The 262522-nt window shown below is 38.8% G+C and overlaps 2 protein-coding genes and 3 long non-coding RNA genes across 14 annotated transcripts in view; 3 read left to right on the top strand and 2 right to left on the bottom strand.

Moving 5' to 3' along the window:
- KCTD3 (potassium channel tetramerization domain containing 3) overlaps window positions 1-8419 on the bottom strand; it is a 24928-nt gene extending 16509 nt beyond the window's left edge. The window contains exons 1-7 of the mRNA XM_064414221.1: window positions 8079-8419; window positions 4637-4690; window positions 3200-3245; window positions 2277-2350; window positions 1786-1844; window positions 1514-1594; window positions 791-925 (exon numbers count right to left, since the gene is read on the bottom strand). Of these exons, the coding sequence (XP_064270291.1) occupies window positions 791-925; window positions 1514-1594; window positions 1786-1844; window positions 2277-2350; window positions 3200-3245; window positions 4637-4690; window positions 8079-8152 (523 nt within the window). The 5' untranslated portion in view covers window positions 8153-8419. The remainder of the gene's footprint in view (window positions 1-790; window positions 926-1513; window positions 1595-1785; window positions 1845-2276; window positions 2351-3199; window positions 3246-4636; window positions 4691-8078) is intronic.
- A 54214-nt stretch (window positions 8420-62633) lies between these two features.
- On the top strand, window positions 62634-63702 carry LOC135298177 (uncharacterized). Its single transcript, XR_010360172.1, has 2 exons — window positions 62634-63074; window positions 63401-63702. It is a non-coding gene; the product is annotated as an uncharacterized LOC135298177 (long non-coding RNA).
- Window positions 63703-84614: 20912 nt separating this feature from the next.
- On the top strand, window positions 84615-123777 carry LOC135297067 (uncharacterized). 3 transcript variants are annotated; one of them, XR_010359086.1, is made up of 4 exons: window positions 84615-84756; window positions 87904-88157; window positions 112909-113042; window positions 123558-123777. It is a non-coding gene; the product is annotated as an uncharacterized LOC135297067 (long non-coding RNA). The 3 variants fall into 3 exon arrangements; XR_010359087.1 differs by lacking the exon at window positions 123558-123777 and adding an exon at window positions 114377-114564; XR_010359085.1 differs by lacking the exons at window positions 112909-113042; window positions 123558-123777 and having other exon boundaries at window positions 87904-96339.
- On the bottom strand, window positions 94804-223780 carry KCNK2 (potassium two pore domain channel subfamily K member 2). Of its 8 annotated transcripts, none has more exons than XM_064414223.1 (9): window positions 223563-223780; window positions 201115-201189; window positions 200278-200459; window positions 169630-169940; window positions 155956-156073; window positions 122107-122267; window positions 119516-119702; window positions 110998-111137; window positions 94804-97170 (listed from the first exon to the last, which is right to left on the bottom strand). In XM_064414223.1, exons 3-9 carry the CDS (start codon window positions 200309-200311, stop codon window positions 96853-96855), a joined length of 1269 nt encoding a protein of 422 aa, XP_064270293.1. In that variant the 5' UTR covers window positions 200312-200459; window positions 201115-201189; window positions 223563-223780; the 3' UTR covers window positions 94804-96852. The 8 variants fall into 8 exon arrangements, with proteins under 8 accessions (XP_064270293.1, XP_064270297.1, XP_064270295.1 ...); XM_064414227.1 differs by lacking the exon at window positions 223563-223780 and adding an exon at window positions 219770-219786; XM_064414225.1 differs by lacking the exon at window positions 223563-223780 and adding an exon at window positions 213419-213522.
- LOC135297070 (uncharacterized) lies at window positions 171392-223941 on the top strand. The gene is made up of 3 exons (XR_010359094.1): window positions 171392-171525; window positions 174945-175466; window positions 223804-223941. It is a non-coding gene; the product is annotated as an uncharacterized LOC135297070 (long non-coding RNA).
- The last annotated feature ends 38581 nt before the right edge of the window (window positions 223942-262522 follow it).

Here is a 262522-nt window from a genome sequence, read left to right on the forward strand (position 1 = left end):
TATAACAGGATAGAGCTCTCTGCTAGGATGTGCAACAGAATCTTTGATAATTAAGTTTTCAAGAATAATTTTCAGCAAGATTCTAGTTCATAGTATTGCTCCTCACAGCCTTGGTATGCTACAGAACTAATGCTTGAAGAACGCACCTTTTACCTCCTTTTATCCAGGACTGCCTGCTTCCAAACCTCTAGCAGCTCACTAAGAATCAGCAATTCATATCCTTCTTTTAGATTATATATAGATTTGCCTTTAACATAGTATAGATTTTCCTAACACTGCTATGATTTACAGGATTATGACAGAAATACAACACTTCTAACAGCATCATTTTGCTTACAAGGTCAAAAGCTGGAAAATCACACAATACAGGTCTATCTCACAATTTTTCTGTGCAGACTACCTTTACTCTAAAAACTTGACTCTTTCAGGGCAAGTGAGGCACCAAGAACAAGAAAGAGGTGGAAGAGCAGGAATTAGGCCCTGAAAAAAGACCAAAGAGAGAGTGGCCTCTCTGTTTTTTATTATCGTTTTAGTACAGTATAAGGCATTTGTCTAAGGGGTCATGCTAAGACTGCATGAAGAACTTTGCCTTTCTCTCAAGCCTCACACCTGGACTGTGAAGCAGTGAGCCTTCAGTACTGTATAGGGAGTAGTCTTTCACTAAGTATTCAGCAATTTTAAGCAGGCAAACAGAGAATAGCAGATTTAAAACAGACACAGCCACACAGTTTATTTCCCAGAGACAATCATCTTTGCAATTTGCTTTGGTTTTAAAACTGACACTGCTCACCTAGTCTGACTGTACCTTCCCCCGTACCAGCAAGTGTAGGCTGGACACCACCTCCATGCATCTCACTCTCACTCTGACCCGTTCTGACGTCAGTCGGTGGCCCAGTAGTATTATTTATCTTACGGCTGGGAATGCCTATTAAAAAAAAAATGTTTTGTGTCCCTCCTTAAACTCACGTAATATAACAGATATTAGTTCACTTTAGAAATACAGGATTAGCACTTGTGCATTTTGATGAAAATTTAATTTATCTGCTAAAAGAAACAGGCAGTACTGTAACACTGAAACAGGAAATGCTTTTGCTCTCTATGTTGACATTCACCATCTAAGAATTATCTTCAGAAAACTTGCCAATAATTGGCAAGATATCCTTTAGACATCAGGTTAATACATGAAATGTGTTTCATCTCTACAGAGAATTAAAAAAGTCTAACAGGTACTTATGTTGGTAAAGGAAACCTCATTAGTGGTGATTTGTCACTAGGCAATAGGACAGAAGGGAGAAAGCACCTCATGCTGATGACATTAAACTGAAAGGCTCCTGAAGAACCTCAGCTCTAGTCTACAACCAAACACACTGCTTAGTACTAACATGCCACACGCCCTGCCCAGTATTCCAAACATGCTGTTTATTACAGCACAGAGATCAAAGTCATAGGTTTAAGTCACAAGTGACAGCAGCAAGTGACAGCAAGCAACATCAGACCATGAATGCAAGAATACCTGGAGGAGGTAGGTAGCCATGAAAAAGGACACTGCCACATGATGAGCGTTCCAGTTCTTCACATAGTAGCAATCTTCTCACTAAGGAGGAAACCCAGATATGACCGCAGCTTTCACTTCCTTGAAAACATTACATTATCTCAAATATCCTTCCATTTTTAAAAACTTTTACTTTGAAAATCTTCAGCGTCACAACTGCCCAGGATTTGTCAGTAGACCATTACTACAATAATAATTATAAGATGAGCTCACATTAAGAAAAAAATAGTTACCTAAAGGAGTGATTCCATAGAATTCAGCTTCGTGCCTGAGGACATTAATACTCACTCCCCTACAGAAATAGGGAAAAAAACAAAAACCGACAACAACAAAGTGAGTCAATAGTTTGAATATAAATGCTTGCATACAACTGGACATTACAAATCTAAATATCAAGCTACCTAACAGTTTATAGAATTACCACAAAATGCATTCAACATGTTGATGTTTGAGATTTTAAAGTGATCTTAATTTGACTCAATTTTCATTAAAATAAAGATACAGAAACAATAAATAAATACACTATAAGAAGTGGTCTACATTACAAGAATCTACTAACAAAACAGAATGTCACCATTTCGGCTTCCACCATGACATACATATACTCTAGGCCTGGCCCAACATCTATGAGGGAGCTGAGCCACATACCAGGCACCCAACTAGATGAGCAAGATGAAATATTCATCACTTGAACACACAATTTGGATTGAAATTAACTTCTTACCGTAAGTCTAACTCCTTTGTGCGAAGAAAATTTAAAATGGGTGCAAATGCTGCTGGATCTCGATCAATAAATATCTGCAAAGAAAAATTTCTGTCCCTGAGTACTGTTATGGAGCAACCATCAACTAAAGTGCTATTTTATGCTGAATGTGGGAAAGGACTTGAAGATGAGGAAGTGAGCAGACAAACAAAACTCAAAGTTTTTGAGCCTCTTCTTTGTTCTCATTATTCTACTGTCCACTAAATTAAACATGACATATATACAAACACTGTTGCAAATAGATGGCACTTAATAAATCTGTTCTTTAGGTTCTAGTCTCCACAAAGGACAATGGATGCTTTCACTTTCTAGCATGTGTTCAATATGCAGTAGCTGTAATAAGATCTCAAGATAGGTTTTGACTTTTTAAAATTCAATTACCATCAAAACTACCTCAACACTTTTAGCAAAGTACTTGTGTGCCTTACTATGCTCAACAAGATTACTGTAACTATAGTTTCCCATTTAGGAATATCATACCCACAGACTGAAATGGCCATGGCTACATGTTTTTGCCAAAAAAAAAGTGCTACATTTCCATGTTAGATTACTCAACTACACGTGCAATGCCTATCTAATGAAAATTATACCTTGCTGCAATACAGCAATTAGCATTTGCTCTGCTTAAGAAAAGTAGAGTTGCTGTTTCTGCATTACCTGTATAATGCATCATTAGCATAGAAGTATGAACATTGTTCAGTTTCACTTGGCTTGAAACAAGGATGAGAAACAAGAAAGCCAGAGGTGTCACTGATTTCCAATGAAAGTTTAGCCTGACTCAGGCAGTGTAATTCCATTAGCACCCACAGTGAAAATGTTTTAGGAGAGAACCTAACTAAAAGCCTAACATCAAATTAATGAGTTACAGCACATTTATTACTCACAGCACCAGTTTCATCCTTTAGTGTTGAAATTCTTCCACTCAGCAAACTGAAAAACAGGAAATCTTCATTAGGTGTCCCTCAGAAATGTACTGACACATTTCACATACTAACATAGGTAGCAACATTCTGCGTCAGTTAGGTCTCCTTGGTTACTTTTTGGTAACACAGTTTTTCAGAGCAAACAAAACAGCCAGAATGCTGGAGGAGTGAAATGTCTGTCCTGGACAAAGGAGAAGTGTATGCACACCTAAGGAAAGTCTCAGCGATGCATCATAAGGACCTTCAGATTTCCAAAGAAAATAGACACAAGGCCTAGCCTGAAAGGATTAAAAAATTTTCCCAGCCACTTAGAGGGCTGTGTAGTTTGTTAAAATCTAGTTAAATTGGTAAAAGCTGCTGAAGGAAAAATGATGAGTAAACAACCCAGTCTGTAAGGACTTACTGGACAAAAGTGGCATGAGCTCATTTTTACACAATTCTACTTCAAAGTTCTTCTCCCATCAGATCACAGTACTTTTTCTCCAGACCCGTATAAAACACAATGCCAAAATCTCATTTTACAGGTAAGATGGACACCAACATCTACAGCTTTTCTTTGGTTCTGGATGGCAATTATCTGAGATTTTCCAGTATTGGATAACTTTCAGAACAACCTCCTTAGCAAATTTTGTGTTGAGAGACTGGAGAGTAGCATGAGACTTCCTCCTTGTGCCTTTCCTTGCATGCCTCAAAGAAGGTAGTATTTCCCTGGCATTTCATTTATCTGAACATTTCAGTAAAATAGGAACAGGAAATGCTGCATATGTCAGCTGCTAGGCTTTTATTGGTAAAGACATCTAGAATATAAAAATTAAATGTAAGGAAATAAAATTGCCAGCATTTAGGCCTTCCTCTGTGCTTTTAGGATTAACCGGGGTGATAGAGGTACAGCAGATGCAGAACAAAATACAAACCTGCAGAACTAGTAATGGCACTGATGTAAATAGAGGATGTTCAATAATTCAACATCTTCTGTAGCACAAGTCAAAACCCTCAAAACTTTGAGGTAACTCAGAGTAGAGCAATAACTCACAAAAAGCCAAACCAAACAAAACCAAAAATGTTAAAGGCACTGCTAATGCATATGGCCAGTAAGATCACAAGTTGTAATAGAGTCACAGCCAGTGGCATGTCCCTTTCCTGCAGAACTGGAGGTTATGTCCACAACATTCCATCTAAAAAGTGACAGCTCCTCAGCACATATAAGCTGCCATGGCTACATTCAAGGAAGAAGATGCCTCTTGGGTAACAGCTTACTTCAAATGAATCTGTCCCATTGCTTGAGATGGGAGAAAAAGCACTAATACTATTTACAACATAAATTAAGAACCAAGAACATATTTTTTTTTAATGACTGTTAATTTGTATTTGTCAAATGTGATGATATATTACAAATACCTGGAAAAAAATGAGTCTGGAATCCACATCAGTGTTTGTCTTGATGTGCTGAACCTATGAAAACAAAGTTACAAATTCAGAATCAACTGTAAAATTGGAAAAAAAGACTGCTTTATCTAAAACTCCTTGATTTGTCCTACAAAGCTAATATCAAACAGGTTTGGGAAGTTTGAGATGTTTAAAATAGCTGCAACATGTCAGAAGTTGCAGATTCTTTGCACAGATTGTCCTTAAGCATGAAGCAGGACTGTCTGGAGACCACAAAAGTAACATTCTTTATATGTTTGCAACACACTGTCCCAAACATCCTGTATTTCCTGGTTCTCACACTTCAACATTAATGCTTGCAAAAAACCATCCACAAAACCCAAACATTGCTCCACACACAAAACCCTAGCAATAAAATATATATTTATCATTAGTGTGCTGTATTTGTCAATAACTGCCTGCTACTCTGCTGTTCTTACTTAGGACTGAAAAGGTGCTACATTATGCACAGCAAAAGACTACTGTGAGCTTCAAGTTAATATTTTATAGGAACATGAATTATTTGCCATTTTGGTATTTAGGCCCCTCTTGGGGAGGAGGGAGGAGCAATAACAATAACAGTTAAAAGAAAAACATTATTTACTCTGAATCATATTGTGAAATAATACAAATGATACTATTACTTATAATGCCAGACAATACTTTACATAATAAATAACTATGGATTATTTTATACTACTTCTGGTTTTGATTTAACATGAAGGAAGACAACTGAACTGGCAGCTTGGACAATGAGCTCATGCTCTGCATCACTCTCTGGCTGTACATATCCTCTTACTAGTGCCATGACTAAGAAAACTCTGGCGACCTCTTAATTAATGGAAAACAAAAAGGGTATGCAAAAGTAAAATTCCATTACAACTTGCCATCTAGTACAGGATTACAAAATACAAAATATTTTTTGAATAAAAATATTTAATCATAATTTATATCATTTTCACTGCTAGTATTTTCCAGGTTTGAAGGGGGGGGAAGTAAACAAACCCCATTATTTTATGCTTCCTATGAGGCAGAAACACAGAGGCTATGTGGAACTATACAAAACATGGATTGTGCATCTGCTCACTGCAAACAACAATGGCAAATGTGTTCTTAACAGAAGACCTACTGCGTCAGTGTTCTAAGCACCAGCAGCACAAAGCCTTTTCTGAAAAAAAAAAAAAAATAACAACCCAAAACTCTTCTCTAAAATACTTCTAAGTAGTTTTGCTCAGCTTTTCTTATCAGTAATACAGGTCACTACCTCTGTCTCAGAGTAAGGGATGATTCATTTAACTATATTACAGCATGTGAAAACAATGAATTACATTAATTTTATCTGGAATTAACCAGACACTGTTTGTTACTATAGGGATTGATGCAGCATCACCATCATCCTCTTTCAATTTTATCAGTGTGTTCAGATAGCCCCAGGATTTCCTGTCTATAATTTAGCACTATGGTACCAGTTTAGTAAGCAATACCTCACACTAACATATACTTTAGAACTTTTAATACATAGGCATTAATCTATGTAAACAACCAGACAGAGTCCTCCTTTCCAGGATGCAGAAAGAAGCTTAGCCAGCAACATTTACATGCATCGATGTATCTGCAGCTCCATGAAGTGGTCAGACAGGCCTCATATAAGGAACTAGGCAAACCCAGTGCAATATCCTCAAAAGACCCTTAAAGACATGCCAGCTTGAAGTTATTTGAAAAAAAATATAGGCAACTGGAAACAGACATGACAAGTAAAAGCTATAAAACAACCATTTTCAAATCCTATTTACATTGTAACCAGAGGGAGATACAGAGTCAAAAGAATTCACCCAATTTGATACAGTAATTTCTGTGAACATTAACTTGCAAGAGACTTTTCTCCACCGTAAAGGAATTCACTGAAGTTGTGACCAGGAAGTGACAGAGCCATCACACACAACAGAGAAGTCCTGACTTCCAGAAGTCCCAGGGAGCAGTGGGGACATCGTGTCTGAGCATGGAAAAGCTGGGGTCTCTCTAGTACATGCTCCAAGTTTGTGTTAGAAATAGAGGGGAGTGCTCATTTCCTTTTCTCATACAATTCTACAAACAACACTAAGAGTTTCAGGCTTCTAGTGAGAGTAATGAGAACTACTGAAGAGGAGCAAACGTGTGTAGTAACCTACTCTCACCCACTTACTGTGCACATCATCCACTCCACTATCAGCTAAACCTGCCTTTCCAAACTGAAAAACATGGCTCAGGCGTCGTTTTTAAACGACATGGACACTACAAGGGAAGCTGAGTTTGCAAAAGACCAAAACTTCTCACACAGCAGTACTACAGTACAGAGTCTATCTATTATAGGGGAAATATCCATGCACACATTTCCTATTGCTTACATCCAAATGTTGACTAATTTGCCTCACTCTTCCCACCTCTCTGTGTAGGCAAGCCCTCTGAGGGTGTGTGTTTCTTCCCTGATTAGTGCCCTTTGCATAATTCTCTCTTCTCTGCAGAGGCAGTTAATTAGGAAAGCAGCTTTAAGATTCCACAGGTAATAAAATCTTAAAAGTTAAACTGGCCTGTAATTTCAGATACAGAGTTCACTGAAGAACCTTATGCAACATAACATGAAATCTGGTCCAGTCTACATCAAAGTTACCCTGAAAGCATCATTACAGGTGAGTTTCGCCTGTGCAAATTACAAGCAGTTTCTCAGGGTTGAACCAGCTTCTTAATATCTTACTAAAGCAAAGGAATTCTGCATCGATTTCTATGGCATTCTGGTTTAAGAAAGGCTGCAGCACACAATTTAGTTATCAGATCAAGTCCATGCTCTGAGTAATGCAAGACTATTCTTAAAATAGCAGTAGTAGCTCTTACTACTTATAGCTGTCTCCACGTTGTGCACGTTACTTGGGAAAACACATTACTTCAGTTTCCATTAGCTACGGTAATCCGAATGATTTCATGCCTGAGCATTTTGACAGGAATGTTTTCACTGTTTATCTCGCAGATTCTGACCACAGCTGTCCCACAATTCTCTGCCTCAGCCTGCCAAAACTTCTACATCTGCCAGCTTCCACACTGGCAGCGTACATTTGAAAACAATACAGCTCTTTATTCTCGTTGATACCAGCGGTATCGTATCTTACTCTCTGTAGCTGCTACACAGACTGTTCACTAGAAGCCTGCGGATGTGACGGCAAAGCTTCTCTATCCCTGAAGAAGCAGGATTCCCGGAGTCTCCAAGGTGTGCGTAGAGCAAGCTGCCCTGGCATCACGGGCAGACACCGAGCGGAGCTGCCAATCCGCCCGTGTCCGCCCCCGGTACCGCCGTCCCGGCGGCAGCACCGGCGCGGGGCCGAACCCCGCCGCGGCCCCTGGGCGCTGCCCCCCGCCCGCCGCCGGCCCCGGCCCGCCCGCTCACCTGGTGCCGCCCACGTTGAGCTGGATGATCTCCCCGCTCCCTGCGCCGGCCAAGCCGCCGCCGTTCCCCGCCATCTTCCCCGCCGCCTGCTCCAGCCAGCGCCCGCCGCCGCCTCCCGCCGGGACCTCGCGGTCGAGGGAAGCAGCGGCGGAGCCGGGCGAAGGCGGCGGGGAAGGAGGCGGCGGGGGATCGCCGGGCGGCGGCCGGGACAGGGTCGGCGGCCGGGCGGGCTGCGGCCCCACGGGCTCCCGGCGCTCAGGCCCGGCCAGGGGCGGAACAGGCCATGGCAGCACCGGCAGGAGGAACGGGCCGGCGCGGGCCGAGAGGCCGCGGAGCGGTGTCAGAAGGCGGCCGGAGCAGGAGGCGGGGCCGGCCCGGCTGCGGCGGGAGGAGCCGGCGGCGCCCTGCGGGCCGAGACGCGCCCGGAAGGGGCCGGCGGGAGGCCGTCCTCCCCGGCAGCGGCGTCACGCCCGGGGCACGGGAACCGCCGCGCCGGGGTTGTCGTCTTGGGCGGTTTTAAAGGAACGGGGAGCCGCCAGCGACCCCCGCCTAAAACAGAGAAGGTCAACGGGGCTGGTGGAGGATGTGGGAGCTCAAGTGCTGTGAGGAACAGTGAGGGAGCGGCGGGAGATTATCCTGGAGAAACGAGGCTCAGGGGTGACCTTATGGCTCTGTGCAGGTCCCTGAAAGGAGGGCGTAGCCAGGTGGGGATCAGTCTCGTTCAGCAACGAGTGACAGGATAAGAGGCCACAGCCTCAGGCTGCCGCAGGGGAGGTTGAGGTTGGACCTTAGGATGAATTCCACCACAGAAAGGGTGATCAGACTTTGGAATGGACTGTTCAGGGAGGTGGTGGAATCACCATCCCCAAAGGTGTTTAAGGAAAGATTGGATGTAGCACTTGATGCCATGCTTTAGTTGACAGGTTGGTGTTCAGTCATAAGCTGGACTTGAGAGGTCTTTTCCAACCTAATTCTGTGAAAGCCATGACTAGAATGAGATCTTACTCAGCCTTGCATCCTCCCACCCACAGGCACCCCAGAGCTCAGGCCCCCGGTAATGTCAATTCTGTATGAGAGAGGCAAGGAAAAAGAAAGTTCCTTGTAAACTTGAGACTGTAGTGGGCAGCACTGTGGAGTTTAAAGCTTGGGCTGCAGCCCACAATCATTAATCAAATTAACCAATTAAAGGACAAGAATATTAGACATGACATATCCAAGCCTACAATGCAGGCTTTTCTGGAAAAGAAATCTATCACATCACCCCATAAAGAAAAATTGAGGTGGAAATAAATGAGAGTGCAGTTAGTAAGGTCAGGCTTTATGATCCATTCCTACACTCAAACAAGGAAAAAAAAAAAGTAAACGTGAGCCTAAATGTTCAGTGAAATTTGCCCTAGACATTGAAAGTGCATAGGAGATCCAGGCTCTGTTTATACCTAATGTTTGAATGGATAGACTTCAAGCATGCTCAAGAACTTTGTTTTGAAAACACTGTGAGCCTAGGAGTAAACTGCTCAAAGTTACCTGGCTGCTTCCTCACTTGCATAGTTTGGAAATTAAAGGTTTAATTCTCTAGTCATATTGTAGAGCCAAACTGACCCAAGCTATGAAGATGCCCTTGTCAGACACGGAAGATTTTTGGAGGAATGACTTCTCTTTCACAAGACGCTATCGCTGTCACAGAGAAACAAGCTGTGCTGGCTGTCTGGAGCTGAGTGTCTAACCAGCATAATGTGTAAAAGTCAAATACTTCTCTAATGTTTTCTAAATATGTTAGTACAGCTGCTTCTGTGGTGTGTTTTGCCCTACAGAAAAGAGAAAAGGAAAATTAAAAAGTAGCTGAATGTGTCAGCAAGCCTTAGGCCTTCGTGCTTTCCGCATGCTTTGGAGTCTGGCTGTAGCTTGCACTTCTGCTGAGTTGTCTTCTTCTTTCATGGAAATTATAATGATAGGAAGTAATAAAGGTTCAGGTGTGCTGTCAGGCACAGGAGATTGAACATCTTCTCTTATGTCCTGGTGGAGTCCTCTAACCATTAAAAAGCTGGATAAAAGAGTGGGACAGGATATTTCTTCTTGTTGAGAGGAAGACTGACACTCCCTTCAAGCCCTCCATTTGGCTCCTAAACCATGTTTGCCTCACAATGTCTAAATACCATGAAATTTTAGTTTTCCTTATTCTTAAATAAAATGTAACCGTCACTGGCATTTGTGACTCAATTAATGAAAGTCCATTTGGGAAGAAGTAATGCAAGAAAATCAGCTGTGCATTCATGCATTCTCTGACAGCTGCAGTCCTCAAATGCTTCCACTAGATGCCTCTATTGTTATTAAACTTCCAAAATGTAATTCCTGTTTAGTCTAACCATTCAAGGCATGTTATCAAAACCTTTTCTCTTGCTACTGCACCTAAAGCACATGATTTGCAATCACTAAAAAATCTTCAAGCCTGTGTGTTTTAAAGCACACATCACATCAGCTTTATACAATATTAATATAAAAAGAAACTATGATCTTCTAATTAATTCATAACCCTCTCCCAGCAACCAGTCACAGAAGGGTCACACGTGGACCCATATGCAAAAAGTAGACATCAGAATAAAATACATGTACTTCTGAGTAATGATTGTACAGTTTAGGAAATAAGGACGACTGTGCAATGGGTTATTTGCTCTGTGGTGGTGCACACTGAAATTCAATTCCTTTAATTGCAATAATTCAAGCTAAGAGTACAAGGAAGGATTTCTTACCCACTTTTTTTTCACTTGGGTATTAGTTCAGTTTTCTTGTGGAACATCCTATATCCTGGCTAAGAAGCTAGTTATGCTGTTCAAAAGAAGGCAAATTCTGCTGCATAAATTGTATTAAGACACACCTCCCAGTGGTACCCGTGCCCTTAAAGTTCCTTAAAACAAAAGTCTTTGTAGGAATTGCTACTCTTTGGCAAGTTTGCCAGGTACCCGTTTTGCTAAGTTATCAACAGAGAAGCAGTGTGGCTCCCCAAGGAGCCAAGGGAAGTTTGGTAGTAAATTCCTGTCTCCTAAGTAGATCCATAGAGTGGGATATTTTCTCACAAAACCTGACCTTTGTGATAGGAATCTTGTCTCTATAGCTTCCTGTAAACTGTCAATCTTGATTGCTAGTGTTACACAATAACAAAGCCAAATAAAAACATTTCCACCATCTGCTCTAAAGGGAGAAGCCTTGGAACCTCCCTAGTAGAGTCACTCTGGAAAATGATGCCATGAGTCACTAGAAACAATGGTTCATGCATGCTCAGTTTTTCCTCAGCTTTGCTTACAATCACTTTGCTTGAAGGGCCTAAAGTTTGAAGGTAATTCACTTAGTAGCTGGCGTCCAGTAAAGAGTGTAAGAATAACTTTAAATAGGCCACAGGGGGGAGAGGAAGCTCCTGGGATTAGGTGGAGTATGCATTTCTTCATTCCTGAACATATGGTTGTTGCTTGCAAATTAGGAAACAACCTTTCTTTTCAACGTCCAGATGCACTGCTGCTCAGTGGGTGGCTACCAAGGATGTTCCCTTTGCTCAGAGCAGCTCCACCCCACAGCTGAATAAAAGGGATGTTAGCAGAAATGTCTATAAAGGCCTCTTTTTCCCATCTTAAAATAGAATGAAAGGAAGGAGGTGATTTAGAATCAGGTCAGAAGCAGCTTCCTAGAAGGGAAAGAAAGATTCACCAATGTTCTGTAAAGAACTATGTAACTGAGTGTGCTGAATCCCTGTAAAATTATTAAAACCTTCATTTTCAGGAAAAAAAAGACATAATATCTTTGTGCTCATCAATTCTAGGAGAGACTTTTATTTTGGCCCCGCACAGCATTTGTTCTCAGTTACCAAGTGAGGGATGTCCACTATTCCTGCTACAGAGCACTACTGAGTTCTGCTCCCCATCTAACTGCCAGGACCCCACACCACTCATCAGCTTTTTTGTCAGAATTTCTGCATTTGATATTTTCCCCTGCTAAATTAAAAAAAATTAAAGTCTACCATATTTTTGAAAAGTTCCTCTTCTTTATAGTAGTCTACACAAATTTAGTATGCAAGTAAGTGTTAAATTAATCACAACCTAATAATTTTCAGTATATTCTGGTGATCTATATTAATATATTTATAACTATTCATTAATATTTAGTAATTATTAGTATTTATTACTATAATATAATAATCCTCATATGACTATTAACATATATATTACTGTAACTATATTCTGGGTGAGCTGAGACAGCTCAAGTACAGTAAATTCACATTTTTTTTGCTAGTACATGCAGTGTCCACAGCATGGGGCTGTTTGCTCGTACATGTCTATTGTGGAAGCCCAGGCTGTTTTGCTTTCAGGGCAGTGGAAGAACATCACTGCTGCAGACTCTGGTTTGATCTGAAAACCCCTTGAAGTTTGTGTGCAATGGATGTATTTGTGTTCATCAATTAAGTAATTCAGCTTAAGTTTTCTACATTTCTGTATGGAGTCGTATTCTGTTTATGATCTGCATGTAGTTAGTAATCAAATATCTTCCCCAAGACTGCAATCTATCCTACACAAACAGGGTTAAATTGTAGTAAAGGAGCAGAGCTTCATTTCTATTGGACTGCTGTGCATTAAGCATCCCTGTTCTTCAGTCTGAGTTTCTAAGAGCCACAGAGAGGACTGAACAACATGAGACTTTCTAAAGAGCAAAACAAAAATGTTGAATATATCATATAAATCTGTGAAAAATTTTGATAAACTCAGTTATGTTGTTCTCTTTTTGCTCCTTCTGTCATTTTTCAGCCCATCAAGGTCAATTATGTGCAACCATTCTAACACTTGTTTTGTGGTTCCTTGTTTCAATTGCAACAGTTGAAGTGTTAGAAACAGACACTTCATATTATGTATGTGAAGTTGATACTGGAACACAAAAAAGCTTTTTGCCTTCTGTGAGCTGAAAGAATGCTATCATTTGGTCTAAACTACCAGCAAAATAACTCTATTTAACAGCTTCTTCCTCAGTTTGACTCTTACCCTATGTTTGTAATAGATCTGGATGTCTTTCTGAAAGGCTGATGGGCAGCCATTGGAATCCAAGCCACTGCATCAGCAGGTGACCTGTCTAGCATTTAATTCCCTCTCCACGTGAAATTCATGCCATCTCTGCAATACCTTCTTGTCCACATTCATTTTACAGCTGTCAGTTTGCCTTCTAATGAAGAAATGTTGAAGTGGGTGTTCAGCTGGGTATTTGTGGGCTGACCGATTCACTGCAATTTTAAAACCAAAGTCTCATACCATACAACAGCAAAAGGGGGCACAAGATTTCAAAATATTTTCTTGTTTATTTTTCATTGCTGGCTTTACCTGAAGGAAGAGATCCCTGCTAATTTCTAGAAGTCCTCCCAGCTGGATCCTCTGTATACTCATTGAGTTGATGGTTACTTAAAGCCAGATATCCAGAAAGCTCATCTGTGAGCAAGGTGCCCTGAACTCACCTTGCCTCATTTACTACAAAGAGTTCAAAACTGTGCTGCTTCCATTTTTATTCACTGATTTTTTGAAATTGCACATATGTGTGGACACCTTGGCAAAGCTTTTGAAGGTTCAAAATACGAATTTAAACATCAACATCAATCTATTCTTCATCACTGTTAATATTTTAAATGCTAGCACCTATAATGTTGGCAGCTTGCCTAACTCACTGTCAACCAACACTTAGGAAAACATATGTGAGTGTATGTGTGTGTATATATATATATATATATATATATTTTTATATATATATATATATACACACTTCATGCTTGTTTCTAGATGGGTAAGAAAAAGTAATTTTACCAAATGTTTTATTTACAATACTTTTAATAGATAAGTTAGTGCCTGAAATTTTTGTCTCTGGAGTGGAAGACTGCTCTTGCCTGTTCTGCCCAAAATTGTTGGAGGGGGAGGATTGTTTGTACTCCCTGTACATCTCTTCATGAGCTTTTTTATTGTGTTGGCTGCCACCTGCATATTCTGCTTTCCCTTGAGTGAACATATATAACTTAATTTCCTTTTTCAAAAGTGTGTTCAGTGACAGGTTCTTTGATTTACATCACTGTAGCAGAATAAACCTCTGGGAAAAAAGGCAAATTAAGCCATGCTTATGGCTGTTTTACCATAAAGAGTTTGAGTAGTCATTTGAGCAGCGCAGTGGAGCTGGAGCACACCAGGGAGCTCACAGAGCACGACCATCCTTGCTGTTGATTCATAGGCTGCACGAGCAGACAGGGAGGTGGACTGAGAACTGGCTGAACAACCAAGCCCAGGGGGTGGTGATCAATGGCATGAAGTCTAATTGAAGACCAATTCAAAAGGCACTTGGGTATGTCCCAGGGCAACCAGCCACAGCTGGCCCTGAACAGGGGAGCTGCACCAGATGATCTCCAGAGGTCCCTTCCAACCTCAACTACTCTGTGATTCTCTGAATATGGCTGTGTATATTAAGAATGGCTTTGGCTTTTCGAACCACAGAGAAATGGGGTTTCAGAGCTTCCTTTGGTGGCTTGTGGACTTCCTTACCATTCTTTATGATAATGAATGTTCCTAACACACATTTTAAAATAATTTATTTTAAATAATGAGGTTTAGGTAATGTTGAAACTAGTAAAACCTTCCGTACAATTAAAAAGAAAATGTGGCTTTTTCTGTGGTAGCCAGTGCAGGTACAGCATCCCTAGTTTCACCATACCAGATTCTGTTCCTTGCAGAATGCTGTTCTCAAGTTGCTTACCATATTGCTGGTCTTCAGGCATTTAGGCTGAAACTTTTCAGGTTGCATTTCTTCCATGGTCTCTGTTTGGAAACTAAGAACACTGAAAATTGTTCTGGATATCTAAAATAGGGAAGCAAGATCTCATTTTAGAGAGGCTAACAATTCTTGGGTTTACTTGACATATTTAAGCATGAATTCAAATTTGGCAAGATAATCTTCTTTTAATATGGGGGCATATAATCTAATGAACAGCCACTGAAATTTGACCAAGGTAAAAACCTAGATCCAAGCTGTTCAAAAACCAACCTAAACTTTTAAAGCATACTCTGAGAAACTTGGAAAGACTTGTCAAATTTTAAAATGTCCTTAGCACATTATTATTGGACCAATAGGTATTTCAATGCATTTAAACAAATTTCCATTTATGAAGCAGCTATCCCTTTCTTCCTCCTGAAATAAAGTATAATTAAGAGACTTCCAGGGAGGAAATGAGAAGCAATGATTAGGACTATACATGCAGGTAGAGAGAACCTTGATCCCATCCGTGCAACACAGCTGCTTCTTCCAAACTGGCCTGGGTGGTCCGTAAGAAGTAGGAAGAGCCAGAATAAAGAGAGGGGGAGAGCCAAAGTTTTGCACGTCACCTGTAAGGCTATTGACAATTTTACCTTTCCTTTATGTGTTCTCCTTATTCTCATCTTCACTGGAGATGATTTCCGATGGTGGAGTTCTTTTGTTGTGATTTCCTCTGTCTCTTCATATCTCAGAGTTGCATGGCAGAAACCTCTGGTATTTTGGCATGGCTCATTAGCTGTATGTCAAACAATAAGAATGTAAAATACAAAATCCAATTCTAACAATATATAAAGTAAAAGGCAAAACTGCATTATTTTCACACCTTGCCAGAACAATTTTTTCTTACCACAGAAGCAATTAGTGTTGCATCATCTTTCTTTTCATGTTACAGTCACAGTTCTTGACTCAGGAAAGGTAAATTTCCATTTTCTGTGTTACTATTACGTACACACATAAAGTTGTATTAACGAAAAAAATTCTAATTTTGAATAAAACTTCTGAAATCTCTTGAGAAGATAGAAATGAATAATAAAGAAACCATTCAACATTCGCTTCTTCACAATGAAGACTGCCATATTTTTTCCTTTCATGTTTCTGGAAAAAATAAATCCCTAGAAATGCTGCAAAGATAAAAAGAGTCTTCCATAGCCTATTTCAACTTTGCACAGCAGTACTAAGACTTCTGTTCAAAAATCTATTAAAACATTATCTTAGCTAATATTACTAGAGGGACAAAAAATATTAACTATGGAAGGTTTTTCATTACAGAGAAGTCTCCAGCCATGGCTCAGACAGAGACCATTACTGTCATTTCACATTTATAACAATTAGTGTTCTATCCTTACCTTGCATACTGCTTTTCAACTTGTCATCAGATATTGAAATAGAAATGTGGAAGATTTCCTTGGGGATATGGTTTCGGAAGGCAGAGAAAGTAATTTAGAGAAGATGTTTGAGGGAATGAGTTTTGTTGGAAGCCACATTTGGGAGAAAGTGTAACAGTTAATATTGAAAGCTCCTTGGTTTAAGTCAGTATTTAAAAAAAAACAAACTGAGGGGATCTCTCAAACTTTGGTGATAGCAGTAAGAATACAAAGACATGAATTGGCAAATAGAAGAAAAGATGGCTGTTCTCATTTGCAGTCAGTGATCCAAGTAAACAAAAGAAAATGCATCTGAAATATAACAAAGACATAAAAAAGATTTTTATATTTTGATTAATATATCCTGCTTCTAAACAAAATTAGCCAAGCATATACATGATGAAAATGTCCATAGTTACACTACATGTTTATTATAAGCGAAATACCACCTCATGGTGGTAAGGAACACATAATTCTGTTCAATACATTTCTCATAAAGGATTTCTGATTTGTTCTATGATAGATTTACTTTTGGACATTGGAAATCATTGAACTGGCTTAAAAGGAACTCACTTTCAACAGGCGGGAACCTTGCTGTTTCTAAATTTGGCTTGAAAATATCCCCATCTGAAAATCCAAGTATTTAGCTATGCAAATTAGTACACTATTTTCAAAATCATGACCATAAAGTCCAATATCCTTTAGCAGTGCCCCAAGTCAGAATTAATAAAATTCCTGCTATGGATTTTCTACCCCCAGGTTGGCAGAGAAATGCTATATAATTGCAGGTTACAAGCTGTTTGATGGTGACTTCATGAGTCACACAAAAGGATAATGAGACATTTCTTTTATAAAATGCATTTAATGAGTAAGGTTTCTACTTATTCCTTTCTCATTTAAATGGATACTTTAGCCTTATAGCTCTGATTTTCTACATCTCCAGAAAAATGCTTCACATACTACAATATACGTGCCAGTTTATGAATCATGAGCGCTTCTGATCTTTGTTAAATTGTCAGTTTAATAACACAAGATGTGAAAACACAGTCAACACTACATCAGATAAAACACCAGAAGCAGCTCGCTGGGAGTGAAATAGCAGCAGTGTGGTTTCACTGCAAACTTCTTCATAGAACTGTGTTCCTCAATGCCAATCTATTCCTGTTCAAATGAAATCCACACCGGATAGAAAAGATACTGGAATTTAAAATGCCTTAATATGACAATATAGAAATAAATAATACATAAACTATATCTTCACCTAATATTACCTGCATTTGTAGGGTGTTTTGTTCATTCTTAATTTATAGGACTATGAAATGCACTTTTGTTGTCAAACAGCTGGGGATGACATTTCTCGTTTGTAAATCTTGAAACTGATTAATTAAGCACTTAATATATTAGCATATTTCTAATCTCATGCAGCTGTGTGTGTCCAAAAGCCCTCGTTCAGGGCGGCCCCGGCAAGCTCAATGGCACGCAAGCTGCAGTGCTGGGGGCACTCTCCCCGCTTTGCGTGCTGCAGGGAGTGCGCCTAAGGCAATGATGCCTTCTCGGACCCTGGGCTAGCTGTAGCAGGAGCAATGAAAAGGCAGACTCTGTCTTCTGGGGTAAACTGGGTTTATTGAGAAGCAAGGAGGCAGAAGGTCACCACAATGCTGAAGGCCACCAGAAGGCAAAGTCAAATATCAGTACTGTAAGAGCAGCTTATAAAGGAAGATAGGTACAAAGGTGGAGCCAGCCCTCCAATAGAGGACCAGGGGGGAGTGGGTAAAGGGATATGGACAGCATTGCACAACCAGTCAGAGGAAACCTGGGGAGGGGCCCTGGCCCCTGAGCCAATCACCGACACCTTAGAGAGAAGCTTCTAGATTAAAGGACCGGGTTGCCGAGTGACAGACAGGGCACCTGGGAGGGACAGAACAAAGGGATACAATGGTTAGGGCAACCGGGGAGGAGATAAGGAAACTGACAGGGGATTCAGGGGATGAAGCAACTGGGCAGAACCACTATTAACATGAGAGGAGAATAGAACGTACCAATTTACAAAGTACAACTTAGCACAACCAGAACCGGTTAAAAACACAACCCAACATCTCCCCCTTTTTTGTTTAAAACAAATGAAGAAGGAACAAAAAAGTGTCTTCAATATGAAGAAATATTAACTGAAACATCAGAGTTTGAGTCCAAGTGGGGGGGAAGATATTAGAACCAAAGCTGGACTGGATCCTGAGTTGGATCCTGATTCTTATCGTTCTGGTCTAGTGTCAAAACCTGAACTTGCTTGACCTTCAGGGGAGATACCAATCTTGAAATAAACTTAACAATTAACTTCCAAATAAAGCTGGCAGCAACTACAACAATCACAATAACGAAGCAGACTAACAAGATAGTTCTCAACACAGAGCTCACCCAACACGAAAGACCCCGACCAGAGAAAATGTCCCCCAGCCAACTGCTCTATTTCTTGATTTGATGGACCATATCCTTTAGTTGCACAATTGACTTGCGGGCATCCTCAGCCTTAGATGAAAGGTTCAAACAGTAGAGTTCCTCAAACTCCTAGCACCGGTGGTCATGCAACAGGAGCAGGAAGTCGATTGCTGCCCTGCCTTGTTGTTTGCCAAGGTAAGATTGGCTTGTTTGGCCACCCAACACTCTAGGTGGGCCAATTCACTCAGAGACTTTGCCAGGGCCACCCAAGGCAAAAGCGTGATGACCGTGACACCTTTAGGCTTGGACCAATGGATAATTTCAGAGTCACACTGAGAATCTAAATCCTGGAGGTCCCTCCTGGGACAGGCCAAATTATGTGTGACATTTTTAAACTTCCAATTTGCAATTTGGGTTGTTGGGTGGAAACATCATCAGCTTCCCAAAAGAACACAGGCCTCCTATCAGATGAGAAACATTATATTTTAAAGAACAACAAAAAAAGTTTGTTGCATTTCTCCAGGCTTGCATCTCTGTGTTTCTCCAATTACCGCTTGCTAGCCTATTTATCTGACCACCTCTTTTTCTCCAGCCATCCATCCAGCACAGGCTCCCCTCTCAGAAGGCAGTCAGCAACTACTCCAGATCTCTTTGCTGCCATATGCCACACACAAACATTCAAGTTACTGTTTCCCATGGCCACCAGGCTGTGTTGCAGAGAAAGAATTCAGTTCCAACCAATAAAATAATACTTTCTTTCCTATTCAGGATCACAGAGCTGAACTGGGAGCCCAAACTGGAGAAAAGGGATACTGGTAAGTCTGATCTGGACTGAATGTCATGGTTATAGTGGGTTTGTTAACAGCACAGTGCAGGTGCTTTAATAATTTTCAGACCTCCTTAATGACCACAATATCTCCTTGTCACCCTGCTGATGACAATGGTCATTATCATGGTCCTGCTTTATATCAAGGCTGTAGTGACCACAGTTAAATAACAAAAGTGTGTCTTCCTAAACCTTGTCATGGACTGGATATCGTATGCCTGGAAGCACAATCATACTTTATCCTGCATAAAATAAATGTGGTGGTTTGGATTCTTTTTCTTCATGTCAAATTCCTGTGGAGCTTCCTTTTCTATGAGTTACATAATTTAGTGGCTTCAAGAGGTTTTTTTCTCTTTTTCAGTCAAGCCCAATGAAATGCATGCCAATTATTAAGGGAAGACATAAAATTCTTCCTCCTGTGTGTGGTAAATGCATGATAAATTGCTTCATGATAGAAGAAATATAAAGTCTAAGATATTTTTGTTTTGTAGTAAAGATCTGAACTGGATGCCTACTTGAAACACATAATATATTTTAAATTGTATATATTTATAATAATATTTTTATTTATTGAAAATACAGCAAAAAAGTTAAAGTTACCTATCAGTATTGAAATGCTGCATACTTGCTGAATGCTGACATCACTTAAACCAAATCTTGTGAATTCATAGTTGAATTTTTTATACCATGACCAATATATTTCTACTTAAGAGCTACTCTGTTCAAAGTAAAAACTATATATTTACATAAAAGCAAAAAGGATGATCAACTTAAACCAGTCAAAAGATAAACCCATTTTAATGGACCAGCTATAACATGAAAATAGGCAGCATTTATGATCCATCTAAATGGATATGAAGAGAATGAATAAGTATTCATCTGAGAGCCATATGACTTTGAGGTGGGTTTTATTTTTCGTCCCTAGGAAAAAAAAAAAATCTAATGGAAAGTAAAAGCTCTACATGCTTTGAGTGCACTTTTTGGAAAACTGGAAAATGAGAAAGTGTTTAAGTCAAGATGGTGATAAAAGAGGATATGGGGAGTTGAGTGCACTTGTCTTCTATCTCATTAGTTATATTGAGACTAACAAAAAACTGAATGACAGTTTTACTTAAATTCTATGATTTTCAGGGGCTTTGAGTATTTGGCTATAGTATTAACTGTAATGTTTTTAATGTACTTCACTCTAAATAATAAAATATTAATACTGTTCATTCCTTCTTTTAAAAAGAAGAAAATGTCCTCATTAAGACATTGCATAAGACTGTAAACAAAATTATTGTCTGTTGGGTTTCCAAAAAAACTCCATACATTCTATTTAAATTGGTTTTCTCTCTACTTTTCAGGCATTTACCCTGTTATTCTCTCATAAAACTGGCAAATCATAAAGCTGTTTTCAAAGTTTAAAAGGGGCTATTTTGCTACTCTTTACGTGGCATTTCATATCATTGTCCCTTAAAAAAATAATTAAAAGTGCTTGAGAATTGGTACTTTAATATCCTGAGACCATGGAAACGTATTCTCTATAGGAGTATCTGAAGGAAAAGATAGTTTCTAATTTTTTTTTCTATACAGAGATTAATATTTCCAGATTTGTAACACTGTTCCTTATCTAAGTCTTCATCAGGTGCCTGTAGTGATTTATGTAAACATATTGCAGGTAGCAAGAGATATTACAGAGTTATGTTTTCAAACAGGAAAAAAAAACCCCACAGCTAAACCCCATAGTCTGATAAGAATACAGTAAGTGTAAAATTCAGGGGATTTCCTTATTGTTAGGTAGTATTTAGATTAATCTTAAATGTTTTTTTAAGGTATGTGTAATCCTGAAGGGATGATCATACTTGCTTCTCTCTGATGCCCTTCTAATGCAAACCCACAGAGATGCCAATTTACAGCTAACCAAGGGGGCACCTTTAATTTACAAACCTTTCTTCAAAGTTCACCAGAAAGTGAGATCCTTTCCTGACCACAATCCATAGTAAATGAGAAAGAATTTTAAAATAATGATATCATTGTGCTTGTCCTGGAGATTAGGGCAAATCATAGAACTGCACAATTCTAATTCACTCAGCTTGTGTTTCCTCCTTCTCTTTCTCTTGTAGTGAAAATCAACTGTGATTCTTTATAAAAATGTTAGGACAGTCTTAGAGAAGCCTCCCTCTCTTAGTTCTGGCAGCCAAGAAGAGGTGAAATGCCCCTTCATGAGGAGGAGTAGAGAAACAAATCTCCTCTTTCAGTTTATTCACCACTGAAGAAAAAGTGTTGGCTTTGACTTCCAAATATTGCCAAAGCTTATATTCTTATATTACCAGTGATTAGTACTTTGGGCCATCAGTCTCAAATTGTAGAAGAAGCAAGCAGTTTAAGGTATTCCCCATAAAAAAAAGAAAAAAACAGGGAAGAAACTCTGCATTCTATTCCACTGGTTTAGAATATTAATACATTTGGAATATTCAAAGGTGTGTTTCCCCAGAAAGCGTTCTTTAAAAGCGAAAACATAAAACATGTTGTTTCTTAAAAAAAAAAAAGATTTAAAAAGTCAGCTGGTAGGATTGAGCTTTCCAGGATCAGATTAAGGTATTTACTCACAGAGAAAACTTTGCCCAGTATTATCTATCCAGTATGGATTGTGGTTTACCTTTTAAAGGTCCAAAAACTACCGCTGTAAACCAAGCAAGGGTCACAGTATTTGATTTCTGTTAGAACAGCTGTTCAAGCTCAATGCACATAGAAAGCAAAATGTTGACCAAAAGGCAGCAGTATTTATGTATGGATTCAGAGATAATAATATTTAAAACATTGTGTAAAAATAACCTTGTGTTTTAGAAGTGTTGGTCCCCATTCCCTAGCTTTGCTTCAAGTAAACCATAACTTCAAACTTTGAATTTCATGCAACTAAGGATAAAATATCTGAATCTTCTACCTCTGAGTCACCTGAATATTAGCATTACTGAAAGTGATGCTGAACACATACCTCTGAGAGTACCCCCTTGGGTTTTAAAACAGACTCTTTTACTTGTTCAACAATTGATTGAGTTTTCATATCTCTTCTGGGGTTTTTAAATGAGTTAAAAGCATGGCTCTTTCCTACCGTTCTTTGCTTTTAGAAGTATTACTGTCTATGCTCCATAATGTTGATCCTAAGCAGGACAAACAATAACACAAAAAACATTAATAAAACCATAAGCAAGCTTTATGAGAACATATATTTAGCAATGGGGTAACCTCCAGAGAAACAGAGACACATATTCTGAAACACTGAGAAGGAAATGGTAACCTATAATCATCTTACACATCAAAGTTCTATTTGGATTTAGTAACTCACCATGTAGAGGCAGGATGTCCTTTATTCTCAATGGTCACAGCTCCATCAGCATTTATGTTAACAGCCTTGAGAAAAGGCCCTGAAGCTAAAGCATTTTTGATTTAGACTGTTACTCTTTGGAAGCACAATCAATTTTATTCCTCCATATAGACACCTAGTCCAAGTTCTTATGGCCAAAATGATTAATTTAAAACCTCTTTTATGTAACATAAAATTCAGTAGCAAACTTCTGTGTTTACTAAATTTTAGGGGCCTGTATGAAAATCCACAGGAACAAAAATATCCTTTTTTTTTTTTTTCATTGCTATAAGACAAAAAGTTGCTGATTTTAAACTCAGTAATAGTTTGGGGATTTTGTTCTTTTCAGATGAGCACACAAACATCTGGAGAAAAAAAAAAAACGGTGAAAACAAAATATTTTTAACTCTGGGAATAATTTTATGAAGAAATAAATCCTTTCAAATCATATCTGCCGGTCATGGGAATTACAAAAGATGCTAAGAGAGACAGAATACACCTCCTGAAACAAAATGGTGTACAATAGCTGTGCTGCCAGGCCCCATCAGCAGGTTGCTACTGACCTGGAAGGAAGGGGTCCCAGCTACTGAGTCACTAAAAAAACCATTGTAATGTTGTTGTGTGTTTCTTGGCAGTCTTCTAGCCATATGATGAGGTCTGGTATTGCTTAGTTTGTAAAAACAGATTTGATTATTGGCTAGAAATAGTAAAGTCCTAGCTGGAACATTCCTTGCTTTTTATTCTGGACTGTCCAAGCCATGCTGCATGGGTAAAGATCAGGAAGAAACCTATGTAGGAAGAGAGGTCATTAGAGAGCAGCATCACTCTAAAAAGTGGAAGTGTTGTACAACATCTTTTTGTCCAGGAGAGGCTGGAAAATGTCCAGGGAAGAAAGAAGCTGATGTAAGTTCTGGAGTACAAATCCTGTGAGGAATGACAGAGTGAGCTGGGGGTGTTCATCCTGGAGAAAAGGAGGCTCGGGGGTGACCTCATCACTCTCTACAACTCCCTGAAAGGAGGGTGTATCCAGATGGGGGTTGGGCTATTCTCCCAAGGAACAAGCAATAGGGAATTGCCTCAAGCTGCACCAGGGGAGATTTAGATTGGATAAAGTGTTTGCAAGAGTTGGAACTAAAAGAAGTTATTGAGTTACCATCCCTGGCGGTACTTAAAAGGTATGCAGGTGCTAAGGGGCATGGTTTAGTGGTGGACTTGAGTGTTAGGTTAATGGTTGGACATGATGATCCTAAAGGTCCTTTCCAACCTAAATGATTCTACAAAATATCTCCCAGAAGTGTTTTACCTGTTCCTAAAGTTTGACAAGTTCTATTTTACAGTTTTTCTTGCACCAATTTACTGTTCCCTTGTTTGTCAGAGTCAAGTACTGCTAAAAACCCAGAATTAGTTTAACTTCTGTGTTATTGTTCTCAATGTTAGACATGTACTTTTATGAAGTTAGATAATTACACTTTGGTTGCAGGAACTTGCAACTTCTAGAAACTTTCCTAGATTGTCTGCTCAACTTTAGAATATTTAATAAAATTTGCCCATAGCAAAGAAATAAATTAGGGCAGTGATACTTGATTACTCGCATAAGTACTGTAACAGTTAAATATTGACTTTGAGTGAATAACTTCAAAAGCAATATTGTGGTCCCAGGCAACTGGAGCCTAAGGTTTCTTTAACATTTGAATCCTTGGCTTATGGAAATGATTTCAGCAAACTTTTGTTTAGTGCTCTCCTTGGAAAGATGGAACAAGAAACACCATCTGTTCTGATCAAACACAGACAATTAATATACTACCTTCTCACATAGTTGAATAACCATTTAAACAAAACATACCCCTTTTGAAAGCATTAATGACACCTCTATGCACATCTAACTAGAGTGCAAATTACTTACAATAAATTAGAAAATGCAGAATAAAATGTCAAATCCACCCTAGCCAAAATTAGTGATACATCTGTAAGGTAAATCCTGTTACTTCAGGGATACTCAAAGTGTTTTGGCCTTTATATATCTGAGAATGTAAAGAGGCAAGTAATATCAGGGGGAAAAAACCACTCTAATGCTTAATCATTTAAGAGTCATTTTTAGTGAAAATATGTATTTATCTCTAATGTACACTTTTAGAATAATTTGGTCACTTTTTTATGTTCCTAACTTTCATGAGGACCTTAATATAATATTATAACACATTTGTATTTTTCGGAGAAAAAAGCAACACATGCAGAGCAGACCCTAAAATACGGTGCAGCTTCACAGGTCTTGGTGTTCAAGCAGTATATAATTCTAGTAATCAACATTATAACTGTTCAGTGCTGCAGCTTAAAGTAAGCTGAAAGTTAAGGATAAAAATGTGAAAAGAAAAAGGAAAGTACACCAGCATGATATAGATGGTGATGAGAGATCAGCCATTCTCTTATCCAAAGGGATTCATTACTTTGATCATTAAAATATGGAAATAATATCAATTTTTCATTGTTATAAAATTTCTGAAGTATATTTAGTACAATACAAGTGTATTTAAAAGAAAAATCTGTGAGATAATTTTATAAGCAAGAAATAAGGTTTCCTCAATGCCTTTTACAACACAGGCTTGAAAAGAACAAGATGATAGTGACATTTGAATGGACTGTTCATTGTCTTACTGTGTCAGATTTATTAAAATGTCAAAGATTGAAAAAGCCCAATAACCAATAGAAAGCAGACCAGTAACTATAAAAGAATCTCTTGTAATCTTCTTCTCACTTCAAATTTACCACAAAAGAGATGACAAACTTCTGCATGGTGTCTGTAAATCCAAGCCATAAGGTTCCAGATCAATTTTTTCTTAATTAGCAAAAATCATTCACCAGAAATTCCAACTGCCCATATCCCAGTCAAGAATATTCTATTACACAAAGGAAGCATTTTATTAAACACATAACAGCCAAAGTTTGTGCTTTTTTTCAGTTTCTAAATTTGAGATTTAACTGACGTATAATAAAACAGATTGATCACCAAGACAAACTCCCAGTAAGGAATAGTGAGTTTGTTTTTTTTTTAATTGTTGTTAAAGTATGAAAACATGCTTGAATCCACTGTAGCTTTAATACCTAAAGCTCAGGCCTTTCTGATATATAATGCAGCTCCTCTTTATACTGAATGTTCACTATTAATGATGTCTGTCACATAAAATGTTAGTTTTATAGATCAGTATAGATAGATATTAATGATTCATCTGTTAGAAAAGCAAGGATGTAACAACGAGTCGTTTTATTGAGTACAACATTCTGCATTACAAATCATAAGACAAAAACAGATTCTTGTTCTGTGACAGGATCAGCTATCATTGTCAGCACAGATACTACTACCCTGCCTGCATACTTTGCACTGAATGATTGCTTTGAAGTAAATATATTATTTTCAATAGCTGGTATATCAGTAGCTAGAAAACACACCATTGCAAGTGTCATGCCAGCTGTGAGGCAGATAGTGGCAGGTGCAGGAGGGCAGTCAATGCCATGAGCTACACAATGCCTCTTGATGACAAACAGTTGTCTATTCAGTGCTAAAAAGGTGTAATTCCCCTACATCCATGTTGTTCAGCAAATCAAGTATATTTACTCTCACATCAGTCTTGTCCAGACATTCTGGATCCTCCAGTCAGTGGTGGAAGTTTGTGAAAAATATTTTTATATGTGTATAAATAGGGTACGTCTTGAAAATCCTTACTGGGATGAATAGCTCTTATTTATGGAGGTGACCATGGAAATCCATTCCTCTGTTAATTGTAGATTGAGTTAGCATGTGGCATACAGAAAAAATGCTGTTTTGCTTTAAGTTATTTCCTAGTTTTGTAATGCTGGAGCAGAACGGCAAAATTACAGGAGAAAAACCTGCTGGTTATAAACTTCTGACTACAGCTCATGGAGAAAGACAAGGAACATTGTGACAAAGCACAAAACTTATCTGAGGAAAATAAAGCAAAACGGTAAAGCACAAAAGGGTATTAAAGCTAAATTAATATAAACACCTCACCCTGAGGTCTTATTTTGTCAGCAAACTATGGATCACAGTAGTGCACACTAAAACATGCCAGCTATGTTTTATTATTTTGTTTTCCATCCCTTCATGTAATTTAAAACATATATCACAACGGCATTGTAATGCAGCCATATATCAAAGAAATAACTCTAAAACATTCTGGCTTCTACCATCTCTTTCTGAAGAGAGCTTATTGTGGAAGGAGGGGAGAAACTTATAACATACATTTCTTCTTTCAAGGAGCAGCAGAAGCAGGGCTGCTCCATGATGGAGGATGAGGCAGGAGCTGAGGGTGACCACAGCAGGGCAGTGTCCTCACTCACTAGGGTACAGTCCCACAGCGGCTCAGCTGGACAAACAAAGCCATGTGCTGCAGACCCAGGCACATCCAGGGATGAATCAAGTCCAGGGATCATTCAGGGAGCCCAGGGGCCCTAGGACTCTGCCAGCCAGAGGCAGCAGGAGACAGGGCTAAATATAAGTGTACCAATCGCCTTAACCAAGAGACAGCTCAGCAGCTCAGGGTTGGGCTCAGGCAGAAGTGCTGGAGGGGCTTGAGGATTGAGGGTTCCCTAACAATAAATGCTCTCAGGCATCAAAATAAGCATCAACCAAAGATGCAGTCACAAGTGGCATGATGGAGAGGCCCTCCAGCTTCAGACTCTTGCTGAGCAAAATGGCTTTTATTGAAGTATTGCTCTAGATTAAATATGTCCCCAACTCTGTGTGGCAAATTCATTTGGGACATCCTAGATTGGCTGACCTGTGGTGTGTGGCAGGTGAGGTCTCTGAAAAGAACCTCCTGGCTGAATGTGCAGAATGAGAGCTCCAGTCCTGTGGTGGAGGTCTTAGAGATTTGTTCTAAGAATGGAAAAAGCTATCTCCACTGGGATGGAGACAATATAACAACGATACTCATTGAAAAAACAGTGCAGAGAAGTCTGTGCCTTCAATGACACGGATGTTGCAGCACAGGCATTTCCAAAGTGCAAAATCAACTCCCAGTTTGCTCTTGTGCAGACCTCTAAAAGGTACATTCTTTCCTTGAGTATGTTGACTTTTAAGGTATTAATCTCAATTTATACAAATATGAAGACAGATAAGATTCAGGTCCTTAAATTTAATTTTCAGTTGTCTTGAGATTATGTATGATTAATACCTGTTTCAATCTAAGTAAGCCCAGTATTGCACAAGCACATGTAATTAAATATGCAGGGCAGAGTGAAAGCTTCTTTGGCAGAGTGATAACTAACACAGGACAGCATTTGAACTTTTTATAAGATCCAGTGACACTCCAGCTCCCATTAATATGATGTACATAACACTAGCAGAGAACCAATCACTAATGTCTATTTCCTCCTCTGTGAAGCTGACAAATAGAACAAATTTACTTTTCCAAATGCCATCATTTTGCTACTAAACATGATAACCAAAAAATTTCTCATGAACATTAACCTAGTTTTGTTTTGCCCAATACTATTTGTGGGTAAACACCATGGTTATTTGACTAATGCATATATGTGTACAACAGTGTAAATGCATAATTTCTACTTTATAAAACCACAGTGATGCTCTTTGTCTTACATGAAAATTTCTGACTTGCTTACGACCTGAAAATGCCTTGACTTCATCCTTTAGACAAGGTGAAGTATAAATTGTACCTCTTGTGCTGTCATTTCACATCTCAGGCTTTTCTCTTCCATTATCACTTTTGTTGTAACTCTTCACCCACTTTTTTGAAGATATTATGAGCAGTATGGTGGGAGGAATGTTACATAAATGATTCAGGTGACACTTTGTACTAACTAGATGTCACGTTTTTTCAAAGTTGCCTTTTGGGTAGAAGATTCTCAGAGAAATGCTGATCTGTTAAACTATCAGGTTTATCCTACTGTAAAAAAGAAGAGAGGTTTTAAAAAAATTATGAAAAGCTTCAGCTCTATCCTGAAAGCTGTATCAGTCTTGATGACTGGTGTATAGGATTTACTGAATGTGGTTGAATTTGATTGCTAATGAATGGTCTTTTGACTCATCAAAGAAATCTTGGTTCTTACTTGTGACACCAATGCAAAACAATAATTAAAAGCTAAATACAAAATTAGCATGTAGATGAAACTGCTTTTTTTTTTTTAAGACATGGTCTGTTCAATACAGACTTGCTGCCACAGCACAGCTATGACAAGAAGTTGTGAATTTCTCGTCAATGCTTTTCTAAGTCTTCTGTAAACATATAAAGGGCTTCTGGCCAAATTCTTCAACATCCCTGCCTACTTTCTTCCTTACAAGTCAATGAGAATGAGGTGCTCAAATACCTTTCATTTAAAGTACTGTCTTTAGGAAAACAAGTGTAAAAACAAATAAAAATTAAAGCAAATTACAGCAAAAGAGAATGACACTTGAAACATGAATATTTAGATGAAAGTTAAGATTCTACTTAAATACAACATCACATAAAGCTGACTATATTTTTAAATACTTCTGTCAGTGAATTCTGGTAGGAAATAATGAGATTACAAAATGAAACAATAATGCTATAGTAATAAATAACTTACCCTGTACTGAATGCCCAGCCAAGTCTTGATTATCTCGCACAGATTGCTGGGTTGCTCTTGATTCATTCTGGCTTGAGTTTATGGGCAAGATATGGGCTACCCAATTTGCTGAGACCTATGGGTACCTTTTGATTTTTGAATCATGAGTTGCAATCTGCTGCAGCTTTGTGATTAAAGTGTAAATGAGTTATTCATAGATGATCAACTTCTTCTTTCTTGATGGTAATGAGGAAACACCTATCAATTTAAACATAAACAGGAAATTAAGAACCAAAGTAATGACCTTTTGCTAGCAAACATTTTCCTTTCCAATTACACAGGCAAATGAAGGATTACCCCTTAAAGGAATACCCATTGCATAAAAGCATAAGAAATATTTCTACAGAAGTATATAAATAAAAGCTCTAATAAAAATAATAGATGTAGTGTAAAACACCTGAGATTTTATTTTTACATTCAAAACCACTAACTCCAAAATAAGTTAACTGGTTCAAGTCTCCATGTCAGACATACATGCATTCATACATATTTTGGAGCCAGATTCCTCTGGCTCCAAAAGTTACATTATAAAAATTTTCCTTCAAAAGGGAATGCAGAGTAAACCTTAAACATTTATTTACTCTGAGCAAAGTAGAATATGCCTATCAGTACAATGAAGAGCACACATTAATATTTGATCTAACTTTGATACATTTAGTAATTATTTTCCAGCAAGATGAAACAACTGTTGCAATAAGGCAGCTGCAGAATGCAAAGGAAGGAGAAAGAAGAGTCACAAAAGTCTGTTTGCACTAGAAGAATGAAGTGCCTCAATTGTGGGCTGCTTCAGCAGATACTGAAGGCATGGAACTGTTTTGGTGACTTTAGCATGTTCAGAAAGAGCTCTTATTTAAAGGTATTCATCTGTCCATCCAAAAAGGCAATATTTTTGCAAGAAGATATTCTGAAACATCTGCTTGAGCCTACAAGACTGTCAGTAGTTGTCAATCATTGACTATTTTTAACAATTTCTTTCTCATTTCTGGGTCTTGAATTTCTGAGTTTTTTTCCTGTTAAAGTAGCCATTCCACCAAAAGATCTCATGCAATGTAGCATAAATGGTGAAATAATAACTCAGAACATGAAAAAATACTCTCCAAATATCACAATTAATAAAATTAAAGTAACGTTTCTTTTTTATTGTGGCTCTTATTAGATTTATATTGACGTAAATTCAGAAAATGTGAAACAGTTCTTTATGAATTTACCATGAGATTTTCAGTGTGAGTGAAGATTCATAACAAAAAACCCCATTATTCAAGATATTTGGGGAATCTAGAGAGAGTCTTTATATATGAGGTGTTTTCAGTGTCATAACAAATGCATGCCACAGACCCTCAAAATGAAATGACCTGAGCTCCAGCAGAATAAATAAAACTTGTTTAGAAAAGAATAGCGAACTGAATAGCAGAAATTTCTCCTTCCCTGACAGCTTTCCCCATTTCAGCACTCCAGTCTAGAATATCATTTTTAGAAGCAATGAAACTAAACTTGACAGAAGCTTAGACTGTGAAAAGTTATAAATAATTTGAACCAATCTAGGAGTTTGCATGCTCATAATTTTTATCACACTTCCATCCTCAAAAATATCATTAGACTAGCTGCTCTGTATTAAAGCAGTTCATCAGTTGAAGAATCTGAGTTTAAGTAATATGTATGACATTCATAGGAAGCCATCTGGCTTTTGTAACATCAAGGCAGGATGCCTTTTTGCTGCCTGATCTCCTGAGTGACAACCCATGTCCTCCTTGCTTCTCAGGGTATCTGCTTGATGTTATTTTAGATCCCAACTCTTCAATTCTCCTCTTCCCAGTTCCAAGTGATTCTTAGTGTTTTTGAGTACACTGGCACAGAAATTATCTTTCAAAACTCTATATTTCTTTCTTCTCTCCCACAGCTCTAGTGAAGGGACACCTGCTACAACAGATGTTTCTTTCACTTTGTCATGAAAAAGTCTGAGGGGAGGAAACACCAAACCTGGGGGCACAGCAGGGATTTACACCCAGCCAGGCCAGGAGCTGCGGTGGGCAGCACACCTAAGAGCCACCACGCACACAAAAATCACATCTGTGCTGGCCACTGAGGAACAGGGATCAGTTCATATCTGCACAGGGAGATATATGCTAGATTGGGAGGAACAGAAGAAGGCAGGAAAGATTAGATTTCTGACATGGCTTTGGAGTCCTCTACTCACCAAAGATTATCTGAATGCTTTGGGAATTTTTTCTCATAACACTACACCAAGACAAGAAGAAAAATCAATGTTCTGATTCAAAGCTCACATCTCACCCTCGAGGCTGCTGACCACTACACACATCAGGATCAGATGTCATCTAACATGATATTATAATTATTGTGATGAATTCTGCCTTTGGGATAGCAGGAATGAGCCTACCTACTGCACTGGGCAGGGTAGCCCCTGCTTCCAGTCTGCTACCTTGGGATAGCCAACTCCACCAGATAGCAGCACAAGCCTGGGAATCTCCTTGGCTTTAGCTTATATTGCTTTTAAACCTGCTTGCTATGTCTACACAGACACGCCTTTCAGTAATTGAAGACAAAGTCTGTTTTGGCTTGAGGATAAAGCAATTTATGTCTGCATCCATAGCTGGTCATGGGTTAAACTGCCCAAATGTCAGCTGACAATACACACTGTCAGTGTGCAAAAAAGTGCTCCCACTTTTCTCTCCACAGTGTGCTGGTCTGTAAAAATTTGGGTAGAATTTAAACATATACCAGCTATTTTGATAAGATACAGCCTTAGAAAATAATGAAGAATTGCTGGCATTTCTGCAGAAGGTGGATTCACACTGTGAATTTGTTATTTACTAGTATTTTTACTTTTACTTGTCTCTGGGCTTCAGGAAGGAGAAATGGAACTGAGAGGGAATTGTAGCCAAGAGGACATGTCGTTTGCAAGCCCTTGTTGTCTCTGAAAAATGCGTTAAATACTTTGCTTGATAAGTTTCTCCCAGGCAATTAATTACAACAAATGAAAAATGTAATTAATCCTGCCTGAACCTCCTCTTTCCTTCACATTTCTTTCTTGACATTCAGGAAAAGCACATGAACTGAAGCTAATTTTGGTTTTCAGGTCTCACCCAGTAGTTTCTGATGCCAAAACAAGACTTTATGTTTAGACACAGGAACACAGATTAAGGACTCGTCCCTGAACTGTTCACTTAGTGTGGACTGGAATCCTTGTCTATTTATCCTGGGGGATGAGGGGTTGTTACACTTGGGAAAAAGATAGAGACAAAAAATTGTATCTCTGGCAGTGCTGCCTCTTGTCCCACAGGGTAAAATAGCTACAGTAGCCACTCCACAGCCTGTCTGTGCCTCTGGTGGCCAAGCCCATATTGAAGGCTAAAGTCTTATTTCACGCATTAGACATCAAGTATAGTCACAAGAAATGCAGACAGGTGAACTGATTGGGTCTCTTTGGTACAAGAGACCCAATTCCTAATAAAATACTTGCTTTGGACAGGAGATTCAGAGAAAGAAATCCACTTCCAGACCTACAAAATGCATCATCAGTACTCACTTTGCTAAGTCCTTTGCTGTAATTTCCAGCAATTGACTTGGCTTTAGACAAGATGGAAAAGGATGGAATTAAGAAATATTACTGTGATGTGTGTTTCTCTGTAGACTAGTTTATACAAATTGAGAAGTGACAGGCCTTTCAATAACTTTTGAAGTTTTTATTTACTATCACTTTTCTTCCTCCTGACTCCACACACAGAACTAGACTGGTGCAACTTAAGACTTTATATTTTATTGAATATATTTTTATATATTTTTCAACTATATAGAAGCTGAATACCACAGAATACCATGGACCTAAGTTACGAAAATCAAAAGGCCTTTGGTCACATTTTACTATGGGTTTCATTATTTAATATTTCTGTTCCAGAAATATTCTGTTCCAGAAAGAAAGATACTATTTTGCAATATCTTCCCCCCCCCCCCCCCCCCCAGAGTCTTCTACCTCAGTAAAAACAAGAATTGAAAAATATGTCTTCAACTATTGGACTACTTATGTTATTTTCAAAAAAACACAAACCCAAACAAACCAAAAAAACCCACAAAACAACAACCCAAAAAAACCAAAAACCAAACACACAAAAGAAACCACAACAAGACAACCTACCCCCAGGAAACCAAACCTAACCAAAACAGAAAAGATAAAAACCCAACAAAATACCAGCTAACCAACCCCATATAATAGCAAATTTCTACATTTCCCCACTAACTTAAATAATTATTATTTTAAGTACTTTCCTGTTAAATACATATTACAGACATTTACTATAGCTCAGCAATGGTGCATTGGAATTATGGGGAGAACTCTGGAAACCCCACACTACTTGAAACTCTCAGCTTTGTCCTTGTTCTAAGTCTAAACCCTAACAAACACTCTTGGCCTTGGCTTATCTCAGAACACCCAGCCGTGGTCTACGTGAACTGGTCCTGGGGGGGAAATACTTCTGTCACCTAAACATTCTTTGGCAGCCCTTTTGCAGCCCAGCCCCAGCAGCAGGCCTGGGCCATCCCTGCACCCCAGCCACAACACCAGCCCAAGCTCAAGGCCGTGTCACAGGCTTTGCCAGGGTCACACTAAGGGCACAAACCAGCCCTCAGTGAGCAAACCTTGCAGCTTTCTCTGTCTTTCAGCAGCCCCTGGCTGCCATCTGGATGCTCAGTGTCTCCCACATAGCTTTACCCCAAGACCCACAGCAGTGACAAGCAGAAACCAGTTTTAGGGGAGAGCTCTTACAAGAGCCTGTGCTCTCCTTTGCCAGGCTCCTTCCTGCCCTACACCACCTGAAGCTCTTGATTTTGCAGTTACCCAATTATTTCCTCAAAAACAAGGGCTAGACTTTGACCAAGCCTTAGCCAAAGAACAGCATCATGGTCTACAGCAGCAAGCTGTCTGAGGAGCATTGTTTCTGCAGTCCACAGCATCCTTTGTCACCCCTGTGTAATCCAGCACCACTTGGAGCTGTATGTTTGCTCTCTCTGACCCTGTGCTTTGACAGTGTGTCTCCCTGAAACCCTCACCCATGGACCACAGGAGCAAGTTCTAACAGGAGCAGGAGTGGTGCTTGCAGAAACAGTGGTGTTTGTTTTCATTAGCAATATATTGCATTTAATGCACAGTGCTATAGATAAGTTATAACTTTATATTTTTAATCTAGGAAATTACCCTGGAAGAATATTTTAGTGGGTTGGTCTTTCTTTGTTTCGTTTTTTTTCTTTCTTTTTTTTTTTTTTTCTGGAGTGGCTTAAATTAAAGGGGCTGCTTTGCCTTGGGGATGCTAATATTTCATACTTACATTAAAATATAGATAAAGTGAAATACTATTTAATCGTTAAAACTGTACTTAATTTAGATTAAATTTAATACTTGATGGAAAATGTTAATTATTGTAATTTTATGTGCTGTTGCTTTATAGCATATTAATATACCAGAAGTACATCCACAGCCTGCTACTGAAAGGTCATACAAATACAAAATTACAGTAAAGAATTTACACTATGAAATAGATGTAGAAAAAAAATCCCTGTTACACTTATTTCACTAGTGTGGAAAGTAAGCAAAAAATATGAAAATCTGAGCTTAAAAAAGGAGAGGTAGATGTCTAAACAGGTCCTGAATCAGATTTTAGACAAAGTGGGAGTTACTGTCCTGCAGTCTCCAGTCCACCTGTATATCTAACCTAGAATAATTCTGATCCTGTTGTTGCAGATATCTAGCCTTAAAATATCCTTAACACCTAAAAGTTTTACTTTCAGACATACAATGAAGAGTCATGCTTTTAAGAGTCCTGTGGTACCAGATGATCACTGCATGTCTAAATCAAGGCACAGAAAGAAACCCCCCATGAAAAAACAGCCTTCAAGCTCCTATCTGGTTATTCATCAGGCATTAGGACCACTAAAGGACCACTATTTTACTTTATTCCATGGATAACAGAACAGAATTGAATTGCTGGATTCCACACATTGAAGTGCTATTCTTTTTTCAAATCTGTTCCAAGGCTTAATGTTAGTAATGAAATTGCTCTTTCAAGGCTGATTTAAATACACAAATCTGAGGTTGAGCTGCCAACATTTGATCGCCTTCAGAAAGAAAGGTTTTATGCAGAAGTTTTTGTGTAATTTGTTGTAATTATTGTCAGCAGAAAATGCCACAGATGTCTCAGTGTTACACGTCTGGAAAAGAGTTGTTGGAGAAAGAAAGTTTGGGATGAAGCTATACACAGATCCAAAAGGTTTTTAGCAAAGTTATAGACTTGAGGCTATAAAAATATATTCTTGAGAAGGGTTTCTTCTCTCTAAATTTGTGTAGGAGACAGTAGACAAGTTCTTTGTAGCAGGCATCAAGGCAAACAAGGAGATGACAGTCATCTGCTCTTCTCTTTCCCACCATGAGGACACCTTTGTTAAAGAAAGTATTACTCCCTCAGTTCTGATTCTTTTTTTTAACAAAAAGACTGACATACCTAATATAAAAGACATATTTCTCCAGATTAAATTATCAGTGCTCTGCCACTATCCTCTTGTTTGCTGGTGCTGCTTTTGATGCCCTTGTGGTAAGGGTCAGAGCCCTCCAAACCCCCAGCTTTCTGCTCAGATCTCAGTTCTGCTTGTGAGTTCTTGGCAAGGCTTGGTTATTCTGCTATGAAGTAGAAGACACACAAGATAGAATCTGACAGTTCAATGTGTTTGGAGTTTAAAATAATACAAAGAGCTTGAAACAAACTATTTGCTTGTTTGAAAGAAAAAATTGTTATAGAAATTGTTAAAATGCACATTTCTGAATAAAACTCTATCTGGCATTGTTTAGTTGCAGTCAAAATTTCCCCATTAAGTGAGGAACATGCTTCACTTAAACAGCTATATAATTTCCCAAAACCATGGTCCCCACGAGGAACATGCTTCATTTGGTGACATCAGGGAACTTTCTTTAGGACTAAATTTAGGACTAAAACATTCCTCCTGGTGAGCCCACATGCAGTCTTCTAACCAAGGAGAGATAAAACCAGCAGCCACTAAGCTTTGTAAGGATCACTACGCTCAGCCAAATCATTGATGAAATGTCAAACCACGATGCAGGTCAGACCTGTGACTGAGTGCTCCCCCTTAGTTTTATTCCTTTCTGGAGAAGGGAGGTTGTGGTGACAGAAACAGCAAATGGGGAGAAAAGAAGGGTCAATAATGGATCTGGCTATATAAAACAAAAAGGGAGGTAGTATTAGCAGAAGTCAGTAATGAAAAGCAGAAGAACCAGTCATTTCCTGATAGTAAGTGGCATTTTAAGTGATGGAAGATGCATTTTACCTAAGTGGTTTCTTTTGATTAGGTAATTGCTGAGCATCCTGACTTTTTAAAAATAATGGTTTTGTTGCCCAATTTTCTTAATGAATCATGCAGGGACCCAAATACCAAAAACCTGAGGGTGATGGAATCAGGTGTTAACAGCTTTAGCTCATTTCAAACCCCTACAGGAATTGGTAATGGAGGACAGGTCTCCAGAGATATTTCAGCACATGGTCCTAAAGAAATCTAGTGAGAATGTTGGTGCCTATTATGTATTTTTATATGTTGAGCTCTAAGTCTCTCAGTGTCCTGGCTGCAGAAGTGGGGGAGGAGCTTAGTGTGGTGCAGGTGCATCAAAATTGTTATTCCATCCCACCCACAGCATCCCTGGGGGTTGTGGGTTTGGGATAAAGCTAAAGAAACTCCACAAAAAAATTCTGGGGCAGGGAAAATTCAGAGGTAACCACAACTTGGCATTGAAAAAAAGAACCCCTTTTCTCCTTTTCTTCACGCACCATAAAAATTCTCTTGAAATTTTTCAATTTTATCATAAAATGCATGCCTTATGAAATAGTTTTTTTCTTCTTTTCTCCAATAAAGTGTTACTATTCAATATTCAGTATAAATTCTCAAAGAAAACTTTGAATACCTATTTTTCTATTAGACAAAGTGTCACTTTCCATTTATATAATTTACTTGGGCATATTAGAATGATGGAGGAAAAGAGAAAGTGTCTTGTATGTGGACAACAAAGGGGAAGAGAGAAGAGCTATAGATGCAAAAATTTGGAGTCATGCAAATCATCAGGAATTTGGATTGTTACATAAACTGACAATATATGCTTTCTCTTGGCATAGATAATCATTAATTATTATTATTCATGCAAGATGAAAAGTCTACAATAGAGTTGGTGCATGATACCAGCTGTGGGATTTTTCCACACTTAGCCAGTCAATACATCTCATCTGTTAAGCCAATCTTGATCATGATATTATAAAAAATATATGAAAATTCTTTGAAATATAGTGTTTTAGAGCTAAAGTGGCACAGGAAATTGAAGGATGCTTATATGAAACAAGAAAATTGCATCAGGGCATCTTAATAAACAATATATTTGAGCCATTATTCATATCTTCTGAGAAACAAGATTGAGCAAGCAAGACAAGCTAACTGGCCTTCTCCAGTACTATTGGATATGCCATATATTTAAGACAGAAACACAAATTTTGATATACGAATACTGATAAAACTAATTTATATTCCCATTTCCTCCATCACCCCTCCAAAAATAAATAAGGTAATTCCCAGCTTCTCTCTGCCTTTCCATCCTCTCTGCTCAGCCTGCAGTAATGGAGCTAACCCTCTATTCTGCAATGGGGCAGGGAATTTAAATTAGCAGTTAATTCCTACTCTTTAAGTCAATTTATGGTTGGTTTCCTGTTATTCTATATATCACGTGAGAGATACATATCATGATTAAACTGTTATTTTTTCTGATTTTGTTCATTATACTAATGCTACGGTATCTGCATTTTTGCCCAAGCATCATGAAAAGACAGGATTAAATTGCACATTATAAAGAAAAAAATAACAGAAAAATTGTAAATGAACTTTAAAGCACTCAAAAAAGGATGCTGCTTAGTATTATTCATGAGGAGATCAGTTTCTCTGCCAGAAGGATGCCTCATTCTTAGCCCATTCTCAGAACTCATTTTGTTTAAAGGGTTGCTATTATACCCTTGCACAGTAAATACAGCATTCCTATGTGCCTGAAAAGCACAATATCAATTCCTATAAAAATAAACAGTCAATTTGAAAAAAATATTAAGTCAGGATTTGCAGCATTTCTATTTCAGAAGAATTTTAGATTTTCTGGATAAATGTCAGAAACAGTTCTGTGTTTCTATGCCGCTACTTTATTCAATGCATTTTAGCTGAGGTATTGGTGAAGCAGCAGCCTGGTTTTAGGCCAGCCTGGTCCAGAGAATGGTCCCAGTCTTGTATCTAAATCCCCTAAAGCTCAATCTGCAGGACAATCAAACATCTTACAGAGCCAAATTCATATTTATAAATAAACAACAAGACTTTTAGAGGGTCTGCATAAAGTGAAGATGACATAATCAATCAAGATTAAAATCCAAGCAGTTTCACAGTTACCATGACTCTGAAATGGCAGAAATTTGCAAATGAGGTTTTTAAAACAAATTTTAAAAATCAATAATCATCTACTGGACCTGACAGAAGCTTATTTTTTCTTTACAGCAGATGTATAAACCATTCTGCTCATTACAAAGAAGTTCATCTTATTCTATTAGGTGGTAAGTGGGGTGTTAAAATTTATGTCAAAATATGCAGCAGTGTTCTATCTTTGAAACACAAGCCAAATTTACTCTGATTTAAGCTAATGCACATTCCTGAAAACCCATTGCAATAAGGGTGGGACTTTCCCTCTGCATTAATTACAGTTTTCATTGGTTTATTTCTTCAGTTTTTTTAATAGTTAGTGTTTGCCTACTATTGCTACAGTTGTTGACTTCAAAGTCCCAGAGAGTAAAATTATTTGTTTACTACAGACTTCCTTCTGCCTGTTATCCTAACAATGTCTGTTTACTTTTATTGATTAGTGAGACACTAGTAACTTGGTCTGCTAAAATAGGACAGGGAGCTTGGATTCTCCTGTTTCTCTTTCCAAAGTGTTGCACAGCTCCTGAAATTTTTACTCAGTTTGTGATCTATTTCACTAAGTCTTACCAGAGATTCATGTGTCACCTCTACTTATATTAGTAACCTACTGACAATATATAGAAAATATAATAAACCCTCACCCCAAAAACCTCAAACCCAATACAGTACCTGACACCAAGAACTAAATCTGTGAACCTCAGACCATCAGTTGACCTTATTATGACCACGTTCACCTTGATCTTCCTCGCAGCCAACTTCTCATGGTTTATTTGAGCTCAGGCCCCAGAACTGTACTGTAGGTGCACGCCCACCTGGCCTTGTCCTTTGCTGTCCTGATTTGCTGACTGGTTTTCCTGGATTAAGCTCAATCCCTATGCTGTGTGTCCAGTTCCATCCCCTCTTGCCCCTGATTGGGTTCCATCAATGGACACGAGTTATTTTGCTTACCTCACTATGACTGGAACTCTTAATAGACCCTAAGAGCAACCCATCCATGTTGCTGACCTTTTGAAACTGCCCTCTTATGCCACCCTTGGCTCCCAGATCATTCTCTCTCTTGAAGCAGCCCTGCTCTTGCTGACACTTGGTACCTTTACACCTAAATCTTGAGCTTTGACCCAGGAACTGAGCGCTTAATGGAGAGCATTTACAGAGGGCAGCATGTTCAGTTAGAAGCTATCCCATGCAGAACACAGGGAATTATTAGGAAAAGAGACATAGAAAACAGGTAGGTACTCCTGTAGTTCTTACTGCTTATGCCATGGTAAGAGACATACTGGAACAGATCAGAGAGTCATCCCAGCCCATTATTTTGTCTCCTTCAGTGACAAACAATAGATGTTCAGAAAAGCATTCCAAAACCAGCACATATCAAAAGAGTCTTTCTTTCTTCTGAAAGTATGTAGATATAGAAACATCTGAGAAAAGGTGAACGCAAGTTTCTGCATATAATCACCACAAGTGGACATACCTTCTGTAACCTTTTGAATCCATTTAAATGTTAGACCTCTACAACATCCCACAGTAACGAGTGCCACTATGACATTGTCCATCATGTGGAAAAGTGCATCCCTTCATGGCAAGCCTGCTGCGTGGATATTTTCTGCTTCTTGCACCAGCAGATCAGAAACCAAATCTCAAGAAAAGCCATGAGAAAACTCAAGACAAAGCAGATCAAGGGGAAAAAAGGAGCAGCAAGCACAGGTGACAATTCTCAAGTTGCAAAGTAGACAAACAGCATAATATGTGTCCTCTTCCACTTTTTGTAAGTGAGACAAAAAGTGGAAGAGGACACATATTATGTGACAATGCCTTCCAGAAAATACACTGCACACAGATCGAGAGCCTAAATAAGCCAAAGCTCTGAGCACAAGCATTTCCAAACCCCTTTTTTTTTTTCCTTTTCAGCAGAATCCAAGTGACAAGAGTTCAAATCTGGATGTGCTTTATTTGGGCATGAGGTAAACACTGGAACCAGGGAGGGTTCCTGGGTGAAGTCAGCATAAATGCAAGGCATGCCTTCCCACGGAGCACGCTTTTTTGTCTGAGCAGTAAAACAACAAACAGCGCAGTGAGAAATAACAAGAAATAAAATACTTTGTGTTCTAATCTATCACAAATGTTTATCTAGCAAATACATAGTTCAAGTGCCTGAACTATCCAGATTGATTTAATTTTTTTTTTTAAAATTCTGCTGTGCTGACCATGTTCTGGATGGAGTGGGAGTGGGGGCAGGTTTTGTTATAATCCATGGCACGTTGCTTCCCTGGCTGCACAGCAGAGCTTTCAAAGAGAGCTTTAAAGACTCTGCTTCCCTGGGAGGAGCAGCCTACTCACATCGCCTGGGCAGCAGAGCTCACATCACGAAACAAACAGGAGCGCCTGTCCTTCATGCAGGGCTTTAGTATTTATTTCTTTGGAGGTCTAATCATGAAGGGTACTAGAAAACGTTCACTCTGATGAAAAATATTTTCCCTGTTCAGCCATTTTCACTTCAGTTCACAGTCAAGATGTGACAGGCTCTGATAGCTTTAGAGAGTAGCTGGTGGCATTTCAGCAACTGCTGGCTGTCAGTCCATGCTCACTTATTGTCACCTGCTTGCAGATTTACTTTGAAGTGAGCAGACAGGTTAAAATGACTATCAAACAGAAATTAAAAATTCTGCACTCTTAATTATCAGGTTGTTTAATGAAGCCCTCCCAAGGGCACAAACAATATTTCTTTTTTAATCTAAAATATACATTTTTTTTCTCTAATCTGAAGCATAGTCAGTCTCTCTGATGCTAAATGTCATTTAGCACATTAGTAATGGATTTTATCTGCACATATCTCGTGTTTAACTCTTTTCCTTTTAGTAGGTATTACCTAGTTAGCCAGAAGACTTGAAGACAACAGACTGCAGTCAAAAAATGCTTTGCTAAAACCAATTGAATATAAATGATTATAAAAGTATCAAGTCATCTCTCCTCACTTACAGCAATTTTTTTCAGTTAAATAATTAATTCAAAAATACATTTGCCTCTTTTTCCTCTTAAAAACTTAGCTGTTTTCCCTTACAGGAGGGGAACTAAAGCCTTCATAATAACCCTGTGAATTGCTTACTCAGAATGCTGATGTTTTTATGTTCTGCAGTTTTATAGGCCAAATTCCTGCTTTAGCTCTCTGTTACTGTGGCATTCCGTACGGTCAGGGCTGCTGAGTTATTTCAAGTCTGCAAGGAATAATAATGTCTTGCATTACTGTTCTGCTGATATTTAACCTTAAAGGCTATGTTTCTGTAAAAACACTGATATCATCCCCCCCCCCCCCCCCCCGCCAATGCAGGATGCTTCTTTTATTGGCATAACAAAGCGGTAGAAGATAAAACAACAGACAAAATCTGCAGTTTTTATATCTGACTTCTCTGCCTCAACTCTGATTTCACCCCTGCAAGTCTACTGTCAGCACTATTTTGCCCTCTGATAAGGCCTGAAAGCACTGTTTTTTTCCTACAGACTTGGGGAAAAAAAACACCACACTTTTGATTTACTATATATTGTTATTTAAATGGGTTTTTTTACTAAAAAAAAAAAAAAAAGCCATAAAAAGGTAGCTTCTAGTTTTATCAATTTTTAAAAATTCTACATGCCATTTTATTCAGAGGCCAGCAACATATATCAAAATGTCTTAATGTATTTCATCACTGTAATCTCCAGATCAACAGGTAGGGCAGAATGGTTTTATTTATTTCTCTGCTAGATTAAAAGGCAACATGCTACCTTGAAATGCAAAAGGTTATGCAATAAATCAAAGACCAAAATCATAATAATTGTAATTCAACTTCTCTGAAGATCAGAGGCCTGAGCTGAACTTCCTGACTAAAACAATGTAATTATTTTGTAACTTTGTGTTGTAGTGTAAGCATAGATGGCAACTAACTACCACACAGATTCTCTCTCACCTCCATGTAGGATGTGAAGGAGAATTGGGGAGGGAAAAGGTAAACAAGGTAAAAGAACAACTAAATTATGGAAATAAAGTAAAATAAACTCCTACTCATAACAACAGCATGGATAATTGCAATGACAGGAGACAGAAAGAGGGAGAGAATCCATTTGCAAGACAAACAAGTGATGCACAGCACAGTTGTGAACCCAATTCCCCCCAGTTTAGTTACTGGGTGTGATGTTCTGTGGTATGAAATATTCCCCTTTGTTTCAGATAAAACAGATGCAGATCAGCTGTCCTGGCTGTGTTCCCTCCCAGCTTCTTTTGCACCTCTGCACTGGCAGAACATGGGAAACTGAAAAGCCCTTGACAAAGAGCAAGCACTACACAGCAAGAACCAAAACATCACTGTGTTATCAGCATTATTCTCATACTGAATACAAAACACAGCAATGTACCAGCTTCTAAGAGCAAAATTGTCCCAGCTAAAATCAGGACACCTAGTTTAGTGCAATCCTAAACCTGGTCTTTCTCTGATTCTGTCCTACCTAAATGATTTTATTTATGCTGAGAGTCCATTTACCTGTGAAATTAAGTAGTATTATTACCAATAAGTCTCAGTTTCAGCAGCCTCTGAGAGACAAAATCATGCATCAACCATAACCCAGATTATGTCTGCAGAGCCATCAGGAAACATCCATCTGCATTCAGTTCAAGCACACACCTCCATGCAGGCCTTTATTTACTGGGCTTCAGACCCCCATGCATATTTATTCTTGGCCATTCCTAAAACCATTTCCCAGAATGTCCAAAAGATCACAGTAACTTGCTAATCCTGGAAGAAATTTGCACCCAGAGAACACTACAGGGTCCTGAATTTTAATGGTGATATCCATTTGCAGTACCAGCAGGCACTCAGGAAAACCTGTAGAAGCTACAGGTTCCTGGTTTTTTGGCCAACTTTGTCAGACTTACATATTAGTGTAGTAATCAGTGAGATAAAATGTTTGCATGTACCACTCAGCTGGTAGTAAAAACAGGGCAGATTGCCTGATGGACTTCGGAGAATATCATGCTCAGGCAACACATATTTGATGCTACAAGCTCTGACTGGATCCTACATGCAGGACAAGCACTCTGGCCTGCAGTATTTTTCTAGTAGTCCTGAAGGACTAAATCTGGATTCACACTTGAGTAGAACAAAGGATTTTCTTCACGTTATCCCATGAAAATTAGAAAAGAGCTGAAGACCTGGCCAATCTGCCATAAGATACAGGTTTCATCTCACTTAAGACAAGCACATAAGCCACACCATTAAATTCTTATGATTTATCATAATTTAGGCTAGTTTCTGAATGTCGGCTCTTAGCAGATGCTATAAAACTTTCAAATACAGCTAGCATGAAAGTTAATTTCAAGAATAATCCATGTTGAACAAGTTGTTTTATCTTTGTATTTCATCAGCTGAGATCAGCTAAGACAGGCAAAGTAATACAGCCTCAGTTTCTAGAAGCCTGAAAATACCAATAATGTTTAAACTGCAGCCCTCTAAATTATAGAATCATATAATGGTTTGGGTTGGGAGGAACCTTAAAGATCATCTATATCCAAGCCCCCTGGCATGGGCAGGGACATCTTTCACTAGACCCATCTGTTCAAAGCTTCAGCCAGCCTGGTCTTGAACCAGGGACAGGGCATCCACCATTTCTATGGGCAACCACCTCACCACCCTTCTCTGTATCTAAACCTGCTCTGGTCCAGTTTGAAGCCATTCCCCCTGGTCCCATCACTACATGCCCTTATAGAAAGTCCCTCTCCAGCTCTTTTGCAGCCCCCTTTAGACACTGGAAGGTGCTGTAAGCTGTCCCCAGAGCCTTCTCTTCTCCAGCTGTACAACACCAAGAGTCTCAGCCTGTCTCCATAGAAGAGGTGCTCCAGTTCTTGTGTCATCAAGACCAGGTAATATCACAGACAAATTCATCTCAGATCAGAAGTATCAGCCCTTTGAGGCTTCATGGAAGTGTTGAATTTTGACAGAACTCTGTAAGCACTGGAGAAGCAGAGCTGCTCTCCAGCCATGTGATTGAGCTACCCAGCTCTGGGCCACCCCAGGCTTACAGTGTTCCCTGCCATGTCAATCTCCCATCGTTGATCACACAGGATTTGTTTTTAAGCTTAAACAAACATCACTAAAGTCAGATCTCCCCAGCTGACTGGAGTTCTGCTAATTCTTCCTTTTCATATTTATACATTTTCTTTGAGAATGTATGTACAGCAACATTAAAAGTCTAGAGATTTTCTTTTGTGTTTTAGAAGAGATCAGAATCTATCAAAGTAGAAGTCCATTTCCTCAAGTTTTATTAGAAGTTCAATAAATTTTCATTAGTTCAATATCACTTTGATATCTCTGAGGTGCCAAAAATATATATATTTGCAAATTGTCAGAATAATTGAGATTATTATTAAAGATTATGGGGGGTTTATGCAAACTATGTTTTATCACCTTGAAAAGATGACATGTATGTCTTCTGAATCACCCCAATTTATGAAAAAAGGTGATTAGGGCTGCAGAGATTCTAGACTAGTGAGAGGCTGGGAACTGTGTCACAGAGAAAAAAACCCACATTGTGCATTGACAGCTATTCATGATTGTTGTTATTTCCAGATGGAAATGACTCTTGAAGAATCAGCATAGCATTCTCTTACAGGAATTGTTTGTGTCCAAATCATATTTGAACACACAGACCAAATAAGAGAAAATTTTTGTTTCTTTTCTCAGGCATTGAACCCAAATAAGTGTTGATAAATACTTTTGTTTGTATTCCTAATAAATCTATACTTCGGAGCTGAAAAAAATGCTGCAAACCACATTATATGGACACAAATGTAATATGCAGAGGGGTGACAGAAATAAATTCTTTGCTGAAAGATTTAAATATTCATTGGAAAGAAAAAGCAACAGATTTACCTTGTGTGCTTATCTAGCTGTGGGTTCCCCAGGACACTAGATGGAGGGCAACAGAAAGGGCCACCAAGACAGGCTGGGGCCTGTGGGGCTCCAGAAAAATCTTCAGTTTTTATTTATACAAAGTGAAGCATCTCCTACAAGAAGAGAGACAGTGTATGTTTGGGTGTTCATGCTGTGCCCCAGCTTCTGCTTAAACTCTTCTTTCTGTCCTCTAGACCAGCTGTACTTTTGCCAGCCTGGTCTCTGAGGCACCCACCTGGTTTCAGATAGAAAAATCCAGGCACAATCCTTTATTGCATTTCCACCTGAAAATAATTAAAAGCTCAAGGGTATTTTAATAAGAATGTGCATTTTTTAGGCCCTCAGAGACAGCCTTAATTAGTCTGATCTTTTGCAGACACTTTCAGTTAAAGCAAATTGAGCAACATCATCTTAGCTTGCAGTTCACGCTAAGATTTTTCTATAGTTTCAGCAGATAAAAAACTCAGCCCACAAACTTATCCTCATAGTCAGCACAATCTGTTTGCAAGGGTCTGGGTTTGCTAAACTGTTTCCACTTCAGTTAAAATATAAATCAATTTAAAAAACCAAAACAAACAAAAGGCCCCAACTAAAACAGTGCTAAACTTAGGGTCTGTTCAGAGAATGGAAAAAAATGCTGGTTTAAATATCCTGGATCTAGATCTAAAGAAGCTTACACACTTATATACACAAGCATACTGTCACACAGGGCTGCTGCAGCCCCCTCAAAAGTAACAGAGCTGAAAGTAGCCCAGTTTGTGCCTTGGAGCATTTCTCAATAAACATCACCTTCCCAGCATGTTTCACCAAATGCTTTAACTGCAGCAAGTCATCATCTGCTACAACCATGTCAAGGGCACTGCCACACTTCAGACCCCCTCAGATTTCCTAAGTAGAGTTCCAGGAGGACCTTGGGAACAGATGGTACCATGGCATCTAAAGAAGTGTTAAAAATAAGCAAAAACCTTCTCACAGTCTTTGCTCGGCTCTTAGGGGTGTCTGGGGAGACAGTTTGATCTTGGCCCTAAATCAGTTTAACCATGAACATAAAAGCAAAAATATAGCATGTGGGGCCACAAGAATGTGGGAACACCTTTTCTTGTTTTGTCTGTAGTGGGTCTGCAGTAGTTCACAAAATTTGAGCTGAATGCTGGATCAAGAGGACAATGTTCCTCGTGCACAACCATTCTCATCCTACCTCGAAAAAGAACCAGCTGTAAACAGAGGATTAGAATAATAAAAATACAGTTAAAACAGAGTAATCTTGTGTCCTTCCAATGAGAAGAGCTAATTTTTTTGGACACCATATTCCTATGTTGTTGCTACTTCTGAAATAATTTCATCTAACACTAGCTTTGGGATTGGTTTATCTACAAGTAACCTACAAAGCAGAGGTTTGCATAATTTTCTTGAACCCCTTAAAGTCTTCTACAGAATAAACACTCATGCAGAAGGAAGTGCTAGGGCAATTCACTTGTGAAAAACCTTTCCAGGCCAAATATAAGATCAAAAAACTCACCTTTTTTCATGGTTCCTATATTAACAACTACCTGGGGACTTATTTCCTGGCTGACAAAAGATGTATTTTGCATGTGGTAGAGTTTAGCATGTGTTAAGCTGGAAATTCCAATTTCTAAAGAAATAGCAAAAATGAAAAGCAGTTCTTAACTCACAAAGTCACTGGGGAAACTTTCTGGTTTTGCAAGCTAATGTCTTTCAGCACCCAGACTCTTGTGCATATGTGTGCACTTCCCAATACATAATTTGTTTTTTGAAGAAAAAAAGAAGAAAACCCCAAAATCTCTGCTTGCTTCCCTTATTTTGCATCTGTGCAATGTACAAGACACGGCCATGACCAGCATCACACTGTACTGTGAACTGCACTAATGGAATGAAAAATATTTTCTCTACCTTAAATAATTCATAATTTAAGCTTGCATGGCAGATGATAGTGAATGTTGAAGTATCTGACTAGACAAAAACATAAACAACTGCAAATATGTTCAGTTCCAAATCATCTTATATTTTCACTCATTCCTCATTTGATGAGAAAAACACTCCTGTTGCCATCACTGAGAACCCTTAACTAAATGAGGAGAGAGATGATTTGCCTTCCCTCAAATCCCATACAGCTTGTGAACAAAATCAGGGCCATTTGTCTTGCTTGTCTCTAATGTCTGCTTTCTTTTCAAGGTTCTTTGCCTCTTTCCACCAGCCTGTTAGAAGGAACTTTTCTTTAGACACTAGAAACTGGTTTAACTAATTTACACAGAAAATAAGTTATGTGCACCAAATCATAATCAGAATTGGCTCTATAACAAGAGGCAAGGTGGAAAATACTCCAGGAGACTAGAAAATAACTTGGAGTGAATGATGGAAGAGAAAGGACCCTTTTTCCAAAATGAAAAAAAAAAAAAAGGAGACAAAATGAAGTCAATGGGAAGTCAAGACTTGCTAGGAAACAGTGGTGTAAATATGCCTATGTGCAACATGTGAAGGGAAAACAAAGAGCTGCAGAGCAGGGGAGCTAATGAAGGCAGCTTTCTTATTGATTTCTGTCTCCTGCTTGCTGTCTTAGCTACAAGTTCTGACTGAACCTATCACTACCAGGGGGGTTTTGTGAGGTCTCTCCTGTCTGGACTCCCTAATGAAGCAGGAGTTCCAACTAAGCAGTGAGAGAACCACAGTTAGTCTGCATCTTTATCTGCCTACCTGTTTTCATGGGCCTTAGAGAAACTTCGCTATTAAATTGTGCTGAAAGTAACTGATGTACTGAAATTGCAACTGAATGTACTGAAAGAAGCTAAAAAAGCTTCTCAGAAAGGAATGGATGCACAGAGAAACCTATCAGTCCTGCACAGCATGGTTAAGGCATAGATAAGCCTCCTACCTCTCTGAGTGGGGAAGATAAAAAGGAAAAAGGAAAGGAAAGAAAAAACCCTCAAGACTGGTAGAATAAAAATAACACAACATCAAATGAATTAGGTCATCCTCATCATATAATGTAGAAAAGCATCCAAACATTTTTAAATGCACAGACATCCTCTGCTGTCCTATGTCCCACTTCACACCCCTTTGCTTCTGCTCCTGATTATACCCAGGGGGACTACAGTGCAGGATTCCCAAAGATCATATGACAATTTGGATCTGGTGGCAATATGAGCTGTCAAGCCAAAGCATTTGCTATGTAGATTATTTGAACTAAGCATTTCTACACAGATAAGCATTTTGTCTTCTTTAAGATATAGCATGGTAAATCAATAAGTGCAAAATGTAATTACATTATAACAGCAGAAGGTATATGTAGAGCACTGTCTGGACTCTAGTAGAAAGTTTAAATTGTGATATACTGGACATTATTAAAAGGATCTACTTGCAAAGAAGACTCCTGCTGCTAATATGCTGAATTAAACAGCTGTATGATCTGGCATTAATCCTGTACCAGCAAGCAGCACTTTCTGCAAGCAGAAGTCTCCCCTCAACCCCATTCTGCTGTCCCTGCCTCCTGCCACCCTGCTTGCTCTAACCATGGTAGAAATCACAGTGGTGAGAAGGATACACACATTCCCTTACATTTTATTTTAAAGGTACTGCTTTTCTTTCTGTTTTGTCCTTTGTAATCATATACATCTATCTCCTTGCACTGCTACAGTATATCTGCCTCTGCTTAGCCTGGGAAAGGCATTCTGGATTTCCTGGTCTCCGAGGGAAGGACAGAGCAAGCCAGCTGCCAAAGTCCTGCACCAGCACAGTGTCAAAATGTTTATTTTGAGACTGTGCTGGTGCAGCAGACACAGGGTTGAACTAATGCACACTTACTGTTTCTGTCCCATCCCACCTAAAATAACGAAGGACAGGCAACTGCTGGGAGCTGCCCTCGAGATGTGCCCTGGCAAGGCTGCAAGCTCTGCAGTGCAAGCTGAGTCAGCACCAAGCTGGAAGGGCACCCCAGCATTGGAGAGACTGGGCACAGCTGCTGCCAGCGTGCAGGAAACCACCACCTCGATCAGAAACACCCACACACAGAAATTCCTGAGCCAAAAGAATGGAGTTCAAATAACTCAGAGGGTTTGTTTTGCTTTGTGGGGATTTTTGCTCACTTGCTTAGTTTTTTTCTTTTTTAAAGGACTTTGATCTAGCATCTCAGCCTCTCTCCACTTTATACCACCTTGAAGTTCTGTCATCCCCCCTTTGCCGAATGACAGCTGAACAGTAGCACAGAAAGATCTTCTGGAGAGCCAGTTTCTTCTCTGGTTGTTTATGGATTGTTATTGAGACTTTCTCAAACATATGCTGCCAGCAGAATATGCAGACAAGCATTCTAGCAACACAGCTGATGCATTTGAGGCAGAAAAGAAATATGTGGAAAATGTGAAATCAGCCCTGCAGCAGATCCATTCATAGAGATTTTTTTTCAGATTAAATCAATTCTAAAGTAATTATGCAACAAATATCTGAAATGTAGTGTGTTACCACTCAATTTTTGCAGCCAATTACCTGCCTCCTATGCTTGGGTTTAGGGAAAGAATTTAGGCATTTTTTTTCAGGGTCAAGAGAACTAGCTGGGAACTGGTTTATAGCACTAAGCAACAGCCCTGTGTCTGCTTGCAGGGTTCTAGTTCTCTCCTCTGGCACAGGTTTACAAGCATTTTTGAGAAGCTATTCAAGCTTCAAACTCTGTACAATCATTCTGGGGAGAGCTGTTTGCCACCACCTCCTTTACTGTGAGTTGTAAGCAAGTTAGCATAAAGCACATAGACAATTTTGAGTAGTTACATACTCTGATCTCTGGTCCCTTTCCCAAGTCACAATATTTTGTGTAAGGTTGCAGTGATTTTTTTCCACCTGTCAAATTCAGTCTATGTAAGAACAAAGTCAGGAGAAGGAAGAGATCTCCTTCTTTTGTTTTTAATTTAAGATAGTGCTGCATGATGGACAGCTCATTTACATTGCTGCCCACTGGCAAATTGTTATTACACTATTTAGACAAAATTGTCTTTTTGGCAGCTGTTCATTAGTGGTAACTGCATTATGAACAAAATAATTTGGTTTAGAGCTTCTCATTTTATTTTTTGTAGGAATTAAGGAACAGAAATGGTTCCAAATGAATCAGAGTATGGATACCTAATTAGCAGTAATCGAAGTTCAGCAGAGTATCCAGTACTTCTTTGTCAGTAACCAAGAGTGTGGGCTCTCCTGGTAGCACACAACATGCTCACAGCTCACATCCATCAGAGCCACGCAAGGCAGCTTCACCACCTGTCTGCTTTATGGTCCTTTTCTCATCCCCTGCACACAGGAAACAGCAGCTAACAATACTGCAGAGCTGCCAGCTCTCTGGACTGTGCAATAGAGGGGGTGAGAGCCTTCTGACTCTCCCCTCAGCTACAAATCATCAGTGGAAACTGCCTTCAGCAGCCTGGGGCTGCTCACTCTTTGGGCAGACTCTGAAGCAGGTCCCATCTCCTACCCTCACCTTCTTCTGCCTCTGCCATTCCCAGCCCACCAGGGAATCCTGGTCTACAGCTGTGGTCACTAAAAGCTGCTGCCAGGCATGTAGGCAGGCTTCTGACTGCTTCCCTTCCACCTTTCTTAAATGTGAAATAGGGTGCACTCATTAGCTTTTACATCGTGGAGAGGGAAATACAGCAACCAAAGAAAACCTCACCTTACCCAAAAAAGCAACCAAACAAAACCTCACTTCTCCATTTACATTGAGGCCTCATGTTGCTATCATGGTTTCAGGAACTCACAGTGCTAAAGGCTGGGTTTTTCCCTGGACACTTTCCACATGTCTCTCAGGAACTCTTTTTTTTTTTTTCCCAGTTTTCATACACTTCTGACCAACAGTGCTCCGTAACCAGCTGAGGGAACCTCTTTGGTAGATTTCTTACTATATTATTTTGTTTTGTTTTGTTGGGTTTTTTTAATTGTTGTTGTTGGTTGGTTGGTTGGGGTTTTTTTGTTTTGTTTGTTTTGGTTTGGTTTTTGTTTGTTTGTTTGTTTGTTTGTTTTCCAGAACTGCTTGCCTTGGTGACTAAGTGCTAGATTTGGTTACACCTGATTTAAATCTCCACCAATGTCTCTTGCACTTGTTTGGGCAAAGTTTCCCCACTAGTGTTTTCAGTTTTCTAGAGGAGCACAAGCTGTATCTAACTACTTTGAACTTCTGTCTACAATGTCTGTGGCCCAAAATGGTATCAAATAAAAGTAAATTTTACCATGGAGAAGGTAGAAGCTGACAGAGGTGGCAAATTTATATTAGACTTTACATTAGACAGAGCTGCAATGCCAAAGGGGACTATTTGTAAAAGTATGATGAATTCTTGTCTCAAGGATGATCGATAGGTAAAAATATTGTTTTAGCATACTGTTTCTAATCTAGGACATCTGAAAAGGGGCATTATTAATGACATCTCTTGTGGTTCATTACTTCTGCAAGGAACAAAATTACTTTGTAATTTGAAGATGAGAAGATTCTGCACATATAAGCAATAGAGTAAGCCTGTTTAAAATGATAAATCTTATACACCTGCTCACATAGGAGCAAAATTTCAGTCAATGAAGGGCTTTCTGCAGCTCTGTCCCTACAATAAAGCTGAACATTCCTTAACTAAAAAAACCCTGATATATTGTGTATATATACCACATGTGCTTCTTTCACGGAATATAGAGAAATGTGGGATAATAAAAGGTCCTCTGTAAATCATCTGGTCCAATCCCTGCTCCCCAGGGCTACCTCCAGAGTTTGATCAGGTTGCTGAGATCCTCATCCAGACAAGTTCTGAGCATCTCCAAGTTCTGAGAGTCTCCTTGCCCTGCTCCCCAGCTTACTCACTGGTGAGCTTGTAAAAATTGTCTCTGTCCCATCACCCAGAAACCAAGGCAATGCACATTACTGCTGCTTCTGCTAAAACCTAGAGTATCACTAGTATCCAGGCAACAGCTGCTGACCATTCCTTCTGAAGCCCAGCAATCCAGCCAATTTGTCACTCGCCTGGTTGTTCACCCATCCAGTCTGAGTACACTGAAATCACAGGAGATCATGCTGGAAGCTGTATTAAAGTGGAGGTTTGCCCACTGCTCCTACCTCATCCAGGAGCGTCTCTGGAACAGACACTTCATGATAGAAGGCAATGAGGTTTGACAAGCAACATTTTCCTTAGCAAATTCACACAGGCTGTTCCCAGACACATCCTCCCTTAAAGAAAGGAGAGTTTGCTCTGTGCTCTTCCCAGAGATCAGCTGATAGTTCCCCAGTTTCTCCTTCTTCCTCCTCTTTGAACATGATTGTTCTTTTTCAGTGATGGGAAACCTCCCCTACAGCTAAAACCCGTCTAGGACAATGGCAGTGACCTCACAGTGACATTGGCCTTTTCCCATGGCACCCCACTTGTGCATTCTGCCTGCTGCCATGGCTCTGAGCATGACCAGTGCCTCAGTGCTCCCGGAATGACCTCCCTGTCCTGCATCCCTCACTCAGCACTGCCTCTGGGCAAAGGGACCAGAAAGAACAAAAGCAGGGAGGATCCTTTTTGTCCCCAGTGCTCTCATGTGACCTAGCAGCAGGGCCACCCACACAGAGCAGTTTCATATGCCCCAAATGATCAGGCATGTCAATATAAGCACATAACCTTGTGGTGTTGGGCATTCTCCAGCAGATTTCTGCTGTCTGGCTGCAGCAGCCTGCTCAGTAAATCACAGGGCCTCATAAAACACAGGCAACAACAGAGCCCCTGCCTCTGTTTGCCTGTGCTGCCCAAGAAGCCCAAACAGCTCCAATGAAATATGGACTTGAAGTGTAGCTTTATGTAATATTTCATTTTGAGTGAAAGGAAAGATGATTTTTTTTTTTCATTTTTGTGTGGTTTCTTCATAATTTGAAGCTTACATTTTTGATAGAAGTCTTAAGGTCTAGGGGACTAAAAAAAAAGGCAATCAGAGATTACATAGAGGTCAGAATCTATCCAAAATTTGAGTGATAGAGCATGGAGTGATTTTACTGCTAAATTTTACCACTTATTCATACTTTGCACTCCATGGAGTGCAAACACAACATTTGCAAAAGATACTAGTACTTTGTATGCAATAATACATCTTGGAGACCCTTGGGTATTTAAACTTTAAAGATGAAAATAATGAAAATCACTCTGAACAGGTAATCTGTCAGAACTGTTCTTTGTACCCATTTTATACTAGCATGCTTAACAATAATTACTTTGTAAATTAATTAAAATTTTTGTGAAGATAAAGAAACACAAGTAAGTATCTAAATCATTACATAATTTGGACTTTGCCCTAGATGTAGAGAGGTTTAGGAGCAATCTGCCACTGAATGGGAACTATCAAGAGGAAGAACTCCTCTTAGTGGCACAAAGAGAAAGAATAAGAGGTAATTTTTGGACACTGCAGCAAGAGAAATTCCAGGTGAATGTAAGAAAAAAAAGTTTGGGTTCAGCCTTGAGACAAGATGCCTCAGAGAGACTGAGAATGCCCATCCCTGCAGACAATCCTTTAAAGTTTATTGCAGTCTCTTGAGGACTATTTTATGGACAGTATTGTTGTCTGCTATATCTTTCCCTCAGCTCTGAGATAGTGCATTCTTGATCCTGGACCTGCATAAACCTTCAAGGGGCACCATCACACCCAAACAGAATTTCACTCTAAATTATCCCCTACCATGCGGGGAGAGACAGAAGCATCCACATGCAAACTGAACAAATAAAACACTGGGATTTTGAAGGAAATTGACGGCAAGAGACATTCAAGGAGAGTCTGTCTGACTCCCTTTTAAGGATCTGTTATCTTTCTGCACTGATGGAAAGTGTTCTTCTCTTTCTCGACAGTCCATGGGAGTGAAACAATAAAAACATTTTTATCACTGTTATGCTTAAAAATCTGAATTGCAAATGTTGGCAGGACTGATCTTCATTTACACTGGGACCCCATTTTTATTTCACTCACAAATAAAGATGATCAAGCATTAAGAATTGGAATTGATACATTTTTTATACACACCAGTACAGAAGGCCAGAAAAGGCCAAATGAGGTATTCAGAACATCCCTTCCCTCCCACAGTACCTCTGCCAGGATTAATCAGACTTTGGGCCTCTAAACATAGAATAGCAGCTAGCCTAAGGCTCAGAAAGCTAATTCTTCCTTTTACTGAGATTGCAACTTGATAGGTACTTGAAATTGTATTGCTTTTCTTTTGTTTTCCATCTGGAATAGCTAAACTGAAAAGACACCACTCATTCATATTCTACACTTCAAGGTTCTCCCAGCAATCAGGAGAATTGAAACTCGAAAGCACCACATTTAAGGACATGGCTAAGGGTCCTGGATTTAGTCTATTAAAACTCTCACATACTGCATGTTTTATTACCTCTTGGGCTGTCATTACAGTTATTTTCAGGTTGTAGGGGTTTCGGGGTTTTTTGGTTGTATTTTAATTAAGGTTGTTCTCCTCCCTTCAAATAAATTATCATTATGTCTTGAATTTCCTTCTAGCACATGGTGAGCCTCTCACACATCATTTTCTGTGAGACAAAATACATCAACAATGAAAATTGCTGCTGACAATTTATGGACACACTTGTCTCTAAAGATCTTACTCCTTTTTGTTTTAAGCCCATGAGAAAGAAGACTAATTAATCACTGTGGATAGAAAAGTACTTTTCATTTTCAGGAAATAATTAAAGAACAAGTGAAATATACTTTTCACCTTGTACCTCAGCCATACCTGGTACAAACTTTTCCAAGTTTGATTTTATTTAAAGATGGTAAGAGAACTGTTAAAACCTTTCCATTATTAGTCAAAGGTACAGTCACTCACTAAAAACTGGCAAAATATCAGCTTGTTTCTTATGTACCTGTACAGTAGGAAGTCCCAACACTATCCTAATGACACATTCATAAACACAGAATAAAAGTTTAAATAAATAGAGGCACCTTCTACGTTCCATCTGTAACAATGCAGATCCAACATCTGTTGTTGGATCCACAGCTTCTGTTGGGGTGCATTAGTTTAAGTTGGTTTATTCCTGTACCCCCCATTCCTGTTCATGGTTCTGCCCCGGGCTCTCTCTCTCTCTCCCTCTTCTTGATTGTCCCGTCAGTTACACTTTTATCTCTCCTAATCCCTCCCTGGCTGCCTGTCTGTTATTCAGTGTCCATGCCCTTCCATCCAGAACCTTCTGTCTTGGACATTGAATGATTGGACCAGAGGTCAGGGTTCAACCCCCAATTTATTCACACTGGACATCCGAGTTTTTTGTTACGCGTTATTCCCTCCTCTCAAAAATTTAGATTGGTCGCTGTGTTCTAGTTATAAGACCTTGCCGGGCATGCATTTTTGTCCGCGCTCGACGCACTTTCAATAAAACACCTCCTTTTTCCCTGTCGACGCGGTCCAAGCCTTTTCTCCTGCGGGTCGCAGCCCAGCTCCTCTTTCAACGGCTCTGGGGGTTTCTCGCTCTTCTGAAGGCATTCCGCCTTAAACACTCTCCCTAGGAGGTCTCCTAGCGGGAGGGTGCCCTTCCCCCCTCACTGCCGCCGGCGGTGCTGGCCGGAGTGGCCGGGCGAGTCAGAGGTCAGCTGTCGCCGCTGCAGGTTGGCGCTCAGCCGTGGGGCAATCCGAGACCACCGCGGACCCTACGACAGAGAACCCCGGAGCCGACGGGCGCGATCCGTTGGACTACCAGAAAGTTTCTCGCGAGTCGTTAACCTACCCTGTGTGGGAGCGGACCCATTTTCATGGGTATCGCCCCCTGCCGGGGACTGGAATCGGGAGCTCCGTGCACCCCGGAGTCGATTTCCTCCGCGGGAGTCAAACCACCCCTGGAAACGTGAGTTCTTTTCCCTTTCTTTCTTCCTCTTCCCCCCCCCCACCTTTGTAACTTGCGCCGGTTTTGCCCGGCCCGCCGGTTTCGCCCGGCTCCCCGGTTTCACCCGGGTTTCTCGTTTTTCCCTAGCTGGCCAGCGTCTTGCCAGCGTAGTCCGGCTCCGGGGGGGTCGCCCCAAAGGTCTTTTCCTTCACGTTATCCAGGGTTGGTGGGTTTGAGCTTTTTACCATCTCATAATGGGTGCTCATTTTACAAAAGTTCAAAAAAGGCACTTTAACTTTGTTTCTGTTATCCTTTCTCAGGGGGGTTTTGAAAAATTCGAAAAAAAAGAAGTTCAAAAACTAGTCATTTGGCTTTCTGCTCAGTTCCCAGAAGTTTCCCCTGAACAAATTCACGATTGGCGTTTTTGGGGACAAGTTTGTACTAACACCACACATGACACCAAGAAACACCTTCTTTTAGCCTTCTCCACGCTGGGCATTCCAAAAATATTAAAAACTGACAATGGCCCAGCATATAGATCCAGGGAACTGCGCAACTTCCTGCAGCAATGGGGAATAGAACATAAGACCGGCATCCCCTATTCCCCAACGGGTCAAGCTGTAGTGGAGCGGACCCATCAGAGCCTCAAAAGAGTCCTTCAACAACAACGTGAGGCAATGAAGATGGAGTCCCCCCAGGTCCGCCTTGCCAGGGCCCTTTTCACAATCAATTTCTTAAACTGCTCTTTTGAGAATCTAAATCCACCAATTGTTCGGCACTTCGGGCAACACCAACAACTGCAGCCGAAAGAGAAGCCTCCAGTTCTCGTAAAGGACCCCGAGACCTGGAGGACGGAGGGACCTTTTGACCTTGTCACCTGGGGGAGAGGTTACGCTTGCATTTCCACTCCCTCGGGTCCAAAATGGGTCCCTTCAAAATGGGTCAAGCCATACACTGCCTCCAGTCAAGTTCCAACTAAGAAAGTGGCACAGGTTGAAGAAGCCTGTTGGAGGAGAAAAAAGAGGCCTTTTGAAGGAGGTTTAGACCTCCCGGAGCAGAACCATTCCTGATGTTTTACCTTTATGACTTTTTGTCTTGTTCTTTTCAGAAAGCCCGAGAAAGCCCATCCCCATGACCCACATCGAGCTGATCATTCTCTGGAACCTTTTTGCCATCGCGAGCCCATGGATTGTCCCTCAACCTAAGCAAAACGTTTGGAAGATGCTCGCTGGCGCCCTCGGCAGAGATCATTTGTGCCTCACCGCCACCTCGGCAGCAGACCCCTTGTCGACCTGCCTTGTGGGGATCCCACTTCCTCCAAAGGAGTTTCCCGAGCCCCTTTACTCCCTCCTTAAACCCCTTTCCCAAAATAAAGTTTTCCGTCCCTAAAACTAAAAACTGGCAAAATATCAGCTTGTTTCTTATGTACCTGTACAGTAGGAAGTCCCAACACTATCCTAATGACACATTCATAAACACAGAATAAAAGTTTAAATAAATAGAGGCACCTTCTACGTTCCATCTGTAACAATGCAGATCCAACATCTGTTGTTGGATCCACAGCTTCTTAATCAGCATATGTAACTTAAGAGCAACAATCCACTAATACCACAACATATATCAAAGTAAAAATTCCTACTTCAGATAAAAGTGAGCTCCAAATCAGAAATAACACACATTATTGACAGTAACATCCCCTTTTTGCCCAAATTGCTTCTGCTCTGACCTGTTTCCTTAGTTTTGTCTTGGAGTGTTCTGGATTTGATTTCAAGGATTACAAAAGCAACATAATTTTATTTTATTCTCATCCAAACTTCAAAAATTTCATTATGTTTTTATTCTCAGTCATGCTTAATGTGAGGAGGATTTTTCCTGAAGACAGACATTTTAATAGCCCACATTTGCCATCATATTCACCAGGGTTTTCTGGTGGACATGTTAATACAGAATTGGTTTAAAACTGCCCTCCAGATAAAATCTCTTCTTTGTATTTGCTCTGCCTTGTCCTGCTGCTTTGTATTCTTTGCTCTGTCTCAAAAAGATAAGCCTTAGCCCTGAATTCATCAGGTGTCACTGAGGTATGCAATGGTGCCCTGAAACTGCAGAATATTTGTTACATTTTAGTGCCACCTTCAAGATCTAAATAGAGTAGTGTTTCCTGGGTTGAACTTCCCATCTCTCTCCTTTCCCAACACAGGCTGTGTGTGGTTGAGATGCAGGTGGAGTAACACACCTTGCCACACAAGGCAGCAGAATAGACTGGGTCCTCCTTGGAGGCTGATATCAAGACAGGAAAGCTCGCAAAACCACACCATGACTCAAAAGATGAATGTTTGCCACCGAAATACAGAGGAAGATTATAGATATTTATAATATTACCACCTGAACTTCAGGGTCTAATGTGTGTTTTTAAGCCATTCACAGTGAAATGTGAGCAATACAAAACCTTAGTGATGGGTTATGGAAGTTTACCATCTACTAGTAACTGACTCATGAATTTTTCTCCTACATAAGACTGGGAAGTCTAGTATTTCATCTAGGGTTTCAGTTTCCCTTTTTAAAACTACACACCAACTCAGCTGCACAAGCCTCTTTTTACTTTCCACATCAAGAACCTGGGAGTATATAAAAATGCCTTTGTGCTTCCAGAAACCTTCTTTCACTGAAGAAAAAAGGCATGTTCTATATTTTTCTGAAACAGGAATTCTCTGTGAATTTTGTCTACAGATTATCGATCTTCCAGAAATCCTTCACAGGCTGCAAAGTTTCCTGCTTTCAGCCTCCAGGGATGTAAGCCAGATGAGATCTTCAGACTGCCTTGCAACACCATTTTAAAAGAACCCAATGGTTTCGAGTTATAATGTGAAAGTCAGGCTGCTTACTGAAAATTAGCACAAAATTTTGGCTCATAAAACGCATATAAAATCCAAAGAAACCACTTTCATCTCTGAGATTCTTCCAACAGAAATGTACTTGTTCCTGTTGAATAACTTGATTTTGAAAACTGCAATGTATGGTCTTTGAATATAGTTCTCTACCCAGCAGTTATTAATGAAATGTATTTCATTACTGGGTTTGAGGCAGTCTGGTGGATGAATCACTGTGATTGACTGCAAAACCTGCAAGAGCCTCACAAAGGTGAGGATTTCACTTGATGTGCTGCAAGTAAATGAAATATTCTTGATTATACTGTGGTGCACTTGGGGACACTTTCATGGCCTGTGTATCACTGCTGGTTATCACACTGAAAAACTGATTTATTTTCTGGTAACTCCTCCCTAGACTCATAGAAACTGGGCCAAAACATTGATTTGGGGGATAAGAATTTAAATATATTTAAATTCCATGTGATTACACTCTTTTATGCATGTAAAAGTAGAAATTCTGCTGCTGACTTAGAGCAAAGAGTTCATTATTCCAGATATTTCTATGGAAAAGTTCTCACGTGGAGCTGGGGGCTTTGTCTGTGCTGACAGCCCCCTTTATACTTGATTGTTGGCACCAATTCTGTTGCCTTAGCACAATATGAAATATGAAAACACTTGAAAGTTAAGCAGCTAAGCCCGAGTAGTTCTCAGGGTTTGCTAAATCAGAAAGTAGAACTGTGCTGTTTTCATGGTAACAATACATGCACAGTATCTCAAGAACAGATGGGATTGCCAGGTGTCATCTGGGGACACTGTCCCTATTCTGGGACGTTTACTGTGGAAGTTACAAATGGCCACCTTGTGGGCCAAGGAGAGATGCTATTCATCCATCAATGGATGTTATTATGCATGACCATAGGTCATGTTTAATATTTAATAAGAGTACTGCAAGCTATTCTGGGCCACAGGACTCATCCAACAATTGTTATGATTTACATTTTATTAATTGTAAAGAACTGTCAACACAACCATGGCCAAATATTAAGTGATGCATATATTGGTGCACGGAGAGTAGTTAAGAAAATGAGACTTGTGCTGGAACCCACATGAAAAATTAGAAGCTGAAAAGTAATCAAGTTTTTTATGTTATCACTAATAAACCCACAGCATAATTTTATCAGCTACAGTATTGTCAGCTGACTGCTCTTAGAGGAGTGGTGAGCATCCTTTAATTATAAGATTCATTATTTATTGCTACAAAGACTACACAAAGCATGCTTTATCATAGTTGTGTTTGTTTCCTAACAGAGTTAGGCCCCAGGTTTCTTATGAAAAGGTGTCTGCTTATCATGACTACAAAGAACCAAATTTATATGAACATAAAACAAAAACAATGCCAAAATAGAATATTCAAGGTCTAGGTGGATTTAAAATCAAGAAAACATGAGTGAGTTCTCTCTCCTAAGGCTGAGTAAGATTACTGAGTTCAAAAGGAAGTGATTTAAAAGGTTCTGAACTTGTATGAAGAGATTTTCATTGCTCTTACATCCTATGCACCTTCATTTCTGCATTGCAGATGTCCAATTTTATTAACACTGGATACATTGCTTTCCCAGGAATGCAAAACTGCTTGATCACCTCTGAGCTTTTCTTACTGCTTTTAAAGACAGCAGCATAAGACATTAATAAACACCAGATAGCCAACACCAAAAAAACCCAACTTGCCAACAGGGAATGTAATTATCCTGATATATCCAAGCTGACCCACTGGCACTTCTGCTGTTCCCATACCAGGTGTTCCGGATGTCTAAACTGGATTAATAAGGACTGCCAATTACAACATGGGAGAAAACCCCATCTGTTTATGAGCTCTCAATGTCCAGGTGCAAAGCTTAGAGTGAAATACTCCCACGTTTTTCTGCTTTATCACTGAGGAGCTTGATAATGTTCGACAAGTCCCTTCCTGTTTGGAAAATTTCTGATAGAGCATTCATATCCTGGACCCTACAAGCTAAAGACCAGAGTGTCAAGGATTACATTTCCTTCCAGTAAAGTAAGTGTTCATAAAACTTTTAAAAATTTTCCACTGAGCTCTCCCACAAGCAGGAACAGCCGTTTTAGACCATGAAGGTATTGAGGCAAGCAGGCAGTTCAATGATGAGGGGGTGCAGTTAAAGTTTTCCTGGGGTCCTCTTGGAGATGGTCACATACAAACATGGCAGACTAAGTCCTACAGGACTTCACAGCAGGTACATCTACACTGATACATCCACATCTTAAATGTGTGATGTATTGTCATTATCCAGCATACTTGAGGAAAAGAACTAGTTAGACAATAGCTCTCAAAAACAGCACACAGGAAACATATTTCAAAGAAGTAGGATCTCACAAAGACAGGTTACATCAGGAGACCATGAAATTAGTATTTCCCTAATCAGGCTTAGCCTATATTCAAGCATAACAGAAAATTTTAGGCCCAAAATAAACAAAATATTTGCAAAGGAGTTAATTTTAAGCAAAGAAATAAGCCTCATTCAACATTTAGTATTAAGATAGTGCTTAATACTAAAGCAAGTTCATCCATTGCTACATCCATACGTTTTGAGCAATCAATATATTCATGCTTTTGATGTTACAGTTTGTCAGTATTAATACAGGACTAAATAACATGATTTTGAGTAAGAAAAAACTAACTTCCTGTTCATACACAGAAATACTTTCAAGGACTCTTGGTAGTTCTTCAAAATGTTCAAGGTCTGGCATAGGACCATGTGTCAAAAATATGTATCCATCTTATACCTAATCAAAATTTGAACCTGTTTAGTTAGGATATGGTCTATTGTTAGAAATTCCCTTTCCCTTTTCCTTTGACTTCAGAGAGAGCTGCTGGCAAGTTGGATTTTTTTTTTTAATTGCCTACAAGACAAAAAGGTCAAGAACTGTATAAAGAGACTGGCTTGGAAAAATTCTTAGCAGGGCTCATTGAGAGAGCATTAAACTTGATTTGAAGGGGGTTCGGGATGTAAACATGACAGAGACAAGTAACCAGACCTGACAGAGATAAATTGTGCAAAGGGGAGAATTATAGTGACCACCTAAGCAGCAAAAGGAGGCTTTAGAGGGGACACCTTCAGTGAGTATAAGCACCCAAAGATGTAGCCACAAGACAGGACCATGGGACACCCCTTTGCAACCCTACTGGGAAAAAGAAACCATCTGTGAAGTTCCTATATACCAACACATGTGGTATGTGGAACAAACAGAAGGAACAGATCTGTTTGCAGTTACAGGGCTTTGACCTCACTTTTTTATGGAGATGTGGCGGGACAGCTCCCATGACTGGAATGTTGTCACAAAGGGCTACACATCACTGAGGGGGGACAGACCAGGAACACACAGAGGTGGATTTGACCTTTACATGAGGCAACGCTTGGAGTGTGCTGAGCTCTGTCTCAGGGTGGGTGATGAGCAAGGTGAGAGATTATGTGTCAGGGCAAAAGAGCTGGCTGGAAAGAGTGACACTGGTGTGGGTATTTGCTCAGGCCACTCAAGCACAAGGAGGAAGTGGGTAAGAACTTCTAGAGAGAACTAGAAATAGCCTCACAGTCACAGACCCTGGTTCTTGTGGGGAAATTTCACTACCCTGACATCCAGTGGAGAAGCACAAACAGTCCAGGACATTCCTGGAAAACACTGATGATAACTTCCTGGAAATGGAAGTTACCAGTGGGGAAAGATCCCATAAGGAATGGTGTGCTCCTTGACTTCATATTAACAAACACTGAGGGCCTTGTTGTAGATGTGAACGTTGGAGGAGTCCTTGGCTGTAATGACCATGAGGTTGTGGAGATCAGCACTGAGTGAGGAGGAAGGAGGTTAATGAGATTGTAACCGCGGATTTCAGGAGAGCTAACTTTAGCCTCTTCGGGAATCTTCTTGGAGTAATCCCATGGGAAAAGTCCTTCATGGAAGAAAGGCCCAAGAGATTTGGTTAATATTCAAAGATCACTTCTTTCAGAATCAAGAAGGATTCATCCTGATGAGCAAGAAATTGCATAAAGGGGGCAAGAGACATGGACGAATAAAGAATTCCTGCCATTACTCAAGTGCAAGGACTTCCACTCACCAGATCAGTCTGAATATAGAAACCCCTAAAGAAAAAGAAGAACTCTTACAAACTCTTTATCACAAGCACTTTATTAACTTGCCATCTGTGTAGAAGACCAGAACAAGCCTAAGACTTCCATAAAGCCACAGCCTCAGAAAATAATTCCAACTCGAAGCAAGAGTGACACTTTTATGTGTGAATACCATAACTTTTAAAATCATTTTCAAATTTTAAATCACTGAAGATGCCCATTTAAAGATAATGTGGGAGAATTAGGACTTCTCAGAGCTGGTCCTTGATCTCTGAAGCCCATGGCTCAGGCCCCTTTTGCTTAAGACCCATCTGCTCAGATAGCTTCCAGAGCCAATGGGAAGAGCTTGCTCAGCACCACTTGTCTCACCCAGCATCTCTCTGTCAATCACAACCCAAAGAACTTGGGCCCTCAGGACAGTAGAATGAACTTTTAACCAAATACACAAACCAGGGTGTGATTCCTGACTTCTGCAGCCTTCTAACTGGCAAATAATAGTTCAATACTTTTTCATTATGATTTGTTCTGCAAAAAAAAAAAAAATTAAAAATTAAATGCCTGCCTGCTCTCTGCTTAAAATTTGCAGAACACCAAATGCTGTTATATGACAGAAACTTCATTCATGCAAAGAAATAACATTTAAAAAAAAGAAAACCCAATACAACTCAAAAAACACCCTTTGAACTTAAATATTTCACCCATTTAGGTAGCTCCTTATTGAGGAAAAAGCTTCCTATGAATGGACTTTTGATTCAATTTTGAAAAAATGCATCAGAAAACTGAAAGCAAACAATAATTTTCCTTCTGTCACCAAAATTGCTTACTTTCAAACTGCATTACTGTCTCCTGCATTGTTTAATAATCTTATCCCTCCACTTTTTACCAATGGAAACATAATTTCTTCATCTTTCTAGACGAATAACAAATCATTTCCCTTGCACTTTCTAGTCAGCTTGTTCTATATTCTTGTGGCATATTTTGCAAACCTGTTCAAACCTGCCCAAACACGCTTTGTACTGTGTTTTCAATCCTCAATTATCACTCTATAAAAACCTAGCAAGTTCCCACAATTAGACCTGTCACACTAATTGATTAATTAATTAATTTTCTATACCACAAGAGCCAGTTGAAGTATTCTAATAACAAGCAGGAAAGCTTGAATACCTCTTCCTTATAGCAACAATTCATTGATTTAAGTGTCCTGTTTTTTGACAACAAATTGAAAGCTGAGTAGCTTCAAAGATATCCTTGGTGTTTTTACTATATTTTTGTCCATAGTGAATGATACACTAATCCTTGTCCAATAATTTTTTTCCCCAAATACTCACTTTTGGTTGTGAATAATCTACTGAGGACAGTGTTGCTCCTTATGGAGAGTAGCAAGTGTTATTTACTTTGGATATGCATCTGAGAATCTGGTCTGAGTTCAATTATTTCTGGATCTCTGACTTGTTTGATGTCTCATGCAAAGATTGTTTATGAACTAAACTCAGTGGCTACATGCCATACCAGTGGAAGCTGGTAAAGTGCAGGAGGGAGAAACACCTCGAATTTTTCACAGGTGAAGATCACAACAGCAACACATGAACATGGGAAATAGGGGGACACAAGCAGAGCAAACATGTGGAAGTCACAAACTGGGGTAGATTTGTGAGAACCAGGAAGAGCCCTAGATCTCTGTTCTCCATGTTCTTGAGCACATGCCAAAAACAAAACGAGATCTTTTATGTTTTTTTTCTTAGTTTATTCCCTGAACTTGAAATAAGGACGTTTGGGCTCTGTTCTAATTCCTGCTGCATACAAGATCCAGACCAATTTTTTTTCCATTGCTCTTCACTTTAAATTCTTTCATGGAATGAATGTCATAGTTTGCCAGTCTTAGTTCAGATTACATATTCTCCCTGCATTTACAAGATGGTCTTTCACAGCATGCTTCTGTGACTTCAGCCTGTTTCTTCACAGCCAGCAATGCATGAAATGTTGCCAAGTGTTAGCATAATTTCACTGCCATCCCTGTGATCTTTTGTACTTGCTGTTTCACAGAGGGTTTGCAGAGGAATCTCGATCCTCTCTCAAAGACTGTTCTAGCTTGTGTTGCTATGGAGGAACAATCAAAGGATCAGAAAGCTAAAAAGAAAGACGGAATATTGAATGTTTTTTCATTTAATGATTTATGAGTCAACCCAAAGGTGTTTAGCAGGTAGACATTACTGTCCCACCTCCATCATCTTCTCTCGTTGACCACCAGAGGCTGCCAATCAGCCAGCGGATAAACAGAGCGGCTCAGGACCATGATGTGCACAGCCAAGGTTTCACACTTTCACACTTTCCATAGTGAGATACAATAAAGAGAGAGTATGATTGAGGATCCTCAAGGCTCCCTCTGCCCCTTTTCATGCATTGCCCCTGCAGCCTTAAAGTCATGCAGATCTGCTCTTAAAACACCCATAATTGGCCTTAGGCAACTTGTTCTTTTGGAAATAATTGAGATAAGAATAACAGGAAATTGGTAGATATTGGCAATTAAGACATTTATTGTAATTGATTGTATAGCATGCCTTATGTTATTATAAGGCTTAATAATCAGAAGCCCATAACTAAGTCATCTCTGGCTGTGGAGAACTATGACCAATATGTGCCATAAAAATAGGAGCATCTGTAGTCATTGATGTTCTCTGATCTTCTAAATGCGTGCTGGAAATTATATTATCCAAGATAACAGAAAGGGAAATGTCTTGTTTCAGAAATAGTATAAACATAATCAGATTTGAGAAACCAAATGATTTTAGTAACATGGGGCACTGTGCACTGAGAGCAGAGAAATGGGTTTGTGAATTGTAGTTTGCTACTCAGTAAATGACAGAAAATAAGCCACAGGGACTTCATCCTTCACTGTTAGCATCTTTGCTATTTTTGACAATTCAATAAAAAATCTGTTTTCTCAGGTAACACACATAGGAAATATGAAATGTGGAGACTGCTCAACAGAGTAACACCAGAGTAGCCAGTTGCACTCTAAAGTTACTTTGGAGGAAAGAACTTCATGAAAATAAGTCAAGTCAGTGAAAGTCTGCTCCAGGAGTCATGCCTTCCTTAATTGAATCGTTATGTTCCTGCACTGTTCATATGTGAATCCTTTGTATATTTTAAGTGCTCTTTTCCAGCTGTGGTTTTGTGTGTTTTGTGCATCCCCACACATCTCTGCAACTGACACCTGTCAATCAGCATCTCCTGCCTTAAGACATTTGTATAGATATCAAGCTTTCTGGGGCAGAGAAAACCTCTTTATTTGATGTTTACAAAGCTCCTAATACAGCAAAGATCTGGTCCAGAACTGGTTTATATAGGTAATGTGGCAATTCAGATAATTAGAAATAAATAAATAATTCACAAACACTGCATCTATAATTCAGTTGCAGTAGAAGGTATCAGCTGTTTTTACTTATAGGTAGATCAGTCATAGCTACAAAAGCGTGGAACTTCCAGCCTCAGGATAGCTATGGATTATAATGGTGTTCTAGATTAAAGACAGAAGAAAACCCTTTTCTGTACTGGAACACTCTGCTTGGAAGTAAGAACCATCTGCTTGGAAGTAAGAAGTCCATCACAGGGGTAGGATGCAGGACAAGTGGATCTTGAGTATTCTGACTACAAAATTACATATAAGCCAAAGACTGCAACACGAACACAGTTATAATAGAAGACCAGGACATGTCCAGCAATGCTAAATATGCTTTGTCTTTTCACATCAGTCTAGTTTTTCTAGAATAAATACAGTTCTTGCTAATTCCTTGTCCTTTCTCTTTAATAAAGCAGTGGTCTAATGTTCATGTCACTGAACACTATATTTTCCTTTCCCAAGGAAGCCATTCATTTATAAGCCACGGTTTGGATCCTTAGCTGCTTGGAAGATTAATAATTATACACCCTTGTATATTATTCATAAATATGTTAAAATAATTGCCATATTAGAAAATTTGAATTAATCTGGAAGTTTATATAGTACTAATTTTACATTAGGCTGTTAAAAGATACTTTCAAAGATGTTTTAGAACAAAAGATGCTAAAATGATATTTGAGATAATTTTCTATCATATAATTGATAGACTAAATGTCTCTACCATTTTAACTTTGATATTATTAAATAAGACTCCCTCTGAGTTAGATGAAATTAGTAGAGATATAGAATCAGATTTTAGACTTGGAGCCAGGAATTGTAGCATACTATTGTTTATGTTCATGGCACAGGAAAAAAAAACCAAAACCATTTCTGCAGCGATGGACTGCTCCAGCTCTCCAGCTAAAATATTTACAGACTATTTAGCAAAGAACCTCTTGATTAAGGTGCAATGTAATTTAATATATTTTGCATTCCATTACCACACTTCACAGATTTTTCTCAATTCAGTAAGACTTTCTACTGAGGGATTAAAGACCATAAATCCAGGGATTTGTATTTCTGTGTGAGTATGTATTTTTAGCTACTTATTAAAAGGTAACTTTTTCTTTTGTGTTTAAAACTGAAACCCTGTGACAAATGGCCTTTCAAAAGATTGTCTGGTTGAGAGACACTTAACACCCCCATGTGCTGATGTTTCACTGAGCAGGTTTTCAAAACAGGTTTTAAATTACATATTTTTCAACAAGCTGATTTTTATGAAGGAACAGCTGTTGAGTAAAGAGAAGACTGAGTAACAGAAACATTGTGAAAGTGGGGGAAAACTGGCAGCATACAAAACGAAATACACTTTGGTGAATGCCACCATACCTCAAGGGACACACTTGTTTGTAAACAAATGGGTACAACCTCTCTTTGTTATTTATGCATCAAAATATAGTTTCTCTAGATCCTGCCCAAGTCATTTCAGGTCAAAGTTTCAGCAGAAAAAGAATCAGACAAATGCAGCTCAGTTTTCTGCTGGATTTGTTACCTGGTTCAACTTGTCCAAGCAGCTTTAGGGAAAGCTCAGGTCCACAGAAAAGCACATGGACTGTGCACAGGGAGAAGTGTTCTGAGGTCAGTTTGTAAAATCTCAGTCCAATTCAAAGGCCCCCGAAGTCTACAGACAATGTTGTCATAAATTTTATATATAAAGATTAGAGCATCATATTGACAGAGCATCAACAGGTAACTTGCAAAGTAGTCACTCCGTGTTTCTCTAGGAGTACATTAACAAAATTCTCTCTGCAGTTACAGAAAGGGGACACAATAAATAGTTTGAATGTTTTTTAGCTCCCCTATATTATTATTTTTAAATTCTAGCGCTGCTAGTCCAAAAAGGTGGGAGGTTTTGTGACTGGTTTGGTGGGGGTGTATGATTTGGGGGGTTGGGGAAGTGTTTGATTGTTGTTTGTGGCAGTTTTGGTTGGGTTTTTTTGTGATTCCAACTTGACTCAAAGATTTTTATCTCTAAATGAAATGACAGGATGGTGAAATCCATTAGGGAAGAGCTCAACCAATTTGCCTCACCATTCCCATTACCACATGAGCAACCTGCTGTTTCCCACCATGGGTAACTGTGCAAGGGCAAACTGATTTAAGGAGCAGCAGCCTTTTCTACAGACAGTCCAAACACACCTCAGACACCTTTCTCTCAAAGTCACTTTGGGTCTCGGGTTGTGCAAGACCTTTTAGGTGCCAGGAGCTCCTCCGGGCAGGGGAAAAGAGGGCAGGGCACGTGTTTGCTACACTAGAGCAACAGAGGGAAAAGTTCCATCTCCTCTCTCACCTTGCCCTGGCACAGCCACTATGCCAGACAAGGCGCAGGTCACCATTTGGGGAGGGAGATTTAAAGGCAATAAGCATTCCTGGCTCATTACTAATTTCATGGCAAGGGAAGAGGGAAGGTGAAGGCTGTCAACCATAATTAATGCCTGTTTTAAAAGCACTTTACATTCCTTGCCTGATGTGTGCTTCACAAAAGCCAAGAGCTGTTGTTATTAACAACTTACAATATAAACACACTTGGCCTGATTTCCTCTCCCACACAAAAGGCTTCACGCTTGTTTAGGTCCAGGGAGGGAAGGAACAAGGAGGCCTTCTGTGGTCAGTGCGAGGGGAGGGCCTGAGAGGTGCCATACAAGAACCTCCAGAAGAAAACCAGCAGGAATATAAAAAAATTATCTTGGCTAAATGCTCCATTTCTTGAAGGCTGAGCAGAGAATCAAAACAACATCAATTGTGTAAACCTTTGCTTCTGTTAGCTTCTTACTTGGTTGAGTGAAAAATTGTCTTGTTTGGAAAATTATTTTTTCACAAAGGATTTTTTCCTTTTTACTGTGTCAAACTGCTTATGATACAGCTAGAGCTAGGGAGACATCAAAGAAACTCTGCTGAGATGCTTTGATCAGGAAAAAAAAATGAACCACAAAAAGAAAAAAAAAAAAGAAAGAAAGAAAGAAAGAAAGGAGACAGGGCTCATCAGCTTGGATCCTGAAACACTTTTCTGTAAAGCATTAAGATATTTGGAGAGAAAAAAAAATCTCCACCAAACCCTATCCTGTTCTCAGATCAGTCCCAGAGGTTACAAGCTTTAATGTTCTGCAGGTCACAGGAGGCTCTTTAGTTTGTCCTTGATCCTTTCAAGTAGCTGGAAATGAAAACACGGTGCAGAAGCTGTGGCTTCAATTAGACATAATATCAAAAAAAAAAGGTTAATAGCTCTTCCTTGCTAATGAGGAAAAAAAATAAGTACTCTGGAAGAACACCACCCCACCCTGCCAGCTGACGTCAATGGAACAATCACACACATCTAAATATCGTAAGTCAGGGTTGCTCACAAACACATTTTACACCTTTTTCCTTTACGGCCTGGCTCCTTCAGAATGAAGTTAAATCTGTACCTTTTCTAAGTTTTTAATGTTTTCCTCTCATCTGTTTAGCACTTCAGAAAAAACAAATCAGCTAAGAAAGAAGGTACTGGTTCCTTCATTTCCCCCCCGCCCCGTCTCCTCTAATTTGCAAATTACAGCAAGGAACCAGAACAGCTACCTCTGAAATCACTGTTATTCTGACCAGTATGCCTTAATAGCAGAGAAGAGGTGTCTAAGCTTTTCCTGGAGAGATAATATTAATTTTGGAGAGAAGATGGTTGAGGGAGTTTAAACATCAGTTTCAGCCCTCATTCTGCTTAATGTGGTTTGTTGCGTGTGCAGGTGTTTAGGATTATGTAAAGCACCTCTGACTTTACTTGGTGCTTTTTTACATAACTCAGTTTATTGTTTGAAGAGCAGAAGGAGATCAGCATTAAAACCAAAATCAAACCAAACAAACAAGCAATCAGAGAAGCTATAGAATTGGGAAGAAAATTAAATGATCCTTATACATTTAGACCAGATTTTAATACCACAACAGCTTTAACTCCTGAGTTAATACAATGAACAAAGATCATGCCAGCTCGGATCTAGGGCTGGTCCTTATAAAACGTCTAAATATTCCGGTCTGCAGCAAATACCTTCAAAATATCCCTCCACTATACAGTGAAACTCAGAAAAGGACCAAGAACATGAGCATATTTCTAGGATTTTTTAATGATTATTACTGTAGCCCCAAGTAATCAAATCTCTTTCAGTATAAAGATATTATTTGTCCTGCATTTAACAAGAGCGTTGGATTCGGTTCTATTGCCCTTCTACATGTGCAAGAAGCAGTCTTTTCCTTTTGTCAACACCTGGGAAGAAACAAGTATTTGCTTGGGCGCAATTTTGCTTAGAGTTACTTGCAATTTAAATACATATCAGTTACTTTTACATACTATATACATATACATATTATTACTTAAAATATAATGTAAAATGTACAGAATACAGTGATACCTTCAAACAGTAGCTCACAGCCAGAATGTCACACATCAGTGTAGGATGAAGTGCAATTTGATGCAAGGTGGGAAACTGAGCTTAGCCTTCCATCCCCACCTTGAGTGTTGCTCAAAGATATGTGTTGAATGAGTCAGGTCAGGTTTTTGAAGGCAATAGCTTCAAACCCAGCCCCAAGCAAAGCCTGGCTCCCCACCAGCACCACCACTGCTGCTGTCTTCTCTGGTGACTAGAGATACAAGTGAGAGATCACAAAATTATTTACTAATGTGGCAAAATACTGGCGATTTCCTCAACTGAGACTTAACTAAAATAAAACAAACAAACATTTTTTCAGAGCATTATATATTTTTAAGTTCTTCAAACAATTTTTTCCTAAATCCTTAGCACTGTAGATTTTTTTTTTACAACCTCATAACCTAAATTCCTCATGGAATTACATAGCTCTATCTGTTATGATGTAAAGTGTAAGAAAACGTTCTTGAGACCCTTCTTTTGGTTAGTTATGACTTTGCAAAGACCTAATCACTCTATGGATTTTGTGTCAAGGAGGCAGGCTCCCTAGATCCTATTAATAGTACCTTTGATAATAATTTGTTTGCAGGTAATTAGTAGAGACTTGCTGGCCCTTGACAGCTACGATGTTTATAAACCTTGCTGAGTGTAGAATGACCATGCAGAGTCCTTCTTGTTGAAGAGCTCACACATTCATTAGGATAAAACCAAAGCTGAGCATGCCGTCACCCTTTACAACCCTCTCATGTGCCCTTCCCAGAGCAGTGAAATGTTTGTGCAGTTTCCAGGCTTCTTAAATTAACTTTCACCATGCCTTGTCATGTAGATGTGCAATGAAAAACAAAAGTAGGAAAACTGCTTCTGTGGAAAGCTCCAAGCTCACAGCTTTCCAAGCACATTTATTCATCTCCATCTCCTCCCCTATGCCATCCAGAAGGGACTGTAAGCACAGCAGTTCAGACTCCCAAATGACATCATTTACAGCACTTTTAATTGCTAAGGCTTTGAGGAAGAAGCCTTTTGCCCACAAAACTCAGGCCCTCATTTTGTACCACTTGCACAAAAATCAGTGGTTATGATTGGCATTTTCACAAATGAACATGAAATTCTAGCATTACAGCCACTAATTTCAAGAATCATCACTTCAGAAATGTTAGTACACCACTATTAGTAATAATAACCTCTTTCAATGCATATCCCTTGCATTTTATTCTTTTGCATAAGAAGGTGGAGTGTTTCCAATCAGACTTTTCGAAGCGTATAGTCACCACTGCTCTGATGGCATTTTTTGGGATGGCCAATAGCTACACAGGTATAATGACTACTGACAGTGGGTTTTAGAGTATTAAAAAAATAGGAACTGAATGGTAAGAAACCTGTTCCTAAGGGTAGCTTTCTTTGAGGAGGGAATATTTAATTTCCAATTTAATCTCAGAATAACTGGAGCACTTCTATTGCTCCCTTTTCACTACTGCATGTAGCAGAAAAAGAGGATAATTATTAGGCATTCTATTCCAGGAAAAATCCTGGAGTTGCTTGAAATTGCACCTTAACTTTTTACCCCTAAGGATAAGATCACCACCATCTGTAAAATATCTACATATATGTGGGTGTAAAATTCTGTAAATGAGTTTTAAAAATAAATCTGCTTTCAGAAATAATTAACCCTCCTTCATCATTCTTTCTTTTCTTGGTTAGAAGAGAATAAAAAAATAAAATGTTTTAACTACCCTCAAGCAAAGGTGTGGGGTTATGCTGGTGGTATTCTTATGTTTTGATCTCAACTGAATGTCAGCAAACCTCAAAAAAATTACAATTACAAGGACTGAAAATTATAGGAGACAGTAAGTTCATGAAGCCCTGGAGAGCTGCACATTCTTTGTTCATATGCTAAAAAAAGCATTCTATATAAAAAAGACAGAATGCCTTTTAGCAAATCCTTAATTGTTGAAGAAAAATGTAATATAAACAAAATATATAAATATAAATCTGCAGCTTTATTTATATCTTTTCTATCTAAACATCATGTGTTTAGTTCCTCAGATGACAATCAGCTGAAGTTATGGTTGACTGCAAAAGATTACTAGCTAAAGAGCTAGGCTTACTCGTTTGCAAGGAGTAGTCAGCAACTCAGTTAGTAAACTGTTTGGAGGATTTTGGCAATTCAACAAGGGAAATAACCAGCTTGATTAATGGTCACCCCTGAAGGACCTCAAGAAATACTACTTTAGCAAAAAAGCAGCCCGAAACAACCCAGGCCCAACATTAGAAATGCTTTAATTAGAAGCAGTTATTCAGCCTTTAAAAAATGCTTTGTATTTCAAGAAAAGCTCTAGAACTAGATCAGAAACACATTTTCCTATTTGTACTGTTTCAAAATTCAGCAGAATTAAAATTTAAATCCAGACACATCCAGGTAAGTTATCTACCTAAACAAAGCATGACCTTTTCCCACAGAGCAACTGTAAAGGATAGGAATTTTAACTGCATGAAGGGGAGAGAATTCTTCTCTTCTTGAGCAAAAGGAGAATATCTTATGTTTTATTTCGATGTACATTACATTAGTATTCCATGCTTTATTATAACTATGTAATGTCTTGCATGTTGTGCATGTACTGTACTATTTTAAAAACCCTAAATCACTGTTATAGCATGTGGTAAGGGTAAAATTTGCCCCCAAGTCAATTTGATGGGTAATTCAAAATAAGCCTCTCCTCTTCAGCATTTAAAAAGAAAACCATGTATCTTTAGATTAGTACAGTTAAGAGGTAAACTCTACCTGATATAATAAATACAGGCCAAATAAATGGCACTGTCTTCCTGAGAAGAGTTTTTCCCTGCTTTCTTTCAGATTCTTTTCCCTCTGTGAAGAAAAGCACAAGGCTTTTTTAAGTCCCTACTTCAAAATATACAATAAATTTCCAAAAAACTTATTTTTTTAATAGTATTTCCATTTAAGAATAATATTGTCGCTTCATTTATTGTTAGATAGACTTCGACCTAAATTTAGAGAACTGCTGGAAAGCTTCTGTCTTCATATGTACACCTGAAAGTGAAGCCCTTAACGTCACAGATCCTTCAATGAGGTCCAAGCACACAAATGGCCACAGCCAGCTCAGATACCAAAATCCACTGATTCCTAACAGAGTGGGACACTTGCCTCTTCCTCTTGCAATCCTCATCTCAAATCTCACATGGGCAGACTGCTTGACATTATGTATCTGTTCTCTAAATTTGTACCACAAACAGTGATCAAAAATACAATTTCCACAAAATGAAACCCTCGTTAACTAAACTTCAATTTTCAGAAATAAACAGCTAAAGGTACACTTGGTTAACATTATTTCTAGAAGGAACTAAATCATGTATCTAGGATCCATAGCACTGATTTAGAAAGTTTAGATCATCTACCACTCCAAAAAATGGGTGGAGTAACTTGATTTCTTTGAAAGGCAAATAGAATATTTCCTTATTTGAAAAAAAAAAAAGGAGAATATGTCCAGTTTATATGAAATTTATCTCCAGGACACACACTTCTAGAACTCAAACTAATTTTTAACAAACAAATATAAATTATTCTACTGGCTCCTTATGAAAGCCAACAGAAAAAATAAGTCACATATAAAATTGTCAATACCCACTTTAATTTAGATTTCAAATGATGAAGAAATGGCCTGCATATCCTTGGAGAATACTGCTCTTAACATTACCAACTATAAATATAAAAATAAAACCCCAAATTTAAATTGTACTACTTTTCCCTATAATTAAATTAAAAGCAGAATTAGACACTGAATTGGTAAATCCAATGACATAAAGTCCCTAAGTTTAGTCAGAGATGATCATTAGGAGGCAGCAAATTATTTCCCATCTCAACAGCAACAGAAATGTTCTCCACACTTATTTTTTAATTGTCAGGGAAAATACCCAAAGCAAAAAGAAAAAAAAAATGCAGGCACCAGAACTCTGTTAACCTTTCTAAAAGAGCACATATGTTCTGGGCTTTATCCTTGATTAAAACAGACGTGCCACTCATGCTACAGAGAAAAGCACATACTCTCAGCTGAACTTCTACCTCTGGTTCAAAGGATAATATCTTGACATTAATCAGGGAAATGCAAAAGCATAACCAGTCAACAACAGCAAAAACCCATTGTCACTTCAGCATGATTTTCAAATAAGACAAGTTTGGCTGGCTTTGACCAAGCTGTAGAAAGACACCTCTATCTGCAACACAAGGGGAACATAGAGATTCTTTGCTGCCACAACAGCAAACCAAACCCAGCTACCAAGGGCTGGAATGCTGCCACTTTGAAGATAGAACTATGAAAACATATTAAGGAGTATTGGTTATTAGAAAGGAAACAAAAAAACCCCTAATTTTTTGTTGTTTGATAACAGAATTTGTTTTCTATTGCAAAATCTTTCATGTTGTTTCACACAAACTAAGGTTTTGCAAGGAAAGGATATATTTTTAGGCTGGCTATGTCCAGAAGCACTGGAAACATGATTCAACTCTCACTAACTACTCAGGCTATTTTCCAGATCAAACAGGTGCCTACACATTTACACTACCATCCCCTCCTGGAAGGAGTTGAAGATTCAAAAAATATAAAGAAAGTTTGAAGAATACCTGTAGTTTCTACCCTGACAGAATACTGATACTCAGAGAGATGAAAAGCCTTATTTTATCCAGAGGGCAAGAATAGCACAGACAGGTGCTGGAAGCTTCCTTTGTTGTCCTACCCCTCAGAAAATACTGAAACAGCAAACAACTTTAAAAAAATCCACACTGTTTATTAATTCAAATGGATTTCAACTTCATCTTCTCCCCACTCAAATGAATCTTGAGCACCCAATATAACATTCCAAATAATGATGATGATGATAAAAATAATGCATCCTCCATTTCCAAAGCACTATAGACAGCAGTAGATCATAGAACAGTACTCCTGTTCCCAAACACCAATGTCTTTGTCTTTCCTGTCTCAAAGATCTCTTCTTAGTAAGGGACTAAGAAGGGTAGACACAGGGGTTATGGTCAATCACATCATTAAGTGAAATTCTGGTGGTGATTTCAGAGGTATGAAACTTTTGCTTGAAATGTTTTATGTCCTCAGATCAGCTGTACTAAACCTAAAGAATTTCCTGCATAGTTCTTAATTTTTAGAGAGTCTTCAGGTAAGGAACACTGAGGAAAAACAGTACAACAGTTAAATTTCTGTAATCAGTGTTCTGTATTCCAGTCCTTCTGTATTCAAAAATGTTTCATTGTTTCTAGAAAATGCTCCAAGAGCACTAAGGCACATGATAAGGTTTGACTGTCTCTCTAGTCACTTGCTTCAGCTGTGGATGCCCCATTAACAGATTTGTTCTGTCATCTAGCTGCAAAAGTTCCTCTGATAGCTCTAAGTGAGATCCAGAGGCCAAGCAGATTCAGTGGAATCAAGAGTTTTCACCACAAAAAAAAAACAAAACAAAAAAAAAAAAAAAAACCAAAAAAAAAAAAAAAAGACCAGTGTATCTAGATATTTTCACATCATTCAGAAACAAAAAAATTAAGACCAGGTAAATATAGAAGTGACTGTTTATAACCTTAGTTTGGGTTTCACTTCATCTAATCAATAATGGTAGGATGAAATTATCAGATATCTCTCTAGTTAGTGCTCCATCTAAGCATTTGTCATTTCAGACTGAGGAAAGTGGATGAATAAAGGGACCGCTGCTTTTCAAGAGTCTGTTTCTGGTACTGGTTAACCTAAAAGTAGTTCCAAATGAAGGTACAAGTTTCTCAAAGGCATTGCAGATTTCCAAAAGCCTGATGTAAAGCTCACAGACCTGAAAGATGTCCTATTGACGTTCGACCCACAAAATTCATAATAGATTTTATCAGCACTTTTGAATACCCAGAAATGCATTATGTAACTGATCTCACATTTAATTCCTACCAACTTCTCTGCCGAAGCTAATAAAGACAAAAACTGGAAACCAGACTCAGGATGCCAGGATAGCAGCAAGCAGAATAGGTTTGCAGTTTTCATCATTACTTGCAGTGAGTTCAACAGGATAATTATTCCAGAGCATAAGAGTGTCACTGAGATTTGGATGAAACTCTGCCAAGCTTCAGGTTATATAAATAAAGAATTAGCTGGATATAGTCTAGAAAATGAAGAGACCATAGAGGATGTTGTTTACTAAAAGCTTCAGTATTTCAATCTTTAATACCCTCCTTGCTATTGGCAAAAATAGAACTGTATAAAGCTACATTTAGGGAGACTGTCTGCTGAAAATCCAACAAGTGCAATTACCCTCTTAGGTAGTTCAGTTACACTGAATTCTAGTTACTGTTAGAGCCTCTGCAAAGCAGATACACTTAACACAGCTGCAGCTCCTTTTGGAGCTGTACTGTTATTGAGACCATATGGCCGTTTTGCTGGTGGTGTTTCCTCTTTTATTCTCTTGTCTTGCCAAATATTATATCTTTAAATGTGCTAACATCCTTCAGAGCTGGCCTGAACACTGCTGTATTTTTATCCTGAGACGCTAACACTTACACATAATCAAAAACCAAGGGAAAAGTGTGCATGTGTTCAAAATCCACCCCTCTTTTTTTTCATTAATATCAAGATTACAGCACAATTTGAAAATAAACTACAATCTTTTTTACAATGCACATTTTAGTGCTACAGCCTGTTGCTTGGAATCCCAAAATCATTAACTGCCAGAGCCACCAAATTCAAAAATTCAGGTTTTATTGTTTAACCTGATCCTGTTGAAGGATTTGCCAATCAGGCTGTGCAAGTAATATGCAGAAATCAAATTTACTTAATTCCAAAACCAAGCTCTATATGACCACACAGTCTAAAAATATTTAACTACCTGATACAGGGTGGGGGCAAAGCAGCCCTATGGATATCAGAAAGCTGAAGGTGGGGGTTTCCTCAGGTCGTTGCTACAGAAGGACAGAGTCAACATACAGTTTAATTTCTTTACAGAGTGCAGCTCTGCACAGCCTATTCTAAACAATCTTGATTTAATTTTGAAGTCCTGTTTGCCAGTAGTTTGACTACATATTAAACCTAATATATGTGTCCTGCTTTCCGCTGGGATAGAGTTAATTTTCTTCTTAGTAGCTGGTGCAGTGCTGTGTTTTGGATTTAGGACAAGAATAATGCTGCTAACACCCTGATGGTTTAGATGTTGCTGAGTAATGCCAAAAAAGAGTTCCTAAAATACTTGTAAAAATAATCAAAATCAAGGAGTTTTCAGTTCCTCATGCTCTGTCAGCAACCCAAACTCGCCAAGGGGATATTTCATTCCATGGAGTATCACACTGTGGTGGTGCATCCTTCTCCCCATGCTGGCACTACAGGAGCCCTGGCAGGCCTTGACTGAACCATTTGAGCACTGAAGTGCCCCTTTACCAGACCAGCTGGGCAGCAAAGCGTCCCTGCCCATTACAAGGAGCTCCTGCAGAATACAGATAGTGCAGGAAACAGCCCTGACCATAACAGCAACATCAGCTGCCTGACCAAGGCAGGGAACAAAAGATAATAAGTCATCCCCTGCCAGCCTTGGGACATTCCCTACCTGAATCATAGCCCAGGTGAAACAGGACCATGGTTTCCAGTAGTTCCCAACATGGGATATGGTCAGGATGGAAACTTACTGATGACTGAAGCTAATCATCTTGCGATCTTATTAACAGCAGTCCCAAATGAGGCCTGTGGAGCTCTCCTGGACTGCAGCTGGCTGTGCCAGCACCTCCCCCTGACTGGAACACCTCTCAGAGCCCCAGAACCCTCAAGTCTGCCACACTCAAAGGACCACCACTGACAACAAGGCATAGGCTGATACCCCTGGAACACAGAGACTGCTCCAAGTGCAGCTCATGCCTGGTGAGAAACACCAAGGGATTGGATGTGAGTATTCCCTGAGCCCTAGGGGAGTTTTGAATGGGAGCCTTTATCTTTATATAGATGTACAGACACCTCTCTGCCTAGGATTTGATTATGGTATGAGTGCTGTTATTGTGAATCTATAATGAAGTCATGGTTATAACTGTAGCAAATCCTACAGAATTGCTTTTTTAAATGTTAAATTTGCTGATGATTAAGTGCTGACAAACCCTTTTGCACCCTTATTTTTTTGTACCCATATTCTTTGCACCCTTTCCTCTCTTGCATCCTCGGTCCTCATGCAAATAATTCCAAATCGATTCTAATTCAATTTTCTTATGTGTCCTTCCTCTATGTAGAAAGTAATAGAGTGAGCCTGGCCTTGGATTCATAAATTCATATTAGAACCTGCTTTTTGCCAATACTTTTGATGGTGATTCTTTAAACAGTCTAACTACTCATCTGTGAGACAGTCCCAGTACATAAACTGGAGGGAGTTGGCCAGGAGCCATTGATTACTGTCTGGGGACAGGCAGGGCATCAGTAGGGGGTGGTGAGCAATTGGCTTGTGCCCCACTTTTTTCTCTTGAGAAAAAAGCCTTTTTTCCCTGATTCTCCTCCCCATCCCACTGGGAACACAGGAGTGAGCAAGTGGCTGCATGGTGCTTAGTTGCTGGCTGGGAGTAGACCACAGGAGTAAGAAATATAAATACATATATAATATAAAATAAAAAAAATTGCCTGAAGAACTATTGTAGACTAAGACCAACTATCCAAAATCAACAATAACAAAAACCCTCAGATCTTCTAAAGTTTAGCAGAGAAACACACAAACACCTGCTAGGTTTATAAATATTTTTAAAATATTTGCATATTTCTGATAAGAAGTCTAGTTTAAAATGTTTTTGATGAACTGCAGAAAAGATTTTGGCATGTGACAGTGGCTCAGTGATGCAGTCAAGCATCTTACTTTTGCCCTGGAATGGTTCTCTCTGGAATGAGAGGAAAACACCATGCCACAAAAACCAGCAAAATTTACTGCTCAAGGGTTTTCCTGGTAAGGGGAGAGAGGGATATAGAAAAGAATAAAAACTAAAATTAAAAAAAACCAAACAAACAAACAAAAAAAAACCAAACAAAAAAAAAAGAAAAAAGGGAAAATAAAAGAAAAAATAAAAAGAAAAAGAGGTGGAGGAAAAAAAAGGCAGTGAGGGTGGGGAAGTTATTGTTTAGCTGTCATGGAAAAGAATGCCACATGCCTTCTGTTGTTAGGATCTTTCACCAAGGAGTCATCTGTGCTGTCATCTTGCCAGCACAGTCACAACATAAAAACCTCATTTCTCAATTTTAGTTTTGGGAACAGCAACCTGGCAGCAGCATGCTTCTTTTTGGGCACAGGCCATTCTTTTAGTCCTTGGTCTGATGCCTCTTCCAGCACTTTCAGAGACATGCTTCAATTCTTATTTCATTCATGTAAAAATGCAAAATTTCTTACAAAACTCTACAGGCAGAGGTTAGAGCAAGGTCAGACAATCAGCAAGTAGTGACCCTAGAAATATTTTGCAGGTTGACATAAATGTGAAGTTGCCAGTGGGTGACACACAGAGAAAAAAAATCCCAGACTCTCCAAGGGCATTCCCACAACTCCTGGCTCCCTCTGCTCGTGCCAGGGAGGAAGATGGATAAGCTCAGTCATACAGATGCCCAAGCAGACAGATTTGCACAGAGGGATGCTCTCAGAGAAAGATCTGCCTGGGGCTAGGGGAGAGCATTTGCAGCTCCCAAAGCAACCACAAACTACAGTGTAGTCAGTACAAAGAGAGCACCAGAGTGGAAGCAGGCTGAGACAGGACAGAATAAAGGGAGGAGGAAGTGTCTATTCCTCCTGATTGCAAAAAGGAAGATATTATAATCAAGCACACGCATCTGGCAGATGCAAACCAGAACCTAGCAATGTTTGCTTTTTAATCCATTTCTCTGCAGGAAAAGTAAACACGACATTTCTAACTCTATTTGCCCACAGTATCTCAGCTGACAATCCCGTGTGGCCATCCAAAAGCCCCGATTCCAGACACTGTGGTCTCCTGTACATGGCTTTCTGTGTCCTATTGCCATAGCTTGGCATCAATGTCAGTAAACAGTCGATTCAAAGCCAGGATTGGAACCTTCAAGCAAACATGAAAGTGAGAGCTGGAGTGCTCTGAGTGAGGAGGGAACACACCCTTTCCCAGAGGGATGTGGGACAGAACCAGGGCATTAAACCAACACAGAAGGACAAGGTGATAAACAACAGTGGTTTATGGGGAAGTTTCAAACAATAAATCTATATATTTATTTATTACAACCAGGTATTGGCTTTTCAAGGCTAGGTTTTGGTAGCAGGGAGGTGACAAGGGCTGGTTTTTGTGAGGTTTCTAAGAGCTTGCCTTGTGTCCCGTACAGCCAGCCAGCTCCAAGATGGACACATCATTGGCCAAGGCTGAGCTCATCAGCAATGGCAAACCTTGGGGATTATGTATTTAGGAAGGGAGGGGGAAAAACCTGTGCAACACCAACTGCAGCTGGAGAGAGGAGTGAGAATAAATGGGAGGAACAAACCTGCCAACAGATGTCAGTGAAGGAGGGGGAGGAGGTGCTCCAGGCACCAGAGCAGAGGTTCCGGTGATGAAGACCACAGTGAGGCAGCTGTGGCCCTGCAGCCCATGAAGGTCCATGCAGCAGGAGATCTCTACCCTGCCCATGCAGGAGTCCCACTCTGGAGCAGGTGGATTCCTGGTAGAAGACTGTAACCCAGTAGGAAGCCTGTTTTAAAGCATGTTTTCTGGCAGGACTTATGACTCTGTGGGAAACCTGCAGAAGCACAGCCTGTTCCTGAAGGACTGGACCCTGTGGAACGGACCCACACTGGAGCAGTTCACAAAGAGCTGTAGCCTGTGGGAATGACACATGCTGGAGAAGTTTGTGGAGGATTCTCTCTTGTGGAGCAGGGGAAGGGTGGGAGGAGTACTCAGCACTCCCCCTGAGGAGGAAAGTGCAGCAGAGAAGAGTGATGAACTGATCACAACCCCCATTCCCCCCGACCCTGATGAGGAGAAGGTAAAGAAAATCAGGAGTAAGGTTAAGACCAGTAAGAAGGGAGGCGTGGGATGAAAGTGTTTTAAGACTTATCTTTTCTTTCTCATTATCCTGCTCCAATTTGATTGGCAATAAACTACATGAATTTTCCCTTGAGTCTATTTTGTCTGGGACAGAAATTGCAGACTGATCCCTCCCTGCCCTTCCTTATCTTGACCCACAAGCCTTTCAACATTCTTTCTCTCCAGCTTAGGAGGAGCATGATCGAGTGAATTTGGTAGGCACTGGGCATCCAGCCAGAGTCCAAAAAGGGAGGCTTGCAGTGTGGTTTTTTTTGAGAGCCAGAGCAACAAAGCCATCTAATATTTTGGTTGTTTGTAGTGATTTTCCCTGAATTATCTCAGTATTGTTTCTGTATACCCAAACCTACTGTCACTTTTTCAGAACTGCATTTAGCTTTTCCTAGTTTGATAAATTCACCTGACAGTTTTTATTTATTTAGAAAACAAATACACACACAAAACCATAAAAATCCTCCTGGAAATCCAGAACATGCAAACAGAGACACAAAAAGAAGACTGGGAATAATGTTGTATTTTTATGTATCATTCTTCACACTGCATCAGTTCAGATGAATTTGGACCAAAGACAAAAGAGAATAGAAAACAAAGGGCCAAATAGGGAACTTATAGAAAAGCCAATTCACACAGGACTTCTTCCTCTAGGAAAATGGACTAAAATGTGGACTTGCTTGACTTCTCTTCTGAGAAGCAGTAGCACGCACTGATAATTACTTTGTCATTGTAATTATATCTGGCAAAACCCCACATTCATTAAGTAACCTTCAGCAATAAACTTGAAAAAGCATTTTTTTCAGCAAGCTATCAACATAAAAACCATGAAGAACTGTAGAAGGCAACTCATGTGATTTTGCACAGCACATTTTCTTTTCCCCTAAGCATTTGATTAATGTGCTGCTTCTGCTCAATTTTGCTCTCTGCAGCAGAGATGCTGCTGGATTCCCTGCCATCTAGTTTACTTAATATCGTTGGGACATTTCCTATAGCTCTCCAGGAATGCCATAATTGTAGGAAGAATATTAACTTGTCACCACCAGTCATAATATTTTCTGCAGCAGGCATCACTAGCTTGGCTCAAGTACAAAGCAACATCAGACTTAACAAAATTCTCACTTCTAGGTTGGGAGAAAAGCAGCAACATGGTGTGTTAGAAAATATTAGTTTCTTGAATTGTGGAGCAGTATAGCTCCCCACCACCTGTCTCTTGATTCCCCATCTGGATACAGTTCACCTCTGGAGAGGGCCCACTACTTGGCAGCCACATAAACCTACAGTCCCTCCAGTCATTGGCAATCTTAGTGGGAAGCAAAACAGCAGCAAACCCTCATCCATCTATTTAAAATAAACCAAGCAAGGAAGCAAACAAACAAACAGGAAAACCAAAGCAAAACACCAATAGTCCAGTGTTGTATTGCACTAAATAGTTACTTAGTTATTTGCACTGGGTGTTTGGCAGACACGGATTCTTACCATCAAGACAGGAGCAAGTGACCACACACAACCCTCCCCCTTAGTTTTAGCTCACTCACCACACTTGTGCACTGGTGGTTGGGATGCACCAGTGATGATCTAAGGGCATTTCGAATCCTCACCCTTTCCTGTGCAGGCTCAGGCTCTTCATGCAGCCCAGTGCGTGAAGAAACTTCACCACCACAGCCACGTTCACCCCTTGATGTCACCTCTACCTCCACAATCAGTTCCAGCACCACAAACATCTGCAGGGCCTGGTGTCACCGCCCCCACCGCAGCTGCCAGAGCAGAGACTCTTGAGGCCTAAACCACGCCTGGCTGCAGGCCCCAATTCCCGTGTTTTACCAGAAGACTTGGGTCAACCCTTTCCATCCTGGAGAACGGTATTTTTGGGATGAGGCTGTTTTCCAGATGCAGCCTGACTCCTTAGGCTAATACCAAGAGATGTCTGCCCCGAGATCTGGGTAACCCTGCGTCGCTGTGCTTCGCGGGCAGTGAGTCGGCAGCAGGGCTCAGCTGTGTGGGACTCACTGCCCTGCACCTGAGCTGCAGGTCCTCCAGCCTCTCAGCATCATCCTTTGCCACCTCCCACTTCAGTTTCAAGGAGGAGAAGTAAATCATCCACTCCAGCTAATGAAGTTCAATCTCCCAGAGAGCTCCAGGGTAAGAGCTATTGTGTAAAAAGAGACAGTAGCAAAACTCACTTCAGCCCCCTTTGACTGCACAGTAAAAAGTCCTGCCAAGTGCTTTGAGGGGGCAAAAACCTCAGTAACACGTCAGTTCAAGGACTGCGAAGAAGCATGTCCCAGCATCCTCAGGCACACCTTGAATGTAAGGCTTCCTTCTGCTTTTTTGGCATCTATATTGTTTAAACCAGGTCTAAACATGAGGATTAAATGGCGAGCTAAAGGAGATGGCAATTTAGCAAGCCCTGATGTTTCTTATCAGACGCAGGAGAGCTGAGTTGCTGCTCAGCCACCCCTCACTGCCACATCCCCGCATCATCAACCGAGTCACGTTTAGCCTGGCTAATTGTGGGCAGGCTGAAGGCACCAAGCTTAGCCCCCATCTGATGATCTGAGACATTTTCTTCACTGCTTTGTTGCTCTAGGGCCTCAATAATGTGCATAGGGTTCTGAGTCCCTATCTGGGGACCAAATGATGGAAAATTAAGTCCTGTATTTACTATTTTTAGGTACATAAATTCTTTATTGGACCTAAATCTCAGAGCTATACTGAATGAAGGCATCAATTATTAAATCTCACTTCAGTAATTAGCCTTTCATGTTAGCTGAAAAGCTTAGCATTGCTTCATTTGATCAGAGGTCTCTGTCTCTGTCATTTCAGATTTATTTATGTCAAGCTTGATCTTTTAAACTTGAAGACTTATTAATTAGAAGGAAAATGTTCTTTAATATAATAAAAGTGATGGCTAAAAGTTATTCTAATGTATACTAATTAACTGTATATTTTATTCCACAAAAAACCCACAACCAGTAGTTGACAGGTGTTTTTGCATACTGTAAGAATTCAGCTGCACTGAGGTCACTTAAAAATGGGGCAAGACTAAATAGATCAGTCCCACCACATGATATTCCAGCCTCATTTCTTGTGCTCATCATCTCCATGTGACTTGCAAAGCAAAATTTAGACATACTGTGTCCTTTCTTTTATGAGTCTTAGATACATAAAGATTGCCTTAGAAAGTGTTTTCTCAGGGTGGGTGCTTTATTTTTTTCATTTAGTCAAGTGATACCATGACCTTTTTTTCCCCTCTATGGGCTTGAAAGCTTTGATGACATTTTCAGGTGGCGTGAGGAATGGCACTGGAGAAGGATGAAGATAAAGTTGAGCTCCTCCTCTTCATCCACTTCCTTTTCCTAGCTTAATTTATTTTAAAAAACCTGAAAACCAAAACCCTCATCTGTCAGCCCATCTATGCTCCTACATATGGAATAAACCAAGAGTGACAAAGATAGGACAAGCACTACCTTGGGTGGAAAAAGCATCTTTAGTTGGTTTGGCTGCTCTGCAGAATGAAGAACCTCAAAAGAACATTGAAGAAGCTGTTCCCTCACCTCCATGCAGCTCAGGACACACTGTCACTCACTCAGAAATTTGCCAGTTGAATCAGCAAATCTCCCAGAAGCTCAGGTGATTGGAGGTGCCACAGTAAGGTGACTATTCTGCTCCCAGCCTGAATTCATGTTTGTCTCTGTGATACACAGGGTGCATCTTTCCAGTACAGAGCCAGCAGAGGAGGTCTGAAGGGAACAGAGGTTGCACAGCTTAGGACAGCTCCAGTTCAGTGCCCCTTCACCACAGGGATTGGCTGCAAGCTGCACATGGCAGCTTTTGGCTCTTCTGCCACTCAGCTACAGGGACAGTGAGCTGAGGTAGCTGCAGGTCCCCCACAGACCTGAAAGCCATGTAGGTTTGTAGCTTTGATTGCCAAGCTGAATGAACATTTGGGCAGATTAGTGACGTCATTACACTTAATTGCACTGGTATTAAGCTCCCACTCACTGCATAAATTGTGCTTTTGCAATTATTAAGCCTTGTTGTTGGTTTAGAGCAAAGCCTTTCCTGCAATGTCCTCACTCTCTGACTTTTTTTTGAGGACAATATCTCTCTGTGGGTTATTGGAGCAGAAGCAGTTGTGATATTTATATGCAAGGCTCAACTGCACAAACAAGTGAGAATAAACTGCAAGAAAAGACTTTTGTTGGTATTGCGCTTATTCAGAAACTACACAATAGCATAATTTCAAAAATAGGATCAAACAAAATGGTTGGAAAGACATTTTAACAACACTTTTCATCCAAATTTTAGAACCCTGGAGAGGCACACAGAATTGAAATTCTCTCCACAATCATTGTGGTTCTATTTTTTTGCCCAATCCTTCCCTTCCTTTGGGTAGTAACTGCCCTGTTTTACCCTACCCCAGGAGGAGACTGGGAGACAGAGTTGGTCGAAGAAGTATAGAAATGAGACTGTGGCCTCATATTCTGCTCATCCATTTAAATAACTGCTTCCTGTGAGAAGTCTCTCATGTTGCCTTTAGTGACAGCTTATTTGACATGAAAAACAGGACTCTGCCTCCTGGGCTTTTGATTCTTGGAGGCAACGCTGAAAACAAGACTCTCCTTTTATATTTTCTCTTGTGTATTTTTTTATTTCATGTACCTGCCAATGGACTCAGATTTTTCACCCCTGAAGCACTCCACCAATCTGGCTACCTCATGTATCAAAGTAGATTCATGTCCAACATTTAGCTAAAATTTGGCAGCACAGGTTTTAGTAAATTAATAATTGCTGTCATCTGCCATGAAAGGGAATATGGAGGTACCCATTGCTCCAGCCTAAAGCATGGCTCCACAGTCTATTCCCCTTCATGTACTTTTCAGGAGTCTGTACTCAAAGGTTTGACTATTCTGAAGAAAAATTAGGTATTTTACGAGTCCTGGTTTCCAGTCTAACACTAGGAAGTTGCAGTGAGCCAGCAGTTCTGCTCAGGGGAAAAGTCCAAACCCCAAGTGCTGGTTTTAATTTTACATGCCTGTCATTACGATGACTAGACAGATGTTTAGAGTGGTCTCAAATAAACCTTACAACCAACATTTACATACTTATCTGTGCTTCCCATACTTCTCACTACTATTTATTTATTACATAGGCACAAATCTTTCCCAGTGAACTGCATTAGTTAAGAATTATAGCATCATCCTAATTCCATGAACACACAGCAATTTTTTTAATATCCTTATTCAAAAAGATTTCTTCTATAAGCAACAATTTTCCTTTTTTCAGAGTCACCCTGCACTTCACTAGATGTCCAAGGAATCAAGGGAATATGAGAAGTTCCTGGGAGTCTGCATGGTGGGGGTATTCAAGGTGACTAATTTGCCTTGCCACAAGAGAGAAATGAGACATTTTAGTATCTAAACCAGTGAAAAGATAACAACTGTATCATCACATCATGAATCTGCATTTCTACAGTATGAACAAGCCATGAAAAAACAACCTCCTTGGGCAGGCCAGAGAGTGGAGCAGAGAGCAAAGAGGTAACTCTTGTCTCCAAATCCCAGGAAAAGAAAAGGATTCAGAGAGATATGGAGTATCTCAGCAAAATAAAAACAAAACAAAACGAGTGACCACAACAAATTTGGTCTGGGTATGCCAGAGGCCATAAAGGATGCTTTCTTTTTACCACTGTAAAAGGGAATTTTTTAGTGATTGAAGAAAAGAGGATAAAATACTTGTAGAGAGTTTTTCTCAAGCACAAATGTAAGAATGTGCTGGAACTCAGACCCTGAGATCAGCTCAGTTGGTTAGACCATGCTGCTAATAATACACACAGTAGTGGGTTCCATCCCCATATGGAACACCCATTTAAGAGATTACCTTGATGGTCCTTGTGGGTCCCTTCCAACTCAAAATATTCTGTCATTCTGCAACAGTAAAAAGAAAACAAAAAACCAAATCCAGAATGCTTTCCATGTTAGGGGGTTTTTTTGATGTTGTTTGGTTGGTTGTTTTGTTTTTGGTTTGTTTTTTTTTTTTAAGAGACATCCCAATGCAACTGTTACCAATGCTAAAAAAAGTTAATCTTTCTGCTCCCTGAGTAAGCCCCAAGCTGGAATAGAGTACACAAACCTAATTCTCAAATTCCTCTCTCTCTGCTCAACAACACAAAAAATATAAAATAAAATGGGAAAAATGGAAAGATGGAAAAAGTCACATTAGGGTGGGGGGATATTGCTGGAAAATACTGAGGAAACAATTAATTTGCCACTGTTGGATGGTTTTGGTTTTGGGTTTTGTTGTTCAGGGATTTTTGTAAGGAATTTTCAGGCTAGTGATTTTTAGTTCTGGTTTTTATCATTATCTGTAAGATGTCAAAGAAATACAAAATCAGGTGTAAAGGGCCTGACTTTAGAGTACCCTGATTTTTCATGCCAATTTGTAATAACCCCTTACCTCAGGTATAGCACAAATACAGACAGACCATCAAAAGCCCCCAAGATAATAACTGTCTCCAAAAAATTGCTATTATTTCTTTGAAATCATTTTTAGTTTCTTTATTTCTGAGTTAGTGGAGGCTTACAGGCAGTTTCAAACCCAAGCTATATATCTGCAGAGATGAGACAGCACTTCAATTATCAAGGTATGTCTCTCACATAGCCCCCAAATAGCACATGTGGAGAAAAGGACACTTGAGAACTTGATATAATCATCACGGCTGTCCCCATTGTTCAGGTTAGTATCCCCTGTCTTCCTCTTCTTCTAACTGGCTTGAAAAAGGAGGGTTTTGCTGCTAAATTACCAAACTGACAGGCAGACAAGCTGGAAGAGGTAGGAAAGCAGCTCTATGCTTGTTGCATGCAATCCCAACAGCTCCCGAAGCTGTGGGATACTGTGAGGCATGGCAGCCCCATGCTGATCTGCACATGGTCGTATCATGCTATGGTTGCCACAATAACATACATTTTTTTCAACATTTCTGGCATATTAATTGGGAAAACACTAGTCAGAAGCTTATTCTTTCTTAACCATTTCTCACACATGTTTTTCACAAATAGCTCTTTTTCACCTACACTGGAGAATGTTTTTTAACTTCTAATAGGACCAAAATGTGCAAACCAGAGGCAAACAGCACATAAATTTGCTTCAACGAGTTACATTTAATATGCAAGATGCCACATTAAAATGTATGAAGTCTTTTAACTCTAGCCCACAGACAAACAGAAACAACAAGAAAAATAATGAAAGGAAAATATCCTGACTTATCTTTGTAGCTACTGGTGCATTTCTGTACTCTCCTTTTCCTGTTTAGAAACTGTCTTTGGATTTGTAACAGAAAGGAAGAAAGGTTTATGGTGTGCTCTGCAGTTAAGGGCTTTACATGTTCTCCAATGTAATCCTTCACTCTTGGAGCAGGCAGCTCTGTTAAAGGACAGTAAGCATGGAGCAACGTGCGAATGCAGCCTTTCTATACTCAGAATAAAAATTTATTTTCTAAACCTGATTCCATGATCACCAACCAGCAGCTTGAATTTGGAGGAATGTTTTAATTTCTAACTCTTAAGGAATGGTTCTCTTGTAGTTTCTGCCTACACAAGCAGAAACCACTTCCACTGCTAAGGCTGTGCTAGTCTTGCTCATTTAGAGACAAGCCAAGCTCAAAAGCAGCATGCAGCTGCAGTGATAAAACAAAACTGCAGCTTCTGCTCTCATCTTGGTAGAGCAAATAGGAATCCATTTTTCCAAAAACATTTCTCTACATAAAACAGTTTTAAGGACTTCATATTAGCCAAAGTGAAATTGGTCCAGCATTCAGGTGTGTCCTGACTCTTTCCAAAGAATGAGAAGTTATTCCTACAACAGCCCAACCCATCTCTTCTTACTCCACCTGTGCTACACGAGCAAGAGAAAGAGAACCCCTGTGAAGACACCCCACCACTGCCAGCCAAGTGGCACCCAGGAAGGTACAGTGCCTCTACAGCTGGGGCACATTCAGAGCTTGCAAAAGAGCAAAAGCACAGCAATGTAATGCAGGCTACACTCTGACTCTCTCCTAACAGTCCCTGAGGACACTGAGAAATGAAAAGGTCTTTGTGTCTGTACCACCTCCACTTTATGAAGTACAATGGTACATGACACGTTACTCCCACTTTCACTTCTCAAAGCAGAGCCTAATTTTTTATGCTTCTTTTTGCTACAAGCCACTGTGGTATTCTCTATCAAAAAACCATTCAGACTTTGTGACTTATCAGTCTGCAGCTCAGAAGGGCCCAGACTGCAACTCTTAGGCTATTATTCTGTCCAAACGTGCAACATGATTCCTTCAAATCTGTAAATTCCTCCTCTTCTGTTAGAGAACAAGCAAGGTGACAAATGGTTCTGAATGCCAATATATTACAGAGAAGGGTATGCTAACTACAGCTGGGGTAATTAAAGCAAAGCTTCTCTTTATCACATTACATACCATATCTAGTGGGCTTTGCATGTTTGAGTGCATGAATACTGAATATTATAATTTTGCAGAAAAAGCAAAATCCAGACAAAACAGAAGCAGACCTGTCACTGGTATAAAAGTCAAAATCAGCAGTACAACAATGTATTCTCTCATGTTCTCATAAGAAAGTTTTCAATATATATGTTCACTTTTCTCGTCACTCAGCAAGGTTAGTATCAGTAACCCCTGAGCCCAACAAGACTGAAATACATCTTTCACAGCAAGTGTATTGCTTCTGCAAAACTTCTCAGGACACCCTGCTTAATTTGAAGGATAAAATTAATAGTGAAAGAAAAAAAAATGGAGCCAACACTAAACTGCTGTTTAAGGAGTCATTTCAGGCTGTTGATTAACTTCTGAAGAATATTGTTATTTATTGCTAAAGACAAATAGTATGTTCCCATCAGGATCTCTATTATACATTGTGCTATATGCCTTTCTCTGGAGGATGAAGGTCTGGCTGCATATAATTAGTCTTGAGAATTAGCTATTATTAACAATTGAATTAACACAGTCAATCCTTCCAAAGGAGTTTCTCACTAAGTGTTTGTTTGCCAAAGTCAAACTAGAGAGGTCTATATAAACACTCTTGTGACATTCCCAGAAAAATTAGTGCACCCAGAGAATTTAATGAATGCTTCTACTAAAAATTAGTAACAGTGCAGGCCGAGCAGAATACCTTCATTTTAACCAGTAAGAATTCTCATACCAGCAGCCAGTCATAGCATATTGATCACAAACCATGGAGATGAGTTGCTTTCTTCATAATTATCTGTCTCCAGCAACTATGGTAGGAAAACTGCTAATATTCAGAAATAACTAAAACAGGCAATCAATAAGACATTATTTATTACATCACCAGTGCTGATAGACTGTTATAATTCATAAAAACTTGTGAAGTTTATTGATTTTCTAAGATACTGACTTAAAATTGAGCTATATTTTCAAATCACTGAGTTTACATGAAACTATAGTCATTATAGCAAAGTGGGCTTTTTAGACAATTTAAGATGCAACAATGTCAATACATATTAAAGGCACAAATATATCTGGGTCCAGAACATAAAGCTGCATATGCTACTATATCAGTTGTTATGCATGAAGGGGACTTCTTGTTCTACAATAAGTAATGTACTTGTTTACAACCCTATTCAATATAGTCCTCTGAAAGTTCATAAAAGCATGATAAACAATGGCTCAAGATTGAAAAACTCAAGTTTTCCAAGTGCAATAAAACTATACCTGTCGATTCCCACAAAGGCTCTTTACAATTGTAACAATAATTTGGCAAAGCAGAAAATGCTTGTCCAAATGAAAAAGCTGACATTTTTCGTTTCCATGTAGCTCAACAGCTTGCTATTTCCAATAATACTAAATCAGCATCTTGTCTACTTTTCCCAAAAGGAACACTTTATTCACTATAAGGTTACGTTGTTCATTTAAATCTGCAGGGCAACAGAATTTTTTTTTTTTTAATGGTGAAATAATTAACTCTGGAAGTCATGGAAAATGTGTATTTCTCCATATGTATAAAACCCTTTCAAACAGTACTGCTAGGTAGGAAAGAAAAGTTAATTACCACAGAACTATCTGACAGGAATTTATTAGAGGAATTACTGCTGTATTTCAACACTGTAGGTACTTTCCCTGACAGGAAAATCTCCTTCCCAGGAATTAGTTATAAGTGTACCTCGACTTTTGATGTGCATGTAGATTTGACTTTGCTTTTGAAAGCAGAGCAGCCTCCTTTCTTCTTCTGCAGGGTGTGTTGTGTTCCCCTTTAGAGGTCATTGGTGCAGGAATAGTGCTGGAGGAGGAAGAACTCCAAACAAATGTTCAGATCTCCCATCTGCCATCCTGGTCTCACAGTGTGACCTAAGGAAGGTCCACATCAGGTCAAGGGTGGAAACTTTAGAGGTTCAGTTTTTCTGTGGGTTTCTGTTACCCTCAAGCTTTCCTTCTGTGGAATCAGGAAGAGTGGAGAGAGACAGAGACACAGCTGGGATGCTCATGAGATTCTGCAAGCTTCTGGGTTTGATCCTTCCATGCTTTTCACTGCTCTGACAGTAGCATCTCAAAATATTAGAAATATTAGAAAAAGGGGGAGAGGCAGCTTGGGGCTACAAAGCATGTGAGGGGATGCCAGAGAAAGTTCTTGCCAGGTACTCAAGCAAGAATGGAGCATTGTACAAATTCTCTGCAAATTCATCTCCCCAGCTCTCATTGAGGGTTTCATCAACATAGACACTTTAGCAGGTACAGCACACCAAAAAATACAAAGAAAAAAAATTACAAGATTACCACAGCCAACAGTAAACAATACAGATCACCTCTAGCTACCCCTTCAAGAGATTTCAAATTGTTTTTTTAAATGAAGTGTTTACTGTAATATTGGGAAATAAACTGTTCTGTTAGGTAGCATGTGTCTTTACAGATTCTTATGTGCCACAATTTGTCTCTCATCCAGAAGGCATCTTTCCAATGCGTTTTTTTGTTTGTTTTTTCAATATTAAAGAAAAGAGCCCCTTACCATTCCACAAGCTTGCTTAAGTACCAAGCATATTAGCAGTCTGAAATGTTTTCATGTATGGGTGACAGAGAAAAAGGTACAAATGGATCCTAATTCATTCTTAGGCAGCTCCATATTTGGAAGGGAAAATGAGCTGTGCAAAATTTCCTGAGGCAAGAAAGCTAGGTTTTTCAATACAAAAGTGTGCTCTTATGGGAATAATGAGAACAACCTTTGAGTTCCTGAAGTATTATAAATTAACTGAGCCATCCCCAGACTTTGTGGTCTATTAAGGTATGTGGAGAGGGAAGAAAAGATTTTCCAATAACTTTAATGACACTGGACATGTTTGGATCATGATACGTATTTCTATACCACCTGGACTGTGGCAACTTTTTTCCTTCAATTATTAAACTCCCAAATAAAGGATTTATTTATGCTTTTTTCTCCCCACAATCTATTTTGATAAGGGAGGATAATTTAGATCTTTTGCAAAAGTGAAAAAAGAAATATATATAAATTAACAGGGATTTTTTTTCCCAGAGATCATATTCAAAAGTCAAAGCAAATAAAAACAGAATGGGTTTAAGTATCCATGCTTGTATCTCGAACATTGCCACAGGATCTCAAAAAAAAAATGTTTTTTTCAGCAGGTTCTGAGACTCTTTAAAATGAAAGAAATCACAAAGCCCAGCACTTTCGCAGGTTGCTAACAGGAACAAGGCTTTAATCTAAGATATCTCAGGGAATCAAGGACAATAAACTTTGAACATTACCTGTCCCTTTCTGAAAAATCAGATCCAAAAGGCACTAAAACACACACACACACACACACCCCCCACACACACATCAGATGGAAACAATACAAAACCCCCAGTTTTCCTCCCTCACCAGCAGGCTGGTGTGAGTTCTCATTCCCTTGGCCAAGACCTAATTAAAGAGGCCCCTGTAAAATATTGACTGTAGAAAGAACTGCTGCAGTATGAAAGGCTACTGTCCTTGGAGGTGCTTGTTCACACCCTCTGCAGAAAGGTACCAGCAACACAGGAGAGCCAGAGCACAGAGCCTCCTGCACCTCCCCCAGGGCAAGGATGGAGCAACCCCAGAAGCTCTGTTGCATACGATGGAAGAAACAGAATTCTGATAAGTTTTTGAAACAAAATAGCAAGAAACACAACTTAAGGTATGGCAACCAAAAAGCATACTTTTTAATATCAAGGAAAAAAAATAGTAATTTCTGTGCTGGATAAGTCAAGCCTTTATTGCTAAACCAGCTTAAGTTAAAGCAGGTGGCAAACTGCTATACTCTGTAACCAATGAAAGCATAAAAATCAGTATCACAAGTTATTTCTTAGCATTCCAGTTGTAGCAAGCAGGAGATTCAGGAAAACTTATTTTAATTAAAAACTTTATTTTTCATTACAATTCACAGTTTATACATGGCAAGAAGAACCCTTGCCATGTGGACATTCAGAACACTGTGCTGGGGAGACAAGGGTCTTTGTTATAAGAGCATTGCTTGGTGCTGTGTCATGGAACTTTCTTAGTTTTAAAAGCGTACTCTCTGTAAATGTTAATTGACTGATATTTACACTGAATGTACATATTAACTTATATTTATTAGAAAACAAGCTAAGCATCCAAAAAACATGAACATTCATATCTTGCATTTTATCTAATGGTCAGAGATGCTGTAAGATTTGCCACTTGAATCATGCCCAATCAGCAAAGTCCCATTTTTTTTAATTTACAGAGCCTAAATTTTTCTTTAAGGCCTGTTCTACTCATTTTATGTACAGCCAGGTTACAGTAGACTAACAAAAGGAAAAAAATGCAAAATTATCCATTCCATCCTGCATTTCTTCTGAATCTCATGTAAGCAAAACAGAAGGTACAAAATTAATGTGTTTTCTTAACACCAATAAAGAAAACCCACTGTCTGGTTTAGATCTGCTTCTTGTCAGCCTATCCTGTCTGAACAATCATCGGTATTCAGATTGTGCTATTTATCAGCTTTTCTTCATGCCTGCATTGATATTCAGAGCCATCTCTATGTGAAATGTAGAAAGTCACAGTGATACCAGTTTCAATTGCATTCCCACGTTAGCCACAGCTCTGGCACAGGCAGCCCACGTGACATTCAGGAAAACACTCTGCCAGGATTCCTGGGTAAAATATCATGTAGCCTCTGGGGTGACTTGGCTTAAAAAGGAAATTAAGTATCCTTTTCATACCAAATATCTGGCAGAAGGTTTATGTTTATTAAAAATAGCTGTATTCTTCTGCATTGTTATTTTGGATGAGATTATTAGAACACAGAAATTTAAAGCCTCCCCCTGCCTCTCATCAAAACAGTAATTTTTACTTGCTCTTGTCATCTACCAAATAATTTAGTGATAGATAAGCTGCAGATTTTTTTGGTACATCTAATGCGGAGAAAAACAACTGCTGAACACTGCTTGGAAAACTAAGACCTGAAAAGGGTCTGCAAATCCTACAAGTCAGCATGAACAAGTATCAGCTGGACCTGAGTAAAACAAAATACTTCCGGGGGACAGGTTTGCAACTTTTGAAACTGCAGTGCCTTTAAATTTGGAGCTAACAACATCAATTGATGATTGTTGAGTTTTGGCATTCATTCATGCTGGTTGGTATCTTCACAACAGACACCTTTGAAACACCACCATTTCAAGAACGAAAGGCTTAAATGAAATACACTTCTCATGCAAAAAACCCAAACAAATAAAAGTTGTACAGGAACTGTAGAGGTTCTGATTCTTCAAAAGATAAGGCACTGACCAAAATTTCTTAGGTAAAAGGCTGCATAAGAATTTCTTGCCATTTACAAATGTGTGTAGTCCAGAAATGGTCCATTCCTAGGCTCAGTAAGGTAGACCCTGAAATTTTAAGGACTGATCCCTCAAAGCTACATTGTTACCATAAACAAGTGAGATTCATTTGTGAGGCCATATGGCACATTAGAAGTGAAAAACAGTCTGGGCAGATAAAGGCAGAAAACATTGCTTGTTCCAGCATCTTTTGGAAACAGCAGTGCCATTCATCTATGTGTCTCTGCAGAGATACGATGGTAACTCGGGACTGTAGTTTTTCTGTGGAACTCATGCACACATATAAAATGCTGCTAGCACTGGTCATCGACAGGGTGGGGAAAAAAAGGTGTATGGCTAGACTAAGCCAAGAGCTTCCCAAGGGCTGGGATCCAGAGTCATGGCTACTTAATGTTCTCGATCACAGCTATCTCTTCCGCTGCACAGTGCGGCGTCAAACCATTCATGTAAATGCTGTCCGTCTTTGTCAGAGCTGGCAAGAGGTCCTTCTCGCTGGTCAGGTGGTTCACTGACAGTGTTCTCTTGCAGGGGGTCAGGTCTTGGTTGTGGTTGACGGCAAGTTCTGCAGAGAGCTTCCTTTTGATGGAGGTGGCTCGCTGGAACTTGTCGTAGATCTCCACGCTCAGGCGCCTTCGAGTCTCCTTGAACTCAGCGGTGACATTGGCTGTCCACTCTGCAGCATGGGCTCTGAACTCCCCAACCTGCAGCAAAATTCAGCAATAAAAAGGAAGCATTATGGCACCAAGGACTTCACACACTGTTTATCTTCAGGAGCATGGAGAGAGTGCAGGGCTGCCAAAGAGCTGCTGCTGCCACTAGCACAAATTTCTCATGCCAAAGACTCACTCTTTTATTGACAGCAGCTAAAGAAGAAATGTGGCACTAGCAAGAGTTAACAACAGTTCCAAAACCACAAAAATATTTTCTGCTGATTTTTTTTTATTATTGTTATCATAGGCAGACAGCAATACAGGGGAGCTGCAGAGGCTTGACAGCTGCACAATACCCAGCTGGTCAGGGGATGCTGAAATCCCAGCAATTCAGGCTGTGTTATGTATTGTTACTAGGGTGAGAGGTTATTTATGAGCACTTTCACTGTCTCTGGAAAGATCCTTGGGAGACTTGGCAAAGAATTTTCTAAATTTAGACAGAAAAGCTTTTTCAAAGGAAACCATCGGCTGTTTGCATCCTCTTTCCTGTGCTTGCTCAAAGACAGCACCAACACAGCAACAGTTAAAAGTCACCTCAGTGGCATGTCTGCTTCCCAGCCTGAATCCCAAATCATCCTTATTTTTCCTCAGATATGTCATAAGGTAAACTGAGCAGATCTGGTCTGAGGTAAACTGTGGCCTGTCATTTTTTTACTATTTATATTTTTGTACTTGTATTTCAATCAAGCCACTGCTACATTAAATAAGTTATGTAGGTAACTAAAGGAGGATCTTTTGTTGATATTATCTCATTGTAACTCAAAAGGAAATAGATTGTTTATCTTTAAATCTCTTCTCCCTCAACAGCTTAATATTGGGAAGGTATGGCACAGGGAATATAGTGAAGCATTCCAGGAGAATTTAACCCACATAAATTAGTCTAATTGGTACTGTTCAGTCCAGAATTTCAATCACTGGCAAGGAAACTTTGACTTAGTAAGCAAAGAAATGAAAAAAGAATTTACACAGAGAAATATAGGGGGCAAACCATCAGAGAAAAAGCCACAAGCTTATTCATGCTTTGCAGTGCAGTGGAAAACAGGAATATAATGAAGATAAAAATTAATCAGCTCATCCAAGAGTGACAGAGTTTCAGGAAAACTTTCCCCCCTCCAGAAACAAAACAAGATGATCTCTTTACCCAAGGGTCATTTTATTACATTCATCTCCACTTCAGTGAATTACACAGATGACAAATTCAGACAAAGGTCTGTTTTCTAAAACACAGGTCTGCAATACACAGAGGACTCACCTAGCTGAATGATTATTACTATTTAATTTGTTCAGCCAGGATCAGACACACTAAACTTCAGATCTGAAAATAATGAAATCTGCAATGCTGAAACATCTCAGCTGCTCCAATATTTTACTTGTAGTAAACAAGTAATAAAAATATGATAAATAGTATCAGTGCACACCCTGGGGCAGTTTTTTCCTTTTCCTAAGCCTTACTAAAGGCAGGTTGCCCAGGTCCTGGAGAATGGCTCTGTCTAGGGGGAGCAAAGAGCCAGTACACAGGTTTCCTCTTTACTGTATATATTTGTACCACTCACCAGTTGTGTAAGCTTTTAACAGACTAGGTATTTTGCTCAGGCACACATATCTGGCATTGCATGTGGGCACATTCAAGAGATGCTATCAGGATTTAAAAGTAATATTTCAATTTTTTTTTAATGTTCCCACGTGATTTCATATCTGTCCAGGAGAGAAAATCAACTGGCCTTGCTTCTGAAGTAAGCAAGTTTGTGTGATAAACTCAAGGATAGGCTCAGAATGTTCCTGGTGATGGACCTGTCGTGCACAGGGCAAGCTGTTCTGGGAATTTGAGTTTTTCAGGAGAATCTTAAAATTGTAGTAGTTGGGATATCTGATATCTGAATCTAGTGAGATTTCTTTGGGGAAGCAAGTTCATGCAGCCAGCTGAAGAGCATCAATAAATGTGCCTTTGGAGATAGACTCATTCCAATTAAGGTGGTGTGGAACACTAGCATGGTGGACACAACTCTACCTGCCCATACACCAAAGTTGTGATGTTGGTTTATATTAAAATTGTAGGAGAAAAATACAAATTGAAACATGTTGTTATTAATGCTACTGCTAAGTAGAATCAAGATGCATTAGTACAAAAACAGAGAGAATTGGAACACATTAAGACCGAGGAGTTCAGTGCTGTTTGAACTATGCATGCCCCAAATCACTGCTTTTGGCCCCTACTTTTCATGTGAATTGAGATGCATTCAAAAATATTACCTCTTTGAAACAAAACTCTTAATTCCATAGCACTTCCAGAATCAAGCAGGGTTGTAAGAAAAGGATTATAAGAAAAGAAATGTACTGTTTTGACAACCAGTGCACATTAGTACCTTGCTTATATAATTTGATCCCTCCTGAATCCATAGGGACATATCTCTAATATGTTCAGGTTCTTTCTGTCCTTAGGTTATGACATTTTAACAGACTGCATTACAGCTCCTCTTCATCTGGGCTCTAACGACCGAAAAATGTCTCATGCCAGTTGCATGTGCTGCTCAAAAGAAATTAAATTCTTGGCATACCTGCATACTGTAACAACAATTTACTTTTCTCTAGATCTCTTGCCTCGTTACAGCACAGCTCTGTAGACTCTGCAGCTGTCATAGTTGGGGACAGTGTGACATGAGGACAAGGCCTCTTAGTCACAGAAATTATTGACAACTACATACTTAACATAAGGCTGAATGTCACAGAATATTTCAGAAGCAGTAGGAAAAACATGTCATAGTAATAGCACCTGACTCAGCCATACAAGAAGCAGCACTAATTTGGTGATGCTTCTCACTTTAACCTTCAGGGAAGAGAAATGCTACTAGTAATGGGGACATGGTCCCTATCCCAGCTCCTGAATTACTTCCTCCACATCAAAATCCAAATTAGACTGGAAGGTGTTACACATATTTCACAAGGAGTATCAACCTAGCTATGCTGAACATCAACAGCAAGTAAAACTGTATTATGTATTTAAGAAGCAGGGAGCAGCACCCTACTGCCTTATGATTTCAGGGAAGACAAGCCTCAATAACAAGTTCTCAAGAATTATGGTACATAGTAACAAAACTAAGTATTCCACACAGCACACTTCACCAGAAAACAACAAGAACAACAAAAATGTAAAAATAAAAAGACACCAGAAACCCAAAACAACCCCCAAAACCCAACACCCACAACTTTTCCAACAAATGAATAGCATTGACCCAATTCCTTGCCCAGCCCAGGTTGCCTGTCTTCCAGCTAACACTGCCAGGGTATCCCATATGATCTGCACCATATCCAACAACCCTGTGAGGATGTCTCAAATACCACAGGTCATGTCCAGTAACAACTCCAAATGTCTGTACCAATTTATGTGCCTGTGGTGATGATGTCACATTTACTTGTTCAGCATATAATGAGAAACTGCCTTTGAACCATTTGTGAAGAGTGCTCTACTCATTCTTGTTAAAGTCACTATTGGGCTTTTTGGGGGGTTTTGTAGTGAAAAACAGACACTAATAAATTAATGCATGAACTTCCCGAATGACCAAACAGTTCCCAGGCTGCACACATACACGATCACCAATATAACTTCAAGACAGATATACTGAATTTGACAGAACTAAAAAGAAACATGGACATTAAGCCACCACTCCTTCAACTACTCCTGCCAAAATCCATCTAAATTAATAATGTTCTAGAACTGGCTCTCAGTCAATATCTCTAGTAGGGTCAAAAGTTCCTATGCAGTTTCATTGCTACTGTGTTTTAGCTTTCTGTCCAGCTGAGCTCCACACTTGGGTAAAGGCCAACAGCATAAACCGGAATGCAAGAATGTCCAAGGGGATGCTACTGTTGAAACTAAAAAACCATTTGAATTTACTGAAGCACCTGCCTTATCCTTCAGTACATTTGCTCTTTTTCCTTATACTTGTCAAGAGTTTGAGAATCTTTCTGGACACTCACAAAACTATCCAAATGCTAATGCACACAAAACTTTCCACCATTCAGGAAGACCAGTCATCCTATTAAGTACCTGGAAAGCACAAGCCATGTGGCTGTATACAAGTAATCTGTATTTTGAATTAAGCCACATCTGTGCTCTAGCAGGAAAACAAACAATCAAAACCATAATTAAGGACATCCTTAAATAGACCAAGACAAATGCACTTGCCTAACTTAACTTTGCCTTAGTTTTGCTCCTCTGTCACAGGGATATTCTTGAAAAACCCTGACATCACAGTAGATCAGTTAATCTACTTCTGCTTACAAAGTCAGAAGAAATATATGGATGGAGCTCAGATATATTATATGAAAGCTATTATATACTCAGGAGGAGGTGTACCACTGAGTAGAAAATAAGAAAAAATAGCATTATATATATGTCATGCAAGAAAATGAAAACATATATTTCTAAGTAATGTGTGCAGCTTTTTCTGTCATAGTTGAGCATTATATTGTTTCCCTTTGGCATACAGGGCTCATACATTTTGTGACAAGCATGTCAGTGTAAGCCAAAAAATTGAATTTAAAGAGCAAGTAGATGAGCTGGTGGTATCCATTTGACTACATTTTAGGGTGAAAAACAGGTGCCCATCCTTACAGATATTCTTAATGGTCTAGATGTTGCCCAGTATATAACTTCTTGCATTTATCCCTAATGCATTCTCCAAATTTTCATAGCTTCATTTTTCCTCTGCAGTGTACTTTATCCTGCTACTTAAAAATAACACATCCAATTAACCTCTCTATGATATGCTACTCAGACAAAACTAGAAAGTGCATTACTGTCAAATATGCAGGCAGCAGAATACAGAACACAGCATTTTGCCTTAGCTCTCAGGAAATTCAGCCAGTGTTCACAGAAATTGTTCACAAAGTTCCTTTAAAAAATGTAGGTGCAGAGAGGGGTGATGGGTTTAACAACTCAGCTGCTGGGTGGGTTTATCCCTGAGTGCATCAGAAGGGTTTCCTATCTGCCATCTCACTTTCCTGCAGGTCTGGGCAAGCATATGCTGCGTTTTCCCATGCAAGTTGCTGCTGGACACAAATTTCTACCTCAGTTTCCATTGGCTAGAGAAGACCAGAGTGCAGAAGAGAAAAAGAGAAGCTTCACAAACATTTTTAGTGAAACCTGTGCCTTTCCTGCATATGAAGTGAATTGCATTTATAGTTCATCTAAAATTCCCAAAGCAATGATCTGGCTTTCAGTATTTCTGCTATTATGATGTTATTGGTACAAACACAAAATACCTATGGAGAGGTGTTTAGAACAGAGTGTGCTGTACTTGTCTTTAAAGGTAAACAGCCACAAAACGCAAGAAACATCACAGGCATTAATGAGATACCCAGGCTGAGCTTTCCCAGGTCCACCATGTTCTATGATGAACCACCCTCTTCTATGCCTTCATCCTATCAGAATCTCAGTTCTGCAGCAGGTAGCTTTCCTTCACCAGGTCTTCAAGGTACCAGACCTTGATTTCAAGATGAATGGCACACACAAAGCAGTAAGTGAAGCCTTTTTTGGTTCCACTCACTGGTATATACATCCTTCTGTTTTTCAGATAAATATCAGAGGGGAAAAGACTTTCTTTTGTGAAATTGTCATCCTCTGGGGTAAGGCTTCAATTAAATAGACAATTGTATTTTTGTAGCCATGGCGGTCAGAAATTTTTGGGAACAAGGTCTCCTGTTAGAAACGGGATTGTTGAGTCCCATAATAAGCAAGGATTGTGAGTTCATTCTGGTGAGCAATGACTGTTTTGTTTCACCCACATAATTTCCATGAACACATCTGATGCCTTGGATGAAATAAACCACATTCTCCAATGGGAATGCAGAAAGCCCACAAATTTTGATTATTTTATTTGTGGAGGAACATTTATGGTGGCAGTTGTGGGAATATGTTTTGTGGAGATGTAACAGATGGCAGATGCAAGAAATGGCCTTTTCCTTTATCATGGCTTGATTCAACAAAATAAAAACAGCATTAAAAATCGTGCCTACAAAACAGAAACAGATATACTAAGAGTCAACACAGTTATTTTGTTTCACCTTTTGTTTTTTCCATAAATATGAAGACTGCTATGCTAGGTATTTCCTCAGAGCTATTATTGAATATTGTCCATCAGACATGTCTTTTTATAGATCTGCATGTGTGTAGTCTCAGTAGTACAGACAAGTTATAGGCCTGATTTTCTCACTCTCTATTGTTCTGCTTCATTATTTACTTCCAATGACAAAAATTAAAAATAAAATGTTGAAATTTTCCTCTAAAAATCAGTTCTATTTAGTGGTTTCAGTGCCTCAGAGAGCCATCCAACCCCTCTTTCAACCTGGTGAGAGTGAATGACATGCACCTGTATTAGCTACAAGAAAATACTTAAGTTTGAATAAAGCTCTACCATGTGAGCCTAAGGTGATTCAGGGGAACAGTGTGTCTCCTCTTCCTGTGCTACACAGCCAACAACTTGGCTGCAGCCAGGAATAGCAAACATTTTAAAAACTATACTAGAAGCATAATGAAATCCAAGCCACAGGCAGTTGAATGACTGCCTAAACTTTCTCCCAGAGGAAAGAGACAATTGTTTCATAAACTCACTGGACTTTTTTTAGCTTATAAAGATACTCTAAAAAAGAACAAACATAAAAAAGAGCTTCTAATTTTTACTTGGTAGTAAGGAATTATTATAGTAACTACTTGGTCAAGTACCAGAAAGAACTGTTTATTTCTTAACTTTCTAGTGTCAATATCTCTAGTGATATTTGTGTGAAATATTAAAGCTTTACTTCGGCTGTTCAGCACTAGTTTTACAACTATCTCTTGTGAAAGGCAGTATTCTATAGCTTTTTTGGTCCCTTTTATCTGCAATTGCAAAGCATTTTCCTCAACGTCAACACACCTACTTGCAAGGGCATTCTGCTGAACTTGCTTTGTCTGGGAACTCATCCTCAAGACAGCTATCAGATTCATATACTCAGCATTAGTAACATGTTCTGCTGTCTTTTCCTAACAATATCCAAGCACTGAGATTATCCTAAAAAAAAAAAAAGTAAGATTTTCAGGAATGTTAATCATGAAGATATCAGTGATATTTAATCTGGAATATTTTCAGCCTACAATAAACCACAGATATATTTATTGCTGTAACAAAGGATCAATTACATCTTACCTTCAAAATTTAAGATTTCTCAATGTAGATCACCATAATATATATTCTGGGAATCTTCATGGGTAATTAACTCCAGAAAATGCCATTCCTATAACTGATCTCTCTTTAATCAATTTCTCTTATTATGAAGTATAAGTTTCTTGCTCTAGCTTTATTTTTGCAAATTCAATAGCTCTTGCCTTCACTCCCTTGCTGCATGCAGCCTTCACTGTAATAATTCTTCCCTTAACACTGTGGGAGAGCAGGGCCAGGCACAGAGTCTGGCATGACAGACACTGACAGAGTCCCCATGCCCTGGGCCATGCTGCTCCTCATGGAAGTGTCCTTGGCAGCACATCTCCTGTAATCAGCACCCCACCAGGACCTGCCACTCAATATGCAGTAACAAAACAGCAGTCTCTAAATGCTTGGTATGCCCAGCTAAGAGGCATGATACAAATATAAACATAACCACAGCAAAACTGTGGAGATGTTATCTGTGTGTGTGCTGAATCTGAAGTGAAACAAGCATCACATGTCCAAAGTACATAAAACTATGAGGAAAGATCTCAAAAAAGGTGTCAAAAGCCATCAGCTGTTTAGTTTTCCTGGAATTCTCAGAACAAGATGTTCTTTCCTATTCATTATTGCACACATTGCCACAGCAGACTTTTAAAAGACTGATCAATATAGAAACTCAGTATTACAGACTGTTGCTAGGGCAGATTCAGGAACATCACCAGGATAACCTAAACTCATAGAAAGGAAGAGAACAAATTGCATTCAGAATGCAGTCAGTAATTTCCATCTCCTCCTTGCACCAAAACCACTCTTTAAACATCCCTGAGACTCTGGGCTGCTATAGAGAGACTGTACTCCCAGCTTTTATTTTGGGTTTGTTTTGGTTTAATTTTTTGTCCTGTTGCTAGTCAAATTTGACTGGAGACATGCAGTTGTTTTGTCTGTAAAAAGGTTTTATATTTCTACCCATCTCATAGAAATTATTAAAAATAATCATGTTTTTGAACATGGCTGTTCCTTCCCAAACAGACTTTTGTTCACATCTTGGATGTAATGGGAAAAAAAAAGCTCTTAATGCAAGCCAGATTTCTCTTCAGATGCTTTCCTTGCCATTTTCGTAGCTCTCTGCATTCTTCCTAAAGTTTAGACCACAAATCTAGGGGCTGTTTTCCAGTAATATACTTTTTAACATCTGCAGCAGTACCACCACTTTCCTACACAAACTCAATGATTCCCTGCTTACACATCTTAGAATTGTTACCCTTATTAATCACTGTCTTGCAAAATTACTTTTCACGCCATGGCTTTGTCACTGTATTTGTCTCCCACAAATATTTCCAGTTCAGTGCTTTCTAGGAACAGATTTCCATCACACAAGCCTAACCAATTCAGTGAACTTGGGGATATAAAATTTGCAAAACTGCTGCAGTTTGGTTTGGTTTTTTGGGTTTTGGTTGGTTAGGATTTTGGGGTTTTTGCTTTGTTGGGATTTGTTTTGGGTGGTTTATTTTTTTGGTTTTGCCTGTTCTTTTTTGTTTTGGATTGCTTGTCTGCTTTCTTTTGCCAGGAGGTAGGAGGGTTGGTTGCTTTTGTTTCTTGAAACAGGGAGAGCCAGGTCAAGAGTTCATTGAACAACTGAACAGCTTCTTCCTCCTCTTTGGTCACAGACCCTCACTACTCAGCCTCTAAGGACAATCGGTCTGGAGGGTGAAAACCCTTCAAAACTGTTTCTCACTTGAGTCTGCCATTTTTTTCATGCATGCAAGACTACATCTACATTCTCTCTTTGGGGGCTATGAGAAATGAGCTCAAGTTCTCTTTACGCTGGGTCCCTTTTGTTGGGTGAGCACCTTCAGCCTAAAGCTGATAAAAAGGCAACAAATAATATAGGGAGTGCAATAATCTCCACAGCATCATCATGACAAGTCTAATTCTGTTTTGACAGACTTGAGTGACAGCTCTGTCACTGGTGCCAAGAAGATTAAACTGAATGATGATTCAGATGAGTCTAATTTGTTGAATTTGTTTATAAATATCAAATAAAGCAGCTGCCTCCTGAATTTCCACAAGGAGTGAATGTCCTACTTCTCACGAAATTTTAGGCTTGGTCTTAAAAGCTGGCTGCATGTTTCTCAATTCAAAAGACAGACAGGCAGAATAAAAAAATTACTTGTCCAAACTGAGCTGATGTCTAACGTAAGTCTGTCACCTGGACTCCTGATACACAGTAAAGGGAACAGGCTCCTCCAGGATCTATAGCCCAAATGCCTAAGATTGTTGGTTGGGTAGGCATTTTTTGTTGAAAATTCTGGAATTCAGAAGCTATGCATACAGAAGTAAAAGAAAAAAATATGACAAGGAAAAAAATCCTGCTGAAAATTTATCTTTCAAAGAGACTAAAATCAGAAAAGTGCTCTGAGTAATCAGAGTGTAGAGAATAATGAAGAGGAGGGAGTTTAAGGCAAGCTAGTATAGCTGAGGCTGAACTTCAGAGACAGATCGCCTACTTAAGATTACAGCACACAGCATGTTCCAGTGACTTTCTGACATTTCATCTATCTTACTGTATGATCGGCTTCCAGATCTATCCTTCTAAAACTCCCACTGCTGTCTCTACTTGTCTTTCACTTCCCTCCCCATTTGATGCATTTAAAGTTCTCCAGAGTGTTTCGGGAGACAAAAGCCACCAGAGCAACTGACTGACATACTGGTTATCTGGATTTTAATTTCAAAATATGTCAGTTCTCTGCATTAGTGCATTTCTGATCAGACTTCTTTTTTGTCTCAGTTCCACTTGCATATGGCAAACATTCCCGCTAGTATATTGGAAAGAATATAGATGTTCTATTTTGTTGACATAGTGAAATGCATTATTACCTCAAAGTCTTATGTAAACTTCTTCTAATAACAACACTACTACATTAAAATATATTAATAGAACTACAGATTTTAGGTGATATCCACTAACGGCATGGTTCCTCCCTGGAATAAGGAGGACTTCCCTTCATGCCTTAAATATGCTGATATTTATTGATACTTTTTACTTTAGACTACAGGGAAAGGCAAAAATATTACATCTGCCTGCCAAAAGAGATATCCCTCTGATGATATCTAGTTTTGGTTGTTGGGGGGAAGCAAAGAACAACACGTGCAACCTCTCTGTCTCATTCTGGACTCAGGTAACATTCTCTAGATTTTGCTGCTTAGACTGCTGAAACCAGCACAATTGATCACTACTGAATGATCTGCTCCTGTATCTAAACATGTTAGACTACTGTTTTCTTTGTGGAAAGCAGGATATAAGTCCTATACAAAACCTTGTTTATTTGTCGATACCCATAACAATCCCCATAATTTTTAGGAAGATTTTCAGCAGCCTATTTCCTAAGAAATACATTATACTGCTTCAGTTTTGAGAGTGCATTGATCACAGTTCTGTAGATTTTTTCATGGGCTCTCCATCTCAATAGGTTTTAATTTATAACATTATTTCCCACTTCAAAGGCTAGTTTTAGGTATAAGGGGCTATTTACCAAAAGACTGACAATATTTCCCCAAGACAGGGGAAAAAATACACTCCATGCTTTGAACAAGGGGTTTTCATTGCACTCATGGATATTGGAACTGTAGAGAGGTTTCTCTGCTATAATCTGCATCCACAGAAGCTGGAACAGTCCACTGTAAATTTAGGTTTAACTGGAAAAAAGACAAAAAAATCAGTCTCATCTGGCTTCTGCTGGCACAGGACTTGATAACTCCATTTCCATTAATTCCTTCAGTATCTTCACTCAGATTTTCCCAGGAAGACAGCAAGAATAAGCTAAGAGCAGCAGTTTTTATCATAAAATGAAACCTTTAGAAAAGTGAGTATTTGTAAAATGCTTATAGCCAATGTTATAACAAAATGCAATATATTTCTATTATTTTCTTGCTACAAAGTATCATCAGGATAGAAGATGGAATTTTTTTTGTGTTTTCTAATTACCACACAAGGTATATCTCATAATTCAATTCTCAAACTGATCTCTGCCATTTTTACAACTATTGAATTTTAAACTGCTAAAGCATTTTATTCCTGCTATGAATTTTCACACACTCCTGAGCAATGGGCTAAGAAGTTGGGAGAGAGATTTCTGACCATCAGAGATATGATTAATTGAACAAATGGCACCAATTATGTTATGTCTGTCTTTAATCTAACCTAACACAGATGAGACTTGTATACAGCAGAATTCCCAATACCTGCTTCATCCAAGAGTATTCTGATATATCTGAAGAATGAAATTTTCCTTGTTGTAGACAAAATGAATATGCTTGTTTAGGCTATAAAGGTGAGAAAGAATGAAAAGATTACATTCCCAGTGCCTGAGAAAAGAAAGCTCAGCACTGCATAACCTGGCAAAGAGTTTTCTCCGATAAAAATGGGAATGCTTTTGATGTGTTAGAGGTATTCTTGGGTTTCTTCAATTTATGTGTCTTTAAATCCTTCCCAGAGTTAGTCTATATTGAAATAGCTTCACAAAAAGCTACAAATTTCAAACATTCTTCATATATTATCATCATTATAAGATTAAAACCTCCATGTGTTATATAGTCAACTATATAGTCAAGATACTAAGATATCTGTGTGATAACAAAAAAGAATATGAGAAAACTGAGGTTAAAGATCAGATTAATTCTAGGAAATAGTGTGAAGAACTAAAATGTGTCAACAGTACCTGAGAAAATACAGCAAAAACAAGCCTGGAGAATATTATTGCATAGTCTGAAGTCATAGTGTCTCAGTCACATCATATTTTTTCCAAAACATCCAGACACAAGTAACCCAGAGAAACTAAAGACAATTTAGGAAATACCCTAAGGCGAGAAGAGTCAGATACCAGGACACTGCCCAGAGGAAACACCACTCTTAGAATCATAGATTATCCTGTGTTGGAAGGGACCTGCAGGGATAATTGAAATCCAACTCTTGGTCCTACACAAAAATTCCAGCGTGTGCCTAAGAGTATTGTCCAAATGTTTTGTGAAACTGGCAGGCTTGGTGCTGTGACTTCTTCCCTGGGGAGACTGTGCCAGTGTTCTCCTACTTCTTCCTATTGCAGGGGAAAATGGGTGAGACCAATCTAATTCTGAATTTCAAAATAACCAAATACAACCATGCAGGTTACTGGCATTTGAGGTGGTGCACTGGCTTCCCAGCAGCCAGTGTAAGCCTTGTAAGGCTGGCTGTTAAAGGCACCCTCAGTGCTTTTCTAGAAAACAGAACTGTGATCCTGTGCCAGCTGTTGAACCTGCAAATGGGAACACTCAGATGATACCTGCTGATCCCTATCTGTGGAGGGCATTAGTAAAGCTCATTGTGGAAGGGAAGTCATAAATACCCTTTCAAATTTACAGCATGTGGCAAGAGATGCCACCCTTGAACTGAAACTGTTCGCATAAATATTGTCCTCTGTATCAGGGCTAAGTGGTTATGAATTGCCTGCTAAAAGTGCACTTGGAGCAGACCTGTCACGGTGCTGTCTCTAACCATGAGCACAGCAAGGGCAATGGAAAATGGCTTCCCAAGCCCACGCTCCTTGCAATGTCAGCTTGATCCCAGCTGCCAGCCTCCTGCCTGCTGTCAGCAGCACCCCTGCTCCAGCTCAGAAGGTGGCAGGCACCCTGAGGGACTGCAGCCAGTGAAAGCTACCCTTCAGAGCAAAGGCTTTGGGAACTCCAGGATTGCCAGGAATACATCTAGGCACTGATGCCATGCCCTACAGCTAGGAAAACTATTCAAAACAATGTAAGTAGCAGGCCACTGCACAGTAGCCAACATATTCATTCCATCAAAAACAAATTAGAGTTTTTGTATTTGAGTAGCATAAAGCAACTGAAGCGTGCAAGAGAACTCAAGCTAAATTAGAGGGAAATAATGTTACTTCAAACAAAATGAATTTCTCAGACTTCCAGTAAAACCTGAACTATGCATGCTACAATTGAAGGAAATTTTATTTACCTTCAAATGTTTTCAAAACCAGGACATTTTCTTAAAAGACAAAACTTAACGTAAAATGTTGTGTCATTGGGATTATAAATACAAGTGAAATTTACAAATGAAAACATATTTCAATTGAAAGCAATACACTTAACTACAAATGTTGAATAATTATGTGGAAGATGTTATGGTAAAATACACCCACAGATAGTTAAACAATTTATTCCAATACCTTGCATGATATGAAAAATTTCTTTTCCAACCACTATAAAGCATGGTATCTCAAATATAACTGCTTAAGTACTTTTTTTTTACATACCTGCATCACTTATAGGAACAAAACAGAATTATTTTTGCCTTAAAAATTAAGGCCTACGTCCTACTACCAAGAACAGCAGTTTAGGATTTTTTCCCCATAAATCAAGTGCAACTATTCATATACACTTAATTTAATACTTTAATTTAATTTTCTATGTAGACATGTAAAAATAAAACGCTGTATGTTTGCTACCAAAAGTTTCCTACAGTTTGAGCTGCAGCATTACAATTCATACACAAACAGTTTTGACCTGTGTATCCTAGGAGCAAAAGCAGCTATAAGCTCACCTGGCTTCCGGTCAAAGTTTTTAAACAGGAATATTTTCAAAATATTCTTACCTCTTCCTTTGTCTTTTTTGATATGACCCTTAGCCAGTCTCCAATCATGCTGAGGACAGCTGCAAAGTAAGCCAGTCCAACAAGGATCCAGAACCACACCACTGGTTTATAAAAATCTAGGTATTCAATATCTGACCCCCCTGAAAAACAATACAGTAAAAATTAATTCACACTTAACAGCTATAGGTGCAAAGATGTTTTTAAATTAGTTTTCATAGAAAACAAATTTAAGTTTCTTACACCTTCTGTATTTTTACCCATGCACATATTTTTTTTAATTTGAACAAATTATATAAATTATTTCACTCTTAAAAATAACATCTGGAGTTGGAAAATTTTAGACAAAGATTGTCAACAATTTATAATAACTGTTGAAGGAACACAAACTGATTCAACTTCTGATACACTATCATTTAAGACAGAGGTCACTGAAGATAGCTTGAATGAAATTACTTGCCACCTGCTCCACATGACAGCACTGTACCAGAGCTTTAAGTATTGTTCCAAAGAATGCAACGGGTTCATATCCTGACAAATCTGGTTTTGCAAGAACTTTATAACATCTCAATACTTAAATAAAATCTTTACACTCAGTAAAGAAAGAGTAGCACCTGCATTAACAAGTGCCCCTGGTGGGTAGGCAAACATTATCTTCTCCATTCTGCAGAAGGAAACCAGAGTACTTGAGTTGAACTGACCACAACCCCCCACCCCAGCCCTAGAAAGAAAAAAAAAAAAAAAAAAAAAAAAAAAAAAAAAAAAAAAAGTGGGTAAAAGAAGTGTGCTGAAGGCAGGTTTTTTGAATCCCACTGCCATAAGCACCAGTCATTTCTTTTCAGTATTAAAGTATAAAAAATATAAATTTCAGAGGTATCTGTAATAGAGGTTTCAGGTATAATACAGCTATAAGGAACAGATGTCCTATTTCCACACAAAAATAAGTTATGTTCATCCAGAGCTCCTGACAGCACCAAATTACTCATATTTCACATCTTGCCATGCAATAAAACAGAAGCCATAAACTTGTAATTCAGCTGTGTTACAACAAATAAAACCAGACTTCTAGTTTTGGCTGCTGCAAGAAGTTTGATATGTGTATCTCCCCATAACTGAAGAGACTCTGCAGTAAAACCTTCTCAGGAACATTAAAGTAGCCTCTACAGGTACATAGTCCTTTGTTTTATGTACCTGCATTCTATACTGAAGCAAATCAAAGGAAAATTGCCCCCAAAATACCAAGCACTTTGTTATGGCACTGAGATTGACTCTCATAGAGAATAATGTTTTTATTTAGCTATATTATGACTGGGATTACATGCAAATAACAAAGAATTTTACTGATGTCTAGCTTCTTATGGAACCCCTCCCAGACAGAAATTGTTTTCATGTCAATTACATCTTTTCATTAAAAAAATAAAAAAGCATTGAGCTGCAATGGTTTGCTCGGCCATCCAAGAGATGAATCCACATTGTGAAAGTCGATATCCTTTGATGCCTTTGTAGTCCCAAACAGAGGTAGAAGACAGGGATCTCTTTAGAACAGAAGACATCCAACCACCAAAGGGGTTGAGTTTGTCACAGCACAAGACAAGCAAAACACCAAATCATTTGTCAACAACATCCCCCTCATGTCAACCTAGTAAAACTGTATTTTAGGGATGATTTTCCCAAAATTTGTCGTAATTCAAAAAATGGTTGATTACCACTATGTCTCTGCTATAGTAATGGGCCACTCTTGGTGGTTTATCCTCTTCAGCTGTTCATACAATGCACAACAAAGTATCACAGAAAGCACCCACATGGTTGGTTTTTAATTTTTGGCATATGATGTTTATAAACTGAAACTGGAACCTAACTCTGCCAGTCTGCAGGAAGCACTTCCTTCACAGTTTATAATTATTTTATTTACAGCAAAGTTAATCACCGGGAAAAGACTTAGGACATATTCATCTTCAACCAAGTTTTCTGTGCTGTCTGGCCAGGAGATGGCTCCATCTAGCCATGCCCAAAGAAGATCAGCTCTCCTGAAGCTAAAGGGACAACAGGTATCCAAGAAAAAATAAAGAACTAAGTAATAAATACTCTAGGGTAAGACTGTATAAATAAATACTCTAGGATAAGGCTTCAAAACTAGAACCTTTATAAGCTGTTCAGCTTCTGAATTTCAAGGACTCCTTGGATGATTTTGCAATTTAATCAAATCTCAAGGGAGAGAGAGACATACCTGAGGATGTTTGTCCTGACATAACTCTCTTGTGATGCTCAAACTGTCATAATGAAATTACCTGGGAATGTCATTAAACAGGATTTCATAGAGAAATGTGATCACAACTCAACTCTACTGAATTTAAACTACAAGAATTCATTAACTACAAAATTCACTTAAATGGATATGAATGCATTTGGGTATGAGTATACATAGCTAAATATACTTGCACTGAAGTACATGAGATAATCTAATGATTTTATGGGCAACATCATAAAAAGCATATCAATATGATACACTATCATGTTTCTTTTGCAAAGCAAATTGGTTCATGCAGCCCTCTAGGAAGCAAAATGCTGAGAAGGCAGAAGATTAAGTTTGTTGCTTGTTTGGCAAACCCAGTTTTGTGGGCTGAGGGACAAAGCTTTTCCCAGCTTTCTTTAGCTTCTACCCAAAATGGGTTAAAACCACAATGAAAAATAAATCTAGCGGTCTCACTGCCATAATCTGTTACCAAAAGCAGCCACAGTTTATAGCCAAGATGTTTTCTGGTAAAGATTTGATCTAAAGTTGCTTGAAGACTATGAGAAAAACAGTTTTCCTATCCATCATCATCACAGGCTATTGTATTGCTGCTGCCATCATTCTTACATCTGCCAAGTAAATTTTATTTGGGATTTTCAACACTTTGGAAAACCTAAGTTGTTCTAGGGCCCAAACATATTCCTTACTAAAGTCAAGACCTCTGTTTCAGTGAAGAAAGACATTAGTGAATATCTCAGGCATGCTTTAGGACAGATTCTGGTTCTCAGGTCAGAGTTCAGGGTTACAAGTATATATTTTTTTATTTATTTATGTAAAGCAAGCCCTTTGAAAGTAAATAATTGTCTTCACTGTTGTCACTCTTTCTCCCCATTCTTTCTACAGTAACTGGCTCAAAATAGAAACATGTAATTATTTCTATAAAATTGGCTGGCTTTGCATTTTTACTTCAAAATTAGAAGGAGAGAATAGAAAGTGCTGTCAACACTGAGTATCTTAGTTCCACACCAGCAAAAATTTATGGGTTATTCAAAAGTTGGCACTGCAAACAAGGAAATGTCTATAATTTTTCATCAACAGTAAAAATTACTCTGGATATAGAAAAATTATATAATCCAATTTTAATTGCAGAATAACAAGTAGCTGTCCACCATCCCTGTTGTGACAAACCTGACAAACATGTTTAATCCAGAAATGTAATTTGTCCACTCCAAAGAAACATGGAGGTTCAGCCCTGCAGCTTGAAAGGAATTACCTCTGAGGACTGCAGAAAAGGGGGGAGACAGAGAAAGACTAGTTCGTGTGGCAACGTGGAAATGCAGAAGGCTGGGCCAAGATGCACTGTCAGAGATGGAATGTAAGTAGGCCAGAGAAGCCACTTGATGCCACTCAATGGAAAATGGAGAGCTACTTCAGAAAACAAAGCACAGATCTAAAACACTCCTCATATGCTGTCCTGCACAGACATCAAACAAGCCAGTGCTCCATCTTCAGCCTAAAGCACAGCTCACAGCAGAGAGCCCCTATTATGGACACCGAGTCCCGGGGAGGCAAAGAGCTCTTCTAAATGCCAAAAAAGGACTTGGAGCCTGTGGGAGGGCACAGAGCTCTCCTCCAGGATGCTGAACACACCCCTGGCTCAGCATGGCAGCGATTTCCCTCTGCTGGTGCATGGTATCACACAGTGACAGCAGATCAACTGGGCTGCTATGACCATCAGGTCAAGTGCCCCAGGTCAGTGACATTAAATGAGACTAAAATATCTCATTTCTGTACAAACGGGGTCTCAGGCCAAGCAACACAGTGCAGAGCCAGGTATGTGTATCACAGTGGCAATACATCAGAGGTGATTACAGAATGAAAGAGTGAAAAAGCAGTGAATTAAAAATCAAGGTTTAAACATGGAAAATAAATCAAGCCAAAAAAATCCCAAACTCCCACAAAAGTAATGAGAGTTGGAATACATTTTTAAAGTAACACTTTCAGAATTCTGTGATCTGTTTCACTGAACCAGTTGAGTCAATCTTATATCATCATTATGCTCCACTATGAAACAGACTACTGATATGCTATTTATATTTTTGCCTTCTACTTAATTTAGTCAAGTTTTGGACATGTCACCTAATTTAGCTTTGAAACCTGTTAGATTAATGCCATCAGAAATATTTGAATATACTTTCCAAACTACACAGCAAGTTAAAGAATTTATCTGTACATGTGAACAATATATCGCCAATTATACTGATATATTCATGTGCCTCAGTGCAAATCTTAGTACCCAGAAATATATTTCATTGTACTGAAATTATGACACATTCAACATGAGAAGATTTCTTTTTCTCTTTCACAACATATTAATAGTTTTGTTTGGGTTTTCTTCTGCCATATTAAAGTCAATGTTTTCTCTTGAAAAATCAGAAAAGGGATGTTTGACTATGTCCCGATATTGATACGGCAGTGCAGGCTGTAGTACAGTTTTTGTTCTTTTTTTGCAAAAAGCTACAATAATTCTTCTTCAAATAACAAAAAATTATTTCTCTCCCTCAAAAAAAATTAAACAATTCCAAGAATTTGAAAAATCAAGTAATTTCATGAGATAGTGAAGCAGTCAATTTTTTTTTAATACTGTTCATATATTTTCTTGAACATGAATTGCAAGGGCTTTTCATCTTTTCCTTCCTTGCATGCACCAGGAGAGATCAGTCTATTATGTTTCCTTCAGGCTTTTCTTACTGATGGAAACTCCAGCTGAAGTTTCCACAGGCTCCAAATAACAGCTTAGACTCTGACTAACAAAGGGAACGTTTCCTCATTCTGGTTTCTGCAAATAGAGTACATGGTCTGCAGGACAAAAAACAAAGTTAAAAAAAATCCTGGAGAACTAAAAGAATTTCTAATATAACAGCCTGTACTACAGTAATGATACCATTACATCTTCAGCTTTTAGTTCCCTTTTGGTACAGCTGTTGAGTAACACTCTGTTCTTTACCTCCTGAAAGTTCTTCAGGGCTTCTTTACAGCTCTCACTTGCAGTGGCACCAGAAAGCAGAAAGTTTCATGTTAGTGAAAAATGATAGGTATTTTGGAAATTTTTCCCCACACACTAACACAAACGTTAACACTACCATGGGATTATGGGGGGCTTGTAAAATTATGGCTTTTTTCTCCGAGATGGCAGTTCCCAGAAAAATATATTTTAAATTTTTCAAATACATAGGAATTTGAGTGTTTTGAAGGAACTTTATGGGCCAAAACTGACACACATATATGGATTATCATGTGGGCCTCCAGATTGCTAAAAGAATTATCAATTTGACTTTTATTGCAAGAAGTACACTCCCATCTAATTGCAAGTCAGACCATCACTGCCCACCATTATGCTTTAAGTTTGACTTTAATGCAAAGTGGAAGAAGGAAATTTTCACTGTAAGTATTTTTTAAGGAAAAAAGTCAGAAAAATTAATAAATTAATGGCAGTGTGAGTTTTTCAAAATGTGCTGCATCTAGGCACCAAATAGACTGAAGCATCATTCTGTCTGCTGGTTTTTGCCACACCATGGCAAACCAGAACCAAGACCAGCATGCTCTAGAACCACAATTTCTATCATGACCACCTCTTTTACAGCCTTATACAGAATTATAAGGCTGTAATATAATTACAGCCTTATAATTCTGTATAAGACCTGTATATAATTATATATAATTATATACAGGTCTTAACTCTTTGTATTTCTCACTTGTTTGTGACACTCAGTTTTCCTAAACTTCAAGGAGAGTTCTCCAGACAAAACCCCAAACCCACAAAAATATCAGTGGCCCTTGGTATCCACTCTGTAGTTATGACTTACCTTAAAGAGAAACAAGCAAACCAAAAAATCATTAAAAAAGGTATGAATTTGTTGGGGTGAAAAAAATTTCTGCATACTTCCTCAAAATTAATAAGGAAGCCTAGCTTTTAGGAATAATTTTATCAGCTCTATTGAGAATTGCAACGTCACTTTCCTTCAAATAATTTTGAACTTATATACACACCAATGACTGAAAACTTCTACAATGCAAAGCACAATCAATTAACACCTTAAATAAAAATTTTGTAAAATAGGTAACTGGCCAATTATGTATTGCAAAGAAAACACATTTTTGAAAAATCCTTCAAGTTACTGGCCAAAACTAGAGTATTTTAGTTCACCCAAACTAAACTATCGACTTCATCCCTGTCAGAATATAGTCCCATGGGAACGTTAACCTCCCATTTGTGATGGAGACAGCCATTTAACCCTGTTCTCTTGAACATGGTCTCTGCAAGTACAAATCCCACTGCCCCTTTAAGTCAATAACATATTGCAGTTCAAATACAAGTCTTATGCATGTTGCTCAAAGAAACTAGACAACATTTCTGATGCTTTGAAATAATGGACTTACAGTAGGATTTGAAATGAAATAAAGAACATCTTTCAAGTGAGCCATAAAAGGCCATCAGCTATAGAACAATATAGTTCAAGGACATTCTGTAGAAAGTGTTTCCTGGTAGAATTAAAAAGCAGACAATGTAGGAAAAAAATATCAAATGATCTACAAATAGAAAAGTCTACAGAAATTTATAATGGTAATAATGATGAATGTACTCAGTGTTCTAGTTAGAGCCAAGTGGGCCATTTCACATAATGCTTTACAGTAAATATAACCAGGCCTTTATACACTATCATTTTTATTCCCTGTCATACACATACCCTTCAGGAATGAAAGTCTAAAACACCCAGATTCTTAACTTAGAAACAGCATAAATTTTTTATTTCATGCTAGTTGTTATCTGACCAGAATCACAAATTCTGAAGACAAAACGAAAATAAGAAAAAGAATACGGAAAGAAAATGGAAAGGCAAAAGTCAAGACACATACAAAGACATTTGGAAACATCACAAATAACTATGTAAAAGTCAAAAGAAATTTGATTTGCTATTTTACAGCTCAGTTCTGTAGTTTACAGGAATCTTTGACAAGTTTGCAAGCAGTCTAAAAATGAAGGCTGCCTGAGTAGCTTAGTATCTTCAACAACTAAATTTATCCCCATTTTATCCACATAATTTACAAATGTGTCAAGCAGTTCTGACATTTTAGAGGTCCTTGTTGGATCTCATCAACCTGAAAAATCTCTGCCAGTGACAAGGCCCTTTACTGCCATCAAGGCAAAACTTCAGAGCCATCTACAAGAGGGGTTACCCAACCTGAGAACCTCGGATTGGCACACTTGGACTCACACAACAGCTATGGGCACAGACACAACACAGGAGGAGCCCAGAGCATGTGAGTGTCTACTAAAAACAATTCCCTCCAGCAGAGCCTCTCACTGAGAGCAGACCAGCACAAAAGGCCTTGTGAGCCACCTCTGCCTTGCACTGAGTCCAGAGGTGTGAGAGAGGCATTTCATGAGAGAAATGATGGTTCTGTATCAGCAGAAGGCAAAGGAAAGCAAGTCTCAGGTTTGGAGCACAAAGCTCTGAGTTTCTCATCCTCACCTCTATACATCACTGACTTGGATCAACATGCTTTTTCAGCACAAACAGCATATACTTACACAAATCTAAGAGGTGAACTAACACCCCTGACATCTTCTCAAGAAAAAAGTTGACACAGAGAACTGGCCCAGACTTTTTTTTAGCTCAGTATATCAAAGTTATTTACAAATCATCTTAATGAAACCATATGTCATCTATGGGTTGTGCTAAAACTTCTCCTGACATTACAAAAAACACATGGGCAAATGTGTACTGACAAAGAGTCACAGAGGAGGATGCAGCAGATCCTACAGAATACAGACATTTCAATGGCAGAAAGAGAGCTCTGGAATATTTTGAAAGTAAAGGATGCACACAATATCACTTCACAGGGTGAGGCATTTCAAACAAGTCCAGCTGAAAAATGTATTCAGATTAAAACGCTCTGTTAGTGTTTGCACTTTGCAACCTGTAAGAAAAATAAAACAAAACCCTTACCTAAATGATACTCTACTTAATTTTTAATAGGATAGGAAGAGGAAAAAGCAGTAGGCAGAGAAATGCACCATGAATTTCACTGTTCCACCTCCTGTCTCTATTATATCTGATCAATCAAAATGAGGACAGGCCCCATCACGTGAATCATGAAGGATGAAACTGGGAGAGAGGTACTACAAGAGAGATACATCTGTCCCAAAACTAAGAAAAAAAAAAAGCAGAATAAATATCAATGTGCAAAACATTATAAGATAAAGAGTTATGAAAAACATCTTACCTGCAACATAGTCACCAAATCCAATGGTAGTTAAAGTGATAACCACAAAGTAAATTGCATCTAATGTGTTCCAGCCTTCTATGTGCTTGAATATAACTGCAGGAAGGGCAACAAACAGCACGCAACCAAACAGTATGAATATTATTGTTGAAATGATGCGAATCTTGGTCTGACTCACATTCCATTTCTGGAAAGGGAAGGGGAAAGACAGGAAACCCATTGATAATAAAACTGCACTGTGCACATCAGTACCCATCACCCCTCAGTGTGCACTACATAGCTCTAGAGGACACTGCATTATAATTCTCAAACAAACAGGAAAATTCAAGCAGGATTTTATTCTGAAAAGGGTTTCAAAGCAAGCATGACTATCCTAGGAAACATTTGACAGCAGTCAATGCAGAGCAGGGCTGGACTCTTCCCAGGTGAGCAGGATGTGCAGGATTCAGTAATACCAACAGTTGATGATGTAAAAGTTTTGAGGGCTGTCTAGATATTCAAGTAGTGCATGCACCTGCAACTTCTCTCATTTTGTATATCCACAAATAATCAACTAAATAAGGTGAATTTTAATCATGCAGTTCTCTGCAATCAAATAATCAGCTAAACCATATCCTACAAAGCAGAGCTGGAAGGGATGCAAGAGAGCTAAACCTGCCCAAGGACAAAATAAACCCTCCTAAGCCACTGAAAATATATTACTGACCAGGCAACCTGTGATCACAGTCTTGTCATCTGATAATTTTCCTAATGCTTAATCTACATCTTAACTCCTTCTGTTTAAGTGTACTGTTTATGATCTTATCCAAGACAAATACAGAAATTGTCAATTTTCTCTTTCCAGCAAACTTTCACAGGAGTTCTCTATCAGTTACATGTTCTTTAACCCAAATTTATTTATTTCCTTTTCTTCCCCTTCCTATTTTTCTTGCAATCCCTTGGCACCAGCAAACTAGCCCATGTTTCATTAAGTGTTGTACTCAAAAGCAGATATGAAAAAATAGCACTAAATTGGATGGAACGAGTCTTTCTTATGCTTTGCCTATTTTCCATGGCAGTATGACATTAACCCATGTTAGCATGTCAACTTCTAGAGTCCACAGAACATTTCCATAAAATTGCACCTAGACAGCTGTTTCCTGGCATGCAGCTGCATATTTTATTATTCCTTCATATATTACTTTGTATTTGTCCTGCTTAAATTTAATCCTATCTAGTCAGACTTCTTTTCAAAAATTTTAAGATCATTTTGATCCTCCAAGTTTTAGTTGTCTCCCCAGCTTGAGACCATCTGCAGATTTAATGAACCACATCATTTAGCTGTTGTGTATGCTATTAAATTTTTTCTAAACTGCACTACAGCTAGAACAGAGCCCTGCAAAATTCCATTTTGCATGCCCAGCCAATTTGACATTTTCATCCCTCCAATGCATGTCAGTTCAACCTAAAAGAAGGGATTATACAAGAAACCTACACAGAAATCGACTGAAAATGAAATCATGTGGTTCACAATGGATGTTTTCTTGTTTTAAAGTTTCAGTGGGAACTGTGTTTACAGTCAGCATGACCAAGGTCGAGCTTTTGTAACCCAAATCAGAGTAATAGCTTGTGTTATGGCAACATTACACAAGCTATTACACCTGCTCTGACCCATCATCATCTCCCAGTTCTTTAGGCAAGCTAATAACAGAATTATAGAGTGTTCCAGACTGCAACATCTAGATCAATGTTTTCACTCAGATGTTGTCAAAAGAAGGGATGATACTGCTTTTTATCTTGGGGCATTCTTCTTGTAGGGATACACCCAGAATAAAAAAAAGGAAAATCATTATCTCTACAAGAAAAAAAGAAGCACAAATTGATCTCAGAACTTCTATAACTTTAAGAAAATAAAATCAGCTATGAAAACCCAGAAATTATGAAATGTTCTTATGGAATGTTCTTGCCTTTTTCAGACAAATCTCAATGGAAATCTATGTTATTCTCCAGTACCTCGTCTGGACAAGAACTGATGCTTCAATGTTGAAAATGCATGCCTTTTCTTAAAAAGCTTTCAAGCTTGTGTTTGCCTATTGCATAAGACTACTTAGCACAGGCCCAGTCTGCTTTGCATCAAAGCCAAAGCCATGTCAGACCTTTTCCGTAAAGAAAAGGTGTCCTGCATGCAAGGGTAGGGCTTGATGTGGAAAACCAGCCCTAACACTTGCAGTTCGGATGCAAACAGCTACCAAGCTGGTTACTAAGCATTCATTGCTTCAAAAATTTCAGTGAATACATTTCTTATCACAATCTAGATAAACACCTTTAAGGGTAAGGATCACAGCAGGCTTACGAGTAACAAGGACAGAGCAAAACGAAAATTCTTTGGGTCTTATTCCTCTTCCCAACCATAACAATGGTAGGGAATATGTCTTCACCCAGTTCTCAGAGGTGTTCATTAGCAAGCTCAGACTGTGCCAAAGTCCTTTCTACCTTTTCCTGTACATCTGATTGCAACAATGAGCCATACCCTGTTTTTCAGGCTTTTCATTTCACTTGTGAGATTCAGAACAAGTAGGAAAAGAACAAAAAGAGGCAGTCAGCATACTCACAACAAAGGTATCTTCTACTTTGGCAATTCCTTTTCCAAAGATTGTCCCTAGTTGATCTCCAACACCAGCCAACAGAAAACCAAACAGAGGAATTCCCAATAAGGCATAGATGATACAGAATATCTTTCCACCTTGTGTGCGTGGGGAGATGTTTCCAAAGCCTAAATTACAAACAACTTGAGATGTTCAATAGGTTACACATCATACATTATAAGTTTTCAAAGAACTGCAGGAACAGAACAGTTAAAAACAGGCTAACCAGGTTAACCATATGACACAGCAAACATTGTGAGAAATTAAATTAAAATGTAGGTCATACAATCCTCTCTGAGCTACTCTCCTATCATCTACTACATGTAGTTAATAGCAATTGGTTGATCTATGCCTTAGTCTGTCACTGGGCATTTAACAGGCTGAAGCACCTGTAAATGACACAGGTGTAAACACAACACAGCACCTGTAAATGACACCATTTTCCTTCACATGGGCCAAGTTTCAAAGTGAAGTGGCTTTAAAAAAGCCCAAACAACTTGGATGAGCAAAACAGGGATTTCTACCATAAAAGGGACTGCCTAGATTCTTCATTATTAAAGGCTTCGGTTCCTTTGAACAAAGCTTACTTATACAGCTCATGGCTCTGTCCATTTGCAATGGAAACAATTTTGTCTTCACAGGCTTGTGTAAAAGAGTACCCCAAATTCCTCAGACGGCTCCATTGCTGCTGGTCCGCTCAGAAGAGAGAAAATTAAATACAAAGAGCAACGGGCCCAGCACCTGTGGAATGCTCTCAGTACATCTCCCAGGATCAGTATTTAATGATTTGGACAAGGTCACACAGGCAGAACCCTACAGAAAAGTTTCATAAGCCTGAGTTTTAATTCAAACATTTTTCTCCTCCGAAGGATCAATGATGTTTTGAGGGAGCAGTAGCATCCCAGAATTTCTGGCATTGTTTCACTTTTTAGCAGAACAACACGCCCTTCAAAGGAGGCAAGAGGGAAAATTTGCCATAAAAAGGCTTATCTTTAGAAATTAGAAAAAAGCTTCTTCTAACATTACCTTCTTGTTAGAAAAATAACTTGCAAATAAAAAGCAAAGTGGTTTGGCATGTCATTGAGAAACTTGTCTTAGTGTCTTAAATTTTTCATGAGAAAAACATCATATGCACACAAATCTCCCAAAGAAAATCCATTTTTCTGGAAACAATCTGACAAATTTTATTTTCAAAGTAGCTTAACATTTTTTTCACAACCTACAAAATTCCTACAATATAGAGCACATTTAATGAATTTCTTAGCTATTTCTCAGCATTCATATTTAAAGATTCTGAGCATGATGGTTTAAAAGTAGATTTTTGTTTTAATTAAACCTATTATCTTAATTTCTGGTTCTGCTCTTGTATAGGTAAGCTACACCAAAGCTCTGTTTCTAAAACTAGTTTTTCCTTTCAGAACACACAAGACAAAACTGTCCCTCACTTAACTTGGAATGGATTGCCCAGAGAAGCTGTGGATGCCCCACCCTGGGAGTGTTCAAGGCCACGTTGGATGGAGCTCTGAGCAATGTGGTCTAGTGTAAGGTGTCCCTGCCCATGGCAGGGAAGTAAGAAGTGGATAATCTTTAAGACTCCTTCCAACCCAGACCATTTTATGATTCATTACAATAAAAATATATCACACTGGAAATATATATTACTCCTAGATAATTCTCTCTGAAGTCAGTTTTCAGATTGCACTTCTGTAAACAACAAATGTAATATTTATAGAATTCAGACAGAGAAAAGAAAGCTGATATTTAAATTTTGCCTAAATCTTGACTTATAAACCTTGTCAAACAACAACAACAAAAAAAGAACAAAATCACAAGAAATATCAATTATAGGTTGCAGAGTCCTACAATTTGTCAATGTTCCCTGCACCAATATATGAAAGAAAGCCTGACTCAGAAAACTGGGAAAAAAGTCACAGCAACTTTAGATTAACCCAATATGCTTCCCTAAACCAGAGTCAGGGCTAAAATTATAATTCAGGAAATTTCAGCTCCACTGAGCTCACTCTGTCCCTTCATGCACCAAGTAATAAAGTTTTAAAATAAAATTAGCTCATCACTAATCAAAAAGGGACAAACAGATCCAAGCTACTCTGTTTTCATAAACATGACTGTTTATGCATCAACAGAAGCTTGAATTGTTCCAGGTTATAATTCCTGGGAGGTCTTAATGCAATTCCAAATCAGGGGTCTGGATACACCAGATTTAGAAAACTCATGCTAGGGGATTTGGCAGTCACGTTTTATTTACTTCTCTACAAAAGCAATGTCTTGCAATGGTGACAAAACACCAGCCCAGTGGAGCACATGCCAAGCAGGCAGTTTTGCTTGGCTGGCCCCATAAAACAAGCAGGCACTCTGTGGGCATCCCAGAGCTCTTACAGAGGCTGTTGCTCTGCAGCATGCTTCTCATCTGCTGCTAATTGGTATGAGGACACCAAGTTCACATTCAGCTCTGGGTGTTCTCCCTAAATCAGACTTGTATCTTCCTTGAGGGAAGGATGGTAGTTCACTTTTATGCTCAAATTCTTGGTTTTTATGCTAAAAACTGCTAAATGCTCTTCTTCCATAAACACAGACAATTGTGTGACAATTGTATTATTAAATCACACATTACTGGATAAAATAACACTCCACCAGATAGCAGTTTATTTCTATCCAGATGCTCACTGAGCGTAACACAAACCATGGGCAGGGTACATGGTTTGTGTGACCTGATCTACCAAGGGGTTTCCATCACACATTAATCACATTTCCTACTGTGTCATGTTTTATAACAGTCTGCTGCTGTACACCACAGCCTACTTTGAGAGTTACACAAGTTGTCCTTAAATCCTACTCTCAGTTCCTCCAGTGAAAACCTAATCCATTATTTATACAACGGGAGAAAGAATGTATTTATATTTCATATGGTTGATGTAATTCCCAAGAGGTTTGTGTCAGAAAAATATTATTTCTTTCTTTAAATAATTATAACAAAGAAAAAAAAAGAAGAATTCTGTTGCTAGGTAAAAAATGAGGAAACCTTAATTTCGGGCACTGTGCTGGGAGAAGAGAACATGGTCATAGGAATGCCATGGCATATCCCTGTGTACCACAGAGCTCCTGCATATGTGGAGGGCAGGAATGTCTGGCCCCAGTAGCAATGCAGTAGCTCTCTGGCATATTTTCACTTCAGTGTTCCCCTTTCCACTCAAGAGGCAGCATAAAGTCTGTCTAGGACTGCTTTGTTCACAGGCAAACCTTGGGGAATCAGCCATATGACAACATGGTCTGCTGGCTCTTCCCTGCCTCAGCGCTCCTTGCTTGGATGGGATGGGGACAGGATGTGCCCCCTGCAACTGCACAGGCAGCCTCAGTGCCTCGCTCATTCTTCACATTTTCAGCCCTGTGAAGCTCATACCTTCCCCTGTTTCTGAGGGGGAAATTCCTAGAACTGTCCATTCCCCACTTCAACCCAATATACTTGGGTTTGATTGTGAAAACTACCAAGTTGCTTGATTTAAACTTCTAAATTCATCAGAAAGCTTCCCTCAAAGCTTTTAATCAATGCTATCTGCCATGAGTAGTACAGAGTACAAAATTTCACTTGCTAAATGGGCTCTGTTCATCCAAAATACTGTCAGTACCCTCTTCAGACTGTCCTTCCCCAATGCACCCTCCTCACTTCACTTTCATAACCAAGAGGATGATTTGCCTTCTAATTTCACCAAATCCCTTTCATGTTCTGCTAAATTCTTAGTATGCTTTTAATGAACAAAGGACTTGTCTCTGACAAGCCACTGTGGACAAGAAATGCATTTTACAAGGAGCTTCCAGTAACCCTTGAGTGAATTCTGATTCTTTGATTCTGTGTGGATTAAGAATAAAAATCCATTTTAAGTAGATTGTAACTAATTGCTCCATTCAAACAAGTAACATATTCCAGAGTTTCAGCTCCAAACTCCTACGAGTCTCTGAGATTCAAATCAGGTTCAAAGGAAATCTGTATCCCTTTAGTCCACTATAGAGATGGAAGCAGGGGTATGCAAAATGAAAAGGATTTAAAAAAAAAAAAAAAAAAAAAAAAAGAACCAAGCCAAAACAAAAACAAACAAAAAAACCCACAAAAAACCCAAAAAAACCCACAAAAAACCCCAAACAAACCAACAAACAAACAAAAAAAACAAACAAAAAAACCCCCCGAAACAAACAAACACAAAAAAAACCCCAAAGAAATAAGAAATATTTTAAAGGATTCTTTACTTTCATATAATCTTTTTTGACATATTTCTAGGAGAATGAAAGCATCTGTAACTTTCCCATGAGAAGCAGATTCGCTGTTAAGCAGATACAAGTAACTTTAATAACTATATATCACTGCTTTTGAGCAAAACTATGTTTGAAGTTTCAAATTCTAGTTGAGTCTTCCCCCATGACAAACAATAGATTCTATCTCAAATATGAAAAAGCTTGAAATGCTATAAACTCTCATACAATTGACATGACACTTCTGATTAGATAGCAAGCATCCTTGAATTCAAACCTTCATAAAAAGGAAGACTGAAAACTAATTTAAATTTTTTTCTGTTTTAACTAGAGAGAGTGATTCCTTTGCTTTCTAGTTAACCAATATCTTCAGAAAACTCTTGTGGATACACATTTTCAAAGTGGAGTTAGAAATATAGAGACTCCAAATGAGCATGTTTTTTACATAAAATTCCTAGACAAAGCAGGGTATCTACTGAAACTATCTAGCTGCAATTAAGTATTTCTCATGTAAGAGATTATATGTACTTTTGAGAATTTTAAGACTAGATTTCACTTGCTAAATTGACTGGAAGACAGTGCTACCACCTATGAGTCATTTATTTCCCACCTCAGGTGGGATTGAAAGTTCTGGGGAAGTTCTGAAACATTTTCTTTCTATACAAGGAAATGTAAATACAAGTACAAGCAAATGTTTTCTCCATGTTCATGACAAACCTCAAATTAAACAAGGCATCATTCATGAGATATCAAAAATAAATAAAATTTAAATTATCCCAAGTTAATGCTGTATATTTTAAAGTATGAGGAACTACTTCAGCAGTAGGTTTGGATATGCAGTCCATTGATGGAAGAGCTCAATACTGAGGATAAATGATTTGGTGAACAGGCACACTCTTAATTACACAAAAGTGGATTACAGAAAGTTGATACTGAGATTTCATAGAGTCAGAGAAAAGGCAGAGCTGCTGGCTGCTGACTCCCAGGAGGCTGGAGCCACGGGAAGCAGCTGCCATGGCCTTGGCCTCAGTCACCAAACTGTGTGTGCCACTGACAGTGGTGTTGCCATGGGTTCACATGCACCCTCACCACCCCGCTCAATTACAGTGATGGCCCTTCTCAAAGGGCACACGTGGGTTTTGATACTGAACGTCAAATTGATTTTAAGAGATCAAAAGATGCTTTTTCCAGGCCCTGAGGAGCTATCTGGTAAAATCTTTGTAAAAGGTACCTCATTGAATTTCTAGAAGATAAAATGCTTTTTTCCCTTTGGATCAGCACTTGGGCTCAGGAGATTAGCATTAAATACATCCCTGCCCAACAGTGCCAAAGCAGAGATATGACTTAATCATAGATGAATAAGACATTCCTTTTAGTATGAATAATGGTCTAGACATAATCATTAAGCAAAAAGGCAATGTTTGTACCCATACTGGGTACAAACATTATATAGTTGTTCCCCATACCCATATGGGGAAATCCCTGCATGCAATGCAGAAATAGCAAAACTTCCATGTTTGTGCTCATTGTGTGAAAAACAATCCCCATTTTTACACTGATCCCTTTTCCTTTCCTTCTCATAACTCTTTCCTACACTTCCAGTCTGACATGCTTGTGTATGCCTGTGCTATATATTTGCATATTTACAAACACATATTCCATGAGATTTTATGGCTTTGGATAGTACAAGTATAAGGGCTTTTCCAGTTCTCCATGTGACTTCCCTCCCTACTTCACAAAGTAGGTAGAAAATCCCTTTTACCTTTTTTACAGATAGGTAACTGAAGCACAGAAGGAAATCCAAAATTCTCTATATCATTTAGGTCCATAACTCACACCAAATCAGTAGCTGAGCACTATGCATTACACTGACCTTTAATTAGTGAAAGTTTATCATCTCAAGACCTCAAAGACCCTCAGGCTTGCTCAAGATATAGATACACAGAGGGAGGTGTTGCCAATATCTAAAAACTCTGGACTCCCCTCCTGTGAGGGGCAACACATGTGCATGCACATACATTCCTGAGCACAGAGTAAAAGAATATGAAGGTTGAACAAGTACAAGGGTTACTTAAAAGTCTAAACCCCAAATGAATTGAATACAAATACTTTTCTTTGAAAGTACATTTCTGTGCTATATATACATGTGGATTCTTTCACCCATGCATATACTATGTATCACAGTCCTCTCTCACAAGCTGCTGCCTGTGGAATCCCATCATGAATATACAGATAGTGCTCCTCCTTCAAGTAAATTCATCAATTGCATGTACAGGAAATAATTTAATTTTTAAGCTTGAAAAATTCCTGCATGAATCCTCCTGATGGAAGAGCCCTGTGCAATAACTGAGATTAAGTTCTCTCTATTTTAGACCATGGTCTGCTAAGAAACCGAAAATCTTTGCTTTAGAGAAGTTTGGAGTAATTTGTTCATAGAATTGTTTTGGGTGGGCAAGACCTTTAAAAGCTACATCCAACCATTAACCTAACACCACCAAGCCCACCATTAAACCATGTCTTTAGGTGCCACTTCTACATATCATTTATATGCCTCCAGGGTTGGTGACTCAACCACTTCACTCACCCACTCCAGCTTCTAGAACCCAATACTCACAATTTTAGATCGTGATTTGGGAACCATGTTGTCACAAACTGCTGCTGTTTATTGAGTGTTTGGTATTCTCTGGATCCCAAATTACAAGATTCTGATTTTTAGCACTAGCCCATAATTCAGTGTCACAAAACTGCAAATAGGCTGTTTAGGGGGTTATGATGTTCTCTCTCAAAAATAAAATACATTAAAAATACTGATTTTTAAACTGTCTGAAAAAAAGATATTTCCAATACTTCTCTTATAACTAGAAATAACAACAGAAAAGCCTAGAGTGACGTTAATAAAGTGTGCAATATTCAAGAACTGACAAGACAGAGGTTGATCTCCTTTCAGTGGTTTCTTTTCATCTGTGTTCTGTGGGAGCACTAATCAAATCAATAAAACTTCTTGCAAAAGAACAGGCTATAAATATTCATAGAAACTAAGTTTCCTTCAAGTCAAAGTGCTGTACTGCAGCGGTGAAGGAGTATTCCAAGAAAGGTCTCTGTATGGATATGGCAGTATTCAATAGCTCACACTGAGTTGCTAAGGCAATTTCTAAAGGAACTGGGTAATAATTGTTAAAATACTCTTAGAAGCTGCCACATCAGCTCAGGTGGCTCTGCCTCCCAGCACAGATTCTGCATTTCATTCAGCTGTCTCCTTGCCCAGTAAAGAGTATCTACATCTCATCAGTAGTAGAATTTCTGTGCTTTTTCAAATATTTCCTTTTTGTTGTTGTTATTGTTTGCATTAATTTTATCTCTAATTTTTATTCTAACAACATTGAATCAGCTCCAAAAAACAGAAATTCCCACTTGCTTATTTCTTCTAAGTGAGATTGCTTCATGGGAGCAAGATGTCAGGCTACCACAGCTAGCAAAAACATGATGCACTTTAAAGTGAAAAGTTGATATTCCACCATTTCATGAAATTTTTACAAGCCACACATTCTTATCAAGTTATGAACACATATAAAATATGACAAACAACACGCATTCAGCAAAAAATTTCATTAGCAATATACTGATGTGTAGATCAAATACATTGTTCCAGGTGAGCCACAGAAAAATAAAAATGGTGAATTTTACATGTAGTGATAAAAACAACCTGATGCTACAACTTTAATGGAAATCTGAAATAACTTTTTCTAGTGTTTGATGGTTTTCTTACAATCCTTTTGTTCCCTAGAAACAAGTTTGCATTTTTGTTTACAAATAAATCAATTCTCAGTGAGTGCTGGGTAAAACAGACCCTTGCTGGCCTCCCCATCCTGGGGCAAAGCAATCCAGATGCTTTCCTGCAGAACAGAAAACTACCCTGCCTGTAATTTTTCTGTCTTCCCTACAAAAAATAAAATGTGGTAGAAGCACTCACAAATTAAGCTATGCCAGACAGACTTAGAGCAACAAACCGTAAACACACCTTGGTGTCAGTGAAGTCACAGATTTAAAACAAGAACTGCAAATCCCATAACCCTGCACTCAGCAGACTTGGATCAGACCATGACAAGCTGATACAAGTGGTCAAAATGACTGCAGGAACCCTGACCTGTTAGGTAAGCTACAATCCTCTGTCTGGTTTTAAACTTTTCACACACCCTGCTTCACTTCACGAGGCTTTTCCCCATGTCAATGTTCAAAAATGCAATTATTTTGCCCCATCAGTTTCTCTCTTTCTGAATCTATTCTTCCTTGTAAACTACACATATACAGCCCATGTATCCAGGGAAATTCTGGCAAAAAGAGCAGTCCCGGGGAGATGGGCAGCAATGATAGAAATACCTATAGAGCTATCTATACCAGAAAAGAAAAATTCCTCATTTGCACATACTAAAATACAGATTTGCTTAATATTTATAAGACAAATTATAAGAAAGATTATATGTCTTCAAGAGAAAATATATACAAACACACTATTTTGTGAATAATATCAAATAACTGAGTATTTTATTATTTCTAGTAAAAATGCTTCTCTATGCAGTCCTACCAGCATATTATATAAAAAAAAGTTAAAGTTAAAAAAGAAGGAATACTACAAAGTTTCTAAAACAAAAATCACTGAAGATTTGTATTCATATTATTATTTTCTTTAAAAATAAAATTAATATTTTGCTAGTGAGGTACACAAGGTGCATGAAGCTGTGAAGTAGCTTCTTATTCCTTGTTATTTTGTTTTTTCCTCTCCAGTAATCTTTGGAATTAAAACAATACAGAATCTTATAAACAGAAAAAAATGAAGCACCACACAGAAGTAACTTCCACTGAATTTTTCCATTGACTTCCAACTACTTATGTGTTATGTGCCTGATTCAGCAAAGCAAGTAACATGTTTATAACTTGAAAAATGTTTACATTTATCTCTATTCAGGTTAAATAACTCAGCATGAGCATACTCATTCTTTTAGCATACACATCTGCTAAGATGAGCAAGCACATAGTTTGTCAAAGGAAATTCTTAGCAAATTTTCAACTGATTTTTCAACACTGCCATGATAGAAATCACACTGTCACCAGCTCTTTAATTGCACAGAAATTAATTAATTTCTTTAATTAACAGAAATTTCATTAAATTTCTGTCAATTCTGTGAAATTAACAGAATGTTAATTCACCACGTAACAAAAGATTTTTGATAAAATGTCATTATCCAAGCAATTCAAGAAAGTGCAATTACAAGACAGCAGAAATATTCCAAGGAACAAGAATTAATTTCTGCTTCCAGAGCTTTCAGTTTTTAGTGACTTTAAATGATGCACTCCTCTGCAGTGAGAATGGTTCAAAAAGCAGTGGAGTATGAGCCTTCTGTGCCTCACCAGCATCCCAGCAATGCCTTTTTCACTGAGAGAAGGGTTTTGCCATGCCTCTTCCATGCCTTCAGCCAAGACACTTAGTGAGCTCCCACTCTAGATATTCTCACTGATTCTTTGGCAAAGAGAGCAGTCTAAAGATAGGGATCTACAGAAAAGAAGTTTTTTTATAAAAGTTTGTGATTCTAAACAGAAGTTCCTAACAGAGAACATAATTGAACGTAAAATTATCTCTGTACATGTTGTAAAGCCATTTAAATTATTATTGTCAGGCAGTGCAAAATAAATTCCAAATTTTTTTTGCTTTTAGTACACTGCAGTATTTTGCTTATATTCCCTGTTTGCTTTTGAAAAAAGACAGTATGATTTACAGTAGATTTACAGGAACTTCACCACATAGCAAAATTGTAAGCAATTATTACCTTCACGCCTTTTTTTTAAGTATATAAGCTGTGATTTTTCTTTTACAAAGCAAGTGGAGTCATTTAGAAGTTTCTAATCACCTCACCTGCATATAAAAATAGTTCAAATAGGAATAGAATGCTTCATGAGACAGAGAAGAAGTCTTTCAGCTAAAGATCTTATATTTATAAAATCTTGTATTCCAGTTTATGAGGGAAAGAAACACTAAAACTAAAATACGTAAGTTGCGTAAATGTAAAGATTCTTCTCAAGCATTATTCCACTTCTTTTTCTTTTCCTACTCTCCAAAGCCCTCAGCTGGAATATAAATAAGCTAGTGTGGACTGAGCCATCTGCCTCTATGAATACAGCTTTGGGGCTTGTTTGGACTATGGTATATGGATTTACCCTCCTCTAGACTGGTGTGGAATATGGTCTCAGACCAATCACAAATCACACCAACCTGGAGTTAAAAAAAAAAAAAAAAAGAAATATTAAGCAAAGGGAAAATCAAAAGGAAAACAGCTTGAGCATCTTATCTCAGATCACCAGCTCACATATTTAATGTTTCTCACCCTCATGGCTGTGAGGTACAAAGTACAACCTATCTCTTCCCTGGTCTTCCCAAAAGACCCTCAGGTATTCTCCCAACCCCAGCTTCAGATCCCAGTGGAGGCTATCAGCCTTCTGTCCTATTTAAATCTAAAGTCCTCGAGGGCATTTCGTACTGTGCAGAGCCTGACAGCACACTTGAAAGCAAATGATCACCCAGGGAAGATATCAGAAGCAAATGAAGTCCTGGATTGCATCACCACTGCCAAACAGTAAAATGAAGGCAGAAAAGAAGGAATGGCCTTTGAGGAGTACGTACTGATGTCGTTCAATACAAAAGTTTTAAGTTTAATGGATGAAGGTTTGATCTAGCTCCTGCTTTGAATAAATAGTTCTGCCAATTTTAAACCACAAAAGCCTCCATTTACTTTTTTTTTCTGTCGCTCCCTAAGTGTCAGTACATGTTCTGAAAGCCACGGCTCCCTTTTCATCAAAAGCACAGTATCTCTTTGAACTGAAAAACAAGTTAAACATTTTCCTGAATATAAAATAATATTGTTTCTCTTCCCCTAAAACATGAAATTACATATGGAGATATGGACAGCACAGCAATTATTCAAGCTAAGGACAATAAATCTTAATGACTTTCAAACAGAATTGTCCCTACAATGAGAAGAGACATTAATTAAAGCATAACCTGTGCTCTTTTTCAGCCTTTTAAAGTGGATTAAAAAAGGGAGGTAAGATCAGTAATATTTACATATATTCTAATAAAAAGCACATTAATAGCACTTTCAGCAGGTAGCATATATTGATGTTAATTTTTCTATTGTTATTATCACACTCTGAAATGTGTTTCAGAAAATAACATCTGCCAATTAGGCCCACTGAAGGTCACTACTACTCTATTACTACCAGAATTAGCAAATAGTAGATCAGTCTCATCCTTAATTATAGGGGAAGCTTCATCAACATCTTAACTTCTGCGAATTCCATATAGGGTCAGTTTGGAAAAGAAAATGCATAGAATTTAAAATTTCCCATTACATATTTCAGGAAAAAAATCTATATAGAGAAAGAAATCTGCACTAATTTTCTTTAGATGCATTTGTATTTTCACGCAGAAGCTATTTGCCAGAAAAAAAAAAATTAGATATCATTTTCTCCCTCCAAGATTCCAGGTTTTTTTTAGGAATATGTGATCCTGAAAATCAAACCAACATAAGCAAGAATGTCTATCCTAAAGGGTTTCTAAGAAGTCAAATGCTGCAAATTAGTTTCTTCCATTTTTTTTGGCAAACAGCAACAGCTGATTTTGCAGAAGCCTGTTTAACAACTGCAAACAGAAAAAACAATGCAATATATACTTCTCCAACATTACTTGCTTTATACTCAGCTCAAACAAGGAAGTTAGAGCTACTAGCTAGTGTCCAAATATGAGAACAAAATTGTCTCCTGTTTTAAATAGGACTCCTAAATGGAATTAGCATGGAAAGATATTACTCAAAACATTTTGCAACTCCACCTGCTTTTGCTTGCAGGATCTCATTTTTCTCAAGCAACCAGAATGGAACCTAACTGGTATAACTGGGAAAACAGTTACTGTTTTAAAAATATCCCACCCAATGCCTACGTTAATCCATTTATGCCGCAATTGTCTGATTCTACTGGAGACTATTCATCAAGAGAAAACCATAATCCTGATTATAAGAATTAATTTTCCAGCAAGGAATTAAGATATCAAAATTTTTAGCTCACTTTAACCTTTAAAGGAATTTTTTTGGAGGACCAGAAATATTTGTGAGAGCATTTTGTGTCAGTTTGGTATATCTTGTAGCTTAATCTGTCAACACAAAAACAAGGGGGGAAAAATGTTTGTTGCCATTTTGCTTTTTCAGCATGGCTCTGTGACTCTTGGAAGGAGAAAAGCCATCAAATGAATTATTTATGTTTACACACCAACACATGGAAGCTAAATGACCAAGCAATATGTGCTGGCAGCCCAGAAAGCCAACCATATCCTGGGCTGCATCAAAAGAAGTGTGACCAGCACCAGAGGGATCCTCCCCCTCTACTCACCTGGAGTGCTGCATCCAGCTCGGGGGTCTCAGAGTGGGGTGTGAAAGTGCTGGTGCAAGTCTACAGGAGGCCATGATAAAAGGGCTGGAGCACCTCTCCAATGTAAACAGGCTGAGAGAACTGGGATTGTTCACCCTGGAGAAGAGGAGGTCTGAGGAGACCTCACAGCACCTTCTGGTACCTAAAGGGGGCTGGAGAGGGACTTTTTACAAGGGCTTGCAGGAACAGGACAAGGGAGAATGGGTTTAAGCTAACAGAGGGCAGGTTTGGATTGAGTATTAGGAAGATGGTTTTTGCTGTGAGGGCAGTGACGCACTGGCACAGGTTGCCCGGAGAAGCTGTGGTTACCCCATCCTTGGATGTGTTCAAGCTAGGTTGGATGGGGCTTTGAGCAACCTGGTCTAGTTGAATGTGTCCCTGCCCATGGTGGTGGTGTTGGAAGGAATCAGATGATCTTTAAAGTCCTTTCCAGCTCAGGCCATTCTATAAGTCTATAAATTATATGTCTATTCCTATTCCCAAGTGGGATTCAACAATGTAAATCTTGTGATTCCTTTCTTTAAGTGATGTACAAATATTATGGTATTTATCATCTCACATTTTAAATTTTTCCACACCAAAATCAAAATATCTTGAGGCTCTCAGCTGGCTACCAAAACATTAATCAAAACCCTACTGCATCCTAGGTATTTAGGTTAAAATAATTTAAGCAACAAATTTTTCTCCCCAAAATAAGACCACAAAACTACTGTCCTGTGTTTCAGTGGTCCAAGATATGCTAGCCCCAATCAAAAGGAAGAATCCCTGGGACCTAAAGGTTTTCCATACTGTTGTTTCTAAAATCAATCCAAAGTAGTGGTTTTGTATTCAGAACATAACAAAAGAAAGAAAACAAAGATGATAACATTCCACACTATAAGAATCATAAATGCATGAATGGCCATAACATTTCTTCCAGAAGGGACTGCTGGTAATTTGGATTCTTTGGTACCTGAAGCCTAGAACACTGCATGCATTAAAATTATGAGCAATCAGACTAGAAATATTTTTTTCTAAACAATTCTACTTTAATTTAATTTATACATAGTTCTACCATTTAGAAGGATCAATATAGATAAAAAGTTTAGAACCTAAATAAATCTTTAATGAAATACCTACAGATGGAACCTATTCTCAAAAAAAAAATATACTGTTCTCAAATTCATCCTTCAGTAGTATATAATGGGTAAGGATGCCTTCTAGCGGAAGGCACACAGGTAAAGCTGAATAATCCAAAGTTGCCTCTAATTGAAATGGCCATTATGAGAACAAGTAGATATAGGACACGCATACAACCACACTCAGGATACAGACAGGACATAAAAAGATTCTACATAATAGTATCATATTCTTTTCATGTCTTCAATTATACTAATGTAGCATCCACGCACAAAAATTAATTAGGTGCAACAGATGTGCCTCTCCTTGTTACTTGTGTCAAGAAAATTGCTCCAGAAATTAGCTCAAGCTAAATCAAAGTGTTCCAGAAATACAGTAACAGTAGCTCTTATGAATCCATATTGCTGCATTTATTGAAGCAAACAAGAAATGTCCTTCCAAAAAGACAGTAAGCACTCTTGCCCTCAGTATTCACTTATACAAGTACTTGCATACTGTAATGAAAACAGACCAAGTCATGAGTCTCCATAAAAAGAGTCAGCCTCCTATCTGTTGAAATGAAAAAGAGGAATTAAATTTAAAGATCAGAATCTTCAATGGTATATAAAACCCCTCAAAAAACCACCAACATGTACTGGACACAGTTCTGAAAGTGAAATTTCAGGTTGCCTGTGCTGATGAGATGCCTCAGAACTTGAACATCACAATATGCTGATGATGAAACACAAAAACCTCCTTCCTTATCTTGAGAAGACTTTTGCCAATTAAAATGCAAATCAACTACCAGAATAATATAACTATTTTCAACAAATATCTCTTAAAAAATAATCAAAATAATCTGTCTTTGAGGTTAAATATATTTTCTGGTAAGTATTGACAAAAAAAAAATAGAAAAAGAAAAAAAAAAAGTTAGGATCATTTTAATTATATATTTATCTCTTTCTATATAGGCAATGCTTCTTGCAATTCAAGCAAAGAACACAGTGACCTGAAAATAAGTGTATGCAATTCTAGAGAGGGAGTAACTGGCTCTATATACCAAAATTATTTCCCTGCACATCTTTAAAAAGGCTACTGGATATGACTAAGCCACTTGATGCTACCTCCTCTATCCTGAACAATAGCCTCCAGATGCTCATTTTCATATATCAGTAGAACTGGAGGGAAAATATATATATCATAACTGTGATGTCTGCAGTGGAGAAATAGAGAGGCCGGAATCGAGCTTTCCATGCAGCCCTCTTCAGCTGAAAACTCCATGGTGTGCCTCAGCTGCATGGCTCAGCTCTGTGCTCATGAACCCTTGGTACACATTACAGAGTCCTAATAAACGTCCAGTGCACTGCCAGTCTTCCCTACTGCTTCCCACTGTTAACCATCATTTTGGTCAACTGAAAAGCTACAAACTGCTACACAATTTAGTTTAGGAAATGCAGGTTTCCACATAAAAATATCCCCAAATCCAAAGTTCTCTCTATTCAGTATCTAATCTCTGCAGCATTTGACCAACAAAAAATTAATTTTTTACTTGGCATCAATATTCTTGGATGCAGGCTTACCAGTAACAATGGTGCAACACTAGGAGAAACTTTGCTCTCAAACCAGCTTGAGAGAGAGGGAACTTCAATTTTTTAGGATGGAACTAAAAGCTACACACTTCTTTAAGAAGCTAATGTTTCCCTTTTACTATCACTCATTTTAAATCTTACCACTCTCAAGCTGATTCAAGAACAAATATCACCCTACAAAGTTAATGTCATGTATATGAAAAATATAGACCTTGAAACTGAATTTAAACCCTGGCCTTTGGACTACCATGTAAGAAAATTAAGAATATAAATTATGATGCAACTTCTTCCTGTAAAAGCTCCCTGATGAACAAAATCAGCTATTCAAAATTTCTCCAGGTTCTTTGTGACAAAAAGTAAGCCAGACATGCTGCTAACTCAATTCCTCTTTTTCAGGGAAGCCACGAGTGGTGTCCTTCTGCCCCACTGCATTTGTAAGCTGGTACAAAGGCTACATCTGCTCACTCACCATCCTCAGATGTTACTCCCCACAACTGTTTCTGGCATCAGCTATCAGCTACCCCTGTGCTGCTTGTTATCTTCTATAAAATGGATGAGGAATTGCATTTTTTATAGAAGTGACATGAGATGTCCCAGCTGAAGAGCCTTGAAACCTCAGAAGATGAAGACCAAGGAAAAAAAAGGCAGAAAATTATTTTTCACCTACTGTTATCAAGTTAATTTTCTTTTATTTTCTCCCACACTTCTTTCATAACAGACCCTGCAGAGAAGTCTGACAAACTCTTGAACCCCACAGAATTTAGCTCCAATAAAACCTCTCTGACCAAAACCAAGACCAGGATCCAGGGCTCAGCCAGAGGCACGGACCACAGTATGAATGCTCAACAAAGTTGCTAAGACATTATCTTCTAGAAGATGAATACATTTAGTTTTTCTGCAGAGATTAGACCTGCATAAACTAGATCCTTGCTAGTCCTCCCAAGACTCTTGAAAAATCCCTCAGAGACGTTTCATAACACTACCCTGCTCTCAAAGGGACCAATTCCATGCATCCAAGATCACTGCTGCTATCACTCAGAACTACAAATCAGAAACTCAAGCTCACCTGTCAGCCAAGAGCTTCAGAAGGACAGAACTGCAGAGCATGAAGTGCTTTCACTCTCCCACCACTCAGGGTGGTAGTAAAAGAGTACTTTACGTTTGTTTTTTTTATCAGGGTAAAGAGAAGACCAAAATGTCACCACATCAACACCACAAGTTACAGGTCAGCACTGGTGCAGCCATTTGGCTGTGAAATCATCTGTCACCCAGTTCAGACTGGAACTTCAGGTACCAGAGGTTTCAAATGTGTGTCTACTTATATATACACTAGCTGAGGGGGTAATTTTTGACTTTGCATCCCAGAGACAAGTACATTCAATAGACTTTATACAGCAACTACCAAGGTGTATCAGGTGAATGTAAACTAACACATAAAACACAGCCCAGAACATGATCTTAGGCTGAACAGCTGTGAAAAATCAGGGCTCTCTTATATACATTTTGTGCCTTTCTCCTGTTTGCAGGAAAGCAATCAAATGGAAGAGAAATTTCTGTATGAACAGAAGCTGTTAACATACACTTATTTGTCTGGAGGTGGCTACAGTACATGATCATTAAAAGGTAAAGCCATATATTTCTTGTAGAGATGCCAACAAATGCATATATTTAAAAGACATTGATGCAAGCACATATGTATAAACATATGTTTGTACCTTTAAATGTACATTATTTGTGCAGTCAGGAAATAAAGAATTTTCTTGTACACAGATTGTGTCATACTGTTCTTCCTATGGCATAGTTGAGCCATATAATTGTAGCCAAATACCAGAAGTCTTCATATTCTTACATACAAAGACATTTTCTGAAGGTCTTTCACTGTTCCATTTAAGTTGTTTTAATTCCCCATTAGCTCTGAGGAAGCTATTGGTTAGACTTGAAAAATCCTCCAGAGACATTGCATTGGACTTGAAATCTTTCTACGGGAAATGACAGATTGTCAGAGAATACTTTAGCAGCATCAAAATAAAATAATGAAAATCTAAAGTATAAACAACTGAAAACTAGAATGGCATAGATTAGAAGAAATTAAGAATATATTATAGCCAAGAAACCTAGAAGTAGTTTCAGTAAAAGTACATTTACTCTGGACCCTGGTGGTATTCCCCAGACTGAAGGAAAAAAAATATACTATTTTTTCCAGCGTATTTGAATTCAATTGTATTAATATTACCAGAGTGCCTCACAGCAAGAACAAAATGTCATGACTACAGAAAGCCTTGAGAAACATATGTCTCTACCACAGATCAAATTAGGAGAATCAAAAACTCTGGGGTTAGGCACCACTGAACTCAAATACTGAATCCAGGTGTACTTTCACGGACACATTGTCTTCTAGCCTCAAAATCATCCCTTTTCCACAGGAGTCCTCCAAGGCTGTGACTCACAGAGAACTCTCTCATGCCTCTCAAACCAGGCATACACACAGATGTTTGTAGGCTCAGGACCCAGCATTTTAACTACACCACATGTCACACAGGCATTATTTATAAATTTCCATGGTTGGCTACAATTCTATCTGACTCATGTCTAGATTTACTAGCTGCATGTATCAATACTGTCAGATGTTAAACCTGCTTTTCTCTCTGGAATGTTTAGGTTATAATTTCTCTAGCAATTTCTTTGTGATTTAGTATCTAGCTATATTTAATGATAGTGCCATATGCAATGTATTACATGACAGATTTATTGCTAGGCGCTTATCACTGGACTAGCCCAAAAAGTAGGTGATAAAAGTGATAAAATGAAGCATCCCCAGATGGTGGCCCTGCTGTCTCCAGGTTCCTTCTTCATTCAGATGTAGGCTGCAGTCTTCCCTGGTAAGGTGGTTCTGTTACTTCTGTCGTCACTTTTCCAGGTGAGTTCAGAGTGGGGCCGACAGAAAAGGAGACAAGGTGGGTGTAGATGAACCAACACAAAAATGATGTTATCAAAAGATATCAAAAGATGAGGAGAGAGGAAAAAGACAGGAATAAGCAGCCAGCACAGGATGATGAACACCCATTTGGGCTTCCAGATAACTCAGGGGAACATCCCACTTTTGTACGTGTATCCTCTTTACAATTTTTCCAGAAGCTGTATGCCAGACAGAGGCATAGCATCCCCAGAGAGAGAACTCATTTTGTATTACTCTGTGTCCAATGGTCCAATGGTCAATGAAGCATTCACCATCCCAGCTGCTTTCTCGGCTTCCCCTGATATGAATTTTTGGTGTTAGTTAATAAGCAGATCTCTGTGGGAGCATTTTCACGGAGGGCTGCAGTTGAAGTTTCCATCATCTCTCTGTGTGACTACTTAGCAACACGCTGTTCTAGCAGGCATCTGGCAATTTTTCACATCTTCCAGCAGCTTTCAGTACTTCCTTCCTCTGGCCCATCATTAAACAGGTGCTTTAAGTAGATCACAAAAAAAAAAAAAATAGATCATCTTTTGGAAAACCTTGAACTCTCTGGATGAGAGTGAGAATGAAGCAGTTCAGTCTTTGCTTCCAGTGAATGAACCATCTTACAACCGCAGGAGTTGTGAGAGACTGGGACAATGCTATGACATATTTGTCACTTGTCTGAAACACAGCACAGCATGTGTCCTCAGCAGAGCCATGCTGCTCACTGCTGCAAGCACCTCTGTTGGCAGGGAACATGCCACGACCAGGCACTTCCATAATGGATAACTTTTTATATTCACATCCATGCACATACATTCAGATGTCTGTCAAACGTAGGGTTTACAGAGCACTGCAGTGTAAAGCCTCCCACTCCCACCAACTCATGAGGGGTTGGTTTCTCTAAAAGTCACATATAAAATTTCTCAATGCTAATGAGAGCTGAATATGGCTCTCATCCTGCCATCAACATCTAATTTCTAGTTCTAGGGGAATGTCTCTGCATTTCTTTGATTCCCACCTCTCTTGCTCTCTCAAGGCTGCAGAGCACAGGATGGGACTTATTTAACCTGGAGAGGGGATATCTCTAAAATGAAAACAAAGTACTAAAAAATACACTCTTGACTGACAAGTAATTATGAATGCTTCATTAACTATCATATCTCCAAATTAATTTATTCTTAATCTGATCTCTTATTTTCAGCAAATTACAGAAAGGATGATTGTTTTTAATTAGTGCCCATGAGTTACCATTCAGAGAAGTATTAGAAAATTAATATATAATGTTGGGGTGCTCTAAATATCAAATATAAAACATGGTGGGAGAAAACAAATGAGTAGCACAGATGGGTCCTTACACTTCCACTGTCAGTTCTGTACTTGCTATTTTTATGATGATGCAGTAGTATGTCATTATGGAAATCTGATTTTAAAAATTAAGTAAGAAGAATACACATTTTTAAATGTTTTGTTGTGAGAGTGGAGGCATAAGCCTCTCAATACCTGCAAGATGGTTCAAACAATTCATAGGGAGCTCTCTTATTATCAGGATGGTGGAAGAACATAAGTGGAGTAAAATGATAGGAAAGCAAAGTGTCTTTGAGTAGAACATTGGATACAACTAGAGAAACAACAGTATTTTGTGTAAATTAGGCCTTCCTCAGCCAAGCCCAAAAAGCTTATCTTTTCTTCCAGCTGTTTTGAGTGGTTCTAGTAAAAGATAGTCCTTCTTTTCTACAAATCATACCTCTTCTGACAAAATAATCACCTGTTAGTGAATTCAAGTCATATTACAGCCACTTTTCTCAATCATAATTTGCTATGGTTTTTATCAGTATGTAGCTAGACTTGTTCATAAAAGAACAAATCCCTAAAAAACACATTCTTCCAAACTCTTGATACATCACAGAGTAATAGTGATCTTACCCTACTGCAATCTATTCCTGCAACTTCTCCTACAATCATTCCCACACTTATGAACTACCTTCACTGGACTTGTCTGAGAAGTCTTTTAATTTTATAGGTAATTTAAAAAATTAATTTTAAAAGAATTTTAAATTAATGTTTTAAATTACCAATTTCTTTCCTGTCTATCTCTCCTTTACTATTGCTGCCATTAATCTCCAAAGGTGTTTTAAACTCTGTAAATCTCTCTCTGTATAGGATTGAATATTCTCCATATTAAATTACCATGTGGGTTCATCAAGCTCACTACCACTGGGGCAACTGCCAGGACTGGTTAACCTGAAGGGTGGCAGAACACAACATAAAATACAGAGCACAACCCTTGGTTTCTGCAGCACACTGATGATCTTTAATACGAAAAACAAACCCTTCTGCACCAAGCTCCAGACAAACTGACAGTGTACATTTGGGCATAAAAGCAATTTAGCTTTCTCACCATAGCAGTGGGGTAATCATTGCTCTCTCCTAAAATAATTCAGAGTAAAATAAAGAAGAAAAAGTTGATATCTCACCCTGTACACAAAAATCAGCAGGGATGCCAGCATTTTTTTCCTGTGAGACCTACCAAAACCACTCAGAGTTACCTGAGAATCTACGTATTTAACAAGACACCTAGCAATGAAATCTTTAATTTTTGCATTTCAGTATCTTCCCTCCCATCTGACAACTATCTTGATCTTAATATTCTATTTGTGGCAATTGCTCAGCTATAACATGTGTGCATTTCTGATAGCACTGACTCATTTCTTCTCTAATTACTGCTGCAGAACCACACTGGCTACTGCTCCTTTTACCCCAATCATAGCTACAGCACAGCTTGAAAATTGCAAGATTAAACCACAGACCAATAAGTACCAAATAAAAATCTCTCCATGTCTTCACTGACTTATAGTGGACAAAGGGTCTATGGGTTTAGTTGAACAATCAAGTCTAACTTTCATATTTGTCTGTAGACATGAAAATTCTGAACAATTTAACAATAATGACTAATTAGTAGTCAAAAATTCAGACAAGAGCATGAAATGCTTTCAAGTACAGATTTGAAAACTATTTCCCAAGGTGAAAAATATATTCATCATAAGTCATTACAAATTTATAGAAGTCTCTTCACACAGACTTACAAACCATCTCATAGCAAAATAAGGCATTTTAGGCAAGTGCAAACCTAAATTACAGTTTTATGTAGCCTAAGAAAACATCACTTCAGGGCTCAGATGAAGGTCAATAAATCCCATAATGAAACACAAAAATTAAACATTTCTCAGTCTGGATCATCTATAATGGAGCAGTGAATCAGATAATGGATTCTTGTTCTGGTAAGAACATTTTCTCTGGCCAGTTTTGAGCTAGACAGTAGACAGATATATGGTCAGAGAAGTTCTTTCTTGGGCTGTTGAATTTCAGTCTCCAATTGTGCTGTTCAATGCACGGAGCAAAGTTAACAGACCCTAATACATGTACTTTCATATCTACCATCCTTTCTTCCAATGGGGAAAAACCAGAGCAAGACAGAGAGAAAAAGGTTCTTGGCCTTCATGAGGCTCACTGCCACAACTCTTAGTGCCCTAACACATGCCAGACTCCAGGAGATGTATTTTCATGCACCCATTTCTCCAAGCAGCACCCATGGTTGTTCAACAAGCTCAAATGTTGGGCTTTTTGCAAGTAATCTGTGCTTTTCTGACCAGAGGGAATTTATCAATCTGTGGTGCAATAAATGCATGAATCAGTATTTGCAGGCCAGTCTGAAGAGAAGAAACAATTTAAGCCAGCAATGATGCTGGCAGATTCCTAAAAACATTTGATGATATCAGCACTTGATGATTTCAGTGTATTCCAGTCAAGAACTGGAACAGACCACCCAGGGGAATTACTGTCCCTGGAAGTGTTTAAAAAACATGTAAATGTGGCACTTGAGGACAGAGTTTAGTTGGTTAACAGTTGAACTACATTTTTTCCAACCTTAACTCTTCTATAATTGTATGATTCCATATTTATGTCCAAATCTAAGACTATATTCAGACTGCCAACAGAACTTTAGAGTGGGTGCCAAAAATGTATAATCAAAGACCTTTTTAAGCAATTAAAATTAAAGGAATTCTTGCCTATAGAGGATGTTACCTATTTAAAAATTGAAATGAGAAGCTTTAATAGCCCCTGACACTACTTTATCTTATTTAACTAAAAGATTATAGAGTAAGAATAAAAGATTTGCCACTACAGTAGAAAAAAATTTCCAGTCTTTTTAAGTCAGTTTGTTGTGGAATTTTTAAAATATTATTCAAACATCAGAAAATAGATTATGTAAATTAAAAGTAGTACAGTTCCTTAATCTGAGTGAACTTTGATGCCAAAATATTTTTTTGCAGAACTAGGAGATAAAAATTAGCAGTTTTAATTGTAAAATATAAGATACCTCTCTAACATGTCTTCAGTTAAGTCATTCCAAGTATCTGTAAGCAATACAGACACTTGGGATGCTTGCCTCTGTTGTTACCTTTATGACCCAAAATAATTGCTTCCAAAAGTTTGTTATCAAAATAAACAAGACAGAAAACAACAGCACAGAGACCAGCACAGCAGATGGCAACCACCGTGCATCACACAGCAAGAAAGCCTCAAGGACCTGCAAGCCAAAGTCATCCCTCCATCCATCCATTTTTTCCCTAGTTTGATGCCACAACCTCCAAAGAATTCAGCTAAACTGAGCAAGTCCCCACTAATACATGATCCAGTAGCATGACTTCAGAATCAAAGTCTGCAAAATTCACAGGTGAATGACAAATCCTCACTATGCCGAATTATGGTGGTTGAGAAGTTAGAAAGACAACTGAAATATTCTGAATTTGGAAAAGTAGAAAAAAAGAGAGAATTTCCTCCCTATGCAGTGTCTTCAGACAGAAGTTTCTACAGGTTGACAAAATGCTAACAAACACTAAAAGCAACCTGATCCTTCAAGTATCTATCTTTACCAAAAAGAAAATTCCTTCATGAACTAAAACAAACTGCACAACTAATTCCAGTGACAGAAGAGTTTATTTGTTGGGCCCACAAGTAGTGAGTGTTGTCAATCTGTTCTGGAGAGGTGTTTAATTCAGATTATAAGCCTGGAGAAAGGAAGTGAGATGAAAAATCTATACAGCAACTCGGGATGACAGCAAGAAAGCAATTATTCAGAAGTCACAGCTGGAGTCTGGCTATGAGTAACAAGGAAGAGCTAAGCCAACATATCTAGTTCTTCCTTTTGGTTACAACCTCAGAAATCCTTGTGACATTCTAGCAGGTACAAAATACCACCAGTGTTTTCAAATCAGATCATCTTTAGCCAGATATAGGTTTAAAACTGGATACTAGAACTTAAACCACACAATTTATAATGAATAACGAGTTCTGTGGAATGGAAACAATGCTTACATCCAAAGCATTAAAAGCCACCTCAGCATAGCTGGATTTTGTAAAGCGTTTAAGTTTTCAAGACTGCAGTTCTTTTTCCTGCTCACACTCATACTTTCATTATTATCCCTCTAAATATTAGAGTGATACTCCCATACCCACAGTATCTGAGCATATTTAATTACTGATTTCAGATAGACAGCTGGTTTTGAGTAAGGATCCCTTCAGGTAAGGTAGGCTAACTGAAAACATGAACAATTTCTGTCCAGGGAGACTTGAATTCGCACAGTTTGTGTTGTTGCTGTGAAGCAACCACAGCAAAGATGTCCAAATGAAGTAGTGTCTTGTCTTTCTTTATACTTGGCTTTCTCCATGCTGTTACTGGTTCAGCAAACCTCATCAGAATCCCACCCACACAAGTGCAGGAAAGGGAGGAAATCACATCTCCAGTGAAGTCATGAAGGCACAATAATCTGCAGATTTGTCCCCACAGAACCAAAAATCTAAATACTTAAGATACTAATTTCTTACAACCAAAGTATTTCTAACTGTTTTTGAAAAAAAACAACCAAACAAAAACAAATTAAAAAAACAAACAAACAAAAAAAAACCAGATACTGTCTCACCTAGAAGAAGATGATTTGCACAAAGTACATTATCTAGAAGGACAAAGATGTTGTTCTCCTCAGTCCTGCTGTGCAAGCCCAGACTAAAATTTTAACCAGTAATACTCAATATAAGAACACCTTGAGCAAGAGAGTAACTCATCATATGTTTTACAGGCTAATAGCTGTACTACCACACAATTTATTTGCTTTTAGCTAGTATGAAGTAGGCAATTATCCTCCCTTTAGCTCACACTGCATTTTTTCACACCTGGAAAAGCATCAATACATTGGTAAAACTCAGCATGAGCAGAAGGTATGTAAGCACATATAGGACTTTTCTACATGATCACCTAAATTATGCATCCCTCAAGTCTTCGTCACTACCTAGCTTACTTTTAATTTGCAATTAACATGTCCTCTGCAACCATCTGCTTCTGCCAAACGAAAAATTTGAGTCATCAGACTGTAATATTATATTGAACAATTATATTGGCACTAGTAGTTCAAATCAGATAAATCAAAATATATCAATTTTTATCCTCTTGATCTTGTGATATACCTGCATATGCAATGCTTGTTGCTGTAGAAATCAACTTTTACTCTTGAAAAATACGGATTTTTAACACATTGAGATGCAAACTACAACTTTGCTTGCAGTCCTACCAACTCATACAACTCTTGCAAAAAGATGACACCAGAGGGGGAGATTCTCCAAAGCACAAGAGGATTCAATACAGACAAAAATCACTGAAAAATGTTAATGGATTTTGTTAATTTCCCCTTTGCCTGTATTTCTACCCAGCTTCCCTTCTGGTTTTCAAGTTGTTTTTTTTTTTAATGGAATCAAGCTGCTGGCAGTAATGAGAAATCTATAAAATATAGAGAGCTCTCATTGTATAAAAAGGAAACACTTTCATGAAATGCTAATGGATATTCCCATTTGCTGTAGTGACACTTGAATGATATTTTACTCCATAATGCTGTTAGCACAAGGCAGCAGATTTTATACTAGTGGCAGTACAAGAAATCTTTAAGGTCTTTTACACTATCAGTACTACATCCTTTCTATATTCTTGAGGCGGGGGGGAAAGGTTATCTTTCTGAATCATTGAAATAGAATCAACTGGTAATTCTGACCAGCTGTTGGGAATGGTACAGCCAAGTTTGCATGAAAACATTTGGGTGAATATGGGTTAAAGGGTCTACCTATACCCTTGCTTAAGCAGATCTTAGCTCTCCAATTCAGCATACCACTGGAATATCCAGGCCCAGCTATGCCCCTGCTCTGACCAGCCAGAATGCCAAGGGACATTCCTGGCACTTGGGAAGTGTACAGGTGGTGTGTACATCAACCAAAGCCTCAATACAACACAAGCAACCTTCTTCTGATCTTAATTCCCAGGGAGATAAACCACCTTATCCTACACTCAGATTAACACAACAGGCAGAGTATGATTTATATTAGGCAAGCACTTACCTGGTATAAAAATCACATGCAATTCAGCCAGATCTGCAAAACTGCTCAACATCCAGAACCATGTTAGAAGTACCTAAAAAATGCCTACTTTCTATGGTGATCAGTAGGGAGAAATTCCAGCTGATAGTGAGCTTTGCTTTTAAGAGAGCTTACATGCCCCTATGCTAGTCTTATACCATGAGTCCCCACCTAAAAAAAACAACCAACCAAACACACACCAAAAAAAAAAAAAAACCCAAAAACAAACAAACACCAAAAAAAAACCACCAAACAAAAAAACTCCAAAAATAATTGAACAGATCTGTGATGGATTACAGCTGCCTTTCCCTCTTTAAAAGCTGCTTCTGCTTAGCAGCTCAACTAATCAAACTGGAAACAGCTGTGAATGAAGCAGCACATAAAGATAAACAGCTTAACATGGTCAAAACTTACCAACAGACCCTCCTGAGGGGGATACACATTGTGAACAGGTGTTTTTATTTTGGCCTCTAAACCTTACCCACTCAGTGACCCTGATGTAGAGACAAAGCACAAAACATTCTCAGTGTTTTCCAAAATCCTGTGCCACTGTTTGCTTACAAGATTTGAAATTCTCATGGCTGGTTGCACCACTCCTTATCCAATTACAAAAATAAACAAAAAGGGAGCAGGAAATAATCCCATTCATCCTAGCATTCTGCACACAGTGTAACCCTGCTTGGTAATTCTTCCTGGCATCGTTTCCTTTATTGATAGCAACAAGCTTTTGTAACCTAGGAATGGAAATGGACATGATCAGGAGGCTCAGAAATCCTTTTCTAATCAGCCAGTGATGAGAAATCTGAATAAAGAAAGCAAAATTCAATTTCATTAACACACTGGAATTAACAGAGCAAGCTGTGAAAACTTCACTGCTCATTTGCAGTGTGAACTGACATTTTCACTCCACAACATGACTTGAAGTTCTAAGCAGAACGGCTTTAAGCATAGCCTGTTGTTTAGGAAATCACCAAAGGTAATGGAGTGATGGAAAGCTGCAAACCTGGTAAATTGTTTTAACACAACTATTTTCAGGTTTTGAGAAAAAAAAAAGAAGATAAAAGCTCAAAAAGTGCAAGTACATCAGACTGCAAAAATGATACGTCTTCCTTCTTGTTTGGCAAGATCCAGCAATAAATAGACACCACACCAAAACAGAACTGTCAGTGCTGCCTAGCAGGAAGCTTATCAAAGACATTTAAAAGGCTTTTTTATGAAAAACTAATTTTAATGAAGTCACATCAGTGTAGAAGAACATTCTGGCTGGTCAGAAAAAATATTCCAGAACATAAATGTAGCCAGAAACTCAGTGTTACAAGCAACAAAAGTAGTTAGCAGGGCTCTGAATCATAATTCTGAAAGACTAAAAATGTGCAAAAAGAAAGATCAGGCCAAAAAATATATGAATTGTCACTGATGCCACCACCTTCCCTAAAGACAGCATCCTTTCATACCATCCATTGCCAGATTTCTTGTCCAGAATTCATAATTTACCAGATTAAAAAAAACAAAAAAAAAAAAACTCCCTTGTATATTCACGCAACTAAGAGGCTGTATCACTGTAATCTGTTCTAATATAGCCGGTAACTTAAAGCAACAATAGCGCCAGAAACATCAGACCCTGAATATGGCCCACAGAACATGCAAATACTTGCAATTTACCATATGCCTGTGCATCAAACCAGAGCTGGTAGGAAAAAAAAAATCACTTCTCTGTATAATTAAAGCTGTGTGTCATTCCATAAACTTGCACTTTTCAATTTCAGAGCCACCCTTGGCAATTTTGAGTATTTTGTTAGTCCCAATCATTTTGGTCAGTGAGGCTCAATTTGTTTTCTGTGATTTGCTCATTCAATTTAATTCAATTTTTCTGATATACAAGCCCTCAATGTCACTAACTGAGCTCTTCATCTAATATAATTTCCTTTCAGCTCTTCAACATTGTCCTTTCTCCACCACTGTCCCAGGTTCCCTAGCTCTCAGCAGTCTCATCCTAATTATTTCTCCTGTATCTTGTAGAGTCCAGTATTATTTCTTTGGCATTCAAGTCAGATAAGGCCTCTTTCCCACTGCCTGAGCAAATGCAGGACAAAATTGAGGGCATAGTGGTAATACACTTTCAACTCACTCTTCCTGGGAGAAATAATTACAGAGGAAATCTTGTTTAGTCACTACTGCCCTGAGAGAGAGTATGCTCAGTTCAGATGAAATATTTGGAGGATTGTATTGCCAAATCCTAACAGGTCTCTCCAGAGCACAATTGAAGCACTATTTGTCAACAGCCAATAAGTGGGTCAAATTCAGACACTTCTTCAAAAGTGCAACAAAAGAAGCAAAGGAAATAAATTAGAATGGAGCAAAGAGAGAATAAAAACCTAATTTAGTTCCAACAACTATTAAGGACAGCAGCACAGGGACGAGAAGGTAAGCACAGTACTAACCTAGAGGAAAGAATGAGTTCTGAAGTCATCTCAGGGGGATTTTTTTAAACCTAAAAATTCTTTCTGTTGACATCTCATCAGATGAGATATACATGTTTAACACACTTTGAGAGTCAATGTGACTCTCAGGAGGGCAGCAGGAGTTTTCAATGGAGTCCTCTGCAGAGCAAGAGATGGAAGGAGCATTTCCACTTCACTCCCCAGTGACCTGTGTAGCATGTCTCTTACTACCACATTTTCACAGACCATGAATTTTAACCACTTTTTTCTGCATTGCTCTGCAGCTGGTCTTATCAGCTGGTTATACTCAGACTTGCCACACACAAACTCCTGCAAAAAGCTTTGTGAAGTCTGGACCTGTGCAGCCAGGCTATCAGTAGAGCTGAGATCCTCAATCTTGCCTTGGTGAAGATTATTTCTAGTAGAGGAGCCCTGAAAGAAACAGGTACTTGGAAGCCCTATACTCAAATGACCACCAAGAGTTAAGTTCATTTAAGTAATGGACACAAATGCAGATTTAATTACTAATACGATGGATAAAAATCACATATAGGAGTTTTTCAGGCAAATGTATGTTATGGTTTTTCAATTTCAGGAGTTTTTCTCCAATCCCCTCCTCAATCACCTCAGCATTTGCACTTCACTTTCTTTTGCTTGCTTCTTCTCTCTTCCCTTACGAATACATAAACAGGAATCCAAGTATTTACACTCTGATAAGCTGCAGTCTTGTAAAATGAGGCTTTTATGCTCAACCTCAAAATCCTTGTTTTTCTTGGTGGCACAAACAAATAAAAAAAGTAACATGTTCTAAGATAATGTGATGCTTCTTACTTTTCTGAACTCGGAGAACAAATTTTCAATGTCATTTGCACATTTTTAGCTTTATGATTATCTGACATAATAGGTAACACATCTCATTATGAACAATATTTGTCTTTTTGTAACGTCAAAAGTGTTTTGTATATTTTAGTTGTCAGCACATTATTCTGTTACCTTGTATTTCAAAAATGCAGTGGAATGGTGCCAGAAGGGACAGTTTTAGCAGCGGGATTTTATTATTGTTTCAAATCAACAAGCAATGTAATAAGACTTTGTAAAATACCTTGCCTTCACAAGCAAATCTTTTGTCCAGCCAGTGGGAAAATGACAGAAGGAACAGTTCCTTAAAATGAAATTGCATTTGAAGCTACATAACTAATTGCAGCTTTAAAAATGACAAATCAGGTTGACATTTCTAGTCAAAAACATAAATATATTTCTCAGTATCTTCAGTATCACATCTGTTCCCTAAAATGTAAACATTTACTAATTTATTTTCTTTTTTTTTTTTTTTTAGTATTCACATTCTTTTGCACACTTTAATAATGGTTGCTACACTTTTGGACCCCAAATCCCCATATTCCCTTAGCTAGCTTCATGAACCTAAATTAAAGACATTAATCATGATGAACTTCTCAAGAGGTTCAGTTTCCACTGAACACCAGATGTTGGGTTCAAAAACCAAGGGCTGGTGGCAACGAAAATGGAAATGGATAAGAACAACACATAATTTCCTTGTTGGATTTGTTGGACCCAGTTTTTGGCAACTATTGGATTTGTACATCAATGGGGCTGTGGTGCATCCTCGAGTGCTAAGGCATTAAAGGAGCTCTGTTTGAAAGAATGGACTCTGGCAAACCACAGCTACCAACGAGCTGCTGGCACTGCCACCCTGCTCTCCACTGCCATCCAAGGCACTCCATCTTCCAGGAGGCTGAATAAACACTTTTCCCATATGTCTACCTTGCAGTGCTTGAAAAAATCATGACAGGCTGTCTGGACTAAGAGTCGAAATAATGCAGGTCTTTTAGATGAAGATCCATAGCAGGCTAGTAGAGGTTCTTGCCATGCAGTTTCTTGTATTACAGAGGATGCTGCATTTTTTATGTGCTGAGACACCAGACATTTGGGAAAACAACTTGCTGAGCTCAAGGCCTTGGCATGTCTTCTTTGTTTTTCCAATTTACTAGACACAGGTCTCAAGCTTCAAAATGACAGGTCTGTTTTTTACCCTGCTGCCAATATAAAACTTTCCCCAGCCCTAAAACATAAATCTGGGGGATACTGGGGTGTGTACAGGCTATGTCTGTATGCCCATTTCTGAGTTCAGCTACCTATTGAAGGAAATGCAGCAGAGGTTACAAATCATGCACACTACCAGCAATGAACTCTCAGACTAAAAAGAGAGGGGAAAAAAAGGCATAAAGGTTGTTTTCCCTTCCTCCTCTGCACTATCTCCAGTTTTATGATTAAGTTATCATTTTTCTTCTTTTCTCCTCAACCTTCTTTTTTCTTTTCTTTGGTCATGTGGTCTTGGAGCAGGACTGACTGGATAATAACATTTTCAGGTACACAAAAAGAGGTTCTTTTGTACTTTGCAGCATGCACAGTATCCCAGGAACAATGCAACAATATTTTTCATAGATAATTTCATATTCCTATTTACCTCTGTTACTCTTTTCCCTCTAAGAGACTGTCTGAAACCATTCCATATGCACAGACTAATAATCATGCAATTTCACATCTCTTTGTTGAGATGAGGTATATTTGTTCTGGAAACATATTCACAAGCAAGAACACCTAACTAAGCCAGTCAAAGGAATAACCCTTCCTGAAACAAGTTCTGTGCTGCAGAACAGTAGTAAATGCAAAGCTAAAACCAAGGACCTGTTCTAAAGAAAGCCTTGTGAAACTGTTTGATTATGACTCTCAACTAAATCCACTTTTTAGAAAAGATCTAGTAGCAGTATCACATCATATTCTATTCAAACTGATTTTGCTAATTTTATATTAGGAACACTAACATTTATTGCATCACATGAAGGATTATAACAGATTTCAAAAAGTGTTACATAAATACTAAGCCATGTTTTCTGAAGTGTTGCCTCTGTTTCTGTGAGCTGGCTTTGGAACTCTAGAGACTTAATGGCACCATAAGAATGCCTTTCAGAAACCTACAGGAGATCCAGAAGATGGTTCAAGTGTGCTCCAGCAGCCACCAAAACAGATAGCCAATACTTTTCATGTCAGTGTTCACTACTGGGATACAAGAAGAACAGTAACTGCAAAACAGCTATTTATTGCTTCGGCAGATGCCAAAGGCTTTATTTATTATCCTCTCCCCAGAAACCAAATATTTGTGGGATGCAAGTGCTACTGCCAGTAAGAAAAGGCTTTGCTTTCATTAAAGGAAGGTTTGAGAAATTCTATTCATAGACTACTGATTCCATTTGAACATCTTAGATTCTTACACATCAACAGGAAGAGTGTGGGCTAAGTGATATGGTAAAATTATAGTAATAAGTGGTTTGGAAAGCTACAAAATCTGCTGCAACACTGGAAAGCTATCATTGTCTCTAAATGTTGGTAATCCCTTTTCTCATCTGCAAGTAGTTCTTAAGGTATACAGAAAAATAATTTTCTTGTGTCTACTTTAAGGTATAAGAATGTAATATTTACAAATTTTATTCATATTTATCAAACCTCATTTACAAATTATTTCTGTAAAGTTATTCTATGAATTTACACAGTTCTGCCTTTGTCCACAAAGAATATCTGTAGTGTTTGTCTGAAACCTATGGCAGCTCTCTGGAGATGCTCATAAACCACATTTTGACTCTCTTAAGAAATCAAGTTATTATTACCATATGCCCTCTAGCTGGAAGGAATGCCTTCATTTTCAAAAAGTTACTCATAAAGGTTACAAAGGTACTGTTCTGAAGACAAAATCACTTGCTGGCACGTAATAACACAAAGATTAAGGGAAAGCACACTCAGCTGTTCTGCTGCCCACCCTTTTCCCAGGTAATTCACTTTTCCAGGTGTTTTTCACACCAGCACCACCTTCTGTCACACCACAGGCCCTGGGAGCCACGGGCAAGGTGGTTCACAGCATTAAGACAACGCCAACCACACTACAGCTTCTATATAATCTTGCTTCCCTAGGATCCTGAAAAAAGATCAAAAGTGCAGCTGGCTGGGAGCTTCCCACCAGAAAGGGTCCATGATGAAAGAAACCCAGCCACTCCAAAGCCAAAATATTTTAGGAAAGACTTTTTCCCCCCATTTCTTTCTCAAGCTGCTATCACAAAACTTTAAACAAATATTTACTGTTGCCCAGCTTGACCTATTTCTGACAACTCTGGTCTGCAGAAACGACCTGAAATATTAATTTTCAAATTAATTTCATATTGGGGTATCCTGCCTGTTGGATCAAAGGCCTGGATGCCTTTGCAGATCCCTGCTCTCTTCTAAGCTGGACTTACACATGGCTTGGTAGAATCAGGTCAGTAAATTAAATCACAAAACATTTTGATTTAGAAAAGCCTTAGTTTTACTTAGAAAAAAAGATGGTGAGACAAAATATTCCACTGCTCTAAAAAAATTTTGAACTTTCAATGCTTTGAACACTTTTCATATGTTAGCTTTTATCCTTATTAGGAAGTGAAACAACTATCCTGCATTTTCTATGGGACCAGGGATGCTCACAACATAAAGTTTTGTACTGCCCAAAGAGGATAACATAAGACTGGTCACAAACATGTCCTTTCAAAGTTCTTGCTTTTTTTTTGGTTATAACCTTTAATTTTAATTAGATTTTTCAATACTTGGGTGTTTTTATCACCATGAGGAGGTGCTACTATAAAATCAGTAAGTTTGCTGCAAATCAAGGAGGTAAGAATTTCTCTGGTTTCACTAAACCTGTGTTTCAGTTACTCTAGATGTGGAAAAATATCACATAGGCACAATATTCATACAAATAAATGTACACATATTTACACTGAAACACACAAAAAATATGGTATTTATGCACTTCTACATAAAGAAAGAAAAAATGTCCAGACAACACTTGAAAAGAACATCCTCTTCCACCACAATATGCATCTAAATATTATGTAGTGATAATTATTGCAAAGATGCTACAATTCCTTATATATTACTCTCATTTTTTCTCATTATTTCATCTCCAAATTTCCGTCTATCTTTGTGAATACCCTTTTGTGATCAATGAGCTACATTTATTTTTTTAACTCCCTACCATGTGTACAATATTGTAGTCAAAGGGAAGAAACTGAAATACCAAATGCTGTTTCTTTTTACACCTGCTCAGAGGGACAGTGACTCTTTCAGAATTTAGATTAAATAATATTGAATAGGAGAACACAGGCATTTAATTCCCCACATCTCAGTCATGGTTTAATGCACATGTGCTTTAAATCATGCCCTATTTAACTCTTGTGACTGTACAGCTGACCAAATCTTCCCCAGAAAATATTTCCACAACCTCTTCCAGTTACCTGAGAAAAATCTACAGCAACATTTTTTTTTCTACAGCAAAATCACTCAGCTAGGGCTCCTTTACAGACAGCTATTATTTCTGCCCCTGCAGCTAGAAAATGACTCTACTTAAAACAGAAGATTTGGAAGATTTACCATTAACAAATATATGCACACACTGGAAATCAAGAGTTTCAGCTCATTGACTATAGAAAGATAATAAGCTGTGTCCTACCTATGGTGGTAATAACAGTGCCAGCAAAGAAGAAGGAACTTCCCAAGTCCCAGTGACTGATCTGAGCAGATGTGTTTCCTAAAGGTATGATTCCTGCATTTATTGCTGCCACTACCTGCTGCAAGTTTAAAAAGATTTTGTCAGTATTCATAAAACAATTGTATTCAGATATATATTATACAGTAAATTGATTCGTTCAATTAGTATTTGATCCAAGCAGTAAATCAGAAAAGGATCTGTGTTGCTTTGCTCAAGCATTATCACTCCGTTAGGCTACAATTTTTTCTTCAGCAACCACTCCAGGCAATTCAGAAGAGCTGCAAAGTCCAGACCATTGGGGAGAATGCAAAATCTGTGATATTTCTATTATAGTTAGAAGGCAAACACAATTATTTTTACTGCTGCAGCTATTTGGTGAAGAAAAACATGCATTAGACAAAATTTACAATGAGAGTTTCCCACAGTGTTTCTGTGTTGTGTTAGGCAAGCAAATGGACTTCTTAAAAACAGTCATTTTCAAACACCAATAAAAAATGCCCATGCATTGTTCTGTATCAAATTCATTCCAAAGAAAGAAAACACTTTTAGAAAACAGACAATTCAATAATTAATTACTCATACAATTATAAAACTTTCATTATTGCAACAAAAAATTCAGTCAAATATCAAACATGTATCTCTATACAACTATATACTTCAGAAATGCTGTTCTTGAAAAATTCAGTTGTAGCAAATAAAATCAACAAGCTTGCCACTAGTGACATCTTCATAGTCTTAAGAAATTGGAAACTTTTCTTCTTTCAGCAGTACCAACTACTGTCAATTCTTATTCTAAAACATATTCCTGTTTTGTTATATCTCAATTGCAGATATATACTGGTATTTGAGTTAAAGAAAAAGTAATTCTAAACTTGCAACAAATATTTTTTAAAATATAAGTTTTCATTTAATACCCAAACTTTAAAACAGGATTTATTTCTAATTATGATATTTGTGATAATTGGTGTCTAAGAAAAAACAGGAAGTAAAACCATAAAGTGAAAATGAGCATTTTAACTGACTAGTAGTTCCTGCTTGGCAAGATGTACAACAATAATTAGGTACATAAATATATTCAATGATAGGACAGACCAGAGCCATCTTCCCTGTGGGCAGTCTGTTGCAGAGGAATAGTGTTGTACAGTAGTAATAATTTTTTCAGTCCCAAAAGACATTGATTATTTGGAAATTAAAACATTTCTGTTACTAAACTGTCCCCACAGAAGTCACTTGATCTGGGCAGAGATTTTGAAGTAATGATGTGGGATTAACTAGGACATCTATTTTTTATTATGGGATTTAAATCCAACATGAAATCCTGCTTAAATCCAACATTTTCAGTTTGCCATTTTCACAGCTCAGATGCACAAAAATGGAAGTCCATTGCTGTAACTCTGCAGCCACAGGGATCCTTCTGCCAAACCTAAACCCTTTCCACCATCCAGGGTTAACAACAGAAAGCCAGCTGGGGTATCTTTACACAAACTTTTAACTTCTTTTTTTTTTTTTCTTCCTAAGTAGCAGAAAGGCAGACATCAAAGAAGTGGAATTTTCAATCCTACTGAGGAAGGAGAAAGGATGGGGAAAGTGAGGGGGAAGAGAGTGCAATTTTGCTTTCTGTTGGAAGGATAAATCTTCTACATTAGTACATGATGTACAATTTGGCAGGAGCAAATACAGCAGCACTGATACTGACAGGTGTTTCCATCCGTGTAGGAAGGGACACACCAGACTAAGAGGCATGTGGAAACCATCCATTGAATTTATTTTATAATTTACACAGCACAGATGTTCCTTTGATTGACAAGGAAGTGTAAATCAGTGTGCTGCATTAACAGGGCTCACTGAGTGACGTTACACTTCAGGGGACTAAGAACTGCCATCACAGGTCCTGATATCTGCACATGGGAGCACACTCTCCAGTGAGGACATTACATGATATAGCACTGGATCACTGTAATCTTTGGAACCATTCTTGTTTCATTCTAGTTTCATGTACTGGATGAAGGTGCTGCCCAGGGCAATGCACCTGTTTAGACAGTCTAGCAAGACCAAGTTTTATACAAATCCAGATGTAAAATGGATTTGTAAAATCCAGGGCTTTTACCATCACTGCATGTTTTTGAAGCCTTATGTACCTCAAGGCCTTTTTATATGAAAGGTGTTGCAACCTAAAGTGCTCAATGATCCACTACAGCTATGCATTTCCTGACTTCATCTACCACACCTACATTTTTCCTGGAAAAAAAAAAAATACAGCTTAACCCAAAACTGCCCAAGGCACAACAGATGGCTACAAAAGACAATTAGCTGCTATTATTACATCTCTGATTTTATCCAACTGCTAATCAGAAAAATAATCAGGGCTGCTTTCAGAGATGCTTCCTTTTTGTACAGCCTCCTAAGTTCTGACTACACACACTTTTAGGGACTTTCTGAGTAGGAGGCTGCATCTGCATCGTGGTGTTCAGATTGGCTTGAGTGAATTGCTTTGCAATTTATTTATCTAATTACTTTTGGAGCTCACTTGTATTTTGGGAGCCAAGCCATTCTGTGGCAGTAAGATCTTCAAATTCCTTGTGGATCATTTAAAGCATATATGCCTTTTGAGAGTTTGTATGTACTTCAAAGTAATTTTTTAAGTTCTTGTGTTATGAGGAACACTTGAATAGAAATTTCTGATTTGTCTCCTTCAAGAAATCAATGATCTTACAGACCACTCAGCTTCCTCTTTCTTTTCAAACTGAAGACTCTTTCTTATTAAATAATATATTCACCTAATTAAACAAATCTGTTGTATATCACATATAAGTGTTTTTTAAATGTTTTATTTTTACTGATAGCATTTCTCATTTACTTTCTTTGTACATTTACTAATTCACATTTGTAAATTTGTTGATTGTTTTAAGCATAGTTTTAGTCATAAAGGGCCAGATGATACTTTCATCATCACTGGGCTGTTGTTTCCAAACACACAATGTTATGCTTTCTTCTGGGCTGTGACTGCATTTGGGAGAAGCTAGACTAGATACCAAAAAAGCTGCTGCATTTCATTCTTTCAGAGTAATCTGTAAGAGTCTTCCTGACTAACAAGGGTGACAGGTTGGTAAGATTACTGGTTTACTGAGGTCAACTGTCTCATAAAGTCTTTGAATGTTGCCTGCAGATTTTTCAGGAAGGATGACTGCATTTTCAGTTCTTTGGATCAGAGGATGACTTTTCTTCTTAGTCTGATCCACTGTCATAAGACCATCACCCATGACTATTCCCAAGAAAAATTTAAGAAGAAAATAATATATTGCATAACTCCTAACACTTGTACATTTCAGAGTAATACTTTCAGGGTAGCAACTTCGTGACATGTCCACCCCACAAACTTACCTGGAGGATTGGATAGTAACACTTCTCTAGCCCCAAATAAAAACCCAGGCTCCACTAACTTCACTATGGGACAGGATCTCAACCTTCAAATAACAGGCTTATTATTCACAGTCAGAGCTGTCTGCCACCTTAATTCATGGTCTTTTAGCCTATTTTTTGACAGATGCCTCACTACTACTGCAAACTTCATTTGTCATGAGTTTAATCTTCCTTCCTTCCTTCCTTCCTTCCTTCCTTCCTTCCTTCCTTCCTTCCTTCCTTCCTTCCTTCCTTCCTTCCTTCCTTCCTTCCTTCCTTCCTTCCTTCCTTCCTTCCTTCCTTCCTTCCTTCCTTCCTTCCTTCCTTCCTTCCTTCCTTCCTTCCTTCCTTCCTTCCTTCCTTCCTTCCTTCCTTCCTTCCTTCCTTCCTTCCTTCCTTCCTTCCTTCCTTCCTTCCTTCCTTCCTTCCTTCCTTCCTTCCTTCCTTCCTTCCTTCCCTCCCTCCTTCCCTCCCTCCCTCCTTCCCTCCCATCTCTAAGTTCTTGATGTCACTTGAGATCTTTGGTTTATCCTAACTGAAACAGTAGTGACAGTAACTCTGCATTTTTAATCTAAAAGCAGAATCATGGAAACTCTATAACTTGTACAGTCATCATATGCTACAGACTTTAAACACTTTGTGTGATTTTAACATGGGAACTTCTTGACTTACAAAAATTATTTTCTATTATTAAAGTTAACTAACCTCCTCAGCAGCAATTTTTCTAGTATTTTATTCCATATACAAAATAAATTGTTTCAAAAATCAGTTTTGTTTCAACACTACAGAATCAGTCAGCATTAGAACAGAGATGTGGACAGATTAAATTCTTAAATTATGCAAGCAATTTCACTTGCCTTACTTTCTTCCAGAGTCTTTGTCTAGCACTTGTTTGATGTGAGGTGACTGAGGACTGTGCAGAGGGTGGGTCACCCAGCACATGGCACCCAATGAAGGCCTCTATGCACCATGATTTTTAAAATTATAGTATGCAAGTTACAGTAATATGTTTTTCATCTTTAATTATCTTTATAATGGTAAAAAAACCAGGCCTTTTTTGATAGTGAAGAGCATTGAGATAAAATTTTGACACATTTAAAACTTTTTTTAAATTCCCATTTTTTGAATTAGGTGAATTCTTAGGCTGCCTCTGTACTGTATCTTAGGATAGGCATGAAGTGTGTCTGAGATCAAGTCCTCACTTGCACTACACCTACACATCCCAACAAGCTGGCTTTGCAGCCACATTTGGGAACAGCTTTAGCAGAGCATCAGAGAAAATAGGCAGCAGGGATGATTGAGCCCAGAGTGGACAGGCCAGGCATGACCAGAGCTCCAGAAGCACATAAGCACCACACATTTTTTGTTTGAAATCAGAACACTGGGAAAAGGAGCATGAGAACGCAAATCACATTTTAATTCAATGTCAGTATTTCATTTCCTATGTAGTTTAGAAACACTTTCTAATAAATACATTGTGCAGTTTTGTGTTATTCCTGTGTTCATGCAGGCATCTCTCTGTAGAGGCCATGCTGAACTTTGCTTTGCAGATTAAGACATAGAATACTGTGACTTTAGCTCTGTCAAAACAAGACATAAAGCAGTCTTTTGAACAGCACAGTCATTTTCTGAGAACAGAAGACAATTCTAGGTCAGGAATTTCATCTTCTGGTGCTCTGACCCTGCAAGGAGTCAATGGCATTGACTGACAAAAGGCAGCCTGCTGGCCAGAGAGCTACATCCAGTAAGCGGATGCAGAGACACAGGAAAATAAGGAGAGTTTATAAAGTATGAAGGCTGGCCTCTGGTAGTCGACTGTTGTCTCACATGGAAATCAGGCAGAAATAAGTGTGTCAAACCAGTCACTCCAATGCTCATCTCCTTGCTCCACACCAGGCTCTGAATACATGTTTTTGTACCATCTTCCAGTCACTTCACTTCTATGAAATGATGTAACACAACAGTTCATTACTCTCAGCTCTCCTACTGAAAGATTAAAATAGAATCACCTCAAATTATGCTTCTGATAAGATCCAGAGGGTGCTTTCTTTCGTTACCCAGCTTGTCAGGAGTTAGTTTGTGCTTCCTGGCAGCCACTTGACAACTGATGTCAAAGTCAGATGTGCCTCAAAGTTTCTGAAAACCATTTCTCAGCCTGGATTTCTTGCTTCACTGATATAGTTCTGCTGCCTTTTGACGAGGGCACTCTCCCTTTACAGTGTAGAGATACACCTCATATGGCCCAGCTACCGCACAAATCCTGTATTTTTATTTTAGCTTTGGTTCACAAGGCATGGAAATCGTAGTTCTCAGTTCAAAGGCACACCAGGATGCTTTTAACACTTAACAAACAACTCTCCAGCCTCAAAACACATGGATTTGGGCCTTGATGTTGAAAGAGATTGCAATAATATTTGTATTATAATTCTGTGACTCCTTGTTTTTCTTTTTAGTTTGTATAACATATGAGTGTGCTCTACACTGGAGACTAGTACCCCACAAACTGAGGAACTGAAGGATTCTTTTCACACTCTTTCACAGCTACTTAAACTAAAACATGTAGAAACATAATGAACAACATTTCTATTTCTAAATATGCTTTACAAACCCCATGGGTATCTATGTGTATAAATTCTCTGTGTGCACATACACATATATATGCATGCATACACATATGCACATTCAGGGAAGAAGGCTTTTCTTTGCTTCTTGAGATTACAGACTGGAAGAATTATGCAAACAGCTGTTCTGCAGAATTACTAATGAGTCATATCTGCCACCCTTCTAAGACAAAAGCTGGCATTCAGATGCAATCAGGCTAAGCTAAGTTCTAGGTCCATAAAACTGTTCATCTGAAGGAAATGTAATCTTTACAGGTCTCAACACCAGAAGCAGCAATAAAAGTTTGAAAACAATCTGCTTGAACAAAGAAGTCACAAGGGCAGTTAGAATTTATTTGTTATTTTTCTCCCAAATAATGCTCATGAAGGATAAAAACCACTTTAAAAAATTCCTTTTGGCTTAACCACTATGTAGAGGATTACTACAGAAAAGGGAGCTGTCCTGTCCCTGGAGGAAATGCTCCCGGGCAAGAGAAAGTTTTGCCAAAAAATCCCTCTTCCAGGAGCTGAGTACAGAACCAGAAGAGGGAGAACAGCAGGAGCCTAAGCAAAGAGGGCACAGTCCAGGGGCTGCTGCAACCCATCCACACCCAACCACAGCAGCTGGGTGTCTGTGTGAAGCACAGGTCTGGGTAAGGGTGTGGTCAAAGGTCTTTCACAGAGATCTTTCATTTAATAAATATTTCTCTGATCTGGAGATTCAGGTAGAACTGGGAGGGAGGGGTTGTGGAAGGAGACAACTGCATTCGAACATTTATTTTGGACAGAGTGAAGCAGAAAGGAGACACAGACACAGCAAGAGGAAAAAGAGACACAGGATGTTACTGTACAGGTTAAGACTGCCAGGACACTTAGAGTTAAGAGTACATAAAGCCCAAGTGCTCTGATGGGCAGACATCTTACAGACACATGCCCAGGCCACATCTCAAACTACAGCTCCTGTGCCTCGTTTTTAACTGCTTTGAAAGTCCTTCATTTCTTCTTTCATTGCTCTGAAAACATCAACAGGCAGCTCTGCTACTGATATTTGCAATTTGTCATAAGCTTCATAACTGAAATGCAGATGGCACATTAAAAACCTGATGCAATTGTATTTTGGATCCTCAGATAAATTAATAAAATAGAGTGCAGCCTCAATTTCTTCTATGCTGGTCTTTTCAGTAGCAGTCTTTTCAAGGCTTTAAGTTTTACAAAGCATAAATGCTGCTTCCAGACTAGGATTCTGACATGGCATAGTTTCTGCTTTCTTTTGGAGAGTCTGGAAGGAATTGAGAGACTAGAAATATTTATGGTTTAAACTGGTACATTCAAATTACCTCAAAAGGTTCCTGCTTAGAGTACCTGTAAGCTACAGCTCACAGGACTGAAAATGTCTACAAATGCTGTGATTCAAATAATTAATAAAATTTGTTTCAAGCTTAATAGGTTTAGTTAATAAATTTTAATCTTGTCTAAATAAATGTTGTATTTGTCTGAAAACAAGACCTTTGCATCTCTGTGTTTTCCAATCTTAAAAAATTATACAGCATACTCAAATACCTTATAATCTCTTGGAGAGAAAGGATTTACACTTATTTATTTTAACAGTTTTATACATAATCAGGGCTCAAAGAGCTTATCTGATTGAAATTAAATATATACCCGAAAAACTATTTTCAGGCAAATATAATTTTCTTGTGGCTACAATGCAAATTGTAAAGAAGCCTGTGAAAGAGACAAAATCAGTTACTGATGGAGGTGCAACTTAATGCAGTTGCAGCAGCAAATGCACACTTTAAAGTAAAATATTTTTACAGAAATAAATTACAGAAAAAAACATGATCATTTTCTGGTGATGCCGGTTTAAAGAAAGAAACACTGCTCCCATGTCATTCACAATTATGTCAGGCTTCCCCCAAGAGAGAGATAAAGAGGAAAAAAAAAAGCATTTGTCCTCAAGGGAGATTTAAAAAAAGATCCCCATTTTGGTCTCATTCATAATCTAAGAGATGAATGGAAAGAAAAGGGGCAATGCAGCTGACACAAACGTGAGATGAAAACAGGAATGGCACACAACTCTGGATCCCTGCATGGAGAGCTGCTCTCCCATGTTAGCCACAAGCCCGCACAGAACCCAAGGAGATCAACTTGTGGGATCCACATCCGTTCAGCAAATCCTGGTGGCTCATTAATTCTTTTGGTTTGTTTGTTTATTTTAAATGCAAGCACATTTTTGTGGGCATTCAGTTTCCAGAAGAAGCCACATGCCCTGAAAGGGGCTGGATTTAAAACTCTACAAAAGTATTACTGCTGAGACAGCTTGGTGCAGCACCCTGCAAATTTGTCCAGATTTCAAAATGAAGGCTTTATAAGGCAAGAATTACCACACACAGCACTTGGAACACATTAAAAGATTGTGCTTTTTAGTGTAAGACTATTTTTTCCACCTGTTAGGGTTTCAGAATAAATATATTTGAAGGATCTTTCTTCTAAAGGAACAGGAAATTAACTATGTTCTATGATTAACTTATGTTCCATTGTACCTTTATTTGAAAACACTTTATTAATTTTCAGAATTAACTCACTAAAATAACTATAATAATTCACACCAGCTTACTGAGACATTTTAGATATTTAAAATAATATAACTAAAATTTTTCTTATTTCTCTTTTTTGTATGCAAAAATAATGCATTAAACTACTTGCTTGGATTTTAAAAGGATTTTTTTTTTTCCATTTTGGTTTAAAAAGGTCAATGTGAACAAATAGTTGCTGAGCAATATATAAATAGATGGCATTTACATAAAAAGTTCTTTTTTTTTTTTCCTAATCATCTTTTTCTTTGGCAAGGGGACAAACACTTGCTTCTAATGCCAAGACATCCCACAACACCAAATATTGACCACATCCCTACATCTTAGGAGCAACATGAGTTCTGGGCAAGGAGAAAGCAAATTCACTGTTTTTGCATGCACCTGATTTCTTCAATAGGATCTGTGGATCCTCTAGAGAGGGAATGAGGTGTATGAAACGACAGTAATAACAATTTTATGCCATTGCTGAATATCAAATTCAGTCAGGCTCACCTGTTCCCAGAGACAACCCCAAGAGACACCATGAAGGAAGACACAAGTATCTCATGGCTGCCGAGCACTGCAAGAGGTGAGTGCCACCAGAACAGCAGCAGTGAAACCTAAGGTCTCTACATTTGCTACCATTCACAGGTGGATAAATATAGCAGGAAATTTTTCAAATTACATTTTGTGCATCTGAGTTTGGAGGATGTCTCTAACATTTTAAATACTTAGTGGCAAGCTTGCTATAGGAAACAGTCAACAAACTAAAAGAAAATTAGAATTAGATTGAAATAGTTAGATACAAGTGCTCCAGTTAGAGAATTACTTCATTCTTTAATGCTTATTGTTGTTTGTGTGTATAGCTGGATTACTCCCAGGTTTCTATCAGCTTCTACCAACAAATAGCTCAGTGGTGAGAGAAAAATTGTTGGACGCAAGATATAAAAAATCCTTAGTGTAAATGAAGATCAGGTTTATATACTTTGTCACACATTCATTAAATCCACACAGTCTGAACTACATTTACTCTTTTATTCTGTCACCTGACAATTACTTTGCATTGCATGGCAGGGCCAAGTTGAGAGCAGGCACAGAGAGAAACTAAACCACCATTCATGATGAATTGCAGAGAGCTCTTCTCCAAAAGAAGAAATAGTAGGAAAGAACCCGGCCACATTCCTTTCTGCAGCTTTATAATGCATTAGATATCACAAATAATCTTTACCAAATCAATGTTTTCTCATCTGTTACCAGATGAGATCCTCGCAAGACCTTCCAACTGAAACTTTTTAAAAGTGAAGTTTAACATTTAACATCAGAGCAGCTTGCTCCTCTGTTTTATTCTCATTACTCACCCAGGTACTGTTTGTACTTTTACAAGCCTCCCTCCTGGGGTATTTCTCTTCTTGTAAATTTAGATATACCACCACTGAGTACTGTGCACTGCCCACCTCAGCACCATTGGAGACAGCATCCAGTGATCCACTTAATGCTGTTGTTAATGCTGGCTTCAGGCTACAGCAGGAGTCGGAACTGCCTGGAAAAACTGGTCTCTTGGGTGTACAGATATGCTCTGCATGACTTTTGCACATTTTTAATATGGTACTAAATGGAGGTGCTCACAAAATATCAAATTATGTACCTGGATATACCTCTTAAGATCAGGCAATGCTGTTGTTCATTTCAGGTATATTCTGTGACAGTGAGGCAAAAAGTAACTGAAAGATTTGCAATACTGGACCATGGAAGTCTGAGACAGAAGAAGTCGTGAAGACCATGTCTTTCTTTCTTTCTTTTTTTTTTTTTTTTTTTTTTTCAGCACAGGAATAACACTGCTGGCCAGGCTGAAAAGTTATGAGGAAAACACAGGTCCTTTTTCTGAGGCAGCTGAATTTACCTCACTGCCATGCTCAAAGCACTCTATTCCATTACTTTTGCACATTTTCTAGGCTGCATAGCAGCTCTCTGTTGCCACATATTTTACATCTATATAAAATATATGATGTCTGTAAAAGTATAATTCTCACCTAGTACACCCAGAGGAGCCACACAATCAATGTGACAATACAAAGTTTCAGGAATTCAAAACCCAGGGAATAAACCGGTGCCTGCTGAAGAGTTGGCAACAGTATATAATGCTGTACCAGGACAGGTACTGGGGATTGGTGAGATAACATAAGGATGGAGAAAACAGGAAGGGGAAAATCCTTATCCTGTATGTATATATAGAAACACACAATACTGTTTTGAACAGCTTTGTGACAAAAGGAAGATTTTAGCTAAGGTGTTGGAAATTCCATGGCTCCTGGTTGCTGGAAACTGGACTGTCATTCCACTTGTGCTTTTTTTTTAGCTGAATTTGTTCTCTCCACCTAGTCTCTCTGATGTGCTCACCAGAATAAGCTATCACATATTTTACTGCCTGTGGACAGTCTTCAGGTAGTCAAGCCTGCTTCAGAGTAAGGATTAAACTACAGAGAAGTTTGTGAAGATTGAAAAAGCCTGGTATGACAAGCACCTTGAGCAATGACTAGCATGAAAGAGCCAAAATAGTATGTGGATTCCGAGAACACGAAGTTCAAAAAGAAAAGTTGCAATGAATTTCATTATAGTTTGACTCAAGGTAAATACTTGATTAAAGAAGACATTACAGTCTCTAAGCTCTGTAATTTTCTTCACACAAACTAATCATTCCAGCTCTCTCCTACTCTAGTACATATTAATTTTCAGTTTTATAGCTTTCAGTGAATTCTTGAATAACATTTACTTTTTCCTTGCACACACTATTTATTTTTATTCATACAGACATCCAACAAAAACTGAAGAAACGTTGCATTATATTGTAATAGCAGTCAGACATAATCCCAGGGAGACAAAATGTATTTCACTAATTTAGTTTTTGTGGCAAAGTGGCAACTAGGGAAGAAATATGACCCCAGTGAGTAAGACAGTAGCCTTGAACTGGAAAAATGAATTAGAGACTCTCATCTACCGTTGCTTTTCTATTTTACGTTGGGAAGGCAGAATTTCCCAACCCTTAATGTCATTGACTAACACTTTCTCTGCATAAAGCAAACCACCCAAATAGGCTCCCTGTGCCCAAGCTTTGCTCCTGTGAAAGTGTAACAGCACATTCCTACCTCCACATCATGGTGCTCTTTACAGACAAGCAGAAGGGATCAAGGGCAAATTAAGTTTTCCATTTACCCCAACAGCAAACAGAGCAAACTTTCCACAATTCTCTCTCATCCATGTGCTGTGGGAGGCTGTGTCACTCCCCATGCTTCACACGCCTGTGTTTTTCTGGTTGTGGCAAGTTCACTAGTGGAGATGCAAGCTATTGCTGATATGGTTATCTGTTCTCTGATGGTTGTACTGAAACACATTTATTTTACACAAAATATCAAATGGGCGTTGAATGCTGATGAAGTGGGTTTTTATTATCAATCTGTGCTTCTGGGCAGAGAATCATAAATGCTAAAATATCTAAGTACTCCAGAGCAAACTTCAACAGTTTTTGCCTTAAGGTCCATCTCACAGATGATGTAAGATAATATTGCTTCAAAATTTCTTTTTTTATCTTCACAAGTACAGTATCTGACCTAAAAATTTCATAGGAGGATATTTATAGTAGCTACAAGAGTTATTTTTCATCAGAATGTGCTTGTATATTTCTCTGAAAGATTATCTCACATTCTGCTGGTCAAACCACTGGAACACAGTTATTACACAGTATCTAAATCACTATCAGCAGCATCTCCTCAGGCATGCCTGCTTGGACTAGTGGAGAGAGGAACTGTCTGACAGGCATTTGAAGGGTAGCAGTTTTGGAATATATTTTAGCAACAAGGCACGGGAGAAATCACAATATACAAGATATTTTCCCAGCTTACCTTTAAAATTCAGAAGTAGTGTACCATAAAAATAAGTCAGCACATCATAATTCTCTATTTAAAACTGAAAAAACAAAACTGATGATTTTTTTCATGCTGATGCTCAATGCAGATTGGTCTAGAGAGGTAAAGTCAGCTTCTAAACTCCCAGCCACATCTGCTGACAAAAACCACTTCCAGATGTTTTTTCTGCCCATGCATCTGGCATGCTCCAGAGTTCTGCTCACCATAGTCTGGGTGCCCAACACCCTCTCCTGCTCTCCCTGTCCCATCTTGGCCTCTGTAGACCCAAATAGCCCCATGGCCACTGCTAAGGAAGGAGTCAATCTTTGCCAACTCTTGACTGTTCACTCAAGTCTCACATTTCATTGTCCCATGCCCAGAACTGATGTGATTTGGCAGCCCTCTGCTTTTCCCTCCAGTGCCACTGGATATTCATAAGAACATGAGATTTAAGGTGGAAGGGGACTTATAAGGCTTTGGATCTAGTTCTGTGCTACTGCAAATAAATATCTCCCATGGTTCTGAAGCAGGTGACCTGCAAGGGTAAAGTTAAATAGGAATAAATCAAGTTAAATAAATAAAGTTAAATAAAGTGTTAATATGAACACACCAATATACATAATTTGTGGATGTGCCTTTAAGAAGCAGAGAAAATTGAGATTTAAGATCAAAGTAGGAAGTCCATGGTACTTTCCTGTACTTAAAACAAAATCAATATAAAGAAACATGCAGCTGGAAGGAACAGTAGTTTGATAAAATCACAGTAAATTAGGAGTCCTTTAAGGCAATGGATGGTGTAGCTTCTTCCTCAGAATTAGGCACTTCAAATATTGACAGAACTTGTAAAGCACAATCAATATACCAATTCCTTTGTGAACTATTAATTATATATATTGCTGATGAATAATCATTTAATTAGCATAATGGGAGGCTTCAGTGAAAAGGCCCTCTACCAAGCATACTGGACCTAAAAATAGCAATAGCTTTTCAACCATGACGCTTTGCATGAAAATGCAAATGCTCAGCTTCTGGTCTTAACACTTGTTACATTGCTTGGCCAATAGAGAGCTTCGCTTAGAAAGATTTAGCCCCTTATCACTGCAGTACTGCCATATATAATTTGTTCCTCTAAGGCAAGGTGATGACGGGTTTGGTATGGATTACCTGAATCAGTTCATCAAGCTCTGTTGCATTCACACAGGAATGCTGAGATACAAACGTCTGCTTCTGAATCACAATAGTGGTTCTCTGGGAGGTCTCATGAGGCTGCTCCAGGGCTTTAAATACTGTTGCTCCAATTATTAAATACACGACTACCACCAGAAAAATTGTTGAGACTGTCTTCCATTTCATAACATTAATGGCTGAATCGCTTTCCTCCCGTGAAGCGAGCACGGTAGGCTTGGTGGAAAATGATAGTCTTGGTTTGGAGTTCTGAGTGGCCGATTTGGGATCCAGCAAGTCAGGTGCCGCCACTGGCAAAAATAAAAAAAGAAAGTTAATGTTTACAGCGCCACTCAGATCTCACTAACTCTTCTTGCCAAGAGATTACACGAATTCTGTTGCTTCTAAATGGAATTCTTCAACTGCTTGAATTTTCTCTTAATCTCACGACACCTTACAACATATCTGTTGCTCTGAGTAGTAGTGTCCATCTTACATGCATAAACACATTTCTATGTGTGTCCCTGTATGATATTGAATAATTTCCAAAATTTCAATATTTCCCCTACATCCTTGCATTTCATTGAGTTACTCCAAGGTAGTATTTTGTTGCAGAGATTCTTTATGTCCAATGTTCTCTCAAGCACTGCTAAGCAGCCTTCCAGCTCTGTTCTACCTCAGCATTACAGAAGTATCCGGAAAATACAAAACCTCATCTCTTTCACCTACTTTGTGTTATGATCCAGCAAATGCTTTCGGAGAACAGTTGTGTGATCATTTCTAAACTCCCCAGACACAACTGTAAAAATAAGACATTGCTCATCATACTGGTCTTAACGGGCTAATTGTTTATTGATTACACCTTTCAGAAAACAGTGGTATAACACAGGTGTGCTTACTGGAAGAGTCGTGCAATTGTTAGAGCAGGTATTTCTATTTACAGCTACACAAACCCCACCGGGTTAGGAAAAGAGTGGCTGAATGTGTTAATCAAGTACTTGGATAACTCATGTGACTACCAGTAACTACATGGGCACTAAAAAAAAAATCCTCCACATCAAGTGCAGATAAAGGTCTCCTGCGGGAAGATGGTCACGGCAGTGACCACACAAGCTATATTTAAATTGTTTTGAATAACCAGTACGTTTTAAATGGCCAAGACAGCTCTTCCAGCCGCCGTTGGGAAAAGCTCAGATCTAAATCTAGAGGAAAGTCTCCCACAGGACGGCGGTGATGGGATGCGTCCCTGCAGGGAAGGTGGTAGTTGGCAGAGTCACTGCCTGGGAACCCGCCGGGCTCCGTCACACACCGCTGCTCCCGAAAAAGGGGTCGGGGGGCGAGTGGCAGCCCCAGCCCGGGCCGAGCGGGACCCGGGGCGCCCCTCACAGCCCGCGGGGTGGGCGCCGGGCGCTCCACGCGCGCCGCGGTCACGCCTCCCACAGCTCCGGCCCCCGCCCCACGGGCACCGGCGGCTCGGGCACAGCCCCCCCGTCCCGCACCCTGGCGGGGGGAGCCCCTTTCCCGCCGCCGCCTTCCCTCCTGCGGCAGCCCCCGAGCCCTTGCGATGCCCCAGGACCGGTGCCGGGGAGCGCTCCCAGCGCGGCCGGGGCCGCCGAGCCCGCCCGGAGCAGCGCCGACCCGCCGCGGCCGCCGGCGGCGAACAAAGGAGCGGGCACCGGGTACCGCCGCCGGCCCCGCCGCCCCCTCCCCGCGGCCGGTGCGGCGCGCCGGGGGACGCCCGCCGCCCCCGCGGGGTGCAGCCCCGGTAGCCCCGGGAAGCTGCCGCCAGCTGGGATGCTCCGCCGCGGGGAGCGGCGCGGGGGCGAGGCGGCCGGCGGCGGAGCCGGGGCGCGGCGCGAGCGGGGCCGGGAAGGGAGGGGAAAGGAGCCAGGCAAGGTACAAAGGAGCCCCGGGCCGCCGCGGGGAGCATCCCGGTGTCCGGTGCGGGGGAAGCAGGGGCGCATGCAGCATCCGCAGGGCTGGGAGCGGGGAGGCACGCCATTGTGCTCGTACTCACTTCTTATTTACCGACCCGGTGCCCTCTCCTCGCTCCACGGGCAGGCATTTTTTCTATGCTTGGATAGATACAGTTAGAGCAAATTTTAAAAAAAGAAAATTAAAAAAAAAAAAAAAAAGGAAAATAAAAGAAAGGCAGGAGCAGACCGAGAGGAAGAGGCTGATGGATGGGTCTGGAGGAGAGGGAGCGGCAGGGGCGGGCGGGCTGGCAACGCGGATCCCGCCGGCTCTCCCCGGCCCCGCGGCGTGCGAGGTGCCTCACGTCGCGCATCGCGCATCGCACATCGCGGCGCTCCCGTGTGTGTGAGTGCGTGCGAGCGTGTCCGTGTGTGTGAGTGCCCGTGTGTGTGTGTGCGTGTCCGTGCGCGCTCCGGTGCGCCGGGCGTGCGGAGCAGCCCGAGCCCGGCGGTGCCTTTTGTGGGGCGGCGAGCAGCCACAGCGCTGCTGGCCCCCCCCCGCCCTTCCGCGCCCCCTTCCGCGCCCCCCGCCGGCGGGGGGGCAGCCGCTCCGCGCCGCTCCCGGCCCGCCGGGGTGCGCGCCCCTCCGCGCAGGCTGCCCGCTGGGCTCCCGGCAGATGCTGCCGGGGCGCCGGGGGAAGATGGAAAGGGATCCGCGGGAAGGCAGAGAGGTACCTGCGGAGAGCAAGGTCTCGCCTGGAAGCAAGCGAGGAGAGAGGAGGGAGAGAGGGAGGAGAAGGCACCGGCCAACCCCGCCGGCGAGGCTGGACCTGCTGGAGGTCCCTACTCCGGCCCCACACCCGGTCGCCTCGCCAGAGCCTCCCCGTGAACTTTTGAACTGTCCGAAATGTCACCGAATTAGCAGGAGAGGGGGGACAAGCGGGGACACCTCGATCCTCGCCGGAGAACGGCGTGGGGCTATAGGGCCCGGCGGTGCCGTCCTTCCCGGCTCGGCCTGATTTTAACCCGGTACTTGGCAGCCCCGGTGTGTTGCTGCAAGGAGTTAACTAGGTGGGATCTAGGAATCAGGGATGGTAGCGGCTCTCCTGTAGCACACGCCGCCTGCGCACCGCCTTCTTCCATTTCTGTCTGATAGATACATCAGAAATGCTGCTTCAACTGTGCTTTCTGCCACTAAAAAGCCTGAAATTATTCTTGCTATCTTTGCTGTGGGCTAACTCCCCTATTTCCCAGTCATCTGTCACCTGTGACACCATCCGTGGGTCAGTTGCTCACACTGAGGTGAAGAGCATGAAGACAAATCCTAGAAGAGGATTTACCACGAGAAACCAAAAACTGCTCCCACAGCCACTCTCTAAAAAGTCTAAAAAATTACTCACCATAACAAATGGGTGTAAGTCTCAAGCATTTAAAGCCAGAGGCTGTATCTGTAAAACGGCCAAAGACAGTCATACATCGGGTGTTTAATGGGCTATAATCCCACTTAAATCAGCAGCACCATCAGCAAACACTTTAGAAGTCACTTATTTTAACTCTTCTCCATATCAGTGTGACATAATACAAATGAGTGTAATATTGAGTTCCTTTGGACTCCAATTTCAGCAACATCAATCACACCACTCTCACCCTGTGCATCCACGAGTCTCCACAAGATGCAACACAGGGCAGGAAGCTGCCCCTGCTATTCCAGAGTGAGCTCTAGCTCATTGCTGCCCATCCCTGGGAACCAGCAGAACACTTGTCGAGTAATGAGAGCCTCCGGGCTCAGTACCACAACCCCTTGCAAGCAGATCTTCAGTCACAGGGTTGGCTTCATCAACACAGACCCAATACTCAAACACAAGAGAAATGTCTGCTTCTGACTGCTGATACTCCCTCATTCAAGGAATTCTCAAAGATGTAAGATTCTCACACCTAAATATTTTTTATATCAAGTACTCTCCCCTAAAAAAATCATATTTTCTCATTTCTTTCCAGCAAATTTCTTAATTATTAACCTATGTAAACACTGGCTGTTCCTATCTCATGGAAAATAATAATTTTGCATGATTTCTTTGAACATCCTATGGAAAAACAGGCGTGAACATTTTCCTCCATGCTGACCTGTGTCTCCATAAAATACAGTGGAAAATACTACATGCCTTTCTTTAGCAATCTAAATATTTGGAATGAGATTTTGTTTTTCTTTGAGAGAAGGAATTATTATTGAAAGCTTAAAAAGGCTCATATTTATTGCCTACAAATTGAAATCCATGGGAAGCCTTCCAATAGCTTCAGGAGGGTTTGGAGCAGGCCTTAAATTTAGGGTTTCCACCCAATGGGAAGAAACCATTTTGAGATCTCCTCCAGGAACAACTGCATTGGCGCCTTAACCTTAAGATCTGAAGAGCTATCTCTGAGAAAGCAGTTATTTCCATTAATTAACTAGTAAATATCTCCAATGTCTACTTCCAGCTGGCTAATATTTTCCAGCTATTGTGATCCCAGATGCAATCCTCAGCTGTATCCTCATCTTACCACTTACTTCGAGTGGATTTGAGCTGTGCATTCTCATTTCTAGCAGGGATATAAACACTCCACATACAGCACTGATCTTCACATTCAGCAAGAAAACCAGTAATTCTTTTTGTAGTCTACAATAAAAACTATTGTGTACAGCAACTCCTGTTTTCTGGAGGCCTTTTACAGCACTAGCCTTTACTCTATGTAGTTGTGCCCATCAATATTTTTTTTTGCAATATACACCGCACATCGTTTGAATGCTGTGTGTTACCACTTTGCCCTCAAATTTGGAACCGACATTTGACCAGCTTGATGCATCAGGCCTGAGCTTTGCTAAACAAACACACTTAAATGCAGTGCTGACAAAACTTCCCACTAACCAACACAGAAAAAATTAAGTAATAAAAGGAGCTAAAACACAGAGCTCCAGCCTTGCAAACAAATGGATTTGCTGCTGAGCCAAGGAGATTTATCTGAACAAACTGGGGAAAAAAATTGTCTAAGATTAAGTATAAGCAGGTTTGTGTATTTCATGCTAACATGAGAAAAAAATCACAAAGCACAGGACTCTCAAATGCTGTCTAAAAACAGCATGAGTTTGGGATGACCACAATACTCACAGACGGTGGGTGCTGGAAGCTGCTCAACTCTGTGAAATGTTAAAAGTAGGCTCAGCCAAGAGAGACAGGCATGCAGCATGCAGAGGAAGTCAAAGTTGCATGATAAACACAGCAATCCTATATTCATGGAAATAACAGCTGCAGATGATCTAAATGTGGCTTTGATAGGACAGGAGGTCTCTTGCAGGAAAATAGTTATTCCAGAGAAGTACCTACTCTTACTTGTCCCTAACACTTTCTTTTCCTCTTCCTAATTCAGGAGCCATCGCCTCCCTGGGAGATGATGAAGAAGACTTGCTTTGTGCCCAGAACAAGAGGCTTCTGCTAAGCCCCCACCTCTGTGAGCAATAAATGCTCTTCTCCTTTAACCAGCTGTGGGATGGTTAAAGGGAGGGATGATGTGTAATGGGAGGCAACACATGTTCCAGCCTTCTTCAATCTTATTTAGCTGCTGAGGATTTCTACATTCCCAAGGGACTGCTATGACAAGGGTTCCAGTGAGGGCATTTGCCTCACTGACCTCAACAGCAGCTTATTCATGTGGGCACCTGTTTAACAGACCACAGGGAACCTGTGCCTTTGATCAAACAGTGTACTGCTATAGGCTGTGGGACCTCCTGAACACAGCATCCACTCTTCCTCATCACATGATAGCAGGAAACCTCTGCTTCTCTTCAGAATTTGGCCAAACTGTACACCCAGTTAAAGACAAGGATACACCTCTGCGACTGCTAGATTTTATTACCAGAAAGCTTTGCAGAAATGCTACTGGACTTACACAGTAAGTTAATTTTAAGGTTAATTTTACTTATTCAGCAAGACTCACAAATTGCTTGTCTCTTGACTTCTTTGGAGACATTAAAAGATCTCTGTCAGTTCTTTATGGATAATTATGACATTAAGGCCATGCCATGCCACTGTATTTCACCATAAACCATTAGTTGTATCCTGCTATGGGAATTTAAACTAAATGAAGGACTAATGGCACACAGCCATTCTCTCTTTGGAGCAAAGGAGAAGGCAGACCATGTTCTTCACAGGCAGCAAGGATGCCAGGCTGCTCCGTGTGACCGTGCTGAAAACGCACCCTCCCAACACTGGGGAGAAGGCAATATGCAGGAAACACTGAGTGGTACTCAGCCCTCCTCTGACTCTGAAGATCCAAAGCCCTAAACAGGCCCATTGCAAAATACGTGAACTCATCTAATTCACATTTTGAAATGAGTTAAGCATACATAGGGCAACTAGAATGTGTACTGCAGAATCACAGAATCATAGATGCTAAGGGTTGGCAGCAACCCTAAAGACCATCTGGTCCCAACCCACCTGCCATGAGCAGGGACACCTCCCACTAGATCAGGTTGCTCAAAGCTCTATCCAGCCTGGCCTTGAACAGCTCCAGGGTTTGGGCATCCACAACCTCTCTTGGCCACCTGTTCCAGTGCCTCACCACCCCCACAGGAAAGGATTTCTTCCTAATATCTAAATGAAAATTCCCCTCTTTTTAAGTTATATCCATTCCCTCTTGTCCTATCACTGCAGTTCCTGACAAAGCGTCCCTCTCCTGCTTCCCTGTAGGGCCCCGTCAGATACTGGAAGGTTGCTATGAGTTCTCCATGCAGCCTTCTCTTCTCTGAGTTGATCAGCCCCAAATTCTTCTGTCTGCCTTTCTAGGGCAGGTTCTCCAGTTCTGCTATCAACTTCATTACCTCTCTGGACTTGCTCCAACAGTTCCATGTCCTTCCTATGTTGGGGTCCTCAGATCTGAATGCAGCACTGCAGGTGAGAACTCACCAGAGCAGAGCAGAGGGGGACAATCACCTCCTTTGACCTGCTGGCCATGTTCCTTTGGATGCAGACCAGGATTTTGTTGGCTTTCTGGGCTGTGAGTGCACATTGCCAGCTCATGTTGAGTGACACCTCCCAGGCGTGTCAGGGTCCCTCTGGATGGCATCCCTTCACTCCAGCGTGTTGACTGCACCACACAATATTAATGAGTTCTACCTCACTAGCCAGTTATTACACCTACCAGGAGCATCTGTCCTACAGTGTGACAAATTATTTATTCAGCAGAAAAGCCATTGTTTCTCACCTCATCAATTACTAGAAAAAATGTTTACATGTGCTCATCTATTTTTATACAGCTCAGTTGTCAGTCTTAATTATGTTCTAATTCTTTCCATTGCTAGCAAGCCTTATCTATTTATCCACTTGCAGCAAGAGGGAAGTTGTTTTAGAACCTGTAAAGCACTGACTGTTGTAATTAATATTGTGAATGTGTATTTTTCTTTACTGACTTGCAAATCTCCCAGTGGGTTTCCTGCCTGCCTGTGTCATATTATCAGACCTAATGGGATTTATTTATCACATGTTCTGCCACTGTTTTTTCATATTTGTTTCCAAATCTATTATGCTTGGAGAGCTTCAGAAGCATTGATTACAACTAAGTTCTAATGCCATTCTCATCAATGATAAATGTGAATTGCTCCATGTCACCATTATTATGGATTATTTATTCACAGAAAAAACTTAGGACTACTTTGAATTACTGATGTCCTTGATGGACAGCAAGTAGTGCTTTGGGATGATTACAAAATGCTTTTCTGTAATCACCAAAATGTTCTACAAAATTGCTGGTTTGTAATTTGTTTTCCATTTTTGCCATTGTGGTCTCTTCAAAACAGGAGGCAGACAATGGGAATATCTAGATTTCATATCTGTCTGTCCACACCCAATAGTACCAACCTTGCAACTGATTTTCATGGTGCTACTGGATGAGATGGAAACCTAATCTCTGTATTGTCTTTGCAGATTGGAAAAAAAGTAGGGAATGTTTTGAAAGAAAAACTGTATGTATGACTGCAGATCTCAGGCCTGATGAGAATTGCTAAAGTTTGTGCTGACTGTAAAGGGAGTTTTCCTTGAGTCAGTAGGCTCACTTTTAAACCATGCCTTGAGGAGCTGAGGACTTCTTGTATTTGTACTATATCCACATTTTAGGAAACTCTGGAATTAGTGACAAAGACCTATGACACAACAATCTGAAAATAAAATAAAACACAGACAGAGGACACTGGAAATCACCGAAAATAGCATTAGTGCTTTTCTTTTCGAGTAATCCATAAATCAGATTTGGAAGAAACAAAACAAAACAAAACAGCCAAAGAGAAAACAAGAGAAAATAGCCCTGGTAATACTAAATAAGTATCATGCAAGGCTAATGAAAGAACCTGCTAGCAGAAATAAAGAATACAAATGAGGTGATGAAAAAGGAAAACATTAAGTATGTATATTTTAAAACCACCAGACTCTACTTTACCTGGCTTTAGCCATAAAAGTGTAATGAAATCTATGAATTATTTTCAAATATGCACAAGAGACTATTTTCTGGCAAGCTCTATGTTCAGCTACATAGAGATATGTCTGGAAAGGATGTTACAGGTTTTTTTTAAGAAAGATAGAATTTGGATAGCATTTGGTAGTCTTTGGTTTTTGGGTTTTTTGGGGGTTTTTTTGTTGGTTTTTTGTGGGTTTTTTTGTTTGTTGTGGTTTTTTTTGTTGTTGTTGTTGTTGTTGTTTTTTGTTTGTTTTGTTTTTGGGGTTTTTTTAATTCAGTAGATTGTTCTAGTGCTTGCTCTTTCTGCTGTGGCAAAGATGCCACTAACACCATGCAGGCAGAAAGCTAGGTGAGCAGAGCCCAGTTTTCATAAGGTATTTGGGCAGCAAGAAACAAATTCCTGCTATTCAGATGCATCATACATTGGCATTGCTCAGCACTTCCATCCTTGAAGGCACTTCCTTCTATTTTCTTTAAAGTGTGATCTTGAAATTCAGGGCTTAGTGGTTTAATCTTTGACTGGCAGCTATGGACTGTGCTGGCAGGAGAACAGGCTATGCAAACTCATCTCTTCAGCTTTGAAGTGGCTTCTAATCTACGTACTTTTGTTGGAATAAAGGTGTTTCTGTTATGTCCTGCCACTGATGTTAAGTATGCAAGGAAACTCAGCCATGGGCTTGTACAGTTTTATGTTTTATTTTCTCTTGGTAGAGGGAACATTAAAAGCTGGACTCCGGCTCCAAGGAAAATATAGGTAAAAAATACAGGGCAAGATTGGCCCATATTTTCCTCTTTGCACAGCAAATATAAATATTCCCCAGATGTAATACCCCAGGCAACAAATAGAACCAGATGCACTTAGGGCTGTGACTGGTGAGAAAGTTATTTTGTATGATCCCTTCACATAAAACAGCTAAAATTAATATTATGAAATTTCCATTACATTTTAGCAGCCTGGACATAAAAGCTGTTCTATTTCTAAAATTCTCAGCAGATTAATATTTTTGTAATCACTTGCCCAAAAAGATTAATTGCCCCATCACAAAAAAGGGTGAGTAAAATTGTTAAAAAATCATTGTTAGTGTAAAAGGTTCTCTTCAATAAAAATAATTCTTTTTCTAAATGATTGATATTGGCAACAAACACAGCATAAGTGACCCCCTATAACAATTTATGTAAACTTTCTGTGATTTTGTGTGTGTTGTGTGTTAAAAAGGGGAGTATACCAAATTAATGAGCATGATTGCCAGGAAAAAGTTAATAGAAAATCCATAAAGAAACCAATTTCTGAAATTATTGCTTTCTTAGCTTTTCATGTTCTCTCTCATAACAACTTTGGATATTAAGGGGATTATGACTCAAAAAATTTACCTAAGGCTTTATCCAGTAAGAGTATCTCAATGAAAGACATACAACAAAAGCAGTGAGTAAAGAAGCCTCAGGCTGAATATTTGCACCAGATTCTTGGGGACTTATTGGCAATTTCTTTATTTTAGAGAGAAGATCTGGTGATTTTACTAACTCATAAAAATTGCCTACAATATTTTTAAAAGTCAGCTCTGATCACCATATTATAACTAGTAAATTAGATTTGTGGGAACAAAACCCCATCCCTTATTCCTAACTTACAGGGTCACAGGGAGCGGGTCCTTCATCCTGCTAGCAAATCCACAAAAATACATACAATCCAGATGTGATGGATTTCAGATATCTTGGATATATCTGCTGTACATCAGAGCAGAACCCCACACAAACAGCTGTATGGGAATTCAGAGGCAGCTGCTGCATGCAAAGGATTGTGCAGCATTAACAAAAAAGTATTTCCAGCTTCTGAAGGCAGGGCAGGAATGATCTTCCCAGCAGACACTCAAACTGGGAACCCTGACCCCCAGCAAGGCAAACTCCCTTAATTATGGTACTTCCATGGCATGTGAGTGCTGCCTCCAGTTCTGGAGTTACCTTTTTGTCAGCTGCTTTGAGAGGTTTTATATCATTTTGCAGATGAAATGTAACATCTGATGTGGACAGAGGTGTCTAGAAGCAAAATAGTGATCCCCAAAGAAAGCAATTTATTTTCATTTCTGTCTGGCTCAGTTTTCACCACTGGTGTTCTTGAACAAGCTTTCTGCTTCTGGACACAAACACACTTCCCACCATGCTGCTCAGCATTATGCCCAATTCTTATGCCCAATTGATCCAGAAAATAGCCCTTCACCTGGCTTCTTTGGAAGGCTAGCAGAACAAACTTTATGCAAACAGTAGATATGGTTACTGCTTTCTTTGAAAACATAAACAGAAGGAAAGCCTCCAGATTTTACATAATAGTGCAAAATGATTACAAGACTTTCTCAGGATAAGCAAAAATAATTCTAATTATTTCTTCTGCATAAAGGCATTTAAATATTTAACCTTCCTGGAGAGAACCTATCACTCCAGCGTTCAAGTAAGCCCAGTTCAAGCAAGTCACACTCAGAGATCACTGATCCTAACACTTTACTGGACTCCTGGGCACTGCCCTGTGATTTCATCTGATCTCTAGGAAATATTACTGAGCTATATTTGTTGTTCTCACTTATATGTTTATGCACCAGAGATTTTACACTTGAGTTTTATAAATAGCAATACATTCACATGGGTGCTTAGCAAGTTTCTCCTCCCTTGTCATCAGCAGAAAGAATTTTACTGAAAGCAGGTAAATGACCTGTTTACCCCCAGAGCAAGTACTGAGCTTGTCAGGATGTTTTGCCTTCCTATTGCATAAAGGCTTTCTTCAGAGTCAAGAAGCTGCTGACTTCCAGCTGAGCTACAGTGTCACAGAGGGGCATTCCAAAGGCATCTTTATAGAGCAGAGACAAACATATATCAGGCAGGATGCAAAAGAAATGGATCCCAGCACCAGAGAGCTGTGGCCAGTATTTTGGAAATTTTTTTGTCTCAAGTCCCTACTAGATACATGGGAAAGACAAACCAGTTTGAAGCTTAGCTAGAATAAGATGTACCTACAACATGTTTTATTGTTTCATTTCTCATACCTCTCTCCAGAAATACTTACTGATAATTTTTTAATAATAACATTTTAGCACAATAAATTAGTTTTCTTTTTGACTGAAAGCTAGATAGAGCAAAGACAGATTTCAGGATGGCTGACAAACCTGAAGCAGCCATGTCCTCGGCATGTGACAAATCCTTCAGTGTATGTCAGTCTATTTGTACACTCCAAATAGCTCCTCTAGCTCATAAGATTCAGTTTGCTAACCCAAAAAAACCCCCAGATTCCAGGTAGGACGTTAGTCCTGGACTATTAACATTAATCTGAACCTTCCCAGCAGGCATCAGGAATAAGGAGATGGCATAAAGCTTGGGGGAGCACCCTAGATTTACAACAATCTCATAGTCCAGCAGGTATTAAAGAACTCTAATGTAATCCCAGTTCTTCCTATAGGATTAAAGATTCATGAGGTATGAAATGGACAGAGGGAGAAAGAGAGAAAATATTCCTACCTTAGTGATTGTGCATGTCCTTGGCAGAAGAATTCATGAGTTCCTGCCCCAAGAACTGTTTATGTATTTTAAACAATGACAGTTTCAGTAAAAAATCAAAGTACAGAAACAAATTACATCTGATCATTTCTACAGATATTTATCACTGATAGTCATCAGTCTAAGTCAGCAAACACTAGGTTGACATCATCTGCTTTCACATTCTTTACCAAGTTTTCTTGTTTGGCATGCAAGAAGGCAAACCATCAAGGATGCTGCAACACACAGAAAATTCCTGCTAACTCAGTTCAAACAGAGTAATTAACAGAATTAATCAATTTCAATTGAATGACATCAAAGAAATTTCCTATCAGTTGACTGTTTAGAATAACTCAAGGAAGATTAATTTCTATCCCAGTGTTCTCTTGATCCCAATAGGTTGTTGATGACAGGAGAGTGGAAAGCAAGCTTTTTATCATCAATCACTTTCGTTATTACTTGGCTACCTGCTGTGTACAAGGATCCACACATTCTTCTATTTTTAAACAAGAAAGCAGCCTGTCAATAAGCGCTGAACCGCTTGCCATTCAAAATGACCACTTAGGGAAGAACCTAAGCATAGTGGCTGCTGTGTAGAATATTTAACAGGAAGCTATATATGGAAAAACATCATTTATACTTCAAGAGTCCCAGCCAGCCATGTTTCTCTCAAAGTAAGTAGCATTAAAGCTGCATGTAACAATTACTGATGTCTTAACTGCAACGTACACTTAATATACCACTTGCACACACAAGACATCTGTTTTACCTACATATTTATCTACAAATAACTGCACTTACACCCGAGCTATAAGCTCTAGTTATTACTTATACAGAATGTATAATGTCAGGCTGGAGGGTCACCAGCTTGTGAAAGGAATTACATGGTCTAGTTGCCTTCAATAAGGGAGGACAAGGGTAACTGACCCTGTCTTTCTTCCAGTCCAGACTCACATCTCATCAGTTACTGTGTATTGATGCAGCACATTTTATTTACATCACTAAAATAAAATCAGCCATCATTATGTCTCTCTTATGGTCATTATCTCTTGTGATTTCACTTCGGCTCTTCTGGGCTTCGGGCTTAGTCAACACAGTAATTTAAGAGTCACCATGCTCTGCACTGATGCATTTAGTTTTAGTTAAACATAGTATATGCAGACCAAAGTTGCTGAGTTCCCTGTGTGGAGAAAGTCAGTCACACACGAGAGGAACTCACAGCGATCTTCCAGGAACCACTAGCAGCTAGGCACTGAGCAACACCAAGGAAAGGAAGTGCACTAAACCCTGTCAGGCTCTGGGATTTAAATCTCTCAAGGGAGGAAGTGTCCACACTTCAGATTCCAGGTGTTGTTTTGGTGGGTTTTTAAGAGCTTAACAAGGACAGAGTGAAAAATTGAAAGAAATGGAGGAAAAAGGGAGAGAACAAAGCCACCACTTAGCGCAAGTCAGTGGCTGAAACATCTACCCAGGAGACAGGAAAGGAGATCTATGCTCACATTTTCTACCTCCCTGTGAACATTCTAATCAGCAAGCCATTGGGTGGAGTATTCTTAAGCCCCAAATATTTAGCAAGCTGCTTATGATTTCAGCAATGAAGCATTTTCTATTGACACCCGTGTCCTAACAGGCCAAAACTGAACACTTCTATTCCATTTTCATGTGTACCTTACTCAGGCGAGTTCCCATCGACTTCAAAGGAAGCCTGGAAACTCGGAGCAGTCAGTTCTCACATCCTGTGTGTCAGTGCCTGTGCTTACGCTCCCCTGCATGCCTTGGCACGCCCCAGGGTCCTGCTGCACGGATCCTGCAGACCAACGCCCAGCTACAGCGTGCTGTGGCTCATCTTCCAGCTGGGCCTGGCCTTCCCTTGCCATGGGAACTGGGTCTGCAGGATTCAGGGACAAAGAACTGGTGCACACCTGGGTCTTGCCTCAGTGCAGCAGTGACAGTCAGCCTGCACCTGCTTCTGAGCACCAAGAAATGGGAAGCACTCGCACATACCATGGCACAGGAGTAGCCTGCCCACTTAAGAAGTTGCTGTGGGTGCTCAGCAGAGCATAGGTCTTGGAAAATACTCACTGCAGGAAAGCACAAAAGGCAAACACTATTACAAACTGTGCCTGAAAAAAGTGTATGCATCTTGGGTTTGGATAAAGCAGAACTATGATAGAAACCACTTACTCTTCATATTTAAAATCAGTGTATGAATCAAGCCAAAATGCAGACACATTAATTTAGAATGCCAACTGTTCAAAGTGAGTTATTAATTTTTTCCTTAACATAAGTTTTTCTCCCTAGTACAGACTACCAAGTTTAGGTAGTAATATGTGTGCAATGGCCTCATTACAATAGCATATATATGCTAAGCATTGCAAAGTGCTCTCTGTTTCAGTAATTCTTGGAGGTGAAAAAGTACTGTTATGTCCATTTTTATCAAGGGGACCTAGAAAACAGTGACTTAAGAACACTATATAAGGAATTTCCTTTGTCAGGTTGGGGTTTATCTCTGTGTGGTAAATGTGCAGAGAGAACTGGGCCATTTTTTTCCTTTGTAACAGACATTTGTTTCTAAAATCTCCAAAACATATAAGGGATATCATGATCATGGATAGAAAATTTCTTTTATCATGAACATCTTTAAATATTTGTGATTCCCATTCTGCATTTTTCTCAGTGTTCTTTTGCAACCATAATGACAGTTTTAATTTTCTTTTTTGTTTGTGTGTACATGAAATTTCCCTCCTAATTTTTCCTTTGCTGCCTATGTCTTAATTTAGTTTGGAGTTTTATAATCAGTTTTTCTTTCTATCTCCAGATTCCTCTGGCTTTCTAGTTTATACATTCTCCCTAGGAGAAGAAGAACCACACATATTTCCAGCTTCTATCTTTCTCAATAATAAGTAAAATTCTGTTTTCATGGCCTTGAAATTACATTTAGTTTGTATACAGCTGTTATTGAACTGACATTGTCACTGTACAACCTGGGCTTTTTTTCTCTATATCCAAATTGATTTAAGGTTTCATATTGATCTGAGTATCAATACCCAGTTTGTAAGCAACAGTACCACTCATGTTCAAGGGCACATTTCAGTCATCTCATATAGGGCTCAATCTGAGCAGTCTCCACAGGAAAAGCTTCTTTGCTGTGCAGAATACTTTTACTTATTTTCCTTTTAGGTATGGACTCCTATAGATGGCTTTGTCTCTTAGCTCACTCAAGGCCAGGCATTGCTTCGTTCCCATTTGTTCTGACAAGTTGAAACTTTCACATTACTTCTTATAAATTTGCTCCATATAAGAAGTTAATAATTGAAGGGATTTTTAATTATTTTGTCAATCCTTTTTTTTTTCTAAGATTTGTCAGTCCAATCTTCTGTAGCATCACCTCTTTTCTTTCTAAAACTTGCATTCTCATGCAAAAGTGTTCTCCAGACTGGCCCACTAACACAGCTGCTTCTAAATGTGAGTCAGAATCTCACTCCATATTTCTCGCTCAATTTTGATCTCTCTACTGCAATCTGATCTCAAAATTAGGATCCCATAAACAGCAAAATTCAGGGGGTTTTTTACAATATTAAATACATTTCTTTTTGGGGTATTTCACTTGCAATTAATCCTCTCAGAACTTCATTCTTTCAAAGAGTGTGATTTTCCTGACTGTTTTTTTTTTATCACAGACTTGTAATTAGACTGCTCTTCTTTAATTGTAGGTTATTAAATTACATCCACTGCCTCTGGCCTGAGGTTAATGGAAAAAGAAGAGTAGCTAGCTTTTGCCCACCTCACTCTTTAGAAACTTTTCTTTTTGAAGGGCAAAAATCACTTCTTTAATCCCTCTGATCAATTTCATAAGAAGCCCAGAGGCAATAGCTATAGTCCTTAGCTGCTATCTAATTCCTTCATCCCTCATTTTCTTTTACTGTTCTGACACCAAATGTATTTTATTTTTCCTGCTGCTGCTTCTTCAGATACCATAGAGTGCTCTCAGTGGTAATTAATGCAAGTACCTGGGTTGGATCTTATAACCCTGACAAATCTTTCTAATGTTTAACAGGTAAACTAACAAATATTTAACAGGGGTATTTAACATTGGATCTTGGAAGAAATGGAAGCTGATGCTTCTCTTCTTCCTTTTGGTGTTGATCTGTTCTGGTTCAAAGCAACACATCACACAGGAAATGTTACACTTCTGACTTAGACTATTCAGGGTCTAGCTGAGCTTAAATCCTTGCTTCAGCCTAAGATAATCTTTGTGGCCACAGGTGACAGGAAAGAAATTTTTACAGGCAGTAAGTCTTCACTAAGTGGATGGGGAGAATCAATACATTACGAATAGAGCCCAAAGTGGCCATCTCCTTGAGCAAAAAGCCACCAAACATCACACATTTGTGTTCCTGAGCCTTTCAGATGACCTACAAATAGCACTAGCCACGTGGGCCACTGTGTCCTGGTTCCTGATCCTCGTGTTGCCACTGTATAAATACAAAGATATGCCACATAATAATCTCAGCCCTTGTAGTCTGATTCAACCAAATTTAATAGCAGTTCTGTTAAATCCACCATTTTGCTCATCCTGATTAATTTTGTTATTTTTGTATCAACAGTACATAGGAGGTGAGGTTTGGCCAGCAAGTGCTATCAGAGTACTGTGTGCCAACCCTGGTGAAGTGTCAGAGGAAAAATGCACCTAATTCTAATCATCAGCGATCCACAAAAATTAATCCAAAGAGGAACAGTAAAGATTTCTAGATGAATCATGTCAAAAGAAACTGGAAGAGCTCAGCTCACTTAGTCTGGCAAAATGAACACTGAGAAGACTTTGATTGCTGTGTGTAGATCAATCAAATAGTCTTTTTTGAGCTAAGGAACCATGTTGGCAACAAAACTGGAATTTATTCTGTGAATAAATTTTGGCTGGGAATCACAAAAAAGCAAGAGAAGAGCCAACTTCTGGAGCAATATCTCAATAAGGAGAGTTAGAATGAAAACTTAACTTTGTAAAATAGAAGGTGGCCAATTTGTAGAAAAAATATTTATCTGACGTGCTGCCTGCAAAAACAGGAGTTTGGTCTCAGAGACTCAGGGGAAAAATGGTCAACTACTTTGAATCCATAAATCACATTCCCTCGTCATCACAGAACCACACAGACGTCAGAGAGCTGTGGGGGGAGAGATAGCTCAGCAATCCCCAGATATTTTAGTGTTCCCTGGTGGATTTGGGCTAGATGGCCGCTGTTCCCCAGGAGCCTCCAAACCAATGCAGCCCAGTGCCACACAAGAGCTGTAACCCTAGCAAGGGAGTTCATCTGGCACACAGCTCAAAAATAAACCCCAAGTCCTTCATCCCAAACCCTGCCAGCCACACATAGAGATGTAACATTCTTCCAACCCACAGCTCTCAGGTACCAGACTGTCTCTTCTGCAGACTGAGAAGAAAAATCATCTGGAAGAATATTTTTCAGAGTAAGATTTTTTATAAGTACTTGTTCTCTGATCTTCTGCAATTTTAGTGACAGTAGCATTAAGAACTATAGTGAAGACTGAACATTTTAATGCTAAATTATTATCATCGGGGTTAAATGCCGTACTGATAATTTAAGAAGATTTGAGATTTAAGATGCAATAACAGTGTCCTGAACTGCATGTTCTTCCAAAGCCGAAACACTCACAGCAAGTAAGTGTCAAAGCCAAGGGTATGTGCCATTTATTAATAGAAGATGAAGCTATTGCTGAGTTAAGGAGTAGCCTCAAGTTACTAGTATAATTAAAAACTGTGATTAAATATTAAGATGAATGAAGTTAGTTAAATTGTGAGCTGTCAAAGTGCCAAGTAAATAATTTAAAGACAGATTTAAAAAGCAGTGGGAACACCCTTTTTCTGCCTTTGCTACTTCTTCATATTACTAAACCATTTTTACCCTAATCCTCACATTCTTCTCTAACATATTTGCATATGTTAACAAGGTTACTTTCTGCTACAATATATTTCTGTTTCTAGTATGTGCTTGTAAACTGCAGTAGAGGTTGTACTTTGTCCTATGTGAAAATGAAAAAAATATCATTGGGAACAGGAGGACAACCTTTTCTAGGGCAGTCACGGGGAAAAAAATAGATGTTTATGGATAGAGCAAGGAAAATTAATCAGGAAAGTAGGTATGGACTGACTGTGAGTTGCTTGATTACATAAATATTTTCTTTTCAGGACTTTTCTATCTCCATTTTCTCTGTTGTTAAGAGGTCTTTTCTTCACTTTGGATAAATAATACCCTTTTCTTCTTTCATCAAAGGGCATCAGAGACCAATGCTGATGAAGAGGGGAAAAAAAAAGGACGGTAACTGCTGGCACTAAAGTAACAAGGAAGTGTGTGCACTGACTGCACAGGTAGTCAGGTAGTCAGAAGATGGATTACTGCAGGTCAGGGCCCTCACCTGGAATATTGAACAGTCAAGAGACAATTTTATTCTGCTTGATCCACCACCTTAGCTAGCCTGGTAATATCAAGTTGTTGCCCTATTGGTCATGGCGGAGCTGAAATGCAGATTCCCACGGGAAGCTTCAGTTAGACCAGTGCTTTTCTGTGAGCAAAGTTTGTTTTCTTGAAGAACTGGCTTCTGTCATCAAAGATATTTTAATACACCTCAAAAAAATTTCTCACCATCTCCAACTCATGGCAGCAAAGAATAGAAACAGAGCCTTGTTCCCACTATGCCAGATGTGCATTCCTGATGTTTTGCTCTGTCTATCACCAGCCTGAGGTTGAGGGCATTGGTCTTTCATGTGTGTCGTAAATCCCTAGGTGCTCTCTCTGCAGAGATACAAAAAGACACCCATAGCTAAAGTACAGGGTATAATTACATCCATGCAGAAGAACTGTGCATGGCCAAGGCTCTCTGAAAGGTTGAATAATCTCAGTAAAAGTGAAGTTTCCATTCCATTTTTTTCCCACAGATTATAGGAAACAAATTTCTGATGCCCATTTTAATGTTAGCTTAAAAGTGCACAGTGCCCAATGGATCAGTAAATACATTTTTGAGAAGCCAAAACAGAGGTTTCCAGACAAAAGCCTACCTAGCTGTAGCATTTTGAAAGAATGTTTGAGAGTTAAGTAAAGAAAACAGTAGACTTTCCCCCATTCTTAACCTGCACAAGGAAGGTTAAGTTCTCTGGTGAAGAGCTGATGATTTTTTTGCCTAGACATCTGTCATAGAGGCTGCTTTACAACACACTCTCCAGTCATACAGCTGAAGGCATCCACAGTTCTGCCATCACTCCCCTTCCACAGTTCTGTCTGCCTATACCTTTGAATACACTTGAGTTTTTGTGGAGAAGCTGTTCTCCACCCACACCTAAACCCAGGATTTCTGGAGAGTTTTTTACCAGAAATCCCAAATACTTTAGCAAAGGTTGTTGATAAGAATGTTTCCCAGATAGAAGCATTTTTCTTTCCTGTCATTATATCTCTATTGAGCAACATTTTACATCCACCTGTTTTAAATATGATCTTTTAAGCCACCCTACTCCATGCCTTTACACTTGTGAAGATGCTCTCATCCTTGCACAAGAGTTCAGCTTTCTGTGGAAGCAGCAGCATCAGTAACTTATAGAAGACTTCCATACAGGACTTCCTTCCTCATCTGTGTGCCTTCTTTTTAACACACAATAGCAATCTGGGGGAGCTTTTCATGGGGCTGTCCCCTTCTGCTGGATACTTAGCTCCATTGAACAGAAACCTGAATCAAACTCTTGAATACAAGTATTCCAGCCTCCTTACAGGCTGCAAAAAGGCAAGATTAATGGAATGAAGCACATAAAAGACCAAAGACATGTATTTTGCAAGGTGGGTAACATATGGTTTATTCTCTCTGAGGATTTTACTTATGATAAAACAGGTTTTTTCTTCTTATTCATATAAAGAATAGGATTTCAGATGCATTTTTTAATATATTGTGAATTGTTGATGCATACCAGAAATATACTGATTGCTACAAATTCCTTTTTCATTAAATTAATCTTTTATTACCTTTGGCAAAAAGGTAGAGGTTATATAACACCTTCTTTTGGAATTTTAATATCAGGCTGTGTTCATTCAGCAAAAGGACTAATGATCTTGCAGCAGCGGTAAGCAAGATTCCCAGAACACTTGCTGTACGGGCAAGTGGCATCACAGTTCATGTGCAGGGCCCAGGACTTTCTTGTGAAATACTGGTTTTACTAAGTTTCAGCACTGATCTCAATTGAGTTTTAAAATTAATTTTACTTTTGCATCATACACTTTGGCAAAGGCAATAATTCTGCCCCACCTTGAAAAGGCTAAGTACTGTCACTTTCTCCTTTGGTTTTGTGGATTTTATTTCACAGGCTGAGAGTGGCCCTTTCTCAGAAACTCACAGAACCACTGTAAAGCCACAGCTGTCCCTTCAGGTAGCAATTTCACAGGCTCAAGAAGAACTCAACTGCAAGCAGCACACACAAAGAACAAGGGAAGCAGTAGCATGTGGCTTCTCCTGAGTGTCTTGCCCTTGTTTGCTGATGGTATGAAGATACGTGATTGTGGCAAAAGTGTGAGAATGCTTATTATTTTTAATCACATTATTTCTATATATACTTTCTTTCCACTCCAGATTATATATGCAATTGTGGGGTTTTTATGCTCTTCATGACTGATGGTTTTTTCAAAATCCTTAAAATTATTACAACATTTGAAAGTTGTCAAAGTCTTATCTGAAGCACCAGAGCATCCTACAAAAGACCTTAGGAAAAGTTTAGTAGTAGCAGCAGATATCACTTCACAGAATCATAGAATGGTTTGCATTGGAAGGGACCTTAAAGACTACGTAGTTCCAACCCCTGTGCCATGGGCAGGGTACACCTTCCACTAAACCAGGCTGCTCAGAGCTCCATCCAGCCTGGCCTTGAACACTTCCAGGGATAGGGCATCCACAGTTTCTCTGGTCAACTTGTGCCAGTGTCTCACCACCCTCATAGCAAAGAATTTCTTCCTATTGTCTAATCTAAACCTACTTTTGCTCAGTTTGAAGCCATTCCTCCTTCTCCTGTCTCTACATGCCCCTGTAAAGAGACTCTGTCCATCTTTCTTGTGGGTTCCCTTCAGGTGCAGTTTGTAATCAGGTCATTCCAAAGCCTTTTTCAGCCTGAAAAAACCAAGTTCTCTCAGACTTTCCTTGCAGGACAGGCGCCCCATCCCTCTTATCACCTTGGTGGCCTCCTCTGGACTTGCTCCAACAGGTCCATGTCCTTCTTGTGCTGGGGACCCCAGAGCTGGGAGCAACACTCCAGGTTGGGTCTCAGCTGAAAGTAGCAGAGGGATAGAACCACCTCTGTAAATCTGCAAATTCTATTTTGTTCTTTGCAATAGCCAAGGTTACTCTGGAAGCACATGTTTGCAAAAAGTTTGTAATATAAGTTAATAGTGATTTGCAAAATATTGCACTCCACTCCAGTGTTTAATTTCTGCCTGCCTAGACTTCTTTGGAAGCAAATACTTATTCTGGGAGAGATCAGGCTATGTACACAAGGCTCAGCCAGTAAGGTGCATGTTACAGATGGACCCTGCTGATCTGCCTTTCTTCTGGAAAGCTGGCCAGAGGCAGTTTGGGCAGCTGGGGTGTTGCAATAACCCAATATAATCTCATACAAATATGTAACCACAAGTTCAAGGCTCTGGCTTGTTCACATGGGAGGAGCACTGGAGTGAAGGCAGATCTGTTCTGCCCTGTGGATGGGTTCACAGGTACAAGCAGCTGCCACTGCATCATTGACTCACACCATGAGAGCTCTCCCCCAAGGTGTGAAGATTCAGCCCTCAGAGATATTGAGGCTGTACAGCCTCAAGCCATGTATTTATGGCTGGGGATATGATCTGAGCTCTTGTCTTTTGTGCAACAAATATCAACCTGCACCACATCTGGTATAGCCCCTGCATCCCTCCTGCCACTTCAGGGATGGTTCTAACATCCCTGAATGTATCCTTGTCAACCAAAGAATAGGAGCAGAGCAAGATTTTGAAGGGATCCTGCAGCAGCCTCCAAAGAGTTCTTTAGAGGTAGAGTTACAAGCCTGAGGAAACAAAGCATGGTGCCAACACCTGATTTACCATTCTACCAACTTTCCTGTGTGCACATGAGTGCTCACAATGCAGTAAGTTGTTTTATGAGCACATATAAAGCAAATGGGAGGTGGGAAAATGGAAAGATCTATTTGAGGGAATAATGACAATATTACCAAGACAAAATCATTATGTAGGCATGTCTCCCAGTGAGGAGTTTTTGGTTTGTACATGTATTTTTGTTCAGAGTGGGAATAAATAAAGGAGATTTAGATAAAGCAGAGGAAATTCAAGCAGACGTCCTTAACTCAACCAACCAAGAATCCAGCACACATTTAAAACCAAGTCAGTGGGAATTTTGCCTTATTCATGAATGCTGCAGTCCCAAGCACCCTTAATGAAAACATTCTTCATTTTATAAATCATACTACCCATATATTCTATATCTCCGGTCATGCAATGTGGTTTCTACTTACATTTATTAATTTCACCAGTTTGCAAGAGATTTGACCTTTCCCTTGCCTTTCTCTATTACCTACCAGAATATCTTTTAGACAGTGATACATTTCTGGTTTCGAACATGATGAAAATGAAAAGAGAACAACACAACAGCAAGCATTTTTCAGTGACATACAGGATAATAAAACTGGAGATTCTGTGATTACTGTGCAACTCAATGAATTTTCAAATGATCAGTTCAACTAGCAACACTCCATTTATTCAAATGATTGTTAAGAAACTTTTTTTTTTCTGGTACTAACAGACACTTAGTTTATAATATGATACACTATATATTACTCCAAATCTGTGAGGGAGAGAAGGAGACAAAATAATAATTCTCTTTAATAACCTACACATAGCAATTTTTTTTAGTATAAACATATGAGCTTCCCTAAGTTGTTTTCCAGCTGATCAATTTGTATCCAATACATCATCCCAGTACTACAACAACAACAACAACAACTAAAACTACCAACTCATTTTGTGGAAAAAATGTTCTTCTCTGGGCTTCTCACCACATACCATCAGTAAAAAACATTATATTTTAATCTGAATTCTGATTCCAAAGTAAATATAATACTTTCCTAGTTTAGCCATCAAGCTTTTAAATAAGTGACTGTTTTAACTTGTGAAGAGTCCAAGACTAAGACAAAAACTTAATCGAGATGCAAAGAGACGTTAGGATATATTTGGGGCTTTTAAATTGCTTCATAGCCATGCTCAAAATTAAAGGGAAATTATGGGATTTTTGTTACATGTAACAAGCAAAAGGCATTCTTCATCTAACACAGTCAGCTTAATGTTTAAACAAGTTGTGTAGAATCTACTGATCTCTCAGAAAATCCCTTTACTAAGAACACTCCAAATTATGGTAATAGCCTTTAATTTGACCCCAAACCTCTTGGTTTTGATAATATTTTACTAACATATATCTAATTTCCAGGGATCAAAATTCTTTTGGGTACTGTTTCAAAGAACAAATACCCTGTAGCTTTGATTCTTTCTGACAAATTTTAACACATTTCCAAAGAGTTTCCATTACTTGGAAAGAGATGTTTGTGGGTTTATAAATGCATTTTATAATTTGTTTAAAATCAAAACTTAAAATATCCTATTTTTTTCCTGAAAACAGGCAGAGCATATGAACCAGCTTTACATGGACACACTTTTGCTGTTTACACTCTCTGGAACTAGGGATTTACCAGCTCTGTGTCCTCACATTTGAACACAGCCCTATATAGACAACACACTTCTAGAGCATAGCCCTAGATAAACAACACATTTCCAGAGCACAGTTTCCTGCCTGATGGAAGCAGGAAAAGCCTACTTTTACCACTGTCACTTGTTTGTAAATCCATTTCCTAAGCCAGAACTGAAGATATGACTCCCCACTTAAAACAAGAAAACTGCCTGGAAGTGTGACTTAGTGGCCCCTGGCCACAAAATATGAAGTTGTCTGTTACAAAAGGACTATTCTTTAAGGAAACAAAGAAGCTTTGCAGTCTTAGCAGTAATTCAAGGAAAAAATAGGCACTTCATGAACCTTGAAATATTTTATGTATGCTAGGTAGGGGTAAAAACATCTTCCTTGTTACTTTAACATTATTTAAAGCATTTTAGAAGTTGTGGAGCAAAGGAGTGATGTTCTTTTTCTTTTTAAAAACATGTTGGGGATTTTTTTCCAAATTGTTTTAACTTGAAATTTGCAAAATTTGATGCTTCAAGCTCACCAGTTGGCAATTTAATGTTTTTTCTCTTTCATGAATCCTGTGTTTTCTTTTTATTTCATATTTTTCCTGAAGTAAATGTAGTCACGAAAATGGATTTCTGCTTGAAACATTGACTGGCAAAGGAATTTTGTTTTTATGCCTAAGAACAGCCTGTCTTTATTGCTCTGTGTCCAGATTCTGGCAGGATATATGTTAAAGCATATTCTAGACTGCAATTATTAAAACCTCTTTCAGTATTACATAACATAGAACACATGAGTCTTTTTTAAAAAAAATAAAAACCATTGATTACTTAGATTGCCGTGTCCCTGCAATGCAATGGAATAATTTCAAGAACTAAACAGTCTTTCTTGTGGAATGTAGTTTTCACTAAAACTTAATAAAGAAAAGAAGCTAACTGCTAATGATGCTCTGTAAATTATCAGCACTTCAGCAAAAAAGATTAAAGTAAAAATCCAGAAAAAGATTAAATTTAAAAATCCAGACTTTTTCTGCCACAATTTTTTCTTATTTTACTGAAGTGGGGTTGCTTTACTTTAAGCACAGAAAGTCAGTAGTCAAAAGTTAGAGAGTTATACAAAGGTCAGTTCAGTGTAGTTTGACAGAGGCAGGTGTTTAAAAGCTCCCTGCAGAAAGCTCTGTCTCTTTTTGACAACACATATTAGTTTGCCTAGATAAGTACCTGGTTCTTCTCTCTTTTTCCCCAGACCATGCAGACTGAGCACTAAATGTCACAGCCTTGCCACTGCTGGTCTGGGCCACTCACCTTGTGGAAAGAACCAGAAATAAGTGTGGTTTGGGTCAATCCTTCTGACTGTTGTGGCAGGAAAGACGTAATGGGAGGATGGGGTCCCACAGAGGTGGTGTAGCCCCACCCTGAGACTGCTCATCTTGAGACCTTTGCTCAGTCCATCCCTCTCAATTCACTTCCTGGAGGAGGGCTCTAAGGGCTGGCTTTGCACAAGTGAATAAAATGCATGAATTACCTAGTTTGCATATGAGGCATGCAAAAGAAAGGGGATTGGGCCCCCTTGCTCTCTCTCTTTCACTCCTGCCTCAAAACCCCAACTCTGGACCATTCACATGGCAGGGCCAGAATTGGATCCAAGGACTGCTCATATTCTTTGGTCTTTCTCCCTTTTCTATCCTTATTTCTCTCCTCCTACACTTTTCCTGGGCCACACATGGCTGTCATGTTCTACCCCATGTTCTATACTGAAGTTTGTTGTGAGAGTGGGGAGATTTTGGCAGTGTGCTGTGGCTCGTGAGCTTATTGAAGTGTACTGCACAAAATCCAAGGGGTTGTGGAAGTCTATTGTAGAATGTAAGAGCTAGTGAGCCAACAGCTTTTGTGTCTACACAGTGGGCTAGGTGCTGGAGTTATGGCGACTGCACAACAAAGTACAAGAATTCCCAGACACGTGGTCCAATGTCTTTGTTCAGCCCAATGAGAATTCATAAGGAACATCACAGCCACTGCTGGTGCATTGGGACACTTTGTGTTCCCACCACCAGAACCCCTTGCTTTGACACTGTATCCTCACACACCTGCAGGGCAGTGCTTTTTTCTATCACAGTTACAGTCATTAATGGAGAACAGAGCATCCACTTACTCCACTCAGCCCTGGTCATGCCATTTCAAGCAATAAACAGCCAAATAAAGCCAAACTCCATCTCATTCCAAAGCACTGGACCTCAAGCTGAACACTGAAGGTAGGCTAGTGTCCCACAACTGTTATCACTGATTTTGGTTTAGGAGAGTGCTCATGCAGCAGTGCTTTTGAAGGCCAAAACTCAAAAGTCACAGGCAATTTTTACTCAGTACTTATTCTGAAAAATCACATTGGACAATTTTGCCCAAAGATTTTGGATTGTTTATATCAACAGGAAACAGATCCTTCCCAAACTTTTTGGGTTTTGTTAGTCAACATGAGCTGGCAGAACAGTTAGAAAAAGAATTCTTAGCTCCTGGCCTAAACTCCTGGGGCTATGAAGGAGAAAACAGAAAAAAACCAAGCGAAGTTGGTGCTGTGGAAACCTGGACCATGGTTTATGACATTGGGCTGTGAACATGCATTTTATCTTTACAGGAAATACTACAGCAATAAAAATATCCCTCTCCCAGCTCACTCTGACCTTTCTTTAGAAAGACAGGCTCTCTTTAAGTCAGAAAATTATAGATGGACAACTCTATGCATTTACTGTAATGTTTCATGTAGAAAGCATTGTCTCAAAACTTGAAACTGCTTAAAAGTGGTCATAACTACTTTAAATCATGTACTTCTTTTTCCTCTCCACCAGTGAAAAATAAATAAGGATGTAATAAATAAAACAGTGGAAGGAAGCCAAAAAAGGTATTTGTCTTCATGCTATTTTGTGGCTTACCACATCATACTGAAGATTTCAGTATTATACCCTGTTGAATGTTATGTCAATTTGCCTGCCAGCAGAGAGGGTTCCTTTCTCTTCCAAAAGTGGATGTAGGAAGTAAATCCACTCTTTTAATTGCAGATTAGTTTAGATGGGAAGTGGTTACAAACAAGTTAAAATACCATCTATTTTATCTATGTCAATCAATCATATTAAAATAAAAGTGTGAAATGTCTGCTTAATCTCAACATGATGCTTCTCAAACATGCTTTGTCAGTAGTGCAGATCTTCTTGACTTCATACTTGACAGGTACTGAGAGTTAATTTCCATCTGGTTTTTTGCTCAATATTTTCCAAACCCTGACACATTATCTTCTTTCAGACATTTTTCAGCTTTCCCCTATTCCTGCACTTGGTATACTTCCAAATTCAAGATCTTGACCAAGCGGAATTCTCACCAAGGCCCAGGAGAAACATCAGACAAACATACTAAGCATACATAAATTTAAATAATCTTTGAAAACTAAGTACAGTTGTAGGGGGCTGACAAATGCATGGCTGTATGTATTGATGCAGCTCCTTAACTAATCTAGAAAACTAGAAAGGTTGAAGACCAATGAAACCAGAGGCTACAGGAACAAAACATCATTCATTTGGCTGGAGCACGATCTAGGAAGTTCTAAAAAATATTTGTAAGATGAACAATTAGAACAACTGCCAGTTCTAGGGCAGTCTTTTACTCTTTCTCCTCCACTTTCCAATACAATACCTATTTCTAAGGCATTTAGAAATAGCAGAAATATCTTTTCCTTCTGTTCTCCTAAAGACTTTTACCTCAGATTCTCCAGCATCCTCAGAGAAAGACATTGAGTTGCCATTTGTGCTATTAGACTGTTTATGATTTTTCCTTATTTCTATTCTTGGTTCACCACTTTCATTTTAGAATACATCTTTTCCAGAAACAACTACCATGGAAATATTAAAATAGCATCAATAACCCTAAGGATGTACATATTAAATGTTCATTACACACAACCTTCAAATCCCATCTGATCTTGTTGGTTTGTCTGTAGTTTGTTTTTTGTATTTAAAGGGTTTTATGGTATTTAGCCCCACACTCCTATGGTGCAGAAACTTTCTTTTGAGATCTATTCCAATATTTTCCAATAGATTTAATGCCACAAATAAGATAAAGAAAAGGCCTATGTTCCACAAATCCAAGCTCCTATATGACACTTCCATTTCAGAGAAGACAGAGCAGCTACTTCCTTCACTTTATTTTTGAAAAATACTTTTTGGTTTAGAACATTAAGTTGGTGCAATTTCTCCCAATAGGCAGCAAATAACTGCATTTATATTCACACATTCTATAAAATGCAGATTGCATAATACAGCATGATGGCTCTATTCCATTATGCTTCATTACTAGGTTGGAAATTACTCACACAGTATGTTTTTCTCTTTAGTACTCTATCATTCAAAATTATGGCTGCACTGTAGGTTACTCCATCTAGTAAATAAACACAATTCCTGCCTGGCACCCTACTAACGGTAAGCAACACTTTCCTTCCCAGGTGGGTCCTGGGGCCTTACTTGAATTCTAGCTTTGTAATTACATTCAACCTGCCTGAGGTGTCCTTTAGATTTTGCAAATGAATTCTTCATTTGTCATGATTTTATAGTGGTGCCTCAAGCAGTGGAACAGCTACCCTTGGATGCTACAGCAATCTTGGTACTTCAGTATAACTTACCTCAGCTCTTTTCCATACTTTCTAGAATCCTGGGAAAAAACCTGACCATGGGAAAACCTAATAGAAAACAATTGTTTTCAGTATTTAAAAAAGAAAGACTGAATACATTATCTTCTTAAAGAAGTAAAACTGCTCATTCTTCAGCTTTAATGCTCATGATTGACAATTTATCTAAAGCCTCTGACATTGCTTGAGAAAACAGTGTTAAACTAAATCTAGAGAAAAGTATGTAATCACTGATAACTCAGAGATAATAGAGCAGGAGAGGAAGTACAACCAGGAGAAATCACCAGCAGGCTGGGACGTTTTAATCAGTGACTCCAGACTGAGCATCCATCTCTGTGGTACACACCTTAAAGCAGTAAAATTAGTCTAAGGTTCAGTTCTATTATTTCAATGAGAAGTGATCCTTCAGTTAAGAGGGTTAAGTATTTTGGAAGGCATCACATCAGCATGATTAAACATCCAAAAGAAAGAAAAATTCTAGCTCACTTTCAGAAATTTTGATCAGCAGAGAGTGATTCAAAAGAAGACACAAAACTCTGAAATCAAAAGAACTGCATTGGAGACTAGAGTTCTGCTGCATGGCACTAAAGGTTCTGCTGTGAAGGTAGTAAGCTCTTTGTGCCTAATCCAAGGCTATTTATTACTCAAGATTGTGTTTACCTTTATGCTCTGTGTGGACTGCCGGCAAACAAGCAGGAGGACAAAATTCCTGCTTAGAAAGAAAAATCAAACATAACACTGGAGAAGTAGATATTTTATAAATTTGGGGGGCGGGGGGGACAAAGGCAAAAAAAAAACCTCAAAAAAAGCAAGGGAAATATTCTGAACCCTCCTCCTTCTAGTAGCTCATAAGACTCATGTCTAACTCAGAAACTACAGTACAAATTACCATCCCATGTTTGATAGAAATCTGCAAATAGGTTTTCCTGTTTCATGTGGTCAAAGCACTGAAGCATTAATTTTTTCTTTCTAAGATTTTGACTGAGATTTCCTCAGGGGCTGAGAAAACTTTGCAGTCCAAGCTTACTTACCTGCTGATATTTCCCACATAAAAACACAAAGTCTTTCAATATCTGACTGCGATAGTAATTATTCACATTAAGGCATTTAAATGAAAGCAACGTTTAAAGTGTCATTTTCTAGAAAACAATCACTCTATTTACCAGTTTCTTAATTTCCAAGCTCCAAATTAATTATTACACTGCTACATGTAACATATGCACAGTATAAAAGCGATATTTGTGGTCAGGGTAAAGTTACAGATCTCTCCAGCTTCCCAAATAAACATTCTCAAGAATAATATACTGGATAACCGGTCTTATTTTCCTAAATACCATGCAGATATAGGAAACATAAAATATATACTCAAGAGTTGTGATGAAAAAAGACCTTCCTACAAAATTGACATTTCAAAGGAAACCCATCAACAACAACAAAGAGGACACACATATTTAAAATTGATATGTATATCATTCCAGCATTTCCTAAAATTTAATTCTTAATTATCTAATTCTGCATTCTAGTTCACCACCTGAAGATGGCTCAACATCTACTCAACAATTACTGAGATGAAATTGGGTGTAGGGAAGTAGCCAAAAACATGCTAAAATTCTTCCATTTGAAACCCTTAAAATCAGGGAAGAAAAAACAGACAAAGACAGAGAAGAGACAAAGAACTGAAATATAAAAAAAATTATATATATATATATATATATATATACCACGACGTGAAAACAAGAAAAGTCAAAGGGATTACATGAAGGCCAAGAATATGTACCAAAGCTTGACCAATTAATCCACACTGAAATGTTGAAATTGAAGGACAGAGTTGAACAAACACACCAAAAGAGACTTACTGTCATTCAATAATGAAACGGGAAAATCCTGAAAATTTGAAATAGAGTGACTACAACTAAGGGTACTGAGATGAAATGTTGTGAAGTGAGAAGGACCAAAACTTGACAAAATTATTTCCATTGAAATCACTAAAATCTGGGAAAGAACGGAAACAACAAGGCAGACGTGAAACAGAGGAATTGAAATTTCAAAAAAAGATAAACTGGAAAAGCTAATGTGACCTGAAGTGCAGGAATATGCACCAAAGCTTGCCCAATTGATCCCGAAACTTTTCCTTTCAGGAAAGGGATTGAAATCTTGAAATCAGAGGAAATAGTTGAACAAACACTTCAAAAAGAATATATGGTCATTAAAAATGAAAGTGAAGAATCCAGAAAATCTGTAATGGAGACTGATTAAAACCATTAAAGCTTAACTAAACAATGTATTTGTCTTTAGTAGCAGTACTTACAGTAAAAGTTATGTCTTGCTTGTGGGTTCCTCATTTGGTGATGCAATATTCTGGAGTCACCATGCTTTTGTTCTAAGATAAAGCATTTTCTTTATTGCTGTGTTTAAGAAGTCTTCTAAACAAGTCATCTCTTCATAACATATTCTCTTTTGAAGCACAGTTATTTTATCTCTCTGTATTTCCTGTCCAAAAGAATAAATGTACAAATAAAGGTAAAGTGGAAAGTCAGTAATTAAGACACATGGCATTTCTATAATGTTGTACATTTTCATAGTACTTTACAGATTGTCACTGATACAAGATGTTAGGAAGGGCCTACAGACCTGAACCAAAATTACTTGGGTCTCTTAAACAATTGAATAATTGTACCTGAAATGCTCCAGAAGGTTTAAAAAAACATACCTTCTTTAAATTAATAAATGAAAACTAGCATTCCCAATAATTCTTCCTTTCTTAAGCATCATTCACATGAACTACATGAAGCATGCAGACTAATTCTTGCTAAAGGTCCCCAGGATGCCAGGTGTGCCCCCAAGTAGAAAATTTGTCCCATTGTTCATAGAAGGAAGATGTGCATTGCTACAATTCCTTTTCTTATTTATGATTTTCCTAAGGAGCAGTCACAAAATAGGCTGTTAAGCAACTTTTCTCAACTGTATCAATAGTTGATCCGGACGCTGATGAGGACTTAGTGGTTTTAAGGAGGGAATAACAATCTTTAGAATCTGGTTTTCTTTTTCTAAGTTTTTTTGAAATTTGCCTTCCCATGTGCTGCAATATTATGAATACGTCAGAGACACATTTTGAAAAAGGATCCTGATTCTTTTAGGTCCTTACCTTCAGTTGTCCCCAGACTTGCCAAGTTCAGATGTCATTAATTTGAGTCATATTTCTCATATTTTCATTGAATTCCTGAAAAGAAAATAATGTGTTGCAAGTATTCCATATTCTAGAAAATCACATCACAGTATAATTGCCACTACAGTCACGTAACAAAGCAGACAAAGAATCATATTTTAGGTAAATTGGAAATATGGCAGTCATATAGCCTTATTCTTAAGTGTCTGACATATAATTTTAAATACTTGAAGATGTCATGAGGGATTAAGAGAATGACTGTAACCATCTTTCCCTCTCCCTCTTATTCTATATAATCCATTTGTAAATATATTCAGGCACAAACAAAGGAATACCTTCATCAGCAAAAGAAAGTCTAGCTTGACCTCTGGGATTTTAAATTGTAGCCAAATAACTACACATGCTTCATTTTCAAGCCACTATTTAATATCTAAGTCTTTTTGGCCAAGATGAACTCAAAATAATACAATCACAGAAAAACAGCACCTGTTTTTGAAGGCTGTGTCACAGAAAACTCATTCCCACTCCTATTCAGTGAAAAATGAACTTTCTCTCATGAATTTCACAAGTTGCTAACCTGGATCAAGACTCCAGAAACAGAACCACAAGTGACAGAATTAAAACATAGGGCTCTTGTACAGTCATATGATGTAATTTCTTAAGATTTTCATAGAACTTCTTAACAGGGAGAAGTACCACATGTGAGTCCTTGTGATAGATACTGCAATAGTTTCACATACCTAAATTTCACAACCTTCTACCAGGAGCTCTAATATTTCACTTAAAGCCCTGAAGTCAGGCAAATATTGTAGACCACCAGCGTTTTTATTTATTATCTTTGACTGTTAGTCTTTTTTTGCAGTTAAAAGTTGCAAGTATGAGTTGTAGTTGACAAAGACCAAACAAAACAGGAACACTGTAGTATTTTTAATTGGCTTTGAAACTTTGTTCTTACCAAGAGCCAGATAGCTATGGTGGAGATGGACATGCAAATTCAAGGAAAATCTGCCTTGCAGCAAGACTTATCTGTGTGTTGGTACTAATCATTAGTGTAATAACTTGAAATTAGAGAATACTTTCTACTTTTTCATATTTATAGTACAGGGTCCCAGCTATCCTGTAATTCTGATAGACAATGCTCCTCTGCTCCCATTTAATATGAAGTGATACAGAGCTTTTGAACCATCCTTCTGTCTCTCCGTGAAAATAAACCCAAGAACCAACCAAAATCAATACCACGGAAAACCAAGCCCCAGGAATTTTGGATAAAAAACAAATATAAAATTCTTAGAACTGCAAGAATGACCAAAGGTGGTCAAAGCAAGCCTGAAAACACAAATGATCACTAGACATTTTCCACATAGCATGTGTTTCTGCCCTAATTCTGTTTTATTGCTTGTCTTTTTTTTTCTACAGGTAAGCTCATTTTTCTGGTGTGCGTGTTCATGAAAATGATTTTAGATGATTGATTCTCTTTACTATTTTCAATCATTTGGTTGTTACAGAAGCACACAAATTGCCTGGTCTCATTTCTTTTAAATTGTGTAACTCAGTTCTGTTAGTAACCACTACAATTCTCTTTAAATATTGTGTGCCTGCTTGAGTACTGACAATAATTAGGAAAGTATGAATTGCAGTCACTTCATATGAGACAGTTAATGAAAATCTTCATGTGTAAATCCAGAGTAGGAGAAGAGTTAGACTCTGAATAAGAGACTAATTGACAAGTTTTCTTGGAATTCCTAAGGGCATGGGGTCTCTGCTGGGTTTTCCACTGAGAGTTGGGGCAGATGAAATTATCTTTTCTTGATTAAATAATGCAAGTCTCATTCATAGGCTAAGACGATGCAGCCATAACTCTGATATCAAGTCTCTTCATTCTCTTCAATTTTAGTAATTTTCATTTTCTAGAAACTGAAAAAATATTACAGCTAGTAATATAACATATATTTATTTCAATCTTGGAATTATTGTTTCCTCCCTTTCTTTTCCCTACTCTTTTCTCTCCAACCCTGCCGCCAAAAATATTTTTTCAGGATTTCTTTAGTCTCGTCTGTAGTATACGCTTAAATGAGCCAGAAGATCTTCACCTCAGAGAAAATTCAGCTTACAAAAAGCACAAAAATTAGTTTCACAAGTTTATCTGCTTTATGAAAAGATTTTGGTGCCTTTTTTTTGTATTTATTCTGTATTTTTTTTCTTGTGCTGATTGCAATTTACAGCTGTGAATATAGTCCCCCTAAAGTCCAAATTATGCATTTCAGTAGAGTGCAAGAATATTCTTAACCCCTCAAAATTGCTTTACCTATCTCTCTTTTTCCATCAAAAAGACCATGAATGAATTACAAGTTCCTCTTGGCAGAATTTCAGCATATGAAAACACATTCAGTTTTGAGTAGCATGCCACAACCATACACAATGCACACACACAGCAATCCAGGCCTTAGAGCACAACAGCAAAACACACCTAACTGTCACAGCACATGCCACAGTTGAGACAGCCGCAATACACAGAACATCATCATACAACTTCAGAAAGCACCAACCCATACAGAACAACATCACTTCAGAAGACTGCTAGCATCCACCCTTCTTGTTCTTTAGCCCAACCTTTTATACCCCTCATCATTCATGTATTGCACCTGTGTGCCCTCTGTTCCCTTTGGTGGTTGGTCAGTACACCTGGGCACTCCATGTCTCATTACCTTCAATGCTGTTCACCTGCTTCTCACAGCTGTAGTCCATTAGGGATGAAGCTCTGCCACAGCCCCACTCCCTATGACCACAAACGGTGTGCCTACACCCAGCCTTAGAATTGACCCCAGAACCATTTTCTCTAATGTACCAGAAAAATTTTTACTGTGCTGTATCAGCTAATAGAAGATAGAAATCATTCAAAGGTTCTGCCTTCTACCATGAGGTATAAACCTGTTGACGTATTGTAACAAATAAAACCAATTACTCAAATTGCCCTTCTCTGGACAAAGTAATAAAAGATTTTACTGCTGGCAAAGTTCAGCAAAGTTCAGATGCTTTCCTCACACCTAAGACATGGAAAACTACCAAAAAAAAAAAGACTTGAATGTCCCACAAGACTATTCCCACCAGTCAGTTACTAAAAGTACTAGGCTAAAGACACCTACTTCCTTCATCATCTGGAGTAACTGGCCTCAATGCCTAGTATCCGAGAAAATGGGCCAATTCCAAACATAGCCCAGGTTCAAAGCCACTGCACAGAGAACCTGAGCACACAGGAAAGCTGCTCCCTCAAAGTTTCATCCCATGGGCACACTTAGTCCTTGTCAAGGGCATGAAAACCCAATAATCAGACCTTAACATCTTCCTAAACATCAACATCTTCCTCTCTCTCTGGCACCTGAAGTTATGTCCTTATCCTCTTGACCAAAACCAGCTGAGTTTCAGGAATTGCAGGTGTTGATTTTAACCACACTCACAGTTTGTGTGACTCACATGCTGCCTTACAGTGAATCAGCTTTTAGTAAGCTGTTGTTTGCTACCTCTTAGCTTCTAGCTATTACTTCTCACATCTGCCACAATACCTGAAAATTGTCCCACAGGTAGGCTGTAAACCTGCTAACCCTTGAAATGAGCAAGGTTAGCACTTCAGCAAGCATGCCTAAATGAGAGTGAGTAAATAAACCAGGAGTGCACTCTTTTATTGAATCCGTCACTGTCTTTGTTGAAATGACAAATGCTTTCCTTATTTAAATAAAGACATCAGCTATATTGCCCTGTGAAAATACAACTTTCCTAAAAGTGGATTGTTTCATATATTCATAACAGATATGCTATTTATAGGGATAAACTGCACCACTGAAAGAGTGACATTATTATGTCATGAATAAAATATTCAAAGCAAGTATTTTTCTTATAAAATCTTATAAGATGAATTTAATTCCTTTAGATATCAATGACAAAGAGCACTTTGGAAAATTCCCACATAAAACTCTTTAGAGTTAGAAATGTTAACTAATTTTCTAAATAAAAAATTGGCCTCTCTTAAAGACATGTGGATGCTAAATAACCAGCCCTCTATTTACAGGTTCTCTAATAATGCTTCTGTATTCAATTTCATTTTACTGAGGCAATATTGACTGTATTCTACTGTAGAAATACAAATCCTTGGGCAAAATAAGGTACCTTGGCTGTGCCAGAACTGGAAGAATTAAGGCTAAAACTGCTTCTGAATAATTCTTCAGTCCCTCCTCAATTACACTGCAATTACAGAACAGTCATGCAATCCCTACAAAATTCTGATCTACTGAAACTGTTGGAGGATAAGGGTTTGAACCTATGCACCTTCAGTAGCAGCACAGGTAAAACTGTAGTCTTGGCACCATTGATTTCAGGTATAATTAAAGTATGTGCAATGATGATTTTGTTTTCATCTAAGGAATAAGAAACAGATCCACAGGAACCAAATTGTGAATTTTAGATGCAAAATCACACTTTTAAAGGCATAGACATCTATATGCACCTGTTGGCACAAAAAGTATTATTAAACAATAAGAACATTTTTTGTGTTTTCATATTACATATTATATTGACACGAAACCACAGATGCAGTTAAAGTAAAAGATGATGAACCCAAAACTAAAGAGAAATTTCTTTTCACTCAGTGTAATAATAATTTAAAAGATCCAAACGACTACAAGTATTTATGTTATTATTTTTTATGTAGAAGAATATCCAGAATTACGTGCTTGTCATGAAAGGTGCAGAAGAAATTAATATCATATTAACAAAATTTATCTTTCTTAATTTAAATATTTATGAATATTTAAGATTATAAATCATGCAAAAAGTCTACGAAAGACACAGGTCAAAGGAGGGATATGGAAAAAAACCACAAGAATGAATATGAGAAAATAGCACTAGAATACCATAACATAATCAGAAAGACTAAGAAGCAAAATGAGCAATGATTGATAGAAAAAAAAAGCAACCAAGGGGAGGTTCAATTAGTACTTCAAAATTCAGTGAAAAACAAAGGAAAATACAGACTCATTATTTCAAAAAGGAAAAAGGAAACAACAGATTACTCAGAAAGGTTGAAATCTAACGAAATAAGGAAGACTGTGCAATTAACATCATCCTACTCACCTTACTAAGCAGGAGTTCCCCCCCAAGAATAAGACACCCCATCTCTCCGCAGAAAAATCTATGTAACCGTGAGGTAAGTTAATTGCAGTCACCAGGTTGCTGTTAAATTAGTATTTATGCTTTGGCCATTAAAGTCTGGGAAGGAAAAATGAATTACTTCAGCCATTTTACATGAAACAGTGTGGCATGAGAATGTATTTGGCTTTTAGGGGAAAGGATAGGAGTATGACAACTTGTGTTTCTAAGAAAAGCACTCTCATCATGAATGATATTGCAGCAGCCTTAGATATAGCCTCTTAGACAACAGTTAGGGGAAGGAATGAGTGCTCATGAAAAGGCTGCCAATTTGGAGGAGAGAATGGAGTACAAAAACAGAAATTTGGGTAACCAACAATCAAATTCTGTCCTGTTTTAATCTGGCACAGCTTTCAACTATCTACCGCATTCTTTTTTCTTGTATGATCATCCTCCTCCAAAGAAGAGAGAAACAGCTTTTCCTTTAGCAGATGATCTCTTCATACATGCTCACAAACTCCCAATTTCAGCCCAGCCAAGGATGGATTTTGAAAGCTGGGTTCTGTTCCTGCTGGATGAACACAATCAGATGGATGCTGTCTGCAGCTAGATCTGCAGTAACTTGCTATGCCCAACAGATCTGTGGAGCCAGGATTAATTTGAAGACTGTGAGACTGTATCACTAGAAAGAGACAGCATAAATCCATACTCCTAGCATGAAAATGGAGTTATTTACTGTCACTTTTCAGAAACTGACTAAAACTTTGTTTCAATTATACAAGAGTACATTTCAGTTATAGAAAAAATGGGTGCTTTTGTATGTTTGAGGCAGATGGATGGCTGCTCTGTCTTAGAAAAACAGAGCTGCATGTTAGAAAAACAATACCCCATAAGATCATATTTAAATATTTATACATAAAATAGGTGATGCCAGACACTCAAACATTTCACACATGTCTATTGAATTCAATTAAGCTGTTGTGTTGGATGATGGCAATGTGACATTAGGAAATTGTAATGAGCCTTTCTGATGAGTCTGACTGCCATCCAAGTAGCATCTCTGGAGCAAGACTGGCTTCCTAAGTTGTTCACATCCCCACCACCCACTCAGACTGGTATAAGTCTCAAATCTACATTTCTATAGTAGAGAGATGAAAATTCTTACCCAAGAAACATCAACACACAAATGTGTTGAACCAAGAGCCTGTCTAATAGCTACATTTCCCTTTCAGTGCTGCTGGGCAGTATATTCCAGATGGTAGGGGTGCTGTGAATATCTCCCTTTGCCTTCATCTGAAGGAAGGCAAAAGCTCCCTGGTCCTTTGAAAAGGTCAGTATTAGTAATTCTCTGTGTAACAGCGTTAAGAAAATCCAAGCCTGCAGGTTGCCTATTATTAAATACAATAATTATATTAATGGACATCCATTACAGATGTACCTCATCCTTTCTAATGATTTCATAACCATGAGGAACAAAATGATTTCTATTTCCCGTGGAGTACATATGTCAGATTTAATGGTCTGAAAGATGAATAAGTACTGAGCTGCTAAATCCAAACTAGCATCCATGAAAATCAAAGTGTTCTCCATTGCACTGAAACAAACATTAGATATTTTCAGCTCATGATCTGAAACATAATATAATCTTCTGACCAGCAGGCAAAAGGAGAAAACATAAATATTTCCAGCCATTTTCAAACAAAGTATAGAGAATCACTGCTAAAAAGTGAATCAGTTTAAATCTGTACCCAAACTATTCCAAAGGACAAGGGACTCCAAAGTTGCTGTACACCATAACAAGAAACTGTATTGTTCTTGCATGGACTCATGGATATCTGGGTTCTATAAATAGATAGCTAAAAGCATACATTTCCTCCTGCAGCAATACAGGGAGATGCTGCTAACTGGTGTGCTTGGGGAAGGGAATTAACTCTTCACCAATTCACCAGGTGAGGGAAGAGTCATACCCAAAATGGATCCTGTTCCTTCTTCCTCCTGTAGTGTTAGTTCCACAGTCAAGAAAAAGTCTTACGGGGATACAGAGGTGTTCTCCCACTCCTCTGACAAATAAATTTACATTTCAAGACCAGCAACAATCATACTAGATGGGGAAAAAAAGAACAGGCTAGGGTAAATACAGGAGAGGACTCCATCTCTACTGAGTGGACTGTAGCAACTTGGAAAAGCAAGTCAAAGACAGGAACAGGAAAACTGCAGAAGCTTTCACATGTTTTGTTCCTCCCAAATCCTTTACAAGCTAAGGTAGGTTCAACTGTCCCAGGGAAAGCTGAGGAATAAGTCAATACGGCAATGTAAGCAACGAAACTCAATTTCCTTGTGACCACTTATAATCATGACAAGGAGCAGTTAACACAATTCCAGTCTTAGCCTCAGCCATTAACTTTTGCAACAGAAATAAATTCTCCTTCCCACATTGCTTGAAATCTTTGCAGCAGCTCTGTCACAACACAAGTAGCAAGAGAAAAACTGTTTGACAACCTTGTTTAGCCTATATCTTCCCCATGATGTGGGAATTATATCTCTCTGACCTTTCTTCTCACCAACCTGTCATTTTACATGTTGTTTCTGCATTTCATCTGAATGTTGCCAGTTACCATCACACATATCCCTAAATCCAGCTGAAGGCACTAAACGTGCCTTTTATCACACTAAACAGTGTGATGAAATGATACCAATTACATTAAAAATCCAAGCACCTAAAAGCATGAAAATTAATAATTTAGAACATCAATCTACTGCCCATGATATCACCACATTACGCCTATTTCAACATAACACCATTAACTGTCACACCTTCATTGTTTTAAAAATGTCTAATTTTGTTTTCTTGATGTCAGTAGCTAAAAGTGTTCACTGAAAAGAGTGGGTTCTGGGTGGATTGTACATAGAAACAGGGAAAAAAAAAGAAAAAAACATTACGTAGCTGTTAGAAATAAGTTGTATTAAGTACTGCATCTTGGTTTCTACTAATGGGGAATGAAAGACATGAAGTACATCAACTCAAACACATAATGCAGTGGAGGCCTAGCAGAACCAGAAGCCCAAAATACAATCAGATGCAGGATGGTAATTTAGTTCAGGCATAGGGCTGCTATAGAACAACTTTTCCAGCAAAGACATTCTAAACTTGCAAATTACTATCCCCAACCTTACATCTCAGCATTTTCCACCAAGTTTATATTGCATCTATGAAGTCAGGATGTGCTTTTGGAAGGGGGAATGAATCATCTGTTATTATTTTACACCAGGTCATTCAAATTAAACCTCTTTAATGCATGAATGTCATATTTCAATCATGCCAACCTGAAATTTTCTGCATAAAACTTATAAAAGGAGTTTGAATAAGCATTTGTACAAATATCTACAATTCAACAATTGCAGTTTCTCTTTTTTTGAACCAATAAGCTCTGTAGAGCCAAACATGGAAAACACATTCCAAAACTGTGTTCACAACTCTGAATTTCACATTCTCACATGCAGAAACTGGGACCTAATCTGAAACCAGACTCTTTTACAAGTCCATGGGAGCTGTGCCATTCACTTCACTCATGTTAGAACATCACCTATGTTCCCATTTAACTCAGAGACTAAAACATCAGGGCTGAATTTTGCAGGTTTGCTCTTGCACAACATTTTTCATTTGTTGCTGTTTAAGCAGAACTCCTTGTAGTACCTGAGAGACTGCTCATGTTATTTGAACCATTATCCTAAAGGGAGACAAGAACAGCTTTCAAAGGATTCAGGTAGTATCTAGAAAAATACATGAGAGATGAAACCTGAAGATGAATTTCACAAGCTGAAAGAGAATAGATCATACTGAATTATTCATCCAGCTCCAAACATTGATTAAATCTATAGCTGGTGGCTGAGGGCTCAAGCCAACACAGATTTACAACTGAACAAAATTTAGTACCAGAAATAGTTCCATCAGTAGTGTTACAGAGCAAGCTGCAGTTTCTCCTTCTCTCATTTTTGAGATACACCCAGTTAAGATCTTATTATCATGCTTATATAAGAGAGGGGGAGAAGAGGACTTACATTTTTCTAACTTGGAGTTCAAAGACAATAGATGCATCTTTGCTTTATAAAAAGAGACTCTTCTATAACATTATTTTGTTGTGACAACACAAGTATATAAGTTCAGGCAGTATGTGGAACTGGCTTAAAAACAATGTTAGCTATTGATTAAGGAAAATGGATAATTAGTTTACATTCTTGAAGCTGTGACAGGAACAGACAAGTTACTTTCTGTCTTTAAACTGGCAACATCTGGTGAGTTGCTATTTACAGGAATAAAGTATTAGGTCATGGCCATTGTAGAAAGCAGAATATCTGACCTGATCAGTCAACAGTCAAAAAATATTCAGAAAGTCATATGTCCCTACATCCTCTAAAACTCATAGAAATATGAGTGTTGCAGAAGGAGGCTTGATAAAATCAGACTACTCTCATGGTCTGCTCCAAATGCACAAGGCAGACCACTGCTGGTGTACCAAGCAGAAATTCAATCATATCAGATGGTTCTCAAGATGTACAACTTGTTGTTTGTGTTCTGCCTATGGAGACTTTTGTTGAGGGAAGCCAAGTACTGATGAAATGCTATGGCTTTGCAGGCTCCCTTTTTCCTGATGACTATTTATTCTGAAGTTTAATCTGTCAAACTGGAGGAGTAGGAGGCAGCAGAGTGCCCTACAAAGTGCCATGATTTCTGTACCAGTGGAGTGCATGCATATATGTAATTCATACTGAAATTACATTTGTCATCCACATTTTCCTGTGTTGTTCCGGGCACAAAAGTAAACAAAAATAAGTCAGTTTTGTTTTGATTTTTTCAAGAGAGTTATTAGAAAATGTCAGAGTTGACTTGTGCATAATGCTTTCAAAGGATTCTCTCAGTCAGTTCTCCTCCTATTTAATTTGGTTTTCTATTGGCAGAATTATATTTGCTTGAATGGAATCGCTCTTGATCTAGTCAAGTGAGAACGAAACAATTTAATTCCATTGTCTTTTCCAAATCAGCATTGTTGTGATACTCCCAGTTCTTTCAACACATCTAGGATCAAAAATACCATGGTAAAAAAGCTGGTCTTCTTTAATCTGCTCTATCTTGATCAAATTCCAAGCTTCATGTCATTTTTGTTGCTAATATTACCTCATTTCAAAATAAGTCTTTGTACATTTTTTCAGCTCAAAACTTTCCTTAATATAATTGCTATAATTGTACTTTAACTAGAGCACTTGAATGGTTGAGAAAAACATCTTATTAAATCTATAATAAAGTAGGGACGGAACAATTATATGCTGGAAGGGGAAAAAAACCACCAGCAACTGTACATGACAAAGGTTGCAAAGTACCTTGACGATCTGAGTGTGGCTCTCTGATTGATGAACAGCAGTAGATATGCATGAAAGAGTGTGGGTGCCTTGAGCGTGTCTCTGCCTTCAGAGAAGCCAGGGAAAAGGAAAAACAAAGTGCTTTGCAGAAACCCACTCTCTTGCTGGGACTGATATGCATACAAAATAAAAAATATGCATTAAACATGAGTGAGTGGAATGCAGCTTAAAGTATATGTCCTCATATATACTCGGTTTCAGCATGTTCATCCAAATTAATCTCCTGTGCTATTTCTTTGCAGCCATTTAACACAGAAAAAATGTGGCTTGCTCTTAACTTGTGCTCTGACATGAAGCAAACCAGTGACAATAACTGTGAAAAACTAGGAGATCCAGTCCCTTAATCACCTGAGAAGTATCAGGTGAAAGGGTATCCAGTCACTCTGCCAGAACTGAGCAGGAAATTCACCACAAACAGCAGAAAATGTGCAGTGCCCATGGCAGAAGGCACAAACCACCTATCTGCAACTCTGTGGCATTGCTGAGGGAAATAATCCACCTTTTCCTAGACACCATGGAACAGACAGACATCAATCCCACACAACTTCAGCTGCCACAAATGTGGTAAAAATTTAATAAGAATTCAGCAGGAAAGGAGAGGTTTCAGAATCTGCAGAACATAAGAACCACAGTAAAACACTTCTTCTCTCTATTTGTAATATCTCTATACACCAGTGTCTAAATTGGAAAACACTTCAAAAGAGCATTTCCCACTAGCAGCATTAGTATCTGCACTTTCTGGAAGAGTAGCCCAGTCTTTGCAGCTGGTGTTTTTTTAAGGGCTGCATGGCAAATATGAACACAAATTTTGACCAGCAGAAGAAGGGGATATGAAAAACAACAACAGAGAAATTTTTACAGTTCAGGGAAATAAAATATTACATAATTATGGAGGGGGGTGGGGTGGCACAGTTTTGTTTGTTTGTTTGTCTTGGTAACAAGTAAAATCAGATGATAGCAAATTTATATTTTAACTATTTTGTGCTAAACTTTTAAATAAAGTACCCACTGAATTTTTACCTACATTCTGCTGTTTCATAGAAATCACATCACAATTAAATTCTTCTGTAGAGAACTTAATTTTACCCTCTGTTTTAGTAATAATTCTCCAAGTTTTCTCTCCTGCAAAAAATTCCTAGAAAGAATCATAAGTTTCAGCAACACATAATTGGGTAATTACAACTATGGGTCATACTCATTACATGATGCATTAATGACAGAAGTCCACTTACTGGAAAACAAAATTCACTGGACAAAAATCCACCTTTGTGTTGGTAAAGAAATAATTACATCCAGTGTCTGTAGCTAAATCAATACTAATCCTTACTACTATATTACAATGAAATGTCTACAAGTGATTCCTGTGTCTTAAAATGTAAACTTTATGGTGACACAAGGAAATGGAGGATAAGTTTTCACAACTGTTATATGTCAGCAATTCAAGACCTATTTTTGTCAGTTTTTAAATCAATATCTTCCCACTACTGTGTCCTTCTGAATTTATAGATAAATCCCTGTGAAAAACAACCTACGTTGAATATTTTTTCTTTAGGATTTGCTCATTTGCAAAGCTGTATAGAAGATTCCTTTCCTTTTTAGCCCAGGCTATTTCAGTGTTTTATTTTTATCTGACCCAAATATCCCAAAGCCTAAAAGTAGCTGTTTTTATCAATGCACAGTCATTAAGAAGCATCACACAAAAATAAACAACACTTCTGTTGCATCCTACCTTAAAACTCAAGAGACAAAGCAACTTTTAGACCATCACAATTTGGCAGACAACTCTTGTTCTCATGCATTCTGCAGTCCTTAGTTCTTTCAGTATGACCTGGAAGATGTTCCCACAGGAAATTATCCTGGAGCAAGTCAATTGTCATCTAAAGACTTACACCTGGAATGTCACCCTTTTGTGCATGGACACAGCTCAAGGAGATCAGCAAGTTATAGTGCAGTCCTACTATCCAAGAAGCTCTTCCTCCTGCAGGGAGATCTAAGGTATCTTGACTTGGGAATTTAGAAATCTAGAAACTGATTAAAATTCTGGAATATTCTGATAACAGCTGCTTTAAGCAGAAGTTACCAGATGGTAATATTTGTGTGGGTACCACGTCATCTGGCAAGGAACAAGCTAATGATGCACAAAGTTCTTTCATGCACAGCCTTCAAGCAGTAAACTTAAAGTGATATGGGGCCATACAAGGACTTATCTACACTGCTTTGTAATTCTGCATGACACAAACAATTTTTTACCAATACAAGTGCACAGGTAAGGAGTCACAAAGTTATTTGGCACGTAATGGTTGTCTGTATTCAAAAGAGCATCATTCCTCAAAATGGCTAATAGTTGTGAATATCTATGGAGATTTGCAGGAAGCTATAGAACATATTTTATATATATGCAGTTGGGATGGTGGGTGTTTGGAACATAAAAATCCAGCAGTCACATGGAGATTAAAGCACAGGCCTCTTTCAGTCACATTTTGGAAATGGAACACAATGACAGCCTAAAACCCCAAAACCAACTGAGCCTGTCAAGTTTAAGGCAAACCACTGGAAAACTCAGGAAATACTACTTATATGGGAATATCTTCAACACAGACAAGACTAGAGCTGTTCCCTGCAAAGAACAACTTTGTATTTCAAGGCAGCTGGTTTCAGAGCTATCTGCTCCATGTATATGTATAAGAGGCTCTGATTCAACTCCTTTGATATGAATTACATGATTGATAACAGAAAAATGACAGAAAGAGTAAGCGGGTTTCTTGCACTGGTCTTGCAAGGACGTGTGAAGACTCTGAAGGCTCAAAGCATCAATTTCCTGGGGTTTTTTATTTATTGAAGAAATCCATGGAGCATTGTTCATGCAGAAGGAAAAGTATCAATATCTATTTAACCATGTGCTATTTCAAGAAATACACAGTTGTGGTCTGCATTTCAATTCTTACTACAGAGTTCACACATCCTATTTGCAACCAAACCAGCTATGGAAAATGCAAAACTAAAAATAAGCCTTCACACACACCTTGATTTCAATCTTTCATTCAATCCTTGAGTACTTGCACTAAAAAAATGAGAACCTTTTTAAAGTATATACTTTCACAGATCAAGGCTCAGTTGGAATCTCTCTGAAAATCATGTTGAACAGGTAGCCTGCTGATTTAAATTGCAGTGTTGAAACCTTTACAAAAGAACACAAAATAATACTGAGTGATTAGTTCAACATTCTTGTGTGCTTGAAAGCTCTGAATCTGGGAATTTTGTTTGTTTCACTGAAAAAATGTAGCTGGCTTGCTCTGAAATAAATAATTTATTTCTCAGAAAATACATTTTTCAAAAAAGGTGAGAAGTCTTCTGACAGATAAACAAACCTTGACCAAGGTCAGATAAATTATGTTCATTAATATATACCTTTATAAAGCACAAATATGTTTTTCATTACTATTTCTATTTCTCTTAGGTAAGACTCCCTTAGGTATGCATATGCTGCACAATCAAATGTTTAAAATAAACTAGAGTGAAATGCACTGTAGATGGTCTAAGTCTGTTACTGGTCTGTGGCTCTGGTGGTTATCCTTTGTTCCTCTATCTTGATACTTAGGACTTCTGAGAAAGTAATTAGAGTATAATTTTTGTCCTTAGAAATTTAAGACAGAATAATCACATCAAATCATATAAAATTGTTTGTGTATTTTCTTATTTGTTCTGCTGGACGATTTCTCCAGGACAACTATTATATTCAATATCCTCAGTATATTAGCATCCTGCAGTAATGTATTTAGGTTGGGCATGTTTATTATATTTATTAACCAAAGGACAAAAATAACAGAATGAGATGTAATAGAACACATACATCTTCTGTGCAGTTAGCAAGCAATGTATTTAATTGTTTCTCATTCATAATTGTTGATTTAACTGGAAGTCAACAACAGATTCTAAATTCAATACAATTTACTTAGTACAGACCAAATTCTTTTCCAGCGGTTTGAGCAGCCCTGAACTTTCAAGTACTACTGTAGCCCTCTAAGTTTCTGAGGCAACAGTGAGGAATTCCCACTAAAATGTATCTGGATGTCTGCACTGGGAAGAGAGACATATCCTGCATAGCCCTGTGTCCATCAGCAAGGCTATGGTCACATAACATCCTGCCTACCTGTTGTGTGGGTCTCTTGCACATTAAGAAACCTGGACAATGTTCTCTCTTCATTCTTCCAAGAGCTGAGGTTTGAGAGAAACTCTTGTGTGAGAGTGTAAAGCCAAAATCCAACGGTGCTGTTTGGAATGAGCTGGGGCGTAGACAAGAGTGAGCAAGATCTACAAATCACACAAAATGCCAATGGCACAAGGCCAGGGGCTCAGGACCAGGCTACAAGCACCTGAGGCCACCGCTGCTGTTCCCCCACTCCTGAAATGAAGCCATCAGGTCAAGGACATGGAAGAGTGGCATACAGCATTGCTTATTCCCATATACAGAGGGGAACTGGTACAACTTCCAATAACCTTCATATCCACCCAGAATAATGAGGCAGTCAGCTCAGCACCTCAGCATGAGTATACACACAGAACAGATTACTAGAACAGCATAAACAAAAATCATCTCACTTGGCAGATCCTCACAGATTTATCACACCATTTATCTCACAGACTTATCTGTCATCATTTTACCAGGTCTTACTTCATCAACACTTCTACTTTCCCCAGAGCTGGGTCTTAACTTAAAATTTCACATGCAGCTCTAAATTACCCTAAATTTTCAGATTAAGAGATAGGCCAGAAATTTTAAGTTTATTTTCCCATAGCCAGGAAATTATTCTACAAAACAATAGTTCACTCCAGTCCAAATAGAGTAAGTGGGCACACTCTTGATTCTTCTGCCTGCAATTGTACAATTATGCTTTTCTTATGCTGTTTATTTGTCATGATTTCACTTTGATCACATCTATACACCAAGGTACTCAGCTGACAGAACCACTGGCTTTCTTTCTGAATAGTGGATAATGAGCAATGAAAATAGAGAAAATCTGCATCTGACATAATGCTGGAATTCAGATACTTGATAAAATATCTCAAATGCTAAAGGGTCTTATGGCTTAAGTAGCTGTTTTGCCTCCTGAAGCATCACAGGACTAAAAGTGCTACATGGAGCTGGAGTTGGAGACAACACAAAGAGTCATTTAGAACAGGCATTGCAGCCTTCAAATAAAATGTGGATGAAAACTGTAGAAACTCTGGAAGTGATTCTATTGTCATTAAAACAAATTGCAAAATTGTTGCAAAGGAGAGGGAGCAGGAGCCAGCTGACAGGTTGTTAAATACTAAGCCCTATTTAAAAGTATGTAATTTCTTCAATACTTAGTCTTCAATGCAATTTGTCATACACAATCTGTTTAACCTTCATAGTATAAAAATTGTGTCTATATTTTGAAAATACAGTAACTACAGTGGAATTAGCGATGCTCCAGAAAAAGTAGGGTAACTGTGCCTCAGGAGCTACCTCATTCTTTCTGGCTATGAGTAAGTGTCAGTATCAGGATTTAAAAACAGAATTTCTTGGCTTTTCTTCTCAGGACAATATCCAAAACGCTGTGTCACTTTCTATGCTGCATGAAAACAGACTTAAAATAACACCAGCATTACTATGTATATCCCTCAATTTTAAAAACATTTCATGTAAGTCTATCCAAGCTCAACAAAAATAACCCATGGTCTGAATCCGAACCCAACAAGTATAGAACTCCCCAAGGTCACACCCTCACTAGCTTTTTTACACCTGCACAACACTGCCTGCAAAAATAGTTACCCTATAAGATAACTTCTGGAGAAATTTCTACTTTTGCAGATCCATTGTTGTTAGGATACAACAATATCAAAGCCATATAAGGCTTGCCAACTGTTTGATCATCTCTTTACACCCTGTGGGCAGAAAACAAGTACAATTAATACAGCTCAATCCCTTAAATCAAAAGTGCAGAGATCCAAGAATTTAATATTTTTTTTCTGATAGTGATTCTGTCTTTAACCCACAGCACTGCAGCATGAATTGAATATAGAGTAGACATAATGCCCTAGTAAATATTCTAGATTAACATTTCAATTACTTTTACTACCTTTGTAACAAAGACAAAATTAATAAAATCATTGCAGGATTACATAGTTACTGTCTAATGTTTCCAGTCTTATTATGATTTGTTCAAATCCATTACATGCACTTACATATGGCAAGTGAAACTTGTCTTTGTTCAAAACTAACATATTGCAACAGGGAGCACTTCCAGTGATGCACAGGTCCTAACAAAACCATCAACTGAGTAGAACAGAGACAGTTTGGTCCTAAAAGACATTTAACAAATGGGATTTTCATGTCAATCTGGGCCTGCCATTTTTAAATGATACCTCCTAACCCTCTGCAAGAATGGGCAAGGGCAAATGGTGTTGGATGCTTCCTAGGTTTTTTTGACATGTGTGTCTTCAGGAGAACATAACCATGCCAATCATATTTCTTCTAGCATACTAAAATAAAAACATGATCCTCATTGAGTGTATAAAGATATTCACAGGGTCTTTTATTTTACTTATCTCTGCTATCAAGTACAAACTCAACTTCAGCCTGAAGCTGCTATGACTAATTTAGACAATGATAAGTCTTCTTTAGACTCCTTTTTAATGCTCTCTTTACACCAGTAAGCTGTGTTTAAACATGTCTTTCAAGTTGGTATATTCCATGTATTGTTTAAAAGCTGTGAGTCTAATAATTTTGTCCACTTCAAGATCCTTTTATAGCTTCCTGTATAGGTAGGCAGGATTTAGCACAAAGGAGAGTCCAACTCCAAATATAGATGGTTGTATTTAGCACAGTGTTTGTTACCACATTAATTTCCTGCATTCTTGTTCCAACATGAATATAATTTCCCAGTGCAGAGAAACCTCAGTTGTAGACAGCTTACAGAGATCAGCCTCAGGCCATGAGTACTCTGGAAGAGAAAAGTTATCTTTCCTTGGAGACACGTGCCATTTCTGGAATGAAGGCTGATTTGTCAGCATAGAAATAAGGATGTCAAGTATACTTCTTGGAGCAGGCATACCTGAAATTTTTCCAGGGATAGTATTTTCCCTGATACCAGTACTGGAATTATATATTTTCAGAAGCAAGGGAATGAGGAGTGACTACACTTTGCAAAATGATCAATTCTTCTCCTTCCTACTGTCACCAAACATTTCCAGACCCTTTCCCCTGCTCTTGTCAGGCTGATCACTCTCTTTATCCACCTATTTAAGCCCGTGAGCAAGGAATGAATGTTTTATTACTGTCATAAAGGAATGGTTACAAAGGGAGTAGAGAAGTGAACACAAATGCAGGAAAGAAGGTATGTAGATAGGTTTGGGCTTGGTTCCCTATCTACACAATAGTCCATAAAGATTAATGGCACTGCAGCATTTCATAGCACATATTACCTTGCATACAGTTAAATCATTTTTTTGATTTGGAAACTTAACATTCAGCAAGAATGCTGGCTGGCAGTACACAGCAGCTCCTCCATCCAAGGAAGAATTCACATCTCCAAGAAGGACATATTCCTTCTGCTGTCAGTGAGCCATTTTCTACTTTGTGCCAAAGTGTCTGCAGAAGTCTGCCAGTCAAGACAAAACACATAGACTAAAAAACTTGGCCATGCCATTCCTCACAGACTGCTACAGACCCAAGAGCATGCCAGACAGCATCTGTGGAGGATACAGGAGGAAAGGTGACCTCCAGTTCACCAGCGGGTGTGAACAGATAATAGAGATGTACTGATTCTGCTATTCTGGGCACGTCTCACCCCAACACCAACACTCACACACATCCATGCGAAACATTGCTGAAAAGCCCAACACAATGTGGTGCATTCCATCCTTTGCAAATTCATTCAGAACACTCCAAGAATGATGCCTATCCACCCTGCTCATACAGCCTCCTATGTGGGACTGTCCCTGTCTCACACTGCCATTACTACAGTTCCAGCCTGTCCTCAGCCCTCCTGCTTTTCTCAGCCCCTGTGCAGACATCTCTGCATCATTGCAATTGCCCCAAGGCAGCCGTTCTTACCTTCACATCTTGCACCAGGGTCCTCACCAGCAGCAGCTGACATAGATCCTGTGACTCATGGTCACAAGCCTATGTATATCCTATATAGTGCTGGTTAGGTTGGGAAGAAGCTTTGGTTGGAAACAGAGGAGCGAAGAGACAAAGATGGATGCACCATTCATCTCTCAAGTAGGACTGGAGGTACATGTTGCTGCAACAGATTTACAAGTAGACCAACACTTTTTTTTCAATTTGTTTTCAGTGCTCAGAGTTATTTTTGGCCAAGAATGCTATTCTTTGAGTATCTGAGCTCCTCTGGAGGCTTCTTCTTCCTGTGAACCGTGGACTGGTTCACTGAGCAGCCTCCAAGTCCTGTGTGGTAAGCTATCAGTTCCAAGAAGAATGAGTCAAGTGTTTGCCCACATGAAATTCATTCCCTGTTATTTTAGGAAGAAGCAGAGAGGCTCATAACTCATTCTCATCATTGCTGGGAAGCAGTCACCAGGTCTCTTGCACAATGCATTGAACTGTGCTTTCATAGTGATTTAGGCAATATAATGTTACAGCCAAGGTAACACATGACATGGCAATGCTGTGGAATGTGCCCTTGTAACAAATATTAAATATTTCAGCAGATATCCCTGCATTTCAACAAGGATCATCCATCTACATTCAGATTGAGATCTGTTGAAAATATTATAAAACAGATTCATCTAATTATTTTTAAATTTGTTAATGAAATAATTGCATTACTAACAACCACAGTAATAATTTTAATTCTTACTAATACCATGAATTAAAGCTCATGCATGTCCATCAGCATTTATATTGTTTTTCCTTTGAATGTCAAGGGCTTGGAATCACTGGATCATAAGTTTTATTTTGGAAAAATTAAGCTCAGTCTGCAAACTTATATTTGGTCTTGCTTTTTTTTAAAAACAGACTGAATCTGTGTTCATCTTTCCTTTCACTGTGCAGATGCATCTTCTGCAGTAAACAGAGAAAAGCAATACTCAGCAGAATCTCAGGTGAAGATATTAACTCCTCCACTCCAAGCCAAACTTGACATATGGCCTCAAAATACTCTCCTTTATCAGACTGAACATTTCTATCTTGAGTGTCACTCCAGACAGAGAATTCCTGCAGTGCTCCATATGGCTCATGGATGTGTTAATCCAGGCTGAGCAACTTCATCACTGTAATGCCTAATTAGCTCCATGACTTTAGGACCTGTAGAATCAACGATCCTACGAAGTGGTAGGTATTGAATGGTGTACCCACAAACAGGCTTAGAGAATAGACTTCTTGCACCATTCCCAAATCCTGACTTCTCTTATGGTGCTGAATTTGGCTGTGTATCTTCTTATGAAGGCTTAAGGCACAGTGTCTGCTCTGTAGGTGTTTGATGAACCAGTAAGGAGCACAGAATAAAATGCCATGCAAAACCAGAGCGGCAAATGGTCACTGTAGCTGACATTGAGGTTAAATTTACTTCTAAATCTTCTCTGTCAACAAGTTATTTAAGGCTTGACTTTATATTTTTATCCTTCCTGTTGGTTTGAGTTTCTGGATCATTACAGCAGATTAATGATAAATGTACTAGTAAGATAGACTTCCTCCCAGTGGTAGGAAACATGTATTTTAGAAACTTGTTCCTCTACCAGTTTATTTCAGTGAGAATTAAGGTTTCCAAGAAACAAATCAGGCTATTTATATATTAGATGAGAAATAGTGAGGATAGATTTTACTTTTTAAATTTCAGCAAAACCAAAAGTAACTTGTAACTGTGCCATTAAGATATAGTCTGGAGAAAAATTAGCAGATGTGAGTACATTTCTAAGTACCCATCAGTTTAGCTTGGTGATGAGTGAAAATGCAGGTTTTTTTACATTCCATATAAAAAAAAAATATGCTGGAATAATCTCAGCAGCATCTCAATTCTGCACTCGTTATGGTGTGCTTGCATTTGCAATATGCACAGTCTCCACTGATGTTCACAGGGTAATGTAAGTATTGACAGTTGGTAATTTCTCTAAAGAAGTAAGACCTGTACTTTAGGGAGCCAATTAAGAGAATGGTCTCCTCCCTGAGTGATAATTGTATATGGCAACTACAATCAATAAATACTTTTCAATTCTAATAATTTGAATCTCACATTGACTCAAACCTGACCCTTTGCTAATGTGACCACTTCGCAATGAGAGAGAGGTATGTTGGTTAAATTCATATGACTTCAGCTTCCTGGAAAGAAGATAATTAGAATAATAAAGCCACAGACAACTGCACAGAAAACTCAAAAAATATCACAGTTCACCCAGCTTTTAACAGTATCCACTGAAAGAAACACAGAGAGAAAGAAAGCAGAGAACCAAAGCCATTAATTCATATGAAAATCCCAAAACCATTAATTCTTATGAAAATCCCAGATGGATTAAAATTTCTGAAGATTGGAATTATACAGTTATGTCTGATAGTTATGGTTCTTAAAATTACGTTCTAAAGCCTCTAAGGAGTTCTCTGCAGCACCACTACATTTGAAGTCTTAGATGGCTTGATGGCTTTTTTTACTCCAGGATTGTTCTCCATGTTTGGATTTGCCCTATCCACTGAGATGGTGACTAACAAATGTAGTAAGACAGATAGAAAAACTCTTTAAACCTCTTTTGGGGATTCAGCAAGAGGGAGACCGGCATAGATTGGTTTACAATTTAAAATGGAATGACATCACACTTTTGCCTTCCTTGACAATTCTTTTGGATATACAACCTGCAAGTAGGGAAAAATTCTGTGGTGTTGATCTGCTTGTGCTTTTAAGATAGAACATGGGGGGAGAGGAAAGCAGATAGGAGGGAAGGAGGGAGGGAAGGACAGAGGGAGAAAGGGCAAGCTGGTTAATGTTTTTCTTTCAGCTTGTTTTCTATGAGTCACACCACTAAGTATTTGCATTAGCAGGTCTCCTGCTGCTGCTACATCGTTCAGCTGTTTGTTTAGTTGCTGTGCCTCTTGAAAAGTCCAGCAACACTGAATTTTTGTACATCCTTTTTGAACTTTATTAATGAATTAAATCTTTAAGAAACAAAATGTTCCTATCACTGTTCTACCTGCAGAAGTAGCAGTCCCTACAGTCTCAGTCCTCTTACTCACTCAAATAAAAGGTTACAGAACCAGACCAATATTTATTATTACTTTGTTTTGTGTTGTCTCCTGACCAAATTGTATCAGAAAAACTGAAAATAACAACATAACTGGCATGTCACAATAATCAAGTTTAAAGTTCAAAGCTTCTTATTCCCACTTGTGAATTAAAAGAAAAAAGTTGCTTAATCATAATTTTTGCAAACCCAGACACTGAGTATAACTTGACCGAATCACTTTGAAAGAGTTGTATTTCTTTCTTTAGGTATGAGACAAACATTGTCCAGAAACATCAAATCAGAAGTTATATAAAGTAAGACTAAGATTGCCTTATTCTTGCAAAATTGGGTCTTCAAAAAAATCTTGTTACTGACTTTAACAAAAGTAAGGCTGTGAGAAAAACTCTATCATGGTCAGCATGAAGAGAAGCTGCTAAGTCTAATTAAAAAAAAAGGAAGAACTGCAGAGAGCTTATTTTCTCTTTATGACAATAAACAGCAATTTGCTGCTTGATGATCTTTCTCTCTTGCTTATTCCCCAGCATCTGAATTTCTTTAATAGTTTGCTTTCAGCTAGCCTTTTTTTTTTCCTTTTCAAGAGTGCCAGCATAAGATATGCTAATTGAATACAAGCCACAGACCTGCCTACATGAAAAGGCAATAAAAGCATGCAAACATACCTGCTCACAGAGTAAGGTAGCTCAGACAAGAGATTCAATCTATAACAGGGACCGGGTCTCAAGAGGAGAGCTTGTAAAGGAAGCTCTTCAAAACAGCTCTGTATCTTCTACATAAGATGTTTGTTTTGGTTTTCCCCCTCTTTAATCAAAACAATGACTGGTGGGAGAAAAACAGGTGTTTTAAGCTTTGTCTTGGTTGTAAAAGAAACAGCACATTAAGAGAAACTTTTCTTCGTTGCAGGTGTGTGATCTACGCAACTTTCTCTTGGTCCGACCCCAAACGGCGAGTGTGGATAAATGGTATCTTCTTACTTATGACATCTGTTCCCTGTGTGAATTCAGACATGCGTGTCCTGACTTCAATAACAAAAATGCTTTTTTTCTCGCTACTTGTTATTCTTGCTACACCAACATAACTGAGAGAGTATGAGCTATAGCTCTTGTCTATCTTCAACAGAACTATGGGATAATTAAAGGACTACTCAGTTATTTCTATGCAAATGAACTGCCTAGGTGAAATTTAAAACATAGCTTGCTCTTTAGAACATTTCTCACTCATAGTGATCTACTAGAAGACAAGAAGTTAGCATACAAAAATGTTTAGTTGCCCAATTTAATTAATCTGGAGACTTCTATGTAGAGAGTCTGTCTTCCACTTGCCACGTGGGCATATTTTTTGAAGTGACTGAAAACATTGAGCAATTCTTTGAAGCTGGAAGTTTAACCTCCCTGCTGTACAATTACTGCTTCATTCTAGGTCCATTATTGCCCTATATGCCACTTGGGCGGAAGATGGCTTTCAGAGAGGGGACTTCTAGGACGACTCTGGAAGAGAAGGTCACTCTCTATATAAAAAATGGCAAGGCACTGCAACAATTTATGTACTATAGCTTATACTCTTTTCTGGAGCATAGTATTGATGTTTAAACCTCTTTAGGTATACACAAGGAGCACCAATGATCAGTATGCTCTACTCAGAGTGCCCTTCCTCATCTCTTATTCTACAGTGGGTGAAACACGTGGGCTAAAGCACAGCTGCTCCTCTGCAGCGGCTCATGCACAATAAGTAAGAGTGTACTATAACTGCCTGTTAATTAAAATACTCCTTCAGCTGAAGTGCTAAAATACTATCTGGGCTCTGAAAATGCATGATTTTATCCCTGCTAACAATCCCATGAAGAATTTGCTTCAAATTTACATGAGCCTATGCTTTTTTTTTTGGTATGAAGTTTTTGCCTAATTGTATGACCTGTATTCTTCCCCTGAGGTTTCTTCAGCTCCAGCTCTGCACTGCCACACAGCTTCTCAACAGCTTGGGGATGCATGATCTGACAGGGAGTGGACGCAGAGTTCTGAATAAACACATTTTTTAAAAACTGCAGGAACTATCAGGGTAGTGCTGACATGTGGTCTAATTTATCCTCTGGTCACTTAATGCGGATAATGGAGGCCAGTGATAGAGAGTGTGTGCCCTGGGCTATACGCTGGTTCATTACACACACGTGGCTCCCTTTAAGTTTAATGTGGATTTAACGTACCAAGGAAAGAGAGGACATACCCTTCAGGGTGAGTGCACGCTCTCAAAACAGCTAATGAACTCCCACAATAATGCCTGCTCCTAAGATAGCTCCAAAGACTGCATATTGATAACTAAGCACTTTTATGAATGATACTTATGCTTCAAGCGTTCGCTCCAACAGCTCTTTACATCATTAACATCACCTGAACATCAGATGTGTGGGGAGCATTCCTGCTTTGAGGCCTAGTGTTTTATGTGCCACCTTCAAAGAGATGCCCGGCTCAGAAAGGCACTAAGGCACAGCCCTCACAGGGCCTGCTGGCCGCCAGTAATGCTCTTCTGCTCACTTCGGCTTTGCTCACACCTCAGACTTTTGGTGCGGGTGCCCCTCTGGGCCCCTCCAGAGGCTGAACCCCGCGCTGGAGCCTGAAATGTTTAACGCGCCCAGCGGAGCCTCTCCCGGCCGCCGTGTGCGAGCGCCGCGCCGCTCCCAGCCGCACACGCCTCGCCAGCCTCGGCTGCCGAGCCAGACCCGCGCTCGCCTCTAAAAATAGCACGGCTGAGCTATAAATAGCAGCGCCTGGAGCGGCTCCGGAGTGCCCCCGCCAACGCCGCCAACGCCGCCGCTGCTGCTGCTGCGGGAGGAGAGCGCCCGAGGGGAAGGGCCCCGAGGGAAACGGGAGGCGATGGATGGATGGATGGATGGATGGATGGATGGATGGATGGATGGATGGATGGATGGATGGATGGATGGATGGATGGATGGATGGACGGACGGACGGACGCGGCTGGGGCAGGGCACGGCGCTCCTCCCCGGGCGGGTCCGCGGGCGCTGCTGCGTGGGGCCGGGGCCGCGGCAGCTCGGCGGGCTCCCTCCCTCCTCCCCTGCCTCTCGCGGCCTGGAGCCAGGAGCAGAGCCCTTCCAAGGGGAGCCCAGTGACACCAGGGCCATGGCACGCAGGGGGCACAGCAGGGACTCTCCGGATGAACACCGGGAACCCCTGCCCGCCGTGAGGCTGACAGCACAGGCACAGCTTGCCCGGCGAGCTGTCCCTCCTCCCAGGAAACACCTAAAGCCGCCCGGGCACGGCTCTGGGCCTCCAGCTCTGGGTGGCCCTGCTTCAGCAGGGGCTGGCCCAAATAACCTCCAGAGGACCCTTCCTAATCCAGTGCCCTGTGATCCTGTGAAATCCCGTAGAGCCTCGCTCGGAAAGAGCAGAACTGGGGATTCTCCTTCACATAAGGCTTCCAGGACTGTGCTAAAAATTTAGTAAGAGCTTTCTACTCTGGTGTGTTGCTGGTGCTTATGGCTTTGTGGTGAAGGTTCTTAGGGCAAACTTTGATTGCAGCTAGCAGGCCTCCAGTGGAGAGCTGCCGGTGCCTTAAGAGAGCGAGCAGCAGGGAATTGCATTTAATATCTCCTCCTTTCACTTCTGACGTTCTTTCTGCAAGGAACAGCAGGGCTCCCCCACTATGCTGTATGATCTTGCTCTGTTAACTAATTTTGCCTTGTAACAGGAATGCTCTTGCTTGCACAGTGAAAATAATAATAAAAATAAATAAAAATCCCGTGTCAGTAAAGCCTGTTAGCTTCATAGCGCTGTAGTTTTAAACAATGTTGTTCTCTCCTACTGAATGCTCTCTTGCTTTCTGATCTAACCTGTGCTTTGCTCCATTTGAGAATACAAGAAAGAGCACATAAGAATCAGAAGAATTTTCCCATACTACTGTCGGTCATTTACAGAGAAGATCTGTCTCCATGATGAAGCCCGCCAGTGTTTTGCCATAGTAGTTAGTCAGTACCACCTTGCAAATGTTAATGCATCTGAAGATACTCAGACCTCCTTCATAGGGATTCATTGTAATCAGATACTTTGGTTGTTTGGGTTTTTTTAATGAACTGCTATTAGAAAGTGCCTTTTTTCAGAAAATAAATTTAGTTGTAAAGGTCCAGTACAGCTGCACATTTTTTGAAGAGTTCATTTAGCAGTCTATTGGAATTTACCAACAGCAGTCAACAAAGCCCCTACAGCTAAGCCCTCAAGTTATTTGAAGAAACTACTTGAGTACATTGTTTTGGAATACAAGATAGAGGTGTGGCCTCTCTGTTGCTTTCACAAACATGCACATACCTGCCCATGTTTCTTCATACCTGCTTGGAAACACTAGTGAGCTTCTAGAGGATCAAATTGTGACTTTATTGAGGCCAATGTTAACATCATTGTGGACTTTAGTGGGGGTTGGAGTAGGAACCAAATTTACAGTTGTGATTAACAATCACAAGTAAAATGCGCTTGCCCATTTACAATCATTATATATTTTTAAGTGCTTTATTGGGCCAGTTGTAAAGGATAAAAATGGGAAACAGATTTTATGAAGCGTTTTTTCTCTCTACAGTTTTTTTAAAATTAATTACAAAGATATAAAAATATGCAAAAAAGGTTTCCTTATACTTCTGAACTACACAGTATGAAAATATTAAGAAGTTGCAACAATATAAAGAAGTTCCCATCTAAATAAATGAGATGCTTATGAAGTTATAGAAACAAGCTCATTCATACACAAAGAGCTGTAGTTGCCCAAAACTGCAGAGTTCAAAGATATTTTTTAAGACACACCAAGGAATATACAGGTACAGCTAGGCAAATAGAGACTTCAAGATCTGGCTGGTGCTGGCAGCCTGATCCTTTAGGACAATGAGAAAGTCTTAACTCCTTTAGTTATTTACAACTGTTTGGCCCCATTCTGCATGGCAAGTGAATTCCTACTGAAAGCTTTTATGTTTGTCACTCAGGAAAGACACATAAAAATATCATCCTTTTCATCCAACAGCTAATTAAGCCAAGACTTCATAAACATGACGAAAACTTTACCATGTATAATTCCCCCAAAATTTTGCTGGTCTCAGCCTGGCTGAGTCTATCATTAATAGCTGATAACATATTTTTCTCTGTCCTCCAATTCCACATTAACTTTGTGACAGTGCATCTTTAGAGAATTTGGCTGTAAATCACAGGTTTGATTTTATCTCAGCACATTTAGACATCAGTGGCTGTCTTTAGTTGTTTAATTTAAAACTTTGAAGTTGTTAATTTGGCCTCATTAGTTGAAGTGTCACAGTATACAGTTCACAGGAGTATTTGGAAAATTTTAAAATGCTGAGTTAATACTACTTGCCACTTCAGAGAAATTGAAACTCTTTCAAGGCAGCTGCTGTAGTGTTTGCTAGTAAAAAATGTATTGATAAATACTGAGATCTGCCATCCTTTTAACTGTGTTTAAAAATGAAACAAGCTGATGTATCAACTACTCCGTAGCAAATCCTAATAGACTTACTGGGAAGAATAATTAATCTCTTCCTTTATTCAGAAGGTAACTTCTGGGTGTTAGAAGATGTAGTATGAGAACAAGAACAGATTTGGTTATGTGTTCAATTGCTGAAGGGGATTTGTCAGGTACTTCAAAGGCAGTAGCCTGGTGGTAGGATGCTGAACTAGATGGACTGCAGTTATGATACAAAAGAACATTATTTTATTGAGATTGTCACAGAAAGCTCAGCTTCTTGAACAGACAGTGCTTGTACCCTCAGTGCCTGTACTGGCTCTGTAGTTATCCCCTGAATCGTGCTTCATACAGCCAGATATGGGTTTTTCCCTTGGCATTTAGGAACAGAAGCATCACTGTTCCTGCTATCCTTGTGCTGGAGGCTTTATGAGTAGATGGAGCAGAGCTGTTTTATTGGCTTTGGGCCACCAGGAGCTTTTTGCATATTCTGAAGAAATTCCCATTTCACTGGAATTTCCAGAGCTTCACCCTCCCGTGTCGCTGCTGTGGCCACACTTGTGGCTGACGGTGGCCTTGCTTTGTGACACCTGACACTGCTTATGCCTCGCCAGTGCCAAAGGTGCTGGACTGAGCTTCCTGGCCACCCTGCCAAGTGCGCAGCAGGCCCCTGACGTGACATAGAGAAAATAAGAAGTTCCCAGTTTTTTCTTTCCCCTCTTCAGCCATCAGTCTGTTATTTCTGTCTGGTGCAGCTGCTGCAGGAAGAGGCCGTATTACCTCTGTGAACTGCAGAAACTTGTAGCTTACTGCTGTGAGCCAGCAGGTTTCAAATGGGATCTGCAGTTCCTTGTGAAGATCTTATGTTCAAGATGGTCACCTTTGACCTACCACATGGCACATCAGGGATGGTTTACAGTTCTGGAGGTTGAAAAATGGAAAATAGAAATAATACTATAATACTAAACAGCATGATGATGTAAAGGGATGAAATTATTTTCTTGTTGAAATCCTAACAAAATAAATTATAGACTTATTAGTGTATTTAATTCATGCACTACTGTAATTTCAGCAACTGTTCTGAACGCTGGTTTTGTCTTACAGTGCTTTATACCTGACAAAAAGAGGGAAAATTCAGCAATTTGTCACTGTATAGAACAGAAGTTGGCTTCAAAATTTCTTGCTTTGTCAGACAATAACATTCCAATGTCATGTCATGTAGAAAAAGTCAAAGCATGTGCATGAGCAGAGGAAATCCAGTCAAGTAATGGAAAAAAATCTAAAACTCAGGGGAGAAGAGACAGCAATTACCAGCTGCTCTAGTTAAATATTTCTTTCTGTGCTCCCTTTCAATCTTTTGGTTTAATTTATTTTTTAAGGTACATTCTTAATTCTGAATTAATGTAGTTGACTCATGTCCTGCCATACCTTGGCATGTAAACACTAGGATAAAATTAATGGAATAAGTTGTGTGAAGGCCTGTTAATTAACAGTGAATTTTCTCTGTTCTGTGGTAGGTTTTTTTTCCCTACTAGGCATTATTTCCACTTTCAGCCTTTATAGGCAGGTGGAGATCAAATAGTAAATAAAACATACAAGACTAGTAGAGATGGGGTTTCTTCTGTTTGTAGATCAGTGGCCCTGATGCAGCCTGTAGCTTTATATTGCTTAAAACAATGGAGACAAGTTATCAGCCAAGCTATAATGACAGAAGAAACTGAGTCTGTATAGTTTTTTCTCATTTATAACTTACATTGTAAATAACATAGTTTATAGGAAGGCTGTAAAGTGACAAAACACTTTGCCAGTGTGGCCCTGCATCTGCTAGAAGTTCATTTGGTCAGATATGTCTCAAATACTGGCTGTAAGTAGATGTCTCAGAAAGTCTAAGAACACAACAAGAACTCAATGCTTTCCCTTTTTCCTTAGCCTTTTGGAGAAAAGTGGCCTTCAATCTTTGGCTGACCAGTGTGGTATACACATAAACCTCAGGGTTTTCCAACACCACCCATCTCATGTTTCAGTGCTTATTTGTGCTTAAATTGTTTCTCGTGACTGGCTGGCTGTGCTAGTGCTTAAATGTGGCAGATCAAGACTCATTTTGTGAGGCATATGTCTGCACAGAGTGAAGGACAGCTATTGCACTGAGAAACTTTAAACCTCTGGTTTAACTAGACAAAACAGATTGGAAGGGGAAAAGGTACACCTCATGGTCTTTGATTCTCTAAGTTAGGAACTAATTATAAACATATTCCTAAAATCTGACATTGCTGCACAGTCACAACAGCAAAACCCTTCACAGCAATTTGAAGCTCAAGGAAATTTCCATTGCCACAGCACTCAACCTTCTTCACAGGGAATAGAGAGAAAACATTTGCTTGCTCTGGGGGAGAGCAGAGCATGCTGGTGGAGTAGGCTGCACATCCTTGGCTGGATGCTGCCACACACCTCCCAGGCAGTAGAGAAAGGGATACTCCAAGATCTAGACCATGTCCAAGGTGAGTTTTGGGCGTTGGTAGAAGGGAAAGACTGTATTGCAGTCAATGTTCTCTCTCCTAAGAAGAAAAACAGATTTTTGGAAGAAATGGGGGAGATGGGGGTAGATGTGATTACAGGGCTTGAATTTTTAAAGGTCTCTAAAATAACTGAAGCAAAGTGCCAGCTGCAGGTTCATATCCATCAGCAGAGACAGCACAAATTTATTTATATCTTGATTTTACCTGCCCAGGAAGGGGCCATTTTTCTTGGTGATAAATGTGAAGTGTTTCACTTACATTGTGCTTATTTTAGAAACCCAAGAAAGTGTTCCTGCCTTTATTAAAATAAGTACTTGACTGTGTTGCACTGAAATCCATGGGCTTCCACAGCATGGCTGTGTACTTGAGAGGTAGCTCAGTTACTTTCTCAGGCAATCATGTAATTTGTGCTTCATCAACTACAGTTTATATATTAATGAATAGGCTCCTTGCTGTCAAGTTCTTTCATTTGGATGCTGTGTAAATGATAACAATTTGCAGATGAGCTCTGGCCCATGAGAAGCTCAATAGGAGTCATTCTTTATCCTGCAGGGTGAGAGTATAGGCTAATCAGTACTTAAACAGCCCATAGATGTTTAATTGAGATAAAAGGACTGATACAATTAAGGTGCTCTTTCTATTTATTTCAGAATCTTGAAAGCATTACTAGGAAATTATGTATCTGTCCTGGATGAGAAGAAATAATTGATCTGTATGCAGAAATGACATGCAGGGGTGAAAATGTCTGAGCACTTATAAAAAGAAAGACATCCTCCTAATGCTAGTTACGCCATGTTCTGTTTTGCTAATGACAAGAGATAGAAAATAAAGAGCAGAGTAATAATTTTTCCACATGCTTTTATGGTTTTCTTGTTATTTGTCTCCTGTTCTTATTTTTCTGCTCTATAGACATCCAGACTGTAGCATCTCCCTTACACATCAATGAAATTTAATGAAGGACTGCCTTGATCTTTCTTGCTTTCATCTGTCTCTCATTGCTTCTCCATGTTTTCACTGTAGCTAGGTGGATACCACCCAGTGACAGCAAAGGCATTTGAAAAGGAATGTCTTTGCTCTGTTGAGGGGCCTTGCAGCTGACAGGCACACTGCTAAAATTGGATCGCATGATCAGTGGGAGGGTGGCCTGGGTTTGAGTTCATCCACATCTTCACAGGGGCTTGCTAGGGTATCACTTATGTAACTGTAACAGTTGCTTAATTTGCCTCCAGCTCTTAACAGTTAATCATGTGGTTTATGATATCAATAAATAAATACCACAAAATACAAATATCACCATGTTCATCCCATACAACTGTGATAAGCTTTAGTAGAGGCAGTTGGGTGACAGGACTGTTCCACAGAAAGTTCCAAAACTAAGATAAATAATTGGTGCCTTATTAGAATAAATATTAGAACCCCTCTGCTTGTGCCTTTACATTCTTTTTTCTTTTTTAATTGGTTGAATCCGGAGGGTCTGTCTCGATTTCCAGGTTCCAGAGCATTCAAATTTTCACATTTTTTAGCAATTTGTACCAGAGTGAGTCCCAAGAAGCCCAGGGGAGGGTCTCTCAAGGCTTCAAGACTCAGAGATTGTGCATAAGCTGAGTTCTCAAAGATCTCAGGTTTCATGCTGCTCAGCAGGAAGGCCAAATGTAGTTTTGGGGTTTACAAGAGAGGATGGTCCTGCTACTTCCACAAAGCTGGTGGGCCTGGAAACAGCAAGTGTTGGACTGGCTGCGGATCCAACAGAGGAGAGACCATATGGTGTGAATGAGGCCTGGGAGCCCCTGCTCTCCTGCAGCTTGCAGGACTCCTTGTACACCTCAGTTATGGATTTAGAGAAACCCTGTTCTTTCTCTGCAAAATATTTCTGTTTTGACAAACCAACAAACAGTGCTACAAAAAATCCTATTTTTCTGGAGATCTTTGGATCAGCTTTAAACTCCTGCACAAACAATAGTCAAGCTGGGCTTGTTTTAGTGTTCTGGATTAAGTTTGTAAATGCTGCTTCCATAGCTGATGCCTGACAAAGGATCCAGGCTTCTGTAGGTATTGAGACATAGACCCAGAGTAATTCCAGTCCACTAGGAAATTAATGTGGGTTTTGGGATGCTTAAAAATATCTGTTAGTCAGGTCTGAATGCCAAATGTATATCTCAGACACTCTAGCTCTGCATTCCTGTGGATAAAGGTCCTCTCCTTTTTACCCTGACTTGCTCTTTCAATAGCAAACCCTGATTTCAAACATAAATTCAAACATACCATTGCTTAATAGGTATGATCAAACCTGTTTCTGTTTCAGAACTATTCTAAACTTTCCAGTTTCTCATCAATGGGAATGGCCTCATATATGCCCAACTTTGTAGACCACTGTAGAATGTGGAGATGAATCCTCAAGTATCACTATGTGAAAGAGGATTTTTGTCAGTAGAGAAGAATAGCACAGGAAACTAGACTGGTGTTTGGAACCATCTTAAAAACTGCACTTGTCACTACCTTTTGTACTGAGCCAAATTTTTCAACACGCAGAGCCCTCAAATCCGGGAGGTGATGCTGCTCAGCAGCTTACTGGAGACAAGTACAAAGCTTCAGAATCAAATCCCTTGGTTTTGGAGAATGATCCTCTCACAGCAGCAAGTGCTTAGTGTATGTTTGAATCTATTTCATTGTAGATCATTTAGAATATTCAGAAAGAGTTGGTCTTATGTTTTCTGTGAATAGCAATAGCAAGGTCATTTCTTATCTGTCCATTGTAATTGTTGAAAGTGTGAAAAAAAGGCATCTCTTTTTCTTCTAACTTCCATTCAGCACTTTTACTTCACCTTTTTAGGTGTGCTGTGGTTTATATTCAGTAGGTTTGATTGCTATAGAATACAAACCAATGGGTAAAATATTTTAGCATCTATCTGTCTGCTATAAAAAAATACCTGATTTTTCTCATATGTAATTTAGTCTGTGTCTCCTTTTGAAAGAACTGTGCACGGATGTAAAATAGCAAAGTATAATGCTAACCAATTACACTGATTTATTATAATCCAGTAAAATTAAAGCAGTTTGGTACAAATGGATGTTACTGTTGCAGTGTTTCTGTGTGGAGACAGATTAAGGTGTTACAGAAATGCAGAAAACACAGAGAAATTGAAGAGACTGTGTTGACAACAAAACAAATAATTAAATAGAAATGAGCCCCTGCTATATCTGGGTCTTGTTCCCTCACCCAGTGACTGCAAAGATCAGAGCTTAATTTATAGTTGGGTAAGTAAGTATTGAGTGTGTGGTATAGATTCCCTACTGTGTCTTACACAGATTTAACAGAGGGGTCATGACTGATTAAAAAATTCTTCCATTCCGAAACTATCCCAAAACAAAACATTTTCTGTTGTTGGACTTGATTTTAAGCAGAGGTGAGGGAGAAGTTTTGCTCTCTCATTCTGCTGTGGCTCAAATTAAAAACTTCACAAAAATTAACACCAGCTTTTCAAATGCTGCAGACTACTTCTTTTCATTGTAAGAAAAGGCAGAAATAATAGCATCTGAATAGGTGCTGAGCTATTTTAAAGATAGTGCTAAAGCATGGTTTTACAAAGTCTGTGTAAAGCCAACAGGAGTTTGGCTTGTAAGGAGCATTTACAAATAACTGTTGTTAAGAGACTGAACCTTTCACATTCAGAAACTCTACCAGACAGTGCCCTTGTTACACTATTGGACATTTTGCACTGGAAAAGGGTGTTCATCATTCAAGGCCTGATCTTGCAGTTAGCTAGAGGATGTTGCCAGTGGCATCACCTTGCCCACGCTCTGCCTCCACACGTGGTGTTGATCATCCCAATGAATCTTCAGAACCTGAACTATCATCTGATTAGCTTTCAAAACACATCTTGCCAAAACAATTTCATTTTTCCATGGCTTTCTATTGGGAAACACACCATTCCTTGGAGATTGTCGGGCTCCCTAAGTCAAACATGGCATGCAGTGTTTCTTCTCATTAGAATGAAAATTCTGCATATTTCAACAAAGTTAAAAGTAGATGTCCTGAAGTTTATCCACAGGTCTGATACTCAGAAAATCAAGTTACATTTCTTTGGCATTAAATCTTTTAATCTCGTTACAAGGAACAAAGCCAGCTTTTTCAGCCTCCACAACAAAGACAATACTTTCTCTTCCCCCTAACTGCTATTTATCTTGTTTGCAAACTTCAGTTATAAACTTCTTGGGTCTGTAAATGAGTGCCTGACTGTTTGTACAGAGCCTGGGACAGTGATCTGATTGAGACTTCAGGAAGTCACCAGAGTTCAAACAACAGCAGTAACATTCTGGTATGAGTCAACTGCTGAAAATGCTCCTGTGAGGGACTGGTTAATTAAAGGTCTGCCATTACTGTGACTTTGCTCCATTCACAAACAACTGTTTAGTGCCTGAATCACGGGTTACATGTAGCATGCACTTATTAAATCAAATGTACTTTTGCTAGAGTTACAATTTTTGATACATACTTCTTCCATTTTATCTGTCCTCACTCAGAGCAGTTTCCCACTGATGTTTTTCTGCTCCACATAATTGTAGAGCCATTGTTGAGCTGAAGTGGTAGGATTGGACACAAGAAGATAAAGAATTACTTTGTCTTAAAGTTGCACATGGATAAGACATCTTTTCAATATAATATCCTTCTATCTTTCATTCTTTTTAAAGATGTTTGACATTAAAAAGAAAGCCAAAAGAAGTAAAGATTAAGTCAGAGATAATTTATATTTCAAAACAAATAATCAAAATTATTAGTTGTAATATACGAGATGTAGCTAGATTAATTTGTTTTTAAATCTTTAGCCAGTATATATGAAGCTATGATTAAGTTCCACTATTTTCCAAAACATTACTAAAAATACTTAAGGAATACAACTAAATAAATAGCATTAAAAAAACCCAAATATTTTGATGTGTTACCTTGGATTTGAGAGCAGTAACTTCCTTTGCCCATATCCTGTTGTGACTACAGAAGGATGTTTTCAAAAGAAAAAAAAAAGCAAAAAAAAAAAGCAAAAAAAGAAAAGCTGACCTTTTGATGATTTTATTAACTTAGGGACCCATGACAATTAGAAATATGAGCACAGAGAAAAAGTGTAATTAAGTTTACTCTGCTCCCATTTATTTAATAGCATTTTTATTTTATGTCTAAGGTGGCAGAGAATCTGATAGAAAAAAAAAAATTAAAAGCACCACTCATAATCTTTCCAGCCTTTGTTTTCTGAGAACACTGCCTAATACTCTCTGTTACCTGCATCCTTTTATCTTTCAGAAGGCCATTCCAGACAGGTGATTTTGTTAAAAACTAAGCTCCCAGTGTGAGGCCTGAATTTCAGAACAAGTGGAAAGTGCACTCTCTGAAAGAAACAGCCTATTTTTCAGGTGTCATCAATAAAGGTCTAAAAACTAATTAAATTCTCTGCCCTTAGATTTTGCTTAAAGGTGTAAACAGGTGGTTTGTAAACTTGCAACAATGCCTTTGAAACCAAAAGTTATTCTGAAGTATGTATATGAGGACAAAATAAAAAGTTTCATTGTTTAAGAGACAGACACCCCTGGTTCCTCCCCCAAATTACGACATTGCCTTGAAACCAAAGAAAGAATGGTATTGATTTTTCCAGTTCTGATGACTCTTGGTGTGTCCTTTGACATTCAGGATCATCTCTAAGGAGATATTTCCTTTACAACTGTCAAATCAAATCAGGGAAATCCAAGTCCACAATTAAGCAACTTCTGCTGCCAGACAACCCTTTGGATTATAAATATACTGAGCACCAGGTTCCTGTATGCCAGTTGACTTATCTGCTTAAGAAGCATAGAATTTTATGTGTGGGTTTAAAGTGATAAGATTTATCTGGTAGAGAAGATTATGTATGCACATTGCAGTGCTACTGGCTTGCTTCACATTAACGAGGAGTAGGTTTAAGATGAATCAAAATCAGTCTTTAAACTGAAGACAGTCTATTTAAATTAGAGTTAAAATTATTACTGGAACTTTTGCATATAGACAAATAGTTTCACTAAGATGAAAGTAAGTTAGAAATGAGGACTGAAGTTTAGTCTCCATGATCAGACTTGCAAATTAAGGTACCAGCTTTCCCTTGATTTTAGTGGGAGTCAGAAACATGATTGGTTTGAAAACTGTACCACTCAACAGGTAGGGATGGAAATCTGCTGGATTTCCTATGAGTCTGTGTCAGTCTGACTCCTGTGAACTTATGTGGCTTTGGAAATTGAGATTTGGCCCTTTCAGCTGTTAAATTTTACCTGTTAGCTGCAAAATTTACCCTGTTACTTGTCTGAGAGAAATTCATCTGTCAGCAGTGCAACATTTCTTCATAAAGTAGGTGGAATTCTGTGTATGTGGAATTTGTCTTCTTGCAACCTGCCCTTAGTTCAAAATGAGTGGGGACTTGTTTGCTTTCTTTGCTGTGTTGAGTCTGCCTTTTCTAGGTCTGGCTTCTGTGATGTGAACCTATACTATTTTGTGGAGTATCTGTAGAAAATCTTCAATGCTATGCTTTTTTCCCCACTGCTTCCCTCAGGCATATGCAGCACAGTAACAGACTGAGCTGCTCCTTCTTTTGACTTGAAGATGTTTAGCAGAGATGATCTTTCAGATTGCAAAATATGTGACCTTTGCACATGGCTTTCTACAGGCCATGGCTCATTTCTGTGGCCTGTAGAAAATTGCCCTGCTAATGCTGTTGTAACAGAGAATTTTCTCTCAAAGAATCTGGTCTAAAGGGTCCTATTAACTGAGAGGGATTAAAGAAAACAGAAGAAATCTGGCAGGGAAAGTAAATTCCAAAGTTCCAGCCTTTCCATACCTTTATCAGTTGCAATGTGGCATTCTGGCCAGGAGATGATTCTTCAGTAATTCCCATAAGGACCTGCAGAAAGATAATCATAATTCTTAATGTTTTCATTAATACATAGCCAATACATTTTCCTTCCTTGCCAAGGGTCCCATATAACCATGGTGCCTACATACTCCTTGATGGGACCTTTCAGAGGACACATGAGTCTCAAAAGTAGCCATAAGTATTCACATTATTAAAAAGTGACTAAGTGCTCTAATTTTGGAATAACAGCTTAAATATTATGACACTATTAAAAATACATATTTTATTATTGAAATGATGTAAAGTAGATAAGTCCTTCTAGTATCTGCTCTATATCTCACTGTCTTAATTTAGACAAACAGCATTCCTGTTCAGGTTGTTTGCCAAGCTCCGTGGAAGAACTGCTGGAAAGCTGTTCCGCCTTAAACTTCTCAAAAATGCTGTTCCACTGCACCTTCTCCAAGTCCATATTCCCACTTGTAGGAATTAACAGCTAACAATGGTATAAACTCCTTTCAGTATAGCAGGTCTACAGTTATGTTTTAGTCTTCAAAGAGTAAAATAATTGATGTGTTACAGAGAACAGGCTTTTACCCCAGTAAGAAGCAAGAAGCAGTGGCTTTGAATCAGCAGTCTCGTGAGAAGCAAAGTCACCTCCTGTGTTTTTCATAAGCCTATTTTTGGTTTTCAGCTACATAGAAAAGACATGTTTTATCACTGTCATTGTGTATCAGTCAAACTTTAATACTGCTACGACTGGATTTATGGTATGACATTATACCTCTAGACATGATATATTCTCCAGACATGATCTACAGAGGTAATCTCTTGCAATTCAATCAAGGGAAACTAGGTAAATTAGTCATCACACAAGTACACATTCAGGACTATAAGAAATTGCTAGGAAAGCCATTATAAAGTTGGAAATAAAAAAAAGAATCACTGTTGAGAGGCTTGTCACTGTTCTTTATTATTTGTTCTTGGGTCCTGGTTTCCTGGAGACCTTTCCTCACATGTAGAAACAAAATATGAATGCATTAAAAGTACAATAGTCCTCTGAGTTTGGAAAGATTTTCAAAAGCAGGCAACTTTCTGTACATAGATCTCATATGCTCATATGCTCATATATAGAAAATGTTGAGACTCTGAAATACTGAAAACTTGGATCAAGCAATTTTCTGAATGTTGCAGCAAATGAGATCTGTGTAAGGCAGCAGAAAATACAGAACTTGGATTCTGTTCAAAAATGGGCTTAAGAACATTGCCTGTCTTTACAGTACACAAAAGGGCTGTTTCAATTTGACTTGACGTGTGTTTGCACCATCAACAGAGCCTCTTAACAGGGCTACTTAAAATTCCCAGTAGATTTCAGTTTCTCATTTCCTTCAATTTGAAGTTGCTCAAAGAAAACATTAGAAAAAATTGTTTGAAAGTGTAAACTTTCCAGTGAGCTCAAATAAGATGGCCCTCTGTAATGGTGGGAAATACTTAGTTGGACACCCCCTAAGTCTCCTCATTTCATTGTTTTTACCCTTAAAGCCTTTTCTTTGAGAAAGGGATGTGCTTTTTCATGTCCTCTCTTCAGACAGATTGAGACACAAAAATACAGAATAACTTGCCAAAGTTCAGCAGAAAGTCTCTGGTGAAGAAAGGAATTTGATTTTTTTTTCCTTTCCTTACATAGGAATAACCACAATGTTGCTTATTGCACAATGTCAGTAATTTTCTGGACACAGCATAGAGTTAGATTTTAAGAAAGACAAAAATTAGATTAAACTACTAGTGCCTTGTATATCTTTAGCATTTCAAATTTGGGGCAGTTACTCATTTTGAGAAGAATGTTCTTTTTATAAATGGATTTTCCCTCCCTTTTTAATCTTTGGATATTTTTTAGATTATAATTTCGTTCTTCTGCCATACTTTTTCACTGAGTATATTGAAATCAGCTTGTCACTGCCAATCAGGGAAACATTTAGGTCATTTATCAAAATACTTTTTTCTTTCCCTTAGTGACAAGAGCCTCTAGTGCTGTGATTTAGGGCTTGAACTCAGGAGAGCCACCCCACTTTAAACCAGCTATAGATGGTGCTGGATGTTGCTGAAGAGCTTGTTCCAGTTGTTTTTGCCAGCAGGAGGTTACAGCACAGCTGGCAAAATTAATGAAAAAAGAATTATTTTTAGAAGTTTTGAAGTGAACAACTACAGGTCTCCAGCATGTAAGAGCTTTAGAACAGAATAGTAGTGATTTTAACTATTTTATTTCTTTATTATGGCATTGACACCAATGTGTGGTTTCCCTGAATAAAATTGGACATGCAAATGCTCATGATTAGAAAGTTTTTCAGCTTTGTATTTGTCTGCTTCAGGCATCAGATTCCATTTTGGTGCCTGTACGATCATGCTCAATTTAATTGAGACAAGAGGAAAATGCAGTTTTCCCAGAGTGCTGCACCAAGTTGTCCATTCTTCATAGCAAACATGGAGTCAGCATTTCTGCTGATGCCTCTGCACCTGCTTGTGTGCTGGAGGAAGCACTCTGGCTGTGCCTGTGTGTTCCATGCACAATCAGAATGGGTGGCCCTGGAACTGAACAGCCCCTTTCTTCAGCTGGTCATGTTGGGATGTGCTGCTGCTCTTGGGCCAGCTGTTGAAAAGAAGTCTTCATGTCAATGCCCTTCTGGAAGACTTAGAGTCACTTGCAGGAGTACATCAGGGAATAATACTAAGTGAAGCAACAAATGCAGTATCAGGTGTCCTGTCCAGCTCTTTCTTAGGGTGTTTGTTCAAAAGATGACACCATAAATTGAATTTATTCAAGCTCCTTGGCAGCGAAAAGCAGTTTGAATCACTGGCTCACTTTGGTAGGGAAGAGATAAGAAAAAGCAACACAGCAAGGATGCAGCCAAACTGAGATTAGAAGGATTGATTCCCAGACTCTCACCCCAGGTCTCCTATTCCTTCAAAACACAATAAAAGCTATGAAACAAAGTTATTCGCTTAAATTGTACATTGGGGACTTGAACATTGAAACAATCATTTATTTTGTTGGCTCAGAAAACCAAATCTGGATAGGGTTGGATGGGCTGATTATCTCAGTGTAAGGGTCATTCTGGGTCTGTAGATGGAAAGTCAGGCCCATTAAGTTTCTGATCTCCAGAATTCTGTTGATTTTTTAATACTATGTGCTGGTAACTTTCCATCTAAAAATCCTGTCAGGAATTTAGAGGATTTTGAGAAAGAATTTTTTTTTTGCTTGCAAGCAGATTGAAAGAAAATTAACAATCTTAACCACACTGACAGGTTAAAATTAGGAGTAAATGCTTATTTGCTTCTTAACTTCATTTTCTGGGTTAATGAACTTAGGTCAGACACAGAGACAAATTTTTCTGAATCTGGGAAATCTGGCAAATTAGAGATTCAGAGGGACGTCATGGTCAGTCTGTGTGTAACACAATTCAGTTCCATGATCTGGTTCCTCTTCTGGCCCTACTTCTGTCCTTGTCTGTATCCAGTGCATTTACCTAACTACAGAGTGCTCAAGTTGGGTCTGGTATCACCAAGAGGTGAGATAACAATGTGCAGTTTTCAGTACTTTGTAATATTATCTAATAACACTATTAGCATTAATAATAGTTTTAATGCTCTCTACTGATATTTAATGTTCTCTAGTATTAAATATTTCAGAGGGTAAATGCTTTTTATTTTATCAGATATTAAACCGTGAGATCCTCTGTTATTCTCCAGAGTTCAACAATATCAAAGGCTTATGCACTACTTATTGCAAACCATAATTCTCAGGTAATCAAAAACATGAAAACTGGGAATAATCTGCCATTTGTTCATGTTACATTCTGTGCTATTCTTACTTTTTGAAATAAAAGAATGCTTACTTGATGTTATTGCAAGCAGTAGAGGATAAATATTACAGTATTTTCAGAACTATTATTACCTGAGACATTGCTTGTTCCACTGAATAAACTTAGATTTTTTCTCTCTCAGCTTTTTCTCCTGGACCTTCCTGCAAGCTCTCTCATCATTCAAGACCACATGGCTGCTCATTTCAAGAAGTTGTTGTCTGCTGAAGGTGTGTACAGCCTTTAATTATGATAATATCTGTGTAGGTAAAAGGTGAAATCAGAGTCAAGGATATGTTGGTTGCCCCTATTTTTGGCTGGCTGCTGAAGTTCTTCCCCTTTCTTTCCTCCCTCTCTCTGTCACTAACTCAACAGGAGTAGGAGGATTTAAAAGTGAGGCATAAAATGATGTGCCCTAAGAGATATGTAGAACACTCAGTTGGAATTGTGACCTTGAGAGAAGCTTGGGTGAATTCTGACTGTTGAAAGATGTAAAGTCTATGGCGAGAAACTGTTCCACCAAATGACAAGTTCATGTTAGGAAGAGGATTATCTAATTCCCCTGTACTATTTTACTCATAGTTTCTGTTTAGGTGTATATGGCAGTGGACTAGCAGGAAAGGTAAAATGAGAACTAGGGCAGGTGTTTGTTTAACTGGGAGAAACCACTGAACAGTAACAGTGGGGTTGCAGCTTCTCATGTTTAGAAAGTTACAGCATCGGTCCTAAGTAACCTAGAGGGAAGTTCCACTAACCACATGTAGTCATGTTCCTGATGGCTCTTCAAATGCTCTCCCTACTGCAAATAGCCACAAATGACTAGAAAGAAAATTCAGAATTTAAAAAAAAAAAAATGTCCTGTGTCAGTTGTCTGGAGCTGTGTAAACTTCCAGGTGCTTCAGGTGCAGATGAAACAGGTGGAGTTGAATGGCCATAGCTGTAATTAGGTTCCTGCAAGACTTCCATCCCCTGGGCTCCAAAGGATTTCTGACCAAAAAATTCACTCATCTCATGCAGTGAGCTTTATAATAACACAAAACTGTTGAACAATAGATGGGATTGCTGCTGTGGTTTTTGGGGTTATTTTGGGGTGTTTTTTTTTGCCAGGAGACCAATCCTTTTGTAAATTTGCAGTGCCAAAAGCTTTATCTTAAGCTACCTTGCTCAAATACAGTGCATCTTTTCATTGTGGTGTCGGAATAATTCTTTGAAAGTTTTATGACCTCCACCATGCTACAGTTCATGACCATCCCACTCATATTAGGAGGTGGAAGGTAGATTGCTTTTGTATGCAAGTGGCTTTCACTTTCATGGCTAATGTCACAGAAACAGTGAGCTCTAGGAACTGTAGAATTCACATCCTAGAGCTTTACTTATAAACATACAGAAGCATCAGGACTAATTAAGAGCAGCAAACACTGCCATATATAATTGAAATTTTATTCTCAACTGGTGAAGTCTAAATGAGGGAGTGAAGGTCAAAAAATAAAAGGAAAGTAACAGAGATGTTTTGCAGTCTTTTTGTCAATTACATTCTTACAGCTCAGGAGAGACTACACAAAAGATATTCTTCGTATAAAAGGAGCCAAGTGCTTTGTTCCCAAGCAGGTTTCAATTCTTTTTTCAAATGTCAGTCCTGTTCCTCTGCAGCAAAATTCAGTCAATCTGGAAAGAGCTTCTCACAGTAGGTGCTAATCAAAATTTCCAGTGGCTAGAATTTCTAATTCTTAGGTGTTTCACGATCTGAATTTACAGTTCTCAAAAGTCAGATTTGGAATCTTTAACCTTAAAACACTTATTTTACTTATTATAGTGCTACATGAATCACACAGATGTTCATTGTAGAGATAACTTTTGCATACATATTAAAAACTGCAATATTGCAAGGATATCAAGGTTCTCTTCTGTACCTACCTGATGCTGTGAAATGCTGATTTGCCACCTGCTCTGTACAGCTTTACAAGAGATTATAGAATTTTGTGCCTCTGAAAAATCTGGGTATAAAGGCCTTCTCCAGTATCCTTCCAAATATTCTCCAATCTTTTTGAAATGCATCTGCTTTTTAAACTACAACTTGTTTGGCCTCACTCCAGACAGTGACCAGCCCCACATGTCCAAAACTTTTGAGCATTTGTACAAACTACAATTTGCTTTGACATTTAGCAGTAATCACAAAAATAAAAGATGGAAATTAAGTCAGTGTCTTTCAAATGCAACTGGAATGTTGAGCTTCTAGGAGATTGCTTTTCCTTCTACAGTGAAAAATACTATTACCTCAGTTTTATCCAGCGATATGCAACCTGACATGGAGCTCCTTACCATCCTTAACATCTCCTGTATGGACATGGGACTTAATGAAGGCTGAAGAATGCTTGATTCCTTGAAGCTCACTCCATTTAATCTTTTACAATGAAAACCAAATTACCACATAACAGAAAATGTGGTGTGCAAAACTGTCTGTAATTGTGCAATGAAATAGCTCCTTTTGCTAGGAAGACCGATGACCTTGAGCCTCAGGACATCCTGAATCACATCTTGGAGCATCAGTTGGCAGTTTCCCCTCTCTGATAGCAGCTGCATACTCATCCGTGAAATATAAACTTTCTGGGTAGTGGTAAATGCCAATACAAAATTAATACAGCTTTTCTTAAATTGTAAATTAAAATGAAGGTTAATAAATGTAGCCATACTGGCTCTAATTTCTATACCTAAGTAGATATGGGTGAAAGCCACAAAAATCAGATCCAGATTTGATACTGAATCGGTAACAGCACTGCTGAGGCACTTATCTTATGCTTTTATGCAGATAGAGACAATCATTGCAGCTATAATTGGACTAACTCAACTAATTTCACAGCATTTAATGCATGCCAGATTTTGAGAACTGACCAAGGACAAAGATAATAGAATAAAGTGGTGTTCATCAGTAGAGAAAAATTAGAATTTGGTGGTCAGTAGAACTGCATTATTTATTAATTATGCTAATATTATGCAGTCTGGTACCATATTCCGTAGGGAATTGAAAACCTTAGGATTATCAGTTTCATCTCTGCCCATTTTGCTATGATTATTTGTGTTGTTAGTGTTTCATTGGACTGAACCTACTTTTTGTTAATACAGCTGCTGTTGATTCATCTGCACCAAAGAGTTTGCATACCAGTGTTAAATGTGAATAGTTTTATTTCAGTTTGTTTTGAAAATAAGTCTGCCTCCATTTGTTTGGTTTGGAAACACTTGTCTTCTTTTATGGTAAAGGTGTTCTGAAAAGGCATATGTGTGCCGAAAATATGCATCTTCTGGGTTAAGATAATAGTATCTGGTATCTAATCTAGTGTCTAACTTAATTGTGTCCAGCGCTTGGGTCCTGTTTGCAGAGATACAAGCTAACCTGCAGTGTGGGACCTGCTGAAACACCTCCTGCAAGCAAGGCTGTTGGAGTCATAAATTGCTGTAGTTTTCCAGTCCAAATTCAGGCCACTGGCCCTTTGAATCCCTTGCTCTTTCACGCTGCCTTTTTCATTCCCCTAGCTGCTCCATGTGTCTGGGGACATCGGGCACACGAGCGCTGAAACAGGTTTTGAGGAATAAATGAGGCTTTGGCAAGAGAACCTTGCACTGCACCTTAACGCCACCTCTCGGCTGAAGCCCGCAGGACCCAGCGTCAAGGCAGAGTCTCTCCTGCCCTTCCCTTTTTGATTGGAAGGAAGATTGATGAAAAGGAACCCGTTCATACATTTCCCTGGAAACACAGCCTTCACTTTGGAATGAGTTTAGTTTCCCTCATTCACCACGTTGTGATGCATATTCTTCTTATCTCTATTCTATCTTATCTTTCTCTGATAGTTACATACAAGGCAGGACACGCACTTCCTACACAGACACCTCCTGTTTCAAAACGAAATTGAAAAAGCTGGGGAAATGGAAGCTCCAGTTTTTCACAGTGCATGCATAGTGGGATCCATGTATCCGAGACCCGCAGAGGGCTGTTGCTCTGAACAGGGCACAGCACACTCGGAAGCAAAGATAGCTCAGAGGCAGTGGTGACAGGCAGTTGTCCCAGCAAGATACACACAAGTCAAGAAGGCAAACATAACCCTCACCCACAAAGAGTCAGATAAATGTATCATACGAAATCCTCATTAGACAGGAGCAAGAGAACAGGTTCAAGATCCTAACACATTACAATCAAAACTTCCTTAAGTTTTGTTTTTTAACTCCTCACACTCAGCAGTGTTTTCCTTTTTTTTTAAATCAGAGCTGTCTTTTATATAATAATTTAAAGATTAGTATTTTTCGTTAATCAGTTTAATAGTGATTAAACAGTGCTCTAATAATAGAAATAAATTCTATGGAATGTTTTCTGAGAACATTAGTTCGACAAAGAGATGATCCTGACATAGAAGTGCATGAGGAGTAGAATCTCACCTCCTTGAGAATATCAAGAGGACATAGAGTTTGTTCAGCTGGGTTTGCCACAATAGCAAGTGCTCCTAGATGATGTGTCAGGGGGAAACATTATCTGTGTTTCTTAAAATACTTTCTTGGGAAGATATTCATCTTACAGAGCTAAGCAGAATCAAACTGGTTTGTGCAGTTTTTTTTTTAATTTAGAAGCCCACACTGAGTACAAGGTGCCTGATGGTCATAGGAGCCACAACATGATACTCCCAGTCAGAGAAAGTGAGGACCCAATATAATTTTTATCAGTAGCCCACTGGGGAAATGCAAATCACCTGTGTCATTTAATATTTGTCTTCACTAAAAGATACTGTATATGAGCTAAGTTTTTTTTCTGACAGTTTAGCTGCAGAAATGTCTGCCTTGGCAAAAGAAATTTTATCCCTCAAGGAATAAAACTCAAAATTTAGAAGTCATCATGAAAATGTGCGTGAGAACTTCTGTATTCTGAAGTGTTAAGTAAGGCAGTAGCATAATGGAGGTACAGTTCCTGCTTTTGGGGTTGATGTCCAAATCATTTGAGCGGTATAAAATTACTTTATGCCTACAAAAATAGGCTTCTGTTTATTATTTGCATAATCAAATATCATTTGCATAAACAAAATAAATTAAGTCTGTTTTGCCAGCCTACTAGAATAATGGAAGGGCAAAACTAATTTTCTGCTTAGCACAAGATTACAGAATTTTTTTCTTTTCATGTATGATTTTCTCCCACTATTACTTTTTCTAGTTACTAAATGTGAAGTGCTTTTAAAACCTTGACATTTATTAGAACTTTGACAGTTACACATTCTGAAACCATATATTTTCTTATCTGTTCTCAATCCATACACTCAGTTAGATATAACCTTGTTTTCCAAATGTGTGAACTGGAACTGTGTTGGATTTTTCCAAATGTGTTGATCTGTGTTGGATACCACACATTTCAGTGATAGGCTGAAAAGAAAAATCAGGTCACTTGGTAGTGATGGAGACATACAAAAATCTGTAAAACTAAAGAGAAAGACTGAAAGACCTACAAAGATTAGTTCTGAGGAGCCAGAAGAAAATACAGAGTGCAACACTTTGTTTCATTTTTGAGAATAAATGCACAGCAGATAAAACACTGTAAAGAATTTGCTAATATTTCCTATAAATAAACTGCACCATTTCACAAGGCATCTGTAGTGTTGCACTGTGGATTCAGAACTGCACAAAGTGAGAGATGTGCAGTGGATAGGACTTTCTCCTAAATGTTCTGGTATATCTTGGATTTTCAGTTCTAAGCCTTAGAAGGACACTGTTTTAATTTTTTTACTTCATTGGGCTTTCTGCACTTCTAGATTTCAAGAAGCTAATAATGTTGCAGTGGGTAAAAGTGCCATTGAATTAGCTGATTTTTTTCACATAAAAAATTCTTCTAATGACCTTTAAGTATGGCGTATAAAGAATAGAAAGTGCCAACTTTCATCAGTTTGAATAGAATGGAATGGAATAGAATAGAATAGAATAGAATAGAATAGAATAGAATAGAATAGAATAGAATAGAATAGAATAGAATAGAATAGAATGTTCAACTGGAAGGGACCTACAATGATCATCCAGTCCAACTGCCTGACCAATGCAGGCCTGACCAAAAGTTAAAATCTGTTAATAAGAGATTGTTCAAATTCCTCTTAAACACTGATGAGTTTGGGGCATCAACCATCTCTCTGGGAAGTCTGTTGCAGTGTTTCACCACCCTCTTGAGAAGGAAATGCTTCTTGATGTCCAGTCTGAACCTCCTATGGAAAAGCTTTGAACCATTCCCTCAATTTTTATCACTGCATGAAATAATATTGAAATAATGGTGAAATAATAGTTGTGTCTCTTTAATGTTAAATTAATGTCCAATATGCTCTTGAAATTGCACAAACGTATGACAAAAGTTAGGGAGAAACAGTTAAGATAAAGTTTCCTGAGTAGCCACTTCTCTGCAACATAGAGCTGGCTTTGTTGTAGCTGTAAAACTGCATCTCCAATGTTCTTATGCTAAAAATCATGGGCCATTTTTCAGCTTCCCTTAAGGAATGGAAAAGCATGTGTCTGTCCCATGCCTTAAGAACAGGTATATTAGCTAGAGATGCAGCAGAGATCAGGGATATGAGAGATACAGTTCATCATCACAAGTGTTCTTGTGGAGATAAAATTATACAGAGGTGTTTTAAGAGTCATGAGAACAGCATGATTTATGAAAGTACTGTGAAAACAGGAATTCCTTGGCCATTCCAAGTGTCTGTGTAGGAGGATGTTTACATTTCTTACTCTCAGGAGAAGGCACACTTCCTAGAAAGAACATCTAATGAGTATGTAAAGAGGATAAGGTGTGCTGCTGAAGGCACCAGTGACAAGGTTTCAGAAGAGTGTCTCAGGGATCAAAAAGAAGAATTCATGTTCCAATGGAAATGTGAAAGTTCTGGGGCAAAAAAATTGTTATGATGCATTGGACATGAATAAAGGAGAAAAGTCAGTGTAATTTTGTTTTAGATCAGTGCTTTATTTATTTATACAACTCTGAGCCTGAGACTTAAACTTAGTTGTGGCATCCAGAATGTTCTTTCAATTTCTCAGTTATTAGGGATTAATAATTAACAATTAATATTAAGCAATTGAATAACATTTTTGGACCTTGAAAGCATAAGACAGCTCCAGAAGTCTCTTCTAACCATTATTTCCATGTTACAATGATGTTCTGCCCCAGATTCACAGAGTCCAAGTTTGAGGCAGATCTCCTGAGTTTGATCAGCTCAGTAAGGGGAGCAGAAACATTGGCTGATGTACATATAACATTGTCCCAGATGAGCTGGCAGAAAACTAGGAAAAAACACTCATGAAAGATTTGTCAAAGCAGCCCTAAACAGGAGATCCATAGAGATAATCCACAACTCATACAGGAGAATGAGCCACCCAAATCATTATTTAATCCTGCAGTTCTGAAAATCTCTTGCTAAGGCTCAGCCCTTTGACTCCAAGTCCATCAGTACAGGGAAGTGCAGTGGTCTAAGGCACCCTACCCTAATTCTCTTCCTATTCTCCCATTCCAGGAAGGAGAGTGTGTCCACCAAGGGCTGCTCTCATGTATTTTTTTTTTTTAATCCTAGATTTGCAGTATCTGCTCTGCTTCCATTAGGAGAGTACTGGCTATCAGTCCAGCAAAGAACACTCGCCAGCATGGAGAAGCTGGGCTAGGAAGTGGTCATGTCACTCCACCAAGCTAAAGAATCTCCTGAAGGAAGACCTCAGATAAATCTGTCTCTCTGAGCACACTTTCAGGTGTCTACAACCTTGGTCTTAAGACAAAGATATTCCTTCTCCATTCTGTTGAGCTACAGTTTGATTACCAAGTCAGGGTCAACTACCAATGATGGCAAGATGAGCTTTTCAGACCACTGTATGTTTTACACAATTCCCTGGACTATTAAGAGCACAGGATATACATTTACCCAAAAGGAGTTACAAGTAATATTTTATGTAAGGACATGAAGCCATGTGACTGTTTCTTGTTCACCTTTTGGGAAGGGTTGATCATATAATTGCTTCATATCCTGTGACTCAGTTTTATAAATATGAAACCCAAACACACAAAAAAATGTGTAGAGAAACATATGCTTTAGTAATTGGAAAAAAGAATAATAGCTTTCTTTAAGAAGAATTTTCTTTTTCCATGTACCAGCAGAGTATTTAAGTGGTTAGATATGGCACATACTGGTCTTTTTATAATCTGTTTTTTTCCTTTATAATTCTCTGCATGAGACAGACATTAGTCAAAATAACAATTTCCATTCAGGTTTTAGCCAGTTGAAAATGAAGTTGCTTTGTGATTTTCAAGCCCATAACAACTGTGAAAAAGAACAAGCTGTTTCTCCTAATGGTTCAAAGACATACAAAATTCTGGAATTTTCTCCACAGTTTCTTTGAACAGAGTATACAGTCAATTATATAAACATAATTTTATCCTTACAGACAAGGAAGCTCAGTTGTCATTTATCTTGGGCAATTGAACAAATAATTTGGTAATCAGTGAAAATTAATGTGTTTGTATAGGCAAACATCAGTTTTCTATCGTTGCAGATTTAGGGAGTGCTACTGAGATGGTTTTTAATAAAAAGTTTTGTAGTCTGTAAAAAATAAATACATATACCACCCTCACAAGAGAGCTGCAATGAAGGGACTATCAAGTGTATGACTATGTCATTCAGCTGTTATCCATGATTAAACAACTTGTCTAGTTCATAAATTCTTCTCATCACACTGTGAATCCTACACTATGCAGGTAACTCCATTTGGGATCTGAGTTCCCTCACAGTACCACTGCACTTTCCAAGATCATCTTCTGGGAGTATCTGCCCAAAATGATGCACCAGCTGGAGCAGAGTAGATGAGTATTATCATCCTCAACTACAGGGAACAAATCTTAGACACCAGAGATTAATTAACATACCTGTGATCACTCTGGAGCTGGGAATTAAGGGATAGTTTTCCAAGTCCTACTATAGTGTTTTAATCACCAAGCCATCCTTCCCATCAATTTCAGAGTCTGTGCTGTTGAAAGGGGTGCTTTCAAAAAGGAAGGAAGAATGTAGTGGGAACTATTGGAGCATGTAGAGAAACAGGAGTCTTGTCACAGCCATTGTGCACTGACTTCACCTTTTGCTGCCAAAGGAGAAAGCTGATTACTTTTTGCCTTCCTCCTGGGGAAATTCCTGTTAATGTCAACATGAACACTCACAGTAGTAAAAGGTGCAGAATTTGGCACATGCTTAGAAAACAACGTGTCAAAGAACAGGCAGTGTCACTTAGAAATGTTTCTTGCTTTATCTTTAATGATGTTTTAAAGGTGTTCCTCCCATTTCAAATTGTTGTTATCTACTCACCTGGTAGCATTACAGCATTTAAATATTGCTGAAAACAAATCATGCTGAACCAGACCTTGGGGCTTAAAAAACACCCATGTCCTATAGCTTAATGTGCCAACATAGGCTTTTTGTAAGGACAGCTAGCATAGAAAAGAGACTCTGAAATAAAATCTAAGAATTTGAGCCTCATTTACCACTGGTTTGTACAAAAGAAATGGTCTTCTTTGCACTGAAATGCCAAAATAAACAGTTGCCCCACCAGACAAACTGTTAGCAGTGCAGATCACAGCACCTGGCCCATAGATGTGAACTTCATGAGTTACTCTCCTGGTATCCCTGTGTATTGCACTGGCCAAAAATCTAATACTACATCAATTAAATAGTGGCACAAATTGAGAAAAATGAGGTTTTGGAGAAGCTGACAGGTGATCTGTGATGACTGACACATATCTCTGTGTTTCACAAACACAGCAAGAGTAAACTGCTGTGGTTATGTAGCCTGTTTTTTCCCTAAGTCTTCTCTGCATTCATTGCTATTTCTGAGATTTGTGAGGAAAGGGTTCAGATGTCCAAACCTTGTTTATTTACATCCCACTTCTCATTAAAGTGTTCCAAAGGCTAACTTACCTTGCAATGAGGAATACATACCTCTCCTTTAGGATGCATTTTTATTGTTTAATTTCTGCTCTGTTTATAGGTAGTCCTAAGCAGGAATGAAGTTATTTCTTAACCATGCTTTTGCACAAATAAATACATTCAGCTCCTTAAATCTGACTCTTTGGAGAGTGTTTTCTAGAGTTCATCATACTTATGGATCTTCTCTGTATCCTTCCGAATTTGTAAAAGCTTCTTGAGTAGTAAGGTTTTAAAGTAGGATGTATAATTCTAGCAACAGCTGTTGAGGAAGTAAAGGCTTCCTGTACTTACACATGAGGCTTCCACTCCTTATGGGCAGAGATATTACACTAATTTTGGCTCCACTGTTGCTGTGGGAAATTACAGGTAGCTGCTTGTCTAGAAGAAAGTATGGATGTTTTTTTAGTGACACTCATTCCCAGATAAGACTCTCCTTATTTAGGTAAGAGCCTGCCTTTTCACAGTGGAGATGTTCAATTATCCATGCTGAAAAGTATGCTGCTTCCCTATGTCTGAGCAATGCACATCACTTTGTTATAGTAAACCACCCCTTTATTATTCATGAGTTCCCAAACTATACTTATTCAAGCTTTATGAGAAATTATTCTGTTTTCTTTCAGATAAATGAAAGAAATAATATTACAATATCAAAAGTGATCCTTGCTTTAGAAACACCTGCTAATTCCATTTTCAGATCTCCCAATTCACCATTTTGTAAAAACCTGTAATTTTGTTCTAATTTCTGAGTCAAAATGCCATGTAGAACATACAGAACAAAGCCAGGGAGCTTGCAGAAGTCTTTTAAACAAACACCTTTATCTCATGCAACCACAATCAAAAGATCTTTTTTTCTTATCTAGTTAGCATGGTTCTGTGTTTTTTGACTGGTGCTGCTCACATTGCTTACTTCAAATGAGTCTTGTAACAGCCTTTCAGTTATTATGCTCAGGACTGATACTAGCCTGGAGTTCATTTACCACTTTTGCTTTTCTCTTTTCCCCACAGTCCTTTGAAACTTCCTTGTTTTTTCAAAAGTCATTAGGAATTAAACATCAGCCAACTGTTTTAAAACTCTTGGTAGGAATTAAACAAGAACTCCCACTCTGAGTCAAGAATGAAGGCATGAGCCAAGGTGTAGATTCTATTTCTAACTATAACCACTGAGTTTTGTAACATCTGATAAACAACTTCAGGGAAGCCTCTTCTGGTTTTATATCCCATGTTCATACTTGGGCAGTAATGTTCTGCCTGAGACCCAAACATAACTTTCTCTTTTAAGAGGCAGCTGTGCATGCAATCTAAGGTGTTTAACGATCCTTCTTCCTATGTAAGATAAGGATAAGCAGACCCAAAAGGCACTGCATTAAAAAAAACAAAAAACAAAAAAAACCAACAAAAAAAAAAACCACCACAAAAACAAAAAAAAAACCACCCCACACTCAGATTTCTTTTGTTTCCTTCAGATCAACAAATATTATCAGCTAAGCTGCTTCTACTATATTGGGTAAGTTAGTGCCCACTCATTTTGTACACAGGACTTCCACACAGCAGCAAAGGAAAGACAAGGTGTTTTATCAAACGCCAAGCAACAAGAACTGCCAGGAAAACAAAGTGGGGGCTAGAGCATCTGATCTTCCTGTGGTTTACAGGGACCAGACACAACCAAATCCCTTCTATTTTCTCTGTTTCTGTCACATTGACAAGTATAGATACCAGTACAAGTACCAGTGAAATTGTACTCTAGCACTGATAAATTAATGCCTGCCACAGTAAGCAGGACAATAAATTAACAAGCAAATGAGCTTAAGAGAAAGGCTGTTGAATACATTTACCTAAATAACTCCTGCACTGGCCACACTACATGAATCTATTCCTTGGGAAGCAGTTCAGCCAGTTCTTAAACTCTTCAGATAAGACATGAGATCAGCAGGCAAGGGAAGGCTTATTTTTGCTTTTCTAAAAGAAAAAGAAATAAACCCCAAGCATCATGAAAAGTTTGCATGCTATTTTCTATTTTGTTCTTGGTCATTGCTGTTTTTAAAAAGCATTTGGAGAACGGCATAATGGGCAGGTCATTGTTTTCTCCTACAGAGAAACTGGAATCCAGGGCTGGAAATTGTTTAGGCAGTTAACTCCCTTAGCAGACATATCAGCAAACCAGGATCTGCTGCAGGACCCCTCAGTCAGCCTCACCTGGCTGTGGCACATACAAAACCCAGCACATGAAACTATCAGGAAAGGGGAGGGAGAGTTGTTATGAGACTTTCTGCCCAGGAGCTCTTGCTAATTCCTCAAAACATAAAACTATAATGCACTGGAATAAGATGTATTTTAATAGGCTTGCTGCCATGTGGCATGCTTATAACCCATATTTATAGTCAAAATATCAGTGAAATACTAGACAAAAGCTGTTTAAAACCTGTAGCTCTTTGACCTGGAACATTTTATTTTCTTGCCCTTGGCAAGGCTTGCTGAAGGCTCAGTTGTCCTGCCTCACCTGTGCCCAGACAGAAGGGAGGAGTGGCACGGATGTCACTTTTTCCTGAGGCCTCCCGCGCCATTGGCACAGTCCTGAAAGAAACCTGGTACCCTGACTGGTGGCACTGTTGTACAGACACTACACTGCTGCTATTTTTCACATGACTGCAGAATGCAAAGTCTTTAATCAGAAGGGGGGGTTCCTTTGATTGGGCCCATGAAAACCGAGATAAATGAGGAAGGTATTAGTCTCTGCATAAGCGCGACTGAGCAAGTACATTTTGTTATTTGTTCCAGTGAGTTGTATAATCCTGCTTCCCAATCATCCAAATAGGATTTAGCATTGTCAACATGTTTTTCTTAATAGGATGATGCTATGAATTCATGTCTATGCAAGACTGGAAAGCCAGATTACATGTCATGGGAGGCTGTATATTGGTCTTGGCTGTCAGTGAAATCTGGTTTTTTCAATGAAAAGGACACAGCTTTGAGGCTATTTTAGACTGTGGGATGGTGTGCCCCATATAAGACCCCTCACAAACTTTGGAGGAACATTTAGAGAAGTATGTAAGTGTTTTGTTTTGTTTATGAATAAGATTCAGCTGTTTCTTTTCCAAAAGAAATAGTAGTGTAAGGCTAACACCCAGTCACCCTCCAGTTAATTCAGCAATTTGCAATACTAAATACAGGTTGGTGCATCTCCCCCCTCAAAAAAAAATATGTTTAGTAAGCGCTGCTTTGCCAGGTTTCAGGTGTTATTCTATGACATTATTAGTGAGATGGCCTGCAATTACACCCCTTCAGAGGAGGAGCTGTTGCTTCTCATTAGCAAAAAAATTGCAACATATTGTGAGGACAAGTTTTAGTCTCTTGCCGCAGTAGGAATGTAAGGGGACCCTGGGCTGATCGTGAACCAGTTGTGAATTTTGACAGGAATAACTCATTATTAATCAAAGCATCATCACACTACAGAAGCCACATTTCACCAGCCCTCCTGAAGCCTTTCCAGCTCTCCAGAATTATATATTCAGGTAGCCTCTGCAGCTGCACCCAAAGGGGAGGGAGCAGAACATATTTCTCTGCTGGCCTGCCTGGCAGTATTGGCATGTGCTACCCTGTGCCAGAGCTCCATAGAATGAGGAAATTCTGACACAGCTGCATTTTTTACTCAAAAAGTCATATGCAGCTCGCAGGACCTCAGTGAACCCCACTTTATCTATTTTGTGAGTCCCTAGGTTCAGCTAGAACTGGAGGGAGGGGAGGGCATTTTTTAAACCTATCTCTATAAAAAGAAATGTGTTGTTGTGCATCAACATACACTTTCTCTCAGAGCTGTGCATGGAAGGAACACAGCAGGTAAAAAGAGTTGAAAATTTTGGTCATATATCATTCCTGTTCACATTGTTAAAAGTAAGGTTCTGACAAAGGATGGTGAATTGTGAGAAGCTTTTCATTAAACATAAATATGCCCCTGTGGGCTTCTATAGTCTTGGGTAACTCATATCTGCTTCCAACCCCTGTATTTCCTTATTATTTTATAATAAGTAATATATAATATATTACATATTAAACTATATAATATGCTATATATTATATAGCATGTTATATAATTTAATACGTAATATATATTAAGCAATCATGATTATGAGAATAAGTGTTCTTATTTCTATTCTCACTTGCACATTTTCAGGAAGATCAGAAGGTCTGAAATCATCTGATGGTTTGGGTTGACAGGGATCTTAAAGATCATCTGGTTCCAATCCCCCTGCCATTGCCAGGGACCCCTTGCATTGGATCACGTTGCTCAGAGCCCCACCCAACCTGGCCTTGGACACACAAGTTTGGGTCATGCACAGCTTCTGTGCCAGTATCAAAGGGCTGAGTCTGTTTCTGTTCATTTTGTGTGTGAGAGACTAGCAAGAGGGTCACCCTATTCTTCTCAGGCTGAGATTGACCCGTGCAGAATGAGGATTTTGTTGGAACTGCTGCCTGCACAGACCACAGTGGCAGCCTGACTTTGGTAACTCAACTCTTAGTATGTAGACTTGAATCCTTGCTCAACTGTCTCAGCTCTTCTTTTTTGACCTGTCTCAGCTTCTGTCTAGGATAGGGGAAAGGATGCACAGGGTGGGAAGAAAATGTTACCATGGTCTCTTATCCCTCCAGTAGCTCATTACTGACTGTGTGAGTGATATAAAGGACTCCTGGCTCACACTGATTTCAAATTCAGATGTGTGATGAGCATAGAAGCAGCAAGAGCCAACTGCAAAAGGTAAAATGATTGCCTTCTCTGATTGCTACTTGGAGAAGGAGACAGAATAGTCTTTAGTGGCCAAAAATAATAATGAAGAGCAATACTCTATGACCAGATCATTGACTTAACAGGAACAGGCTGTATATTCATATTTACATGTACAGACAAGGACCAGCAGAAAAGAGACAGAATAATTCAAACCCTTGATAAATACAAGAAGGATCTTGTACATGGTCTTCCTGCCTCACCAGTCAAGTGCAGAAGTATTTCGCCAAACCAGCAGAAGGTATGTGATATTCTGACAGCGTAAGACCTGTCACACAGGTGGCATTGAGCCACATAAAAAAGCCCATTTTCCCCTTAGTTAGCTGTGCTCCGTGGTGTGGGGAGTGCCTGTAGCACAGCAGTTACGTGCAGGTTTGTTCAGTGTGCCTTTTTATAGTCTAGTCAAGCAGAGATAATACTTGACTCAGTTTTGCCACCTGGCACCTGTCCTCCCACTGAATTGTTTCTGTCCCTACATGGCCTGCAGTGACAGGTATCAATGTTATGGCTGTGTGTATGTGACTAAAACATGTTCAAGAGAACACAGTGTTTTCAAGAGAATGATATTCCAATATTTTTCTGTGTATTCCCATACTTTGCATTGTTTTACAGAATTCCCTGAACTCAGAACATTACTTTTTGTTAAAACCAAGACCCTAAAGTAATTAATCCTATTTCTGTATATTCTGCCAGAGACCAGAAACTGGACAAACCCATATTAATGTGAGTAGACTTGTTCTTCACCAAATTCTGCTAGTGAGCCTCACCTCAGCAAATTCCTGCAAAACATTTCATCCTACCATAGTCTAGTGTCTCTCTCAGGCAGAAATTCCTCAGCAGACTATATTTAGGTTGTAAGAATTTCTATAATTTGAGAATTATAGTGGGATTACTATTGGATTTCCAATTATATTGTTTACAACCATCATCCAATTCAAACATGCATTATTTTGTTTTGCAAAATCTTTCTCCCAATGAGATGAATAGCAGTAGATCACACTTTCACCTGTGGTATTTGTAAGGAAAGCAGTGTCTCTGTTTGACTTCAAACTCATGAGATGATGCCGTGCTCATACCTGCACAGGCACACAAGGAGAGAGAACAGAAGATACCATTGACAGAGGACTGTGAGACTGCCATGGAGTCATCAATTCCATAGGCAATGCCCAAGGAAGAAAAAAGTCTCCTGTTCTCCTTCTGTCAGCCCTGGCAAGGAAAATGGGATTTCTGTAATTTCCCAAGACTACTTGTTATTAGAAACCTCAGCTTAGTAAAGAGAAGGAAGGAAAAGGCAACTAGATAAAGGACTGGTTAATTAGCTCAAGCACATGGCTTGAGGCAGGATGGCTTTACTAACTAAACACCAACTGTGGTTCCCAGAACTGATCAAGTCAGTTATACTTCTAAAAACCAATTGAGCCACTTTGAAAACAGTTTCTTTAAATTCTTCCTGTGTAAGTTACTTTGTTGGAGATAATGTCTGTAGCAAATTCCCATGTAATTTTTCTGTCAGTTTTGTTCTTTTAGTTTCAGATCAATTTGGCACTGTTGGAAAATGGTCACCCACAGTCTGGTCAGAGCAACTATCCCAGGACAAAGAGAGAGCAGCCCCTCTCTGTATCAGGCAGAAGTTCACTTCAAGGACTCAGAGGCTGGCTCCTGCTGCAAGAAAAGCTGTCCCAAATACTGCTCTGTGTGCTTTGTCTCCAACCAACACCAGTTCACAGTCCTAGTGCCCACAGATCATCCTGCAGCCTCACATGCCTTTGGGCAGTCACAACAGAAAGAAGGCATTTCAGAACTCTGTTCATAAAACCTGCTCTGGGGACTTGACAAACATGCAATTTACTTTACAGAAAAGAAGCAGTGTTTTACCTCTCGGATCTTGAAGACATCACATCAACCTTTTCTTGTAAAATATAGGTATTATCATCCTCCTTCCAGAAAAAGGAGCTCCTCCCCAGGCAGACCATCAATTAAAGCAGCAGGCATCAACAGCAAAGAGAAGAAGGCTTACACAGGTGCTGACATCAATGCTAAAAGTTACACAATTTTTTTTCAAACACATTATTTGAATCATAACTGTTTCTCACTGTGCTTTTAATCTTTCAGATTTTTAGAGGATGAACATATGAGACCACATTCTGCTAACTTTTCTCAGCGGCCAGTTGAGGTTAGTGTATCCAGTGAGTTACAAAGAAAAAAGGGCAGAAAACACTACTTATATACAAAAGTTGTCCTGTTTATGTGAAAATGAAATCGATAATGGAGACAGTGGCTCTGGAGAACCTTTGTTAAGACCAAAATATTCAAAACCAAAATATTCAACTATCTTAAGAGAAGTGACTAAGGTTGTAATTAAGAAATCCAGCATGCAGGGCTAGAAAGGGTCAACAGAGATCTGTGAATAAAACAGGAGCAGCTGAAGTCTCTGAGAAACACAAATGAGACACTGTGATGTGGAAAACAGTGTATCCCAACACAAATCTGCTCTTCTGAGAGCAGAGTTCTTTCCTACTTGACTGAACTCTTGCTTTTTGGTTGGTTTACAGCTTTTCATTCCATCCAAATAATAACTTGGAGCCCAGAAATGTCCAGACAAAGTGCTATTCTCTCTGAATACGGTCATGTGTCATGCAAGATTTTGTCTGTAAGTCACACTCCATTAGTCATCTGGATTTTCAAGATGAATGGTGAATTGATTTAGGAAATTTTAGTGCACTTAAAAATGGGGTTTGCTTAATAGTCAAAGCTGTGCACGATAGAGTTTTGTATAATTTCTTGGCCCACATGTCCCTTTACAGAAGCCATTCTGAATTTCTACACAGCTCAGCCAAGGAAGGACAGACATGATATGTGATAGCTTTGTGCTTGATAGTACTATTTCAGTCCTTATTTCAACCACCAAAACCTTCATTTAACAATGTTAGCTGATGAAGCTCCTACTTTCATTTGATGACCTGATCTGATTTTCTAAGTCCTCTTTCAAAAACACAAATGTATTTTGCATGTCCTTCTAAATAAAATGTTGTTGTATTTGTATGGAATCTGTAAAGATTTCCAATTTTTACAGAAATTCTGATTTTCTCTATATTTGCTTCCTTTCTCTCAGGTTATACAAGCTGATTTCCATTTCTGTTAGCATGAACCTATCCAATAATAATACTTGTTCATTATTTACATGAGTGATTGACACCCAAGACATTTATTTCACATGAGCTGGAATGTGATATAGTTGTGATTTTGATATGTTGTGGAATCAGATTATTTCCCCAGGTACTCTGAATGGAAATAAATAACAATAATGGAAAGATAATTAAACAAATAATTTACTTTTTTCTCCTTTTCATTTTTATGGCAGAACACAAATTGTGGAGTCATGATTCTGAAATGCCACTTTCTCCAGGATTACAACTTCAAGAAGTGTAAGTCAAATATTTGTTTGTCCCTTTTAACTATTTCTAAGCTTCGTATCAAAATATTAGAAATCTAGTGGAAAATTGAAAACATGTCACAAGTGCCTATTACCAATGGCTGTGTGCAGTGAGTAGAGGGATTCTATTGGGAATAAAGGATTCAGCTACTTGCTTGGGAAATGTGGGATCAGAAAGTTGGAAGAGCTTTTCTGGGTCATACTCTTACTGTATTAGTCTTAACATATTTAGCTTGCCTTTTACTGTAAGCAAGCTAAATATGTGAGGACTAATAAATAAACAATATTAAAATTATCTTCTGGAACCTTTGTTCACTGGAACCATTTTTAACTGATTAATCACAAAAGGCATAGATCTTTTAGATTAATGAAATAAATGGATTAGAATATTTTGGGAGTTGATCAACAGAATTGTCAAAATCAGTAATTTTAAAACTTATAAGACTGATTAGTAAAAAAATGAAGACTAGTAAATAGATTGAGCACTTCTGTTTAATTACTCTAAAACCACTGCCTCATTAGTTGGTATTGTAAAACCTTTTTTGTATTCTGTGTATGTTAAAGAAACACACTGACAATTTGTGTGTTTATATAGAGAAGAAGAGTACCTTTGTGTTCTCCAGGATCTTACAAATGATATTTTGATTAGAAGTTATTGTCAAAAAGAGTAAGTGCTTTGACTTTAATATTTAATTCTTTGAGAAACAAAATTTTGACAAATCAGTGTAAAGAATTGGTGGTTCTAATGACAGCAAAGTGTGACTCTGATTCAGTTTAATTGGATGAACATTTTTGTGACTGCTCTGTATGGGAGTCATGATCTAAACTGAGTGGCTGAACAGAAAATACTCTCAGACAGCCTCATATTTCCCACTGACTTCTAGCAGAAACATGGAAATATCATATTTGCTAACCCTGTTCTCAAGCTCACTCCTTTATGCAGGATGGTGATGGATTTTATTGTTACAACTGTCTCATTCAAGTTCCCAGCCAAAACTGAGCTAGCAACCCACGGAGTCTTCTCTTGCAAAGTTCATCAGAGCAAGAGTCTGTGTTTAGAGTTCTTCCTCCTTCCTATCAAAACAAAATAAATAAATGCAATGATTGCTTTCTTCAGGATATGCGCAGTCTCAAGTTAATGATCCACACAAATGTTAGAGCGAAACACATCGCATGCTGCTGGTGTCTAAATGCAGCAACTTTTTCTGGGCTCATGTTCTGTACATTCTAAGAGTAAATGAACAAATTTCTAATATTTAGAGAGCTGTGATAAACCACAGAGCCTTTTATAGCCCTGCTACAACTGGGTGCCCCTTTCCTAAGCAATTTCTTGTCTGCATCTTAACTCAAAGGAACTCCTCCTTTGACTGAGGATTTTATCTCAATGTTTAAGATTTTAAGTGCTTGATGCTAAATAGGTGCCAAGCCCCCCAAATCAATCCACCTCAGCCTGACACCAAGGTATTTCTTTTTCAATTTAGAGGATTTGAGTTAAAATTCTTAAGCCACTTAAAAAAAAAAAAATAAAAAGTGGCCAATGACACAAGTTGTTAATTTGTTTTCTGAGTAATCAGTTAAAAGTAGGAGTTCCCCTCCTTCCTTCTAGGTATTTTAGTTTTCAGACAAAGATACGGGCCAAATTAGAAGTGAATTTTCTGGATTCACTGGGAGGAACACTAGCAGATTTGAAAGACACCAATTCATTTACACTGAAAAGGTCACCAAGCTTGGGGCCAGCCCATAGATACAGTAAAAAAAGTTAAGGGTCTGTGTGTTTGTGTCCTTGCTCAGGCCTGCAGGGTGAGAGGACTATTCTGCTGGCTTTAGAGGGAGGTGGTTTAGATGCTTTGTACTCCTCCCTCAAAAATAAAGTTCACTAAAAATATGTGAAAAATCATCCATTGCTGTTCTTGGGTTATCTGTAATAACAGAACTTGTTCTGCAGAAAAAAAGTGAACAATCAATAATATCCTTTCATTTTAAAGCACAAGATAAATTTCTAAACAGGTTTTATGTCTAAGAAAGAGACACAATTAGAGGCCTTAGCTACCCTGCAGGATTAATATTATAGACACATTTTAAAATTTCCATTTATTTAGGCCAGTATTCTACAGATAAAATCATGAATGCCCTCTCAATTCTAATATACAGAATAAAACCAAACTAGCTCTGCTGAGCCTTCCAGCCCATTGCAGACATTGCTGAAAATGCAACCATTGGGTTAGATTTAATTATGATTGCAGAACCTGGAGACCTAATTTCCCTAGTCAGATAGGTCTTTATTTTTACCAATTCACACATCTTTTGCTCATAGCTGATCATGGCTCTACAAAAGTTATTAAGAGAACTTTCTGAAGACATCTCCCTTTCCCTAGTACACCAATTAAGCAAACTATGAGCATGAAAGTCCAACCTTCAGTGTTTCCCTAAGAAGTAACTGAAAAGAAGACCCAGGAACAAACAGATCATGCAAATGACCTTCAGCGTCTAAAAAGTGCTGGCTAGAGACACCTTCAAAGCCCTCTGTGAGTAGCACCATATATTGAACAAAGGAACAAGAGCTATAAATCAATCTAGGAGGCTGCTTGCAGGGCTGCCCAGCACCCCAGTACCCCCAGCAGTCTCACTCAGGCAGTGTGGTGGGACAGAACTTGGCAGCAGCAGGAGAGCTTTAGGCCCCACCAAAACACAGAGGGGGACTACTACATTGTAGTACTCCTCCCCGTTGTAGATGGGGAGCACCAT

The sequence above is a fragment of the Passer domesticus genome, chromosome 3, assembly GCF_036417665.1.
Source record: "Passer domesticus isolate bPasDom1 chromosome 3, bPasDom1.hap1, whole genome shotgun sequence".
NCBI lineage: Eukaryota > Metazoa > Chordata > Aves > Passeriformes > Passeridae > Passer > Passer domesticus.

Coding starts and splice junctions, on each gene's coding strand:
- KCNK2 (XM_064414223.1), bottom strand. CDS start 200,311: ATGAGGAACCCACAAGCAAGACATAACTTTTACT. Junction 169,941..200,277: donor AGCAAGACATAACTTTTACT/GTAAGTACTGCT, acceptor TATTTTTGCCAG/TGGCGGCACCTGACTTGCTG. Junction 122,268..155,955: donor CACTGTTATTACCACCATAG/GTAGGACACAGC, acceptor TTTGTAATTTAG/GCTTTGGAAACATCTCCCCA.